The sequence below is a fragment of the Manis pentadactyla genome, chromosome 1 (genome assembly GCF_030020395.1).
Source record: "Manis pentadactyla isolate mManPen7 chromosome 1, mManPen7.hap1, whole genome shotgun sequence".
Taxonomy (NCBI): Eukaryota; Metazoa; Chordata; class Mammalia; order Pholidota; family Manidae; genus Manis; species Manis pentadactyla.
This window is the reverse complement of record NC_080019.1, coordinates 125167020-125455377: the sequence shown is the minus strand read 5'-3', so window position 1 is coordinate 125455377 and position 288358 is coordinate 125167020. Positions and strand designations below refer to the sequence as shown.

Genomic DNA, 288358 nt, shown 5'->3' with positions numbered 1-288358 from the left:
TCAAACAAGAGGATATAACCATTCTAAATATATATGCACCCAACACAGGAGCACCAGCATATGTGAAACAAATACTAACAGAACTAAAGGGGGATATAGACTGCAATGCATTCATTCTAGGAGACTTCAACACACCACTCACCCCAAAGGATAGATCCACTGGGCAGAAAATAAGTAAGGACACGGAAGCACTGAACAACACAGTAGAGCAGATGGACCTAATAGACATCTATAGAACTCTACATCCAAAAGCAGCGGGATATACATTCTTCTCAAGTGCACATGGAACATTCTCCAGAATAGACCACATACTAGGCCACAAAAAGAGCCTCAGAAAATTCCAAAAGATTGAAATCCTACCAACCAACTTTTCAGACCACAAAGGCATAAAACTAGAAATAAACTGTACAAAGAAAGCAAAGAGGCTCACAAACACATGGAGGCTTAACAACATGCTCCTAAATAATCAATGGATCAATGACCAAATCAAAATGGAGATCCAGCAATATATGGAAACAAATGACAACAACAACACTAAGCCCCAACTTCTGTGGGACACAGCAAAAGCAGTCTTAAGAGGAAAGTATATAGCAATCCAAGCATATTTAAAAAAGGAAGAGCAATCCCAAATGAATGGTCTAATGTCACAATTATCGAAATTGGAAAAAGAAGAACAGATGAGGCCTAAGGTCAGCAGAAGGAGGGACATAATAAAGATCAGAGAAGAAATAAATAAAATTGAGAAGAATAAAACAATAGCAAAAATCAATGAAACCAAGAGCTGGTTCTTCGAGAAAATAAACAAAATAGATAAGCCTCTAGCCAGACTTATTAAGAAGAAAAGAGAGTCAACACAAATCAACAGTATCAGAAACGAGAAAGGAAAAATCACGACGGACCCCACGGAAATGCAAAGAATTATTGGAGAATACTATGAAAACCTATATGCTAACAAGCTGGGAAACCTAGGAGAAATGGACAACTTCCTAGAAAAATATAACCTTCCAAGATTGACCCAGGAAGAAACAGAAAATCTAAACAGACCAATTACCAGCAACGAAATTGAAGAGGTAATCAAAAAACTACCAAAGAACAAAACCCCCGGGCCAGATGGATTTACCTCGGAATTTTATCAGACATACAGGGAAGACATAATACCCATTCTCCTTAAAGTTTTCCAAAAAATAGAGGAGGAGGGGATACTCCCAAACTCATTCTATGAAGCTAACATCACCCTAATACCAAAACCAGGCAAAGACCCCACCAAAAAAGAAAATTACAGACCAATATCCCTGATGAACGTAGATGAAAAAATAGTCAACAAAATATTAGCAAACCCAATTCAAAAATACATCAAAAGGATCAAACACCATGACCAAGTGGGATTCATCCCAGGGATGCAAGGATGGTACAACATTCGAAAGTCCATCAACATCATCCACCACATCAACAAAAAGAAAGACAAAAACCACATGATCATCTCCATAGATGCTGAAAAAGCATTTGACAAAGTTCAACATCCATTCATGTTAAAAACTCTCAGCAAAATGGGAATAGAGGGCAAGTACCTCAACATAATAAAGGCCATCTATGATAAACTCACAGCCAACATTATATTGAACAGCGAGAAGCTGAAAGCATTTCCTCTGAGATCGGGAACTAGACAGGGATGCCCACTCTCTCCACTGATATTTAACATAGTTCTGGAGGTCCTAGCCAAGGCAATCAGACAAAATAAAGAAATACAAGGAATCCAGATTGGTAAAGAAGAAGTTAAACTGTCACTATTTGCAGATGACATGATACTGTACATAAAAAACCCTAAAGAATCCACCCCAAAACTACTAGAACTGATATCGGAATACAGTAAAGTTGCAGGATACAAAATCAACACACAGAAATCTGTGGCTTTCCTATATACTAACAACGAACCAACAGAAAGAGAAATCAGGAAAACAACTCCATTCACAATTGCATCAAAAAAAATAAAATACCTAGGAATAAACCTAACCAAAGAACTGAAAGACTTATACTCTGAAAACTACAAGTCACTCTTAAGAGAAATTAAAGGGGACACTAACAGATGGAAACTCATCCCATGCTCGTGGCTAGGAAGAATTAATATCGTTAAAATGGCCATCCTGCCCAAAGCAATATACAGATTTGATGCAATCCCTATGAAACTACCAGCAACATTCTTCAATGAACTGGAACAAATAATTCAAAAATTCATATGGAAACACCAAAGACCCCGAATAGCGAAAGCAATCCTGAGAAAGAAGAATAAAGTAGGGGAGATCTCACTCCCCAACTTCAAGCTCTACTATAAAGCCATAGTAATCAAGACAATTTGGTACTGGCACAAGAACAGAGCCACAGACCAATGGAACAGACTAGAGAATCCAGATATTAACCCAGACATATATGGTCAATTAATATTTGATAAAGGAGCCATGGACATACAATGGCGAAATGACAGTCTCTTCAACAGGTGGTGCTGGCAAAACTGGACAGCTACATGTAGGAGAATGAAACTAGACCATTGTCTAACCCCATATACAAAAGTAAACTCAAAATGGATCAAAGACCTGAATGTAAGCCATGAAACCATTAAACTCTTGGAAGAAAACATAGGCAAAAACCTCTTAGACATAAACATGAGTGACCTCTTCTTGAACATATCTCCCCGGGCAAGGAAAACAACAGCAAAAATGAGTAAGTGGGACTATATTAAGCTGAAAAGCTTCTGTACAGCAAAAGACACCATCAATAGAACAAGAAGGATCCCTACAGTATGGGAGAATATATTTGAAAATGACACATCCGATAAAGGCTTGACGTCCAGAATATATAAGGAGCTCACACGCCTCAACAAACAAAAAACAAATAACCCAATTTAAAAATGGGCAGAGGAACTGAACAGACAGTTCTCCAAAAAAGAAATACAGATGGCCAACAGACACATGAAAAGATGCTCCACATCCCTAATTATCAGAGAAATGCAAATTAAAACTACAATGAGGTATCACCTCACACCAGTAAGGATGGCTGCCATCCAAAAGACAAACAACAACAAATGTTGGCGAGGCTGTGGAGAAAGGGGAACCCTCCTACACTGCTGGTCGGAATGTAAGTTAGTTCAACCATTGTGGAAAGCAGTATGGAGGTATATCAAAATGCTCAAAACAGACATACCATTTGACCCAGGAATTCCACTCCTAGGAATTTACCCTAAGAACGCAGCAATCAAGTTTGAGAAAGACAGATGCACCCCTATGTTTATTGCAGCACTATTTACAATAGCCAAGAATTGGAAGCAACCTAAATGTCCATCAATAGATGAATGGATAAAGAAGATGTGGTACATATACACAATGGAATACTACTCAGCCATAAGAAAAAGGCAAATCCAATCATTTGCAGCAACATGGATGGAGCTGGAGGGTATTATGCTCAGTGAAACAAGCCAAGCAGAGAAAGAGAAATACCAAATGATTTCACTTATCTGTGGAATATAAGAACAAAGGAAAAACTGAAGGAACAAAACAGCACCAGAATCACAGAACTCAACAATGGACTAACAGGTACCAAAGGGAAAGGGACTGGGGAGGATGGGTGGGTAGGGAGGGATAAGGGGGGGAGAAGTAGGGGGGTATTAAGATTAACATGCATTGGGGGGTAGGAGAAAAGGGAGGGCTGTACAACACAGAGAAGGCAAGTAGTGATTCTACAACATTTTGCTATGCTGATGGACAGTGACTGTAAAGGGGTTTATAGGGGGGACCTGGTATAGGGGAGAGCCTAGTAAACATAATATTCGTCATGTAAGTGTAGATTAGTGATACCAAAAACAAAGCAAAAAAAAAAAAAAAAGGGCAGTTCCTGTGTGGTAACCTCCAACGAGTTCTACACAAGGGTATAAAGGGCATATAAAAGTGTAGGCAAAGGGTCTGTTTGTGTTTATACAGAGGATCAAAGCCTAATTGGGCTACCCCAAAAATGAACTAAGATACGATATGAAAAAGAACTTCCAACATCTGCACTCTCTGGAAGATCATGCCAGAAGATTATCATCAAAAAACCCCAACAAAGATCCACACACTGCTACAGCTGTAGATGCACTCATCCCACCAGTTCCTGGACTTGCCATGGGAATGAGGAAGGAGATATCTAAGCTGGCCTGTGCATACAGTAAAACAACAAATTTGACTGGATCTATACTGTTGGAACTCAACCAAGAATTTGGAGAAGTGCAAATTGTAGCGCTCCAAACTCTTACAACTACAGACTATTTACTGTTAAAAGAACATATGGCATGTGAACAGTCCCCAGGAATGGGTTGTTTTAATTTGTCTGATTTCTCTCAGACTGTTCAAGTTCAGTTGGACAATATCCACCATATCATAGATAAGTTTTCACAAATGCCTAAGGTGCCTTAATGGTTTTCTTGGTTTCACTGGAGATGGCTGGTAATTACAGATATGCTTTGGTTATGTAACTATACTCCTATTATGTTAATGTGTGTGCGCAATTTAAGTAGTAGCTTAAAACCTATATATGCTGAAGTTACTCTACAAGAAGATTTGTCAAAGAAATAATCAATCTTCCCATGTTTTCTTCCGCCTGCTACTTCTATAGCTTTTCTTCTTCCTTCCTAATTACAACCCTTAAATAGAATTCGTGCCTCATATCAAATTTACCGAGTATCATAACTCCTCCAAGTGGTAAAGATACCTCAAGACAAATGCTGGGCATAGAAGCCACAGGGCATAAATATGCAAAGAAGTAAAAAGCTAACCTTTTCAAACAATAAGGCTTCCCTCTCACTTACCAACTTCACATTTCCCTGTATGGCCCCGGAAGATGACTGGTTAGCCAGAGACGGGTAAGATTCCTCAAGGGAGGAACAACCTAAGACAGGCACAGTCGCAGGGGGGCCATCAGGTGAGAAATTGGGGATCAACAGAGGTGAGGCTTAGAACCTCACCCCCCCTGTTCTGAGAGAAATCTTCTGCATATGTGGATGTTTTATTGCCCTGGTCTAGCTTGGATTAACACATAGTCTACAGGCACACACCTGATCATCTACATTTGCTCTCTTACAACACTAAACTATGTTTTCTACCTTTATCTTGCATTTACCTACCACTTCAGCATTTTATGAAAAATAATAATAATAAAGAGAGAAATGTGGTATCCACATATAAATCAAGTATAAAAACCAAATGAGTATTCATATTTGAACTGACTGTTTAGAGTTCATAATGCATGAGCAAAACCGAAAGTTTCTGTGATGACTGCCCTTGTACTGTTCACTATGTAACTTATTCATTATGTAAGAATTTGTTCTCCATGTAAGAACTTGTTTGTTATGCCTCAGAAGATTAGAGACTGACGAAAATTAGGCTTGGGGTGGATTAATGTTTGTGCATTGAGCACTGACTCCCCTATACAGAATTTTATTGTCGTTAACAACCATTTGATCAATAAATATGAGAGATGCCCTCACAAAAAAAAAAAAAAAAAAAGGACAGACTTCCAATGGTAAAATAAATAAGTAACCGGGATGTAATGTATAGCATAAGGAATATAGTCAAGATATTGTAACAGCTTGGTAGGGTGATAGCTGGAACCTAGAATTATGTATATAAATGTTCTACCACTGTGTTGTACACTTGAAACTAATGTAATGTAATACTGTGCGTCAACTACCCTTCAATAAAAAATAATTATTTAGAAAAATAATAATAATAAATTATTGATATTGAATTGAACTTAAAGGGCAAACTAATTTTTTGGTTCTATCAAATTAATTTGTTTTAGTGAATTCAGAGGTTACACGACTGGTAAGATGAAAGTAACTGGTTGTTATGAAATAGTTCATATAAACACAAAAAGGGAAATGTAAAGTGATAAAACTTAGCTTATGGTATGTATTAAATGGTAGCCTCTGAAAAGATATGTTCACATCCTAACCTCTGGCACATATGAATGATCTTATTTCAAAAAGGGTCTCTGCAGATATAATAAATTAGGTCCTCAACTGAGATCATCCTGGATTACCCAGATGGGGCCTAACCCTATGACAAGTGCCTTTATAAGAGACACAGTAAAGAAAAGACACAGGGAGGAGGGGCCAAAGGCCATGGGAAGATGGAGACAGAGATTGGAGTTCATGCAGCCACAGCCACCAGAAGCTGGAAGAGGCAAGGAAGGACTCTGTACTAGAACCTTTAGAGTGAGTGTAGCCCTGCTGACAACTTGATTACAGACGTCTAACATCCAGACTGTGAAAGAACACACTTCTATTAGTTTAAGACACCCAGCTTATGGTCATTTGTTATGGCAGGTACAGGAAACCAATAGGATACTTCTCCTTCTTCTTTCTTAAGTATAGTCCATTATGGAACAAAAATACCATGTTTGGAAATTACTCAGGCACCTAAAGTTTTTTTTTTTTTACATGCTGGTACTCACCTTTTAGCCAGTAATAAATAAACTTAGGAGGGGCTTGATGATTTGATCCAACAGAAATCAAGAGAACGTGAATAAATCAGACAGCATAGCTTTCTTGATCATTTGCCTAGTTGGATTGAGGAGCTGTCACATAAACCTAGGACTGACTGTAGAAAGAAACAGCAGCTTAAATAAAGCTTGTGTGCTTTCTTAAATATGATATATATATATATATATATATATATATATATATATATATATATATATATATAAATTCATTAGTCTACAATATTATAGAACACTATCCAATCAATAGCATAAATAATACTTCATTACCAAGCCATTATTTACAAAAGTATTTTGGATATAAAAATTTTCATTTCAGAAGTTTTTCACTAAAAATACTGAAGCTGCAAGACTACTCAGCTGGAACTCTCCTTTCTAAGAGAGAAAGTGAAGCCACAAGAGTTTTGTCTAAATATGGATATGTGTAATCAGAATAACTCAGATGTCAGGTCCAGTTCGGACAACATTGTAAATGCAACAGGAATGTTCATGGATTGCCCACCATGTGAGGAGGTATCTGGGAGGGATGTGGAAACTGGAAAAAACAATGTCAACACAATTGAATGGGGACATTAATAAAACTGTCATTCAGATCAGCAGATAGTCTTGTAACTGAATATTTGGGAATTTGGGGGAAGGAAATGTACAAATAATCAAACGCAGCAAATTCCCTTCAGGAATTGTGGTATCCACACATTGTATCACAGGTTTGGTTTTACTGAATAATGCATGAAGATGTCTGTTTTAAATCATTCACTGACTGCACAGTTAACAAGTAATCACTAAAGAACCATGGGATTAATCACCAAGAGCCCCTATTTGATGTTTGACTTGGTGAAGGCTATTTTTTTTCTGTACCGAATGAGAGTTTCTATGTTATATAAGATTTAAGTAAGATGAGTGGATTCTGTGGTATGCTCACAAGATGGTTCCACTAAATGTAGAATTCTGGAGCCCAAGAGTCTGCAAATGAGTGCCACTGGAGTCCATACCTGGTGCTGTAGCACTTTGATGTATCAAAAAGTTACATTTTTTCATTTCTCTTAGTAAGTTTTTCCAAATATAACATTACATAAAATTTTTAAATAACTTGTATGGGAATTGGCTTAAAGATGGCAGAGTGAGAGATGAGATAGAAACTTCCTCCCAAAATCACATATAATATGAAAATATAGCAAATACAACTACTCCTGAAAGAGAAATAGGAAAGAAGGCTGTAGCAGAATATCTACATCTGGAACAGAGCAGACCTCATGGAAAAGGGTAAAATAACAAAGCCATGGATCCAGTGGGATGGAAGGCCTTCCCCCACTCCAGATAATGGGCAGGAGGAAGAGAACAGAGCAGGAAGTGTTTTGAGGCCTAGGACTGCTGAACACCTAGCCCTGGAGATTTGCTCTGGGAACACGAACCTACATTACATGGTGCTCTGGTGATTAGTGGTGTTGGAAAGCTAAGACAGGCAGAATACTTGGACAGACTGAGATTAAAGCTCCTTGTGATGAACAGGTACCCACAACCAGCCACTCCAGAACAAAATAAAGGTGGCACTCTGAGAGACTTCCTAACAGCAAGAGGGCTCCTAAAGGGACCAGGATTGCACCAAGCTTGCTGTTCAGGAGAAAGAACAGGTGGACAAAATTGTCACAGCACACTCAGCTGAGCAGGTTGGGAACTTTCAGAAGCTTCAGACACTCCATCCCTCTGTCTGGCATCACTGCTCCGAGGACCCCCAATGTGATATGCCACCTACTGCTCCTTCCTCCCAGGCAGCACCGGCTCACAGACAAGGTGCACCTGCCATTGTGTTAGGCCAACCAGAGGGCAGCCCCATCTACAGCAACTACAAGTGCATATCATAGAATTCATCTCCTTGCGCTCAGCCCACTGGCCCTGGCAGTGGAGGCAGGCACTGCAGCTGGGAAGCAAGAAAGAGGTCTTTCCTCATAGCAGACATCACCGCCACTCACCCACAACCCACACCTTCACTCCAGCAGCAGAGCACCTCCAGAGAGTATAGCTTCTGGGCACTAGAGGGCATTGCCTACAAATAGGAAACATCAAAGGAAACTTTTCAAAATAAAATACCAAAAACACCAGAAAGAGGGCCAAGTGAAACTGAACTCACCAATCTTCCTGAAAGAGATATCAAAATAAAAAACATGATCATGGACCTACAGAAAAAATATTCAAGACCTCAGGGAGGAATTCAAGAATGAGATAAAGACTTTGAAAAATACATTATCTGAAATGAAACATACAATGGAGGGATTTAAAAGCAGATTAGATGAAATAGAGGGCATGGTAAATGAAATAGAAAGTAGAGAACAGGAATACAAAGAAGCTGAGGTACAGAGAGAAAAAAGGATCTATAGGAATGAAAGAATATTGAGAAATGTATGACCAATCCAAACAGAACAATATTCACATTATAAGGGTACCAGAAGAAGAAGAGAGAGAAAAAAGGGATAGAAAGTGCCTTTGAGGAGGTAATTGATGAAAACTTCAACAATCTTGGGAAGGAGATAGGCTCTCAGGCCATGGAGGTGCACAGATCTGCCAACACAAGGGACCCAAGGAAGACAACACAAGACATATAATAATTAAAATGGTAAAGATCAGTCACAAGGACAGAGTATTAAAAGCAGCCAAAAAGAGAAAAAAGATCACATACAAAGGAAAACCCATCAGGCTATCATCAGACTTCTCAACAGAAACCTTATAGGCCAGAAGGGCCTGGCATGATATATTTAATGAAATGAAACAGAAGGGCCTCAGATCAAGAATACTCTACCTGGGAAGATTATCATTTAAATTTGAAGAAAGGATTAAACAATTTCCAGAAAAGCAAAAGTTGAGAGAATTTACCCCCCACAAACCATCTCTACTGTGTATTTAGGAGGGATTACTGTAGATGGAAGTGATCCTAAGGCTAAATAGCTGTCACCAGAAAAAATTAAACCACAGTAAAGAAAGTAGAACAATTAATTACTAAGCAAATGCAAAATTAAATCAACTAGCCCAAAATCAGTAAAGCAATAGGCAAAGAGTACAGAATATGATGCCTAACATACAAAGAATGGAGGAGGAATAAAAAGCAGGGAAAAAAAGGAACATTTATATTGTATTTATAATAGCACACAAAGTGACTTAAGTTAGACTGTGAGATAGTAAATAAATTACCCTTGAACCTTTGGTAACCACAAATCTAAAGCCTGCAATAGCAATGAGTACAAATCTATCAATAATCACCCTAAATGTAAAAGGTCTGAATGCACCAATCAAAACACACAGAGTCACTGAATGGATAAAAACAAGACCCATCTATATGCTGCCAACAAGAGCCTCATTTCAAACCCAAAGAAAAACTCAGACTAAAAGTGAAAGGACAGAAAAAGATATTTCATGCAACTAATAGGGAGAAAAAAGTAGGTGTTGAAGTACTTGTATCAGACAAAACAGACTTCAAAATAAAGAAGGTCACAAGAGACAAATAAGGACATTACATAATGATAAACGAGTCACTCCAACAAGAGAACATAACCATTATAAATATATATGCATCCAACATAGGAGCACCTAAATATCTGAAACAAATACAAACAGAATTAAAGGAGGATATAGGATACAATGTATTTACTTTAGAAGACTTCAACACACACTCACTCCAAAGGACAGATCCACCAGACAGAAAATAAGTAAGGACACAGAGGCACTGAACAACACACTAGAACAGATGGACCTAACAGACATCTACAGAACTCGACACCCAAAAGCAGCAGAATACACATTCTTCTCAAGTGCACATGGAACATTTTCCAGAAGAGACCACATACTAGGCCACAAAAAAAGCCTCAGTAAATTCAAAAAGATTGAAATTCTAACAACCAACTTCTCAGCCCACAAAGATATAAAACTAGAAATAAATTGTACAAAGAAAACAAAAAGGCTCACGAACACATGGAGGCTTAACAACATGCTCCTAAATAATCAATGGATCAATGACCAAATTAAAACAGAGATCAAGCAATATATGGCAACAAATGACAACAACAGCACAAAGCCCCAACTTCTGTGGGATGCAGCAAAGGCAGTTCTAAGAGGAAAGTATATAGCAATCCAAGCCTATTTAAAGAAGTAAAAACAATCCCAAATGAATAGTCTAAAGTCAGAATTATTGAAATTGGGAAAAGAAGGTCAAATGAGGCCCAAAGTCAGCAGAAGGAGGGACATAATAAAGAACAGAGAAGAAATAAATAAAATTGAGAAGAATAAAACAATAGAAAAAAATCAATGAAACCAACAGCTGGTTCTTTGAGAAAATAAACAAAATAGATAAACCCCTAGCAAGACTTATTAAGAGAAAAAGAGAACTACACACATCAACAGAACCAGAAATGACAAGGAAAAATCATGATGGACACCACAGAAACACAAAGAATTATTAGAGAATACTACAAAAATCTATATGCTAACAAGCTGGAAAACGTAGAAAAATTTGACAACTTTCTAGAAAAATACAACCTTCCAAGACTGACCAAGGAAGAAACAGAAAATCTAAACTGACCAATTACCAGCAAAGAAATTGAAATGCTAATCAAAAAACTACCCAAGAACAAAATCCCTGGGCCAGATGGATTCACCACTGAATTTTATCAGATATACACAGAAGACATAATACCCATTCTCCTTAAAGTTTTCCAAAAAATAGAAGAGGAGGGAATACTTCCAGATTCATTCTATAAAGCCACCATCACTCTAATACCAAAATCAGGCAAGGACCCAACAAAAAAAGAAAATTACAGACCAATATTCCTGATGAACATAGATGCAAAAATGCTCAACAAAGTACTAGCAAACCAAATTTAAAAATACATCAAGAGGATCATACACCATGATCAAGTGGGATTCATCTGAGGGATGCAAGGATGGTACAACATTCAAAAATCCATCAACATCATCCACTACATCAACAAAAAGAAGGACAAAACCCACATGATAATCTCCATAGATGCTGAAAAAGCATTTGACAAAGTTCAACATCCATTCATGATGAAAACTCTCAACAAAATGCGTATACAGGGCAGGTATCTCACCATAATAAAGGCCATATATGACAAACCCACAGCCAACACTATACTTAACAGCAAGAAGCTGAAATCTTTTCACCTAAGATCTGTAACAAGACAAGGATGCCCAGTCTCCCCACTGTTGTTCAACATAGTACTGCAGGTCCTTGCCATGGCAATCAGAAAAAAACAAAGAAATACAAGGCATCCAGATTGGTAAAGAAGAAGTCAAACTGTCACTATTTGCAGATGACATGATATTGTACATAAAAACCCTAAAGGCTCCACTCCAAAACTACTAGACCTAATATCTGACTTCAGCAAAGTTGTAGGATACAAAATTAATACACAGAAATTTGTTGCTATCCTATACACTAATGATGAACTAGCAGAAAGAGAAATCAGGAAAACAATTCCATTTACAGTTGCACCAAAAAGAATAAAAGAACAATTCTATTCACAGTTGCACCAAAATTTCTAATATTTTGCTAATAAACCTAACCAAGGAAGTGAAAGACCTATACCCTGAAAACTACAAGACACTCTTGAGAGAAATTAGAGAGGACACTAACAAATGGAAACTCATCCCATGCTCTTGGCTAGGAAGAATTAATATTCTCAAAATGGCCATCCTGCCCAAATGTACAGATTCAATGTAATCCCCATCAAAATACCAAGAGCATTCTTCAACAAACTGGAACAAATTGTTTTAAAATTCATATGGAGCAACAAAAGACCCTGAAATGCCAAAGCAATCCTGAGAAGGAAGAATTAAGCAGGGGGGATCTTGCTCCCCAACTTCAAGCTCTACTACAAAGCCACAGTAATCAAGACAATTTGGTACTGGCACAAGAACAGAGCCACAGACCAGTGGAACAGAATAAAGAGTCCAAATATTAACCCAAACATATATGGTCAATTAATATATGATAAAGGAGCCATGGATATACAATGGGGAAATGACAGCCTCTTCAACAGCTGGTGTTGGCAAAACTGGACAGCTACATGCAAGAGAATGAAACTGGATCACTGTCTAACCCCATACACAGAAGTAAATTTGAAATGGATCAAAGAGCTGAATGTAATTCATGAAACCATAAAACTCTTAGAAAAAAACACAGACAAAAATCTCTTGGACATAAACATGAGCGACTTCTTCATGAACATATCTCACCGGGCAAGGGAAACAAAAGCAAAAATGAACAAGTGGGACTATATCAAGTTGAAAAGCTTCTATACAGCAAAGGACACCATCAGTAGAACAAACAGACATCCTACAGTATGGGAGAATATATTCATAAATGACATATCCAATAAAGGGTTGTCACCCAAAATATATAAAGAGCTCATGCACCTCAACAAACAAAAAGCAAATAAGCTAATTAAAAAATGGGCAGAGGATCTGAACAGACACTTCTCCAATTAAGAAATTCAGATGGCCAACAAGCACATGAAAAGATGCTCCACATCACTAATCATCATGGATATGCAAATTAAAACCACAATGAGACATCACCTCACACCAGTAAGGATGGCCAGCATCCAAAAGACAAACAACAACAAATGTTGGCAAGGATGTGGAGAAAGGGGAACCCTCCTACACTGCTGGTGGGATAGTAAATTAATTCAACCATTGTGGAAAGCAGTATGGAGGTTCCTAAAAAAACTAAAAATAGAAATACCATTTGACCCAGGAATTCCACTCCTAAGAATTTACCCTAAGAATGCAGGAGCCCAGTTTGAAAAAGACATATGGACCTCTATGTTAATCGCAGCACTGTTTACAATAGCCAAGAAATGGAAGCAACCTAAGTGTCCATCAGTAGATGAATGGATAAAGAAGATGTGGTACATATACAAAATGGAAAATTATTCAGCCATAAGAAGAAAACAAATCCTACCATTTACAACAACATGGATGGAGCTAGAGGGTATTATGCTCAGTGAAATAAGCTAGGAGGAAAAAGACAAGTGTCAAATGATTTCACTCATATGTGGAGTATAAGAACAAATAAAAAACTAAAGGAACAAAACAGCAGCAGAATCACAGAACCCAAGAATGGACTAACAGTTACCAAAGGGAAAGGGACTGGGGAAGATGGGTGAGAAGGGAGGGATAAGGGGGAAAAGGCAGCATTACAATTAGCAGACATAATGTAAGGGCGGAGAGCATGGGGAAGGCTGTACAACACAGAGTAGACAAGTAATGACTCTGTAACATCTTACTACACTGATGGACAATAACTGTAATGGGGTATGTGGTGGGGACTTGATGATGGGGGGTGTCTAGTAACTATAATGTTGCTCATGTAAGTGTAGATTATTGATACAAAATTTTAAAAAATTAAGTAATCTATGGTCATTCATTTTTTTCCCTTTGACTCTTTTGGAGGGCATCAATCAGTAGAGACTAAAAATAGTTAGTGGTGGCAGTCAGAGCAGGAACCATGCCATTACTAATAGCAGCTGTAGTAATAGTAATAGCTAATAGCTTGTGGATGGCTTTGTGCCAGGCATTGCTAAGAGCTCAAATCTCCATACATTTCTCATTGCCATTGCTCATAGCTAGAGATGCAGCTGTTCCTGGAGCAGTCATATCTCCTCCTGCAAAAGGTTGCCTTATCTCTCACCCAGTAAGTTGAGATGCATGTGCTTATTTGAGGATCTCTCAAAGGTACCTGTTGAAACCCTAATTTGAGTGCTGTCCTAAGACTGTAAAAAGTGGACTGGTGATTTTCAAACTGCATTTTGCATTATTCATTTAGAGTTCCAAATTTCACAGTGCCTCCCTGGAAATGGCAGGGCAGGTGGCAGGGCCAAGAACCTGGATTTCAAGACCCAGCTATCCCTCCACTGAGAGTAATTCTGTTTTGATCTGTTTTCTGCATTGACGTCTCTCACCCCTGACCTCATTCATAAAACATTTTAGATAAAAGTATCAGTTTTAAGAAAACTGTGAAAGCCACTGCACTACACTTGATTTCCATAAGTAATATGGCAGTTTTAAGCTTTGCCCAATATTTTGATAACTAAATCATTGCTTATTTCCTAAGGCTTGAAAAACCCTATGAGATTTTTTAAATATTCCTTATGTGAGTAGAAAACATATTTTATTTACCTTCTCATTCCTAGGTTTGTATCTTTATTTATACAAAACCATCCTTATAGCTTGATTTTGATCAGGTATAAAGGTTGACATGCCCAAATTTGGAATATACTTTTGCGAGTTTCCTTTTTTGTGATTCAGCAGTGAGATGGCTCAGATTCAATCAAATAGCCAGATACTCATTTTTCATTTCCCCAAGTAATAATATTTTGCAGTATGCACTCTGAGGCTCACATTATAGCTTCACCAATCTTTTATTTATTTTTTTAATGCATACAGTGCTGCAGCTTCAGTGTCATACTATTTTCCAAGTCAGGGAAATTCCTAATGGTTATATTCTTTGATCCGGACCTGTAGTTGGTTGGGAAATCAAAACACTGTCACCATGTCTGAGTGATCTGCTTCCTACCTCTGAGCAGGCCCCTTTGTTTTAAAGCTGTGACTCTTACATAAACACCAGACTTACTCATTTTAAGCTTACGTATGTGTGAAATTCTCAGACTACACAATCTTGGATTGTTGAGAGTTATGACAGAAAAACCAACTCAACCGCTAAAAAGCCAAATTAAAACAAAGCCGTAATATAATATTTCTGTTTTAAAATTTGGTGGAGATAGGGAGAGAACATTGTAGCTGTGTTTAGAACCCATACAGACCTTACTCTATGTGTTTTACCTTGGGCTGGTCCTAATCTGTACCTTTAATAGTAAAACTATAATCATAAGTATATATACTTATCATAATCATAAGCATATATATGTTTGTAGTGTAGAACAGGAAAATCTAAAAACTGAAAAAATGCTAAATAATCTCTGTATTTTCTTTAAGTTCTCTTTCAAAATACATAGTGATAATATCAATTCTTAGGTAAATACTCTTTAAGTAAAAGCCAATTTTCAATGATTTCAAGGAGCTCATGTTATTCTATAAAAATTTCATGGTTCAAAAGTAGCCAAAAGAAAAGCAGAATAAATTAACTCCTAAAGAAAATGATCTGCAGGCCCTTCAGTGGCTAAAGAATCTTTCCATTCATCTTATACAGCTCCTCTTTCCAATAAAACAAAGTACCCAAGTGAGGATAGTAGAGAGCAAGGGTATAGAGACAGGTATCTGATCACAGTTTTCACCTACTTCCCTCGTGTTTCAGTCAGGATTCTCCAGAGAAACAGAATAGGTAAGACATATAGAGAGAGAGAGATTTACTTTAATAAATTGGCTCATGAATTGACTCAGGTGATTGTGGGGACCAGAAAGTCTGAGATACAGAAGTCAAGTCAGCAGGCTAGAAATTCAGGTAAAAGTAGATGTTACAGTCTTGAGTCCCAAATCCATAAGGTAGTCCAGACAGCCTGGACACTCAGGGAGGTTCTTTTGTTGCAGTCATGAGGAAGAATCCCTTCCTCTCCAGGAAACCTCTGTCTTTGCTGTTACAGACTTCAACTGATTAGACGAGGCCCACCCACACTATGTAGAATCATCTGCTTTACTCAAAATCTACTGACTGTAAATGTTAATCACATCTAAAAAATACCTCCACAACAACTTCTTGGCTGGTATTTGACTTGACAACTGGGAACCATAACCTAGACAACTTGACACATAGCATTAACAATCACACTCATTATTACTCTCTTTTCTACTTTCTACTGATATAAGTAAGCTTCTACCAGAAAAATCTTTGACACAAATCTGCTTATACAGTACTTATATGTTCTTAACTGGAACTATCAGGATACTAGGATGAAAAATTGTCTTTCTTGGCACAGATTTTTCTCTTGCTAGATGTTGCTATGGGTCATGGGGCTGATCTCAAAAATTACAGCAGTAAGGTACTAGCCCATGAAGAGACACACCAATAGAAGAGACTAGAAAGCCTCAAAATCAACTCAAATACTAATAGGGACTTAGCATTTGATGAAAGTGGCATATCAAACCAGTGGGGAGAAACATCTTGTTTGATATATGTGACAAAACAACTAGGTAGCCAACTAGAAAGAATAAAATAAAATAAAATTTAATCTATGCCTCACATCTTATGCCAGGACAAATTACAAATGAATCAAAGATTTCTATTTTCTCTCTGTATTCCTCTCAAGGACTTTCTATATATATTTCTATTACTCACAGTAAAACTATAAATCATCCTTTTTTAAAAAGAGATGACTTTTATATAACCTTGGAGCTATAAGGAAATTCCTTTGTAATTTTGGACTGGGGAGGATCTTTCTATGTTTCAAAAATCAATAAACCATAAATGGGAAAGAGTGATAATTGATAATATGAAACTTCTGCATGGATAGAAATATCAAAAGGAAGTCAAAAGACAATTTTGGAAAAATAATACTTGAAACATAAAAGGCTGATATACAAAGATCTGAAAATCACTAAGGAAAATACCAACAGAACTAAAAATTAGAAAAAAGTAGTATGAAATTGGGTTAAATCATGAAACTGCAGTTTTTGTATGTCAAAATTGTTCAAACATTGGCAGTTTCAAACTAATTACTCTTAAATATATGAAAGAATATTCCATCCCACTCCTAAGAGAAGTACAAATGAAAACATCACTATCAGATTAGCCAAAAAAAAATTAAAAATCCAAAAATTTGGAAACTCACTTTGTGGATGAGACTATAGGGAAATATACTTTCACACATCATTGGTACAAATTAACATATCTTTGGAGACCAATTTGATCTATCTACTGAAATTACAAATATATATAACCCTTTGGCAAAGCAGTTTTCTTTGGAGAAGTTATCCTATGGCTATACTTATCCATGAGCAAAAGGATGAATGCACAATACTATATATTTATTCATTTCAGCCTTGATTATAATAGCAAAGGAGTGGGAATAAGCCAAATTACCAGCAATAGGAAAGAGTTAAATAAATAATGGGCCATTGATACAATGACTTTCTATGCAACTTAGAAAAAAGGAAGAGAAAGTTTCCAATGCACAGGTATGGTAAGAGCTCCAAGAAATAGTATGTGGAAAAAATATGATGCAGAAAAATATGGACTGTGTGTTACCTTTTGTAGGAAGAAATATAAGACTCTTCATTCATATTTCCTTTACACATAAGAAACTCTGGAAGGATACAAAATAAGAAACCAATAACACCATTTATGTGGGAAAAGGGTTGGAATTAGGTTGATGAGAGACAGAGAAAAAAAGACGTTTTCTTGTCAATTTTTTAATAATTTTGAACCAGATGAATGATTACCTATTAAAAAATGCTTTAAAAAGCTTCTTAATAAATTAATCTTGTGACTGATTAATAAAAAACCTAGAGTCTAGTTTATGTCATTTATACACAGGTTCGTTTACATAATTTGTGGGGCTTAGTGAAAAAGGAAAATGTTAAAAAATTGTAAAGAATTTCAAGATGGCAGCAGCAGAGCATTAAACCAAGTATAGAGCCCCCCTGTGCATGGGCCCTGTGAGACTACAAATCACACACCCATGATGTTGCCCTGGTGGTGCACACGACTGCACTCACAAGCAGAGATAACCCAAGATCTAATGTAGTTCCCAAGGGAAAACAACTTACTTCTCAAAGTTCCAGAACTAAGTTAATTTTCCTTGATTTCTCACATGCTTCATGTTCTCTTGGTTCCTAAGCAATTAACTTGAATATATATTGATTTTAATCCAATGGGATTATCATACAAATCTTTAAACCTTGAGTTTTGGAGCCTAATCAACTAGGGTCATAAATTTGTCATCAACTAAAATGATAGAACCTTTATAAGTGGTATTTTGGAGCCTAATCAACTAGGGTCATAAATTTGTCATCAACTAAAATGATAGAATCTTTATAAGTAGTATTTGATTATATAGTCAGGTCTTTTGAAATAAACAAAGTTTTCTTTTTAATGCATTCAATTAAATTATGAAACCCAAGTAAATCCAAGATCAGCCTAGTGTTACAATCAAAGAATTGTAGTTTGGCGGCCAAAAGGGAGTGAAATGAACTTCCAAGGTTTGGGAGTTTTTCCAGTCTCTTATGGAAATGCCAAAGAAGGAAATACATTCTTAATACACAGAAAAATATCTTTAAAATCCTCTCATCACTGCCTATATCAGATGCCTCCATGCAGCTGGAATAGCTTCTTCCCAAAACTCTCTCCCTTGCCCATTATTCTTCATCCCACACCCACACAGGATTTTCTTTCTATATCCCATTTCTTTCTACCTCCATTACATTTCCCTCCTCCCACATGTCCAAATGGAGATCATCCATTTCCATTTCTTGGGCATCCCAATTACAGTAATCTGAATAAAATAAGGGCTGAGCTGGGGCAGCAGAAACTGCAGGGCAATGCCAGAATGTTCTTTCACGGGTAAGAGAAGGAAAAGACATTGTGCACACTCACAATTTTGTCCCTATTACATTTGCAATTATCAATGTTGTACTGTTAACAGAAGTTCTTACAAAATGAGCTCACCATATTCCTTAGTAAAAGCCACAACTGAAAACTGCTTCCACAACTGAAAATTGCTTTGGAATGAAGTAATGAAGAACACGTGTTCTATCCATAGTTAAAAAGTGAAATCAATATTCAAAATAAAATGTCTTATGAAGCATCTTTTTTCCCCCATAGCTTCTAGAATCCTCAGGCTCTGACAAATTTACTTGATTTGCCATGCAGCTCAATCTAGCCCAAGAGTTTGGCACTCTGGTACCACTTAAGTTTAGGTAAAAGTGCTCCATTTTAAAAAACATTTTGCAAAGCAAAACTTGAACATTTTGTAAATCAAAATAAAGCTAATAGTCATATTTTTTTACCTGTCAACAAAATAATTCCAGTAATCCATTTCAATATGTTATATACTTAAATATTAGTCATTTTTAAAGATAAAACGTACTCCCCCAAAATGATATGTAATAAAGAAATCATGGCACTTGATAGGCTGATGGATCATAAACCAGTAATCCTATCCAAAAGTTTTGTCTCTCAGAACACTTGATAATCAGAAGTCAGAGACCCTGGAAGAATTGTTCTGCTACCTTGCTCAACTATAACCACAGAACACTAGCATGGGTCTTTTATCTCTGCATAGTAAGGGAAGAGGTGGAAAGAAAACCAGCATTCCTTTAGTGTCTATTAGCCACATGCCCCTATTTTAGCACTTTATAAACCATATGTAATTCATTTTTCTCAAAATACCCTGAGAGTTTGCACAGATATTAGGGTTGTCATTAAATATCCAGATTCCCAGGCCTTGCCCCTGGAAATTCTGATTCACTTAGCTGGACTGAGGCACAAGAATCTGTGTTGTTTACAAATTTACTCTTGATTTACAATGTTGTAAAATGATTTTTCACTGTTCCTATCTTCCAAAAGCAAGAAAGTTGAAGCATGGAGAAATTAAGCAATTCGTCAGGACACCCAAAAGACACAAGGTAGATCTGTGTATACAGTCTCAAGGAAGTTGGCTCCAAAGCCAACTTTACCACTGGGCCACACCACAGGCCAATAAAACTCCATTTGTGCTCCACGCCAGCAGTAGTGGCTTCAACGGCATATCCAGTACAGCTCAGCTTCCCACTGCCTTTGTCTTTCCCCTCGGTTTGCCCCGAGTACCCAGTATCACTTAGGCTCTTGAGTTATATTATTGATTATCATGTGATAAAATTTTCTTTAGTAGCTTGGGCATAAAGACAAACTAATGAATACCGTATTTCCTACATATCTTTAACTATACCTTTATAAAGGAAAAAAAAAGTTAGTTGAAACCAAAATGTTTGAGAATTACAACTAGCCATTTCCAGTCAACATGATTTGTCAGGAATTTGGAGGCTTCCATTAGCCGAGCTGCTTCTCAAACAAAACAGTCTCAAGTCCCTGAGTCTTTCAGCTGGGTAATGTCTTCTAAGACATGTCTGCATGACTTTACCTTGTTTTATTTAAAAGTTCTCCTTCCCTATTTCTAAAACAAGTGTATTTATAGGTGCTACATACTTTAAAAGGGTACAGCTGTGAAAAATGGTGTGATGCTGAAATGAGCAAAACATTTGACAGGAAGTTGAGATTGAATTTGTCTAAGAGCTCAGCCAGTACATAGTGTTTCTGCCTACTCTGACCCTTCAGCAGTACCGTCAGCTCTTTCTCTCATTTGTTTTTTGAGTACACACACCAGTATGTACTGTGGCATGGTGTCTGTTTTCCAAAAATCCAGAAACATGAGTCAGCTATTTGACTATTATCTACAAATTTGGTAAAGTACTGTATTCATGGAATCTGAGAGTATTTTCCAGGAATTACATCTCCATGCCTCCACACTGAGCTGATGAATTTGTGTTCCTTCTCAAATGTTCTGCATTTACTTTCTGAGGGCAATGTCAGGATAGAAAATTATGGGCTCTTATTTATTCAGAATGGATATATGATGCAATGGCTTAATACATTTAATATTCTGGTCAATGTAAAATGTCATATACCATATGTAACACGACAAACATAAGAATATCCTTTTAACTCTATAAATTTGTAAGAAAATCCTTGTAGAATCCTATTATGGGTTGATTTGTGTCCCCTCAGGAAAGATATATTGAGAAAAATAAAACCCAGGTAGGAGTTCCAAATGGTGGCAGATCCCCTTCCACAGATACAGCAGATCTAGTTATATACAGAACAATTCCCTCTGAAAAGAATCCGAGAACTACCTGAACAGCTACAACATAATAAATGAATAAAAGGCCACATTGAGACAGGTAGGAGAAGCAGAGTTGCTGTCTCTCCAAAACACCACCCTCAGCTCAGCAACCCACAAGTGGGAAGGATCTCATAAATAATAGAATTTTTCTCTGAGAAGCAAGGGGTTTGTGACCCACATTAAGCAACCCAGCCCTTGGGACTTGCACCAGAGAAACAAGCTCATAAAACATCTGACTTTGAAAATGAACAGGGCTTACATCCAGGAGAACCATAGGGCTGTAGGGCAAGATTCCATTCTTAAAAGGCTCACACACAGACCCACTTGCCCCAGGATCCAGCACAAAAGCAGCAGTTTGGAAAAAATACCATATGTGAAGTTGACATATTTGCTAATTTTAAAGCATATGCCAGAGGAGGAAAGGCCTGTTGGGACTATCTCTGGGGAGGGAAGCCCTAGTAAGTGCCATTTTTACATTCTCCTACCTTCCTACCACAGGCACTGGTGGGTGCCATTTTTGTACTTTCACTCTACTAGCACAGGCACACACACACAAACATACACACATAATTGCATTGGTGTGTCAGACACACCTGGGGTAACAGGTGATTGCCCCCACATCCCTGTGCCACTGCCTGACCCTGCAAGACGTGGTGGGTGAGCACCCTGTCCACACACACACGGATCCCATGACACCATCAAGGATGACACACAGAACCCCATTTCCCCCATGGTCCCAAAGACAGTAAGTACACACACAGGCCACACAAGGTACACTCCCTGAGCACCTGGATCTGGTGGCCAGTGGGGTCTGCATTTCTGGTCCAAGGGGTCTGAAACAATCTGAGAGACAATTCAAGAGACAACCAAGAACTAGGGCAGTGTTTAATGATAAGGTTCATCTCCTACATAGGCCCACCCCTTCAAAATTGGGAGAGATAGCTGATTCCCCTAACACATAAAAACAAAGCAAGCTAAGCAAAATGAGGAAACAGGAATATGTTTCAAACATAAGAGCAATATAAAAGCCCAGAAAAAAACCTTCATGAAATGGAGCTAAGTAATTTATATACTCATTTTTAATTATCAGAGAGAGAAATTAAGAAAATAATCCCATTTACAATATCATCAAAAAGAATAAAACACCTAGGAATAAATTTAACTAAGCAGGTTAAAGACAGTAAAAACAATAAGACATTGAATAAAGAAATTAAGAAGACACAAATATTTGAAAAGATATTCCATATTTATGAAAAGGAAGGATTAATAATGTAAAAATGTCCCTATTATCCAAAGCAAACTACTGTTTCAGTGCATTCCCTATAAAAATTCCAATGGCATTCTTCACAGAAATCAAACAAACAATCCTAAAATGTGTAAGGAACCATACAGTATCCCAAAGAGCCCAAGCAATCTTAATAAAGAAGAACAAAGCTAGAGACATCAAATTCCCAGATTTCAAACTATGTTACAAACTATCATAATCAAAACAGTATGGTATTTGGCATAAAAACAAGTAAATGGAACAGGAACAAAAACCCCAAAAATATAAACGTAAGCATATATGGTCAATTAACTATGACAACAGAGACAAGAATATACAATGGAGAAAGAGCAGTCTCTTCAATAAATGGTGCTGGGAAAACTGGACAGCTACATGCAAAAAGTGGAACTGGACCACTGTCTTACCCCATACACAAAAACTTATTCAAAATGGATTAAAGACTTGAATGTAAGATTAGAAACCATAAAACTCCTAGAAGAAAACATTGATAGTAAGCTCCTTGACATTACTCCTGACAATATTTTTTTGGATCTGACTCTAAAGGCAATAAATAAACAAGTAGGAGTACATCAAACTAAACAGCTTCCACCCAGCAAAGGAAATCATCAACAAAATTAAAATGCAACCTAATGAAATGTGGGAAGATATTTGCAAATCATATATCGAATAAGGGATTAATATCCAAAATATATAAAGAACTCATAGAGCTCAATAAAGAAAACAAATTCAATTCAAAAATAGGCAGAGGGTCTGAGTAGACATTTTTCCAAAGACATACAGATGGACACAGGCACATGAAAAGATCATCACTAATGATCTCCACATCACTAATCTCAGGGAAATGCAAGTCAAAACCACAATGAGGCATCATTTCACACCTGTCAGAATGGTTATTATAAAAAGTACAAGAAAAATAAAGTGACTGCAAGGATGTGGAGTAAAGGTAAAATAGGTGAAAGAAATAAAAGGATACAAAATTCCAGTTATAACACAAATAAATCATTGGGATATAATGTACAGCATGATGACAATATTCAATAATATTGTATTATAAATATGAAAGTTGCTAAGATTTCAAAATAAACATGCTCACAGAGCTACAAAAATATTCAAGATCTCAGGGAGGACTTCAAGAAAGAAATAGAAACTTTGAAAAATACAGAAACTGAAATGAAACTTACAATGGAGGGATTTAAAAGCAGATTAGTTGAGGTAGAGGACACAGTAAATGAAATGGAAATTAGAACAAGAAAACCAGCTGAGGAACAAAAAGAAAAAAGGATCTCTAGGAATGAAAGATTAAAAACAAAACTGTGCAACTAATCCAAATGGAACAATATTTGCCATATAGGGGTACCAGAAGAAGAGAGAGAAAAGGGACAGAAAGTATCTTTGAGGAAATAATTGCTGAAAACTTTCCCAATCTGGAGAAGGAAATAGTCAAGATATGTTCACATCCTAACCTCAGGCACATGTAAATGATCTTATGTCAAAAGGGGTCTCTGCAGAGGTAATTAATTAGGTCCTCAACTGAGATCATCCTGGATTATCCAGATGGGGCCTAACCCTATGACAAGTGCCTTTATAAGAGACACAGTAAAGAAAAGACACAGGGAGGAGGGGCCAAAGGCCATGGGAATATGGAGACAGAGATTGGAGTTCATGCAGCCACAGCCACCAGAAGCTGGAAGAGGCAAGGAAGGACTCTGTACTAGAACCTTTAGAGTGAGTGTAGCCCTGCTGACAACTTGATTACAGACGTCTAACATCCAGACTGTGAAAGAACACACTTCTATTAGTTTAAGACACCCAGCTTATGGTCATTTGTTATGGCAGGTACAGGAAACCAATAGGATACTTCTCCTTCTTCTTTCTTAAGTATAGTCCATTATGGAACAAAAATACCATGTTTGGAAATTACTTAGGCACCTAATGTTTTTTTTTTTTTACATGCTGGTACTCACCTTTTAGCCAGTAATAAATAAACTTAGGAGGGGCTTGATGATTTGATCCAACAGAAATCAAGAGAATGTGAATAAATCAGAGAGCATAGCTTTCTTGATCATTTGCCTAGTTGGATTGAGGAGCTGTCACATAAACCTAGGACTGACTGTAGAAAGAAACAGCAGCTTAAATAAAGCTTGTGTGCTTTCTTAAATATGATATGTATATATATATATATATATAAATTCATTAGTCTACAATATTATAGAGCACTAGCCAATCAATAGCATAAATAATACTTCATTGCCAAGCCGTTATTTACAAAAGTATTTTGGATATAAAAATTTTTATTTCAGAAGTTTTTCGCTAAAACCACTGAAGCTGAAAGACTACTCAGCTGGAACTCTCCTTTATGAGAGAAAGTGAAGCCACAAGAGTTTTGTCTAAATATGGATATGTGTAATCAGAATAACTCAGATGTCAGGTCCAGTTCGGACAACATTGTAAATGCAACAGGAATGTTCATGGATTGCCCACCATGTGAGGTATCTGGGAGGGATGTGGACACTGGGAAAAACAATGTCAATACAATTGAATGGGGACATCAATAAAACTGTTGTTCAGATCAGCAGATAATCTAGTAACTGAATATTTGGGAATTTGGGGAAAGGAAATGCACAGATAATCAAAGGCAGCACATTCCCTTCAGGAATTGTGGTATCCACACATTGTATCACAGGTTTGGTTTTACTGAGTAATGCATGAAGATGTCTGTTTTAAATTATTCACTGACTGCAGAGTTAACAAGTAATCACTCAAGAACCATGGGATTAATCGCCAGGAGTCACTATTTGATGTTTGACTTGGTGAAGGCTGTTTTTTCTCTCTACAGAATGAGTTTTTATATTATGTGAGATTTAAGTAATAGGAGTAGATTCTGCGGCATGCTCACAAGATGGTTCCACTAAATGTGCTGATACAATTCTGGAGCCCAAGAGTCTGCAAATGGGTGCCACTGGAGTCCACACCTGGTGCTGTAGCACTTTGATGTGTCAAAAGGTTACATTCTGTCATTTCCCTTAGGAATTTTTTCTAAGGATAACACTACATAAAATTTAAAATTAACTGTAGGGGAATTGGCTTAAAGATGGCAGAGTGAGACATGAGATAGAAACTTCCTCCCATAACCACATATAATATGAAAATATAGCAATTACAACTAATCCTGAAAGATCAAAAGGAGAGAAGGGTGCAGCAGACTGCCTACATGTGGGGAACAGAGCAGACCTCACAGAAAAGGGTAAAATACCAAGTTTATGATCCGGCGGGACCCAAGCCCTTCCCTCACCACAGCTCAAGCACAGGAGGAAGAGAAACAGAGCAGGGAGGGGTTGGAGGCCTAGAACTACTGAACACCCAGCCCTGGAGATCTTCTCTGGGAACATGAACCTACGTACATGGTACCCTGGTGATTAGTGATGTTGGAGAGCTAAGAGAGGCAGAATACTAGGAAAGACTAAGATTCCAGCTTCTTCTGATGAACAGGTACCCACAACCAGCCACCCAGGACAAAAGAAAGGTGGGCACTCTTAGAGATTTCTTAACAGTGAGAGGGTTGCTAAAGGGAGAAGAATTGCACAGAGCTTGCTGCTCAGGAGAAAAGACAGGTGGAAAAATTGTCCCAGCACATGCAGCACAGCAGGTTGGGAATTTTCAGGAACTTCAGGTGCTCCATCCCACTGACTGAAAACGCAGTTCCAAGGTCCCCCACCATGATATGCAGCCTGCTGCTCCTTCCTCCCAGCCAGCACCTGCTGGCAAACTGGCTGCACGTGATATTGTGCCAGGCCAGCCAGAGGGCAGTCCTGCCTACAGCAGCTACAAGTGCATATCATAAAGTTCATCTCTATGCACTCAGCCCACTGGTCCTGGCAATGGGTGCAGGCACTGCAGCTTGGAAGCAAGAAAGAGGTCTTTCCTCATGGCAGGCACCACTGCCTCTTGCCTGCCACCCCCACCATCACTCCAGGGGCTGAGTAGCTCCAGAGAGCATAGCTCCTGGGCACTAGAGAACATTGCCTACAAATATGAAACATCAAAGGAAACTTTTCAAAACAAAATCCCACAAACACCAGAAAGAGAGCCAAGTGAAACTGAACTCACCAACCTTCCTGAAAGAGATTTCAAAATAAAAATCATAAACATGCTCAGAGAGCTACAGAAAAATATTCAGGGCCTCAGGGAATTCAAGAATGAGATACAGACTTTGAAAAATACAGTATCTGAAATGAAACATAAAATGGAGGGATTTAAAAGCAGATTAGGTGAAATAGAGGAGATGGTAAATGAAATAGAAATTGGAGAACAGGACTACAAAGAAGCTGAGGTACAGAGAGATAAAAAGGATCTATAGGAATGAAACAATATTGAGAGAACTGTGTGATCAATCCAAACAGAACAATATTCGCAGTATAGGGGTACCAGAAGAAGAAAAGAGAGAAAAAGAAATTAAAAGTGTCTTTGAGGATGTAATTGCTGAAAAATTCCCCAATCTGGGGAAGGAGATAGTCTCTCAGGCCATGGAGGTGCACAGATCTCCCAACACAAGGGACCCAAGGAAAACAACACAAGACATATAATAATTAAAATGGCAAAGATCAAGGACAATGAAAGAGTATTAAAAGCACCCAGAGAGAGAAAAAAGATCACATTAAAAGGAAAACTGATCAGTCCATCATTAGACTTCTCAACAAAAACCTTACAGAACAGAGGGGAGTGGAAAAATATATTTAATGCAATGAAACAGAAGGACATCAAACCAAGAATACTCTATCTGGGAAGATTATCATTTAAATTTGAAGGAGGGATTAAACAATTTCCAGATAAGCAAAAGTTGAGAGAATTTACCTCCCACAAACCACCTCTACTTTGTATTTTGGAGGGATTGCTATAAATGGAAGTATTCCTAAGGCTAAATAGCTGTCACCAGAGAAAATAAAACCACAGTAAAGAAAGTAGACCAATTAATTACTAAGCAAATGCAAAATTAAATCAACTACCCCCAAAGTTAGTAAAGCGATAGATAAAGAGTATAGAATATGATACCTAATATATATAGAATGAAGGAGGAAGAAAAAACAGGGGAAAAAAGAACCTTTAGATTGTGTTTGTAACAGCGTTCTGAGTGAGTTAACTTAGACTGTTAGATAGTAAAGAAGTTATCATTGAACCTTGGGTAACCACAAATCCAAAGCCTGCAATGGCAATAAGTACATAACTAACAATTATCACCCCAAATGTAAATGATCGGAATGCACCAATCAAACACACAGACTCACTGAATGGATAAAAAAAATAAGACCCGTCTATATGCTGCCTACAAGAGACTCACCTCAACCCAAAGACATACACAGACTGAAAGTAAAGGGATGGAAAAAGATATTTCATGCAAACAATAGGGAGAAAAAAAGCAGGTGTTGCAGTACTTGTATCAGACAAAATAGACTTTGAAACAAAGAAAGTAACAAGAGACAAAGAAGGACGTTACATAATGATAAAGGGGGCAGTTCAACAAGAGGATATAACTATTATAACTATCTATGCACCCAACACAGGATCACCTATATATGTGAAAGAAATACTAACAGAATTACAGGGGGAAATAGAATGCAATGCATTCATTTTAGGAGACTTCAACACATCACTCACTCCAAAGGACAGATTTACCAGACAGAAAATAAGTAAGGAGACAGAGGCCCTGAACAACACATTAGAATAGCTGGACTTAATAGATATCTGTAGAACACTACACTCAAAAGCAGCAGGATACACATTCTTCTCAAATGCACATGGAACATTTTCCAGAATAGGTCACATCCTAGGCCACAAAAAGAGCCTCAGGAAATTGAGGATTGAAATTGTGCCGACCAGCTTCACAGACAAGGTATGAAACTATAAATCAACTATATAAAGAAAACAAAAATGCCCACAAACACATGGAGGCTTAACAACATGCTCCTCAATAATCAGTGGATCAATGACCAAATTAAAATAGAGATCAAGCAATATATGGAGACAAATGAAAACAATAACTCAACATTGAAAAATCTGTAGGATGTAACAAAAGCCATGCTAAAAGTGACATATATTGCAATACAGGCTTACCACAGAAAAGAAGAACAAGCCCAAATGAACAGTCTAAACTCCCAATTAATGAAACTAGAAAAATAAGAACAAATGAGGCCCAAATTCAGTAAAAGGAGGGACATAATAAAGATTAGAGCAGAAATAAATAAAATTGAGAGGAATAAAACAACAGAAAAAAGTGAAAACAGGAGCTGACTGTTTAAGAAAATAAACAAAATCGATAAACCACTAGCCAGACTTATCAAAAAAAACCGTCTACACACATAAGCAGAATCAGAAATGAGAAAGGAAAAATCACTATGGACGCTGCAGACACACAAAGAATTATTAAAGAATACTATGAACAACTATATGCTAACAAATTGGATAGCCTGGAAGAAGTGGACAACTTTCTAGAATAATACAACCTTCCAAGACTGACCCAGGAAGAGACAGATAATCTGAACAGACCAATTACCAGCAATGAAATTGAATTGGTAATCAAAAAACTACCTAAGAACAAAACTCCTGGACTAGATGGATTCACCATTCAATTTTATAAAACATTTAGAGCAGACCTAAATCCATCCTCCTTAAGATTTTCCAGAAAGTAGAAGAGGAGAGAATACTTCCAAATTCATTCTTTGAGGCCAGCATCACACTAATACAAAACTAGGCAAAGACACAACAAAAAAAGAAAATTACAGACCAATATGCCTAATGAACATAGATGCAAAATACTCAACAAAATATTAGCAAATTGAATTCAAAAATACACCAAAAAGATCATTCATCATGATCAAGTAGAATTTATTCCAGGGATGCAAGGGTGGTACAACATTCGAAAATCCATCAACATAATACACCATATCAACAAAAGATTGTCAAAAATCACATGATCATTTCCAGAGATGCTGAAATAGCATTTGACAAAAGTCAACAGCCATTCATGAAAAAATCTCTCAACAAAATGGGTAAGAGGGCAAGTACCTCAACATAATAAAGGCCATATATGACAAACCCACAGCCAACATCATACTTACAGCCAGAAGCTGAAAGCTTTTCCTCTAAGATTGGGAACAAGACAAGGATGCCCACTCTCCCCACTTTTATTCAACATAGTACTGGAGGTCCCAGCCATGGAAATCAGACAACACAATGAAATAAAAGGCATCCAGATAGGTAAGGAAGAAGTTAAACTGTCACTGTTTGCAGATGACATGATATTGTACACAAAAATACACTGAAGAATAACTGAATTTAGTAAAGTTGCAGGATACAAAACCAATACACAGAAATCTGTTGCATTCCTATATACTAACAATGAACTAGCAGAAAGAGAAATTAGGAAAAAGATTTCATTTACAATTGCATCAAAAAGAATAAAATACCTAGGAATAAACCTAACCAAGGAGGTGAAAGACCTATACCCTGAAAACTACAAGACACTCATGAGAGAAATTAAAGACACCAAAAAATGGAAACACACCCCATGCTCATGGATAGGAAGAATTAATACTGTCAAAATGGACTTCCTGCCAAAGCAATCCACATATTCAGTGCAATCCTTATCAAAATATCAAGAACATTCTTCGAAGAATGATAAAGGAACAATGGATATACAATGGGGAAATGACAGCCTCTTCAACAACTGGTATTGGCAAAACTGGACAGCTACATGTAAGAGAATGAAGGTGGATTATTGTCTAACTTCATACACAAAACTAAACTTGAAATGGATCAAAGGCCTGAATGCAAGTCATGAAACCATAAAACCCTTCGAAGAAAACATAGACAAAAATATCTTAAATATAAACATGAGCAACTTTTTCCTGAACACATCTTCTTGGGCAAAGAAAACAAAAGCAAAAATGAACAAATGGGACTACATGAAACTAAAAAGCTTCTGTACATCAAAGGACACCATCAATAAAACAAAAAGGCTCCCACAGTACAGGAGAATATATTTGCAAATAACATATCGGACAAGGGGTTAACATCCAAATTATATAAAGATCTCACACACCTCAACATCCAAAAAGCAAATAACATGATTAAAAAATGGGCAGAGGATCAGAGCAGACACTTCTCCAAAGAAGAAATTCAGATGGCCAACAAGCACATGAAAAGATGCTCCACATCACTAATCATCATGGATATGCAGATGCAGATTAAAACCACAATAAGATATCACCTCAATACCACTTAGGATGGCCAACATTGAAAAGACAAACAAAAACAAATGCTGGTGAGGATGTGGAGAAAGGGGCACCATCTTACACTGTTGATGGGAATGTAAATTAGTTTAACCATTGGGAAAGTAATATAGAGGTTCCTCAAAAAACTAAAAATAGAAATACCATTTGACCTGAGAATTCCACTCCTAGGAATTTACCCTAAGAATGCAGGAGCCCAGTTTGAAAAAGACATATGCACCCATGTGTTTATTGAAGCAGTATTTACAATAGCCAAGAAATGGAAGCAACCTAAGTGTGCATCAGTAGATGAATGGATAAAGAAGAGGTGGTACATATATATACACAATGGAATATTATTCAGCCATAAGAAGAAAGCAAATCCTACCATTTACAACAACATGGATGGAGCTAAAGGGTATTATCCTCAGTGAAATAAGCCAGGCAAAGAAAGACAAACACCAAATGATTTCCCTCATTTGTGAAGTATAACAACAAAGCAAAACTGAAGGAACAAAATAGCAGCTGACTCACAGACTCCAAGAAGGGACTCCCAAAGGGGAGGTGTAGGGAAGGTAGGTTGGGAGGGAGGGAGAAGGGAATAGAGGGGCATTATGATTGGTACAGATCATGTTGGTGGCAAGAGGGTCATGGAGAATGCAGTATAGCACAGAGATGACAAGTAGTGACTCTGTAGCATCTTACTATGCTGATGGACAGTGACTGCAACAGGGTATGGGGGAACTCGATTATATGGGTGAATGTAGTGAGCACAATGTTTTTCCTGTGAAACCTTCATAAGAGTGTATGTCAGTGATACCTTAATAAAAAAAAGGGGGGGTAAACTTGGACACATAACACAAAACATGCACAGAGGGAAGATTACCTGTAGACACACAGGGAGAAGATGACCACAGGAAGGTGGAAGCAGAGATTGAGGTTAAGCTGCCACAAACCAAAGGATGCCTGAGACTACGAGAGACTAGGAAGGAAAAGGAAGGATCCTCCCTGAGATGTTTCAGAAGAAAAATGGCCCAAGGTTTGGGACTTCTACCCTCCAGAACTATGTAATGACAAATTTCTCTTGCTCTAAGCCACCCAGTTTGTAGTACTTCATTATGGCAGCCATGGGAAACTAATATAGTACCCCACTCATATCTGCATTTGTGACTCCTGGAAAACATCCTAGGGAGCCAGAACTGAACTGACATGCCTGCTTAAACAAACTTACCCAGCTCAAAGCTTTAAACATCATTTATATCATATGAGTTCCAATGGTATTATGTATACTCATGACCTCTCCCTGAGCTTGAGAATTAAATCTCCAACTGATCCCTGGATAGTTCCTCCTGAATGTCTAATGGCATCTCAAAATTAGCAAGACCAAAGTAGGACTTTGAATCTAATGCCCACACATACTTCCCCTAGCCTACTCTATCTGAGGAAACAACACCAACACCTACTGAGCTCTTCCACTAAAACCCCAGAATCTTCCTTCTTCCTCACTACCATATAGGTATTCCAACTCAATATTCCACCTCCAAACTATGTCCCAGGCAAGTTCCCTGGGAGACTCGCTCTGAGATGGAGATCTGTAATAAAATAATAAAATAATTCAGTAAAAAAATAAGTCATTGGAAATTTGATAGGAATTACATTGAAAGTGTACATTGTTTTGGGAAAAATGTACATCTAAACAATATTAGGTATTATAACCAATGAACACAGGATATCTTTCCATTTATTTGTGTTTTCTTTCTTTCAGCAATGTCTTGTAGTTTTCATTGTACAAGTTTTTACCTCCTTAAGTTTACTCCTAAGTATTTAATATTTTGATTTTGTTGTAAATAGTACTGTTTTCCTACTTCCCTTTTGGAATATCCATTGTTAGTATATAAAGACACAACTGATTTTTGTATGTCGGTTTTGTATCCCTTAGCTTTACTGAATTCTTTTATTAGTTATAACAGTTTTCTGGTGAACTTTTTAGGGTTTCTACATATGAATGTATCATTGGCCAACAGATAATTTACTTCTCTTCTGATTTGGATGCCTTTTATCTCTTTTCCTTGCCTTATTGCTCTGGCTAAGACTTCCAGAACTATGTTAAATTGAAGTGGTGAAAGCAGGCATCCTTGCCTTGTTCCTGATCTTAAAGGAAAAGCTTTCAGTCTTCACCACTGAATATGATGTTCTCTGTGTTTTTTTATATATATAGATCTTATAGTATTGGGGTAGTTTCCTTCTATGCCTATTTTGTTGAAGTTTTTGTCATGAAAAAGCATTGAATTTTTTCAAATGCTTTTTTTATTTCAATTGAGCTGATAACGTAGCTTTTTCCTTCATTCTGTTAATATCATGTATTATATTGATGCATTGTCATATCTTGAACCACTTTTGCATTTGAGGAATAAATCCTACTTGGTACTGTGTATATTCCTTTTAATGTGCTGTTAAATTGGTTTGCTAGTATGGAATACTACCCCATAGTTTTCTTTTATAGTGTTTTTATCTGGCTTTGGTATCAGAGTAATGCTTGCCTCACAGAAGTTGAGAAGCATTCCTTCCTCTTCTGTTTTTTGGAAGAGTTAGAGTAGGATTGACATTAATTCTTCATTAAAATTTGGTAGAATTCACCAGTGAAGCCATCAGATCCAGGGATTTTCTTTGTTAGGAGGTTTTGATAACTGTTTCAATCTCCTTACTAGTTATAGATCTATCAGTTTTTCTATTTGTAATTTATTCTTGGCAGATTTTGTGTTTCTAGGGGTTTGTCAATTTCATCTAGGTTTATCTAATTTCCTGGCATATAGTTAGTTGTTGATATATTACGCTTTTTGATGTTACTGTAAATGGAATTGTTTATATTTCATTTTCCAATTGTTTACTGCTATTATACGAAATGCAATTGACTTTTAATATTTACTTTGTTTCCTGTGAACTTGCTAAATTTACTTGTGTATTCTAATTTTGTAGATTCTTGAAGATTATCTACATAAGCAATCCAGTCATCTGTAAATAGAAAGAGTTTTTCTTCCTTCTGATCTTTGTCTCTTCCCTAAACACACTTTAACTGATTCAAATTTAATACTTTTAGTTAAGAGAATGGTATTATTAACGTTCACCAAGATGTCATTTTTAATCACTCAAGAACAACAGATTGAAACTGTCATTGAATTTAGCAAATTTTTATGTATTCTCTTCCTAGTGTGGTAATAAAGCAGAATAAGATTCTGTTCCAATGAATTGTCCTAAAGGAATTTACTGTCCCACTATAGAGGTGACATGTACCTTGTGATTTCAAAGAGTGGGAGGGATTGCAGATCAGTAGTGTGAACTGAAAAAAGTGTTTTTGGAGAATAAGACATCTGAACTAGCTTTCAAAGAAAAAGTAGTATTCAGATTAATGGCAGGAAAGATACAGGGATAGCATAAACAAAGGTACAGAGGGAGAGATATAGAGAACATGTTCCAAAGGCAGAGATGAAGACTGATCATATTTTTAGGAGGAATACTGGCACCTAATGGTAGAATGTCTCAAATGGCAGGTTAGAGTTTGAATTTTTCACTCTGTGTACATAACGACTTTTAAGAAGGGAAATATGACAAGAGGAAATCTTCCAACTAGACCACAGTCCAATAAAGCCTGAACTTTGAGAGGGGATAATGGATATAAATACCATTACAGCTGAAAGTCCACATAAGGATTGAACACAATTTTCCTGTGCCACATTTATGCAAAGCCAAGTAAATAATGTTCCTGATGACATTCTGATAACTTTGTTTAAGATGCCAGAGCTGGAAGTCCCATGTCAGATTCTGTATCATAAGAATGACTTAGTGCTCAATTCGGCACCACATATACTAAAATTGGAACAATACAGAGAAGATTAGCATGGTCTCTGTGCAAGGATGACACACAAATCTGTAAAGCATTCCATATTTTTAAGACCACAGAACTCCCAACACAAGGGACCCAAGGAGGAGAACATGAAGACACATAATAATTAAAATGGCAAAGATCAAGGACAAGGACAGAGTATTAAAGGCAGCCAGAGAGAGAAAAAAGGTCACCTACAAAGGAAAAACCATCAGGCTATCATCAGACTTCTCAGCAGAAACCTTACAGGCCAGAAGAGAATAGCATGATATATTTAATGCAAAGAACAGAAGGGCTTAGAAACAAGAATACTGTATCCAGCACGATTATCATTTAAATATAAAGGAGGGATTAATCAATTCCCAGACAAGCAAAAGTTGAGGGAATTTGCCTCTACCGGATATTTTAAAGGGACTGCTCTAGATGGAAGCACTCCTAAGGCTAAATAGATGACATGAGAGAAAATAAAATCACAGCAAAGAAAGCAGACCAACCAAATACTAACTAAAGGCAAAAAAATAAAATCAACTACTCACAAAAGCAATCAAAGGAAACACAAAAGAGTACAGAATAAAACACCTAACATATAAAGAATGGACAAGGAATAAGAAGGGAGAGATATAAAGAATCATCAGACTGTGTTTATAATAGTTCAATAAGCGAGTTAAGTTAGACAGTAAGGTAGTAAACTAGCTAACCTTGAACCTTTGGTAACCACGAATCTAAAGCCTGCAATGGCAGTAAGTACATATCTTTCAATAATCACCCTAAATGTAAATGGACTGAATGCACCAATCAAAAGACACAGAGTAATAGAATGGATAAAAAAGCAAGACCCATCTATATGCGCTTACAAGAGACTCACTTCAAACCCAAAGACATACACAGACTAAAAGTCAAGGGATGGAAAAAGATATTTCATGCAAACAACAGGAAGAAAAAAAGCAGGTGTTGCAGTACTAGTATCAGACAAAGTACACTTCATAAACAAAGAAAGTAACAAGAGATAAAGAAGGACATAACATAATGATAAAGGGGTCACTCCAACAAGAGGATATAACCATTATAAATATATATGCACCCAATACAGGAGCATCAACATATGTGAAACAAATACTAACAGAATTAAAGGAGGAAATAGAATGCATTGCATTCATTTTAGGAGACTTCAACACACACTCACTCCAAAGGACAGATCCACCAGACAGAAAATAAGTAAGGACACAGAGGCACTGAACAACACATTAGAATAGATGGACCTAGTAGACATCTACAGAACTCTACACCCAAAAGCAACAGGACACACACATTCTTCTCTAGAGCACATGGTACATTTTCCAAAATAGACCACATACTAGGCCACAAAAAGAGCCTCAGTAAATTCAAAGAGATTGAAACTCTACCAACCAACTTCTCAGACCACAAAGGTATAAAACTAGAAATAAATTGTACAAAGAAAACAAAGAGGCTCACAAACACATGGAGGCTTAACAACATGCTCCTAAATAATCAATGGATCAATGACCAAATTTAAAAGGGGATTAAGCAATATAAGGAAACAAATGACAACAACAACACAAAGCCCCAACATCTGTGGGATGCAGTGAAGGCAGTTCTAAGAGGAAAATATATAGCAACCCAGGCCTACTTAAAGAAAGAAGAACAATCCCAAATGAATAGCCTAAAGTCACAATTATTGAAACAGGAAAAAGAAGAACAAATGAGACCCAAAGTCAGCAGAAGGAGGGACATAATAAAGATCAGAAAAGAAATAAATAAAATTGAGAATAAAACAATAGAAAAAAAATCAATGAAACCAAGAACTGGTTCTTCGAGAAAATAAACAAAATAAATAAGCCCCTAGCCAGACTTATTAAGAGAAAAAGAGAATCTACACACATCAACAGAATCAGAAATGACAAAGGAATAATCATGACAGACCCCACAGAAATAAAAAGAATCATTAGAGACTACTATGAGAGTCTATATGCTAACAAGCTGTAAAACCTAGAACAAATGGACAACTTCCTAGAAAAATACAACCTTCCAAGACTGACCAAAGAAGAAACAGAAAACCTAAACAGACCAATTACCAGCAACAAAATTGAAGCGATAATCAAAAAACTACCAAAGAGCAAAACCCCCAGTCCAGATGGATTGACCGTGGACTTTTATCAGACATACAGAAAAGACATAATACCCATTCTCCTTAAAGTTTTCCAAAGAATAGAAGAGGAGGGAATACTTCCAAACTCATTCTATGAAGCCAGCATCACTCTAATAACAAAATCAGGCAAACACCCGACCAAAAAAGAAAATTACAGACCAATATCCCTGATGAATATAGATGCAAAAATACTCAACAAAATATTAGCAAACCAAATTCAAAAATACATCAAGAGGATCATACACCATGACCAAGTGGGATTCATCCCAGGGATGCAAGGATGGTACAACATTCGAAAATCCATCAACATCATCCACCACATCAACAAAAAGGACAAAAACCACATGATCATCTCCATAGATGCTGAAAAAGCATGCAACAAATTTCAACATCCTTTCATGATAAAAACTCTCAACAAAACGGGTATAGAGGGCAAGTACCTCAACATAATAAAGGCCATATATGACAAACCCACTGAACATCATATAAGCCAACATCATACTGAACAGCAAGAAGCTGAAAGCTTTTCCTCTAAGATCGGGAACAAGACAGGGATGCCCACTCTCCCCACTGTTATTCAACATAGTACTGGAGGTCCTAGCCATGGCAATCAGACAAAACAAAGAAATATAAGGAATCCAGACTGGTAAAGAAGAAGTCAAACTGTCACTATTTGCAGATGACCTGATATTGTACATAAAATGCCCTAAAAACTCCACACCAAAACTACTACAATTAGTATCTGAATTCAGCAAAGTTGCAGGATACAAAATTAATACAAAGAAATCTGTTGCTTTCCTATACACTAACAATGAACTGACAGAAAGAGAAATCAGAAAAACAATTCCATTCACAATTGCATCAAAAAGAATAAAATACCTGGGAATAAACCTAACCAAGGAAGTGAAAGACCTATACCCTGAAAACACTCTTAAGATACTCTTAAGAAAAATTAAAGAGGACACTAACAAATGGAAACCCATTTCATGCTATTGGCTAGGAAGAATTAATATTGTCAAAATGACCATCCTGTCTAAAGCAATCTACAGATTCAATGCAATCCCTATCAAAATACCAACAGCATTCTTCAACAAACTGGAACAAATAGTTATAAAATTCATATGGAACCACCAAAGACCCCGAATAGCCAAAGCAATCCTGAGAAGGAAAAATAAAGTGAGGGGGATCTCACTCCCCAACATCAAGCTCTATTACAAAGCCAGAGTAATCAAGACAATTTGATACTGGCACAAGAACAGAGCCACAGACCAGTGGAACAGAATAGGACTCCAGATATTAACCCAAACATACATGGTCAATTAATATACAATAAAGGAGCCATGGACATACAATGGGGAAATGACAGCCTCTTCAACAGCTGGTGTTGGCAAAACTGGACAGCTACATGCAAGAGAATGAAACTGGATCATTGTGTAATCCCATACACAAAAGTAAATTCAAAATGGATTAAAGATCTGAATGCAAGTCATGAAACCATAAAACTCTTAGTAAAAACATACTCAAAAATCTCCTGGACATAAACATGAGCTATTTCTTCATGAACATATCTCCCCAGGCAAGGGAAACAAAAGCAAAAACGAACAAGTGGGACTATATCAAGCTGAAACGCTTCTGTACAATAAAGGACACCATCAATAGAACAAAAAGACATCTAAAGTATGGGAGAATATATTCATAAATGACAGATCTGATAAAGGGTTGACATCCAAAATATATAAAGAGCTCACACACCTCAACAAACAAAAAGCAAATAATCCAATTAAAAAATGGGCAGAGGAGCTGAACAGACAGTTCTCCTAAGAAGAAATTCAGATGGCCAACAGACACATGAAAAGATGCTCCACATTGCTAGTCATCAAAGAAATGCAAATTAAAACCACAATGAGATATCACCTCACACCAGTAAGGATTGCCACCATCCAAAAGACAAACAACAACAAATGTTGGTGAGGTTGTGGAGAAACCGGAATCCTCCTACACTGCTGGTGAGAATGTAAATTAGTTCAACCATTGTGGAAAGCAGTATGGAGGTTCCTCAAAAAGCTCAAAATAGAAATACCATTTGACCCAGGAATTCCACTTCTAGGAATTTACCCTAAGAATGCAGGAGCCCAGTTTGAAAAAGATAGATGCACCGCTATGTTTATCACAGCACTATTTACAATAGCCAAGAAATGGAAGCAACCTAAGTGTCTATCAGTAGATGAATGAATAAAGAAGAAGTGGTACATATACACAATGGAATATTACTCAGCCATAAGAAGAAAAGAATTCCTACCATTTGCAACAACATGGATGGAGCTAGAGGGTATCATGCTCAGTGAAATAAGCCAGACAGAGAAAGACAAGTACCAAGTGATTTCACTCATCTGTGGAGTATAAGAACAAAGAAAAACTGAAGGAACAGAGCAGCAGCAGACTCACAGAACCCAAGAAAGAACTAACAGTTACCAAAGGGAAAGGGACTGAGGAGGATTCATGGGAAGGGAGGTATAAGGGGATGGGGGAAGAAAGGGGGCATTATGATTAGCATGTATGATGGGGGAGGCCACGGGGAGGGCTGTGCAACACAGAGAAGACAAGTAGTGATTCTACAGCATCTTACTATGCTGATGGACAGTGACTGTAATGGGGTTTTTAGGGGGGACTTGGTGATGAGGGGGAGTCTAGTAAACATAACGTGCCTCATGTAATTGTAGATTAATGATACCAAAAAAAAAGAATGACTTAACACAAGGCTAATATACATTTAATATTCTGAAATGAGGAAGAACTTTCTGCTATATGGATGAAACTATTCAGGAAGAAGCTCTTTCATTCTAACATTTTTCTTAAAGTGCTAAAAATTCATTTTAAAGTTATTAATTACAGAGAATTTATAAGGAGTTTGCTCTATCTTGAGTGCCATTCAAAAAGTTTTATCTTTGAAATAAATACAGAAGTCTGAAATACTCAGTTGAAAAGCTTAAGGGTTGAAGTTGACTCAATTACATTCCAACATGTAGGATTATCAGTATCTGGATATAACTTTCCTTGCAGTTTTACATTGCTTTGATCTCCCACCCAGTCTCATGATCTACAAGCTGAAATGGCATATAACAAAGCCCAACAAGTCTGAATGCCTGAAGCATGGCGAATAGAGTTTCCTTCAGACCAGTACCAATGCCTTCCCTCCTCTCTATCCAGTAGCATCCATGCCACTACTTCTTGGAGAGACCATCTTTGGGAAGAGCACTAAACTGGACTTCCCAAAGGGCACACCCACCTTTCATGCCAGCTGAGGCCACAGTCATTTCCCTTGGTTAATCAGGGTTCAGGCAGGAAAACAGAAGCCATTCTAGGTATTTCAATCTAGGAACAATTTAATGAAAGGATTCAGAGACTTTCAAAAGTGTTAAAAGGACTGAGGAGACAACAGTTATGGAAGTTACTAATTACATTCAATAAATAAGCAAGGGCAAGAATCCCAAGAAATGTCCACTAACATCAAAGTGAGTAATTCTCTGGACACCCAATAGTCTTTTGAAAAATCTCACTTCCATCATCTGCTGATGCTTGTCACCTGCCTGCCTCTGCAACCAAAGATCAGGGACTCCTGTTTCTTTTCTGCTTTCCCAAATTAACACACATGTCCCACATGGGGGGAATCTAGACTGGAACTTGCTGACAAAGTAAACTGGGAAATGTCGTTTTTATAATTTCATCCCTCCAACTTAAGGCAGACATTAGAAGGGCATGAATGCTACTGAAAACTGTAGTAGACAATATCCAGCACAGTTTTCTTCTTTCAAATCATAGCCAATACTACTCCCTGGAAATCAAGACTCATTTCTCCACAGTATTCTCACCGTGGTGACTGGCCCCAGAGACTCAGTGTAATGTTTCTCCTTTCCCCAGGTAATCATATCTGCTTCCCCCAGAGACCATACCTCATCTACCAAAGAGCCACTTTTTCAGAATGCAGTTGCCAGTCTGTGGGTTATTGTGGGTAGAGAGGTGGAAGAGGAACAATGTGGAGATAGACTTTCACTAAACCCAAAATTGAGCACTACACATGACAAGGATAGGTTGTGTGTGCTACAGTTAGCCAGCCAAGTACATACAAAAAATCCACAAGTACCTATGGTACTTTATTTTGGCATCTCCCAAACCAAGGAGAACCCACAGAATGATAGCAATTCAGAGTGGCTTGTCCTCAGTATTCCCCTCACCCCACACACCCTCTTTTACAGCAATTCTACATGTCTGGCTCCCTCACTAGATTGTGGGTTACTAGAGTGCAAGTACTGTGCTTTGCTAATGGTTGTATCTCTGAAACATAATATAATTCCAATTTTATAGTAGTATTTCCATGAATGAATGAAATGGTAACATGAAGCATGAAAACTTTTCTACTGCATCACCAACTCGATGTTCAAAGTTCCTCTGTATACATCACCTAGTCACTTAAAACACAATATATCCAACATAAAATTCTTCTGTTCTTTAAATCTTTCCCCTTCAAGAAGTTATAGTGATTTTTTAATGATAGAGTTCATCAAAAAATGGATAAATCCTCAAGCCAAGGTCTTATGGATGGATCTACATGTCTATTGAAGACACTTAAGAAGAAATGTAGAAACAAAAATGGTAGGAGTAAAATTTTCTAGGAAGATAGAATTAAAGATTGCTGGGCATTAGACAACAACTGTTTGTAATCTAGCAAATTGTCTTGCTGATGGGTTTCAGCCCCGGGCAAGTTCGCTATGGATTCAATGTGACCAAAGAAAATGACAGCAAAACATTATTGGGGTGAAACGATTATACCCAACTTTATTTCCAGGTGGCAGGTCAGTCACTAGAATCCTGTTCACTCAGAGCAAGTCTGCATGCAGCAAGCCAGTCTCTGCCTCTGGGTCCCTCTGCCTGCACAGCCATCCTACACAGCTGTCCCCTGAGCCTCTGTCCTCCATGCTGCCAACACTCCAGCCTCTGCTCTGCTCTCCTGCAGCCTTGCAGCCCTGCCACCATGGCATGCCCAGAGCACTGGGCAGAGCTCTTTATATAGAGTCAACAGCCATGTATTGCCCACAGGTGTGCAGTGAGCTACTCAACCAGAGCCAGGTGAGAATCCTGGCCACAGGAACTCTCATTTTATCCACACAAGTGTTGACGGCATTTTTAAAGTATTTGAATACCTACTGCCCTTGAATAATATAATGGGTTTTCCAGGTTTATTTCATGATGATGTGAAATTTTAGAAGCAATTTTACATATTACCATTCCTACTCCAAATTTCATGAAAAGCAAAAAAATTGCATAAAAGAAGATAAATTTGTCATGTTAGAAAAAAGAAAGTATTTTTTCTGAAGATATTTTAAGGAATCTCTGAAAGGTGGTAAGCAGACAGAATCATAACTGCAGAGCCACAAAACTGAAAAGAGCCTAAGTGTCAAACACAGGTAAGACAAGGCTACGTACAGTTGAGGAAGTTCCAGAATCAGTAGGTAAAGTAAGAGGGAAGGGTCTGCAAGCAGCTATGAGATGGTTAGTCCCTCCCACTGCTGTTGGCAACTGAACCAAAGCACTGATGTCAGCTCCAGGGTCTGAGGATCAGGTAATGCCCAGATAGAAACTGACCCAAGGAGGCAAGGGTACTTCCTTACACAGCACCACTCACCCAGCGGGGCATTCCATCCCTCCCACACAATCCCTGTTGGTGAGCTATGATTGCCGCAGTCAGCATCCTCATAAAGTGACAACAGGTAGAAAATAAAACAAAAATTACCAAATCTTTGAGTAAAAGCAACACCAAAGAATGGCACCAAATCCAACCAACTAAATAACTAACATCTGAGAAAACAGAATTAATAGAAAATATGTGAAGGAAAGGACTTTAAGTAATGTTTCTATTTAGCTGTTACAGACTAAACTGTGTCCCCTGTGGGTAAAATTGTAACATTTCCAGAATATCTCGCCTGGCTTTAGTGCACTTGCGTATCCTCAGGGGTGGAGGGAAGTTCATCTCCATGTCAGTGGGTAATTACCTGGGCAACCAAGGGCATGTCTGAACCTGAAAGGTTAAGGGAGGGGCTGGCTTGCTTGCCTGCTTGCTTCTTCAGGAGCAGAGGAGAAAGATGACCCTGGACTGCAGTTTTGTAAGCAATAAACGGGTTTTAAACTTTATTTCTCCCTTTGATTGATTTTGGTTTTTAGAGGTATTTTGCCCCGGGATTTCCTCTCCCCAGACTTACACCCCCTAAAATTCGTATGTTGAAGCCCTAAGCCCCAGTACCTCAGAAGGTCTGTATTTGGGGATAGGACCATTAAAAAGGTGATTGAGTTAAAATTCAATCATTAGGATGGGCCTCAATCCAATTCAAGTAGTGTCCTTATATAAAAAGAGTTGCTTAGGACACACAAGGGACACCAGACATGTGCATGCATGGAAAAAAGACAGTATGAAGAGGCAGCCAGAGGACAGCCATCTGGAGGCCAATGAGAGAGGCCTCAGAGGAAACCACCCTTGTCACACCTGAATCTCAGAATTCCAAGCTCCTGAACTGAGAAAGGAAATTTCTTTTAGTTAAGCCACCAACTCCATGGTTTTGTTATGGCAAACCTAGCAACCTAACACAATACTGATGTTCTTAGACAGAAATCAGGGAGATAGCGCCACCAAAAACAAACAAACCAACTAAAGAGTTCAGAAGCTTAAAATACTATTGTTGAATTTTTTTTTTAAGTTACCTAAACTGAATAGACATAGCTGAAGAATGAATTGGTGAGCTGGAAGATCAAGCTAAGCAAGTCTTTCAAAATGCAGCACAAAAGAAAAATGAATTAGAAAGCATGAAAGAAGAGCTAGAAGACATGGAAAAGAGATCCAGGCATTTCAGCAGCTATCTGGTAGGTATCCTGGATAATAAAATTAATAACGGTAATAAAATAATAAAACAGGGATAATAGAAGAGAAAAGATAACATGAAGGTTATTGAAGACACTTCCCCAGAGCTGAAGAAACACGAGTCCTTTCATACAAATGGGCCTGCAAGTGCTAATCAGAATGAATAAAAGAACCACAGCAAATCACATCCACATGAAACTTCACAAATCCAAAAACAACAAGAAAATCCTAAACACTTCCAGAGAAGCAGAAAATATTATCAACTAAAGAATGAGAATTAGATTACAATCTGTCATGTCAACAGCAACACTAGATGTGAGAAGACCATTGGAGTACTACATTCAAAATTCTTTTAAAAACTAACATTGAATCTAGAATCCTATGCCAGCCACATTCCCAATGAAAATATAAAATAAGGCATTTTCAGATAGGGGATGACTCAGAAAACTTATTTATTCGCCCTTTTTGAAATAATTTCTCAGGGGATGCACTCCAATAAAAATTTAATATATAAGAAAAAGAAAGGTGTGGAATACAATAAATTGTGGACAGTAAAGAAAATGGTTTCAAGCATTATTGATGTATGTTTTTAAATTTGATAACTATTTATAACCAAAATCACAAATAATCTCAACGTGGCAGGTATGGGGTTAATCAAAGAGGAAGAAAGTGAACACACACCTCCCTTGTTGGGGATAATAGATACTTATTAACAACAACTTAACTTTAAAATGGTTCATTTCATAAGTATTCATTTTTTAGAAATACATGCCTTGTGGAAGTTATTAAAGAAGGGAAATGAGGGATCTTATTAGATTCATAATTGTACCAAGTAGCTGTTAATAGATATCTGATGGAGTGGAGAAAATAGGCTTATAAAAGGAGCAGAGAGTAATGACCTTCCTTGATTGCCCCTTCCATCATTAGGAGACTGACACTTTAGTGATCAAAAGCATAGACTGAGGCTAAAGTCCCAGGTCCCTATGTACTAGCTGTGTGACCTCAGTCACAATACTTACCTTCTTGAAGCTAAGGTCTGTCCATTGGTAAAGTGGAATTTACCACCTTGTAAAATTGCTGCACAAATAAATAAAATAATATAAGGTAATCCTCCCTTGGTGACAGAATTACAGAGCCATGTTCTTATTGATTTAAAAGTTGCTTTTTGGTATATTGAACTATCACCTATGTTTGTTGGTTTGTTTTAAATGTTCCTCTTTATCTATCCCTTTTTCATCATTTCTAAGGCTAAGAACTATGGGATTACCTATGATTAGTCAATGTTTTAGTTCCCCACAGTGAATACTTGAAAGAACTGGGATTTCTTGAAGTTCTGATAGTTACTCAAGAAAAAGCCAACAAATAATAGGGTATAGAAAAGCCTCAAGTAAAACTGGATGGATCTTGTTGGGTAGGCATGACAAAGATACACAAAATGTTTTGTGTTGCGGAGTCAAAATTTGCCATCTAAACCAAATTAACAACCGTATGATTTATTAGCTTAAAAAATCCTGATCATTTGAATCTATGCCATTCATGTGTTTGTATTTTTATATACTTTGTATGTGAAGACTTTTAACTTCTTTTATTTAATCACAGATAAAAATCAATAACTGAGAAATCAAATACATGAGACTACTTGGGCAGTTTTTGGCTTTTTGAATTTCTATTTTGCAGAGAATTCATCCAATAGTCCATTAGCTTTCCACCTTTATCTTTTAAGATTTCTTTTAAAAAACCATCCCAGGTTCCTGACTCAATAGACAGATTGTGCTTAAGGAGCATGACTTTTTCCACCAATGATGTCTTATTTTATTATACCTCAGAAACATCATTCTGGTTTTCAGTTTATTGTAAGTGATGTGAATTAAAGAGTAAAACATGGGAAGTTATACTGATAGTATGCTCATCACAAGTGATGACATATGAATACTTCCAAAAATCCAGAAAAATTTGGGTTGGCAATTTACCTCCTTTTCATAAAAAGTTGTATACAAATATTTCCAGATTTCATTCCAGTGTCCAAATGCTTTAAAGCATGTAGGTTTGATTATTTAGGTTTGACTATTGGGAAATATAAATACTTATAAACACATGAATGTCATAGATTCAACAAACATGTTTACAATGCTGGGTTTTCTTTATCTAATAAAAATATGGGGAACCTAAAATGCAGGAAATCCAAAGCCATCCTGCGGTCTTCACACTGCCCACTACCAGCAAGTGTTTACTCTTTTCAGGTTTCCACAAACCAAATGTTTTCATTCCTTGTATTTAAAAGACTATAACTCTTAAAGAAGAAATGGGCAGAGTAAGCTCAGATGATGAAATACCTTAAATGTAGTTTTGATCTGAGTTGGGACTCTGTCAGTTGTTTGCTTTTCCTTAACGATGCCCTGCCCTGCCTGGCCTGCATGAATTTGGTTTGCTGACACCACCCCACACCTGTTCTAACAGCAGGTGTCATCACACACACAGTGCAAGAGGGTTGGGCACTGGAATCGGCAAACTGCATTTGAATCCCCGGCCCCACTGAACAATGGTGTGATATCATTCAAGATCCCTACATGCTCTGAGCCTCAGTTTTCTCATCTGTAAAAGGAGAGATAAGAGCACAGAGTGAGTAATCTTGAAATGATTAATTGAGTTGGCCTACGTTAAAGAAACTGGCCCATACTAAATGCTCATTAAGCACTGATTTCTCTTCTCTAGTTTGAAGAAATGGAAGGAAGAACAACATTTGTGTCTATAAACTCTTATCACTTGACCACCACAAGCTTTTATCTTAACAATCTAAATGAAAATTCAAGGGCAAAGTACCAAAGAAAAAAGGCAAGAATGTTTGTCTGAAAAATGTCACTAAATTTCTCTGCCAAGTTTCCAGTCTCAAAAGAACCAGAATACTCTTACCAAGAATTTCCACTGCCCCTCCTCCAGTTGCTAAAGATAAGACCAACAGACCTGACATTTGTTTGCTGTTAGAATATAGTGGCAGCTCCATCTTCAATAAAATGTTTTATATAATCAAATGTGTTCAAATTAAAGCATAATTCAGTATTTTTTTATAAGTCAGTAGGTATTTCAAGACCTTGTTCTGTCTCGGTTTGCTGACGGTACATTTATTAGTTATTTATTCTGGTTATCTTCACTGTCCCCTTCCTTGAAGCTAGATATTGGGAGTTTACTCTAGCAAAACATCCTGGAGGACCACAAAGTGACATAAACACAAATATCAGGGTAACTGAATAAAGGAATTTGGACAAACAACCACAAAGAAGAGAATTATTCTACCGTGTAGAATATCACATTCTCTGTTCTCTTTTAATGGACATTTTATCTACAGAATTCCTGTCACCAGTTTAGCCACACTCTGAAAAGTCATTTCCTACTTGACATTATAGTGGAGCCAATGGGTTTAGGAGTACTTGGGGAGGTATCTTACATACCATCTGGGACAAAAAAAATATTTTTTTCATTTCCTCAGCAGTTACAAATATGCCTCATGGAATCAGTCCAAATTAAGCAGCAAATAAGGTAAAACTATTATAAACATTTAACAATTTGTGTTATAAGTCTTACAATATTAAGATACCCACAATTTAAATCAAAACTCATATGAAATAGTAATTTTGTTTAAAGATACTGAATTTTTTGGCCTATGTTCTGAAACGATATAATAAGGGACTGATTGCAGCAAGAATTTTATAGAATATTTGTGGAATAAAATATGTCAGGAATTTCTCTAGTTTATTTCCTTAAAATGAGCCACACCATAAAAATGGCTACAACACACGTTTATATATATATGTCCCTGGGCCCTCTTAATTTTTGAATTGTTAGGCTAGCTTTGCTATGAAAGAGCTGAAGAACTCCAGCTGTACTCTTTCCTGTCCCCAGTTGTGACTGAAGGTTTGATTTTAATTACTTAGCTGAGCTGCTGTAATTAGCTTCAACAAAACTTTGTCCCCTAATGACTTGGAAACAGACTTTGGGGGAGGCTGTTAACAGTCTGGATGGACCTTCTGAAATACAGCATTCCGCCTGGCAGCTAACCCAGTAATTAATGTCCATTCAACTTCCACTTCCCCCTCCCAATGTGTTTATGGACTGCCACTGACGACTGTAACATGTTTGTAGTACAAACAGTACTTTAAATTTGGGGGTTAAATCTGTTCAGCATTTCTCATGTGGCTGGAATGTTGGCGTGGCTCAGAAAACAAAAGTCAACTTAAAAAAAAAAGTTAGTTCCTCCAGGAGGAGAGAGATCTCTACCGGGCTTGACAAAGGCAGCGTAATGGGAACAGCGCAACAGGGCGCATTCTGCTAAGGGGTCGCTGGAGGGCTTGCCCGTCTTGGACATTCAGACTTTTGCTGCATGCAGGATGGGCCTTGCTAAACTGCCAAGATGACAATTTTATATGCAAAGGCTTTTGACAATTTTTTATGTGAAGGCTTTGCTTTCCTGTTGTGATTTTTTTAGCAGGGAAACTCAAAGTGCCCAGGGCTTTCATTTCTGAGACCGTAATAACACTTTGTACAGTCAGTGGATCATCATGTACTGAATCCTAGACTAGAAATTGAGTGCTCAGAGAAAAAAAAATTGAATAAAATCATTGATATGGACATCACAGGTGTGCTCTGCTTATTTTTTTAGACTGGTACTTTTTAAAAATTTACATCAGATCTCTGTTTTCATTGAACCACCTTGGAAACTGAAACACAAGGCTGAGTTACTTATGTGCAGTGTGGGGTTATCTTTCTACTGTTAGGGTATTTTCCAGCTGGGTGAGTTTCTCACTACTAAGAAGATGTATATTGAGCCCTTACATTACCCTGTGTTGTGCTTAACTGAGGCATAAAAGTAGTCCCCAAGTCCTAAGGCCTGGAGCCTTACAATTTAAGAGCTGAAATCTTTGTCTCTTGTTGGACACAAATCAGCGAGCCTCATTTAGCACACATTTATTAAATACCTGCCATATGTTAGACAGTCTGCTAACCACACGCAACGTACTGTGCAAAAAGTCAATGTCACATTGAAGATTTCTATAGGTGACCAGATCTCCAACCAACTCTATCAGACCCCTCAGGTACGCTGATATACTGTGCAGATTCCTGAATTCTAGCCCAGATCTGCTTAATGAGATTGAAGGGAAGGCTAATTTTGTATTTCTAATGAGCTTCCTATGGTTCCTTATGCCTAATGTTTGAGAACTGTTCTAGAACCATGGCTGTCACGCCTGGCTGCACATTTCGATCACCTGGTGAATTTTAAACCACTGATGACCTAGTCCCACGGCAGCTCAACTAAATCAGACCTTCTGGAGAGAGGGGGGCCTTGGCATCATTTTGGTTTTTAAGAGATCCCCAGGTGACACGCAGTCAAGGCTGAGAACCAGCCTGGATTGTAAGCCCTACAGGAACTCATAAGAGAGAATGCCTTCCATGTGAGGAGGTCAAATGTTACTTTTAGCTTCTTCTCATTTCTTGTAAAAGACATTATGTTCACTTTGGACAGTGTCTATGTATGGGTTTATTTACTTTAATAAAACGATGTATTTATATAGCACCCAACCAAGAAATAGAATATTTTTATAGATACCACTTAATCTTACATATTCTTAATTCAAAATGTATTACTGGGGCAATAGATGGATGACTGAATAGGAGCAATTACAGATAAAGCAGATCAGAAGTTCGTCTGAAATCACACAGCAAGTTCATTCTAAAAACCTGACTCCACTGAAGTTGCTTCCCAGAAAAGAAAAATAAAAAGATTCTTTAAACAATACTGGTTGAACTGTACCCTATTCAATTCTGAAAATATATATATATATAATTAACACATTCATACCCCATAATAGACTGTCTTCCTTTTGGCTTCTTTTTCTTCCAGGTGTAAGTGAGGGGATATCCTGCAGGATTGATAATCCTCCATTTCACCATTTCTACCATCTCCACAAGTCAACAAACATTGAATATAGTAACGGGCTTGCTCAGTTAGGATTTTCATGTGTCCAGTTTGCCCAGAACTCTCCCACTTTCTGTACTGAAAGTCTCATGCCCAGCAACCCCTCAGCCCAGGCTCTATCAGAAGTGGAAGTAACACAAGGATCCATGTAGGAATGAGAGCTTGAGGCTGGCTGGGGAGGAGATAGGCCATGCCAGCAATGGACAGAGAGTGAGACAGTATCTACCAGCTGGGTAGACTTGGCTTTAGGCTTTTGCACTGAGGGGGGCACAGTGGAAAATCTAGGGCAAATGGCTTGCAAATTCAACGTACATTAAAATCCCCTGGAGGGTTAGTTAAAACACCAATCTCTGGGCCCCACCTCCAGGGTTCCTGATTCAGTAGGTCTGGGGTGGGGCCTGAGAATTTGCATTTCTAACACATTCTCATGTGATGTTCACACTCTTGGTCCCAAGATCACACTTTGAGGCCCACCATTTCAAGTCAAGCATAGGTAACAGGTGATTGAAAGTGGTGTCTTGATACCAAAGAGCTAGAATTAGGCCACATTAGGCAGAGAGGTAGGCTGGAGACCAAAGGCAGGACTCTGGGCCCTGAGCAGATCTAAGCTGACATGGCATGGCAGACCCAAGCTACAAGGAACTAGATGGGTGACGGGATAGAACGCCCATCACAAAGAAGTAGGATCAGTCCTTTCTTTTAGATGTAGGTGTAAGGTGGGCTCTAGACCTGAGATCAAGGCAAAATTCAGAAGGGCAGCAACTCAAGGTCACAGTCTGATCGATGGATTAGGAATTCCACTGAATCAGGAATTCTTAATGATTCCCAACAAGTATAAAAGTAGGGTGACAAACCATCTTAGCTTGTCCAGGACTTTCCTGATTTTAGCCCTGAATGGCCAAGGCCTAGGAAACTCCTCAGTCCTGGGTCAATTGACCATCTTAAAAGCCATCTCAGGAGATTGGAGCCTAGCCCCATCTGCCTCCTGCACAGGTGCCTGAAGTTGTACAAGTGGAAAGAGGAGGGGTCAGTTGGAGAGAGAGGTAGAGCCAGAATTGTCCTTTCAGCCTAAGACCTTCAAAGGGCACCTAGGAAAGTACTTTATAAATGATGAAATGCATTTGCTTTAAATGGTCAAAGAACGTTAAATGACTCCACAGGCCTGCAGTTTTTCTAAACTCACGAAAGTGGAAAAGTTCAGCACAAACAGAGGAATCCAGACGCACCGTAGATGGAAGTCATCTTCACTGCCTTTTGACAATCATTACACACACTTAAGATCTTACTGTAAGCATAGTCTTTAAGGGCCCTGATATGTGTGCACACACATACACACCTCAAAAGGAAAAACATTGTAAATATTAGCAGAGTATGCAACATTATATATCCCCCCATATAAGAAACATAAGCTAAGCAGAATAAACACACAGTTCAAGATGATGGAAACGCTGAAGAACATTTGAATCTAGGAAAAGAATCTCTCGACTTAGAATATGGATTACATGTAAGATCCGTAGGGCCATCAGCTAGCATGCCAGGGACATGCAGATCTCTTAATAAAAAAATATTAACATTCACCGGAACGGGGATCATGAGGCCACTATTCACAATAGCACATCCTGCAAATCATGATAGCTATTAAAGATGTTCTTCGTGAAAGTCATCCACACATACTGTCTAAAAACCAGTTAATAACAGAAAACTTTCCAAGAGTAACAAGGACCATCACCAAGGAAAGTACCCAACAAGCATTAAGAATCCACAAACACTGAACTAACCCATCCTCCCAGCAACCAAGTAAATCTGCTCAATGCTGCTTATGTGGAAATAATCTCCTCCATCACACTTGAAATGACCACCACGGTGATGAATTTCAGCCTAGGCGGATTAGAAAAAAGAGCACTCCAATGAACTGAATCTCCATGATGGGAAATAATCAGGCCAACCAGAATCTTCAAAATGCAAGTATGCCCTTGCTGAACAAGCCACATCATCCAATAGGCTGAAACAGAAGGATCCAGCAAGGACACCTTCTCAGAGCTTCAGAGTTCAGAACAGTGTTAAGAATGAAAATTTCACAGAAAAACTGGGAGAGAATGAGAGAAGAAACATGAGCTTGCAATCATTCACACAATCATTCATTCTACAAAATTATTAAGTGCCATCAATAAGCCAGATCCAATGTGCTATAGACATTCATGTTTGTGTCTGCCCCAAATTCATATGTTGAAACCCTCATCTCCAGTGTGATGGTATTTGGAGATGGGGCCTTTAGGAGGTAATTAGGTCATGAGGGTGCAGCCCTCCTGATTAGTGTCCTTATAAGAAGAAACACAAGAGAGCCTTCTCTTTTTCTCTGCCATGTGATGATACAGCAAAAGACACCATCTGCAAACAAGAGGGCCCTCAATAGACACTGAACCTACTGTTTTAATGTTTAGTCTACCCCTGAGAAGTAGAGTGTAGGTGGCTCTAACACTTAAGAGACTTCAAGACCTATCAGATGAACACTCACAATAGCAGCGCCAGTTTTGGACAACACATCGACAGGGGATGAGGGGAGGAGCTTTAGTTTTTTTCCAAATAGAGAAGTTAGTAGACACTAAGCAAGTAAAAGACCACAGACTCTCAGCCACTGAGCTTAGGGAGCCCCTGCACTATCAATCCTCCATAACTCAGAAGTGGAGAAAAGTTCACCACTGACCAAGCACTGTCAGAAAATATTCCCTTTCCTTCCAGAAACTCCACACCTCCTCACCTTCTAAGAGTTTCTGCTGGGCTTGTTGATCTTTTACTCCCAAACAGTTCATGAGCACTTTACAAAAATCCATATTTCTGGAAAGAGCCCCACTAAACTGCAGCAACCTGCTTTGATTTTTAAAGCTCGTAAAGCTTTGAATAGCATCTCCATAAAGTATAAATATAATATTTAATAAAAATACATATAGTTATAAGTGGGGAGAGGTTACAAATGAGTGATTGTAGCAAGCACTTTAAAAAATGTTTAATAGACCTACCTTCCTAGTGTTCTCAAACTTTAGCAGGCTTAAAGTTTATCTAGGAATATGTAAAATTTGCTGATTTCTAGGGCTGCTTCCAGAGTTTCTAATTCTGTAAGCCTGAAATAGGCCTCATGATTCTTCGTTTTTAACAATGATTTTGATGAAGGTGGTCTGTGGATGCCTCTTGAGAAATCCATTAGAACAGGTGAAATCTCTAATTCCACAATAAGATCTTAGGTATCTTCCATGACCTAAATCATGCTAGTTTTGATTTGGCCCTTGGCATCCCATTCTCAGCTGTAGCAACTCCTTTTAAAAGACAAAGCACCATGGGTGTTAAGTCTTCTGGATAAGGAGAATTCAGTATGTCCTCTCATAGAGGTATTTTCCTTAGACCAGTTTACAAGAACCCATCCCCTCGACTTGTTCCTAGAACTTTGGAAAACAGATGCGGTTGCCAACAGAGCAAACGTTTCATTGGTGCCCACTGCAATAGACATGTTTCATTAGGGCTAACTGGCAGGAAACATTCTGCTCATTTGGAGGAAATCCCTAGAAAAGTGGCAAGTAGAGGTCCCACTTCCCAAAATGGAAGCCCAAAAGGCAGAAGATCTGCCTGTTCCCAGTCAGAGAGTGAGTCTTTCCTCCACCAAGATCTTAGCCAGACTTTGTTCTCCTGAATTTTTGCCACAGTCCTCTAGGCTGTGAGTTATCCCACACAGGCCCACTAAATTCTTTTTTTTAACCTAAGGTAACCAGAGTCAAATTCTAGTATTTGAAACCAAGAATCCTGGGGATGGTACACTGTCTTGACTGAGGGCTTCAGCCCTGGGCAGGTTCACTATGGTTTCAGTGAGACTGAGAAATGACAATGGAACATTCTTAGGGTAGAAGTGTTCATACCCAGCTTTATTTCCACAGCAGTAGGTTGAGCACTAGAGTCATGTCTGTATCCAGCAGTCTGTGGGTCTATAATCCTCCTTCATCTTTGCCTCCACCCAGAACACTGGGCTGAGCTCTTTCTATAGGGACTCAGTCAATAATAGCTTATTGCCTAGAGGTGTGGAAGCATTAACCTAGCAGGAGGCCAATTACATCATCAAGTAGTTTAGGGTCAGGTGAGGATCCTGGCCATAGACACCTCCAGTTTCCCCACATACACCCATACATTTATAGCAGGAAATATCTCCAAAATACATATGTATATATTTTAAAGGGGTGGGTAAAAGATAGAAAGGGGAAAAAGACAGCAGAAAAGAAGGAGAAAACTAATATTACATCCATCAATGGAAAAAAATACTTTTAAAAATGTATATTCTCGGGAGCCAAGATGGTGGCGTGAGTAGAGCAGCGGAAATCTCCTCCCAAAACCACATATATCTATGAAAATATAACAAAGACAACTCTTCCTAGAATAAAGACCAGAGGACACAGGACAACATCCAGACCACATCCACACCTGCAAGAACCCAGTGCCTCGTAAAAGGGGTAAGATACAAGCCCCAGCCCAGTGGGACCCGAGCGCCCCTCCCCCCAGCTCCCGGAGGGAGAAGAATAGGCAGAGCAGGAGGGAGACGGAGCGCAGGACTGTTGAACACCCAGCCCCTGCCATCCGGACAAGAGCGCAGACACAGTGCATGCGCAGGGCCCTGGATACTGGGGAAATAGGGCAGCAAGAACGGTGAGAGGGTACCAGAGGCCTGGCGCCGGAGGACATAAGAAAAGCAAGCGGCCATTTTTTTTTTTTTTTGCTGTTTTGTTTTGGCAAGCGCTTTTTGGAAGTCTTAAAGGGATAGGGACCCCAATACTAGGGAAACAGGGCAGCAAGACCGGTGAGCAGATGCCTGAGGCTGGCGCCGGAGAATAAAGAAAAACGAGCGGCCATTTTTTTTTTTTTTTTAATTAAAAAAAATTTTTGTGTGTGTGGTCGTTTTGTTTTGGCGGGTGCTTTTTGGAAGTCTTAAAGGGGCAGGGCAGGACACTTAATCCAGAGGTAGGGAATCAGGGGATCTCTGGGCACCCTAATCCCCTGGGCTGCAGGGAGCACGGAGGCCCCTTAGGGAGATAAATAGCCTCCCAGCCGCTCCCCCTCCAACACAACTCCACCACTTTGGAAAAGCAGCCCGAGCCAGGCCACACCCACAGCAACAGTGGAGATAAACTCCATAGCAGACGGGCAGGAAGCAGAAATCCTGTCTGCGTGCAGCTGCGCAGCACAAGCCACTAGAGGTCGCTGTTCTCCCAGGAGAGGAGGGCCACAAACCAACAAGAAGGGAAGTTCTTCCAGCCGTCACTCGTCCCAGTTCTGCAGACTATTCCTATCACCATGAAAAGGCAAAGCTACAGGCAGACAAAGATCACAGAGACAACACCAGAGAAGGAGACAGACCTAACCAGTCTTCCTGACAAACAATTCAAAATAAAAATCATAAAGATGCAGACGGAGATGCAGAGAAATATGCAAGAGAAATGGGATGAAGTCTGGAGGGAGATCACAGATGCCAGAAAGGAGATTACAGAAATGAAACAAACTCTGGAAGGATTTATAAGCAGAATGGATAGGATGCAAGAGGCCATTTATGGAATTGAAACCAGAGAACAAGAACACATAGAAGCGGACATACAGAGAGATAAAAGGATCTACAGGAATGAAACAATATTAAGAGAACTGTGTGACCAATCCAAAAGGAACAATATCCGTATTATAGGGGTACCAGAAGAAGAAGAGAGAGGAAAAGGGATGGAAAATATCTTAGAAGAAATAATTGCTGAAAACTTCCCCAAACTGGGGAAGGAAATAATCGAACAGACCACGGAAATAAAGAGAACCCCCAACAGAAAGGATCCAAGGAGGACAACACCAAGACACATAATAATTAAAATGGCAAAGATCAAGGACAAGGAAAGAGTTTTAAAGGCAGTTAGAGAGAAAAAGGTCACCTATAAAGGAAAACCCATCAGGCTAACGTCAGACTTCTCAACAGAAACCCTACAGGCCAGAAGAGAATGGCATGATATACTTAATACAATGAAACAGAAGGGCCTTGAACCAAGGATACTGTATCCAGCACGACTATCATTCAAATATGATGGTGGGATTAAACAATTCCCAGACAAACAAAAGCTGAGGGAATTTGCTTCCCACAAACCACCTCTACAGGACATCTTACAGGGACTGCTCTAGATGGGAGCACTCCTAGAAAGAGCACAGAACAAAACACCCAACATATGAAGAATGGAGGAGGAGGAATAAGAAGGGAGAGAAGAAAAGAATCTCCACACAGTGTATATAACAGCTCAATAAGCAAGCTAAGTTAGGCAGTAAGATACTAAAGAGGCTAACCTTGAACCTTTGGTAACCACGAATTTAAAGCCTGCAATGGCAATAAGTACATATCTTTCAATAGTCACCCTAAATGTTAATGGTCTGAATGCACCAATCAAAAGACACAGAGTAATAGAATGGATAAAAAACCAAGACCCATCTATATGCTGCTTACAAGAAACTCACCTCAAACCCAAAGACATGTACAGACTAAAAGTCAAGGGATGAAAAAACATATTTCAGGCAAACAACAGCGAGAAGAAAGCAGGGGTTGCAGTACTAATATCAGACAAAAAAGACTTCAAAACAAAGAAAGTAACAGGAGATAAAGAAGGACACTACATAATGATAAAGGGCTCAGTCCAACAAGAGGATATAACCATTCTAAATATATATGCACCCAACACAGGAGCACCAGCATATGTGAAACAAATACTAACAGAACTAAAGGGGGAAATAGACTGCAATGCATTCATTCTAGGAGACTTCAACACACCACTCACCCCAAAGGATAGATCCACCAGGCAGAAAATAAGTAAGGGCATGGAAGCACTGAACAACACAGTAGAGCAAATGGACCTAATAGACATCTACAGAACTCTACATCCAAAAGCAACAGGATACACATTCTTCTCAAGTGCACAAGGAACATTCCCCAGAATAGACCACATACTAGGCCACAAAAAGAGCCTCAGAAAATTCCAAAAGATTGAAATCCTACCAACCAACTTTTCAGACCACAAAGGCATAAAACTAGAAATAAACTGCACAAAGAAAGCAAAAAGGCTCACAAACACATGGAGGCTTAACAACATGCTCCTAAATAATCAATGGATCAATGACCAAATCAAAATGGAGATCCAGCAATATATGGAAACAAATGACAACAACAACACTAAGCCCCAACTTCTGTGGGACACAGCAAAAGCAGTCTTAAGAGGAAAGTATATAGCAATCCAAGCATATTTAAAAAAGGAAGAACAATTCCAAATGAATGGTCTAATGTCACAATTATCGAAATTGGAAAAAGAACAACAAATGAGGCCTAAGGTCAGCAGAAGGAGGGACATAATAAAGATCAGAGAAGAAATAAATAAAATTGAGAAGAATAAAACAATAGCAAAAATCAATGAAACCAAGAGCTGGTTCTTCGAGAAAATAAACAAAATAGATAAGCCTCTAGCCAGACATATAAGAGGAAAAGAGAGTCAACACAAACCAACAGAATCAGAAATGAGAAAGGAAAAATCACGACAGACCCCACAGAAATACAAAGAATTATTAAAGACTACTATGAAAACCTATATGCCAACAAGCTGGAAAACCTAGAAGAAATGGACAACTTCCTAGAAAAATAAAACCTTCCAAGACTGACCCAGAAAGAAACAGAAAATCGAAACAGACCAATTACCAGCAACGAAATTGAAGCGGTAATCAAAAAACTACCAAAGAACAAAACCCCCGGGCCAGAGGGATTTACCTCAGAATTTTATCAGACATACAGGGAAGACATAATACCCATTCTCCTTAAAGTTTTCCAAAAAATAGAGGAGGAGGGGATACTCCCAAACTCATTCTATGAAGCTAACATCACCCTAATACCAAAACCAGGCAAAGACCTCACCAAAAAAGAAAACTACAGACCAATATCCTTGATGAACGTAGATGCAAAAATACACAACAAAATATTAGCAAACCGAATTCAAAAATACATCAAAACGATCATACACCATGACCAAGTGGGATTCATCCCAGGGATGCAAGGATGGTACAACATTCGGAAGTCCATCAACATCATCCACCACATCAACAAAAAGAAAGACAAAAACCACATGATCATCTCCATAGATGCTGAAAAAGCATTTGACAAAGTTCAACATCCATTCATGATAAAAACTCTCAGCAAAATGGGAATAGAGGGCAAGTACCTCAACATAATAAAGACCATCTATGATAAACCCACAGCCAACATTATATTGAACAGCGAGAAGCTGAAAGCATTTCCTCTGAGATCGGGAACTAGACAGGGATGCCCACTCTCTCCACTGTTATTTAACATAGTACTGGAGGTCCTAGCCATGGCAATTAGACAAAACAAAGAAACACAAGGAATCCAGATTGGTAAAGAAGAAGTTCAAATTTTCACTATTTGCAGATGACATGATACTGTACATAAAATCCCTAAAGACTCCACCCCAAAACTAATAGAACTGATATTGGAATACAGTAAAGTTGCAGGATACAAAATCAACACACAGAAATCTGTGGCTTTCCTATACACTAACAATGAACCAACAGAAAGAGAAATCAGGAAAACAACTCCATTCACAATTGCATCAAAAAAAAATAAAATACCTAGGAATAAACCTAATCAAGGAAGTGAAAGACTTATACTCTGAAAACTACAAGTCACTCTTAAGAGAAATAAGAAGGGACACTAACAGATGGAAACTCATCCCATGCTCGTGGCTAGGAAGAATTAATATCATCAAAATGGCCATCCTGCCCAAAGGAATATACAGATTTGATGCAATCCCTATGAAACTACCAGCAACATTCTTCAATGAACTGGAACAAATAATTCAAAAATTCATATGGAAACACCAAAGACCCCGAATAGCCAAAGCAATCCTGAGAAAGAAGAATAAAGTAGGGGGGATCTCACTCCCCAACTTCAAGCTCTACTATAAAGCCATAGTAATCAAAACAATTTGGTACTGGCACAAGAACAGAGCCACAGACCAATGGAACAGACTAGAGAATCCAGACATTAACTCAGACATATATGGTCAATTAATATTTGATAAAGGAGCCATGGACATACAATGGTGAAATGACAGTGTCTTCAACAGATGGTGCTGGCAAAACTGGACAGCTACATGTAGGAGAATGAAACTGGACCATTGTCTAACCCCATATACAAAAGTAAACTCAAAATGGATCAAAGACCTGAATGTAAGTCATGAAATCATTAAACTCTTGGAAGAAAACATAGGCAAGAACCTCTTAGACATAAACATGAGTGACCTCTTCTTGAACATATCTCCCCGGGCAAGGAAAACAACAACAAAAATGAGTAAGTGGGACTATATTAAGCTGAAAAGCTTCTGTACAGCAAAAGACACCATCAATAGAACAAAAAGGAACCCTACAATATGGGAGAATATATTTGAAAATGACACATCCAATAAAGGCTTGACGTCCAGAATATATAAAGAGCTCACACGCCTCAACAAACAAAAAACAAATAACCCAATTAAAAAATGGGCAGAGGAACTGAACAGACAGTTCTCCAAAAAAGAAATACAGATGGCCAACAGACACATGAAAAGATGCTCCACATCGCTAATTATCAGAGAAATGCAAATTAAAACTACAATGAGGTATCATCTCACACCAATAAGAATGGCTGCCATTCAAAAGACAAACAACAACAAATGTTGGCGAGGCTGTGGAGAAAGGGGAACCCCCCTACACTGCTGGTGGGAATGTAAATTAGTTCAACCATTGTGGAAAGCAGTATGGAGGTACATCAAAATGCTCAAAACAGACTTACCATTTGACCCAGGAATTGCACTCCTAGGAATTTACCCTAAGAATGCAGCAATCAAGTTTGAGAAAGACAGATGCACCCCTATGTTTATCGCAGCACTATTTACAATAGCCAAGAATTGGAAGCAACCTAAGTGTCCATCAATAGATGAATGGATAAAGAAGATGGGGTACATATACACAATGGAATACTACTCAGCCATAAGAAAAGGGCAAATCCTACCATTTGCAGCAACATGGATGGAGCTGGAGGGTATTATGCTCAGTGAAACAAGCCAAGCGGAGAAAGAGAAATACCAAATGATTTCACTCATCTGTGGAATATAAGAACAAAGGAAAAACTGAAGGAACAAAACAGCAGCAGAATCACAGAACTCAAGAATAGACTAACAGGTACCAAAGGGAAAGGGACTGGGGAGGATGGGTGGGTAGGGAGGGATAAGGTGGGGGGAGAAGAAGGGGGGTATTAAGATTAGCATGCATGGGGGGGTGGGAGAAAGGGGAGGGCTGTACAACACAGAGAAGGCAAGTAGTGATTCTACAACATTTTGCTATGCTGATGGACAGTGACTGTAAAGGGGTTTATAGGGGGGACCTGGTATAGGGGAGAGCCTAGTAAACATAATATTCGTCATGTAAGTGTAGATTAATGATACCAAAAAAAAAAAAGGCAGTTCCTGTGTGGTGACCTCCAATGAGTTCTACACAAGGGTATAAAGGGCATATAAAAGTGTAGGCAAAGGGCCTGTTTGTGTTTATACAGAGGATCAAAGCCTAATTGGGCTACCTCGAAAATGAACTAAGATATGATATGAAAAAGAACTTCCAACATCAGCACTCTCGGGAAGACTCACGCCAGAAGATGATCATCAACAAACCCCAACAAAGATCCACGCACTGCTACAGCTGTAGATGCACTCATCCCACCAGTTCCTGGACTTGCCATGGGAATGAAGAAGGAGATATCTAAACTGGCCTGTGCATACAGTAAAACAACAAATTTGACTGGATCTATACTGTTGGAACTCAATCAAGAATTAGGAGAAGTGCAAATTGTAGCGCTCCAAAATCTTGCAACTACAGACTATTTACTGTTAAAAGAACATATGGGATGTGAACATTCCCCAGGAATGCGTTGTTTTAATTTGTCTGATTTCTCTCAGACTGTTCAAGCTCAGTTGGACAATATCCACCATATCATAGATAAGTTTTCACAAATGCCTAAGGTGCCTAACTGGTTTTCTTGGTTTCACTGGAGATGGCTGGTATTTACAGGTATGCTTTGGTTATGTAACTATACTCCTATTATGTTAATGTGTGTGCACAATTTAATTAGTAGTTTAAAACCTATACATGCTGAAGTTACTCTACAAGAAGATATGTCAAAGAAATAATCAATCTTCCCATGTTTTCTTCCGCCTGCTACTTCTATAGCTTTTCTTCTTCCTTCCTAATTACAACCCTTAAATAGAATTCATGACTCATATCAAATTTACCGAGTATCATAATTCTTCCAAGTGGTAAAGATACCTCAAGACAAATTCTGGGCATAGAAGCTACAGGGCATAAATATGCAAAGAAGTAAAAAGCTAACCTTTTCAAACAATAAGGCTTCTCTCTCACTTACCAACTTAACATTTCCCTGTATGGCCCCAGAAGATGACTGGTTAGCCAGAGATGGGTAAGATTCCTCAGGGAGGAACAACCTAAGACAGGCACAGTCGCAGGGGGGCCATCAGGTGAGAAATTGTGGATCAACAGAGGTGAGGCTTAGAACCTCATCCCCCCTGTTCTGAGAGAAATCTTCTGCATACATGGATGTTTTATTGCCCTTGTCTAGCTTGGATTAACACATAGTCTACAGGCACACACCTGATCATCTACATTTGCTCTCTTACAACACTAAACTATGTTTTCTACCTTTATCTTGTATCTACCTACCACTTCAGCATTTTATTAAAAATAATAATAATAAAGTGCGAAATGTGGTATCCACATATAAATCAAGTACTAAAAAAAAATACAAATTTTATTGTTCTACTTTCTTAATCTTGACTTTAAAGTCTTCCAAAAATAGATAGTGTTTACTCAGACTAGTGGAATTAAAACTATACCAATATGTTCGTAGCAAATAAAAACTTTTTCCTTAGCAAAAAAAAAAAAAAAAAAATGTGTATTGTCTTCCATTTTTATTTCTTTTGGACTCCATTTTATGGGTCTACAAGTCAAAGACCTGTAGTAGTCAGCAAATTAACAGAAATCAACATATGGAAACAGGAAGGATGCAATATGATTACCATGGTTACACAGGTAAACAGCAGCAGCTTAATAATTTAAAGTTAGAAAAAAAAAATGTATCATGTTTCAGTGATTGGACCCTAATATCTATATGCCCAGTATTATGTCAGACTTATGTCCTTGACTGCCTGTGTTCTATGTCATTTTCACTATCTCTGCACAAGCTATTGGAAAACAAAAAACACTGTTGAGTTAGTATTTTTTAATGTAACACATTAGTATAATAGTTTATTTAAAAAATTTTTGCAAGGAGAACAGGCTTAATTTATTAGCAAATTTCTAAGGAGAATTTACTAATTATTTCTTTTTAAGAAGTTTCATTTATTTATTTAGTACTTCCAGAGTTTAAAAGCACAATTATTGCACTTAAGACTTTTTATTTTTAGTGTTTTAGCATAAACCCAACAAAGCAGGTCCCCAGCACAGAGGGTTCCTCCCTGGAGTCACTCTGCCATATTATCTGGACTCAACTTAAGTATCCTTCCCTGGAAGGGGCGCAAAATCTCACATTGTAGGACAAACATCCTTGAGCCAGTACAAAGAGCTATAGTCATGTTTCAGGATGTGGTTTCAGCCAAAGGTGATATGATCACAAGGCTGGGCTGAGAGAGGAAATGACAATCGGGAGTTGTCTTGAGTGTGTTCCCACTACCTGCAGTCTTCCTGTTCTTTTCCCACTCCAACTCCTCAAGAATCTTAGTTACCATTGATATAAATAATATGTAATAAGAGCCGGAAGCAAAAGCTTTAGAACAGTTGAGCGCTTTGAACACAAATACACTAATAGTAGTAAACTAACAAATGAGTCACTAAATTGAGGGCAGATTCTATTGCATCATAGAACCAGTACTTATTGAGAACCTGTATTAGCTAAGATTGTTCGAAAACAACACATGATATTCAGAATTAAAACTCTCTCAAAAAATCATTCTCCACCTAAGAATCCTTAATTCTCCCATTTTCATACCTGGAAGACAAATACACTCTGGGGCTTTGTTCCAGCTCACTTATCCATCATTAGAAAATTCAACATACAGGTGCCGCACTACATAGAGAGGACTGTGTTAGCCAGAATCCCTCATTTGTTGATTCATACATTCAAGTGGCAGCTATGAATTGAGTGCCTGCTTTCAAGGAACTCATATTCAGAAACAGCCCATATAATTTGAGTAACAACCATGCATTAGGTATTGGACTGAATGCTTTAAGTTATGCAGGCACCTATCATGTGCTAGGTAGTAAGCTAGTTACTTTAACATGTTATCTCATTTGATATTCATAACAACCTCTGGGCTAGGCAGCAGCATTTTTATTTTACAGAATTTTCTGTCTAACGTTTGTGCCTTAATTTCCCTGCTCTGTGTAAAAGAATATCTGATCAGGAAGAAACAAAACCACTTACAGTTTGATCAAGAAGAAATGAAACCACACAGTTGGAATCAGCCCTGCCTGTGGGCTGACAGACTTGTACACACGACATCAAGCAAACATAAGCCCCAGAGAGACATGGCACTGGGCATCAAAGAGCCTCAGTTCCTGGGAGCATTGTACCCAAAGGCTACTGCCTAAAGCTTTACACCAGAGGCACATAAACAGATGAATGTGACATAGTCCAGAGATGGCAGTCACATAATTTCAAGATTTTTCTAAGTGACTTGTGACATGTCCGAGACTGAGACTAGGTGGATCCCAGCACTTAAGCCAAAAAGAAACCATTCCTAACTAAATAAGAAATACCTTTTTCTCAGCTCAACTATTTTGAAATATCTAACTTGGTGAGGTCATTGTGAGGTCATTTTTAATTTAATTTTTTATTAATTTGTGGAAAGAGGCCACATACACACATGTGTAGGTAAGAGCATAGGCTCTGGAATTAGACTACCTGGATGACACTGGCTCCATTACTTACCAGCTATGGAAACACAAGCATCTTGCTTTAATGTGTTTCAGTTTCCTCATCCATAAAATGGGCATAAAGTGCTTAGAACAAAATCTGGAATATACTAAGTGCTAAATAAATGCTTGCTTTTTTTTAAAGTTCAAATAGTATGAAAGAATACACAGTTAAACCCATCCACATCCTCCAGTTTCCCAGTTGTCCTTCCTAGGGATAACCCTTAGTATCAATTTACACATTCTATGTATACACAGATATTCTATATATATACAAACACAGACACATACATATACATATATTTATGTATACACATTTATATATTATGTATTCATCTTTTATTACAAATATAAGCACATCCTACACACATCTTGTTCTTTAAAATACTTTGGAGATATTTTTATATTGACACATATAGATTGCCACATCCTTCTATGAATGATACATAATATTCCATTTTATGATATACCATAATTTTTTTAACCAAGTCCCTACTGGGAGACACATTCAGGTTGTTTCCAATATCTTGCTACTTCAAAAAAATGTTGCAGTGAATTTCTTTGTGCATACATGTGAGAGTTTATCTGTAGAAAAATCCCGGAAGAGTGAATTTGGGGTTAAAGATTGTTTCTTTTAAATTATTACAGGTATTTCCAACAACTTCCCAAAAAAATTGAATGAGTTTATATTCCCACCAGCAAAACACTGAAAGTCTTTGTTTTTCCCTATCTTTGTCAGTATGTACTTTTCATTGCCAAACTAGTAGGAGAATAATGACATATTGTAATGTGAATTTGCATTTATCCTTTGAGTGAACTAGATATATTTCAATGTTTAAATATTTTAATTTCCTTTTCAAAAGTGGTTTTAGGTCATCTGCTTCAAACTTGGTATTAATATTTGAATTCTGTTTCTGAAAGCTTATGAGGGCTCTCTTGTAGATTATTCTTCAGTAGTTGAAATTGGCAATTTATGCCTCCTTGAAATTCAATGCTGCTGAACATAAAAATCATGACATTTATCAAGAAAAAACATTTTTTTTACTACTATGGTGAGGAGTTGGAGTTGAAGAAGAAGTCCACATCAATGTCATACTACCTAAAATGAGACTTGACAAGATTTTGACTGGATACTATATGACCATAAATAAAAGTTCTGCACCCCACATCATGGTCCAAAACAGTAAGGATTTAAGAATTGCCAGAATTAATGTTGAAATCTCTTTGAACAATGCTGAGTTCTCAAATACCTTAGATAATTAGTGGACAGACAGCAAAAGAACATCCCTAATTTTTCTTCTATAGATCTTCTCAAGCTGATGGAGACAGCACCCTTGTGCCCAAGGAAATGTCTTTCATTCTCCTTATTCCGTGAAAAGAATTCTACTGTCCAAATACAGTTTTCAATAGAGGGTTTTCCAAAAACAGGAAGTAAAAGAACATGAAGCAAAAATCACTTTATAAATGTAAGAAGAAAAAAATGTATCTTATTTCATCAATCTGAAACAGTGTCTTCTAATATCAAAAGTAAGTCCCTTATTTTTATTTTTCCATCAGCTAACAAAAATAAAAACATAAAGTACATATTCATAAGCGCTACTTAGAGTATTATAGGTATAGTTGCTTCAGAAAACATATTGCTTACCTACGGGTTATGTAACACTTACTTCCAAAAATGAGACTAGAAATAAACATGACTAAAATATTATACACATACATATTCACAGTACATGTACGTACATAAATATCAGAAAGTCTATATCCTCCAAAATGGTTGAATTGACAGGCTTTAGTAGTTTTAATTCTTCACTGGGAATTTTATTCACAGTTGATATTGTGCAATTTTTAAATATTCCCAACAGTGGCTAGTATTCATCCTTTGTAAGTGGACAAGGGATAGTTTCTTAAGCTGGCCATCTTCTTTCTCTCCACTCCTCACACTGGCCTAGCCTTCCATATAATCCCTGGTCATGTCATCCTATATAGAAACATACATGTGAATCTGTCCACATATGAGTGTTACTGTTTATTTTACAAAGGGGATCTTGCAATTTCTATATCTTGCTCTTCTAACTCAAGAACACCTGTGGAAATCACTAACAGTCCATAGATGTAACACTAATTCTTTATTTCTAACGAGACTTTCGCCACTACAAATACACGGCCTTAATTCTTACTGATGCCTTTCTTTCTATGGGACAGAGTCCAAGGACTGGAATTGCTGGGCCAAAAAACTACACATATTTTTAAAATGTGTAAAATATTTTAATAGATGTTAGCAGATGGATTTCCCAAGGCCTGTAACACCTCATATACCTACCAGCCATGAAAGTAATCCTTTCCCTAAACACCATCAGTAAGTTAGCATAGTTCTTTTCCACTTTTGTCAATCTGGTGTAAAAATGACAATTTATCTTTACTTTCATTCGAATTTCCTTACTAATAATGAATTTGAGAATCATTTTATAAATTTGTTGGCTATTTGGATTCACTTACCCATTTTCAGTTGGGTTGCTTTTCTTTCTCTCAAATGTTTAGCTATTTGGGCAAATTACAAATATTTTGTTCTATTGTTTTATTTATGGCATCTTTTGTCATATCAAGGTTCTTAGTTTTTGTAAACTTAAATATGTCTTTGTTTTATAGCTTCTGGAAAAGATGTTCCTGAGTCCATACATTTCAAACATTTAGTCTTTAGATCTTCTGGTAAGAATTTTGTAATGTAACCTTTACAGCATCTGGAATTTATATTTAAATATAGAAAAAGATAGGGATCCCCTTTTCTTCCAGATGGATAAGCAATTGGTCAACATCATATATTAAATAATTTATCTGTTTCCCACTAAAATGAAGTATGACTTCAGAAATATATTAAACTATCATCTATACTGGGCTCAATTTCTTTTTTCTCCATTCTATTACTTTACCAGTACCAAATGATTGAGATACAGTAGATTTACTATGCATACTAATATCCAGTAAGATAAGATGTCTCACTATTCTTCTTTTGCATATTAACTATTCTGGGACATTTATTCTTCTGTATGGACTTTAACCTTCTTCAACCAGTCATCCTTTCAAAAGGTGCCATTTCTAATTAAGCATTATGTTTACACATCCATTTGATGTATGTATTTTTAATGTCTGTGTTATTAAGTATTCGTAACAGGTATGCCTTTCCATTTGTTCAAATCTTACTTATATCTTTCAGTAATATTTTATAACTTTATTTATAGAAATGATAAACATTTTATTTATATTATAAATTTGATTCATAAAACTATATAAAAAGCTCTTATTCAACTAATGCATAAATATTTTATATTTTTTCAATGATTGTAAGTCAAAAATATCCCCCATTTCTAAGTATTTTGTTAAAGTAGGTAAAAACTACTGCTTTTTAAAAATGTTATCTTCTGAGGGGCGGAAGATGGCGGCGTGAGTAGAGCAGCGGAAATCTCCTCCCAAAACAACATATATCTATGAAAATATAACAAAGACAACCCTTCCTAGAATAAAGACCAGAGGACACAGGACAATATCCAGACCACATCCACACCTGAGAGAACCCAGCGCCTCGCGAAGGGGGTAAGATACAAGCCCCGGCCCCGCGGGAGCCGAGCGCCCCTCCCCCCAGCTCCCGGCGGGAGAAGAGCAGGCAGAGCGGGAGGGAGACGGAGCCCAGGGCTGCCGAACACCCAGCCCCAGCCATCCGGGCCAGAGTGCAGGGCCCTCGATACTGGGAAAACAGGGCAGCAAGAACAGTGAGCAGGCACTGGAGGCTGGGCGACAGAGGACATAAGAAAAGCGCGCGACCATTTTTTTTTTTTTTGCTTTTTTGCTGCTTTGTTTTGGCGAGCGCTTTTTGGAAGTCTTAAAGGGACAGGGACACCAATATTAGGGAAACAGGGCAGAAAGACCGGTGAGCAGAGGCCTGAGGCTGGCACCGGAGAATAAAGAAAAACGAATGACCACCTTTTTTTTTTAATTAAAAAAAATTTTTTTTCTTGTTTTTTTTTGTGGTCGTTGTTTTGTTTTGGCGGGTGCTTTTTGGAAGTCTTAAAGGGGCAGGGCGGGCCACTTAATCCAGAGGTAGGGAATCCGGGATCTCTGGGCACCCTAACCCCTGGGCTGCAGGGAGCAGGGAGGCCCCTTACGGAGATAAATAGCCTCCCAGCAGCTCCTGCTCCAACGCGACTCCACCATTTTGGAGTAGCTGCCCGAGCCAGGCCACGCCCACAGCAACAGCGGAGATTAACTCCATAGCAGCTGGGCAGGAAGCAGAAACCCTGTCTGCGCGCAGCTGCGCAGCACAAGCCACTAGAGGCCGCTGTTCTCCCAGGAGAGGAGGGCCACAAACCAACAAGAAAGGAAGTCCTTCCAGCCGTCACTCGTCCCAGTTCTGCAGACTATTCCTATCACCATGAAAAGGCAAAGCTACAGGCAGACAAAGATCACAGAGACAACACCAGAGAAGGAGACAGACCTAACCAGTCTTCCTGACAAAGAATTCAAAATAAGAATCATAAACATGCTGACAGAGATGCAGAGAAACACGCAAGAAAAATGGGATGAAGTCCGGAAAGAGATCACAGATGCCAGAAAGGAGATCGCAGAAATGAAACAAACTCTGGAAGGGTTTATAAGCAGAATGGATAGAATGCAAGAGGCCATTGATGGAATTGAAATCAGAGAACAGGAACGCATAGAAGCTGACATAGAGAGAGACAAAAGGATCTCCAGGAATGAAACAATATTAAGAGAACTGTGTGACCAATCTAAAAGGAGCAATATCCGTATTATAGGGGTCCCAGAAGAAGAAGAGAGAGGCAAAGAGATGGAAAGTATCTTAGAAGAAATAATTGCTGAAAACTTCCCCACACTGGGGGAGGAAGTAATCAAACAGACCACGGAAATACACAGAACCCCCAACAGAAAGGATCCAAGAAGGGCAACACCAAGACACATAATAATTAAAATGGCAAAGATCAAGGACAAGGAAAGAGTGTTAAAGGCAGCTAGAGAGAAAAAGGTCACCTATAAAGGGAAACCCATCAGGCTAACGTCAGATTTCTCAACAGAAACCCTACAGGCCAGAAGAGAATGGCATGATATATTTAATACAATGAAACAGAAGGGCCTTGAACCAAGGATACTGTATCCAGCACGACTATCATTCAAATATGACAGTGGGAATAAACAATTCCCAGACAAACAAAAGCTGAGGGAATTTGCTTTCCACAAACCACCTCTACAGGACATCTTACAGGGACTGCTCTAGATGGGAGCACTCCTAGAAAGAGCACAGCACAAAACACCCAACATATGAAGAATCGAGGAGGAGGAACAAGAAGGGAGAGAAGAAAAGAATCTCCAGACAGTGTATATAACAGCTCAATAAGCGAGCTAAGTTAGGCAGTAAGATACTAAAGAGGCTAACCTTGAACCTTTGGTAACCACGAATTTAAAGCCTGCAATGGCAATAAGTACATATCTTTCAATAGTCACCCTAAATGTTAATGGGTTGAATGCACCAATCAAAAGACACAGAGTAACAGAATGGATAAAAAAGCAAGACCCATCTATATGCTGCTTACAAGAAACTCACCTCAAACCCAAAGACATGTACAGACTAAAAGTCAAGGGATGGAAAAACATATTTCAAGCAAACAACAGTGAGAAGAAAGCAGGGGTTGCAGTACTAATATCAGACAAAATAGACTTCAAAACAAAGAAAGTAACAAGAGATAAAGAAGGACACTACATAATGATAAAGGGCTCAGTCAAACAAGAGGATATAACCATTCTAAATATATATGCACCCAACACAGGAGCACCAGCATATGTGAAACAAATACTAACAGAACTAAAGGGGGATATAGACTGCAATGCATTCATTCTAGGAGACTTCAACACACCACTCACCCCAAAGGATAGATCCACTGAGCAGAAAATAAGTAAGGACACGGAAGCACTGAACAACACAGTAGAGCAGATGGACCTAATAGACATCTATAGAACTCTACATCCAAAAGCAGCGGGATATACATTCTTCTCAAGTCCACATGGAACATTCTCCAGAATAGACCACATACTAGGCCACAAAAAGAGCCTCAGAAAATTCCAAAAGATTGAAATCCTACCAACCAACTTTTCAGACCACAAAGGCATAAAACTAGAAATAAACTGTACAAAGAAAGCAAAGAGGCTCACAAACACATGGAGGCTTAACAACACGCTCCTAAATAATCAATGGATCAATGACCAAATCAAAATGGAGATCCAGCAATATATGGAAACAAATGACAACAACAACACTAAGCCCCAACTTCTGTGGGACACAGCAAAAGCAGTCTTAAGAGGAAAGTATATAGCAATCCAAGCATATTTAAAAAAGGAAGAGCAATCCCAAATGAATGGTCTAATGTCACAATTATCGAAATTGGAAAAAGAAGAACAGATGAGGCCTAAGGTCAGCAGAAGGAGGGACATAATAAAGATCAGAGAAGAAATAAATAAAATTGAGAAGAATAAAACAATAGCAAAAATCAATGAAACCAAGAGCTGGTTCTTCGAGAAAATAAACAAAATAGATAAGCCTCTAGCCAGACTTATTAAGAAGAAAAGAGAGTCAACACAAATCAACAGTATCAGAAACGAGAAAGGAAAAATCACGACGGACCCCACGGAAATGCAAAGAATTATTGGAGAATACTATGAAAACCTATATGCTAACAAGCTGGGAAACCTAGGAGAAATGGACAACTTCCTAGAAAAATATAACCTTCCAAGATTGACCCAGGAAGAAACAGAAAATCTAAACAGACCAATTACCAGCAACGAAATTGAAGAGGTAATCAAAAAACTACCAAAGAACAAAACCCCCGGGCCAGATGGATTTACCTCGGAATTTTATCAGACATACAGGGAAGACATAATACCCATTCTCCTTAAAGTTTTCCAAAAAATAGAGGAGGAGGGGATACTCCCAAACTCATTCTATGAAGCTAACATCACCCTAATACCAAAACCAGGCAAAGACCCCACCAAAACAGAAAACTACAGACCAATAACCCTGATGAACGTAGATGCAAAAATACTCAACAAAATATTAGCAAACCGAATTCAAAAATACATCAAAAGGATCATACACCATGACCAAGTGGGATTCATTTCAGGGATGCAAGGATGGTACAACATTCGAAAGTCCATCAACATCATCCACCACATCAACAAAAAGAAAGACAAAAACCACATGATCATCTCCATAGATGCTGAAAAAGCATTTGACAAAGTTCAACATCCATTCATGTTAAAAACTCTCAGCAAAATGGGAATAGAGGGCAAGTACCTCAACATAATAAAGGCCATCTATGATAAACCCACAGCCAACATTATATTGAACAGCGAGAAGCTGAAAGCATTTCCTCTGAGATCGGGAACTAGACAGGGATGCCCACTCTCTCCACTGTTATTTAACATAGTACTGGAGGTCCTAGCCACGGCAATCAGACAAAATAAAGAAATACAAGGAATCCAGATTGGTAAAGAAGAAGTTAAACTGTCACTATTTGCAGATGACATGATACTGTACATAAAAAACCCTAAAGACTCCACCCCAAAACTACTAGAACTGTTATCGGAATACAGCAAAGTTGCAGGATACAAAATCAACACACAGAAATCTGTGGCTTTCCTATACACTAACAATGAACCAACAGAAAGAGAAATCAGGAAAACAACTCCATTCACAATTGCATCAAAAAAAATAAAATACCTAGGAATAAACCTAACCAAAGAAGTGAAAGACTTATACTCTGAAAACTACAAGTCACTCTTAAGAGAAATTAAAGGAGACACTAACAGATGGAAACTCATCCCATGCTCGTGGCTAGGAAGAATTAATATCGTTAAAATGGCCATCCTGCCCAAAGCAATATACAGATTTGATGCAATCCCTATGAAACTACCAGCAACATTCTTCAATGAACTGGAACAAATAATTCAAAAATTCATATGGAAACACCAAAGACCCCGAATAGCCAAAGCAATCCTGAGAAAGAAGAATAAAGTAGGGGGGATCTCACTCCCCAACTTCAAGCTCTACTATAAAGCCATAGTAATCAAGACAATTTGGTACTGGCACAAGAGCAGAGCCACAGACCAATGGAACAGACTAGAGAATCCAGACATTAACCCAGACATATATGGTCAATTAATATTTGATAAAGGAGCCATGGACATACAATGGCCAAATGACAGTCTCTTCAACAGGTGGTGCTGGCAAAACTGGACAGCTACATGTAGGAGAATGAAACTGGACCATTGTCTAACCCCATATACAAAAGTAAACTCAAAATGGATCAAAGACCTGAATGTAAGCCATGAAACCATTAAACTCTTGGAAGAAAACATAGGCGAAAACCTCTTAGACATAAACATGAGTGACCTCTTCTTGAACATATCTCCCCGGGCAAGGAAAACAACAGCAAAAATGAGTAAGTGGGACTATATTAAGCTGAAAAGCTTCTGTACAGCAAAAGACACCATCAATAGAACAAGAAGGATCCCTACAGTATGGGAGAATATATTTGAAAATGACACATCCGATAAAGGCTTGACGTCCAGAATATATAAGGAGCTCTCACGCCTCAACAAACAAAAAACAAATAACCCAATTAAAAAATGGGCAGAGGAATTGAACAGACAGTTCTCCAAAAAAGAAATACAGATGGCCAACAGACACATGAAAAGATGCTCCACATCGCTAATTATCAGAGAAATGCAAATTAAAACTACAATGAGGTATCACCTCACACCAGTAAGGATGGCTGCCATCCAAAAGACAAACAACAACAAATGTTGGCGAGGCTGTGGAGAAAGGGGAACCCTCCTACACTGCTGGTGGGAATGTAAGTTAGTTCAACCATTGTGGAAAGCAGTATGGAGGTACATCAAAATGCTCAAAACAGACTTACCATTTGACCCAGGATTTCCACTCCTAGGAATTTACCCTAAGAATGCAGCAATCAAGTTTGAGAAAGACAGATGCACCCCTATGTTTATTGCAGCACTATTTACAATAGCCAAGAATTGGAAGCAACCTAAATGTCCATCAATAGATGAATGGATAAAGAAGATGTGCTACATATACACAATGGAATACTACTCAGCTATAAGAAAAGGGCAAATCCAATCATTTGCAGCAACATGGATGGAGCTGGAGGGTATTATGCTCAGTGAAACAAGCCAAGCAGAGAAAGAGAAATACCAAATGATTTCACTTATCTGTGGAATATAAGAACAAAGGAAAAACTGAAGGAACAAAACAGCACCAGAATCACAGAACCCAAGAATGGACTAACAGGTACCAAAGGGAAAGGGACTGGGGAGGATGGGTGGGTAGGGAGGGATAAGGGGGGGAGAAGTAGGGGGGTATTAAGATTAACATGCATGGGGGGGTAGAAGAAAAGGGAGGGCTGTACAACACAGAGAAGGCAAGTAGTGATTCTACAACATTTTGCTATGCTGATGGACAGTGACTGTAAAGGGGTTTATAGGGGAGACCTGGTATAGGGGAGAGCCTAGTAAACATAATATTCGTCATGTAAGTGTAGATTAGTGATAGCAAAAAAAAAAAAAAAAAAAAAAAGGGCAGTTCCTGTGTGGTAACCTCCAACGAGTTCTACACAAGGGTATAAAGGGCATATAAAAATGTAGGCAAAGGGTCTGTTTGTGTTTATACAGAGGATCAAAGCCTAATTGGGCTACCCCGAAAATGAACTAAGATACGATATGAAAAAGAACTTCCAACATCTGCACCCTCTGGAAGACTCATGCCAGAAGATGATCATCAAAAAACCCCAACAAAGATCCACGCACTGCTACAGCTGTAGATGCACTCATCCCACCAGTTCCTGGACCTGCCATGGGAATGAGGAAGGAGATATCGAAGCTGGCCTGTGCATACAGTAAAACAACAAAATTGGACTGGATCTATACTGTTGGAACTCAACCAAGAATTTGGAGAAGTGCAAATTGTAGCGCTCCAAAGTCTTACAACTACAAACTATTTATTGTTAAAAGAACATATGGCATGTGAACAGTCCCCAGGAATGGGTTGTTTTAATTTGTCTGATTTCTCTCAGACTGTTCAAGTTCATTTGGACAATATCCACCATATCATAGATAAGTTTTCACAAATGCCTAAGGTGCCTAACTGGTTTTCTTGGTTTCACTGCAGATGGCTGGTAATTACAGATATGCTTTGGTTATGTAACTATACTCCTATTATGTTAATGTGTGTGTGCAATTTAAGTAGTAGCTTAAAACCTATACATGCTGAAGTTACTCTACAAGAAAATATATCAAAGAAATAATCAATCTTCCCATGTTTTCTTCCGCCTGCTACTTCTATAGCTTTTCTTCTTCCTTCCTAATTACAACCCTTAAATAGAATTCGTGCCTCATATCAAATTTACTGAGTATCATAATTCTTCCAAGTGGTAAAGATACCTCAAGACAAATGCTGGGCATAGAAGCCACAGGGCATAAATATGCAAAGAAGTAAAAAGCTAACTTTTTCAAACAATAAGGCTTCTCTCTCACTTACCAACTTCACATTTCCCTGTATGGCCCCGGAAGATGACTGGTTAGCCAGAGACGGGTAAGATTCCTCAAGGGAGGAACAACCTAAGACAGGCACAGTCGCAGGGGGGCCATCAGGTGAGAAATTGGGGATCAACAGAGGTGAGGCTTAGAACCTCACCCCCCCATTCTGAGAGAAATCTTCTGCATACGTGGATGTTTTATTGCCCTGGTCTAGCTTGGATTAACACATAGTCTACAGGCACACACCTGATCATCTACATGTGCTCTCTTACAACACTAAACTATGTTTTCTACCTTTATCTTGTATCTACCTACCACTTCAGCATTTTATTAAAAATAATAATAATAAAGAGAGAAATGTGGTATCCACATATAAATCAAGTATAAAAACCAAATGAGTATTCATATTTGAACTGACTGTTTATAGTTCATAATGCATGAGCAAAACCGAAAGTTTCTGTGATGACTGCCCTTGTACTGTTCACTATGTAACTTATTCATTATGTAAGAATTTGTTCTACATGTAAAAACTTGTTTGTTATGCCTCAGAAGATTGGAGACTGACAAAAATTAGGCTTGGGGTGGAATAATGATTGTGCATTGAGCATTGACTCCCCTATACAGAATTTTATTGTCGTTAACAAGCATTTGATCAATAAATATGAGAGATGCCCTCACAAAAAAAAAAAAAAAAAAAAAAAAAAAAGGACAGACTTCCAATGGTAAAATAAATTAGTAACCGGGATGTAATGTATAGCATAAGGAATATAGTCAAGATATTGTAACAGCCTGGTAGGGTGATAGCTGGAACCTAGAATTATGTATATAAATGTTCTACCACTGTGTTGTACACTTGAAACTCATGTAATGTAATACTGTGTGTCAACTACCCTTCAATAAAAAATAATTATTAAAAAAAAAAAAAAAAATGTTATCTTCTATCCATGCCCCTACCAAATTCTCCTTTTTGAATCTAGTGATATTTATTAGGCCGTCTTGAATTTTCTAAGTATACAATAATATTTTCAGCAAAAAGAGATAATCTTACCTCTTTAGTCAAAGTTTATATCAGTTATTTTATTTTTTTACCTTCCACATCCACTAACACTCCCAAGATAATGTTACTTGATAATGGGGGAAATCTAGTAACCACAATGTTGCTCATGTAATTGTATATTCATGATACCAAAATAAAAAATAAAAAAAGATAATGTTAAATATAATGGTGATAGTGATTATCTTATCTAGTAACTAATTTAATTAAAATAGTTTATGTGTTTTAAAATTTAAAATATTTGCTGAATGGTTTTATATCTTACTTTGTTATATCCTTTTTTACTTAGTAATTTTAATGATTCCTATCAAATGCCTTTTAAGTATCTATTGATGTAATTACACTTTTTTCTCCATGTGTTGATACATAACAGATTATGTTGATAGATGTCCTAATAGTCAACAACTTCTGAAACTTTGGGAGGTGAACTGGCTCTGTAAAATGCATTGCAGATAGTATTTGGCAAAACTTATCAAGAATTATCCTCTACATTCCTTAGTGAGAGTGATCTGTGGTTTTAATTGTTGGCCATCTTCAGCAGGTTTTGTTTTAAAGTTATTTTGGCTTGATAAAATGTATTTGGAAGATTGACTACAGCAGTTCAAATAATAATGCAGTTACCCATTCTTTAAAGATCAGCTACATCTCCATAGTAAAAACATCTGATCATGGTGCCTTCCTCAATGTTAAAGCTATAATCACCTTTCCTATAATACCTCTAAGATTTAATCTACTCTGAGGTCAATTTTGTTAACTTTTATTTTATTAAGAAGTCATTTATTTTTTTCTTGGTTGTCTAATTTGCTCCCCAGAGTTGCATGCATTTTATATTACAATTGTTTTAAACAGTTTTGATATTTTTTAATTTTTAAATTTAAATAGTTATTCTACCTTAGAAGGATGTAAGGTTTAATATACAACTATTAGATAAGGTTGATTGCATCATTCTTTTCTGTATGAACTTTTTTTGTTGTTGTTTTTATCTAGGCTTGTCCAATTCTGTCTTCCACAATAATTTAACCTTTTTCAAATTTTGCCTCCCTTCCTAAAGTATTTTGCTTTGTATAGTTAGCTGCTATGCCATTTCATGTAAACAGATTTATAAATGTAATATACTCCTCACAAACTGTTCATTTTATTATGACATGATGCACCACTTAAGCACATTTAACTTTAAATTTGAACTTGTCTGTTATTAATGTTGCCATTGGTTACATAAAACAAATTGCACTCATGTCAGAAAATAGATGTTCTGGATCTTATAAAGAATGACCAAAGAATGCTCCCCTTTTGGGAAAGGGATTCTATGAGCTACTCTCCATGTAAGTCTTTACACTGTTTAAGTAGCACACGTTTTTGTCATAAAGCCATATATGCTCTAATAACAGTGTGCTTGAGTGGTCAGATGTTCATTAAAACACTATCCAGATTGTGACAGGTATTGTGGTTGGGTTTGCCTTCTAGACCACAACAGACTCTTGTTTCATAGGTCATGCTGACCAAATCAATCTGTAATCCCACTATTGAGACCTCCTACCCCATTCTTTTCTTTATGTGATTGGACCACAAAACAGCCACAAAGTTCCACCGCACTCTCCTTCTTTCTTTTCATTTGAATCTGCCCCATATGTCTTTGTTCAATCTTTAATTCTAACCACTAACACTGACTAAATGAGGTTTTAGTGTCTTGTATTTAGCATATAGCTACATTTTTTGTGTGCCCAGTCTACATTCTCTCAACTCTGTCCCTGACTACTGCTTTCCCCCACCGTGATGCTCTACTTCACCTTTATCTCTTCCTCACCCCCCAAAAAATGAGCCCCACAGAATATCTTCATTCCCCTACCCCTTTCCTCCTGCACCCCCTCCCCCCAGTGAGAACCGTGAAGGGCTACTTCCCACTGCTCTCCACAATCACCAACTCCTACGTTTTTCTGAGTTAATGTATATTAGAAATTTCAAACTGAAAAGCCTCTGCACAGCAAAGGACACAATCCACAAAGTCAAAAGGCAACCTACAGAATGAAAGGAAATATTTGATAACCATAGACAGCAGTACCCCCTTACCCACGTTTCAGTTACCCGTTGTCAACTACCTCACTTCATCTCATCACATGGGTTTTTATCATCTCAAATCATCCAAGTGTGAGCACAGTACAATAAGATATACAGAAAGTCACATTCACATAACTTTTATTACAGTATATTGTTATAATTGGTCTATTTTATTACTAGTTATTGTTAATCTCTCACTTTGCCAGAGGTGTGCATGTATAGGAAAAAATGCAGAATATATAGAGTTCAGTACTATTCACAGTCTCAGGCATTCAGTGGGGTTGTTGGAATGTATCCCCTGTGGATAAGGGAGCACTACTGTATCTGATAAAGGATTGATATCCAAAATATATAAATAACTCAAATGACACAATAGAAATAAATAAATAAATAAATAAATAACCCAATTTAAAAATGAACAAAGCACCAAAATAGACATTTCTTCAAAGACATTTCATTCAAATAATCAACTAATATATGAAAATATACTTGGCATCATTCCTCATCAGAGAAATGTAAATGAAAACTATAATGAAATATCAGATCACACTTGTTAAGATGGCTAGCATCAAAAAACAAAAGATAACAAGTATTCGTGAGGATGTGGAGAAAAGGGAATCTTTATATGCTATTGGTGGGAATGTAAATTGATGCAGCCACTATGGAAAATAGTATGAAGTTTCATCAAAAAATTAAAAATAGGCTTACCATATGATCCAGCAATCTCATGTCTGGGCATATGTCCAAAGGAATTGAAATCAGGATCTCAAAGAGATATCTGCATTTCCAAGTTCACTGCAGCATCACTCACACTAGCCAAGACATGGAAGCAACCTATGTGAATGAAAAAAATGTAGCACATACATACAATGGAATGTTACTCAGCCTTTAAAAAGGAGAAAATCCTGTCATATACAACACTATGGATGAGCCTGGAGGACATTATGCTAAGTGAAATAAGCCAGACAGAGAAGAACAAATACTATATGATCCCACTGTATGCAGAATCAAAGACAGTAAAACTCAGAAGCAGAGAGTAGAAAGATGGTTACTAGGGTCTCAACAGAAGAGAAATCAAGAAGGTGCTGTCAAAGTGTACATAGTTTCAGTCAGTAAGATGAATAGTTCAAGAGATACCCTGCACACCACAGTGCCTACAGTTACCAATACTGTATGTACACTTGAAAATTTCCTCAAAGGTTAAATCTGTGTTAAGTGTTCTTACCACAAAAATAAAAACAAATCAGTAAGTGAGGAGGAAGCTTTTAGAAGTGATGGATATGTTTATGGTATTGATTGTGGTGATGGTTTCACAGGTATATATCTCCAAACTCATCAAGTTGTATACATTAAATATGTATACTAAAAAAAGTGGTTTAAAAACAAGAAAAGAAATTTCCTTAAAGCATATTCTTTCTGTTTCAAAGACTGCAAAGTACTTATGGATAACATTTTGAGGGATTATATACTTATTCAGAAAACTGTATAGATAGGCAGGGATAGAGAGAGGAATTGGGGGTTTCTATTTGTGCTCTGGGATCCTCATCCAGGCAACTGATTCAGGCATCAACAACAACCATTCTCACCTGCAGTTCATCTTCTGAGAAGTTTAATTCAGAAATCATGTTGTCACATTCAAAGGTGCCTTTTATCTGCTGCACTAAAGTGCAGTTCATTTTTTTTTCTTAGAAATAGTTTTATTCTGAGAAATAGAATTGCTGGGTAGAAAGCTATCTGTGCTTATAGTTTGTTTTTTTGAGGTACAATTGGCATATAGATAACATCTCATTAGTTTCAAGAGTACAGGGTAATGATTTGATATTCTTTTTTTTTTTTGAGAGGGCATCTCTCGTATTTATTGATCAAATGGTTGTTAACAACAATAAAATTCTGTATAGGGGACTCAATGCACAATCATTATTCAACCCCAAGCCAAATTCTCAACAGTCTCCAATCTTCTGAAGCATAACGAACAAGTTCTTACATGGAGAACAAATTCTTACATAGTGAATAAGTTCTTACATGGTGAACAGTGCAAGGGCAGTCATATCACTGAAACTTCGGTTTTGATCCCGCATCATGAACTATGAACAATCAAGTCAGATATGATTATCCATTTGATTTTTATACTTGATTTATATGTGAATCTTACTAAAATGCTGAAGTGGTAGGTAGATGCAAGATAAAGGTAGAAAACATAATTTAGTGCTGTAAGAGGGCAAATGTAGATGATCAGGTCTGTGCCTATAGACTAAGTATTAATCCAACCTAGATACAAGGGCAACAAAACATCCACGGATGCAGAAGATTTCTCTCAAAACAGGGGGGGTGAGGTTCTAAGCCTCACCTCTGTTGATCCACAATTTCTCACCTGATGGCCCCCCTGCGACTGTGCCTGTCTTAGGTTGTTCCTCCCTTGAGGAATCTTACCCGTCTCTGGCTAACCAGTCATCTTCCGGGGCCGTACATGGAAATGTAAAGTTGGTAAGTAAGAGAGAAGAAATATTCTTTGAAAAGGTTAGCTTTTTACTTCTTTGCAGATTCACGCCCTGTGGCTTCTATGCCCAGCATTTGTCTTGAGGTATCTTTACCACTTGGAAGAATTATGATACTCGGTAATTTTCGATATGAGGCACGAATTCTACTAAACGGTTGCAATTAGGAAGGAAGAAGAAAAGCTATAGAAGTAGCAGACAGAAGAAAACATGGGTAGATTGATTATTTCTTTGACATATCTTCTTGTAGAGTAACATAAGCATGTATAGGTTTTAACAAACTACTAATTAAATTGCGTACACACATTAACAGAATAGGAATACAGCTACATAACAAAAGCAGACCTACAATTACCAGCCATATCCAGTGAAACCAAGAAAACCAGTTAGGTACCCTAGGCATCTGTGAAAACTTATCAATGATATGATGGATATTGTCTAACTGAATTTGAATAGTTTGAGAAAAATCAGACAAATTAAAACAACACATTCCTGGGAACTGTTCACATCCCATACGTTCTTTTAACAGTAGATAGTCTATAGTCGCACGATTTTGGAACACTGCAACTTGCACTTCTCCTAATTCTTGGTTGAGTTCTGACAGTATAGATCCAGTCAAATTTGTTGTTTTACTGTATACACAGGCCAGCTTAGATATATCCTTCTTCATTCCAATGGCAAGTCCAGGAACCAGTGGGATGAATGCAGCTACAACTGCAACAGCGCCAGGATCTTTGTTGCAGTTTTTTGATGATCATCTTCTGGAATGACTCTTCCAGAGGATGTTGATGTTGGAAGTTCTTCTTCATATCGTATCTTAATTCGTTTTCTGGGTAGCCAAATTAGGCTTTGGTCCTCTGTATAAACACAAACAAACCCTTTGCCCACACTTTGATATGACCTTTATACCATTGTGAAGAACCTATTGGAGATCACCACACAGGAGCAGTTCATTTTTTTTAATTCAACTATTTTGTTCTTCCACTCATTCTCTGCTCTAGTTTTACAGCCTGGAAGTTTTTTTCTCTCACTTATGAGACCCTTGGATTTGTTGTTATTTATCTTTGGCAGTTCACTGGACCCCGGTCGTGGAGTGGATAATTCCAAATGACTGGATTCTCCTGGGGGCTAGAAGGAGAAGTATCCTCTGTACCAGCACAGCTCACAAGCCTGAGTGTGGAAACCTCAGGCTTTTAACCCCACAGGCCTTCTTTTAAAAAGAGAAAAGGAACCAAATCCAGGTAACTATGTTCCCAAAATCCCTACTGCTATCCATCCTTTTGCCCAATGTTTGTTTGGTTTAATCAATTAATAAATGAGTGGATTGAGCTTTATCTTCTGAAACAAGGTACACTGAGGTTCTACTTTATTGTACTGCATGACACAGCTTTAGAGAAATAAGTGGTTCTGAACTCCTGGAAGATAACAGACATCAATGAGAAGCTGACCAGAGCTAGACACTCTTTCTCAGATAGAAAATGCCCACATGCTTCAAAGAAAAGAAAGTAACAAGAGACAAAGAAGGACATTACATAATGATAAAGGTCAGTCCAACAAGAGGATATAACCATTATAAATATCTGTGCACCCAACACAGGATCACCTAAATATGTGAAACAAATAATAACAGAATTAAAGGGGGAAATAGAATGCAATGCACTCATTTTAGGAGACTTCAACACACACTCACTCCAAAGGACAGATCAACCAGACAGAAAATAGGTAAGGAGACAGAGGCACAAAACAATATATTAGAACAGATGGACCTAACAAACATCTACAGAACACCCCATACAAATGCAACAGGATACACATTCTCCTCAAGTGCACATAAAACATTTTCAAGAATAGATCATATACAAGGCAACAAAAAGAGCCACAGTAAATTCAAAAAGATTGAAATTGTACCAGCCAGCTTCTCAGAAGACCACAAAGGTATGAAATGACAAATAAATTACACAAAGAAAATGAGAAAGCCCAAAAACACATGGAGGCTTAATAACATGTACCTAAATAATCAATGGATCAATGATCAAATAGAAAGAGAAATCAGGCAATATATGTAGACAAATGACAACAATAATTCAACAACACAAAATCTGTGGGATGCAGCAAAGGCCATGATAAGAGGGAAGTATATTGCAATACAGGTCTACATCAGAAAAGAAGAAGAATCCCATATGAACAGTATAAACTCACAATTAATGAAACAAGAAACAGAAGAATAAATGAGGCCCAAAGCCAGCAGAAGGAGGGACATAATAAAGATTAGAGCAGAAATAAATAAAATACAGAAGAATAAAAAAATAGAAGCAATGAAAGTAGAAGCTGGTTCTTTGAGAAAATAAACAAAATCGATAAACTGCAAGCCAAACTTATCAAGAAAAAAAGAGAGTCTCCACACATAAACAGAATCAGAAATGAGAAAGGAAAAATTACTACAGATACCACAGAAATACAAATAATTATTAGAGAATACTATGAAAAATTACATACTAACAAACTGAATAACCTAGAAGAAATGGACAACTTTCTAGAAAAATACAACCTTCCAAGGCTGACCCAGAAAGAAACGGAATATCTGAATAGACCAATTATCAGCAAGGAAATTGAATTGGCAATCAAAAAACTACCTAAGAACAAAACCACTGGATGAGATGGTTTCACCGCTGAATTTTATCAAACATTTAGTGAAGACCTAATACCCATCCTCCTTAAAGTTTTCCAAAAAGTAGAGGAGGATGGAATACTCCCAAACTCATTCTATAAGGCCAGCATCATTCTAATACCAAAACCAGAAAAAGACACCACAAAAAAAGAAAATTACAGACCAATATCCCTGATGAACATAAATACTCAACAAATTATTTGCAACGGTATTCAAAAATACATCAAAAAGTTCATTCATCATGATCAAGTAGAATTTATTCCAGGGATACAAGGATGGTACAACATTTGAAAATCCATCAACACCATCCACCACATCAACAAAAAAGAAGGACAAAAACCACATGATCATCTCCACAGATGCTGAAAAAGCATTCAACAAAATTCAACATCCATTCATGATAAAAACTCTCAACAAAATGGGTATAGAGGGCAAGTACCTCAACATAATAAAGGCCATATATGACAAACCCACAGCCAACATCATACTTAACAGCAAGAAGCTGAAAGCTCTTCCTTTAAGATCAGGGACAAGAAAAGAATGCCCACTCTCCCCACTTTAATTCAACATTGTTCTGGAGGTCCCAGCCATGGTGATCAGGTAACACGAAGAAATAAAAGGCAACCAGATTGGCAAGGAAGAAGTTAAACTGTCCCTGTTTGCAGATTACATGATATTGTACATAAAAAACACTAAAGAATCCACTCCAAAACTACTAGATCTAATATCTGAATTCAGCAAAGTGGCAGGATATAAAATTAATACACAGAAATCTGTTGCATTCCTATACACTAATGATGAACTAGCAGAAAGAGAAAACAGGAAAACAGTTCCATTCACAATTGCATCAAAAAAGAATAAAATACCTAGGAATAAACTTAACCAAGGAAGTGAAAGACCTATATATACTCTGAAAACTACAAGACACTTATGATAGAAATTAAAGAAGATACCAATAAATGGAAACACATCCGTGCTCATGGACAGGAAGAATTAATATTGTCAAAATGACCAACCTGCCTAAAGCAGTCCACAGATTCAATGCAATCCCTATCAAAATACCAACAGCATTCTTCAACGAACTAGAGTAAATAGTTCTAAAATTCATATAGAACAACAAAAGACCCCATATAGCCAAAGCAATCCTGAGAAGGAAGAATAAAGCAGGGGGGATTATGCTCCCCGACTTCAAGCTGTACTACAAAGCCACAGTAATCAAGACTTTTTGGTACTAGCACAAAAACAGACCCATAGACCAATGGAACAGACTAGAGAACCCAGATATAAACCCAAACATATATGGTCAGTTAATATACAATAAAGGATCCATGGACATACAATGGGGAAATGACAGCCTCTTCAACAACTGATGTTGGCAAAACTGGATAGCTACATGCAAGAGTATGAAACTGGATCATTGTCTAACCCCATACACAAAAGTAAACTCAAAATGGATCAAAGGCCTGAATGTAAGTCATGAAACCATAAAACTCTTAGAAGAAAACATTGGCAAAAATCTCTTGAATATAAACATGAGCAACTTTTTCCTGAAAGCATCTCCTCAGGAAAGGGAAACAAAAGCAAAAATGAACAAATGGGACTACAACAAGCTAAAAGACTTCTGTACAACAAAGGATACCATCAGCTGAACAAAAAGGCATCCTACAGTATGGGAGAATATATTTGTAAATCCGACAAGGGGTTAACATCCAAAATATATAAAGAACTCACAAGCCTCAACACCCAAAAAGCAAATAACCCGATTAAAAAATGGGCAGAGGCTATGAACAGACACTTTTCCAAAGAAGAAATTCAGATGGCCAACAGGCATATGAAAAGATGCTCCACATCACTAATTATCAGGGAAATGCAAATTAAAACCACAATGAGATATCACCTCATACCAGTTAGGATAGCCAACATAGAAAAGACTAGGAACAAGAAATACTGGTGAGGATACAGAAAAAGGGGAACCCTCCTACACTGCTGGTGGGAATGTAAACTAGTTCAACCATTGTGGAAAGCAGTATGGAGGTTCCTCAAAAACCAAAAATGGAAATACCATTTGACCTGGGAATTCCACTCCTAGGAATTTACCCTAAGAATGCAGGAGCCAAGTTTCAAAAAGACAATATGCACCCCTATGTTTATTGCAGCACTACTTACAATAGCCAAGATATGGAAGCAACCTAAGTGTCCATCAGTAGATGAATGGATAAAGAAGAGGTGGTACATATACAGAATGGAATATTATTCAGCCATGAGAAAGAACAAATCCTACCATTTGCAACAACATGGATGGAGCTAGAGGGTATTATGCTCAGTGAAATGAGTCAGACAGAGGAAGACAAATACCAAATGATTTCCCTCATTTGTGGAGTATAACAATGAAGCAGAACTGAAGGAACAAAACAGCACCAGACTCACAGACTCCAATAAGGGACTAGTGGTTGCCAAAGGGGAGGGTTGGGGGAGGGTGAGTGGGGAGGGAGGGAGATGGGGATTGTGGGGTATCATGATTGTTGCACATGGTGTGTGGGGTCATGGAGCAGACAGTGTAGCTCAGAGAGGACAAAAAGGGACTCTGTGGCATCTTACTATACTGATGGACAATGACTGCAATGGGGTATGGTGGGGGGACTCGATAATAAGGGTGAATGTGATAACCACATTGTTTTTCTTGTGAAACCTTCATAAGAGTGTATATATCAATGATACCTTAGTTTAAAAAAAAAAGAAAATGCCCTCATGTATATTCAGCTAGTTGCCAGATACCTGCAAGGCTATGAACTTCAGGTTAAAAGACCTCCAAAGAGGGACAGTCATGTCCTTCCTCTGCTTTTCAGAGTAAGGATAGAAGGATCATTGAAACTCCTCTTAATCCTTGGCCTTACTGAACACTTGCTGTTCTGTCACCAGAAACAGTCTTAACCATCCCACTGAGCAGAATCCTCCCTTTGGCTGAATGAAGGGGTTATAGCCTATGGCAACAAAAGAGCTGGCACTCTGATGCTTGAACTTTACCCATCCCTCCTTCTAGTAAATTTGAAGGAAGAGCTAAAATCAAAAGCTTTCCATTACAAAGGACACTTTCAGCAGATGATTAAAGATGGCAAGGGATCACTGGGAGTTCCCTTTTGTAAGAGCTTTCATCCAGTGTATGAGAACTCTACCCTCATGACCTGATCACCTCCCAAAGGCCCCGCTCCTGATACTTTTGCTCGTGGGCTATGATTTCAATGTATGAATTGAAAACCCAATTCTTATTCATAACAATGAATTATAAATTGAATTCATAACTCAATTTATATAATCAACTAAGACCATAACACTGTATGAAGGGAGAAAATAAAAATTATAAAAGGAGTGAGTCTGTCACATCAATTACAAATATAAGGAGCCAACTCATTTTAGGGTCTCACTATATTATGTTTTAACAATGAAGATTAGACTGGGTGATCTCTAAGGTATCCTGGACTTATGTTATTTCTATATCAAATATCACTTTACAAATCAAATTATGAACTCTTTGCAAGTAGTAGCCATGCCTTACACATGTCTTTATCTCCCACAGAATCTATGGAAATGCCATACACGGAATAGACATTAACACCTGAATAGGTCGTTCAATATTTTAGTCTCTGGATTTCTCCATATTTACTTAATTATTTCAATTATTGACATTACTCACAACCACCAAAAGTGACATTTCTGGCAGATGGAAGTATGAGCATACTATACTACTTCTTATCAACATTCATTTACCATTTTACTATAAACCATTCATTTATCCTCTTCATTTGTTGAACACTGGCAGCTCCATCTATTTCATATGACTTTATGGAGTTATTATACAAATTCACAATTTTTGTTAAGGAATTATTTTGTTTATAAGAATTGACTCAGAGCAATTTCTGGGGAATAATAATCAACTGCAAAGAATTGGTGATCCAAATAAATTGGTCATTAATTCTGTTGAAATGCCAAAACTTATATCTGAAAATATACAAAATATCAAATAGGTAACTTTTAACAGGTAGTACATTTTTATTACTGTTCACATAGAGACTCTAATGAATTTTCACAATCCGACCAAAATAGCTTCTTAGCATTGTATCCAATGGGGCAAACAACCTTTATCAGTTTCTGAGCAGCTCTCACATCCAGGCACTATTTAAAGGGTTTACATCTGATTTAGGATTTAGTCTCTTGTTTTTGTCACAGGGGACAGAGGGTGTTTTTTGGGTTTTGTGGGTTTTTTGCAGGGGTGTCATATAAGTATTTTAATTTTGTACAGCAATATTATATATGGAAAGAGAAGGTGTAAAAGATGATTCAGGTTACAGTTTTGGTCACACCAGAGAGCAGCTATTGACCTTAATGAAGCACTGATCCTTACTCACTCTTTGGCAAAGTAGGAGTAATAATCTCCCACTCCAGAATAATGTATGAACTCTAATGACATAATGAATTATTACAGATATGTCTTCCTTGGAAGACATCTCACAAAGACACAATATTATTTCTAGAATGCTGTATTTCTAGTAACAGAGAAAGTTATACACTTATCCTAATTAAATCTCTTAGAATAATTAAGTTTATTACAAATATGCATATAGAAACAAAAATAACTGATATTCTGTTGAAGTCAAAGATTCAAGTTAGAAATTAGGGATAGTGAGCTAAAGACTATAATGCTGGTATGTACATTATAAGGCTTGGTATGTAAATGTAATTCCTACATCAAACATTTCCTAATAAATATAATTTACTTTAGGCAACATATAATAAGGCAATGCAACTTAAGAAACAATGACAAGCACACAGCTTACATTTTACAATCACACTTCAACTCAGAACATCTCAAAGTTAGAAATTAATGGTCCTTAAAACAATTCATGAAACTTCTTAGTATTTCAACAATGCTCTTTTCCAGTCTTAGTAAACAGACTTAAGAAAAATTTCAATTTTATTCTAAAAATAAACTACATACAGACTCAGAGACACCGAGAAGGGACTAGCCCATACCAAGGGGAAGAGTCGCAGAAGAGTAGGGGGTAGGGAGAAGGGAATAAAAGGTCACAGTAATTTGCAATCACAATATAAGTTGGTCACAGGGATGGCAGTACAGCACAGAGAATACAGTTAATGATTCTGTAACATCTTACTACATTGATAGATAGCACTAGAGGGGTGAGGATTTCATAATATGGATAACTGGTGAACCATTGTGTTGTATATTTGAAACCAACATGAGATTGTATATTAGTGATACTTTAATAAATAAATAAATAAACTACATACACATAAATATAATTTGTTTTATGACAGCTAGTTCTTCATTAAACTGCTAATTGATACTCATAGCTGCTAGATGGAGTTATAATTTCTAGTTAGGGCTGAATTAAAATATGATGCCTGTAATTTTCTGTTACTTACCTAGTATTCCAATAATAATAATAATAATGATATTGAAAGTAGATAAAGCTTATTGAGTACTTACAATGCTATGGATTTTAACTATAAATATTTTATTTAATCCCCAGAATTATCCTATGAGTTGGCTACTATTATGATGCTCATTTTACAGATGAGGAAATGACAGTTTAAAGATATTATGGTCACAAAACTAGGAAGAGGTGAATTTTCACACAACCAATGCCCTTAAAGAATTGAACCATTTGTACCTCACATAATTCAACAACCTGATATTCCTGAAATGCCCTTTTTTCATATCACAATTTGCTATAATGGTGCTGTTCTTAATGGGGACATTTGTCTACCTTAGGCAGTTTATCTTTCCCTAAAAAAGAGACTTTTTGGTCTCTTTTCACCATACTGCCTTCCCTTATTTCTCTCTCCTTTACCTCTTTTATTGATCATTTCTTTCTTTTAACCATTTCCATCTTCCCAACTTTTCTTCCATTATCCTTGGCTGTGCAGTATGCTGGCCCAGGAGCATTCTGCAATACAAAGAACTCCTGAAAGATGATCCTTGGGGGCTTCATCTTTGGCCCTTGAGCCATCTGATGGTCCTTGAGCCAGAAATTAGGGAACAGAAACAGAAGCAGGCAGACAGGACTGTTCTTCCTACTTTCTTTCTTGTGAAAAATGCTGCTTGCTTCCATTTATCCAGGTGTAAATTAAAAACAAAAACATGCTTAACATAAAATTAGTGGGCTATTTGTAAGTTTGTTTGAGTTTAGGGATATAATATTCTGGTAAAATGGAAATCGAATTTTAAAGGGGTCATTTATTTTGGCTCATGCCTTCTAACAGGCAAATCATTATTGTATTATATCCAGGTCAACAACTTCATTTTATAAAGGAGAACGCCCAGAGAAGTGGAGTTCAACTCAAGATAATGGAACCACAAATGGCTGGTAAGAAGGGGAGAATCACTTTAGAAAGGTTGTGATCTAACAACAAATTGCCAAAAACTTGGTGGTGTTAAAACCAGAAATTAACTTTTTTACAATTCTAGAGGCCAGAAGTCTGAAATCAAGGTGCTGGCAGGGCCACGCCCCCTCCGGGGCTCTAGCGGAAAACCTGTTCCTTGCCTCTTTCAGCTCAGGTGGCTCCGTACATCCCTTGGCTTGTGGTTGCATTGCTCCAGTCTCTGCTGCTGTGGCCACTGCCCTCTCCTCTGTGTGTCTGTGTGCAACCTTCTGCTGCCTCACTCTTATAGGGACATTTGTCATTGGATTTAAGGTGCACAGAGCTGGGTTTCTGAAACCAAGGAAGAAGCTGCCTTGCCTCGTGGACACAGTGAGAGCCCTAGTCCTGAGGATCTCTGAACTGCCCTGGGGGTTATACTTCCCTTTTCTTGAAGAATAAACTGTGTTTGCAGCTGAATAGCTCTATTGCCCAGTCCTGTATGATCCAAGAAGTCTAGCAGCCTTCCCTCATTCCATGCCACTTTCTCTTCCCCTTTACTTCAAACCGTCAGTATCTCCACTGGTATAATCCCATCTCTGTTCCTAGCTAAACTGAAATGGTTGATAAAGTCCCTGAAGCACACGTGATCTCTTTATCAAATGGTTGTTCAGCCATACCCTTATTGTTCATTTTTGCCATTCCTTATTTTTTGCTATATGGATAGGCTGAGAACTTTCCAGTATTCAGGTTCTGTTTTCTTTTTGCTTAACAATTCTTTCAATTTATCTCTCTCCTCTTGAATTTTACTGTAAGCGGTAAGGAGGAAAAAACCACACCTTCAACAGTTTGCTTAGAAATCTACTCAACTAAATATCTAATTTCATTGCTCACAAGCTCTACCTTCCACAAAACACTGCAACATAAACCAGTCAAGTTCTTTGCCTGTTTATAACAAGGACTGCCATGCCTCCAGTTTCTAATAACCTGTTCCTCATTTCCGCCTGAGAGCTCACCAAAATTGCCTTTAATGTCCATATTTCTAGCAACACACCCTTCAGGCAAGCTAGGCTTTTTCTAGCATGCCCCTCAAAATTCTTCCAGCCTTTGCCTATTTCCCAGCTCCAAAGCCACTTTCACATGTGTCAGTATTTATTACAGCAGTACCCCACTTCTTAGTACCAAAATCTATATTAATCAACTTTGGCTACCATAACAAAATACCATAGACTGGGTGACTTAAACAACAGAAATTCGTTTTCTCATAGTTCCTTGGGCTGGGAAGTGCAAAATCAAGTTTCCTGGTAGTGAAGTTTTCCCTGGCTTGTGGATGGTCACCTTCTTCCTATAACCTCACATAGGCTGCACTCCAGGTACACGTGGAGAGGAGGGAACAATCACTCTGATGTCTCTTCTTTATAAGGACACTTATCTTATCAGATCAGGACCCCACCCCTATGACGTATTTTAACCTTAATTCTTCCTTGAAGGCCCCATCTCCATATACAGCCACACTGGGGGTTAGGTTCTCAGCTTATGTATTTGGGGGGAACACAGAAACATTCAATTCATAAGACATACATAAACTAAAAAATAGAAAAAGATGAGAAGTAAATAGGCAAAACTAAAACATGCTAAACAGCAATAACCCAAAATTCAGTATACCTGTACTAATTGTTAGGCTGGAGAAAGGAAAAACAAGGACATGCAAACAGAACAGAGAGATGCCATAGGGGGAGAACAGACCAGACCCCAAAGTCCATGTTGTATATGGAAAGGGGACAGCTCTCCCTGAATTCCACCCTGATGTGCCAACTAAGACCCGGATGTCAGCCTCCTCCCTCTTGGAAGGAAAAAAGTTTCTAGTTGACTATTATGTCACCTTTAGCCAATCATACCTCTCAACACCTCCCTAAAATAGTTTGCCCACTCCTCCCCCTCCTAATCCCTTATAAGCGCCCCACCTCCCTAACCGGGTGTGACTTCTCCCGCCTGTAGTACCCAGGCAGCGAGAAAATCGCCCGGGGATATTTAAATAAAGTACCTGGCCCTTTGTTGCCTCTCTTTGCCTGCTTATTCCGGCTAGAATTTATCTTACACTAATATCACACAAAATAGACTTTCAGGTAAAAAGCTTTACCAAAGATGAAAAGGAACATCGATAAGGATTCAAATCACTAGAAATACATAATTATTCCTTCATCATCTATTAACAAAAGTTTAAAATCTATTGTGCAAAAATTGAAAAATTTGAAAGAAAAAACAGAATATCCACAATCACAGTTGGAGATTTTAACAGACCTCTTTCTGTAATGATAGAATAAGCCGGCAAGAGCAAATCAGCAAGGGTATTGTGGGTAAAATTGCAATATTTCCAAAATCTCTTGCCTGGCTTTAATTCATCTGCATATCAATAGGTGTTTCAAGGGATGGAAAGAAGTGGTCATCCACATATCAATAGGTAATTACAAGGGCGCACAAGGGCTTATCTGGACTGGAGCTTGGGTACTGAGTGCTTCTGCTGCAGCCTGGTCAGGAGAGAGAGATGGGATGACTGTAAGAAATAAACAGGCTTTTTAAACTTTATTTCTCCCTTTGGCTGATTTCGATTTCAAAGTTATTTGCCCCAGGATTTTCCCCCGGAGTTACAATCAGCATAAGATGTGCAGTAGTGGTGGGGGAAGAGAACAAATCTACAGGAGGGCATGCTAAGTCATTTGTCTGGTTCAGGGAAAATAAGGACATTGAAAAGTTTCAGAACTCAACAGGAGACAGTAAATATGACAATGGGCTGAAACAAGGAACTACCACCGTAAGAATAAAAGTAGAATGCAGAGCTTTTAAACCCAGAAAAGAAAACTCAATCTAGCCAATGAAAGGTGGGAAATGGAAATGACAGTCAAAAACTTCCTCTCTTAAAAAAACGTTCCCAAATGGTGAGTTCTGTGAAACTTCACAAAAAAATCACTTTCTATCTCTACCACTGGGACTTGTGAGGTTTGGGACAGGTTACTTCACCTCTCTGGGCTTTAGTTTCTTCTGTAAAATGAAGTTGTTGCTGCACATGACGTGCTTAGCACAAGCCCAGGCAGAGGTATTTGGTAAGCATTAACTACCACTTTTACCATTCTTATTACTTTTACTACTATTGTTCTGTTGCTTCCACTACTATAATTTATGTTTCTTTACAGTCTCCTGAGTCCCTGAAATAAGAGGCTCATGAAAAATCTATCAACCTCTTTCAGTTTGAGTTATGCAAATAGGTATAATTAGATTTTGGTGTTGAGAATGCATCTTAGCAAGATGAAATCCAAAGAAAAGTTTTTGTTAACTCCAAAGCAAGCCAGAAGCAGTATTATATGGTGGTACTGCTAAGGAGTAGAATGCGTTAGAAAGTGTCAGTTATAAAGACTGACTGATTTGGGTGTGAAAGTCAAATTTTCCCCAGTTAGAGCAAATTAGAAGGAATAACAGGCTGGAAAGAGCTCATTCTTGTCTGTGATTTGCTGGCTGGGTGTCAGCAAGCACATCCCTAACTAGGTCTGCTTCCAAGCACATACATCCTTGTCTCTGTTCAACAGAAAGCAAATCTCAATTTGAAGTTGGCTTTGTGTAAAGTCAGTGCTTGGGAAATATTATCAATTTATCAACTGTGGTCATTTTGTCATTTTAGTAATTTCAATCATTTTATCAATGCATCATTAATATGTAATTTGCATCCATCATATATAGTTTGGTACATACAATGTATACAATAGATACATACAATGTATCTATCATACATAGTTTGTCACTCTTCAGATACCAAACATTCCCAAAACTGTTTATCGACATCAGATCCTCAGGCTATGGAGACACTGCTTAATGGAGTGAAATTCAAACTTGGAAATTGTGTTATTTTTTATGGATGAACAAAAGATGATTCGCTTTTATTATCAATCTCTACAAAGACATGGTGACCTCCTCTACCTTTCAAGAAGCCTGACTTGAAAAAACAGTAGAGTATTTATTGGGAACAAGAAAGATGAACACCTGATCAAGCTGGAAAATGTGTCAAGGATAAATACCTAAGCTCCTAGCAAAATATTTGGCAAAAAAAGGCAGTTAATGTTAGTGTGAAATACACAGCAGATTCAGTTATTAATTTTCCCATCAAAGCTTCACTTCAAAAAACAAACAGTGCAGACCAGTCAGTGTTTCATAATGAAAAAGGCACACCTTAGGAACTAGTTCAAGGAGATATTTTAGTTCCTTTGCTTTATTTTTCACTTAATCATTTGGCTATTTTGTGCATTTCCTTTCCTTAGGGAAATATTCTGAATCTGATCTGATTGTGTTTTTAAACCTATTTCATTGTGTGCAAAATACTTTTGGTATTTGCAAATTTACAAAATGTTCTTAACCTCAAGAGAAAATAAATAAGCTAGAGAAAATTAAAACAAGTCCAAATCATTAAGTACATTTTTTGAAATCCCTCAAGTGTAAGAAGAATGTAGATAGAAGAGAATAACAGTCAGGCTTGGGCCAGAACCTAGAGAAATCTCTGAAGATGTCAAAAATGATCTCATATGAATAGTTGTGTTTTTTTTTTCTTTAGGACTTCTTTAAAAGAAAGGGAAGAGTTGGAGAAGAGCATGAAAAAGGAAAGTTTATCAGAATTCAGATTTGGCAAGGATATTCTGATGTAGTTAGCCTTCCCAGTCCATCAAGCTTACCATGCCAGTGATAATTTAATTTCTTTCAATTCAGTAGGAAGACACCATGCTAGTACTGAGGGTGAATAGAAACATAAACAAAACTGGGTTCTTGCTCACATTAACTGTTTAAGATTATGAAAGTGGGTTAAAATTGAAAAATAATAGTATAATCCTGTATAAAATTATAACATAATTATATTATAAAGAGTATTTTCAAGGTCATCATCTCCCAGAAGTCAAAGGGAAATGAGCCCTACTTCTGGCCTTACAATTCTTCCTATCCCGCAAAGGTGGTCTTGGCCCCACATCTGTTTCAGCCTCTACAAAAATTTCCAGCTTGGTTATTGTTTCTACCACAAATGTGATTCCATTATAAAAATCCCTCAACTATAGTTCTAAAAACATGGAAGAAGTGTCTTCTGCCCCAGGGCATAATATGCACAGGCAACAGAGCATAGTGGCTAAGAGCGTCAGAACCAGATGACTTTGATATAAACCCAGAACCACCACTGGGACAGTTATTTAATCTCCCCAAGCCTCAGTTTTCCCATCTTCAAAACAAGAATAATAATGACTTTACTCATTTGTGGAGTATAACAATGAAGCAAAACTGAAGGAACAAAACAGCAACAGACTCACAGACTCTAAGAAGGGACTAGGGGTTACCAAAGGGAAGGGTTTGGGAAGAGTGGGGAGAGAGGAAGGGAGAAGGGGATTAAGGGGCATTATAATTAGCACACATAATATAGGTAGGTAATGGGAAGCAATGCAGCACCGAGAAGACAAGTAATGACTGCATAGCACCTTACTACGCTGATAGTGACTGCAGTGGGGTGTGGGGAGGGGGACTTGGTAATATGCGTGAATCTTGTAATCACAATGTTGCTCATGTGAAACCTTCATAAGATTGTATATCAATGATAACTTAATTTTAAAAAAGTCAACTACTTGATAATTGGAAATATAATGGATTACTCAAAGTTTCTACTGTACCATGCCATATTTTACTCACCAAGCAGGGGAATGCATGGCATGGAGCACACTTCTGGATTGTGGTGTTCAGCCAGGTGAGCCTAGATCACCTTGGGTTTCACAGCCATTCAGTCTGGAAATCTGATTGCCAATCAGAAGGCTTAGCTTTGCTCAGGACCTTAGAGCCACAGAAGGTAATCATGTGGCTAGAGTGACTACAGGAGGCTAGGGAGGCCCAGGGACACCTAGTTAAGAAGTTTCACTCCTTTAAGACTTGAGTTCCTAGAAAAACACATGTTTCTCAAGGACAGTTAGTAATTTAAGCTACATAATTTCTATTTACTCTTCACAGTAAATAAGAATCAGATATTATCTTTTTTAAAAGAAACAAGGAATTTTCAGTCTACTTTTAGACATGTCTGGTTTATTGAAGGAAACTGTAAACTATAACTTTACACATATACACAGAGTCCTTTTAAAGAGCATGATTTGAGATTTATGGAGTAACTTATGGGGAGCTTGCAAAAGCATTGGCTGGGAAGTCAAGAGACCTGGTTTCTAGTTTTGACTGCAATTAAGTAGATGATGGGACTTAAATGAAATCACATGTCTGGACCTCAGTTTCCACATCTGTAAAACAAGAGCACTTAGGTGTCCCTTCCACCTTTGATTTTTTAAAGATTTATTAAATAATGATCCACCATATACCCATCTATTTCATACAGTATTTAAAACAATGTTGTATGATAGGTACATTTTACAATGAAGAATTTAAGGCTCAGAGAAGCTCATTAATTTATCTAAGGCTACAGGCACAGGATATGGGACAAAGGCATGATTTAAGGGTGTTTCCTGATTGTAAATCCCATCCCCTTCCTACCACACTACAGGTGCCTTTAATTTACTGGGGTATAAGATGGCTCTGGGTTTGAGAAGAAAGAATGACAACAAAACGTCACCGCCTACTTGACTCTTTACCTAAGACTGGTTCTGCTCTGTCACTTTACCTGTAGGAAATCCTCTGTGTTTTACATCTGTGAGGTAAATGGGTTTAAAGTTTGAGTCTTACCTAGAGAAAGTATCAACATTTTATTGACATTCAGGAGATGTGCTCTCAGATAAAGAGGATCTTTTTCTTCTTTCCACCTGTACCCCAGTGATCATAGAAAAATACAATCAGAAAATAAGATGCATGTAGATCACACCCAACCATGCCAAACTGAAGGACTGTCAGACATCTCAGTCATTTTTCCCATCATACCTAGAGCCCCAGAAAAAATACGCTATCCACCATTCTTCCTGCCAAAGTGACTGCTCCCTTAATGACCACCCCTGTTGGGATTAGGAGAAAAAACCTGTCCCAGAGCCAGCCAATCCATAGACTGGTCACTGGGGTAAGAGGTGGCCTGGCCAATAAATGCTTACTCAACCAGACCAGAATGTCTGTTCCAGAATTCTGAATAATGAAGTACAGAAAAAGCCAGCCATTTGGTAACCATTGAGAAGACACTGGATGCATGGTGTCTTCAGGTTAAAGTTGGGCACCAGAGTGAAATTAATAGACTCCTACTTCTGAGGATTCCAGACCTGTCTTGGATTCCAAATCATTTCCCAGTCCCTGTTCCAATTTCCACAGGGATTGTTCTACTAGGAACCCCGCTCTTGGGTTTCTAAAAGACTGTGTGGATAAAGTGAAGGTTCCTGTGGCTAGGATTCTCACCTGGCCCTGTCAGCTAGCTTGCTACACACGTGTGGGCAATATGTCGTTATTGACTCTATATAAAGAGCTTTACCCAGTGCTCTGAGCAACACAGTGGCAGAGCTGCAAGGCTGCAGGAGAGCAGAGCAGAGACTGGAGTGGTAGTGGCACCAAAGACAGAGACTGAGACGGCTGCGTGGGTAGAGAGGCCCAGAGGAATAGACTGGCTTGCTGCATGCAGACTCACTCTGAGTGAATGAGATTTTAGTGATTGACCTGCCACAGTGGAAATAAAGTTGGGTATAACCCTTTCACCCCAAGAACGTTCTCCTGTCAGTTCTTTGGTCTCATTGAATCCATAGTGAACTTGCCCAGGGCTGAAACCCATTGGCAAGACACTGTGTTTCTAAGTGATACGGTGATAATCGTAAATTAAAAATTTTTAATTACTGGAACAGGTGACTTTCTAGTCATCACAACCAAAAGAGCTGAATAAAACTCTGCACAATAATTTTGTTATGCTATATACCACTAAATTCTATTTAGTGGATAATTCTCTTTAGTAGAATAAATAAATTCTATTTAATAGAACAGCAAACTATTTTGTTATACTATATACTACTAAATCTACTGTCAAATAAGGCTAAAATTAATAGGGATTTGGCACATGATTGGCCAATTCCAAGGCCTGATGTATAATTGCTGTATTTTACTGCCTGTCACTCCTCTGGGTACTCTGGCTGGCTTAATTATAATCATTGAAAATGTTAAGAATTCTATAGGACCTACCAAGAAGAGACATTTAGTACATAACTATCAGCCCAAAGATCACTTTCTTCTAAGGCCAATTCTATAATTCTCTGAGAGTGAATTTTAATCATTTGGTTTTAATCCATCCATAACTTCTATGCCATTAAGAAGCAGGATTTTTTTTAATATGAAGGAACTGTATACAGAAATATATGTGTTGACTATTATGAAAGTAATGAATGTTCTCACAGTCAGGCAAGCAGTCTTCTCTTTAAAGAAGCTCTTTGGCCAATGAAGTTGAGCCTAAGGGTTTCCAACCCCTGACTTACTAGAGGCACTCAGCCCTGTGGATATCATTTCCAACAACAATAATGAGTTCTGCATGCCTTAGGAAAGAACAAAGTCCTTGGTTCATTCCCTGAATTCTGAATCTCAATGCCCCTGCTGTATCTAACTTACCTGATCCTGGTAGGAATCCTTCTTCATGTATTTTAATTTAATATTAACATTTCCTTCACTTGTTCATTAACTGATCCCCAGTGCAGGTTAACCAATGAACCCCAAAAGAGGTCTCCAGTTGCTCTGCAAGGTTGATGAGCAATTCTCACCCTGCACTTCAGCCAACAAAAATGTTGGGCCATTTTACAAGAACAGGAGTCCCAGAGGCCACACGGTTCCATGGCATAATATATGCAGAAAAATAATAAAAAATTTCATGGTTCTGCAAGAGCCAACTGGTCTCAGTAGTGCCCCAAGGCAGGTGAGGCTGATGTGTCCTCACTCAGCCTCATACCTTGACAGATTTAACCAAGAGAACTTACTTAGACTTGAAGTGCCTGGTGTGCAAACATAATAACAGTCCTGGATTTGGATAACCACATGCACTCAGTTCTGCCTAAGTGCATTTCTATCTAATTGAGATATTATCTAAGCAATCAGGAGAATTATTTATTTGAAGTATGAAAGCTAAGTTATTTCAATGGATGGGCTGTTTTTACACCCTTAGCAAGCCAAGATATTTACATTCTACTCCCCATTGGGATAGAAACAGGACATTTGCCTATGAAAGTCCAATTGGATATTGGCCTCTGGTAGCTGACTTCATACAATCCAAGTGTTCCTTGAAAAGCTTTTGCTATTCCCTAGTAACTTCCCTATACATCTACTACAATGATAAATGTACACAGGGATCTTATCGAAAGTTGGAAACCATTTCAAAAGTTACTGTTTCATTACAGACTACTTTAGATGGTTAGTACTTACACCAAGCAAGAAACCATGGCTGAGGCATCCCCTACAGAACAAATCAGTGAGGTGTGGGGGGAGGATGATCCAAGAAATTTAAGGAGAAATGCTCCCACTGAAAATCATTTGTAACATGATTCATTTAATGAAACTTTTAAAATTTGAATAATTTCCTTAACATACAGATCTGCTCATGCTCAGGGTCAAACTATAATCCTCATGTCCTAGGTATTTGCTACTCCCAAGATGGCATGGAGTAACCAAAGGCAAAGTCTTCCTTTGTCTTTTACCAAACATTCATCACTTTGCTTTTCCATTTATGTAACTATATATGCATGTGTATTAGGAATATATATGTATTAATATACACATACTTTTTTTAATCCTATATATTTAATCTATTTATTTATATATTTAATCTATATATTTAAACATATATATTCCACATATATGTGTTTGTGTGTGTGTGTGTGTGTGTGTGTATACATATATTCCTAATACACACATAGGGAGTTTTTCCTCACTGAACTTTAAGGTAGTCATCACCCAAAATATAATGACTCAGAGATTCTGTTTAGTTTCCTTAGCTTTCTTGACCCTACAAACATTAATCTGGTCCAGGAAATAAATAACACTGACTAGATGCCTTCAGGAAACATTGACTGGATTTCAAAAAAAATTATATTTTCTTCAGGAAGAGAAATATGAGATGTTCATGAGGTATTTTTGAGAAGACAAAAAGATCTAAGTGATTCAAAACTATCCTTACTGTCCACAGGTTAAAAGGCATATGTATCCCAAATGTTGAAGTGGTCATGCTAGTTTTATCCATATTCCCAAATCATATGAAAATTCACCAATAGTTTAGACAGCTCTAACCTAATCATTTATTCAATACCATGTTCTGTTCTCACCCAGAAATACTGATTTTAGTGAATCCAGAAGTTTTCGATTTTTCTTAATGGCTTAAATTGGATAATTTCATCCAGACAAGCTGCTTCCTATTATTGCTAAACCTTTCCTGTGAGTACTCTTACACCAGAGAGAAAAATATGTTTTTGATTTTACAAAGAAAAATTACCTAAAATTAACATTTTCCTTTTAACAATGTCTTCATATTTATAGACCACCTTTCCTTTCTTTGAGAGAAAGCAGCAAAACATATGCAAGATCACTTTCATCCACCACAGAAAACCTTCCCCATGCATGCCACCTCTGAGGTGCCAACAGTATTTTTGCAATCCCTTGGCTTTCCCTGCAGATTTTTTTCAAAGTCTACTTAATTCACCACAATTGGCTTGAGATTATGGAGAACAGATTCTAGGAGGGTGTGACTATGAAAAAAGGAGATACTAGTTTTAAAATGCATAAGTATATATAAATAAACCTAGGTGTGCATTACTTATTTTTAAGCTGCTTTTCCAAATTTGCAAAGGCAAATCTGTACCCTCACACCCAAGTAAGTAGTGCCACATCTAGCATGAGTGAGCTATAAAGGTATACTTTCTCAAAAGAATGTAATAAAAGGTTTGATAGGAACCCTATTCTTTGCTAAATTTATGCCATGAAGTAGAAAACATTTTAAGTCAATCAACAAATATTTAATGAGAATATTATGAGGAAGGCATAATGCCCAGCTCAGAATATTCCTTAATTTAAACTATAAATTCAGTTTTCTAAAAATAACAACTACTTTTAAAATTTCCCTTCATTAGCAAATCAGTATGGTAATTTGACTTACGAACTGTTAATTGGTTCCACTGGAAAGCTGTCTGTTTAATGGTCTCTTCAACTTAACCTTCTTCTGAGGTTCTATTCACACACTAAAAGAGAGTATTGAGGCAATAATGGAAACTTTAAAACATGTATTGCTGAACTGCTTGGACCATAATCTAAATTCCCCACTGTACCTTTTGCTTCTTCTCAGGTTCCAAGTCTCTTGTCCTTGAGGGACATATTTGAGCAGCCACGACAGAATGCCACAGACTGAGTGGCTTAAACAACAGACATGTATATCTCACAGTTCTGAACCTGGAAGGTGGAAGTCAAGACGCCAGCATGGCTGAGTTGTGGTGAGGGCTCTCTTGCTGGTTTACAGATGGCTGCCTTCTCACAGTGTGCTCACATGGCAGGGAGAGAAAGAGAGCTCTCTGATGTCTCTCCTTATAAAGACACTAACCCCGTCATGACAGCCTTGCTTCCCATGACCGCACCCAAACCTAATTATGTCCCAAAGGCCCCACTTCCAAATATCATCATATTGGAGGTTATGGCTTCAATATAAGAATTTAGGGGTGGAGGGGAGCATGATTCAGTCCATACAAGGGGATATGCAAGGTCTAGGCAAAGAAGAACCTCAGAATGAGAACACAGATTCTGGCAGACCTAATCAAAGTTAGCCTTTTAGTCTTCTCCAGCTTCCCTGAGAGCTTCTAACAGGCTGGAGACAAAAGTAAATGTGACTACTGCTGAAAGCTGATTTCTGAGCATCTCCTAAATGTGGCTTCAACATGCAATCCCCAAAGGGCATTTGTTACCCCAAAGTGGAGCTTTGCAGCTAAACAATTAAATTCTTGAAATAACATCTATGGAGACTGAATTTCCTTAAATTGACATCTCTAAGGAGAAACCAAATGCCTAGGTAGGAATATAAGTTTCTTACTTTTTAATTTTTGAAATAGAAATGGATAGTGTGGATAAAGTGAAGGTTTCTATGGCCAGGATTCTCACCTGGCCCTAGTTAGCTGGTTCACTACACACTTGTGGGCAATACGTTGCTGTTGACTCTATATAAAGTGCTCTGCCCAGTGCTCTGGGCAACATGGTGGCACGGCCACAAGGCTGCAGGAGAGCAGAGACTGGAGTGGTGGCAGCGCCAAGGACAGAGACTGAGACGGCTGTGGGGGCCTAGAGGCCCAGAGGCAGAGACCGACTTGCTGCATGCAGACTCGCCCTGACTGGACTGGATTCTAGTGATTGACCTGCCACCATGGGAATAAAGTTAGATATAAACCCTTTCACCCCAAGAACGTTCCATTGTCATTTTTCAGTCTCATTGAATCCATAGTGAACTTGCCTGGCGCTGAAACCTATTGGCAAGACAGATAGGTAAAGTTTCAAAAGCTGGAAGAAAAATTCAGTTTATAATTCCTAAACAAAATATCACTGTGCTGAAAAGAGGTAAATAATGAGTATTCATGATAATCATTTTCATGAAAACTCAATTTCAAAAAGACACTGAATTTCATTCATCATTTGTCTCTTTAAAAAATAAGGAAGATATCATTAACTATAGAGATTAACTGAAAAGGTTGTTTATTCTGTGCTTTTTTCTGTAAAAACACAATGTAATTACAAGTTCGGTTGTGAATTTCAGTAAAGCAAGATTTAATACTATGGCAAGAATGCCATTAAAATGTGAATATTAACTTGCCAATAATTTCTAGAAGTTGAAATGGAATCTGCTTGGCAATAACACGACATTTTGACACCAATGAAAATATTTTATGTAGTTATGTAAGTGATAAAAATAAAGGTTTTATAACAATTTATCCAGAAAGACAACTAGGAAAAACAATCATAATTAACAAGATTTCATAAAGTATGCAGCAGCCAAAGATAACTTTAGACCAGCTGAAGGTGATGAGGTCATTGCTGGTCATAAGTTTGTAAGATTTGACCACCTGTAGAAATTTTTTTTTAAAGCATTTAAAAATTTAATTTTCCAACCATTGACAGGCTAAAAGAGTCTCCCTCTTTTACATGACTTTCTGTTGTGCCAAAGTTAATGGAATTGAATGCACCCTTCAGCTTTTTGAGCAGCTGTTCCTAGGGTACAGGAGTAAATGTATACACCCTACCAGCTGGAATAAAGACCCAAATCTACTATTTCTGAATATATTATGAAGCCTAGATTTTGTTTCCAGGATAAAATTGTCCAAAACAATCTAATTTAAGAAGAGGGTTGTGAAATTATCCAGTGGATGAGTAACCGTCTTGACAATTCAACTGGCTGATGCAAACAAAGCTGAACTGGCACATAACCATACAACTTACTTACTGGCTGTGCAGCATTGGAGGGATTCTTTTATTTTTTTAATTTTTTTTTATTTTGTTATCATTAATCTACAATTACATGAAGAACATTATGTTTACTAGGCTTTCCCCTACCCCAAGTCCCCCCCACAAACCCCATTACAGTCACTGTCCATCAGCATAGTAAGATGTTGTAGAATCACTACTTGTCTTCTCTGTGTTGCACAGCCCTACCCTTTCCCCCACCCCCAACATTATACATACTAATCATAATACCCCCTTTCTTCTTCCCCGCCCTTATCCCTCCCTACCCTCCCATTCTCCCCAGTCTCTTTCCCTTTGGTAACTGTTAGTCCATTCTTGGGTTCTGTGATTCTGCTGCTGTTTTGTTCCTTAAGTTTTTCTTTTGTTCTTACACTCCACAGATGAGTGAAATCATTTGGTATTTGTCATTCTCTGCTTGGCTTATTTCACTGAGCATAATACCCTCTAGCTCCATCCATGTTGTTGCAAATGGTAAGATTTGTTTTCTTCTTATGGCTGAATAATATTCCATTGTGTATATGTACCACATCTTCTTTATCCATTCATCTACTGATGGACACTTAGGTTGCTTCCATTTCTTGGCTATTGTAAATAGTGCTGCGATAAACATAGGGGTGCATCTGTCTTTTTCAAACTGGAGTGCTGCATCCTTAGGGTAAATTCCTAGAAGTGGAATTCCTGGGTCAAATGGTAAGTCTATTTTGAGCATTTTGAGGAACCTCCATATTGCTTTCCACAATGGTTGAACTAATTTACATTCCCGCCAGCAGTGTAGGAGGGTTCCCCTTTCTCCACAACCTCGCCAACATTTGTTGTTGTTTGTCTTTTGGATGGTAGCCATCCTTACTGGTATGAGGTGATATCTCATTGTGGTTTTAATTTGCATTTCTCTGATAACTAGCTATGTGGAGCATCTTTTCATGTGTCTGTTGGCCATCTGAATTTCTTCTTTGGAGAAGTGTCTGTTCAGCTCCTCTGCCCATTTTATAATTGGATTATTTGCTTTTTGTTTGTTGAGGTGCATGAGCTCTTTATATATTTTGGATGTCAAGCCTTTATCGGATCTGTCATTTATGAATATATTCTCCCATACTATAGGGTACCTTTTTGTTCTATTGATGGTATCCTTTGCTGTACAGAAGCTTTTCAGCTTGATATAGTTCCACTTGTTCATTTTTGCTTTTGTTTTCCTTGCCTGGGGAGATATGTTCATGAAGAAGTCACTAATGTTTATGTCCAAGAGATTTTCTTTTAAAATCTTTAACTGACATTATTATTATAACATGAGAATATTTACAGCAATACAAGGAACAGAAAGCAATTTTGGCACGCATATTTTTTTTTCCAAATGACTATCACTGGTCACTAAATTTATGAGGACTACTAAAGATTTTTAAGTCAAACAATAATTATGGTAATAGTAAAATAATAGAAGGCATTTTATTAAATAAAAATGCTTATCTTTGGACTCTACTTTTAAATGTAATTTTAATAAAAATATTTAAAATTATACTTCTAAGTCTAACCAAATAAAAAAATGTTTTTTAGGGTGTCATAGATATGAAGAAAACCAGCTGCAACTTGTAGTTTCTATTAAAATATAAACCAGGCTCTGATTAGGCAAGAATCTGTTAAAAATATCTTGTCCCAAAAGAAGAGAGGTATTATCTCTTATGTTGCAAAGGTCTTAGACCAAAGCCTTTTATCCCTTGTTATACTATGCTATTATATTCTATTGCCTCTGAGAAAAATGAATTCTCACTGGGAAGATAAAATCGAAATGCCTAAGCACTTGATCCTACTACCATCCCCCCCAAAACCACTAGCAGTGATAGAGCCAAATACCCCTAAAATATTAAATCTAAAATATCTCTGAAATAAGAAGACATTACCATAACATACCAGAAAATGCCAAGAGTCCCCGTATATCAGTGAGGCTTCCATTGTATGCAACAAAATACACTCTAGTTCATTGAAGCTAAAAGGAATTTATTACAGAATATCTAATAGGTATCACAACCATTGTGAGGTCTGAAAAGCGCAGCTCTGGGCTGAACTTCAAGGAATAGCTCCTAAAGTTACATTACAGAACTGAGCTTCTGGCCCTGCCACAGTCAGGAAACTGGAATCAGGAATCAGCTCATGCAGCTTCTGACTCTAGATTCAGGCCAGCTATGCCACCATCCAAGCAGCAAAATAGAGGACCTGTACCCTGCCTCTCAAAACTCATGATACCAGAGAGCTAACACTAAGAATCTTACCACAGTTGTTGCAAAAAAATCAAACTAGTCCACAACTCAGCTTGTCAGCAGAAATAGTAGAAACAGCGGAAGTCAGCGTTCACCTCAGAGTGTTCCACTTCTGCCTTCTAAAACTCATGAGTGATTGGTGGAGCCTATATCACATAAAAAACTAGAGCACCAAGGGAATCCAAAAAAATGTCGTTTTGAGGGATCCAGCATTAGTAATCCAGGAAGGAACACTAGAAGGAAGACAGAAAGGATGCTGAGTTAAGTGATACAGTGGCCCATCCATCCTGAAAAGGGAACAGAAAAGATCAAGGAAAGCTATACGGGATGGTAATTCTAGAAAAACTCCAAGTGTACAGATTGTGGATGTAAGGAATTGGAGTGATGTCTGGAGCAACCGGGAGGCTGATTACATCAGTATCAGAGCAATAGGCAAGCTGCCCCAAACTCCCTACCTTGAATAGAAAAGAGAGACAGACTGGCACACTGGGTGTGAGTACTGAGCCAGAGACCATGATCAGGAGGAGTAGGGAGCTCCACTTCCCTTATAGAAGCTACCCTGTCTGTAACAGCCCCTTCTAAAACCCCTAGAGACTGGCTGGGGTGTGCATACTGTCTTCAGTATGTTCAGAACCTCAGCCACAGAGTTGGGCATGCAACCACAAACAAAATATCTGAAGTAAAAAACACCATAAAAAAAAAACTTAATAGGCAAAGGAGAGAACACCAAATTGGAATTTATACATCAAAGAAATAGAAACTTTGAAAATGATATAATTGAAAAATCTCAGGATGATAAGAATGGATATTTCATCCATGAAATAGAAGATTATTATTTTTAAAACTCTCTATTAGGAAAAAAATGATTACCAAATAAAAATCTTAATAGATAAGCCAACAAGCAGAATATATTCAACTAAGGAGAGGAAATGCTAGTTGGATGCCTAAATTTCTCTCAAAATGACAAAGATATGGTGTAGTGGGTGCTGCAGTAAGCAACCCTGACCCCCCCCCTTAGGCAACAAGTCACTCGTTTTGCCACCTGTTGGCTGCTGACAGCTCACAGCTATATATATATATGTGTATATATATATATATATATATATATATACATATATATATATATATAGAGAGAGAGAGAGAGAGAGAGAGAGAGAGAGATTATATATATATATATGAAATTGGCTTGCATGATTTGCATGATTATGGAAGTTGACAAGCCCCAAGATCTGCAGGGTGGGCCAGAAGGTTGGATACCCAGGAAGAACTGATATTACAGTTCAAGTCCAAAGGTTATCTGGTGCAGAATTTCCTCTTGCCCTGGGAAAAACAGCTTTTTGTCCTATTCAGGCCTTCAGCTGATTGGATAAAGCCCAACCACATGAGAGCAATCTGCTTCACTTAAAGTCCCCTGATTCAAATGTTAATCTCATCTGAAAACATCCTCACAGAAACATCCAGAATAATGTTTGACTGCATATATGGACACCATGGCCCATGGCCCAATCAAATTGACACATAAAATTAACCAACAAGCATACAGATACACATATGCATGTGCATCTTCTACCCTGAGACTTTGATAAAACGAAAAATGAACACTTCCAAAAGGAATAAGACTCAACGTGGCATTGCACCTCATGAGCAGCATTGACTATTAGGAAGACATAGGAGAAAAATTTTCAAATTTCCAAGGGAAAATGATTCTCAGACTAAATTCTTTACAACACAAACTATATTTTAGGTTGAAGAGTGATATAAAGATATTTGAGATATTATTGTCAGTAATAATTGGGAAGGATGTATTCCAGCTAAATATGAGTCGTAGGAAAAAACATAGAATACTGTAAATATGTGGGTCGGAGAACCAGAGTAAAATAGTTACATTAAAATCACTGTTAGCTGTTTTAAAAAATCAATTATCATCTAACTCTCAGGTGATTTCAACATGGGAGATGGGCCTGGGGACACTGGACAAAACAGAAGTAAAAGCATGCCAGAATTTGTATCTTTATTAAGTTTAAAAAATTAAAATTTATCTTCATATTTATTAAGATGCTGATCAATAGGAACACTGAGAAACTGTGTGTGTGAGAGTGTGTGTGTGTGTGTGTGTGTGTGTGTGTATTTGAAAGTTTAAGGGTAAGAGAATGACATTGAAAGAAGGACAAAGGCATATTTAGAAAATGAAAACAAAAAGAAAACAGTGGTGTTCTTAATTTCAGGAAAGTTTGAATTCACAATAAAAAGTAAGCAAGACTAAAACAGACACTTTATAGCAGATATAATCCTCAATCAAGACGTATCAATCATAAATATTGCTATTGGCATGGCATCAAAATTCAAAACCTAAAGCTACCAAAAAATACAGTAAGTAGACAGAATAATATATAGTAAATAGACTCTAATAATAAAAGACTTTTTATTACATTTATTATAAACAATTAAATCACCTCATTCAGGCCATAAAAGATCAAGTAGAAATAAAATAAGATTCTAGAAGATCTAAAGACCTAGTTAATAAGGTAGAAACAATTATTATACTAAAGTCTACACTTTGAAGCCAAAAAGTAAATGTTCTTTTCAGGGACAAAAGACATTTCTAAGCACAATATAAGAGTCAAAAACCAAAAAAAAAGCAGTTTAAATAGTTTTAAAATATCTGCATAGCAAAAAATATTGTAAACAAAATCAAAAGGCAATACAAACTGGAGGAAATAATTACCCACCACATATAAGTAACTTCCATGTAGTAGACATTTTGTGTTTTTGCCCAGCACCCATTTCAGCACCATAGTTTTGCCCTGGGGCTAATGTTCGGGTTATTTGCTTGTGTGGTGAGGCCCTACCTCAGGCCTCAAGATGTGTGGAACTCATCTACAGAATCGGTTCAAACATATCCATGTGACCCATTTGGGGCCAGTAAGGGAGAGTGGCTGACAGTAGTTTGTGCAGGCAATTGAAAAAGGCTCTTCCATTGAATTTGGGGGTGTAGGGCTGTGAGAGCAGCCAACTTGGTACCAGACGAGGGTTAGCCCGAAGATGAAACCGAAGAGGCAAAACCAAGGGAGTGTCAGAAATGGCATAAAACTAAATGTGCTTTATTCCCAGAGGAATTAACATTTACACAAAAGGGTATTAAAAAGAAGCCTACATATCAGAACATGCACCAGGGAGTGAGTCCAGCTGGGAGGAGAAGGGAGATTAAGAATAGGCAGGCCGTGCGTCAGTTCAAAAAAAAAATGCAGAGAAAGTTTTAAACCAGCCAATAAAATTAAGATAAATGTAAAAAAGCCTAATATAAATATATAACTTGCTTAGGCAATGTCTGGGAAAGAATGCAAACACTCTCGTACTCAGCCAATAAAGAACCAGGGGAGGGACTCCCACGCTAAGGAAGAAATTGCTTATTGTAACAGCCCTGAGTGTGCCTGCTCACCAGACACGTCGTAATGCTGCAAGACCGCCCCTACAGCCCCGCTGCGCGGCTCTCTGACTCCGTGTCCACTTACCAAGTTCCGACCAGTGAGCGCATTTCTCACAGAAGGAACCCCAGACACATATTTTGGTGCCTAAATAGATAAGATAGAAATAATCAGAATGGTCGATGTCTTTAAATGTATTAGGGTGGGGTCGTGGAAGGGCAGAGGGTAAACAAAACAATTAGAGACTTTGAGACTGAATTGTGATATATAAAAAACCATGCAAATGAAAAGGAGGTATTAGCAGATGTTGTGGGTTAAATTATATTCCCCCAAAAGATATGTTGCCCCCCCCCATGCCACCTTCAGCCTTATAATGTGTCTCATTTGCAAATAACGTCTTTGCAGATGTTATCAAGTTAAAGGGAGGTCATACTAAATTAGTGTGGGCCCTAAATCCAATGACTGGTGTCCTTAGATGTGAAATTTGGAGATACAAAGACATACAGGAAAGAAGGTCATATGAAGACCAAGACAGAGATAGGAATTGTGCAGCCACAAGCCAAGGGAGACCAAGGGTTGCTGGTCATCACCAGAAGCTTGATTTCAGACTTCTGGCCTCCAGAATTGAGAGAATAATTTATGTTATTTTAAACCATCCAGTTTATGGTAATTTGTTATGACAGGCCTAGGAAACCAATACACTAGTTAATAGTTAACTTCAAAGAAAAGCAAAAAGTTGTTCAAGAAAGCAAATGTAACTGACATAATACACAGAACATTCTGAGTAGCATTTATATAAACAGAATAATGTAAAAAATAATAATTATATAATCATATTGGGGGGATGGGGAGAGAGGGACTGGCAATTATATTTGTTTATTGGAGGTAGGAGAATTAAATTCTTGCCGCCTTTCAAAAGAACTTTACCTTCTCTCATGGGAACTCAACAGATAATGCTAACATTGAGAAATCAAGTTATACCATTATAAGCTTAGCATATAAAAACATGGAAATAGATGGCCAAACAAGTGAAAGTTGAAAATGATCACCTCTGAAGAATGAGACACAAGAAACTGGGTGTTGGGTACTATAGTAGACATTTTCTTAATAGATCATGAAGAATTCTTTGGCCTGTTAAAGTATCCATGTATAGACATTGATGAATATAAAAACGAACTGAAAGAGGAAAAATAAGCAAAAACAGGTAATTCACAAAGGAAGAAATTCAAATGATGAACATATGAATACATGCCTAACCTCAGCAATTAGACCAATTCAATTTAAAATAAAAAATAAGTCTAATAAAATAAAATTAAATATTAAATCTGCCACCAAGTATAATTAGTTTGGAGGGAAATTTGAAAATATATAGTAAAATTGAAAATATGCATTAACCAGAACTCTACTGATCCACTCTGGCTTGAATCCCAGGAAACCTTTGTGCAAGATCAGAAAAAAATCACATTTAAGAAAGTTACAGTGTTGTTCATAATAGTGAAAAACCTGGAAAGATCTAAATGCTTACCAATAGATATTGATCCATTTCAGGTAGAATATTTTGTGTTTTCATATAATAAAAATACTATATAATAATTAAAAGGAGCAAACTTTATATATATGAAGACATAAATCTCAGATAATGTTCAGCAAAAAACAAATTTGAAAAACAATGTCCAGCTTGTTACTAGTTATACAGATTTGAAAACACATAAAACCATATGCCATTTTTAAACATATGAATGCAAAAGCAAGAGAGAAGTTACCGTGGAGCAAGGGTTATAACATGGAACTGAAGGTGAATACAGAAAGAACATCCACTTCATTTGAATATTTTAGTTCTTATATTCAAAAACTTTAAAGGAAGTATGAGAAAAGACTAGTAATAGTCAATTCCGGGTGGGGTACTCAGAGTTTTAAAAAATATAATCCAAGTACTTTTCTGTATTTTTATTTCCAAAACTTAAAAGACTAGATGTAGAAGAAAAATAGGCAAAAATCTTTTGAATATAAACATGAGCAACTTTTTCCTGGACACATCTTCTCAGGCAAGGGAAACAAAATAAAAAATGAACAAGTGGGACTACATCAAATTAAAAAGCTTCTGTACAGCAAAGGACACCATCAGCAGAACAAAAAGGCACTCTACAGTATGGGAATATATTCATAAATTACTTATCTGATAAGGGGTTAACATCCAAAATATATAAAGAACTCACACACCTCAACACCCAAAAAGCAAATAACCCAATTAAGAAATAGGCAGAGAACCTGAACAGGCACTTCTCCAGAGAAGAAATACAAATAGCCAGCAGGCACATGAAAAGATGCTACACATTATTAATTATCAGGGAAATGCAAATTAAAACCACAATGAGATATCACCTTACACCAGTTAGGATGGCCACTATCCAAATGACAAGAAATAACAAATTCTGGCAAGGATGCAGAGAAATGGGAACCCTCCACACTGTTGGTGGGAATGAAAATTGGTGCAACCATTGTGAAAAGCTATGTGGAGGTTCCTCAAAAAACTAAAAATAGATATACCATTTGACCCAGTAATTCCACTCCTCAGAATTTACCCAAAGAAAACAAAATCCCTGATTTGAAAAGACATAGGCACCCCTGTGTTTATTGCTGCACTATTTGCAATAGCCAAGATATGGAAGCAACCTAAGTGTCCATCAAGAGATGAATGGATAAAGAAGATGTGGTACACAATGGAATATTATTCATCCATAAAAAAAAGAAATCCTCCCTTTTGCAATGACATGGATAGATCTAGAAGGCATTATGCTCAGTGAAATAAGACAGGTGGAGAAAGACAAATACCAAATGATTTCACTTATTTGTGGAGTATAAAGACAAAGCAAAACAGAATGAACAAAATAGTAGTCTCATAGACACCAAGAATGGACTAGTGATTACCAAGGGGGAAGGGTTGGGATGGGAAAGGAGAGAAGGGGATAAAAGGGCACAATAATTCACAATCACAATATAAGTTGGTCACAAGAATGGTAGTACAACAGGAAGAATAAGTCAATGATTCTGTAACATCTTACTACATAAATAGTTAGTGACAGCACTAGAGGGAGTGAGGATTTAATTATATGGGTAACTATTGAACCACTGTGTTTTAGACTTGAAACCAACATAAGACTGTATATCAATGATACTTTAATAAAAAAAAAAACTAGATGTAAAACTAGATGAACCAGTAATTCCACTTCTAGGAATTTACCCAAAGAAAACAAAATCCCTGATTCAAAAAGATAAATGCACACTTATGTTTATTGCCACATTATTTACAGTAGTCAAGATATGGAAGCAACCAAAGTGTCCATCAATAGATGAGTGGATAAAGAAGATGTGGTACACACACATGGAATATTATTCAGCCACAAAAACAGAAATCCTTCCATTTGAGACAACATGGATGGACATAGAGGGTATTATGCTAAGTGAAATAACCAGGCAGAGAAAGAAAAATACCATACTATTCCACTTATTTGTGTAATATAAAAACAAAGCAAAACAGAATGAACAAAATAGCAGTAGACTCAGACACTGAGAAGTTACTGGTCATTACCATGGGGTAGGAGTGGGGTGAGTGGGTGGGTAGACTGAAGGGAATAAAGGGAAACAAAAATTCTCAATCATAATATGTTGGTCACAGGGATGGTGGTACAGCATGGAAAATACAGTCAATGATTCTGTAACATCTTCCTATGTTGACAATAATAACTGCACTAGTTGGGGTGAGGATTTAATAATATGGGTTAACTGGTGAACCACTGTGTTGTGTATTTGAAACCAATGTAAGATTGTATATCAATTACACTTCAATCTTTTTTAAAGTTTCATTGGGAAACAAATTTCAAAAATTGACTCAAAAAGAATGCAAATTCCTGAATAGTGTAATAACTTACAAAAGATGCCCCAAAACATCAGAGAACTACCCCCTAAGAAAGGCACCAAGCCCTGCCTGTTTTCTGGATGAGTTCCACCAAATCTAGAAACAATGTCCTAACTCATCCTGTGAGGGTAGCCTAATGCTGGTACAAAACAGAGCCAGAATTTTAGCATTCCAAATTCAGCAGGATAGTTAAAGAAAAATGCATCATCTTGCTTGAGTGAAGTATATAAAAAGAGTGTGTTCATGATTTAGCATCAAGGCCATCTTCGTATGTACAATACTACAGTAAAATTTAAATGAGAGAAAATCGTAATTTTATAGCATTAAGCTTAAAGTTCAGTTGGCATTTTAAAAAAAAGTAAATTTCAGTAACCATTACGTATTTTTTTCAATTCTTTCCAAACTAGGAATGGAAAGAACGCCTAAGTGAGAAGAAACACCCCCCTTGGTCAAAAACAATTGAGAATGCGCTCGATCGGTTGCTAATCCATAAAACTAAATATTTTAAAGAGAAAAAGCAAATTCAGTAATTGCATATTATATAATTGTTCATTTAGAAATCCCGAAAGCATCTACTGGCAATCTTAGAAACAATAGGTCTCAAGGAGACCTCCCGATCTGGCGCCCAGCGTCCCAGGCCCGACCTGCGCCCGAGCAATTGCGCTTGCGCGGTTAGGGCGCCTGCGCGAGGGCGGAAAGGAAGAAGATGGCAGCGCCAAGCTTCCCCACGCCGCTGCATGGGCACGTGGGCCGTGGCGCCTTCCGCGGTGTGTACGAGCCCGCGGAGGATACGTTCCTGCTGCTGGACGCGCTCGAGGCGGCGGCGGCCGAGCTCACCGGGTGCGAGGAGGGTCAGGAGTCCTGTGGGGAAGGGCTCGGGCGTCCTGGAGAGGCGGCGGCGGCGAACCAAAGAAAGGGCTGTCGCCGCTCGTCCTGAGAGGAGGCGGTGTCAGCCCACTCGGCGGAGACTGACTCCAGAACGCCGCTGCTGACGGTTTTCCCGCACACTCGTGTGCCAGGGATCTGTCTGTTTTTGCCAGAGTGTTTTGGTCCCAGCAGCTGCGAACGTCCTTTTTATGCCAGAGTGTGTCTTTTCCTTTAACTTAATCTGACGTATACAGGCGCCTAAATGAAGCAGTATTGTAACATTCAAAATCAAAATATCCAAAAAACATTACTTCTTGTTAACATTAAAATGTTTACTAAATATTAAAAGCCACATGGCATTATTTAACTTGGTACATAAAAGCACCCTCTAACAACGGACGGGCACAAAAATTAAATGAGGTTGTGAGGTACTAGAGTGGAGAGGTATTTTTAAACACACCGAAAAGCATGCTCAGCTCTGCAGCAACAGCCGTTTGCCACATGGGGCTACTTTAAATGTGGCTAGAACTGAAAGTTTCATTTAATTGTTAAAAATCTAAGTAGTTACATGCAGTAACCAACCTATAGAATTTTCGCTAGCACTTTATAAATATTAAAATTGATCTCCAAATGCTCGCTATAAATTTTAATAGAGTTAAAAGCATGAATACCTACATTGTAATTTTATTTTTAATGAAAGGAATTTGGGTGATTAGATTTATTTAAATATGAAGACCAAATTGATTTTCTCAGGTTGAAACAGCCGTCAGCTTCACAGATCTTACTGCGTTTATTTATCCCTTTTAAACTTGATTAGATCTTTCCATGTGTAAAAAGCCCCAACACTTACTGCACTGGTTTTCACTGCAAACAATGGAACTTTTGAATTTACTGGAATATAGAATGGAACAGCACTGTTTTAACTTGTCTTTTAGTCTCAAGATATCCCAGAAAGGTTTACAAGCACAAATTGCGTTGCAAAGTATGCTGTAAACGCAGCTGATTTTGTTATAAAGTTGGCTTACTTCTGGTCTTGGAATTCTAATTATTTACGAGACCATGATAGTTATTTTCAAATAAAAGCTGTCTGGTAAGATTCAACAGACTCCTTCCTACAGCTTAATAAAGGCTTGTGAGATGTGTGGACTGATCCAAAAGTTAGAAATCCCTAGACTTTGTTTGTGTTGGGTAGTTGTTGGGACAGTTACGTGCTAAAGAGACCCCAAAATCCCATCAGACCTATTTCTGCAATGGGGATAATTGGTGCTTTTGATACATATATATCAAAATATGAAGGGAATTAATTGAAAGAACAATGGATTTATTATATTCAATAGCATTCTTAAGAGTATTATTGATATTCTGAGATCAGATACTGTGATCAATTTTTCCAATTCAGTATATAGCTGTACAAATCTAGAATTTCTTTGCTGCCCAAAATACATTATTAGTAGAAAGGGGAAACTTTTTTCCCCCAGGATATACTGATGGATTTATGAATGTTATATACTTTAAAATAATAAACATCTTTCATAAATATGGTAATAATATTATCCCTATCACTTTACAAAAAACTATTAACTGGGAGTTCCTTGTGGGAAGGCTTGATGTCTTTCATTTTTCCAACCCTCAGCATAATCCCATTGTTTTTATGTAATATTTTATACAAATTAATTGAAAGCCATCTATTTTATGGACTTAAACTACACACTCAAAATTTTAAGTTTTAAGTTACGCAATATTAAAGGAGCTCAAAAGAGTCATCAGAAATTATCTTGTTTGTAAATTTCTCTTGTATTTCTGTATATTTGCAGGTGAGTGATGATGCTGGAGAAATATACATTAAAAGCATGAGAGTTGTTCTCTGGTGTATTTTATGTTCACTGTGCTAATATTTATTTTATTTTTTTTTGCTTTAGAGTAGAAATATGCCTTGAAGTAGGATCAGGGTCTGGAGTTGTATCCGCATTCCTAGCTTCTTTGATAGGTCCTCAAGCTTTGTACATGTAAGTGTAAGTATATCAAATTCATTCACACCTTCCAATAAGAGATTCACTGGGGTATGACTGCTTGAATGAAATAATTTTTGTAAGTAAATAATATGTATCTGATAGTGTCTTTATATATAGTAAGGTCTCAGAGTGGGAATCATGTTTCTCTAACAATTATAATTACATGCTCAAAACTTAAACTGTATTACATAATTATAGAAGCAATGTAATAATTTTAGGTCATCTCTAAATTTGGGTTTTTTTTAGGTAAATAATCTGATTATCAGAAAAATTGAAATTTACAAAATTTCTTCTTAGAAAATTTGAGAATATAGAAAGTATAAAGAAAATTAAAATCACTGTACATTTTACCATATGTGGTCCATGTGTATTTCCTTCAGTTTTTCATTTCCTGTGTTTTTCACTTAACAGTGTATCATGATCATTTGCCTTCAAACATTCCTTTTACATTTCATTTTTGGTGGCTGCATAGTATTCCTTCATTGAGCTCTTAATTTCATAAATTCCCTCAGATGTGTGCATGTATTTGTATTCTCCTATTCTTGGACATTATGTCAAAATAACAATCTCTTCTTCAATATAACAAATCTTTGTTCATTTTTATTCACCATTATGAAAGCATTCTAATTGTTTTCTTAATCTACTTTATGTGAAAAGTCCTTGAATTTGAACAAGTAACAAATTTGTCTTGTGGGCATAGGATATCTGTAGTTTCCTTTCTTCTCTGTTTATAGGTGCACTGATATCAACCCTGAGGCAGCAGCTTGTACTCTGGAAACGGCACGCTGTAACAAAGTCCACATCCAGCCAATAATCACAGACTTGGTGAGCTGTTAATTCCTGTCCAATAATAATTAATTTCCTTTTCAAGTAAGTTAAGATCAAGATGACTGAGGTCAAAAAAACTTGAATGATTAACTTTTAACCCACTAAACAGTGTACCCTATAATCTACAAAGTAAATTCTTAACTGATGTATGTCATCCATCTTGTTCACATTTCAAAGGGAATTTCTACTGGCTTATACAGATCAGGCATCTTTTCATCAGAAGTGACAAAGAATCTAAATCAAACTGGCTTAAATAAAAGAAAATGTGGCTGCAGGCACAGCTAGTTCCAGGAACCCAAATGATATTACAGGCATTTTTTCTTACCTTTGAACTTTTCACTAGTGGCTCTATTTTTAGGCAGTCTTTCTCTTCATAGTAATAATTTGCTTTCATGTCTGTGTCTTATTTGTCAGCAAACCCCTCACCACCACCATGGAAAGAAACTCTATTCAGTTACTCTAGCAAAAGCCCCAGAATGAGTATCATTTGGATCAACTTGGGTCATGTACCTATTTCTTAATCTCTCACTGTATCCAAGGATGATTGGTTTAGCCCTGAGTCATAATTCCACCCCAACAGCTGGGTTGGGATAAATGCTACCCAAGCCACTTGGATTGAGAATGAGAGGAGGTATATCTTCCCCAATGAAGGTCAAGGATATGTAATCAGAAAAAAGAAGGGAATGGGTCCTGGGGCAAGTAAAACCAACAAATGGCAATGACAGGACATCATTTTATTTGAAGTTACACATCATGCATTTTTCAGTTGCAGTTTTTTAACTGTTTTAGATTATATTAATAAGACTTGGACAATTTGGGGTTTTGTTTAGTTATAAATGTGAAATGCCTTTTTATAAACAAAAATCATAATAGTAGTTACCAGGTGGGCATAAGGAATATAAAATACTTTCTGTGCTGCTTGACCTGTTTTATTCTTACACTGATAAGAATTTTTATCTTTTCTTTTTTAAATTCACAAGCTTTTAGTTTTTAAATTCACAAATGATTTTGCCACTTAGCAGGAATTAAGCCAAAGATGTAAGAAACTATTTACATATTACTGAAAGTTGTTACTGCTATTACTGCTATTAAAAACTATTCTCAAAAAATGTACTCAAATGATATATATAAGATCAGTGTGGTGATTTTGCTCTTCACATTTTTTAACTTATTTAATGTGTCCATAATTAGTATTAAATACATGATTTTGATAGAACAGTAAAACTTTAGATATACAAAAAATTCAGAATATCTTTTTTCTTTTTTAACTGAGAGGTAGAAACTGAGTGAGGTGTATTTTTTAAAGTCATATAACCAGTAAAGTGATACATCCAGAATTTAAGCCCAGATCTTCTGAATCCAAGTCTAGAAGTTTCACTGCTGTCTTAGAACATGATTGGTGGTACCCTCTCATATTAATAAAGTGCATTTTGCTGTATGCATTTAAAACTTATTATTAGAGGCCTTTTTGCTTACTTCCCAATTCTTGGTTATATTCTAGTTCTCTGAGACTGTCTAAAAGCTGAATATAGATAAGTGAGGGATGCCTATAATTAGCTGTTTTATCCAGTCTGTAGTGACTTTCATATTTAAATCCATTTACTTTTTAACTCCATAATTTTCCATTTTTTTCTTTATTTAAAATTCAGTACTGCAATAATTATTAGTATATAGTACTTCGGGGCCATTGTAAACAGTTATAAAGGAAATTCATTTAGAGTTTCCATACTTAACATTTCTGGAAAATTATATTTTGGATTTCTTTTTACAATTTGAGAAACTTAATTTCTTTATGGAATTGAAAATAAAGTTTTTGGTTGTTTCAAATGTATTTCCTCACTCTAATATTACTAGAAGGAACAGCAGATTAAACTAGTCATCTTCCTTGCAGGCAGGGGTACACCTGAATTTCTTCTCTCAAAATGGTTATCTTTTCCCTTTTTAAATGAGTAGAGAAAGAAAAGTTAACTTCTGTAACATCTCTTCAAAAGTACTGTTCATGGGTTCCTTTTGAACTGCATAATTAATAGGCTAGTAAGATGATAAGACTGGGATTGCTTTTAGAAATCTGGATAAAATGGAAATTCTAAGGCAGTGTTTCACCGTATATATAAGAAGCCCAGTGACATTGCCCAATACTTTGATGTTATGACTGAGTATTAAATAACTTTGAATCATACAATATAAAGGCTGTTTCTTCTTTAATTCTCTTTCAGCCATTCTGATTTACATCTAGGAGAAGGTCTCAGTTTGATGTTATTTAACACTACTTACACACTTAAATGCCCCTTAAACTACTTAAATGCCCCTTTACCAAAGAGAGAGCAGGCTTGCGTCACTCTTAGACTGACAACACAAATTGTGACAAAAACATTTTTTTACTTATATTGCCATTTATTCTTGTAGTCATTTCTGTTTCCAGAGAGTAATACTGTTTTCCATTTACAGTAGTAATCTAAGCCCTTTTTACAGCAAATTTACTTAACAAAAAAAAGTTCCATTTAAAGAAAGATACCCAGTAAATAATGATAGATACCTGTACATATATGGGGAAAATTATAAGAATGTTAGTAAAATAACCACCACTTTGGATACTACCTTGAGGTACTTCAGTTATTCCATCACAAGAAACAGGCTCAGAATTCATAGGTTAAACTCACTACAAAGTGATAATTGAAGGAAATATCTTTAGGGGTAAGTGTGCATCCAGACATGATGTTTCGACTTTACTGTGCCTGTGAAGGTATAGGACAACATAATCAGGCATGATTTTTTAAATAGCTATCAGAGGAATACTTTAAATGACATTTTGCCCCATGCACTTTCTTTAAACAGACATTTTTCTTCTTCCATAGAAAATTGTACCCAGTTTAAAGATTCATAAAATGCCAAACAATTGATACTTTCAGCGTCTCTTCCCACTATTTTCAGTTCTTTCTTTCTTTGGCATCTAAATGTTTCAGTCAATACATTTATGAGTAATTAAAGGAAAAAGAAAAAATATATATGCTAATGTTTTCTGTCATCTCATAAAACATTTCCCCTGATTATAGAAAATAAATGTTAAAATTAGCAGCTGTAGCTTTATAGCTGTGTACAAATCTATGGAGAACATACGAGGCCTTGCCTCTTTCTTATCTTAATTTCTAAAAGTGAACCCAGAGTGTAAATATATGAGCTGTTGAAAAGCAGTTTTTCTTGAACATTTTATGTTCATTCTGATAGTTTAATTCCTTATTGTTTAGGTAAATGCATATAATCTTAATCTGAATGAAAAGGTAAAAATATCTCTATTTCTGTCTAATTTTGGCCCTGTAACAGTTTTTTCTAAAAACATGGAAGGGTATTTATAAAGATTTACTTATTAATCTATTTATTTAATTCTGAGTCTGCTTAAAATTCTGACTACTATTGAACATTTAGGTCAAAGGCTTACTACCAAGATTGAAGGAAAAAGTTGATCTTCTGGTATTTAATCCCCCCTATGTTGTGACTCCCCCTGAAGAGGTAAGACATATAACAAAATTTAATTACTAATATTTTCAGCTATTTTCTTCCTAAAATCAAATGAATATCATATAATATCAGTCAGCTGCTAATTATCACAAACTGCTCTGAATTTACTCATAATTCTCAATAATTGGGTATATTGGTAGCCTTAGGAAAGAAACCTAAAACTAATAGAAATACAAACTGTGTCTTATATCTATACTTAAAAATCCCATTCATATCAGGCCATGGTGTTTAAATTCATATATGTGTGTGGGTGTCTTTGTATATCCTTTATCATAAATGACAAATTTGCAAAGCAAAGTATTTTTATCAACCTTAAATTCACGTAGGAATTCTTTGTGAAAGTCTTGGGTTACTTCCTTTCACAGGTATTACCAGGAAGTGGGGGTAGGGGACCAGTTGTCATTTCAGGTATGGAAAAGAAGTAATCTTGAAAACAAGTGATTTTGAAAATCTCAGTAATGAAGAGGTAAACCATGTTAACCATTTCCCAATGTAGAGAGAGAAAAAATGGTCAAGGCAGATACAAAGTTTAATAATGGAGTAAAGCTCACTTTCCTTTGAATTATTTTACCTATGTATTCATTAATGATTATTCTCTGGCAAGGCTGATACCTCTTAACATTTACCAAAATAGGAAAGGCCTATATAGGTGCTATTGCTGCTAGTGGCAATTACACAACTAAGAAGTTGTTGCTCTGCTGACATATGAGAAAGGAAATCATTGTTATAAGGTGAATAGCAATTGAGGGCAATGCAGCTTAGTCAACTCTTTAGGAAAACACTATATGAATAAATATCAAGAGTGATAAAATGTTTCTGTCCAATAACCTCATCTAAACTAGATCTCAAAGATCTAGTATGGGAATATCATTCAACAATAGCATGAAAATTAAAATACACAAAAATATGTTTATTACATCTTTATTTACTATGACAAATATGAACCTATAATGTAACAGAAGAGACACAGTTAGGTAAATCATGGTCTATCAGGTCTGCAAACTACTGAGAAGACTAATAAATGAAAAGGAGATTCTGTGAACATGGGAACACAAATGGGCTTCCTTTCTCCCTCATTCCGTTTATTAAGCTATGTACTCAGCTTCTCCTGAGCCTTACAGCTGCTGGGGCGTATAGATGACTGATTGTGGCAATACCTGGGCTCTGCTGCAGTCCCAACAGAAAGATCTCGTGTCATAATTCCCATGAGCTGAACAATTAGCTGGAGAGCAGAATCAACAACAAAGATTTCCTGGAGTTGAAAAATGTGTTTCACAAAATAAAATATCAGGCAATGAATTAAAGGAGAATGTGGCCTCAGTTAAGACCAGAATCAGTGCTCTGGAAACCAAATAAATGAAATATTTCAGCACAGAACATGAAGATTAAAAAGAAGGAAATCATGAAGGTAAAAGATAAGAGACTTAGAGGCTAGATCCAGGAGACATACAAATAATAGTAGTTTGTGCATGTAAAAAATTGTGGCTATACTTACTAGTATATCTAGAAACATGAGGTACTGTTGGCTTATGCCTGTGATCTGCGAAGGATCAGAAACAAGCAGGGGAAGACCCAGGAAGCAGGCAAAGAACAGACCACTAAATGTGACTTCTCTTTGAAGATGGAAACCTCCCTTGCATAAACTGTAAGAATGTTGGTGCAGGAGATCTTCCTGGAGGGCCATTTCTGTGCAAGGAGATAAACCCAGATAAGCATCCCTGGTGAGGCATATAAACCAGGTCAATCACACAGGGATCCTAGTCCATTCTGGAACAGAATGACAAGACAAGGCTTAGCAAAGAGTGCCATCACCACATACTCTGTTCACAGACCACTTTACCTGATGAAACATCCAGAGAATGGCCTCCACCAAAATAGTGGTAAACCAAAGAAGAGGGAGACATGAAGCCCAGAAAAAGCGGTCATTCTAGAAATGCCAAGAAAGGGAAGTCTCCGGGAAGGAAGCCTTGACAAGAACCAGAGAAACTGACAGATTTCCTAATGTGTTTAGCTTTATGGAAAATTGTATTGAGAAGTTTATGATAGATATGGAAATAATTTAAATTAGATACAAAAATTTAAGCAAATGGATACATTGAATGCCTATCAATAGCTAAATAAGATATGATACTTTTCCACTATAAAACATTATGCAACTATTAAAAGAGTAAATTAGAATTATAATACCTGATCACATGAAGAGATTTGCAAAAGCTATTGTTGGGTGTGGAAAGCAAGATAAAGTTAAGAATGTAAAACAATAATCCTATCTTTGTAAAAGATGGACAAAAAGATGTGTGTGTATAAGGTGAAAGAGGAGGAGACAAGCAAAACAGTAAAAGGTGAAAGTGCTGTTGTTTAAAAGCAAGTGTATGAACATATTTCTCTTATTTGTAAAATTATATATGTATATAATTATAAGTAGAAATAAATTTATTTTAATGGGGAAACATATGCCATGCTATGCCATGCTAAGTGAATTAAAGCAGAAGGCATAATTGTATATAAATAATTTAAATTAAAATATGGACAAGAACCATTGAAGAAAATAGGAAATAATTGTTAGGGTTAAGTAGTTTGTTTGTTTTTTTTAGGAGAGCAAGGTACAGGCTTTTTTTTAGAAAGAGAAAGTGGCTGCCCCCAGAGAGAGAGAGAGAGAGAGAGAGGGAGAGAGGGACAGAGAAAGAGGGAGAGGGAGAGGGAGAGAGGGACGGTGGGGGGGGAGCAGCCAGTTAAGTAGTTTTTGAGTGATTTCTTCAAAATTTTCTTTAGTTTTGAAAACAATACACAGCAGTAAGGATCTAAAGATTTTTAATACCATATACATTCTCATGGGTTTTGTCTCTAAAATAGAATTAGATTGTTAGAGCAAAAAATATTTCAGTGCAACTTTATATAAATGGGTTTCTAACAAAGGTCTGTACAATCATACTTTAATCTAGAAGAGAGTCAGTTGTAGTATGCCATTTGGAACTTTGTGCAAAGTACATCTCTTCCTAATTGTTCTGTATTAAGTGTAAGAATTACCTATGTTTCTCAATATAAACACTATATTTTAACAACTATTACTAAGACATTAATATGTACAGGGTACTATTTTGAAACTTTAAATACATTTCCTCATTTATTCCTAACAGACAAAAGTCATTTTTAATTTTCCTAATTTTGTAGTTGAAACTATTGTCTTCCTAATTTTAATGATAAGGGAGGACACTAATCACAGAGATTACAGACTTACATGAGGTCACACAGAATAGGAAATTCTGGGGGTCAGATGCAACTTTACTGCCTACTTGATGGCAGTAAAATACAAAATATATACTTGTTTGGTGAATGTTACTTGGCAGAGAGATTTAGTTTGTGATTCTAAATGTAACTTTACATGAGCTAAAAGAAAAGTCTTTCTAATTGGTCACAGGTAGGAAGCCACGGAATAGAGGCAGCTTGGGCTGGTGGCAGAAATGGTCGAGAAGTCATGGACAGATTCTTTCCTCTGGCTCCAGATCTCCTTTCACCAAAAGGATTATTCTATTTAGTTATCATTAAAGAAAATAATCCAGGTAATACACACCAGTTTATCTTCTAACCATTTTCTTTGCAGGAATCAAAAGTTAATAATGTTGACGACTGTAATTTATAAAGTAACCTGGAATGTTACAAATATAATCACTGACAACAGCTAATACAAAATAACATTCATGTTGAAAGAAAAGAGGCTTCAAGAGGTATAGTTACCTGATTTTAAAAAGTACTGCTATTTGTTGGGCAAGGGGAGGCAGTTTTTCCCCAATTCATAAACTGACTCAAACACAAAATCTATTGTGATTTCTGCTTCTAACATCTCATCCTTAATATTTCATTCCATGTTCTGGTCTTCATGCCTTTGACTCTATGCTCCTTAGTTCATCTGCAGTTTTATCATGAAAGCTGTCTCATGACATAGATTTTTTAATCATGGTTTTCAGATTACTTTGTAACTAAGTTACCTATAATCTTTTCTTTCTTTCTGTACACCTCAGATTTGATTTTTATCTTATACCTTATATTCTCACCCCCTCAAATCACATCATGATTCCTAGGTGTTTTTTGGTAACTCTATTTTCTTAGTTCAGCCTTTTTAATATTATTTATTTATAAAAGAGAAGGTTTGCTTTTTTTCCATATGCCTGAAAGAAATAAGCTACTTCATTTACCACTGTGCAGTGTCACTGTTCAGTTTGCCCATACCTTCATTGACTTTTCATCCAAAAGGAAGGATATTAGGCAGAAAAAGGAGCTGAGCAACTAAAAGCTAATTACTTACTGTAATAACAAGAATAATTAATGTTTCTGTTTAGTCTAGAGTAGGCTACCCCTGCAATGCAATCCATTCAGCTTCATTAGAATACTCAGCAACACCTTGAAAATAGGGTACTCTTATCTGTGAAGTCCAGGTTCACTTTAATAGAAATTTACATGGTAAACATTGTTTTCTCAGATGAGTAGAATTTGTAAATACTAGTCTGTGTTTATCATCTTTTTAAAACTGTTTAAAAAAATGATCATATATACTTTATCAGATGACTTAATAGATTTTACCTTTGTTTTAATTTTCATTTTAGAAGAAATTTTGAAAACAATGATGACAAGAGGTCTACAAGGAACTACTGCACTTTCCAGGCAAGCAGGCCAAGAAATCCTGTCAGTCCTAAAGTTCACTAAGTCCTAATTTACAGTGTGTGTGTATATTATAATGAATATATAGAGATAGAATATAATCAGCATACCTTGAAACAAAATCATTTCTTGGTTAACAAGTAAAATTGTCAGAAATTTGTCATACAGAAAAAGCTGGAAATGTAGGGCATTCCCTTTTACTCAGGAATCAAGGATGAGAAATATTTGCATAAAATAATTTGCATTTTATATATAAAAGATGTTTCTATTACATATGAAAGAATATTATTCTTTTCAGCATTGCCTGTAATAGCAAAACAATGAAGTCTACATAATGTACATCAGTAAATGGATTGGTAAAATAAATTACAGCATATTCATGTCACTGAACATGGGTGATTTATCTAGCCATTAATTATGAGTCAGGTCTGTATGTACTGAAGCAGAAGGGGTTCATGATGTACTCTGGAGTGAAAAACAAGCTGCAAAACAGTACTATCATATCATTATCATATTTTAGGAAAACCAACAGAGAGTGTATCCTTGTTATAATAAAATCTCAAGACAAATGACAAGAGAGAACAGCGACTTTCACTCCTGTGGTAGCATTTGCACAATAATAACATACTATATAATTTTTTAAAGTTTTAATCTAAAATTTCTTTAAATTTACTTTCTCTTGCTCATGTTAGAAAAAGCATAAAACCTAAATGTGATTTATTCCCACCAGGACGTTTAAACATTTTAACAGTAAGGTATTAACAAAGGGCCACATGGTGGAAATATGCCGGGAAGCTGCTCAGGCTGAGAGAGGGGGAGGGGAGGATTGGTAAGAGCCTGGCTATACCTATTTTGAGTTTTTTAAATCTACCAATGAAATTAAGACAAATGTAAGAGAAGGCCCAATGTGGATATAATTAGCTTACGTGACCTCTGGGAAAGAATGTGAACCCTGTAGTACTCAGCCAATGAGGAACCAGGGGAGGGATTCGCGTACTAGAGAATGAATTACTTGTGCCAGCTGCCCCTGGTGTGCCTGCTCACTAGACACCCAATCTTGCAAGACCACCATTAAAGCCTCGCTCCGCTTTTCTCTTTGTCTCTGTGTCCACTTACTGAGTTTGGACTAGTGAGTGTGTTTCTCACAATTTGGGGGCTCATCCAGGATCCTCTTGCCTTTGCGAGGTGGAGGCTCAAGCGGAGTGGGACAATGCATCCCACCCGGCTTTGGGCAGCCCACTCTGGGCATATCATCTTAGCACGGAAGCCAAGAGAAGACCAGAGACTGTTGTGAGGAGACAGTATGAGCAACACAGGGGAGAAAATGCAGGCACTGCGGCAACCAGGCAACCTCGGGCACGAGCCAAGGTAGGAAAATTGGCCTATAAGTACTGCTGTGCTGGTTGGGCATTTTTCGGAGGTCAGGTGTGTGTGACTGAGACGTGCCCTAGATATGAAGCAAGTGTGGAGTCCCGATCCACGGTTCCGTTCTCCCACAAGGGAAATGGCTGGAGACAGATGAAGCGAATCTCGGGGTGTGTGTGAGAAACCTCCATTACAGGGGGTTGAGTACACAGGGAACTCAGACACGAGGACCTCTTGAAAGATGGGAAATACAAATTCTAGGCCTAGGGAAACAGGGAAAGGGAACCAGATGAGCTCCCTTGAAATTCCCGCCTGGTTAAGATTATGGTACTGGGGGGCACCTCCTGTACCAGGGTCAAGGACAAACAGAAGATAATCAAATTTTGCTGTTTTGTCTGGATTAAAGTTGGATCGATGAAAACTGGCTTTGCCAGATTTAAGTTATTCATGAGAGTAATAAAGCCTCCAGTTCACCTGAGGAAAGGGACTATGCACTCTTGGTTAGCAAGGGCACTTCCCATATTTCTCCTCAACACCAGAGAAGGGAAAGCTAAGGAGGATGAACTACAAGAGACTTCCCAGGACAAGTCCTGGTGTTGGGGGAGCCTTATGTGTTTTCCTCAGTCCTGCCCCCACCACAGCAGAGAGTTGAGGGGCAGGGACATGGTGGGGGGGCAGAGTGAAAGTTTTGTTTAGAGTTACTTGGGGAGAGAGAAAGTGCAGGCCACCTCGGCAGGGAGGGGCGCCCTGGGAGGTTGGAGAGAGAAAGTTTGAAGTTAAAAGTTTGCCCACTTTGAGGATGCAGGTGGCCTTGGAGAGAGGAGCGCCTCAGGGGTTGGGGGTTCCCCTTTTAAGGATTCTTTAGGAGTGTGGCCAGGGGCTGGAGGTGTAGACTTGTTAGGTGGTCTCAAGTATCTTTGATGACACATTAAGTTTCTTATCAGTCCTCTACGTAATTCTGCAAAATTAGCTTAACACAAGAAATTTACTGCTTTGGTCACCTTCCTGGATAGCAGCTTCCTGGTTTGGGAGCATATCAGGGCTGTCTGCCCTTCCTCCAAGGTGGGCAGAGTTATTGTCTGTTTGCTAATGAGTAAGTTGAGAGTCTTGCTTCTTGACTTCCTGGGTATTAAAATGCAATCTTTGGGATGGAATCCTTCTTGCCTTTTGCTATGTTGTTTATGGCTGGGCCTGCATGCTGAATTGATTGCCTGGGTTGCAGACTACTTGGTTGGGGCTGGAGGGAGAAAAAAAAACAGCATATAGGTAAAGTTAAAAATATATATATGTAAAATAAAGACATGGGCTATGCTGAGGTACCTTCCTTTATCTGGGGAATATTCAAACATTCCAGGCCAAGTTGCTCCTATCTTTTTGAGCTTTAATTAATTAACTATGGGTCTTTTTAGTGGACTTTCCTGGCCTTTTTCTCTTTCCACCCGCTCATATCTATTTTCTGCCTAACATTGGGACCCGCTTTTTTGTCTCCCTCCCCCTTATAATCCTCAGGCTAGGACTCGAGGGGAACAAAGCCAGGAAGATCAAGTAAAAGACTCAGGTTCATCTGAGAGAGGCCTTTAGCCCCTACTAGGCCTCCTACAACCCCCTATTCTAACCTTAGAAAGGAATCAGAACAATATAAGAAGGACTTAGAGAGTTTCCCCCTTCCTTCTGGGGAGCACACCAGAAATCCCAAGATGTTTCCATTGAGAGAGGTCCCACTAGGACAAAGGGAAATTGGGTTTGTTAATGTTCCCCTCACTGATAACGAGGTAAAAATTTTTAAGAAGGAAATGAAACCATTGCCAGAAGATCCCCTTGGCCTAGCAGACCAACTAGATCAATTCCTGGAACCTAAATATATATACTTGGATTGAGTTGATGTCCATCATGAATATCCTATTCACTGGTGGGGAGAGGGAGATGATCAGGAGAGCTGCTATGTCCATTTGGGAACAAGAACACCCACTGGGCCAGGCTGTCCATCCAGCAGAACAGAAGTTCCCAAATGTATATCCTAGATGGGATAATAATAATCTAGGGGATAGAACTAAAATGCAGGATCTTCGAGGGCTAATAATAAATGGAATTAGGGAATCGGCCCCAAGACCTCAAAATGTTACTAAGGCATTTGAAGTACAACAGGAAAAGGAAGAGACCCCAACTGCATTTTCACAGACTCAGGGACCAGATGAGAAAGTATGCAGGACTTGACCCAGAAGCTCAGGTAGGACAGGGTCTTTTAAAAGCCAGTTTTGTCACCAAAAGTTGGTCAGATATTGCTAAGAAATTACAGAAGTTAGATGGAATGAGAAACCTATAGAGGAATCTCTGAGAGAAGCCCAGAAAGTGTTTGTTGAAAGAGAGGAAGAGAGGCTAGAAGCTTGTATTTCAAATTGTTAGAGGAAGAGCCAGACCCTCTCCAGTGGACCCCAGGGGAACTGCAAATTCTAGAGGAATTGAAAGTAGTCCCTAGTCACCGCCCCAGTCCTGGCACTCCCATCTTTAGAGAAGCCATTTCACTACTTTGTTACTGTTGAACAAAGTTCCGCTGTAGGGGTTTTGACCCAAGCCTAGGGAGGAAAGAAACAACTGGTGGCCTTTATATCTGTGAACTATTGGACCCTGTCTCTTGAGGATGGACTGAATGTGTTCAGGCCATTGCAGCCACGGCCTTACTGGTAGAAAAGAGCAGGAAATTAACTTTTGGAGGAACCCTCTGGTCAGTACTCCTCACCAGGTTTGGGCTGTACTTAATCAGTTGGCTGGGCACTCGCTGGCTAAGAGATACTCAAATTTTAAAATATGAAGCAATTTTACTTGAAAAAGATGACCTGATCTTAACCCCAGATACCTGTCTCAGTCTGGCCAACTTCCTGTGTTCAGGGAAGGCTGCAGGCCCATCAGAATTGAGCCACAATCGCATGGACCTCATAGAATATCAGACTAAAGTCAGGCCTGATTTAAGGGAAACACCTCTAGGTGGAGGTATGATATACGGGTTCTCCCAGATGCCATCTGTGAAAATGGGAATTACCCAATAATTGGTCAGCCCAAACCTGTGAGTTGTTTGCCCTTAATTGGGCCTTAAAACTACTTTTAGATAAGGAAGGTATGATTTAGACAAACTCCAAATATGCCTTTGGAGTAGTCCATACCTTTGGAAAAATTTGGACAGAAAGAGGTCTCATAAACAGTAAAGGAAAGGAATTAATTCATGGGGAATTAATCAAGGAGGTTCTGGAAAATCTTTTACTTCCAGCTGAAATATCTATAATGCATGTAAATGGTCCCCAGAAAAGAAATTCGTATGAAGCAACAGGTAATAGAATTGCTGATGCAGCCACTAAAGAGGCTGCATCTGAAGATGAAATTAGACTTTTAAATCTCACTCCTAATATCCCTAAAATTTCCTTTATCCCAAAGTTTTCTTAAAAAAAAAAAGGAAATTAAGAAGCTACAAGAGGTGGGGGCATCTCGAGATGAGAAAGGGTGGTGGACTTACCATTTACCAGATGGGAGAGAAATGATCAGCTGACCTATTATGAGAGAGCTGATGAACATGTTACATAGAGGGAGTCACTGGGGTCTCCAGGCAGGCAATGTGTGATGCTCTGCTAAAGGTTTATGAGTGTACTAGTATTTACACCATTGCTAAACAGGTTTGTAGGAGTTGCATAACATGCCAAAGAATTAAGAAGTATATGAAAAAGCCAGTACCTGGAGGGAGACCCCCCAGGAATAAGACCATTCCAAAGTATCCAAATTGACTTTACTGAGATGCCAAAAGTGGGAAAGCTTAAATATTTATTAGTGATTGCTGACCATCTCACTGGATGGGTGGAGGCCCGCTAACATCTGCAATGGCAAGATCAGTGATAAAGGTACTTTTAGAGCAAGTAGTTCCTAGGTTTGCGTTAATAGAAAATGTTGATTCAGATAACAGGAGTCATTTTACTTCAAAAGTACTACAGGGAATAATGATGGCACTCCAGGTACAATGGGATTTCCATACTTCTTGGCATCCACCACCCTCTGGAAAGGTAGAATGAATCAGAATCTCAAACATTTAACCAAATTATATGAGCTGCCATATCTAGGAGGTGCAACAGACTTGCCCTCCATGGAAACAAAGGATCAATTTCTAAGGGAATATGTGCTGGCCATGGCTTCTACCTTATCTTCTCTCAGGCTTAAAGGACTCATCACCCAGACTCCCCCAGTTGAGTTCTTCACTCACTGTTTCCAGCCTGGAGACCTGGTAAAGTCCTGGGAAGAAGATCCACTCCAGCCCAGCTGGGAAGACCCCTACTAAGTGCTCCTGACCACGGGACCCACTTTGAGGACTGCTGAAAAGGGTTGGACTCATTACACCAAAATAAAGAAATTGACTGAGGGAACTGGGAACAAAACTGAGAATTGGAAGGTGTCCCAAGTAGCTAATCAACCCTTAAGGCTAGAACTAAAAGGAACCTAAAAATGTTAACTTTTATCTTTCTAACAATATATTTTACAGAGAAGTCACAGGGAACCCTAGAATGGGAAGAACTCCTGGTTATCCTGTCAAACTGGTAATCAATATTACAAAAACATCAGGCCCTCAAACCATTAGGACTGATGCATGTCAGGTTCTGGGGATAATAAGTACCTCTGTCGTGAATGGATGAGTGCTTCCCCATGTCCAGGGTGGAGCAATGTTTGGTGGACTACCCAGTTTCAAAGATGGACAGTCCCTCATGCAACAGGGAAACCTTTAAAAGGAAAACCTTGGCTAAAGGTATTCCTCCTGATAATTGCCAGGACAGACAATGTAACCCCCTCATGTTAACTACTCAGTGCATATGTTACTGGAGTAGATCCTGTGGGAAGGTTTGGTCTTAATTTAATCAAAGACAAGACTTCATCCATAGTGACCACTCCAATCCTGAGGGAGATAATAAGCCAGAACTTCCCCGTAATGACCCTAGTTACTGTAACAGAGGTAAAGGATCTGTAACAGACGTTTTTTTTATACAGCCATTCTATTTGTAACTTTCACTACAGTATTCAATAAATTATATGAGATATTCAATACTCTATTATAAAATAGGCTTTATTTTAAATGATTTTATCCAACTGTAGGCTAATGTAAGTGTTCTGAGCAGTTTAAGGTAAGCTAGGCTAAGTTATGATGTTCAGTAGGTCAGGTATATTAAATTCATTTTTATTTATGATATTTTCAATTTATGATGGGCTTATTGGGATGTAATCCCATTTTAAGTTGAGGAAGATCTGTATTTTGCAGCTCTCTTGGTTGGTGTATACACAATCGGGATTGGTATGTCTTCTAGGTGGATTGCCCCTTTTTCATTATGTAATGAACCTATCTGTCTCTTGTAGTTTTCTTTGCTCTGAAGTCTACTTTTTCTGGTATTAGTATATCCACTCCTGTTTTCTTTTGAGCAATGTTTGCATGTATAGCTTTTTGCATCCTTTTGCTTTCAGGCCTACCTAGGTCATTGCTATGAACAATGTTGGTGTCCCCTCAAATTCATGTATTACAACCTAATCCTCAATATGTTGGTATTTGGAGGTGTGGCCTTTGGGAGGTGATTAGGTCATAAGGGCTCTCACTTATTAATGGGATTAATGATCTTATGAAAGAGACCCCAGATTCTTGCCCATTTGGCCTCAGAAGACATGTGAAAAGATGACAGTCTGTGAACCAGGAAGTGGGCTCTCACCAAACACTAAATCTGTGGTGTCTTGATTTTGGACTGGCCAGCCTTCAGAAGTATAAGAAATAAATATTTTTTGTTTATAAGCCACCCAATCTATAGTATTTTGTTACAGCAGCCCTAATGGACTAAGACTATCATTATATTTGAACTGAGTTTCTAATAGACAGTGTATATAGTTGAGTCATGTAATAGACTCTTAAAATTGAGACAGGTTATGGAGACACCATTTTACCTGGGTAAAATGGGTCAAATTTTCAGTACTAGCTTTGAACAAAAGTAATTGTTATGCATGCGCTTCTGGAAGGCCACAGGCGCAGGTGGTCCCATTCCCTCTCAGCTGGGACACAGACCCCACTGGGATGAGCTGCATGTTGGCCCTATGTCAGGACAAGGATGCTTGGGGAAATGAGACTTGCAAAAGCTTTACTCTTTCCTGCACTAAGGAAGTCAGACCCAAGAGCAATCCCCACTTTTTCCATAGGGAAAATGAATCACTCCTCATGCTTCTCTAGGCAAGGGGAAGGTTTCACAACTCCTGTGGGAAACATACTGACTTGTGCCCATGTCCTAAATTTCTCTAAAGGGGGCAACTTCTCAAAATTACGCATCCCCTGAGTGGATGTTCAGTGGTACTGTGGAAAGAGAAACCTGTGCAACTCGTTGCCATCCACCTGGACTGGGACTTCTGCTTTAGTCCAATTGACTATTCCATTTACCCTGGCATTCCTCTCCACACCCAATGAAAAATAAATTTTTCATAGAAATCGCAGATCATTACAAGGATCCTTTGATTTGACTCAATAGGAGTCCCTAGGGGAGTCCCTAATGAATTTAAAGCTAGAAACAAAATAGTTACAGGGTTTAAATCAGCACTATTTTGGTGGTCCACCATCAACAAAAATGTAAATTGGGTCAGTTATATTTACTATAATCAATGGGATTACTTACTCATTAATAGAATTAATGATCTTATGAAAGAGACCCCATATTCTTGCCTATTCAGCCTTGTGAGGCCATATGAAAAGATGACAGTCTCTACCAGCAGGATGACCTGGGAAAATAGGATTACTAAAGCCGTATAGGGACTCACCACTTTAGCTAATGAATTAGCTGCAAACTCTGGCATCAATGACCCTTTTACAAACTGGTTAGAAGGATGGTCTGGAAAATAGAAAGTTATGGTTGCCTCTGTTTTAACATCCCTTGTTATGGTTGCAGGAGTTGTAACTGCTGTAAGATGCTGTATGATCCCTTGTGTGAGAGGCCTGACTCCGAGGCTTATAGAGGCAGCCATAAACAAATACTTATGACATACACCCAGAATAATCTTCTGTTATTAGAAGGTAAATTTGATTATGAAGAAGAGAGTAAAAATCTATTAGAGAAATTTGAAAAAGGACCAAGTGTGAGTTGGAATACATTACTGGGAATAAAATCAGAAATTCTTAAATGAGAAGAGGGGGAACCATTAGAAGAAGCATAAAACCTAAATGTGATTTATTCCCACCAGGACGTTTAAACATTTTAACAGTAAGGTATTAACAAAGGGCCACATGGTGGAAAATATGCCAGGAAGCTGCTCAGGCTGAGAGATGGGGAGGGGAGGATTGGTAAGAGCCTGGCTATACCTGTTTTAAGTTTTTTAAAACCTACCAATGAAATTAAGACAAATGTAAGAGAAGGCCCAGTGTGGATATAATTGGTTTATGCAACATCTGGGAAAGAATGTGAACCCTGTAGTACTCAGCCAGTGAGGAACCACGGGAGGGTCTCGCATACTAGGGAATAAATTACTTGGTGCCAATGGCCTCAGGTGTGCCTGCCCGCCACACACCCAATCTTGCAAGACCATCATTAAAGCCTCACTCCGCTGTTCTCTTTGTCTCTGTGTTCACTTGTTGAGTTTGGACCAGTGAGTATGTTTCTCACACTCATTATCTCCATTTCTTTCTATTAACTAGAATGCCTTCTGCCTCCATTCTTCTCCCTGGTCATATTTTTCCTACCTTTTATCCTTTATCTTATATTTCTGTTTTCTTTGTGTATATAGCAAACTGTTACACATTTTTTCTTAGATCAAGAAATGCTGTGTATAAGTAAACTCTCCACTCTTGATCATATTTTTAAAAGTTCATGTGCACCTTTCAAGAAATACCAAATTACCTTTACTAAATTTAGAGACATAAATTCCACACCATTTAAAATATGTTTATCAAAATCCATGAGCAGGACTATGTAGGACCAGAGTAAAAAGTGTCTAGAATTTAATTTGGCTACATTCAGAATCACTAGGAATTTTTTTAAGATTGTAAATTCCTAAGCCCCACCATAGACCCACGGAATCCTCTGCTGAAACAGATCTAAAAACCCTATTTTTACAATGTACTTCCCAGTATTCCTTCAGGTAGCCTGCCAAATTTTAGAACTATTGCTTTAAAGAGCATTCTCATTTAATACTTAGGACAATCCATAGAAAGAGTGGAATTATCCTCCTTTAATATTCAGAAAGGTTACAAAACTCATTCAGTGAAGCACAATAGTAAAGTGTAAGGCTGTTATGGCAGCAATCAGACACAAGTCTGACTCTAAAAGCCTTTTTTACATTTGCTTATGCTGTTTTCAGCAGCAAAAATGTCAAAATTAGCATTTACTTAAATGTAAAGCTGTAAGTAGATTTTCCTTCCCAGAAATAGTGTCATCTGAAATCTTATAATAAATAACCTCTTGTATCCCTGTAATTAAACAAATAAAAAGGATTTTAAAAACCTTATAATTTTATTGTGGATTTTATTCATAATTTGGGGGCATGGGGTCTTGAAGATTTTTTTTAGATAATTAAAACACTTTAAAATTAGCATAAAGGACTTGCTATCAAGAAGTCTTCTATATAGACTTATATATAGGAGACTAAAAACATAGAAATACTATACTACACAGACCAAAAAGTTCACATACATAGCTGTCATGGATTGAATTGTTTCCCACCACCACCCAAAATGCATATGTTGAAGCCCTAATCCCCAGTATCCCAGAATATAACTATATTTGGAGATGGGGGCTTTAGAGAGGTAATTAAGTTAAAACGAGGCCATTAAAGTACATACTAATCTAATCTGATTGGTGTCTTTATAAGAAAAGGAGATTAGGACAAAGGTAGACCAGGATTGCTTGTGCACAGAGGAAATACCATGTAAGACACAATGAAGAAGCAGCCATCAGCTAGATAAGGAAAAAGGCCCCAGGAGAAACCAAACTTGATGACACTTTCATCTTGGACTTCTAGCTCCATGGCTGTGAGAGAATTAATTTCTGTTGTTTAAGTCACCCAGCCGGTGGTATACTGTCATGGTAGCCCCCTTGTAAACTAATACAATAGCCAAAGACAGGGAAATACCTACATTCTGCAAAAGAGAGAAAGCAATACTACTGTGAAAAGTAGGGGCAAATGTCCTGGTGATCAATGTGGCCCTGAGCTTCTGGAGGAAGGCTGGAAATTTAGCTCCCTTGGCATTAAAAAGTTGTTCAATATTTTTTTTTGATCCTATAAAATCACATCATTTGGCTAAAGGGAAGCAGCAAAAAAACAACTTTGGACTCTGAATGGAAAGAAAAATAGTAATATTTATGAGAAATCAGACCCCAGAAATGTGCTGCCCTCTGTTGTAAGATTTAATTTACACTATCTATGTGGAGTAGAAACAGTAACAGGAAAAAATTAAAATTACATAGTCCATTTAGCACCAAGAAATTAAGCTACAATCAGTGACAGCATCAAAAAAACAACAGAACTGGACACTTAAGGAATGTAAATAGTGCAATTGTTATATTCAAATTATAGACCATTGGAAATGTTCAAAAGTTTTAACATAATCACAAAAACACAAGATGATATTATTTGGAAAGAACAAATTCAAGGCAACTTTTAACAATGAGAAATAGAACTCCTGAAATAAAAAAAAGAATAGGCTAGGTAAACCAGTGAAAAAAGAATTAATGAACTAAAATAAAATTCACAGCATGTAGCCCAAAAAGAAACTATGAAGGGAAAATGATGATTATGGGGGATAGAATGAAAAGAGTCCCAAAAAGAATGTAAGAGAAGCAATATTTGCAAAGAAAATGGCTAATATTTTTCCAGAACTGACTTTTTAAAAAGATAGATAGATCCTGGAAGCACAAACAGAATAAAGGGAAAGCCACACCTAGACATATAGTAATGACATTGCAAAACACCAAAGACAGATTTTAAAAGGCAGTCGCAGGGAAGGTATAACACTGTTAAGCCAGGGTTATAAAACTTTTTTCTAAAAGCAAAACAAAATGTGAACAAAACAGCAGTAGACTCATAGAGAAGTGACTGGTGGTTACCTGGAGGGAGGGGGTGAGGTAGGAGTAAAATAGGTGAAGGGAGTAAGGAGGCACAGAATCTCAATCATAAAATAGTCACAGGGATAAAAGTACACCATAGGGAATATAGTCAGTTCTGTAACCTTTTTCTGTGTTGACAATAACTTTTGGTTTGAGGATTTAATAATGTATCTAACTTGAGTCACTATGTTGTATATTTGAAGTCAATATAATATTGTATATCAATTATACTTTAATAAAAACTTTTTGTAACTAAAATATTACAGGGGGCAGAGAAAAAGATGGTGGAGTAGGAAGGCAAGGTGGAATTCTCCTCCCCAAAACACATAAAACACAAAAATATAGCAACTAAAACTAAACCTGAAAATGACCTGAAGACTGCAGAACTGACTACTTACATCTGGGGAAGAAGAGAAGACCTCACAGAAAATGGTAAAGTGGCAAAGCTGAGGTCTGGTGGGACCCAAGCACTCCCCACCACCCCAGCCCACAGGCGGGAGAAAAAGGAATGGAGTGGAGAGTGGGTAGAAGCCCAGGATCAGTGAACACCTGGCCTTAGAGATCTGCTTTGGGAGCACAAGCCCACATTACATGGTGCTCTGGTGATTAGTGGGGCTGGACAACAAAGACAGGCAGAACACGGGGAGGCTGAGATTCCAGTCGCTTGTGGAGAACAGGCACACTACACCAGGCCCCCTGAGACAAAAGTAAAGTGGGCTTTCCTTTTTGAAGTTTGAAAGACTTCCCAGCAGCAGGAGGGGCACCAGAGGGGTAAGGGTTAGACAGAGCTCCCTTCTCAGAAGAAAGGGCACACGGAGGATACCTCCCCAGCCGTCTCAGCTCAAATGGTTGGGAATTTTGGGGAGCCTCAGATGTGGCATCCCCCCCTGCTGGCAACACAGCCCCAAGGCTCTGCTCAGTGTGCACAGCGGGCAGAAAACCCACTTGGCCTGGTGATAGTGTGAGACTTAGCTGCTGGGTAGGCAGAGGGAGGCCCTCCCAGCTTTCCCAGCTCCTTTTCGGTCTATCTAGGAAGGTGCCTATAGGAACTACCCCTGGAGCTCCTTCCTCCTAGCTAGCTAATGCTGGTCCTGCCAGCCTTCAGCTCCCACCACTGCTGCAGGCCAGGTGGACGGTGGCCCCACCCACAGCAACTCCAGCTGCTGGGTCCCAAGTCTTCCAGCAGATAGCTCTCTTAGCCTGGCAGTGTTGTCAGACCTTGCAGCTGGGAAGGCAGAGCGAGACCCTCCCAGCTTCCTCATGTCCATTTCCCCCCAGCAAGGAAATAACAGGGAGAAAAAAGCAAGAGTAGCAGTACTTATATCAGACAGAATTGACTTCAAAATGAAGTAACAAGACAAAGAAGAACATTACATAATGTAAAGGGGTCAGTCCAAAAAGAGGATATAACCATTATAAATATCTATGCACACAATATCGAAGCACCTAAATACGTAAAACAAATACATAATTGAAGGGAGAAATAAGATAGTAACACATTCATTTTAGGAGACTTTAACATACTCCTCACATCAATAGACAGATCAACCAGACAGAAAATAAATAAGGAAACAGAGGCACTGAACAAAACATTAGATCAGATGGACTTGAGAGATATCTATAGAACATTCCACCCAAAAGCAGCAGGATACACATTTTTCTCAGTTGTACATGGAACATTTTCCAGAATAGATCACATACTAGGCCACAAAAGAGTCTCAATAAATCCAAAAAGACTGAAATTTTATTAAGCAGCTTCTCGGACCACAATGGAATGAAACTAGAAATTACATAAAGAAAACAAAAAGCCTATGAACACATGAAGGCTAAACAACATGCTTCTAAATAATCAGTGGATTGATAAACAAAACAGAAATCAAGCAATATACAAAGACAAATGAAAACAAAAATTTATCAGTCCAAAATTTGTGGGATGCCACAAAAGCATCAAGAAACAACAATCCCAAATAAACAGTCTAAATCAGAATTAAAGAAACTAGAAAGAGAACAAATGAAACCCAAAGTTAGCAAAAGGGAGGACATAAAAATCAAAGCAGAAACTAATAAAATAGAGAAGAATAAAACAATAGAAAAAGTCAATGAAATGCAAAGAGCTGATTCAGAAAATAAACAAAATAGATAAACCCTTAGCCAGATTTATCAAGAAAAAAAAGTACACAAATAAACAAAATCAGAAATGAAAAAGGAATAGTCAAATGGATACCACAGAAATATCATTACTAGAGAATTCTATGAAAAATTATATGCCAATAAATTGGACAACCTAGAAGAAATGGACAAATTCCTAGAAAAGTAAAAACTTCTAAGACTGACCCAGGAAGAAATAAATTCTAAACAGACCAGTTACCAGTATCAAATTTGAACTAGTAATCAAAAAACTCCCAAAAAACAAAATTCCAGAACTGCTTCACAGCTGAATTCTACAATGCATTTAAAGAAGAGCTAATAACCATCCTTCTTAAAGTATTCCAAAAAGTAGAAAAGGAGGGAATATTTCCAAACTCATTCTGTGAGGCCAGCATCACTCTAATACCAAAACCAGACAAAGACATTACAGAAAAATAAAATTATAGACCAATGTCCCTGATGAACATAGATGCAAAAATTCTCAACATAGTATTAGCAAACAAAATTTTAAAATACAGCAAAAAGTTCATCCATCATGACCAAGTGGGACTTATTCCAGGGATAAACTTAATTCTAGGATAGTACAATGTTCATAAATCAATCAAAGGGATAGACCACATTAAGAAAAAGGATAAAAACCTTGCAACAATGCAAGGATCAATGCAACAGATGCTGAAAAAGCATTTGACAAAATTCAACATCCATTCGTGATAAAAACTTTCAACAAAATAGGTATAGAGGGAACATACCTCAACACAATACAGGCCATATATGACAAACCCACAGCTCACATTGTACTCAATGGCAAAAAGCTGGAAGTTTTTCCTCTACTATCAGCAACAAGAAAAAGATCTCACAACTTTTATTCAACATAGTACTAGAGGTCCTAACTATGGCAATCAGACAAAACAAAGAGATAAAATGCATCCAAATTAGTAAGAAAGAAGTTAAACTATCAGTCTGCAGATGGCATGATATTATACATAGAAAACCCTAAAGACTCCACCAAAAAACCGTTACAACTAATAACTGGTTTCAGCAAAGCTGCAGGATACAAAAGTAATACACAAAAATCTGTTGCATTCCTATATACTAACAATGAACTGACAGAAAGAAAAATCAGGCAACTGAACTGAGTCAAATTAACAATCATATTGATAATTATGAAATGAAAAAGTGCCACATATCACCACTTGGGGAACATAGTTCAAGAAGTTTATGTAGAGAAATACATCCCACAAATATTTCTATTAGAAAACAAAAAATATAGAAAATTATTGAGTAAATATTCAATTCAAGAAGTTATAAAAAAATAAGCTCTCATAAAGTACAAAAGAAATAATAGGAGATATTAATGAAATGTAAAAAAAAGGATCTGACCTGTTAAAACAAAACCTTTTCTCTGAAAAGTTAGTAAGATAAACCTCTAGTAAGGTTGATCAAAAAAAAGAAATAGGGCACAAATAATATTAGGGATGAAAGAAGATCATACTCACAAATAGAATATAAATATTAAAAATCATAAGAAAATATCATAAATAACTTTATGCCAATAAATTAGAATACAGGTGAAATTGGTAATTTCCAAGTTAAATAAAACACGAACTCATGAAAAAATAGAACACCGTTAAAAAAGTGTATGACCATTAAAGAAACTGAAATAGGTCAGTATCTATCCATTCCACCCTCACCCCACAAAATGAAAGCACCATGCCAGGTGATTTTACTGGTGAGTTTTACCAAACATTCAATAACTCTGACTCAGTATCTGATACTAATGATACCAAAACCAAATAGAAACAATATAAAAAGAAAATTATAGTTTAATCTCACTTATGAATATAAATATAGAATGAGAAAAACTATCAAATGTTGACTTCATTTGTGAACAAAGATGCAAAATTTGAAAAAATATTTTTTAAATCCACAAATATATTATTAGTAATAATAGTATTGATTATGACCAAGTAGGGTTTAGCCCAAGAATGCAAGGTTGGTTCAACATTAGAAAATCTATTAATGTAATCCACCAAAAGAATAGAGGGAAGGAAAAAAAACACTTGTCATTTAAATAGATGTAGAAAGAATATCAGATAGAACACCACTCTTCAGGACTTAAAAGTACAAAAAAGAGTGGAAAGAAATTTCCTAATACAAAGTATGCACCCAAACCTATAAATATAAATATATTATTAATTTAAAAAATAGACTGTTTATGGAGAAGTCTTGCCAGCACAGTAAAATTAGAAAACAAGGCAAAATTTATAGGCACTGTCCTCAGAACTACTGTCAAGCAGACTATGACAAGGCTTGTGTTATGTAGGCATGAAAGGGTATTAAATTAAGGAAGGTGTTTTCCAAAAAATAGAACTATTTAATTGCAATCTTGTGGCAATTATCTACAAAATCATTTCTATTAAGATATCAAAATGTATATTCTTCTTTTGATAGAAAAATCACTTTGTAAAAAGTTCTGTTATTAGGGAAAAATTAGGTTTGACAACATAGAGTTTTCTTTGATTTCTCTTTTCTAGCAATGGCTAGAATCCTAGCAACACAGCCTTTGGAACATGTGACCCAAGGTAAAGCAATTTCTTCAAAACTTGTAGCACTTGACTTGATTGCCTCACCTAGAAGATAATGTGACACCTTATTCATAACAGATTCCTAGCACAAAATCTAAAGTGAAGAAATATTTTAAAATCTGTATCAATAAAATTCTGTATGGGTCTGTTAACCTCTGGCATGGGGACCTGACAGCCAACAGTTCACATATCATCTGCCAGAATGGTATCTTCACACTTTACTGCTTGCATTCCACTAAACAAATTTTTGGAAAGTATGTACCACTTCAGATTTTTTTAATTGACAACTAACATTATCATCATTCACTTAAATAACTATACGTAAGATAATTTTCAAGGCATACTATAAATACTTACATTTTTAAAGACAGAAACTGTTATATCGTTCTTTTGAATGTATCTAATAAACTTTAAATTCCATGGCAATTTCATTCCTACCATCATCAACATAATAATACATAGTCAAACTTTTCAGTGAGACATTTAACATCATTTGTTAGATCTGTATTTTTCTGACATCATTAATGTACAATTAATTGAACAGCATATGGTTACTAGACTACCCTTGTTATCAACTCCCCCCCACATACCCCATTACAGTCACTGTCCATCAGCATAGTAAGATGCTATAGAGTCATTACTTCTCTGTATATACTGCCATCCCCGTGTCCCCCCCCCACTACATTATGTGTGCTAATCGTAATGTCCCTTTTCCCTCTTATCCCTCCCTTCCCACCCATCCTCCCCAGTCCCTTTCCCTTTGGTAACTGTTAGTCCATTCTGGGGTTCTGTGAGTCTGCTGCTGTTTTGTTCCTTCAGTTTTTGCTTTGTTCTTATGCTCGAGAGATGAGTGAAATCATTTGATACTTGTCTTTCTCTGTCTGGCTTATTTCACTGAGCATAATACCCTCTAGCTACATCCATGTTGTTGCAATTGGTAGGATTTCTTTTCTTCTTATGGCTGAATAATATTCCATTGTGTGTATGTACATCTTCTTTATCCATTCATCTACTGATGAACACTGAGGTTGCTTCCATTTCTTGGCTATTGTAAATAGTGCTTCAATAAACAAAGGAGTGCATATGTCTTTTTCAAACTGGGTTCCTGCATTCTTAGGGTAAATTCCTAGAAGTGGAATTCCTAGGTCAAATGGTATTTCTATTTTTAGTTTTTTGAGGACCCACCATACTGCTTCCCACAATGCTTGAACTGGTTTACATTCCCACCAGCAGTGTAGGAGGGTTCCCCTTACTCCACATCCTCGCTAACATTTGTTGTTGTTTGTCTTTTGGATGCTGGCCATCCTAACTGGTGTGAGGTGATACCTCATTGTGGTTTTCATTTGCATTTCTCTGATGATTAGCAATCTGGAGCATCTTTTCAGGGGTCTGTTGGCCATCTGAATTTCTTCTTTGGAGAAGTGTCTGTTCAGCTCCTCTGACCATTTTTTAATTGGATTATTTGCTTTCTGTTTGTTGAGGTCCATGAGCTCTTTATATAATTTGGATGTCAACCCCTTATTGAATATGTCATTTATGAATATATTCTCCTATACTGTAGGACATCTTTTTGTTCTATTGATGGTGTCCTTTGCTGTACAGAAATTCTTTAGTTTGATATAGTCCCACTTGTTCATTTTTGCTTTTGTTTCCTTGCCTGGGGAGATATGTTCATAAAGAAGTTGCTCATGTTTATGTCCAAGAGATTTTTGCCTATGTTTTTTTCTAAGAGTTGTATGGTTTCATGATTTACATTCAGGTCTTTGATTCATTTTGAGTTTACTTTTGTGTATGGGGTTAGACAATGATCCAGTTTCAATCTCTTACATGTAGCTGTCCAGTTTTGCCAACACCAGCTGTTGAACAGGCTGTCATTTCCACATTGTATATCCATGGCTCCTTTATCGTATGTCAATTGACTACATATGCTTGGGTTTATATCTGGGCTCTCTATTCTCTTCCACTGGTCTATGGGTCTGTTCTTGGGCCAGTGCCAAATTGTCTTGATTGGTGTGGCTTTGTAGTAGAGCTTGAAGTCAGGGAGCATAATTCCCCCTGCTTTATTCTTCCTTCTCAGAATTGCTTTGGCTATTCAGGGTCTTTTGTGGTTCCATATGAATTTTAGAATGGTTTGCTCTAGTTCATTGAAGAATGCTGTTGGTATTTTGACAGGGATTGCATTGAATCTGTAGATTGCTTTAGGCAGGATGGCCATTTTGACAATGTTACTTCTTCCTAGCCAAGAGCATGGGATGAGTTTCCATTTGTTAGAGTCCTCTTCAATTTCTCGTAAGAGTGTCTTATAGTTCTCAGGGTATAGGTCTTTCATTTTCTTGGTTAGGTTTATTCCTAGGTATTTTATTCTTTTTGATGCAATTGTGAATGGAATTGTTTTCCTGATTTCTTTTTCTGTTAGTTCATTGTTAGTGTACAGGAAAGCCACAGATTTGTGTGTTAATTTTGTATCCTGCAACTTTGCTGAATTCTGATATTAGTTCTACTAGTTTTGGAGTGGATTCCTTAGGGTTTTTTATGTACAATATCATGTCATCTGCAAATAGTGACAGTTTGACTTCCTCTTTACCAATCTGGATGCCTTGTATTTCTTTGTTTTGTCTGATTGCCATGGCTAGGACCTCCAGTACTATGTTGGATAACAGTGGGGATAGTGGGTATCCCTGTCTTGTTCCTGATCTTAGAGGAAAAGCTTTCAGCTTCTTGCTGTTAAGTATGATGTTGGCTGTGGGTTTGTCATATGTGGCCTTTATTATGTTGAGGTACTAGCCCTCTATAACCATTTTGTTCAGAGTTTTTATCATGAATGGATGTTGAATTTTGTTGAATGCTTTATCAGCATCTATGGAAATGATCATGTGGTTTCTGTCCTTCTTTGTGTTGATGTGGTGGATGATGTTGATGGATTTTCGAATGTTGTACCATCCTTGCATCCCTGGGATGAATCCCACTTGATCATGACAGATGATCTTTTTGATGTATTTTTGAGTTTGGGTTGCTAATATTTTGTTGAGTATTTTTGCATCTATATTCATCAGGGATATTGGTCTGTAATTTCTTTTTCTGTGGTGTCTTTGCCTGGTTTTGGTATTAGAGTGATGTTGACCTCATAGAATGAGTTTGGGAGTATTCCCTCCTCTTTTACTTTTTGGAAAACTTCAAGGAGGAAGGGTATTAGGTCTTCACCAAATGTTTGATAAAATTCAGCAGTGAAACCATCTTGTCCAGTGGTTTTGTTCTTAGGTAGTTATTTTGATTACCAATTCAATTTCTTTGCTGGTAATCAGTCTATTCAGATTTTCTGTTTCTTTCTGGGTCAGCCTTGGAAGGTTGTATTTTTCTAGACAGTTGTCCACTTCTTCTAGGTTATCCAGTTTGTTAGCATATAATTTTTCAAAGTATTTTCTAATAATTCTTCGTATTTCTGTGGTGTCTGTAGTGGTTTTTCCTTTCTTATTTCTGATCTGTTTATGTGTGTAGACTCTCTTTTTTTCTTGATAAGTCTAGCTAGGGGGTTATCTATTTTGTTTATTTTCTCAAAGAACCAGCTCTTGCTTTCATTGATTCTTTCAATTGTTTTATTCTTCTGGATTTTATTGATTTATGCTCTAATCTTTATTATGTACCTTCTTCTGACTTTGCGCCTCATTTGTTCTTTTTTCTAGTTTCATTAATTGAGTTTAGACTGCTTATATAGGATTGTTCTTTCTTGAGGTAGGCCTGTATTCCAACATACTTTCCTGTTAGTGCAGCCTTCGCTGCATCCCACAGGTTTTGTGGTGTTGAGTTTTTGTTCTCTGTCTCCATATATTGCTTGATCTCTGGTTTTACTTGGTCATTGATCCATTGGTTATTTAGGAGCATGTTGTGAAGCCTCCTTGTGTTTGTTGGGTTTTTCATTTTTTGTGTGTAATTTATTTGTAGTTTCATACCTTTGTGGTCTGAGAAACTGGTTGGTACAATTTCAATCTTTTTGAACTTACCAAGGCTCTTTTTGTGTCCTAGTATATGATCTATTCTTGAAAATGTTCCATGTGTACTTGAGAAGAATGTGTATTCTGCTACTTTTGGGTGTAGAGTTCTGCAGATGTCTGTAGGTCCCTGTGTTCTAATGTGTTGTTCAGTGCCTCTGTCTCCTTACTTAGTTTCTGTCTGGTTGATCTGTCCTTTGGAGTGAGTGGAGTGTTGAAGTCTCCTAGAATGAATGCATTGCATTCTATTTCCCCGTTTAATTCTGTTAGTATTTGTTTCACATATGTAAGTGCTCCTGTGCTGGGAGCATAGATATTTATAATGGTTATATCTTCTTGTTGGATTGACCCCTTTATCATTATGTAATGTCCTTCTTTGTCTCATGACTTTCTTTGTTTTGAAGTATATTTTGTCTGATACAAGTACTGCAACCCCTGCTTTTTTCTCCCTATTAGTTGCATGAAATATCTTCTCCATCCCTTCACTTTTAGTCTGTATATGTCTTTGGGTTTAAAGTGAGTCTCTTGTAGGCAGCATATAGATGGGTCTTGTTTTTACATCCATTCAGTGACTCTATGTCTTTTGATTGGTGCATTCAGTCCATTTACTTTTAGGATGATTATCGATAGGTATGTACTTATTGCCATTGCAGGCTTTAGATTCCTGGTTACCAAAGGATCAAGGTTAACTTCCTTACTATCTAAGAGTCTAATTTAACTCACTTAATATGCTATTACAAATACAATCTAAAGGGTTTTTTTTTCTCCTACTTTTTCTTCCTCCACCATTTTTTATATATTAGGTGTCATATTCTGTACTCTTTGTCTATCCCTTGATTGACTTTGGGGATAATTAATTAAATTTTGCATTTGCTTAGTAATTAGCTGTCCTACTTTCTTTACTGTGGTTTTATAACCTCTGGTGATGGCTATTAAACCTTAGGAATACTTCCATCTATAGCAGTCCCTCCAAAATACACTGTAGAGACAGTTTGTGGGAGGTAAATTCTCTCAGCTTTTGCTTATCTGGAAATTGTTAAATCCCTCCTTCAAATTTAAATGATAATCTTGCCAGATAAAGTAATCTTGGTTCCAGGCCCTCTGCTTCATGGCATTAAATACCTCATGCCACTCCCTTCTGGCCTGTAAGGTTTCTGCTACATCTGATTTTAGCCTGATGGGCTTTCCTTTGTATGTGATCTTATTTCTCTCTCTGGCTGCTTTTAATAGTCTGTCCTTATCCTTGATCTTTGCCATTTTAATTACTATATATCTTGGTTTTGTCTTCCTTTGGTCCCTTGTGTTGGGAGATCTGTACATCTCCATGGCCTGAGAGACTTATCTTCTTCCCCAGATTGGGTAGTTTTCAGCAATTACCTCCTCAAAGACACTTTCTATCCCTTTTCCTCCCTCTTATTCTTCTGGTACCCCTATAAAGCGAATGTTGTTCCATTTGGATTGGTCACACAATTCTCACAACATTCTTTCATTCTTAGAGATCCTTTTTTCTCTGTGCCTCAGCTTCTTTGTATTCCTCTTCTCCAGTTTCTATTTCATTTATCATCTCCAATCTGCTTTTAATACCCTCCATTGTGCTCTTTATCGATTGGATCTCCAACTGGAATTCATTCCTGAGTTCTTGAATATCTTTCCATACCTCCATGAGCATGTTAATGATTTTTATTTTGAACTCCCTTTCAGGAAGATTCATGAGGTCAGTATCATTTAAATCTTTCTCAGGAGTTGTATTAATAATTTTACTTTGAATCAGTTTCCTTTGGCATTTCATATTTCTATATGGCGCCCTCTAGTGTCCAGAAGCTCTACTCTCTGAAGCTGCTCAGCCCCTGAAGCAATGTCGGGGTTGCAGGGTAGTGGTATTGGTGCCTGGGGGAAGGAAAGAGCTGTTTCCTGCTTCCCGGCTGCTATGCCTGTTCCACTGCCTGAACCAGTGGGCCAAGCACACAGGTATAAGCCTCTATGCTTTGCGTTTGTAGTTGCTGTAGATGGATCTTCCTTCTGGCTGGCCTAACACCAGGATAGGGTTTGTCAGTTTGCGAGCCAGGTGGGGCTGGCCAGGAGAAATGTGCAGTAGGCTGCGTATCCCAGAGGGGGTCCTTGGAGCTGTGTAGCCTGCCAGGGAGCTGGAGCACCTGAAAATTGTGAAAGCTCCCAACTACTGGGCAGAATGGACCCAGACAATTTTTTCTATCTGTCCTTTCTCCTGAGTAGGAAGCTCTGTGCAATCCTTGCCCCTTTAGCAGCCCTCTGTTAGGAAGTCTCTCAGACTCCCCACCTTTCTTTTGTCCCAGAGCAGCTGGATATGGATCCCTGCTTTCCACAAACAGCTGGAATCTGTCTCTCCAGGAATTCTGCCTATCTTATTAGCTTCCCAACCCCCTATTCGCAAGAGTACCATGCAAGCACCATGAAATGTTGGTTTGTGCTCCCAGAGAAGATCTCCAGAGTTTGGTATTCAGCAGTCCCAGGTCTCCACTGCCTCCCCGCTCTGTTTCTCTTCCCCCAACCCATGAGCTGGGGTGGGGGAAGGGCTTGGATCCACCAGGCCACAGCTTTGGTATGTTACCCTGTTCTGTGAGGTTTATTCTTTCTCCAGGTGTATGCAGTCTGGCGCAGTCCTATGTCCTGTTGCTCTTTCAGTATTAGTTGTATTAATTATATTTTCATATTATATGTAGTTTTAGGAAGAAGCCTCTTTCTCACCTCACATGCCACCATCTTTAATCCTTTCTCTATAGTGGGAACTTCTCCATGTAATAGATTGTGGGGGCTTCTGATTTGGACTACAACACAGTTTTATCAAATGAACTACTCTAGGCAAAAGTTAGATACAGAAATACAGATGGAGATACCTGCTTGAATAGGGCAGAGCTACCTAGGCATTAGAACTTGAAAAATCAAATCAAAATCATGCCCAGGAAGGATGTATGGAGGTGAGACCGACATTTAGTACTTGTTTTCCCCTTAAAGCAATTAACCTCCAATTCATAAGCAACAACATGACACAAAAAGCTCAAAGGTGGGAAGAGACAAAAACTTTTTGGCCCAGAGGTTGAAAAGGAAAGCAGAACTTAAGGCAGTCTTACAGTCTGGGGATTAAAAAAATGGAGTTCAAGTGAAAGAGTCCTGGATGAAATGTAAATATGCATACCAACCCTCAAAAGGACTAATGCTCAGATTTAAACCAGCTAATTCTCACACTGATCAGCTCTTATCCAACCTGTCTGATAGAAGCAAAGAATAAACCCTCTATGAAAGAAGATATACCATCAAGACTTAGTGCCATCATCTCAATAATTTTTTTATGCACAAGGTCAGGCATTCAGGCAAAAATTACCTACCATACTAAGAAGATGAAATGATTGAAAATCAAGAGAAAAACAGACATTGGTGTTAAGAATTATGGACCCTAGACTATCAATAATTCCCAACTTACTGTAATGTGTTCAAGAAAATATACAAGATGAATTTTAACACAGTTGAAATCAATAAAAAAGACTACAGACTATAGAAATGAAAAATACTTGTAACTTAAGAACTCAATAGATGAGTTAAATAGCATATTTAACACAGATGAGAAGATTGGTTAATTAGAATATAGGTCAATAAAAAAATCCAGACTGAACATGAAAAGAAAAACAAATTAAACAAAAAGAATCTCAGACAAAAGTGGTTCATGGTGAAAAGTCCTAATTGAATAGGAGAGGTGAAAGAGAATCAGAAAAAAGTAATACTTGAAGAGTTCATGCCTCACAATTTTCTAAAAATTACTAAAGACATCAAATTGCAGATTCAAGTAGTTTTACAATCCCAAATGGAAAAAAATTCACACCCAGAGACACCAGAGGAAAACTGTTTAAAACCAAAGACAAAGAGAAAATCTTAAAAGCCACTGAGAGCTGTGTGGGATGAGGGACACATTTCCTTAAAGGGAATAATAAAATTTACAGATTCTTTGCAACAGTAACAATGTAACTCCAAAAGACAAATGAATGACACTGTCAAGATGATGAAAGAAAACTACCAAAGTAGAAAAGATGAAGAGCAATACAAAGAGTAACTATGATGGCAAATATAAATATATAGACTTAAAAAAGAGTGTCTTCTGCATTTTAAAATATAAAGAAAAATAAAATACTTTAAAACTATAGTGTAGAAGTTATTCTAAGGTCCTTAAATTTGTCCTAGAAGTGGTAAAAGTATTATTTATGTGAAATGTTAAGTATGAATGTTGTAATCTCTATAATAATCTTAAATAATAGTACATTTTATTTATAATGCAAAATAAGGTAGTAAGACAAAATGAAAGTTAACAAAAAGTACTCATTAATTCAAAAGACAAAAAACACAAAAGAAACAATTAGAAAACTATAAAATATATCCATAATTGTATTTATGTAAATGAGCTAAATATTACAATTAAAAAACTAAGACTTTAGACTGGATAGAAAATATTGCACATTTTAAAGGCACGGGAAACTCTAGAAAATTATTGTCATCCAAGTTGCAAATATTCACTGGTATTAGGAAAAGCAACAGTGCTTTAATACCAAAGGTGTCTAAGAGACAGTGTTAGTTTTCCTCCCTTATCTGTTCTTCTATCTTCCTCAGCAATAAAACTTATTTTTAGCCAGACATATAGATGCTTGGAATAAAGACTACATTTTCTAGCTTCTCTTGCAGCTAGGGATGGACACAAGAAGTAAATTCTTTCCAATGGGGTAAATGTTGTGTGTGACTTGAGTGTCCTTGTAGTTGATACACAATCTTATTATTAGTTTCAAGTATATATAACACAGTGGTTCCACAGTTACCCACATTATTAAATCCTCAAAAGGGAGCCTGTTCTTTTTACTTTTTCTTCCTTTGTGCTGACGGTAAAGTATACAAAATGGGTGGAACTTGAGCAGTCATCTTGGCCCACATAGTGGAGTCACACATTGAGACTAAAGGAGCAACAACATAAGAAATCTAGGTCCATATACATTCATAAGAAACCTACATCCCTGATGATTATAGAGCTATCATAACATTCCAGAACTGCTTAAATCTGGACCTCACTTACAAAAGCAAAATTTCTTTCCTGTTTAAGCTACATTTACTTTAGATTCTTTTTGTCACTCAGAGCCAAACCTAGTGAACACTGAATTCTCAAGAACTTGTCCAAATTTAAGTTGACATCCTTCTAAAAAAGTATACCTTACTTTAGTATCCAGAATACATTTTTAAAATCTTACAACAAAAATCCCCAACTAAAAAATGAGCAAAGGATTTGAATAGATGTTTCTCTAAAGGAAGAAATATAAATGGTCAACAAACATGAAAAAATGCTCAATCTCATTAGAGAAATTCATCAAAACCACAACGAGATACTAATTCACAACCACTAGGATGGCTACAATTTAAAAAATGCAAAATTACACGTGTTGCAAGGATGTGAAGAAATTAGGACCCTCATACATTGCTCAATGGAAATGTAAAATGTGGCAGCTCCTGTTGAAAAGTTTGGTGTTTCTTCAAAGAGATAAATACAGAATTACCAGCAATTCTCTTTCTAGGTACATAGCCAAAAGAATTGAAAACAGATACTCGTAAAAGCATTACTCACAACAGCAGAAAGGTAAAAACAACCCAAATGTCCATCAACAAATGAATGGATAAGCAAATTGTGGTACACATATGCAGTGGAATATTAGTCAGCCATAAGAAGGAATTAAGTACTGATATATGCTACAATGTGTATGAATCTCAAAAACATGCTAAGTGAAGAAGCCAGACTCAAAAGGTCACAAGTTGTATGACCCATTTATATGAAATACCTAAAATAGGTAAATTCATAGAGACAGAAAGCAGACTGGTGGTTCCCAGGGATAGGGTGGGAGGTTGGGGAGTAACTGTTTAATGTACTAAATTACACTGTACACCCTAAACTGTCTACCCTAAAATGTACGCCACTCAACTGTCTACCCTAAAATGGTTAATTTTATGTTACGTGCATTTAACTTCATAAAGAAAGTAAATCTACATAACCAACAAACCTATTAAGAATAAAAAAGTACCCCCCCGAGTCCTAATAAGATTGTTCTATAGCTAGTACAAGTAAATCAGAACCAGTTTTAATTCTGTTTGATCAAAAATAACTTGCCCCAGTTTAATCTTAATCAATCAGTGACAACTTGCTTTAGTAACCTTGCCTCTGGAAGCCAGTGGCAGTCTCATACTTTTGAAGTCAAACAATCAACAATAAACTTAATCAGTAAATCTTCTGAAAGCTGGCTGGCCAACATGTCTTGCCAGAATAGCATGTGTGTAAGGCCGACATTAATCTATTTAACCTCTGTAACCAATACACCAAAACAATCCCACTCAAAAATCTGACATGAAACTAACAGCTGGATTTACTCAAAATGAGGGGCCTAACTCTCCCTTTCTTAAGTAATACAGTTTTGTTTCAGATACCAAATGGTAATCTTGATATCTTCCTTGGACAATTCTTACACCAAGATTATTTATAATACTTCACATAACAGTATTCCAATGGACCCTTGGGCCATCAGAAAAGATCAGTGGCCTCTTAAGCCCCAAACTCTGATAGTCCTCAGATCTGTTGCCAGGTAAGTTTCTCAAAAACAATCTGAATTTTTATGAGTTTCATTAAGCCCTTATTGCTGAATTTATCTAAACTTTCTAAACAAATAAATCTTCACATATATTTATTACACTTAGGTCTGTCTTTATGATAATCAGACCTTCTGATTTAGAAGTGAACCACTTGATAAATTTTTTTTTGCCATCATCCTATGGATTCTTCCAATGCTTGGCTTGCTTTTACTGTTTTGTTCATCTGTTTATACAAATTATTGTGTGTTCTTGTTTTGTCCCTTATTGTCTTATGTCTGTTGAGTGCTTCATATGGAACAGATGGAAGCATAAGGCTAAGTCTCCAAATCAATACAAGTTGACCCTATAGATTTAATGGTCCATTAGCATTATGACAATCAGCTGCTAAAATGGTCAAACTTTGCTTTGGGTCCTGTACGGAACCTAAGAGTACACCCCAAGGCCTGGTAATTTGTGATAGTTCACTTTGTTTAGTCTGTATTTCATTATCATTAGTTGTTGGGGTCACTGATCACATGGCTCCTTCCTATCTTCTGTTTGGTGGGGTACCTCAACTATCATTAACACACTCACTTTTGACTAACATAGTGCCCTTTTCTTGCATGGTCATTGATTTATCTGTGTCAAAGGCACAATTTTCATAACCATCCTAACTTGTACTTAACTTGGCAAGTGGCAACATTTTGCTAAAAAATTTTGCTTAAGTCTAGGAGATAAATTGCTGCAGAATTCAGAATTCTGTTAAGATATGTTATTGTACTGGACTACCAAGTCTATACCAACCAGTTCACTTAATCACTAGCCCCTCAGATGGGAGACAAAATGATTAAAAGCAGCAACACACCAACAATGAAAAACTAGGAGATGGTTTGTAACCCAGCTGTTCATAATTCAAGAAATTGTTACGGAAAACCTGGACTGGATCTCTGACAGAAGAACCAAGCAACACTCAGAGGTCTTGGAGGGTGAAGGTTTATTTCACACTGGCAGGCTTGGAGGACAGTAATCTCCAAAGTCTAAGCCCCAAACAAAGGCAAGGGGAGCAATTTCTATTTTTCTACTTCCATATCTGTGGCATTTCTAAGTGTGCAGCAAGCAGGGTGAAAGAGGATCCCAGGGGAGTGTGAGATCCTGGAGGAGTGAGGATGAAGAGGAGGGGGACTGGGAGTTTTCTGCTATCCTTGCCAAAGAAGATAAGCCGAGGGAGCCGAGGATTTTCTGCTGACCTTGTCAGCTGTGTTAAATATTTTCCTTATCAAAATGACTTTGAAAGGGTAAACATATAGGAAATTAATACTACATAGGTGCAACTTCGGTGGAAAATCCCAGAGCAAAATACCTTTGAAACCAAAATCAAAGAGAAAAATAAAGTGGGAGAAGCCATTTATTTCTTACAAGCAGGCATCCACTTCTGCTCTCCCATGTCTCTCTCTACTTGCTACAGAAGAGACCCCACCCAGCCTCTCCAGTCCAGATAAGTCCTTGATCGCCCTTGTAATTACCTATTGATATGGAGATGGACTACTTCTCTCCACCCTTTGGAAACACCTATTAATATGGAGATGTACTAAGGCCAGCCAAGAGATTCTAGAAATATTGCAATTTTACCCACAATAGGCCATTTTAGAAGCCTTTTCCTCATAGATTGGACAAAAATGCAAAATTGTAAACAAAAAAAGGTGAGTAAGTAGCAGACTCCAAAAACAGACCAAGGAAAATTTCCAAAGAGCATTCTGGGATACAGCCAAGGGCTAATGTAAAGGCAGACAGGCTTGTCCATTTTTTTTTTAATGTACTCAGAAATGCCAGTTTAGATCTCAACATGTCACTGAACATTTCAAAAAGCTATAAATAAAAGCAAACTTCAAGATAAAGCAACTGATACCCAAAATAAAACCAAGACCAAAAGGTTCTTTAAGAATTGGGCAGCTATAGTTAATAATACCATAAGCAAAAGGACTGGGGAAAAAAATTAATGTCCTATAATGGCAAAAAATGGGACAACTATGCAAAACTTCTCTAGTAATGCCACTCCAGGAGATATTAGTACTTAACAATCCTCTTACCACCTTCTAAGCATGCCAGGGAGGAAGGTCTATAAATATATATGAACAACAAAATATAGATAGGGGTCACTTTATCTACTAATAATCCCACTTCTACAAAACATCATATCCTTCAGAGTACTTAATCTACCAAAGAGTGGAAATGCCCAACAACCTGCAACTATTATTATGGGACCATTATCGGTATATTATTTTTCTTCACGATACAACCATTTAATAGGTAAGAGTCTACTTAATTAATGAAACTGCCAAGGGAAATTTACAGCAAAAAGATTTTAAGTTATGGAAAATTCTGCAAATGACCAAAGTATATCTGACTTGTATATATAACTACACTATCTGTGAATCAAAAAATAACCAAAGTATAAGCTATGATCCTAGAATTTTTGTGGGCAGACTCTCAAGGCATAGATAAAATATTTGGAAGTGAGTTTTAACAGTCCAGATTGATTCTTCCTAGATTATTATAAACCGTTTTTTGTTATTTACATGTAAATTAGGCCTGAATTGTCCAATACCATAGCCCCTAGCCACATGTGACCAATGAGCACTTGAACTGTGGCAAGTGACTGAGTCATAAGAAATATTCAGATGGCCAAACATATATTTCCCAGGTATATTTGGTCTTCATTCACAGTTCCTGAAAACACTGCAGTCTTAAAAGTGAAACTGGTGTTCAGTTATGTTAATGAGAGGCTTTGAACCCCCACCTAAGGGTGGGGGCCAGAGGTTGAATCAGTCAATGGCCAATAATTTAGTCAATCATGACTATGCAATGAAGCCCTCACAGAAACCCGGGAGAAGCTTCTGTAAGAGAGCTTCCATGCTTGGGGAAACAGAACATCTCCATATGCTAACGAGCCAGGCCCCAAGCTCCACCAAAGACAAAACCTCCTTTATTTGGGACCTTGCCTTAAGTATCTCTTCATCTGGCTGTTAACTTGTAATCTTTACGGCAGCCTTTATTAAACTGTTAAATGAAAGTGTTTTCCTGAGTTCTGTGAGCTGCTCTAACAAATTAATCAAACCTAAGGGGGAGGGTCGTGGGAACCTCCAATCTGCAGCCAGTAGGTCAGAAGCACAGGTTGTGACCAGCACCTGGAGTGGGGGATGGGGGCATTCTTGTAGGATGGAGCCCTTAACCTGGAAATCTGGTGCTGTCTCCAGGCAGATAGCATCTGAACTGAGTTCTCTGACACCCTGCTGATGTTCAAGAATTGCTAGGTGTTATGTATGGAAAGACCCCCTCTCACACACATACGACCATGGGAATCGGGTTCAGGAACCCAAAAGGAGTTACACTGTTATTACTGCTGTATGTAATATTATTAATTGTATATGAAAGAACAAATAACACTGAGGAAATAAATTTAAATTTTTATTTAATTTTAAAGAGGACACTCAATCCAGTTATTGGAAAATGTGTTTGGGAAAACCTGGGTTTGTGAATTTACTTAACTATAAATCTTCTGAACTCTAAATGCAGGTAAAGTTATTTCTGTGAAAATTTCATACCTGAATTGCTATGTGCTATAAATTTAAAATATACTGGATTTCAAAAGCTTAATATGAAAAAAAGAATGTAAAATATCTTGTATTAATAATTGTATTAATTTTTATATTGATTACAGTATGTTGAAATAGTAATTTGGATACTGAGTTAAATAAAATAAAATGTTATTAAAACTAATTTCATTTTTTTACATTTTTTAGTATGACTACTAGCAAAACTTAAAATACTATGTGTTTCACATTATATTTCTACTGAACAGTGCTTGATTAGTCCATGTTCTAAGACTACAGTACTCATCTGGGGGCAATTTTGCTACCCAGAGGATATTTGACAATGTCTGGGCATTTTTGGTTATCACAACCAGGATGCTGCACTGGCATCTAGTAGACAATAGGCCAGAAATACTGTTCAACATGCCACAATACAATGCACAAGATAGTCCCTAAAACAAACAATTACACAGCTCAAAGTGCCAACAGTACTGAAGTTGAAAACCTCTGTTCTAATGGTTTTTCAACATCGTGGCATGCATCAAAACTCCACTGCCTTTTATAGCCTATCCTTTGATCCAAAAGCTTGTTTTGTGTCAAGAAACTTCCACCTAATTAGTTGAAGTATCTGCAGAATTTGTATTAAGTTCACCTTTAAATCTGATTGTAACAACCACAGTTAACAACAGTGTTGAAATATTAAAAGCTCACCCACTATGATCAGAAACAAGACAAAGATCTCTGCTCTCACCACTTCCACTCAACACTGGAGACTCTAGCCATGGCATTTAGGCAAGAAAAATAAATAAAAGGCATTTAGATTGGAAAAGAAATAAAATTATCTGTTTGTCAATGATTTTAAATATAGAAAGTCCTAAGGAATCCACAGAAAAATTATTGGAATAAACAAGTTCAGCAAGTTTTCAAGTACAAGATCAATTTGGAAAAGTAAATCTGATGCACCACATAAAGTATATTATCACTTTCTCCTTCTCATTTTACCTTCAACTGGTGTAGACCTCTCAAATCCAGAAACTCTATGACCTTCAGCTGATGGATAATCCCATGATTATGGTTCTTCAGCTGGAGAAGTATCCATGCCCAGAACACAAATTTTGAACACTCCAATACTACATTTTTACAAATATTGCTTGTTAACGAATCTTAAAGAATGAAATGAATAATTCAACTGGTTATTATACAATAACTACACCTAGGTCTTTTAGAATCCAATACCTTACCAGAAGCCAAATAGGTTCAAATGGACAAACTTGTGATCTTTTTATAGGGCACAAAACATTGTTGAAAATAAGAGAAAACTGATGTGCTGTAACCTGTATATTTTGAAATAAATTATCAATTTGGAATGCCATGGAAACAGGTTTCTTAACCTCCTCAGGTACCCCTATAAATATCTAGACACCAAATATACAAATTATTTGATGCCTTAGCACTACCCAAAGAAGTTGCTAAGTTGCTATCTTTAAAAATAAATCCACAGTAAAAAAAAGACATTGTCAAAACTACTGGAATAGCAGACCCCCAGCTCAGTCAGTCCTTTTACAAGGAACTTTTATAAAACAGAAAGACAAATTCATGGGAGGTTCAAGGATTCTATCACAGATATGCAAAATTTTTCACCTCCAGAATTTTGAAAAACAGACAATAACTGGGTTATAAGACCTTTTAAGTATAAGATCTGGCAAAGCCAGAAAAGCCACCTGTTTGCACCAGATAAAACCTAAGATGAGCACTTGCCAAATTCTTCCATAAGAAAATTCATTATAGTAAAGACAAATTGGCTGTGATAGTAAATAAGCAGCTGAAAAGGAGAAGGAGAGTTTTGGAGAAGAACAAGAGTAGAAGATTACTCACCAACTCTTTGAGATTAATTATAAAGCTTCTTGTTAAAGATAAGAATTGTGTAGAATTAACACAGATAAACAGAACAATGGAAAAGAATACAGAGCCCAGAAACCAATCCACACATGCAAGGGGATTTGGTAACATAAGAAGAGGTACTACAAAGCTAGTGGGGAATGGGTGTACTATTTAATACATGATTCTATGAGAACTGGCTATCACTATGTGATAACATTTCTATCTTACAACAGTCACAAAATTTAACTTCAGGTGAATTAGGCATATTTTGAAATATGTAACTACTAACAAATAGAATTTTTTTAAGCCTCAGGGAAGGAACAAAATTTTAAAACCTAACATAAAAAAGGTTCAATCATAAAGGAGAAAGACAAATTTGACTAAATTTAACTGAAAAACTCTATAATTAAAGACAGCCACAGACCATGTTAAAAGTCAAGCCATCTACAACATCTTACTATGCCGATGGACAGTGACTGTAATGGGGTTTGTGGGGGGGACCTGGTGAAGGGGGACCCTAGTAAACATAATGTTCTTTATGTAATTGCAGATAAATGATAACAAAATTTTTTTTAAAATAAGTGATCAGAAAAAAATAGTCAAGCCACATGCTAGAAGCCCTGTAACAGATAAAGCATTATGATCAATAAGAATACAAGTAATCAAAGAGAAAACCGACATTAGATAATAAATTTACAAAATAATGATCAATAACTATATGAAATGAAGAGTCTTGTTAGCCAGGAAAATATAATTAAATTACCAGCTACTCTCACAGTTCTGACTGGGAAATTTTAAAAATCTGGTAAGACTAAGTGATGAGGTAGGGAAACCAGAATTCTCTTACATTGCATTGAGTGTACAAACTTGCACCTCACTTCAGAGAGCAATTTGACATCTAAATTCCATGCTGGGGCATACGTCCAGAATATCTAGTATCTTTGCATGAGATCACTAGTGGGAGAATTGGTAAACTGATACAATATGATTCTAAACAGCAGTTACGTTGAGTATTTAATAATGTAGATACATGTTGAGTAACTATGTTTTATACATGAAACCAATATAATGTATAGCAACTATACTTCAATTTAAAAAATTTCTTTAAAGCTAACATATAATAGGATATCACAAATATAAATTTTTTAAAGACTGCAATATATTATTTATGGATACAAACATGAGGTAAAGTATAAAATCTCAAATAGTACGGAAACACCCAACTTCAGTAGGTTAGCTCTAGGGAGGGAAAGAGGAGATGGCGTCAGGGAGGAGTACAAAAGAGTAACATTTTATTTCTTTAAAAATCAGAGGTAAATACGGCAAAATAGTTTGTGAAGAATACAAGGGTATTTATGTTATTATAATTATTATTATGTATGTTTGAAATATCTTGTAATTAAAAAGAATTTTAATGGGCACATATGGTATAACAATCAAATAACATTAATTATTCACACCATAAAAACTAATCAAATAATAACATTACTTAAAGCCAGAGAAACTTATGTACATACATTAGAGCATGTGATAAATAAGAGTTAAAAATAAATCTAAAACTTGCAATTTACATTAGAATTTTAAATTATTAATTTATGAATGGGCTTTGAATATCATGCAATTTTAAAACATTCTTATGCTGGAATTTTAAAGGGTACTCTGTAGAGTTGTCAAAGCTGTATAAGTAAAACTTTAATTAATGTGGTATTCTAAATTTAGTCTTATTTTGGAAAGGTTTTTCTTTAGCATATAAACAGTAAAACAAGCTTTACATTTATTTACAAGTCTCAAAGAAATGTGTTAGAGTCCTAAGTATGAAGAGTAGGTACCGCACTGTGTTCCACCCAGAACCTGATGCCCTAAATACTAACGTGGAAAAGCAATGCTCCATTATTCCTTTTTCTTTTCTACTTGGGGTTTGGGTCAGAAGCCAAGAAGTACTAATACTGGAAAGTTACAAACAAAGTCTTATTATAAAACCATTTTTAAAGGAAGTGTAACTTTCACAGAGGAGTAACACAATCCTTTCGGATTACTATGTCAGAGAGAGACATAGACAGAATATTTTCAGAAAGGGTTGTTAAGAAGAGGTAGTAAAATTTTGCTATCTGTACATCACTTACTGACTCCTTGAGCCTCAAGGCTATAATATACACTAAAGCAAAAAATTTAGGACACAGAAGAAATTAGGTAGGACACTGCATCTACAAATACAACTCAAGAGATCACTGACTCATGTAACACCTTATTCTCAACTATAATACTCTGACCACATTCATACTATTTCAATAATAACCATTTACCCAGTTGATGGTAAGCATAATTTTATTTAACATGAGTTGCTTTTTGCCAAATTAAACATCTGCAAGAGAGATGATCAGCTGATCTTTCAAGTGACCTTGCTATTAGATATGCTAGTATTTCCCATGTAATGGAAGACTGCAATAAAATTATTACAAGTTCCACACTTTTACATTTCGGGCACAATTTTAGGCATAACAGTGTTGTGGCAAAAGGCAGTTCTTCATTTACTCTACTTCAGTCTGTTATACTGAATTTTGCTTAGTACTAAAATTCTTAACTTGTACTTCTGAATGTTGCAAAAAAACTAACTCCCACAGATTTCTAATTTAGTGTAACTCTGGCCAGAAAGAACACCAAATCTTGCTTACAAAATTAGAAAGCTTCCTACAACATTTTTAAAAAATTTTTTCTTCTGCCAATCTTAAGTTTCAGAAATACTAATTTATTTATTTCTTCTCAATAATGGCATAACTACCACTCTGCTTCATGAATAAAATAATTGAATTCCTGTTTGTCTCAAAGTCTCACCCTCTGGAGATTCAAACTGAGTAATAAATTCACAGATAGGTCACTAATACATGGAAATTTGTCTTCCACAGCAAAAGGTCAGTGTTATTATGAACTTAATTTTCTGAATTTCATAACCCTTGATATATGGAGGCACCTTAAAGTTCAGTTTACTCTTTTATTTAGAATTTCAGAGCATGCTTTAAAATAACTTAAGCTATATTAATATAGCTTAGTCTCATTTTATCATTAAAATATCTACAAAATCAGAATATTAATTTTGTTGTCATAACTCATAAATAAGTCTTAAAATATCTGTGGCTGTAAATCAACCCTCTTAATTCATTTGCCTCCCTTGGACTATTCTAGAACATAGGTCAACAAACTAAATGGATTTATCAGTATAATACAGTTGCATAATGCTTTCACAAATTCCAATTCCGTAATTTAGGCTTTTTCCACATTTATTTTTAAATATACAAAGAGATTATTAATATAAATATTTTCTCTCAAATATGTAATATTCTTCTGTCAAAGAAAAGGTTTCCAAACATTTACAACACAATCTAAAGATAAGTAAAACTGATTTTAGGATCATTACATTAACCAAGATACATTTTCCAGAGAAGGCCCTATTTATAAGTAATGCTCACTGGCCTCCTTACATCAACACTTTAAGATGGATCCAAATCCACTGCCTTTGCTTGATTTACTTCAGGGATTACTTCTGGTGGGGAAAAAAATCTCAGAAAAAGGTCTCACGACAGAGTGGACAAGTAGATTTGTTGCTAGATGTAAACCATTTGTACTGAAAAAGAAAATATTTTAAATGTTAAAAGGACTTTTAAAAGCTGTCATTTTATATATATATCTAAAGAAGCCTTAAAATGATAAAGTAAAAAAAGGGAAAATTTCAAAATGTTTGCTTTCTCCACCTCCATAATCAACACAACTCAGTATTACTTCCTCTAGCTACAGTATGCTTGCCTCTACCTAGACTCATGCACATAACCACTAAGATACATAAGGAAGACCTCTTGTGGAACAACGAAACATACAGCAACTTTCTCTTCAACTGATGTTTAAAAAGAGAAAAACCTCTGATGCCAGATGGCCCACAGTTCCAATTTTTTCAGTCTCCTTTATGGTCTAGATCTTAGAAGATCATCTGTTTTTTGAGAGCTAAAAGCTGTATTAGAAACACCCATTTATTAAAGTGTTTTGATGCTACCAGTCTCAGTAAAGTACTAATTATGTCTTACAGCTTTTGAAAAATTATTGTTTTCCATTAACTACAATTAAGACTTTAACATGTTTACTTTTCTGAAGTTAGACAGCATACATATGTAATACACATAAAATATAAATAAATAAGTTCATTTCTCCTTAACAGACTTACCAAGCAGGCTGAATGAAACTTTTTCTTGCATGTTCTACATGCTTTTTTGGGAAGAGAGTAGTTGAAACCATGAATGACTGAGAAACAGATCATGCAATCTTCAACACCCTCAAAACGTTTGTCTACATTGTTTTTCCATAATGCCAAGCCTTCCATAATACTTCCATTCTATCAACAAGAAGGAAAAAAAGTCAATTTGCATTCAGGATCGCCAATGTAATTTTTATTCAATTTCACAAATTTTGAAGTTAAATTATAATTTGGAAAGAAGAATATCTGCTTAGCTATGTTCACATGTCCGAAGTTTTATGAATATTTTTTAAATGACCCCCAAGTTTTAAGAACCAGATATAATTTGTCTCCATTAAAGGCAGACTTGAAAAAAAAGGCTTCTGCACCAATACTTCAACTTTTATAGTCTCAGAATGTTTTGAGGAAACTCTTTTAATAAATAACTTGGGTCAGTTTTCCCAATTTTTAACTAAAATGATTAAATTATTTCTTCACCTTCTCAACTGCTGACTTGTTTCAGCTCTACAATACTGGTGAATGTATTTGTTTTAAAATACTTTTTCCTTATTGTAGAATGCCTGAGATACAGTACAATTATGCCAACAAAGCTAGAGAAGACTGTCATTTGTTTAAAAGTCATGGTTTTCGTTAGTACTGGGATTTCTCTAACTACATAGGAGAAGAGATTAAATGAGTAAAATAGCTTGGAAAACATTCATCTGTCCAGAATCTTATAAAAGATTCCTTTTCAATGTCCTTAGTACCATGTGTTGTTCTATATCATCTATAATGACAATGAAGTAAAGTCAATTAATCACACACACCAAAAAAGAAATTACAGACCCTTAAAAATTAAAACAGCTTGGCAAATTCAAGTCATTTAAGCATGTATGTGGGTTTATCCAAGGAAATATCTGCCTTAAGCAGGAAGATACATTTTAAGTTTTATTGCCCTTTCAAATGGTAGATCAGCAGTTTCCCTCTCTAGTTTGGCAAGCCAAATGTGTACACAGAAACTTACTTGATGGGTGAGGTAAGTGCTTAACTGCAGCATCCAGTTCCGCCACTGCTGAACAGCCACTCCAACTCTTTTCCCACTTTCCACTGTTATTGAACCCAATGGATAATTTGAAGGCAGTTGTATTATAAGTTCAATAACTATGTCCTCAATAGTATAAGTAGCCATTACTTCTCGAGTAGTAGCTCGAGCTTTAACCTGCAACACATGAAAGGTAATTATTTTGCCAAACTTCTTTTCTTGCACTCAAAAAAACATCTTGACCTGATGACTATTAGAACAGTCTTCAAAGAAAACATAAATGGGTTAAACACCTGACATTTTATAGTGACTTTATAACAAAATTTGTTTCAAAAGAAATACTGTTCATAAAAAAAAGTATGTTTTATTATATTAGGCTTGACACACAATAGTTATTTTTAAGAGACCAATGCCAGAATGGGTTATTTCTTCCCTTCTATGCCCAGGGTATCAAATATCACTTCTATTTAGATGTCTCCCAAGTCTTTCTCTACCACAGAATTCTCCTGAGCTTTAAAGTCAACCATCAACTGCCAGAATATTTATACCTGGTTTTGATTTCATATTAGCATTGAAACAACATAAAACACAAACTGTCATCCTTGACAAATTTATTCTTCTGAAATTTCTCCTTCTACCTCATCCCAGGCATTAACGAGTTACAAATTTGGAGAAATCACCACAAAATTTCTCACATCCCTCCCCTTTTATGGAATATTCCCACTGACACTGCCTCACTCAGGCCGTCCTTATTGCTCATGTCTCATACTTTGAACTCTAGCTCCATGTCAACAGTCCATGCAATTTATTTCAGTCAGAGCAACTTTACAAATTGTAATCTGACAGTGTCACTGCTTCAAAGGATTCCATGGCAAAATAAAACCAAATACTTTAAACTGTTATTTGAGTCCTTTCCCAACATGGCCCTAATTCATCATAGAAGCAGTCTGCTCTCTATTCACCTTCAGGAATCCTGCTTTCTATGAATATTGGGTTATTCATCATTTCTTGGGCAATCACAGAAATTACATTCTCATCTCCAAGCTTTCTGCTTTTCCCTACTGTTTTCTCTATATTAAATGCCTTTCCCCTCATTTTCCCCAAAAACACATCCTGCCCACCTCAAAGTAATCTTCCTCTGTAAAGTCAACGATCAATCTCTTCAGCCAGATGAATCTTTCCCACTCTGACTGCAGATAGCATTCTTCCTCTTACTGTGCCAATTTCCAGTTTCTATTACAAAAAACTATCAGTATCACTCTTTTCCCTTTATTAGATTGTATGTCATTACAGGACAGGAATCTGACCCTATTAAACTGCTCATTTTCCAGGTGATTGGCACACTGTGTCTTGATGTCTGTTAAGTATTCCAATATATAGTTTGAATGAACTAATGAATGTTCAGAAACATCTGGTGGGGGTAAATGAAATTATAGCATTGTTTCAACATCTGCATGAATATTACAATTTTATAACAGAATCAGGAAATAGACAATTTCTATAAATTCTGAACCAAGGGTTACAATTGTGATGATACTTCAGGTGACAGACGTTACCAATATTCAAACAATTTTCTAGAAAAAATTTAAGACAATACTAACCGTCATGCCATTAAATAGTTGTGTACTTGTCTGCACAGAAGATATTTCTTGAAAAGAAAGAACACTGCTGACATACTTGCTTGTAAATCTATCCACAATATTGAAAACACGCTTCTCACTACTATTCCACCACAGCCTCACCATGGCGGGCAAGTCTTTTAATGTCATATGATAGACGGAACAAGCCAAGTGTGGAATATGGTATGGAAGAGTTGCTGTTTCTGAAAAATAAACAAATTCTTAGTAACAATTATTTCTTACATAGAGTAACAGGCTAATAGTAGTATCTTCCTTAGAAAATCATTTTTAATTCCTTAACACAAGTGCTAGGACCCATTAAAAAAAACAAAACACAGAAACAAGAACTCTAGCATATGAGCTTTCTCTCACATTCAAAATGAACCATTAGAATGTCAAAAATAAGTAAAAGGAATGAAGATCTTAACTGACACTGAAATGTCTGCCTAGAAATCGCATTCTATATTTCACCTGAAAGATCACAAATAAAATGGGACACACATATTTTTAAACGGAGGAAAAATTCAAGATTTTCTCTTTCTTATAAATCATGAAACAAAGTTTGGCCTCCTTTACCTTCCTCAGAGCTCACTGATGTGATATGCAAAGATACTAGAACACCCACCTCAATACTCATGAGACAGAGTCCCATCCTCAGATCTCCAAGGCACTGTAGTACAACTGGATGCATGTACGTCTACCCCCTCAGCTAAAATATGAGCTCCCAGAATGAAGGAAATAAATTATACTCATCTTTATTTCCCCAACTGAAAGCTATTTACAGGGCTATAAAATATTATCACATAAATATTTCTTTACAGAATAAAAAATAACAGTCTCAACAAACTAAGCTTCAAGTGTTTATTAAATTCTTAACTTTGTCCACAAGATCTATTTGTTATGTCCTAGTTAGAGAAATGAGGAAAATCTTGCATGTCAACATTCTGAAAGCCAGGACTCACATTTGGAGTTACTCTGCATACCCCCAGAATAAAGCATAACATAGCTTAATCTGGACCAAGTTTCCAAGAAAGAACACAAATACACATCTTACTAACCTCTAATACTCAACCGGAGCTCTTCTGTAAAGAATGTTTTAGGGTCCTTATTTGAAAGCTCAATAGCTGTCTCTGCATAAGTTGGATTTTCTGGCATAAGCCTGAACAGGTGATAGAGCAACTTATTCAAACTTTTTGTTTTTCGAAGGTACATTGAATACAGAGCTCGAAGCTGGTGAAGAGTGAAGAATTTTTGTTAATAAACCCAATTAAACCAAAAGAATCAGTATATAAAAATAAATCTAAGTAACAGATTATACAAGAATACAAATGCATTAATTTGAACACTCAGAATTACAGAGTCCTACAAAATGTATGCCACATTCTTACTTTTCAAGCGTGTCTCTGATAGCACTGTTCCCTTTCCTCATAAACTAGAAGTTTTCACTATCCCTCTTTATTACACATACGCTTCTAACATCTTTCTCAGACTGTCTCCCCATTAACTAAGTTCACCTCCACTTGAAGTCCCTAAGCCAAGAAAATCTATTCATCATTTACCACAGATGTTCACCCACTCTCCTCCCAAATCCTCTACACATTCCTTCCATACCACAGTCCTTAATCCTTCAAAATCCTGCTTAAAACTAATTCCATTTTTATGGCTGACATCCCCTTAGAGCAAATACTCAAGCATCCCTTCAGGACAGAGAGCAAAACCTAGTAGTCCAAAGTGTCTTGGGGTCTTCTCACAGTTGTTTTATAAGTCAGGATACTTCACAGAAAAATATGGGATTCTGGTTTCTTTTTTAAAAATAGGAAAACCTGGCACCACTATAGGCACTATAGGTACACTATAGGCATCTGTGTGAAATGTGCTTTAGAACTCATCCTTTACTAACAGAGAAAATAATTCATTTGTTCACATTTACTTTGCAACTCTTTGGTATATGTACCTGTTTTAAAATGATTTCTCCCACTACACCATACATCTCTTCACAGAACAAAGAACACTATGTACACTCCAATACAAGGATCAAGCCATAGGATTTGGAATTGATTCTTCAGTGTGTTGATCAAAGTACCTTTACAATGGAGAAATCTGGAGGACACTACCTTAACCAAGTAACCAAACTTAACATCACCAATAAAAGACACACTGACATTCTGTGCCTCTTGAGATGACACACTGAGGATGCATCACCACTGTGCAGTAGGTACTCCTGCTGAAAATTAACCAGAATCTAACCATGAGGCAACAATCAGACAAATCCAAATTGTAGGACAGTCTACAAAATAGCTGACCTAGTGAAAGACAAGGAAGAGAAGAAAGGTAAGGGTTCATTATAGGTTAAAGAAATATGACAACATGGATGCACCTAAAGATGATACATTAAGTGAAATAAGCTAAAGACAAATACTATATAATTCCACATGCATGTATATATATGTGCAATCTGAAAAATAAATCAACAAAAAAACAAACAGATTCATAAATACAGAGAAGAAAATGGTGCTTGCTGGAGAAGGGCATGGTGGGTGAGGTGAAATACGTGAAAGGGATTAAGAGGCACAAACTTCCAATTATAAAGTAAGTAATTTGTAGGAATGAAAACTATAGCAAAAGGAATATAGTCAATAATACTGCAATAACTTTGTAGAGTGACAGTAACTATTGTGGTAAGCATTTCATAAAATATGTAATTGTTGAAACACTATGTTGTACAACTGAAACTAATACAGTATTACATGTCAACTACATTTCAATTAAAAAGGAAAAAAGAAATATGACAAATGCAAACATGATCATTGATAGAACTGTCAACAGAAAAGGAAATAAAACTATAGAGGACATTGCTGGAATAACTGAGAAAATTTGAATACAAATTAGATAATATTATTACATCAAAATTTAATTTGAGTATAATGATTATATTATACTTGAGTAGAAACATGTTCTTGTTTTTAGGAAATACATGTTTAGAAATACTTTTGGTAAACAATCATGACATCTGCAACTTACTTGCAAGTAGATCAGCAGAGAAAAAGTAAACAGAGGTAGCATGCTTTTAAATGTAACAACATGTTAAAAATTTGTGACTCTAGGACTTTTCATTGACTTAGTCTTCCTGTTCTCTGTAAATTTGAATTTTTTTCAAAACTACAAAGAAGGAATGACAGTAAAATTTTTTTTAAATTAATCATAAATAATGAACTTCTAAAAATATATGTATGGTACCCAGCTATACCACTCCTAGGTATACAACATGAGAGAAATGCAAACATATGTCTACCCAAAAATTACACACAAATGCTTACAGCAGCTTTATTCAAAATAGCCAAAAAGTGGAAATAACCTAAATGTCCATCAACAGATGAATGGATAAACAAACGGTGACATGTTCACACAATGGAATATTATTCAGCCATAAAAAGGAATGCAGTACTAATACATGCTACAACATGGATGAATCTTGAAAACATCATGTGCTAAGTGAAAGAAGCCCAACACAAAAGACCACATATGTGAAATGTCCACAACAGGCAAATCCATAGAGATAGAACAGAGATTAGTGGTTGCCAGGGGATGTGGGGCTTAAGAGAAAATGGGAAAAGATTGCAAATGCATAAGGGTTTTTTGTTTTTAGGTGTTGAAATGTTCTAAAATTAGATAGTGATGATAGTTACATAATTCTGTGAATATACTAGAAACCCCAAACTCTACATTTAAATTATCAAATTTGATGGAATGTGAAATATAGTTCAGTGAAACTGTAAAACACAAACACACACACACACACACACACACACACACACACACACACACACAGAGCTTTGGTTCCAGTTCAATCTGATTTACGAGGAATTTCCTGAAATGCAAGTTAAAAACAACTCAGATTTAAGCCTGATTAAAGTTTTTTTTTTAAATTCTGTTTTGTATCAAGATTCATGTAGTTAGTGTTATTTACTAGATTATTCTGGTTTATCTGTTCACAGCTTAGTTCAAATTCCTGTTCCAATAAATGCTGCTATATCATTCTTGGTACCCCCTCTCCCACTCTGGTTTAATGAAAAAGATGATCCATGGCTATTTTCCTAATTTCTGAATATAAAAAAGAACAAAATTCTTATACAGAGAAGTCTCAATGTGCTACTATTTTTTAGAGATCAACAATATTTTAAGAAATGAGTGCAAAAGCCCAACAAGGAGTTCATAAGATATAGGGAAATAAAACTAGCTCAAGTATCAAACATAAGTAGCAGGCCTAAAAAGAAATAAAACAATTTAGACATACAGATCAATGTTGCCTCTGTGATTTGATTTTCCCTTTAGATATACAAATGCCAAGATGCATACGTTGATGTATTTATATCACAGATTATTAGCAACAACATATATTATAATTTAAGAACTTTGAAAAATCACCTTAGAAATGAATGCCATGATATTCAGCCACACTTTAAATATGAAGTGATAAATGGAGTGTTTTTGTATTGACCTGTCAAAGAAGCCACACACCTTATTAAGCTGATTCAATCAACATTTGATTTTTAAGTGGAGATTGCCTAAAAGAATTTTTTTTTAATTGAGATTTTTCCAGCTTCCCTTCTGAACAATAAGGTCTATCTTCTTGAACATGAGACCACAGAGACATCTAGTGGCTGCTAGAATAATTAGGGCAAAATAATTAAAGGATACTTTATAGTTTTAATTACATAGGTAATGTTTCACAGGTCTTTCTCTAAACACTGATTTTCAAATAAAGTAAATTTCCAATCAAGTATTAACTGAAATCTCCACAAGAGTCAGAAGTTTACCAAAAGAAAAAAAACAAGCAAGATCCAATTCTTTAAAATTACTACATTGGTAGTATAAATTATACAAATCTTGTTTACTGCAATAAAAGGACTTGGTGGCTATATTCAGTTAGGAAAAAACTGATCTAATCACATTCCAGAGATTGATTAATTTTGCAAAAACTGTGTGTGTGTGCGTGCGTGCGCGTGTGTTTAAAAACAAACGGTGGGAGGGTGAAGAAGTAGGGACAGAAATAAATTTAGCAGAGTATCTGAAGTTAGTCAGAGAAGACAGGATTAAAATATGGGCATTTCCTTGCCCACCCCCACCACCCAGCTTTTTTTTTAGAAAAGGAGGGGAAGGAGGCAGTGTAGGAAAGTAACAGAGAAACACATACAAGACAGAACTGTCAAAGTTGTTACATATTTTTTTACCTGAGATGAAGCAGCTTTGAAGAAAGTAAGTATTAATTTCCAAGTGAGGAGATATCCCAGAACATAGCAGAAGTCTTCACTCATTGGCTTAATAGTCACTATTTGTCCAACAGGAATGCACCCCAAAACATTTTCCAGTAAGTTCTCTTGAGTGCTAAGAAGAGACATCAGTGCTGCCGGTGGTGACCTAAGAATCAGTGATTGAACATAAATGGCTCTATAACTTGTCCCTTAACAAATTTGACAGCATGTATAAACTTTAAGCATTTTAGAAAAATCCTTCCCTATTTTTCAATAATCATTTTAAAAGTCCCCCTTCCTAGATTCAATTTTAACTCCTAATTTTGCATATAATTGCAATTACAGAATCTGAAAGGCATAAAATGTTTTATATATACACACACATATATACACAAATATACAAAAACATAAATATAAAAGTATATCAAATATGTAAAAAAATATATAATACAATTTATTTATATAAAATATTATTTATATTTATATATTATGGATATAATATGTTATAAAAATATGGAATCTAGAAGCTAACCCTTAAAGGAAAGACCCTTTCAGAAGGCATATGTTTCAAACTTCTATTTTATAGATGAAAAAAATAATTCACACACCCAGAGACGCTAAATGATTAGTCTAAAGTTCCTCAGCTAGTTAGAGAACTGATGAAGGCCAGGGGCTACGCCTTCAAGTCCTAACAGGTCCTTTATCATTCTATAAAGAATAAAAAGGTCATAAGATTGTACATCTTTTCAGGAAAGTGAATTTAACATGCACATTAATTCATGACAGTGTAAGTTAATTTTCTTCTTGACTGAACTACTGCATTCATTAACACTTTCAGGTGAACTTAGGGGATTCTCAAAAAAGTGAAATACTTGTATATATCCTGTCAAATTCTCTTCTCTACGACATTCCAGCTTGGTCCTCCTCTCCTTTTACCTCTGTAATTTTTCTTCTGTTGTGGCTGGCTTCTTTCTCCTAGCCTATAAATATAGGTCTTCAAGATTCTGCCCTTAGGTTTTTACCTTCAACACCACCATCTTATCTATCAACCCTTTTCTAACCCATACACATAGTCACTTGATTTTACAAATACCAACCCAGACATCTTTCCACTTCCACACTGTCCTCCATTCACAGCTTAAACTTCTGGAATGATCTCTACTTCTACTTGCTTTTTTTGCATAATTTATGCTTCCTACTATTGTCAGAATCAGCTGGTGGGAGCCCACCTTCTACCAAAGAAGGCCCAAATCTCAGAAAAAATCATCTTGAAAGCCCTTCATTATCTGAAGTACCCTTCCACCTTTATCTTCCACTATATCCTCCCTGTCTACTGTATACCTATTCCTTCACTCTTTTCTTCAACAAATGAGCAATCCTCATGATGAGTAAGTCTGCTTTTAGGCCAGGAACCATTCTGGATGCTGCAAACACAGCTGGGAAAAAAAGACAAAAATGCCTGCCTTCCAAGAGTTTTATATTCTGCTAGAGGAAAATATAGACAATAAAAACATATTAAGTGGCACTATGAAACATGACCCAAGCATATCTTGAACATTCATGCCTCCATGCCTTTGTACACAGTGTTCCCTTAACTTTTTATACTACCACCTAACCTGAAGGATAAAGCATAAATGTCTCCTCCTCAAAAAAGTCTTCCTTCTAGTTGCACAGCAACTGTGCCTCCATAACCATGCTATCTATCCTTCTTTCTTAGCACTTGTCATATCCTATCTTCTATTATAAGGGTTCTCTATATTAGACTATAAGCTCCCTAAGAAAAAGAACATTTATTAAAACACAGTACTTTTCCCTCAGCATTTACTTAATACTTTGCACAAAGTGGGTGCTCAATAGGTATATGAATTGATATATTCTTCCCACATCTATCATGTTACCAAAAAAAGTTTTACTAAACAAGTAGCAAGCTGAAAATATGATTTAGGTATAATTAAGGAGAGAAACTATCTTTTTTGGTAAACTCTGTGTTTTATTTATATCTTATAAATAACTTTAAAAGATCTACTGAATGAATATATAGTCTAAATTTAGAGTTTTTGTGTTGCCTCAGTCTTCTAGAGTCATAAGTAAGATGGATTATGAGAATATATTAAAACAAATTACTAAAAAAACTTACAAGGCTGGTTCTTCTTCTTCATCTCCGTATGACTTTAGATTATCCTGATCGCACTGCGGTAATTCAGGCATCAATCTGGAAGTAAGCATATTATTTTAAATTATATTACATTAAATTTTTCATTGTTAAATCATGCTTAAGAGTAGAAAGTTTATTCTAAAATAACAACCTATGGCCAGGAGTATCTAAATGTAAATTATGTATTGAGAACAATGAATTAAAAGATCAAAAACTAGGAGTCCCTATTATTAGAATGCATGACCAGTTTACTTTTTATTTCCCTGGACTATTTTTAGTGACTAAGGAGTTAAAACTAAACATACATTTAATATTTCTAGACTACTTCAACACTGATTCAATTGGAAGAATTCTTACTTGTATAGCATATGATAAACAGCAATTTGCACAGGCCGAGCTCTGAAGAGGAGTAAGGGGGCCAATGTATTTAACAAAGTCTGGAGATATTCTGGCAAGTTTGTTTTTTGGCCAGCAACCAGTTTTGCAGGGAGTTTTTGACCCAATAGCTGATTCTTTGGGATATATGTTAGTGTTTCACACATGGGCTTTAGCACTGCATTCTGAAAGGATGTTTCAGATGTATCTTTGCTTTCTCCTGATGACAAAAAGGAAAGAAACATGCACATTGCAAAACAAAGTGAGTATACAGCTGGACTGAGTCACAGTCAATGTTATTGTAAAAAATGAACTAAAAATTTGACAAGTATTAACGCAGTCCTAACTAGAAACATGAACTGAATATATATCTCAGATAATCTCAACTGTTAAATGACTTCTATTATTTCATCCTTAAAAAAGAGAATAGTGCAAGTTAAAATAATCTATCATGTTATCCAAACTACTATTATTTTAATTTCCAATGGTCTTTGGATATCTTGCCATTGTCCAATTCTTATCTGTAAAGCAAAAGGCATACATGATGCTTCTGAGATACCAAGCTGTCTCTCTCTTTTCTTTTAGTATTCTGTATGTTTGACGTAAATATCCGAAGTTTTTGTTTTGAAATTTCAACAAGTCAATTTCAATGAATCTCACTATTCCCTTTTACACTTGCCTGTAACAGTCACCAAAAGAGGTAAAAGCATACTGTGGATGCCTTGGGAAAAAAATTCTTTCCATTCATTGATTAGATTTACAGGAAGATTGCCAATGGAGTCCAGAGTTGTGGATTCAAAAAAAGCACTGAGCTCACAGGCCAAATCACAGCTGACACAGGCAAATAGTTGTACAAGTGGAACAGAATACAATGCATGATTCTCATTTGTTGTCTGAAGAAACAAAAATGAAATAGGTGAGCAGACTTCTACCAGAACACCACAAATCAAGGCAATAAAGAAAAGTTCCTTTCATTTCTCTATAAATTTTTAAATAAGAAGCAGTTAAGTGAATAATCTTAGGAGACATTTATATATCTTACATCAAACTAATTTTTTTCCAAAATTAAATACTATGAATTAGAAGCAATCCATTTATTCTGAAACATTCCTTTTTATTTCTAAAATTATGAAATGAAACAATATAAATTACCTTAACAAGTGAAATACATTAAAAACACTTTATAATCTCAGGAGCCCTACTGATTAGGCATTATTAAGCTATTTTAAAATAAACAAACTAAGACTCAACTAGGTCAAGCTTAAACCCTAAGCCATACAGCTAAATAGCGGGCAAAACAGAGATTCAGACCAGTTCAACCCTGCTAACTCTGTGTAAAAGCCTACAAGTGTTAAACATCTGGTTGCTTAAAAGAACACTAACTCCCTCTGATTTTGCTTAATTTTTAATACATTACCAACACAGTACATTTTTTTTAAAAAGACCAAAAAGCTTGTCATGAAAAGATAAACCATGAAAGGGCCATGCTGCAAATATCATATTAAAATGAGCTAACGGGGATACATTTTAATAGCAGTTAGGAGATCTGGTCACTGAACAATATTGGCAGACATTAAACCTCTATCATTTTACTGTTCTGCCAAATAGTAGCTGGTGCTATACAGTTAATATAAAGTGCTTAAACACTTGTGAAGGAGCTAATCACAATAATTAAGAATAAGATTAGAAAATAGATTTGGCATACACATATGCACAAAGATCCAACAGAGGTGATGACACATAGGTTAATTTACCTCCAACCAAGCCAACATGGAACACATGATAAAGTCCCATTCACTCTCTGCCAAAGGAGATGAACAGTATTTCAGAAATAGGGAAAGGAACCGGATTATTTCTATGTTTACACCCAGTATCTCTGGACTTACTTCTGATAATTTACTGTGATAAAGACAAAAACAAAACAACAAAACCATTAAAGAATTACGTAGGTGTTCAATGAGAAAATATTCTATTAAATCTTAAATACTTATAAAAGACTGACTTAAATGTCTATTATCCTATCTATAAAATTATGTCTATTTTTATCTATAAAATTATGACTATAAAATACCCAATCTGGATCCACACTGTATAGGAGGGGAAAACATAGTATAAAATATCACCTACCAACTGAAAAGAAAAATATCTTCATGATCTTTTTTCCAGGATATTAGAATTTTTAATATACCATGTAATAGCTCTCCATCATCTATGCTTCTGGTTTGCAAACAAGAATTGAAAATTGCAAGATGTCCAAAACCTCCTAAAATAAAATTCAAAATGAAAAGTAAAATATTGTTTGAATTGTATTGCTACTATAAAAAAGAAAGTACTTTGAAATAGGTCAAAAACTTCTTCAAAAGTGTTTAAGAACTTTAAAAGGGGCCTATATGAATGAAAAAGTCAACAAATAAGCTCCACAGGCCAGAGACCCTGTCTATACACCTAGCACCTAGCACAGAAAGGGAGCAAGTGAATGATATTTGTGCTTTAAACTAACCTATGCTGTTTTTTGTTTTGGTTTCTTAAGTACTCAACTTAGTCAGCATACTGGCCTCTCAAATAGAAACAAAAAGCCATACCTAGAGTGCAAAGTTAAATAAGGATGGAAAATAGAACATACTGTTCCATAATTCATACATTCAGTTAATAAGCATCTATTATGTCAGAAAAGCTCTTATGAGGTCCTCAATTCTTTAGAATCCCCAGTCCGTTCTTACCCTTCAGCTCTCAGTTTAAATATTGCCTCTACTCTACAAAATTCCTAAATGTATAGATTATGCCCCTCTACATTTCTCTTTTCTCAAATATCACTTCTTTGTTGCCTTTATAGCACTGATGTGTTACCTATTTAATATTATTTCATCGATTAGGAAGTAAGTTCCATGAGGGTAGGAACCTTGTATTTTACTTAACACTGTATACTTCTTCAGCATAATGGCTAAGGTACACAGAGACACTCATTCTGATTGACAAAATGAAGAATGAATAAATGAATACCAGATACATTGCTAGATGTTGGAGAGAGAAAGATGAACTAAAATCCAGTCCCTGAAGGGACTCATCTAGCAGTACAGTCAAACTTTAAAACAAATTAGAATGTAATATGGACAAAGACCAAAAGCCCAGAATAAGAAAAAACTACCTGAATCTAAGTTGAGTCAGAAAAAGCTCCCCAAAGTTGGCATCTGAACTGGGATTTATCAAAGAATAAATGAGTCCGCAAAACTAGCAAAGCAGCCCTCCAAGAGTGCTAAGGCATAAAGTTATAAGTATAGGAAGAGTGCAGCTGTGTAAATTTTAGGATGCAAATAAGCATCCTAAAATTTTAGTCCTATTTTTAAAAAAAGCGAATCCTATATGGGTGGCACCCCATATGTAGCCAGATAAGAGATAATTTTTTATCTAGGGCTGCTAATCTTTTGCAACCTTCAATAAATTTAGACATTTAAGAGAAAAAAAAAGTATAGGAGAGCAATATCACCAACATGCTGACATAAGTTCATACTAACTTTGCTCCCCTTACAAGAACAACAACTAACAACTATTCAAGAACAAGACACCATTTAGAGAAAACTAGCACACAAGAGTAAGACTGAAGCAACCTCTTGCACCACAGAGATTAAGACAGACTGCCTTATAATGGTAAGAGAAACAGCTACACACTGACTGCTTTTTCCCTCCCCAAGGCCAGCAGAGCACCTCACGGACAGGTGAGCCTCCCATTCCTCCAGTGAGAAAAGAGAGCCCAGCGGTACACCCAGTACCACTGAAGCACTGTGGGTCACTTTGTGGGACTCCCTACTCTGATCTCACACCACGGGGATTACAGAAGACTCTGCAGGGCTCAACCACTGGAATCTGACTGTGATGGAGAAGGGGAAAAAAACTTAGCACGTGGATTTTGGTAGACCAAGTTCATACCTGCAGTGCCCAAGTAGTAGTAGTCGTCCCAACCAGCAGCTTTGCTCATCTGCACAACCAAGTCAGAAGCACATTCTAACCAAGGAACAACACAGCAGGGGGGCAGATATGCCTGGTTTGAATCATTAAAGAAAGAGTTTTGCTGGCTGAAGACTCCAGTTTGCTCACGCCCAGACAAGGAGCTGAATCACAGCCTTATCAGCGGTAGAGAATGTCTCCCAGCTTCATCTAACCAAAAGGGTTCCTGGGAGTTGTCCAAAGACAACTCCTGGAAGCTCTGTGTCCCAGCAGCACACAAGCTAAGAGGTGGGAGTGCAGAGCCAAGAGTTTGCGAAGCAAAATCACTGGCCCTGTTCAGTGAGGGAACTTGGGGTGCAAGACAGCTTGAGTTAAGACAACAAAAGACTTTACCAGCTTTAGAGCTGCTTCTCTTACTGTGCCAGGTCAGATCATCTAATTCATAGCCCCACTCATCACTGAATACAGCCTTCAGGCTGTCTAAACATGAACCTAAGCAGAGCACAGGGGAAGCTGCATAGCCCATTCAACAGCCCTATGTACAGGGTCACCTGATCAGACAACGCAGCCCAAGGCTTCCCCCATCTGCAGAGCAAAACTGGTGCCCTCCTAACTAAGGAATTTAATGCACATTCAGGCCAGATTAGGATCCCTAACCAATGAGCTATACTGGCCCGAGTCCCATCCAGCTACCCTGCCAAAGCAGGAAAGCTAATTCATAACTCCACTACTACTGAATATAGTATCCAGTCCAAACCATCTAGTAAGCCTAAACAGAGAATCCAGACAACCATGGAGCTCATCCTACAGCCTCACTTGGGTAGGGAACCAAGCCAGCAGTCCAACTGTTCTAAGCCAGTGCCACAACCCACATTGCCATCCTGAGAGCTTAAATAGTTGCCTCATCCAAAAACAGACACTAGCAGGCTATACTTCCTCAAGAATATTATGAGCAGAAACACACACAGACCCAAAATGAGCTAACTAATGAAGAACTATCTCTGCCAAATCAAACCTGTAAAGTTTGTATGAAGAACATGATTACTCAAATGCACACATACCAATATAAGGAATCAAGGATCATGAAAAATACCACCAAAGGAAATTAATAAAGCTCCAATAATTGACCATAAAAAAAAATGGAACTCTATGAAATGTCAAAAGATTCAGAATAATCCTCTTAAGGAAGCTTAGTGAATTATAAGAAAATAGAGACAACTGAATGAAATTAGGAAAACAATGGATAAACAAAACAAGAAGGTCCAACAAGGAAACAGCAACCAACAAAAAAACCAAACAGAATCCTAGTTGAAAAATATAACTGAACTGAAGAATTCAATAGTTTCAGAAGTAGATTCAACCATACAGAAGCACAGTAACCTGTAAAGCAGGACACTAGAAACTACCCAGTTAGAGAAGGGAAAAGAAAAAAGAATGAGAGTGAAGAAAGCCTATGGAAATAATGGGGCACGATGAAAAGAAACACTACTCACGGCATGGAAATTTCAGAAAAAGAGAAAGGGACTTAAAGCAATAAGGGCTGAAAAACCCAAACGTAAAGAGAGAAATGGACTTTTAGAGCCACAAAACCCAAATGACCCCAAACAGGTTGAACCTTATTAATAGGGCTACACAGGGGTATATTATAATTAAATTGTCAAAAGTCAAAGACAAAGGAAGAATATTAAAAGCAGCAAGAGAAAATAGAGAAGTTACATACAAGAGGACCCCTGAAAGACTAAAAGCAGATTTCTCAACAGAAAATTTCCAGCCAAGAAAGAATGAGCTGACATATTGAAAATACTGAAAGAAAATAACTGTCCACCTAGAAATCTATATCCAGCAAAGCTGTCCTTCAAATGAGAAAGGGATAAAGACTTTCCTGAAATAAAAAAAAAAGCTGAGGGAGGTCATCACCACCAGATCTGCCTTCCAAAAATGCTAAAGGAAGTTCTTTTAGTAGAAGTAAAAGGATGCTAATCAACAACACAAAAACATAAAGTAGTGCAAATCTTGCTGGCAATGGTGAATATAAAGGCATAGACTCTGTAATATGGTAATAGTGGTACATAATTCACTTATAAGTCTAGTTTAAAAGTTAAAAAAAATAAAAATAGCAGTAACTACAATAATCTGTTATTAGTTACACAATATTTTTAATGTAAATTGTTACAGCAATAAACCTAGCATGAGAAGTAAAAACGTAAGTTCACAAATTCTACTGAAGTTAAGTTGCTAACGGTTTAAAATAGAGTTATAAGTTTAAGTTATTTTATGTAGCCTCATGGTAACCACGAGGGAAAAGCCTGTAGTAATTTTACACAAAAGTATAAGATAAAGAAGTCAAAGCATTATGACACCGTAAGATATCAAAACACAAAAAAGCAGGATAAGAAACAAGGAACAATGGATCTATAAAATACCCAGAAAAGACCTGGAAAACTGCCAATAGTGAAATCCTAACCAATCAATAATTATTCAAATGTAAACAGACTAAATTCTCCAACTAAAAGATAGAGATGGCTAAATGGATTAAAAAGCAAACACGGATAGCTATAAAGTCATAACTCAGAGGTATTAGAGGTTCAGTTACAGACCAAACACAATAAATCAAATATCACAATAAAGCAAACAAATGAATTTTTGGTTTCCCAGTGCATATGAAAGCTATGTTTATGCTATACTGTAGCCTTTTGACTGTCTCATAGTATGTTGTCTTAAAAATCAATGTACTCATAAGAATTTAAAAATACTTTACTGCTAAAACATGCTAACCATCACCTGAGCTTTCAGTGAGTTGTAATCTTTTTGCTGGCAGAAGATCTTGTCTCAATGTTAATGATTCCTGACTAACCAGGGTGGTGGTTACTGAAGGCTGGAGTGGCTGTGGCAATTTCTTAAAATAAAACAATAATGAAATTTGCTGCAGGGTTGCCAAAAACTTAATTTGTAAAAATGCACTATATATCTGAACAGTGCAATAAAAGAATAAATAAACAAGATATGCCAATAAATGTATGAGACAGAATAGATTTTAAACTAAAAATGGTAAAAAGAGACAAAAGATGACCAGGGAGATTGAAGATGGCAGCATGAGAGGAGAGACAGAGAGCTCCTCCCAAAACCACATATAATACGAAAATATAGTTAATACAACTAATCCTAAAAGAGCAACAGGAAAGAAAGCTGCACCAGACTGCATACACCTGGAGAACAGAGCAGACCTCAAGAAACAGGGTAACAAACCAAAGCCTTGATCCGACAGAACCCAAGCCCATTTCCAACCCAAGCTCACCAGTGGGAGGAAGAGAAATGGAGGAGCAGGAAGGGGGTGGAAGCCTAGGACTGCATAACACCCAGCCCTGGACATCTGCTTTGGGAGCACAAGCCTACATTGCATGGTGCTCTGCAGATTGGTGGGACTGGAAAGCTAAGACAGGCAGAATACTTGGAGAGACTGAGATTTCAGACACTTGTGGAAAACAGGGATCCACATCCAGCCGCTATGGGACAAAAGAAAGGTGGGGAATCTGAGAGACTTCCTAACACCACCAGGGCTGCTAAAAGGGCAAGGATTCCACAGAGCTTGCTGCTCAGGAGAAAGGACGTGTGGACAAAATAGTACAGGCGCACTCTGCCCAAGTTTGGAACTTTCAGGAGCTTCAGGCACTCCATTCCCTTGGCTTGCTATGCAACTCTGAGACGCTCCCCAACACCATATGCAGCCTGCTGCACCTTCCTGCTAGCCGGCATCAGCTCACAAATCAAATGCCACCACCATTGTGCCAGGCTACCTAGAGGGCAGCCCTGCCTATAGCAGCTACAAGTGCAAAGCACAGAGGGTTCTCCCTGCGTGCTTGGCCCACTGGCCCTTGCAGTGGAAACAGGAACTGTAGCCAGGAGAAAGGCAACAGCTCTTTCCTTCCCCCAGGCACCATCATGCCTCACTGCGACCCCCGACATCACTCCAGGGACTGAGCAGCTTGAGAGACTAAAGCTTCTGGGCAATAGAGGGTGCAACATACCAATATGAATTGTCAAAGGAACCTGGTTCAAACCAAAATCCCACAAACACCAGGAAACGGTTCAGGTGAAACTGAACAGATCAATCTTCATGAAAGAGATTTCAAAATAAAAATCATAAACATACTCATGGTGGCTCAGAAAAATACTCAAGAACTCGGAGACAAATTAAGGATGGAGATTCAATCATTAGGGAATTCAATATCTAAAATGAAACATACAATGGAGGCATTTAAAAGCAGATTACACATAGTGGAGGAGACGGTAAATGGAAAAGAAATTAGAGAACAGGAATACAAGGAAGGTGAGGCACAGAGAGGAAAAAAAAGGATAACTAGGAATGAAAGAATATTGAGAGAACTGGGCAACCAATACAAATGGAACAATATTCACATAATAGGGGTACAAGAAGAAGAAGAGAAAAGGGAAAGTGTCTTTAAGGAGGTAATTGCTGAAAACATCCCCAATTTGGGGAAGGAGACATGCTCTCAAGCCATGGAGGTGCACAGATTTCCCAACACAAGGGACCCAAGGAAGACAACATCAAGACATATAATAATTAAAATGGCAAAGATCACAGATAAGGACAGAGTATTAAAAAGCAGCCAGAGAGAGAAATAAGATTACATACAAAGGGAAACCCATCAAGCTATGATCAGACATTTCAACAGAAACCTTACAAGCCAGAAGGGAGTAGCATGATATATTTAATGCAATGAAGCAGTAGGACCTTGAACCAAGAATACTCTACATGGCAAGATTATCATTTAAATTTGAAAGAAGGATTAAACAATTTCCAGATAAGCAAAAGTTGAGAGAATTTACCTCCCACAAACCATCTCCACAATGTATTTTGGAGGGACTGCCATAGATAGAAGTGTTCCTAAAGCTAAATAGCTGTCACCAGAGGAAATAAAACCATGTAAAGAAAGTAAAACAATTAATTACTAACAAGAGGCAAAATTAAATCAAATATCCCCAAAGTCACTCAAGGGATAGACAAAGAGTACAGAATATGATACCTAATATACAAAGAATGGGGGATGAAGAAAAAGGAGGAAAAAAAATAAAGAAACTTTAGATTGGGTTTTTAATAGCATACTAAGTGAGTTAAATTAGAATTTTAAATAGTAAGGAAGTTATGCTTGAAACTTTGGAAACCACGAATCTAAAGCCTGCAGTGGTAATAAGTACATATGTATCGATAATCACCCTACATGTAAATGGACTGAATGCACCAACCAAAAGACATAGAGTCACTGAAAGAATCAAAAAACAAGACTCATCTATATGCTGACTACAAGACACTCACTTCAAACTGAAATGCATACACAGACTGAAAGTGAAGGAACAGAAAAAAGATATTTCATGCAACTAATAGGAAGAAAAAAGCAGGACTTGCAGTACTTGTATCAGACAAAATATACTTCAAAACAAAGAAAGTAACAAGAGACAAAGAAGGACATTACATAATGATAAAGGGGTCGGTCCGTCCAAGAAGAAGATATAAACATTATAAATCTCTATGCACCCTACACAGGAGCACCTACATATGTAAAACAAATACTAACAGAATTAAAGGGGGAAAGAGAATGCAATGTATTCATTTTAGGAGACTTCAACACACCACTCACTCCAAAGGACAGATCAACCACACAGAAAATAAGTAAGGAGACAGAGGCACAGAACAACACATTAGAACAGATGGACCTAAAAGACATCTACAGAACACTCCACCCAAAAGCAGCAGGACATTCTTCTTCAGTGCCCATGAAACATTTTCAAGAATAGATCATATACTAGCCCACAAAAAGAGCATCAGGAAATTCAGAGAGATTGAAGTTGTACCAACCAGCTTCTCAGACCACAAAGGTATGAAACTACAAAGAAACTATGCAAAGAAAATGAAATGTCCCACAAACACAAGAAGGCTTCACAACATGCTCCTAAATAACCAATGGATCAATGACCAAATAAAAACAGAGATCAAGCAATATACGGACACAAATGAGAACAGTAACTCACCACTGCAAAATCTGTGGGATGCAGCAAAGGCTGTACTAAGAGGGAAGTATATTGTAATACAGGCCTACCTCAGGAAAGAACAATCCGATATGAACAGTCTAAACTAACAAATAACAAAAGTAGAAAAAGAACAAATGAGGCCCAAAGTAAGTAGAAGAAGGGACATAATAAAGATTACAGTAGAAATAAGTAAAATCAAGAATAAAATAGAATCAATGAAAGCAGGAGCTGGTTCTTTGAGAAAATAAATAAATTATATAAACCCCAAGCCTAGACTTATCAAGAAAAAAAGTCTACACTCATAAACAGAATCAGAAATGAAAAAGGAAAATCACTATGGACACCACAGAAATACAAATAATTATGAGAGAATACTATGAAAAATTATATGCTAACAAGTTAAATGGAGAACTTTCTAGAAAAATACAACCTTCCTAGGCTGACCCAGGAAGAAACAGAAAATCTAAACAGACCAATTACCAGCAATGAAATTGAATTGGTAATCAAAAATCTACCTAAGAAGAAATTCCCTGGACCAGATGTTTTCAATGCTGAATTTTATCAAACATTCACTGAAGACCTAATACCCATTCTCCTTAAAGTTTTCCAAAAAGTAGAAGAGGAGGGAATACTCCCAAACTCATCTCATTCTACGAGGCCAACATCACACTAATACCAAAAACAGGCAAAAACACCACAAAAAGAAAAATTACAGACCAATATCCCTGAAGAACATGCATGCAAAAATACTCAACAAAATATTAGCAAACCATATTCAAAAGTACATCAAAAAGATAATCCATCATGATCAAATGGGATTTATCCCAGGGACGCAAGAATGGTACAACATTTGGAAATCCATCAAGGTCATCCACCACATCTAACAAAAAGGACAAAACCACATGATCATCTCCATAGATGCTGAAAAAGCATTCGCTCAACATCCATTCATGATAAAAACTCTGAACAAAATGGTTATAGAGGGCAAGTACCTCAACATAATAAAGGCCATATATGACAAGCCCACAGCCACATTACACTTAACAGCAAGAAGGAGAAAGCTTTTCCTTGAAGATCAGGAAACAGACAAGGATGCCCACTCTCCCCACTTTTATTCAACATAGTTCTGGAGGTCTTAGCCAAGGCAATCAGATGACATGTACATAAAAAACCCTAAATAATCCACTCTGAAACTACTAGATCTAATATCTGCATTCAGCATAGTTGTGGGATACAAAATTAATACACAGAAATCTGTTGCATTCCTATACACTAACAATGAACTAGCAGAAAGAGAAATCAGGAAAACAATTCCATTCACAATTGCATCAAAAAGAATAAAATACCTAAGAATAAACCTAACCAAGGAAGTGAAAGACCTATACTCTGAAAACTACAAGACACTCATGAGAGAAATTAAAGATACCAATACATGGAAACACAACCCATGCTCTTGGATAGGCAGAATTAATATTATCAAAATGGCCATCCTGCCTAAAGCAATCTACAGATTCAATGCAAACCCTATCAAAATACCAAAAGCATTCTTCAACGAACTAGAGCAAATAGTTCTAAAAGTCATATGGAATCACAAAAGACCCTGAATAGCCAAAGCAACCCTGAGGAGGAAGAATAAAGGGGGGCGGGATTTTGCTCCCTGACTTCAAGCTCTACTACAAAGCCACAATAATCAAGACAATTTGGTACTGGCACAAGAACAGACCCATAGACCAATGGAACAGACCAGAGAGCCCAGATATAAACCCAACCATATATGGTCAATTAATATACGATAAAGGAGCCATGGGTATACAATGGGGAAAGAACAGCCTCTTCAACAATTTGTGTTGGCAAAACTGGACTGCAACATGCAAGAGAATGAAACTGGATTATTGTCTAACCCCATATACAAAATGGATCAAAGACCTGAATGTTAGTCATGAAACCATAAAACTCTTAGAAGAAAATATAGGCGAAAATCTCTTGAATATAAACATGAGTAACTTTTTCCTCAACGCATCTCCTCGGGCAAGGCAAACAAAATAAAAAATGAACAAATGGGACTACATCAAACTAAAAAGCTTCTATACAGCAAAGTACATCATCAGTAGAACAAAAAGGCATTGTACACTATAAGAGAATATATTTGTAAACGACATATCCGACAAGGGGTTAACATCCAAATATATAAAGAACTCATGCCTCAACAGCCAAAAAACTAGTAACCCAATTAAAAAATGGGCAGAGGAGCTGAACAGACAATTCTCCAAAGAAGAAACTCAGATGGCCAATAGGCACATGGAAATATGCTCCACATTGCTAATTGTCAGGGAAATGCAAATTAAAACCACAATGAGATATCATCTCACACCAGTAAGGATGGCCGCATCGAAGAGACTAGGAACAAAAAATGCTGGTGAGGATGCGGAGAAAGGAGAATCCTCCTACACTGCTGGTGGGAATGTAAACTAGTTCAACCTTGTGGAAAGCAATATGGAGTGTCCTCAAAAAACTAAAAATAGAAATATCATTTGACCCGGGAATTCCACTCGTAGGAATTTACTGAAAGAAAACAAGTATTCAAATTCAAAAAGACATACGCACCCTTATGTTTATTGCAGCACTATTTACAATAGTCAAGATATGGAAGCAACCTAAATGTCCATCAATAGATGAACAGATAAAGAAGATGTGGCATATATACATAATGGAGTACTATTCAAACATAAGAAAACAAATCCTATCATTTGCAACAACATGGATGGAGCTAAAGGGTATTATGCTCAGTGCCACGCAGAGAAAAGCAAGTTACAAATGATTTCTCTCATTTGTGGTGTATAACAATTAAGCAAAACTGTAGGAACAAAACAGCAGCCAACTCACAAACTCCAAGAAGAGACTAGCGGTTACCAAACAGGAGGTGCACGAGGGTGGATGGGGAGGGAGGGAGAAGGAAATTGTATTATGATTAGTACACATGTTGTGTGGGGCAGTCATGGGGAAGACACTGTAGCACAGAGAACACAAGTGGTGACATGGTGGCATCTTATACACTGATGGACTATGACTTCAGTGGAGTATGGGAGGACTTGATATTATGGGCAAATGCAGTAAACACATGTTTTTCATGTGAAACCTTCATAAGAGTGTATATCAATGATACTGTAATTTTAAAAATGGAAAAAATAAAATTACATTCAAAAAATAAAAAAGAAAGAAGGTACATTTAACTGAGGAGGTAAAAGATCAATACTCTGAAAATTATCAAGACATTGTGAAAGAGTCAAAGACAAATAAATGGAAAGGTATCCTGTGTTCATGGACTGGAGGAATTAATACTGTTAAAATACCAATACTACCAAAAGCCATCTACAGATTCAATGCAATCAATCCCTACTAAGATTCCAATGGCATTTTTTTTTTTTGAGAGGGCATCTCTCATATTTATTGATCAAATGGTTAACAGTTAACAACAATAAAATTCGGTACAGGGGACTCAATGCACAATCATTAATCCACCCCAAGCCTAATTCTCATCAGTCTCCAATCTTCTGAAGCACAACGAACAAGTTCTTACATGGTGAACAAATTCTTACATAGTGAATAAGTTCTTACATGGTGAACAGTACAAGGGCAGTCATCACAGAAACTTTCAGTTTTGATCACGCATTATGAACTATAAATAATCAGGTCAGATATGAATATTCGTTTGATTTTTATACTTGATTTATATGTGAATCCCACATTTCTCCCTTATTATTATTATTATTATTTTTTAATAAAATGCTGAAGTGGTAGGTAGATGCAAGATAAAGGTAGAAAACATAATTTAGTGCTGTAAGAAAGCAAATGTAGATGATCAGGTGTGTGCCTATAGGCTAAGTATTAATCCAAGCTAGACAAGGGCAACAAAACATCCACGGATGCCAAAGATTTCTCTCAAAACAGGGGGGGTGAGGTTCTAAGCCTCACCTCTATTGATCCCCAATTTCTCACCTGATGGTGCCCCTGCGACTGTGCCTGTCTTAGGTTGTTCCTCCCTTGAGGAATCTTACCCGTCTCTGGCTAACCAGTCATCTTCCGGGGCCATACAGGGAAATGTAAAGTTGGTAAGTGAGAGAGAGGCAATATTGTTTGAAAAGGTTAGCTTTTTACTTCTTTGCAGATTTATGCCCTGTGGGTTTTATGCCCAGCATTTGTCTTGAGGTATCTTTACCACTTGGAAGAATTATGATACTCGGTAAATTCAATATGAGGCACGAATTCTATTTAAGGGTTGTAATTAGGAAGGAAGAAGAAAAGCTATAGAAGTAGCAGACGGTCCAATGGCATTTTTTTACAGAAGAAAAAGCACTCCTAAAATTTATATAGAGCCACAAGAGATCATGAATAGCAAAAAAAAAAAAAATCCTGAGAAAGAAGAACAGTGCAGGAGGCATACTTCCTGACTTCAAGCTATAGTATAAAGATATAGCCATCAAAACAGTATGGGACTGACATAAAAACAGAAAAATAGGCCAGTGGAACAGAATTGTGAGTCCAAAATAAACCTACACCTTCACAGTCAATTAATATTTGAGAAAGGATCCATTACTCTGGGGACAAAAGACAGTTTTTTGAATAAACAGTGCTAGAGTAATAGGATGGTCACATGTAAAAAAGGAAACTGGACCTGTATCTTACACCACACGCAAAAACTAATTTGAAATAGATTAAGACCTGAAACCATGAAACTCCTAGAAGAAAACAGGAATAAATACAGCTCCTTGATAAGGGTCTAGGTAATGAAGTTTTGGATGAAACATAAAGCACAGGAAACAAAAAAAAACAAACAGCACTACATCAAACTAAAAAAATCTCTGCACAGCAAAAGAAACCATCAAGAAAGTGAAAAGACAACCTACAGAATGGGAAAAAATGTTTACAAACCACATATCTGATGAAGGTTCAAAATTCAAAATATATAAAGAACTCATACAAACTCAATAGCAAAAACACAAATAACCCAATTAAAAAATAGGCAAAGGACCTGAATAGGCATTTTTCCAAAGATATATGAAAGGGCAACAGGTACATGAAAAGATGCACAACATCATTACTCATTAGAAAAATCAAAATTACAACCACGATGAGATATTACCTAATAGCTATTATAACGGCCATCATAAAAAAGACCAGAGATAACAAATGCTGGCACGGATGTGGAGAAAAGGGAATCCTTCTGTACTGCTGGTAGGATTATAAATTGATACAGCATGGGGAATGGAAAACAGTATGGGGGATCCTCAAAATATTAAAAATAGAACTAGACTTCTTCTGGAGCAGAGGAGAAAAACGGCCCTGGACTGCAGTTTTTTACAGCCTAACGGACTTTCTCACAGTAAACATACTGTGTAACCAGCACTGAGATCCAGAAATAAATTATTACCAGCACTCCCAAAGTCACCATATGTTCCTTTCAGTTACTATCTCAAACGCTGAGGAGGAGCCAAGATGGCAGCATGAGTAGGGCAGCGGAAATCTCCTCCCAAAACCATACATATTTTTGAAAATACAACAAATACAACTATTCCCAAAGGAGAGACAAGAAGATACAGTACAAATGCCAGGCTACATCTACACCTGTGAGAGCCCAGCACCTCATGAAGGGGGTAAGATACAAGCCGCAGCCCAGCGGGACCTGAGCGGACCCCCTACACCAGCTCCCCGGTGGGAGGAGAGGAGTCAGAGTGGGGAGGGAGTGGGAGCCCAGGATTGCTAAATATCCAGCCCTAGTCATCCGCACCGGGAGTGCAGACACATAGTGCGTGGTGTGGATACTAGGGAAACGGAACACTAAAACCTGCGAGCAGATTCCCACAGCTGGTACACCTGGGACAAAAGAAAAGCGAGTGCTTTTTGAAAGTCTTAAAGGGACAGGAGCCTCACAGCTGGACAGAAGCGTCCCGGCACACTCAGCCCAGCAGCTGGGAATCCAGGGTAAATCCGGGTACCCTAGCGCCCAGAGAGGCAGCACAACTCTGAAGCCCCTCATGGTGATAAACAGCCTCCTGCCTGTTCCCCGTCCAGCGCAGCCCCACCACAGCAGAGTAGCAGCCTGAGACAAACCATGCCCACAGCCACCACGCAGAGCCTCCTCTGCAGCCACCCAGGCCAGACTCAGAGGCCCCGTGCACAGCTGCCCAGCACAAGCCGCTAGGGGTTGCCGTTCTCACAGGAAGGGAAGGTGACAGGCAAGCAGGAAGAGACTTTATTCTCCCAGGTGACACACATGCCAACTGCCTACGACTACCTCTATTGCCATGATAACGCAGAAGAATTTGATACCAACAAGAATAACCGAGACATTCCCTGAGAGGGAACCTGGGGAGAGAGATTTAACCAATCTTTCTGAAAAAGATTTCAAAATAATGGTCATAACCATGCTAATGGAGCTGCAGAGAAAAATGCAAAGGCTAACGGATAAGTTGAGAGGGAGAATACAGAAATAAAACAATCTCTGGAAGGACCCGAAAGCAGAATGGATGAGGTGCAAGAGGCTGTTAATGGAATAGAAATCAGAGAACAGGAATGTAGAGAAGCTGATGCAGAGAGAGATAAAAGGATCTCCAGAAATGAAAGAATATTAAGAGAAGTATGTGACCAATCCAAAAGGAACAATATCCACATTATAGGGGTACCAGAAGAAGATGAAGAGAGAAAAAGGTGTAGAAAGTGTATTTGAAGAAATAATTGCTGAAAACTTTCCCAAACTGGAGGGGGAAACAGTCACTCAGACAACGGAAACACACATAACTCCCAACAAAACGGACCCAAGGAGGACAACACCAAGATACATAATAATAAAAATGGCAAAGATCAAGGACAAGGACAGAGTATCAAAGGCAGCTGGAGAGAGAAAAATGGTCACCTACAAAGGAAAACTTATCAGGCTTCATCAGATTTCTCAGCAGAAACCTTACAGGCCAGAAGAGAATGGAATGATATATTTAATGCAATGAAACAGAAGGGCCTTGAACCAAGAATACTGTATCCAGCACGATTATCATTTAAATATGAAGGAGGGATTTAAAAATTCCTAGACAAGCAAAAGTTGAGGAAATTTTCCTCCCACAAACCACCTCTACAGGGTATTCTAGAGGGACTGCTCTAGATGGAAGCACTCCTAAGTCTAAACAGATGTCACCAGAGAAAATAAAATCACACCAAAGAAAGCAGACCAACCAAATACTAACTAAAGGCAAAAAAATAAAATTAACTACCCACAAAAGCAGCCAAAGAAAACACAAAAGAGCACAAAATAAAACACCTACAATATAAAGAATGGAGGAGGAGGAATAAGAAGGGAGAGAAATAAAGAATCATCAGACTGTGTTTATAATAGCTCAATAAGCGAGTTAAGTTACACAGTAAGATAGTAAAGAAGCTAACCTTGAACCTTTGGTAACCACGAATCTAAAGCCTGCAATGGCAATAACTACATATCTTTCTAATCACCCTAAATGTAAATGGACTGAATGCACCAATCAAAGGACACAGAGTAACAGAATGGATAAAAAAGCAAGACCCATCTATATGCTGCTTACAAGAGACTCACCTCAAACCCAAAGACATGCACAGACTAAAAGTCAAGGGATATAAAAAGATATTCCATGCAAACAACAGGAAGAAAAAAAGCAGGTGTTGCAGTACCAGTATCAGACAAAATAGGCTTCAAAACAAAGAAAGTTAACAAGAGATAAAGAAGGACATTACATAATGATAAAGGGCTCAGTCCAACAAGAGGATATAACCATTATAAATATATATGCACCCAAAATACAGGAGCACCAGCATATGTGAAACAAATACTAACAGACTTAAAAGAGGAAATAGAACGCAGTGCATTCATTTTAGGAGACTTCAACACACCACTCACTCCAAAGGACAGATCAACCAGACAGAAAATAAGTAAGGACACAGAGGCACTGAACAACACACTAGAACAAATGGACCTAATAGACATCTATAGAACTCTATACCCAAAAGCAACAGGATACACATTCTTCTCCATGCACATGGAACATTTTCCAGAATAGACCACATACTAGGCCACAAAGAGAGCCTCAGGATATTCAAAAAGACTGAAATTCTACCAACCAACTTCTCGGACCACAAAGGTATAAAACTAGAAATAAATTGTACAAAGAAAGCTAAAAGGCTCACAAACACATGGAGGCTTAACAACATGCTCCTAAATAATCAGTGGATCAATGACCAAATTAAAATAGAGATAAAGCGGGGGGCGGAAGATGGCAGCGTGAGTAGAGCAGCGGAAATCTCCTCCCAAAACCACATATATCTATGAAAATATAACAAAGACAACCCTTCCTAGAATAAAGACCAGAGGACACAGGACAATATCCAGACCACATCCGCACCTGAGAGAACCCAGCGCCTCGCGAAGGGTAAGATATAAGCCCCGGCCCGGCGGGAGCCGAGCGCCCATCCCCCCAGCTCCCAGGGGGGGAAGAGCAGGCAGAGCGGGAGGGAGACGGAGCCCAGGACTGCCGAACACACAGCCCCAGCCATCCGGGCCAGAGTGCAGGGCCCTCGATACTAGGAAAACAGGGCAGCAAGAACAGTGAGTGGGCACCGGAGGCCGGGTGCCAGAGGACATAAGAAAAGAGCGCGACTAATTGTTTTTTTTTGTTTTGTTTTTTTTTTGCTGTCTTGTTTTGGCGAGCGCTTTTTGGAAGTCTTAAAGGGATAGGGACCCCAATACTAGGGAAACATGGCAGCAAGAACAGTGAGCGGACACCAGAGGTCTGGTGCCGGAGGACACCAGAAAAGCGAGTGACCACTTTTCTTTTCTTTTTGCTGTTTTGTTTTGGCGAGCGCTTTTTGGAAGTCTTAAAGGGACAGGGACCCCAATAATAGGGAAACAGGGCAGCAAGACCGGTGAGTAGATGCCTGAGGCTGGCGCCGGAGAATAAAGAAAAACGAGCGGCCACTTTTTTTTTTTTTTTATTTAAAAAAAATTTTTTTTTTTTTTGGTGGTCATTGTTTTGTTTTAGTGCGTGCTTTTTGGAAGTCTTAAAGGGGCAGGGTGGGACACTTAATCCAGAGGTAGAGAATCCGGGGATCACTGGGCACCCTAACCCCTGGGCTGCAGGGAGCAGGGAAGCCCTTTACGGAGATAAATAGCCTCCCAGCCGCTCCCCCTCCAATGCGTCTCAACCACGTTGGAGTAGCTGCCCGAGCCAGGCCACGCCCACAGCAACAGCGGAGATAAACTCCATAGCAGCCGAGCAGGAAGCAGAAGCCCTGTCTGCGCGCAGCTGTGCAGCACAAAGCACTAGAGGTCGCTGTTCTCCCAGGAGAGGAAGGACACAAACCAACAAGAAGGGAAGTTCTTCCAGCCGTCACTCGTCCCAGCTCTGCAAACTATTCCTATCACCATGAAAAGGCAAAGCTACAGGCAGACAAAGATCACAGAGACAACACCAGAGAAGGAGACAGACCTAACCAGTCTTCCTGAAAAAGAACTCAAAATAAGAATCATAAACATGCGGACAGAGATGCAGAGAAATACGCAAGAGAAATGGGATGAAGTCCGGAGGGAGATCACAGATGCCAGAAAGGAGATCACAGAAATGAAACAAACTCTGGAAGGGTTTATAAGCAGAATGGATAGGATGCAAGAGGCCATTGATGGAATTGAAACCAGAGAACAGGAATGCATAGAAGCTGACATAGAGAGAGACAAAAGGATCTCCAGAAATGAAACAAAATTAAGAGAACTGTGTGACCAATCCAAAAGGAACAATATCCGTATCATAGGGATCCCAGGAGAAGAAGAGAGAAGAAAAGAGATGGAAACTATCTTAGAAGAAATAATTGCTGAAAACTTCCCCACACTGGGGGAGGAAATAATCACACAGACCACGGAATACACAGAACCCCCAACAGAAAGGATCCAAGGAGGACAACACCAAGACACATAATAATTAAAATGGCAAAGATCAAGGACAAGGAAAGAGTTTTAAAGGCAGCTAGAGAGAAAAAGGTCACCTATAAAGGAAAACCCATCAGGCTAACATCAGATTTCTCAACAGAAACCCTACAGGCCAGAAGAGAATGGCATGATATATTTAATACAATGAAACAGAAGGGCCTTGAACCAAGGATACTGTATCCAGCACGACTATCATTCAAATATGATGGTGGGATTAAACAACTCCCAGACAAACAAAAGCTGAGGGAATTTGCTTTCCACAAACCACCTCTACAGAACATCTTTCAGGGACTGCTCTATATGGGAGCACTCCTAGAAAGAGAACAGCACAAAACACCCAACATATGAAGAATGGAGGAGGAGGAATAAGAAGGGAGAGAAGAAAAGAATCTCCAGACAGTGTATATAACAGCTCAATAAGCGAGCTAAGTTAGGCAGTAAGATACTAAAGAGGCTAACCTTGAACCTTTGGTAACCATGAATTTAAAGCCTGCAACGGCAATCAGTACATATCTTTCAATAGTCACCCTAAATGTTAATGGGCTGAATTCACCAATCAAAAGACAGAGAGTAATAGAATGGATTAAAAAGCAAGACCCATCTATATGCTGCTTACAAGAAACTCACCTCAAACCCAAAGACATGTACAGACTAAAAGTCAAGGGATGGAAAAACATATTTCAAGCAAACAACAGCGAGAAGAAAGCAGGGGTTGCAGTACTAATATCAGACAAAATAGACTTCAAAACAAAGAAAGTAAGAAGAGATAAAGAAGGACACTACATAATGATAAAGGACTCAGTCCAACAAGAGGATATAACCATTCTAAATATATATGCACCCAAAATACAGGAGCACCAGCATATGTGAAACAAATACTAACAGAACTAAAGGGGGAAATAGACTGCAATGCATTCATTCTAGGAGACTTCAACACACCACTCACCCCAAAGGAAAGATCCACCGGGCAGAAAATAAGTAAGGACACAGAAGCACTGAACAACACAGTAGAGCAGATGGACCTAATAGACATCTATAGAACTCTACATCCAAAAGCAACAGCATATACATTCTTCTCAAGTACACATGGAACATTCTCCAGAATAGACCACATACTAGGCCACAAAAAGAGCCTCAGAAAATTCCAAAAGATTGAAATCCTACCAACCAACTTTTCAGACCACAAAGGCATAAAACTAGAAATAAACTGCACAAAGAAAGCAAAGAGGCTCACAAACACATGAGGCTTAACAACACGCTCCTAAATAATCAATGGATCAATGACCAAATCAAAATGGAGATCCAGCGATATATGGAAACAAATGACAACAACAACAATAAACCCCAACTTCTGTGGGACGCAGCAAAAGCAGTCTTAAGAGGAAAGTATATAGCAATCCAAGCATATTTGAAAAAGGAAGAACAATCCTAAATGAATGGTCTAATGTCACAATTATCGAAATTGGAAAAAGAAGAACAGATGAGGCCTAAGGTCAGCAGAAGAAGGGACATGATAAAGATCAGAGAAGAAATAAATAAAATTGAGAAGAATAAAACAATAGCAAAAATCAATGAAACCAAGAGCTGGTTCTTCAAGAAAATAAACAAAATAGATAAGCCTCTAGCCAGACTTATTAAGAAGAAAAGAGAGTCAACACAAATCAACAGTATCAGAAACCAGAAAGGAAAAATCACGACGGACCCCACAAAAATACACAGATTTATTAGAGAATACTATGAAAACCTATATGCTAACAAGCTGGGAAACCTAGGAGAAATGGACAACTTCCTAGAAAAATACAACCTTCCAAGATTGACCCAGAAAGAAACAGAAAATCTAAACAGACCAATTACCAGCAACAAAATTGAAGCGGTAATCAAAAAACTACCAAAGAACAAAACCCCTGGGCCCGAGGGATTTACCTCGGAATTTTATCAGACATACAGGGAAGACATAAAACCCATTCTCCTTAGAGTTTTCCAAAAAATAGAGGAGGAGGGGATACTCCCAAACTCATTCTATGAAGCTAACATCACCCTAATACCAAAACCAGGCAAAGACCCCACCAAAACAGAAAACTACAGACCAATATCCCTGATGAACGTAGATGCAAAAATACTCAACAAAATATTAGCAAACCGAATTCAAAAATACATCAAAAGGATCATACACCATGACCAAGTGGGATTCATCCCAGGGATGCAAGGATGGTACAACATTCGAAAGTCCATCAACATCATCCACCACATCAACAAAAAGAAAGACAAAAACCACATGATCATCTCCATAGATGCTGAAAAAGCATTTGACAAAGTTCAACATCCATTCATAATAAAAACTCTCAGCAAAATGGGAATAGAGGGCAAGTACCTCAACATAATAAAGGCCATCTATGATAAACCCACAGCCAACATTATATTGAACAGCGAGAAGCTGAAAGCATTTCCTCTGAGATCGGGAACTAGACAGGGATGCCCACTCTCTCCACTGTTATTTAACATAGTACTGGAGGTCCTAGCCACGGCACTCAGACAAAACAAAGAAATACAAGGAATCCAGATTGGTAAAGAAGAAGTTAAACTGTCACTATTTGCAGATGACATGATACTGTACATAAAAAACCCTAAAGACTCCACCCCAAAACTACTAGAACTGATAGCGGAATACAGCAAAGTTTGCAGGATACAAAATCAATACACAGAAATCTGTGGCTTTCCTATATACTAACAATGAACCAACAGAAAGAGAAATCAGGAAAACAACTCCATTCACAATTGCATCAAAAAAAAATAAAATACCTAGGAATAAACCTAATCAAGGAAGTGAAAGACTTATACTCTGAAAACTACAAGTCACTCTTAAGAGAAATAAGAAGGGACACTAACAGATGGAAACTCATCCCATGCTCGTGGCTAGGAAGAATTAATATCGTCAAAATGGCCATCCTGCCCAAAGCAATATACAGATTTGATGCAATCCCTATGAAACTACCAGCAACATTCCTCAATGAACTGGAACAAATAATTCAAAAACTCATATGGAAACACCAAAGACCCCGAATCGCCAAAGCAATCCTGAGAAAGAAGAATAAAGTAGGGGGGATCTCACTCCCCAACTTCAAGCTCTACTATAAAGCCATAGTAATCAAAACAATTTGGTACTGGCACAAGAGCAGAGCCACAGACCAATGGAACAGACTAGAGAATCCAGACATTAACCCAGACATATATGGTCAATTAATATTTGATAAAGGAGCCATGGACATACAATGGCGAAATGACAGTCTCTTCAACAGATGTTGCTGGCAAAACTGGACAGCTACATGTAGGAGAATGAAACTGGACCATTGTCTAACCCCATATACAAAAGTAAACTCAAAATGGATCAAAGACCTGAATGTAAGTCACGAAACCATTAAACTCTTGGAAGAAAACATAGGCAAAAACCTCTTAGACATAAACATGAGTGACCGCTTCTTGAACATATCTCCCCGGGCAAGGAAAACAACAGCAAAAATGAACAAGTGGGACTATATTAAGCTGAAAAGCTTCTGTACAGCAAAAGACACCATCAATAGAACAAAAAGGATCCCTACAGTATGGGAGAATATATTTGAAGATGACACATCCGATAAAGGCTTGACATCCAGAATATATAAAGAGCTCACACGCCTAAACAAACAAACAAAAAATAACCCAATTTAAAAATGGGCAGAGAAACCGAACACACAGTTCTCCAAAAAAGAAATACAGATGGCCAACAGACACATGAAAAGATGCTCCACATCGCTAATTATCAGAGAAATGCAAATTAAAACTACAATGAGGTATCACCTCACACCAGTAAGGATGGCTGCCATCCAAAAGACAAACAACAACAAATGTTGGCGAGGCTGTGGAGAAAGGGGAACCCTCCTACACTGCTGGTGGGAATGTAAGTTAGTTCAACCATTGTGGAAAGCAGTATGGAGGTACATCAAAATGCTCAAAACAGACTTACCATTTGACCCAGGAATTGCACTCCTAGGAATTTACCCTAAGAATGCAACAATCAAGTATGAGAAAGATCAGTGCACCCCTATGTTTATCAGAGCACTATTTACAATAGCCAAGAATTGGAAGCAACCTAAATGTCCATCGATAGATGAATGGATAAAGAAGATGTGGTACATATACACAATGGAATACTACTCAGCCATAAGAAAAGGGCAAATCCAACCATTTGCAGCAACATGGATGGAGCTGGAGGGTATTATGCTCAGTCAAGGAAGCCAAGCAGAGAAAGAGAAATACCAAATGATTTCACTTATCTGTGGAATATAAGAACAAAGGAAAAACTGAAGGAACAAAACAGCAGCAGAATCACAGAACTCAAGAATGGACTAACAGGTACCAAAGGGAAAGGGACTGGGGAGGATGGGTGGATAGGGAGGGATAAGGGGGGGGGAGAAGAAGGGGAGTATTAAGATTAGCATGCTTGGGGGTGTAGGAGAAAAGGGAGGGCTGTACAACACAGAGAAGGCAAGTAGTGATTCTACAACATTTTGCTATGCTGATGGACAGTGACTGTAAAGGGGTTTATGGGGGGACCTGATATAGGGGAGAGCTTAGTAAACATAATATTTGTCATGTAAGTGTAGATTAGTGATACCAAAAAAAAAGGGCAGTTCCTGTGTGGTAACCTCCAATGAGTTCTACACAAGAGTATAAAGGGCATATAAAAGTGTATGCAAAGGGTCTGTTTGTGTTTATACAGAGGATCAAAGCCTAATTGGGCTACTTCGAAAATGAACTAAGATACGATATGAAAAAAACTTCCAACATCAGCACTTTCTGGAAGACTCATGCCAGAAGATGATCATCAAAAAACCCCAACAAAGATCCACGCACTGCTACAGCTGTAGATGCACTCATCCCACCAGTTCCTGGACTTGCCATGGGAATGAGGAAGGAGATATCTAAGCTGGCCTGTGCATACAGTAAAACAACAAATTTGACTGGATCTATACTGTTGGAACTCAATCAAGAATTAGGAGAAGTGCAAATTGTAGCACTCCAAAATCTTACAACTACAGACTATTTACTGTTAAAAGAACATAAGGGATGTGAATAGTCCCCAGGAATGGTTTATTTTAATTTGTCTGATTTCTCTCAGACTGTTCAAGTTCAGTTGGACAATATCCACCATATCATAGATAAGTTTTCACAAATGCCTAAGGTGCCTAACTGGTTTTCTTGATTTCACTGGAGATGGCTGGTAATTACAGATATGCTTTGGTTATGTAACTATACTTCTATTATGTTAATGTGTGTGCGCAATTTAAGTAGTAGCTTAAAACCTATACATGCTGAAGTTACTCTACAAGAAGATATGTCGAAGAAATAATCAATCTTCCCATGTTTTCTTCCGCCTGCTACTTCTATAGCTTTTCTTCTTCCTTCCTAATTACAACCCTTAAAGAGAATTCGTGCCTCATATCAAATTTACCAAGTATCACAATTCTTCCACGTGGTAAAGATACCTCAAGACAAATGCTGGGCATAGAAGCTACAGGGCATAAATATGCAAAGAAACAAAAAGCTAACCATTTCAAACAATAAGGCTTCTCTCTCACTTACCAACTTTACATTTTCCTGTATGGTCCCGGAAGATGACTGGTTAGCCAGAGACGGGTAAGATTCCTCAAGGGAGGAACAACCTAAGACAGGCACAGTCGCAGGGGGGGCATCAGGAGAGAAATTGGGGATCAACAGAGGTGAGGCTTAGAACCTCACCCCCCCTGTTCTGAGAGAAATCTTCTGCATACGTGGATGTTTTATTGCCCTTGTCTAGCTTGGATTAACACATAGTCTACAGGCACACACCTGATCATCTACATTTGCTCTCTTACAACACTAAACTATGTTTTCTACCTTTATCTTGTATCTACCTACCACTTCAGCATTTTTTTAAAAATAGTAATAATAGAAAAATGTGTTATCCACATATAAATCAAGTATAAAAATCAAATGAGTATTCATATTTGAACTGACTGTTTATAGTTCATAATGCATGAGCAAAACCAAAGGTTTCTGTGATGGCTGCCCTTGTACTGTTCACCATGTAAGAACTTATTCACTATGTAAGAATTTGTTCTCCATGTAAGAACTTGTTTGTTATGCCTCAGAAGATTGGAGACTGACGAAAATTAGGCTTGGGGTGGATTAATGATTGTGCATTGAGCATTGACTCCCCTATACAGAATTTTATTGTTGTTAACAACCGTTTGATCAATAAATATGAGAGATGCCCTCAGAAAAAAAAAAAAAAAAAAAGTTCACACTTCCAATGGTAAAATAATAAGTAACCGGGATGTAATGAATATAGTCAAGATATTGTAACAGCTTGGTATGGTGATAGCTGGTACCTAGAATTGTCATGTATATAAATGTTGAATCACTTATGTTGTACACCTGAAACTAATGTAATGTAATACTGTGTGTCAACTACCCTTCAATAAAAATAAAAATAAAAAAAATAGAGATAAAGCAATATACGGAAACAAATGGAAACAACAACACAAAGTCCCAACTTCTGTGGGATGCAGCGAAAGCAGTTTAAAGAGGAAAGTCTATAGCAATCCAGGCATATTTAAATAAAGAAGAACAAGCCCAAATGAAAAGTCTAAGGCCACAATGATCAAAATTGGAAAAAGAAGAACAAATGAGGCCTGAAGGCAGCAGAAGGAGGGACATAATAAAGATCAGAGAAGAAATAAATAAAATTGAGAAGAACAAAACAATAGAAAAAATCAATGAAACCAAGAGCTGGTTCTTTGAGAAAATAAACAAAATAGATAAGCCTCTAGCCAGACTTATTAACAGAAAAAGAGATCCAACACACATCAACAGAATCAGAAAAGAGAAAGGAAAAATCATGACGGACCCCACAGAAATAAAAAGAATCATTAGAGAATACTATGAGAGTCTATATGCTAACAAGCTGGAAAACCTAAAAGAAATGGATAACTTCCTAGAAAAATACAACCTTCCAAGACTGACCAAGGAAGAAACAGAAAATTTAAACAGACAATTACCAGCAATGAAATTGAAGCGGTAATCAAAAAACTACTCAAGAGCAAAACCCCCAGGCCAGATGGATTTATGGTGGAATTTTATCAGACATACAGAGAAGATATAATATCCATTCCCTTAAAGTTTTCCAAAAAATAGAAGAGGAGGGAATACTCCCAAACTCATTCTATGAAGCCAGCATCACCCTAATACCAAAACCAGGCAAAGTCCCCACCAAAAAAGAAAATTACAGACCAATATCCCTGATGAACATAGATGCAAAAATACTCAACAAAATATTAGCAAACTGAATTCAAAAATAGATCAAGAGGACAATACACCATGACCAACTGGGATTTATCTCAGGGATGCAAGGATGGTTCAACATTCGAAAATCCATCGACATCATCCACCACATCAACAAAAAGGACAAAAATCACATGATCACCTCCACAGATGCTGAGAAAGCATTCGGCAAAATTCAACATCCATTCATGATAAAAACTCTCAATAAAATGGGTATAGAGGGCAAGTACCTCAACATAATAAAGTCCATATATGATAAACCCACAGCCAACATCATACTGAACAGCGAGAAGCTGAAAGCATTTCCTCTGAGATCAGGAACTAGACAGGGATGCCCACTCTCCCCACTGTTATTTAACATAGTACTGGAGGTCCTAGCCACGGCACTCAGACAAAACAAAGAAATACAAGGAATCCAGATTGGTAAAGAAGAGGTTAAACTGTCACTATTTGCAGATGTCATAATATTGTACATAAAAAACCCCAAAGACTCCACTCCAAAACTACTAGAGCTAATATCGGAATTCAGCAAAGTTGCAGGATACAAAATTAACACACAGAAATCTGTGGCTTTCCTATACACTAACAATAAACTAATAGAAAGAGAAATCAGGAAGACAGTTCCATTCAGAATAGCATCAAAAAGAATAAAATACCTAGGAATAAACCTAACCAAGGAAGTGAAAGACCTATACCCTGAAAACTATAAGACACTCTTAAGAGAAGTTAAAGAGGTCACTAACAAATGGAAACTCATCCCATGCTCTTGGCTAGGAAGAATTAATATCATCTAAATGGCCATCCTGCCCAAAGCAATATACAGATTCGATGCAATCCCTATCAAATTACCAACAGCATTATTCAACAAACTGGAACAAATAGTTATAAAATTCATATGGAAGCACCAAAGACCCCAAATAGCCAAAGCAATCCTGAGAAGGAAGAATAAAGTCGGGGGGATCTCACTCACCAACTTCAAGCTCTACTACAAAGCCACAGTAATCAAGACAATTTGGTACTGGCACAAGAACAGAGTCACAGACCAGTGGAACAGAATAGAGTCTCCAGACATTAACCCAAATATATATGGTCAATTAATATATGATAAAGGAGCCATGGACATACAATGGGGAAATGACAGCCTCTTCAACAGCTGGTGTTGACAAAACTGGACAGCTACATGTAAGAGAATGAAACTGGATCATTGTCTAACCCCATACATAAAAGTAAATTTGAAATGGATCAAAGACTTGAATGTAAGTCATGAAACCATAAAACTCTTAGAAAAAAACATAGGCAGAAATCTCTTGGACATAAACATGACTGACTTCTTCATGAACATATCTCCCCAGGCAAGGGAAACAAAAGCAAAAATGAACAAGTGGGACTATATCAAGCTAAAAAGCTTCTGTACAGCAAAGGACACCATCAATAGAACAAAAAGGCATCCTACAGTATGGGAAAATATATTCATAAATGACAGATCGATAACGGGTTGACATCCAAAATATATAAAGAGCTCATGCACCTCAACAAACTAAAAGCAAATAATCCAATTAAAAAATGGGCAGAGGAGCTAAACAGACAGTTCTCCAAAGAAGAAATTCAGATGGCTAACAGACACATGAAAAGATGCTCCTCATCGCTAGTCATCAGAGAAATGCAAATTAAAACCACAATGAGATATCACTTCGCACCAGTAGGGATCACCACCATCCAAAAGACAAACAACAACAAATGTTGGTGAGGATGTGAAGAAAGGGGAACCCTTCTACACTGCGGGTGGGAATTAAATTAGTTCAACCATTGTGGAAAGCAGTATGGAGGTTCCTCAAAAAGCTCAAAATAGAAATACCATTTGACCCAGAAATTCCACTCCTAGGAATTTACCCTAAGAATACAGCAGCCATAAGACATATGCACCCCTATGTTTATCACAGCACTATTTACAATAGCCAAGAAACGAAAGCAACTTAAGTGTCCATCAGTAGATGAATGAATAAAGATGTGGTACATATACACAATGGAATATTATTCAGCCATAAGAAGAAAACAAATCCTACCATTTGCAACAACATGGATGGAGCTAGAGGGTATTATGCTCAGTGAAATAAGCCAGGCAGAGAAAGATAATTACCAAATGACTTCACTCATATGTGGAATATAAGAACAAAGAAAAAACTGAAAGAACAAAACTGCAGCAGACTCACAGAACCCAAGAATGGACTAACAAAAGTTACCAAAGGGAAAGGGACTGGGGAGGATGGGTGGGAAGGGAGGGATAAGGGGGTGTAAAGGGGGTATTATGATTAGCATGTATAATGTTGGGGGAGGCACGGGGAGGGCTGTGCAACAGAGAAGTAGTGACTCTACAGCATCTTACTATGCTGATGAACAGTGACTGTAATGGGGTTTGTGCAGGGGACTTGGTCAAAGGGGGAGCCTAGTAAACATAATGTTCCTCATGTAATTGTAGATTAATGATACCAAAATAAAAAAAAAACATGAGAAAGAAAAAAAAATAGAATTACCATATGATCCAGCACTTCCACTTCTGGGAAAATCCAAAAGAAACAGAAACACTTGGAAGATATCTGCAGTCTTATGTTCATAGCAGCGTTATTTACAATAGCCAAGACATGAAAACAACCTAAGTGCCCAATGATGTTTGAATGGATAAAGAAGCTGTAGTATATATACACAATGGAATATTTTTCAGACATAAAGTATGAGGAAATCCTACTATTTTTGACAGTATGGATGGACCTTGAAAGCACTATGCTAGTGAAATAAGTCAGAGAGAAAAAGACAAATACTGCATGATCTCACATGTGGAAACTAAAAAAAAAAAGTAAAAAAACAAACTCATTTATAAGAAAAGAGATCAGACTTATGGTTATCGGAGGTGGAGGCTATAGGGAGGCACGAATAGGAGGAAGGTGGTCACAAGATATGAACAACCAGATATAAGAGAAACAAATACTATGGAGGTAGTGTACAATATGATGACTATAGCTAACACTGCTGTATGATATATAATAAAGTTTTTAAGAGAGGTAATTCTAAGAGCTGTAATCACAAGAATTTTTTTTCCTTTTTTCTTTTCTTTTTATTCTATCTATATGAAAAAATGGGTGTTTGCTGAATGTATTGTGGTTACCATTTCACAATGTACATAAATCAAACCATCAAGCTGTACCCCTAAATGTATACAATGATGTATGTCAATTATTTCTCAATAAAACTGAAAAAAAGTATATTCAAAAATCATGAAAATTTATCAAAGCTAAGATCCAGGGTGGAAATAAAAAGACGTAAAAACTGGAGATATCAGTTGCATTAAGATTGTAAAATGTCTTATAGGACAAAATAGGAACTTAGTCTTATGTAAGCAAAAGGGAACAAAGGAAGAAAGAAAAAAAGTATGCAATACATTTAATCTTCCCTTAAAGGCAGAGGAAGAATTTTTTTTAATTATCCTGACAAAATAGAAGTGGCTCAAATGTAAATAGAAGGAATGAACATTCTAACAACTAAAAAGTATTTGATAGCTAATTCTGCATCACTGTGGCTGAATGAGCAAAACTGGCTGTCAAATCTCCCAAACATTCTTCCTCCTATTAAGCCTCTGCACAGCTGTGCACCTTCTGATCTGTGTAAACAGCACACAGTTGTGTGGTACCAAAGCCCCGTCCCCATCCCCTTCTTCCTCTCTGCCATCCTTCAGTTATAATGTGCTAGAAAAGTCACCTGTACTCCCATTAGGTACTCCTCTCCTCTAAGCAGAGTCATTTAAACTGCATCCCCATTTCAGAACTACAAATCCCAACATAATCCCACAGTCTAACTAAATTTGAAAGTAAACTTGACAGTAAAGCTTGATGTCACAAAAATTTATTTTTGATGTCAGCTGACCCTTGATGCCACAGGGCAACTTTCTTTTTGACTAATGTTGTTGATGGGCATATTATTCTTCAACTATTTCAAACTCCCACTATGCTTCTTAAAATCTGTAATCCAGTCTCCACTTATTAAATTACCTAACCTGAAGAGACAGAAAGCTTATAAGTAAGGAACACAGGAAGTCCCCAACTTCCTCCCTATCCACATTTGCATCCATCTTACACCTCTCCTTATTTTGTCTCAGAAGAAAGTCACTCCACTGATACAAGGTTAGTATCTTTTAACTATGCTCTAGATTCCATCCTACTTGTCCTTCCCTCTCATCTTCTCAATGGGAGTTATCATCAAGTATTTCCTGTCTCTATTTTCTATTCTTCCTTCTCCCCTGCAACATATATTTTCCCTCTTCTCTGGTATCCATCTCCAGCTGTCACCTTTTTACATCCCTTTTTGCCACTTAGAACAGACTATCTGCTTTCACTTTCTCACCACTATTCATTCCAACAATGTCAAAGCCAATGGACACTTTTCAGTCTCTAATTTTGACTTTCTGTGGCATTTAACACAAGTGATGAATATTACTTAAAACTCCTCCTTTGCTTTTCTTTATCTTTAGTCCTTATTCTCAAGTCTCCCTCCACCTACATACCCCTTAAATCTTTGAACTGGTGTTTCCTTGGTATTCCTTTCACTCTTCACTCTCCCTGAACAAACTCATCCTCATTTACAGATTATACCACCACCTACACAATATGGACTTTGAAAGCAGTATTTCTATCCAGTCAATAGCCTATTGCTTACTGAAAATCTTCATCTGAATATTTATTCCACAGCCACCTTCATCTAAGTCTAACTTAACATCAGCTCCCTGTATACTTCTTCCCTATCTTCCTCTCAACCTTCAATTCTCCTATAGGGTTTTCTCTAAGGCCTAACAGTATTTCCATCTACCCAACCCAGAAATCTACTCACACAGCCTCATCAATTCTATATCCTTAATCTCTTTCATTTCTATCTTCTCTCCTCTATCTATACCTTGGTTTAAACTCCATTTATCTCTCATTAAGACTATTTCATATTTCTATCTGGTCTTCTCCCACAATCTCTCTCCTCTCACATCCACCCTTCAGACAGTTGTCAAAATAATCTTTCTAATGTAAATGTGATAGTGTTAACTACTCTCCTTCCAAATTTCGGCCTACAGCTCCTTCCTGCTTACCTCTTAAAGTCAAAACTCTTCAACCTACAAAACTAGGCCTTTATATTTTCCCAACTATTTCTTAAAATCCATCTTTTTGTGCATCCTAACACCCTTTGTCCCCAACCTTCTATCTTAAATGCCAGCCAAACTGAACTATCTACACTCTTTCATGTAGGAATGTCCTTCCCCAACTATGTCCATATGGGAAAGCACCTTTCATCATTCATTTGAAAGATTTCTCTTTATGAAATCAACACTGATAGCTCAAAGCAGAGTAGAAAACTCCTTTTCTGCCACTTTCACACATAGGCCATCTTTTTGCTACATCAGTTAGCACACAATATAACTTTATGTCTGTCTTCTCTATAAAAATAACTACAATACAGCCAGTGCTCAACAAGTGTTTATTAATAAACAAATGAACTAATAGTGTGCAGTGTCCAAAAAAGTTTAAAACACAACAAAACTATTTCCTCTTTTGCCTTTATATATTTAATCAGTAGTTGCTAAAGAAGAATGAGGTATAGTTTAAAAAGCTATAAATGGAAAAGAAATAATTAGAAGGTATTTGTGGCTGTAAATCTCCCTTTAAGTCTTATAGCATTTCTATACTGCAAAATGATAATACGCACTCTTCTGTGACACACGTCCTACTGACTAGCAACTTGCTATGTAGAAGTATAAACTAGAAATAAATCAGCTGTAATTCAATTTATCTCTGCTAGATTTGGGTTTAGGTATTAAGAAACACTTCTTTCATTTCAAGCAATAATTAATGAAATATTTATTATCAAGCAACTAACCATTAGTACTGCAAATATCTTCCTTAGTCCAGGCCAGAAGGGCAGGTATACATTGTGCAATGAATTCTTTCTTGTCTTCTTTTGACAAAAATGGACAGAGACTTTGAATGGTATGCATATTACCTTCTGTGAGTGGAAAAAAACTGTTTAAGGAAAAGAAAAAGTATGAATTATATTTATCCTAAATATGCAATTATTTCAAAAAATTCCTCCTATTCAGACTATTCAAAAAGACTAATAATTCCACTATATAAAATAATTGTACAGGAAAAAAAACAAAAGAAACTAGGAAAGAGATTGACAATTGCTGGTTCTGGATGATGAAATTGTGGATAATTATGTTTTGCTGCTTTCTCTTTTTTAAATGTTTCTAATTTTTCAAAGAAGTATATATAACTTTAAAAAAACTATACAAACAATACATGATTGTTCTCTCTTTAGGAGTCAATTTAAACAGTACCAGTTGCATGTCCTATGAATTGATATTCATATATGTGCATCTACACAGTGGGTTTTATTTTTAGGTATTTATAGTTTTGTTAACATTGTTAATATAATCTTTTTTCCTATGCCATTTTTAATTATTACTGGTGAGTAAGAGTTATCAATTTTCTTATGTATGTCAGTTATAAAGTATGTTGAGTGTATATCCACCTCATTAATAATTAGTTCTCATTCTATAGATAATTCTCTATTACCTTTATAATCGGAAAAAAATTTTTTAATTATGCTGACTAAAAAAGCCAATATCAAAGGATCTTATTTTGTTTTATTCCATTATATAATATTTCTAAATGATGTAATTAAAGACAGAACAACTTTTTGGTTGCCAGAGGAGAATTAGTGGAAGGGAAGAAGCTGTGGCTATAACACAAAAGGGATCCTTATGATAAAAATATTCTGTATTTTGAACTATGGTGGTGCTCACAAATGGGATCTACACAGAATACACACACAAATGAGTACCCATAAACTGAGTCAATGGATTGTATCAATGCCATTTTTTGATTGTGAAATTGTACTAAAGTTATACAAAGTAGTACTCTTGGTATACACCAAATGAAAGTATATGGAATCTTTTTGTATTAGTTCTTAAAATTACATTTGAATCTGTAACCACCTCAAAATAATAAGCTTTTTTAAAATAAGATTTTTAAAAATCATTAGTTAACCATTCTACTGTACCAGAACATATGTTATAATTTCAGAATTATTCTTGGTAAATCATTAAATTCACAATGCCTCTGGGAAATTTTTTACTAAATCGTAGTTTAATTTGAATTTTCAGCTTCTCTTCTTTGATCAACTCGAGTAGATCGCCAGGACATTCAATCCCACAATCTATTTCATCCTAAGAATTATTGTATTTCTAGAATATACATCAACAGCATGGTCCTTATTTAAGAGAAGTATAAGGCACCTTTACCTATCACTTCTATACAGCAAATAAAGTGATGGCAGAAGGATGTTAGGAAGGGGAAAACAAAAGATTTCTGGAGAAAAGATAACAAGTTTATAAAATGCTAATTGTTTAAAACAAGCATAAAATTCCACAACAGAATGTTATAAAGTTAAAAATACTTATTAAAAAAGGTGTGTCTCAAACCTAAAACAATTTAAGTTGTTTTAAAGTTTTTAATTCTCATTTCCTTAAATTTTATTTCCTAGACTTTGTTTTCTTGACTCATTAAGAGACTGTTCATTAGCTGAGGGTTGCCAAGGTGGAAAATTACAATAAATTACAAAGAACATCTTAAATAAGAATACCCTTCTTTTCTCCTGTAATGTCGTTTTACTTCATCAGATGAAACACTCTGGGAAAGGATCAACTTAGCAATAATAAGAGACCAAAGGGTACCATTTTCCATGGATCTATAAAAGGAAAAGAAAAATTCAGTTTGAAAGTGTACTCAAGATTTTTAAACACTGTTTACCTGGATTCCTTTTACAGAATTAAATAAATCACCTTTTGAGGTCATCAACTCACAAAGGACTTTTCAACCCAAACAACTGCCGTTATGAAAGGATTGGGAGCTAATGCCTCCAACACTTTTCACAATTGCTACTAAGCACTCATTCCAAGACAATACCAAAGTCTCTCAAGTCCCCTAGGGGAAATGACTAGATTAGGCTAGAGGACTGGAGGCTACAGCTGGGAAAAGGACATATCCCAGAGGACACCTACACTGGCTGAAGATGAGGAACCAAAGAGGTATTAATACCCCCCAGGCAAAGTTCTGAGTGTTAAGTATGTGGAGTAAGATTGGAGAGGAGGACCTGTTCAGCCTGGGGGCCTCTTAACACTGCAAAGCATACTCAAAATACTATAGACATGTGAACCACTTAAAGACAAAGCAGTTCAACACAGTAATTTCAGCAAGCTAAACATCTGTCTTAACCTCTAAATGACTGTTTTCAAACCTACTTCTTCATCTAGGGGAAAGGGTTTTGTGGTTATAATATTAAGACACACCTGTAACAACATGCAAGGGGAAAGGTTAAATTAGATAATAGTGGGAAAATGGGTCACAGATGACAAATTACAACAACTTCTACAGGTTTCTATTTCTTTCATCATCATCTGTCCCTTGAATGTACTATGGATTTCGTAACAAGCAAAGTCTAAGTATCTCCACAGAGCAGTAAACCAAGTACAGAGCATCCACAAAGTACTTACCATTAAGAATTGGAATTAATTAAGATAAACTCTGATTGAAAAATTAGCATGAAGTGAGTTATATTTTACAGTCACAAACTAGTAAAATAGTCATAAAAAATGGAAATCAAAATGGATTCTTACCTGTTAAATAACAACTGTAAAAGGCCAGATGTATTATCAAGTCCACATAAATTATCATATGTAATATTCATTTCTTGAAGCATTTCACAAAATCCAGTTAGAAAAACAGGTGCATTGTCTAATTCTTCATACCACTGCAATGAATAGAGCAGTTCTGCAACTAACAAAATGGATAACACATTATCAAGCATGCTTTGTGAACAGGCTTTTCAATCAATTTCACTCATCTGCCCCATTTTCTAACACTGCTGTGCCTACTAATCTCAAAATATCTATGAACTAATTTTCATAGCTTTGAGAATTTCAATAATGAAAACTAAACATCTGTCTGAAACAAAATACCATTCCTCTCCCAAATCACACTTGGTACCTTTTCTGATTAGTTAAGAATGTGACAGTGACCTGTTACCAGAGATACTAGAATCTTCCTGCTATTTTGGCCACAAAGGGTAAGAAGTTGTGCACAGAATAAACAACTAAGGGACTCAAGACCTGAGATGAGAAGTTGAAGCCAATGTGCTAAGAAACGGCAGTCAGCACGCTACAATAAACAAGGCATGGGCCTCAGTGACAGACTGGTCTGGATTCAAATGAACTGTATACATAGTTATCAATTAGGATACTACAACCTATGTCACAGACTACTGTGAGAATTAAATGACCAAGTATCTGTCACAAAAACTGGCACAATTAGTCACAACTCTCTTTACACAGCCATGTATGGATTTTTCAAGTCAGAAGACTTGAGACATGGTTCACAATCCAATCTTATCCCTTACAAGTTCAATGAGTCTAACCAAGTCAAGATAAGAAAAACGACAATATCTAAGTGATAGAGCTGATGAGAAGATTAAATACATAATGTAGTCAGTCTAACTAATAACAAAATCTAAAAAAATATTACTCTGATTTCCAGTTTTGTTTCTGGACAGAATCACTCTGAAATAATGTAAACTGCAGGCTAATCTCCTTGTCCTTAACTGAATGTGGAGCTGGCTAACCAAAAGTGGTGTTCCAGCATTCTTCCACAGGGCATATATTTCCCTCTACTAGTAACTGTGTTACAGCTGAGGGCTTACAAACAAGACTGACACAGGAATTACACAAATCCTCTATCTTGAATACCACTTTGCACAGGTCACACTGCTATCTATAATTCTATACCACTTCCTGAAATGGGAGAATTTTCTTAAGTCCTAAATCCTTCTGAGATTCAACATTTAGCCTCCACTTAGCAGGAAAAAAATTATAGCCCTATGAATAAAAAGATATAGTGATTCAAAAATTAAGTGAATATTAACTCATCGGGGTCTTTAATGAAACACCAGACTCACTAAACCATTCTGTCTGCAGTTATGTGCCATAGGATCTGCTTATGATGATGTCATACCAGCTTGTAACTGATCTCATAACAAATTCTTCTCTACAGCTATCAAGATTACAACAAGATTTCAGTATGTATCCATCCAATTGGCAACTTAACATTACATTACATAATGTGAATGTAAAAAGTTAATAGGAATTAAAGACTCCTGGTTCTCTATAAAGATTTAAATTGCAGAGCAACCAAAATAATTTCAAAATTGTATTTGTTATAATTATTTCAAAACTTGTATTTATATGTGAATGCTCATATATACTTACTTATTTTCTCAAGCTCATTATTTTCTAGGATTATTTCCTTTTTTAGTGCAACTAATAACATTTTGCTCAATAATGCTGAAGTACACAAATGGCTGGGAAGATTCGTTGTAACTTGTTCTTTAAAATCTGTTTTGAAATACTCATAATTCAAACTCAATCTTCCTTCTAAAAGAGGTCTGTGCAACCACTGTAAAAATAAAAAATCAGATATTCTAAATTATTTAATACCTATGCAATTAAGGCAGGTAACAAAAATGAAGTTATTAGAATATCTTCAAAATGTTACTAGAATAACTTGAAAAATGAAGTTATTACTAGTTTATTAGTACAACCACAAAAGCCTAGAAGTTTGGTTTCTATTAAGGAAATTACCAACATGTTCATTTCTTGAACACTCCTTAGGACAGAACTACAATGGCAACTGCCAGTGTTAATTGGTATTTTACACATCCAATATATGAACATTCAGGAACATAAAGGCAAAGTAAGGTATTTTCTCATTTACTTTTTTTTTCTTCCCCAGAATAAAACAAAAGATGATCATTTCTTTTACTTCTTCCTCAGAATAAAAATATTTAAGCTTGCAAAAAATCCAAACTTCAAATGAGATAAGCACTCTCCAATGTCAAAAATACCTGCATAGGAAGAGACTGTCTCATCTTTTCCCATTCACAGTTGTTTGGCATTACACTTCCAATATAAACTCCTAGAAGATGAGTATCTTCACTTTCTAGAAGCTTATTTAGCAAATCATCAACAGTAGACAAGAGGACTTGAAGACTGAAAATAATATAAAGAATTTAACTGTTGTAGTTATGCTTTAACTAATTTGAACACCCAGGACACATTAAATAACCTATGGCACGTAGTAGCTTACCTGAACAAAAAGATAAAAGCAAAGTGAGTGACCCTTCTACCCCACCGACACACACACAAATCGGGTATTTAATACAACATTTATGATTTGAAATTAAATGCTGCTTCTCTCAGAATGAAGGGAAACTGGCCTATCTCAGATCAGGTATTTCTGAAATATAGCTACCCTATTCCATGAACACAGTATGATGATTAGAAAGATCTGGCTCAACCCCAATTGCCTCTGGATGCATTTTCTTAGTTTTCATTTTTATATACGGATTTAGGTATTTGCAACTCAACACCTTAAAAAAAAAAAACTCAACTACCAGATTCAAAAAAATAAACAATGAAGAACAATCATTATGTGTGTGGTGGCCATGAGAGGTTGTCATTACAATCCCCACAAATCTAAGACACAGGATAATACCACCATCACATCACTGACCATAAATCAGAAGACATCCTATAACAAATCATTCTTCAATTAAGTTGGATAAGCATTAAATATGATCATAAATGATAACTAAATGAGTGATCATTAAAACAAAGCCTTTTGGAAAAACCTGTTTGGATCTTACCTAACATGTCATTTTTTCACAGGCACTCTCATTAATCATGGCATCTTATTTATGGACAAGTATTAAAGAGATATGTGCAAATGAGTACAAAAAAGGTTACCTCTTAATATCCAAAGATGAAGACTGAACTTGGTTCTTTAGCCACAGAGCAGACAGACGTAGGAAGGTACTCTGTTTATATGTACTGCCAGCTTGATGGACCAATAAATTCACACCAGAGAGCCAAGTATTTTTCGCTTTACAGATAAGAAAGTCTAAAATCAAGATGTTAACAGTAATTTGAAATCCTCTGAAGTAACTATTATCAGTACAAAATGTCTGAAGGAATTCAACGCAGATCTGATTTTTAAAGTATCGTTAAAAAAAGAAAACATAAAATACTATTAAATGTCAAAACAAAGTAACTATGTCTCAAATGTGCAAAAATACAAGCTAGCTCACACCATATACATGTAAAATGGTAAAATTTTTAAAGTTGGCTTTTTTCTGCTCTGAACATATTTATAAGAGCATTGTCCTTTTGAAGATGTGAAAAATACATCTCTTCCGAAGAGAGAGTGAGTATGAAATAAAGGGTTGGGGAGGAGTGCTCTCTAACAAAAGTATTTTTTATATTCTTTTCATAAGTCTGTATTGACACAGAAGGTAAAATGTAATCTTTAAAACAGCAATCTCGATTTCATTTTGATATATACCAAGATAGAACTATGAGATATTTATATTCCCCTTTATGAATGCAGAAAATGAGGCATCAAGAAATTAAGCAACTTGGTGGAGCGGCTAAGTGAAGGGACTAAGATTCTAACTCATCAACCATGGCCCCGTCCAAACTGTTCCCTTGACTATCAAGTAAGAACTTTAGACATACTTTCTACAAACATCTTTAACTTGGTTTCTAAAGCTGGAAGTGTTTAAGATCTGTAGCCTTTAACTCAAAATGCTTTCAACTTTCAAACACGTTATGATTCAAATAAAGCCTGGGAACTTACACTATGAAGGTCAGAGCTGGAGATTCCCAACAAAACATTTGAGCAGTAGGCTATTACCTGGCAAATGTGTTTTTTCTTTGCTCTGAGCACATAACTGAAAGAGAGTTAATAATAAATCCTCAGATGATGGCATTAGCAAGCATCCTTTTGCTGAACTGAAATAATTATAGGCCACATCACAGATAAAAGACACTGACGAGTCATTATTTTCAGCTTCTGACAATTTCTTTGCATTGGATAAAGTTTCATGAAGTTTAACAATAATTCTTTCAACATATACTTCTCCAATCAAGTAATCTAGAGAAAAAAATACACATAGACAAAAAATAAAAGATATTAACAGTATATTTTTTAATACCATACTTTGGATTAATCATCACTTGAATCTTTTCATGTTTTTTTAATAAAAAAGAATGTTTATATGTTTAAATATTAGACAAAAGAAATCATATTAATATATCAATCTATTCCCTCACACATAAAAGCCCTCATGTAAAAAAGTAGTTTTAAATTAAGTAGAAAAGCAATGCTCTATGAAATTAAGATTTGTTAAATTCAAAATTCTCTGGAATATAAAACTAAGAATAATAAATGTCTTCTAAGTCATGCTACAAAGGTTAATAAACATTTAGGGTGCTTATAAAATTAAGATATGTGAATCAATTAAGTCTTGTTATTCTCAAGCAATAATATGCAAACTGAGCAGTATGGAATGCCTCCCAAAAGTGAAAGGATTATTTGGTACTAAAAAGCAAAAGTCATATTTTTGCCTACCATTTTTAACCTGCTGCGATAATACCAAACTTAAAAGAGTCCATCTTTCTGAGAAGTAAGTTTCAGAAGATACTGTGGATTCCAAGTCCTTATTACAAAGATGATCTGCCAAGGTTACCAATTTCTCTCCAAGGATATCTCCTTTGAGCCAAGGAGTTACTAAAGCATGTTTATCTGAACTAGAACATGCCTAAAACCATAAAATTAAAGCAAAGATTAGAAGTAAGATCAAAAAGTTTATCTGCCTAAAATAATACATGTACCATTATTACCTCCCTTACCATCATGGCCCCAACACTATCCCCCACTCCTCCTCCTCAGTGCTAAGGAGGCTGGTTATCTTCCTGTTCCCCACTAAGTCTTGCTTACATACACTTCCATGCTTTGCTCACACTACCATCCCAACCATAAATATTCCCTCTTCTTTACTAATTGAAATCCTGTTCATTAAGAATCAGTACAAATCCCACCTGCTTTATGAACTCTTCCCCATCAACTCCAGCCCATACTTATCACTGCTTTTCTGTGAATTTCTAAAGCACTTACCGGATTTTATTATATTACTTATAATGTCCCATCTATGTTTATCTTGTTTCAAATGAGATTTTAAGTTCCTTGAGAGCAGAGACTGTCTTATACTCCTTTGACACCTGCTATCAACACTGCAGAGATGTTCAATTAATATTAAATGGATGAATTTTGAAGACAGATTCATGAATGCTCTATAGATACTAAATTTTGTTCATTAATTTTGCTAAAATTAAAGAATAATTAATATATGATAGTAGTAAGTTACTTCAATATGAACTATGGGACAAATTATTTCCCCAAGTTCTCTGAAATAGTTACCAGGACCAGATATCTGACAGCAACTGGTTTATTTTCATGGGGTGAGGAAACAAGAAAAAGAAAACTATAAATCCACCCCTAAAGCATGCTGATCCATGTTCCCACAGCTTCTTTTGCTTTAAGGGCTGAGAAGAAAGGAATTTGCAACTTGGTTCATTTCAAAGCAGTCTGGAAAAAAAAAAATCCAAGTGCGGATTGGGTAGTGCTTTAAAAACTGTTTATCCCTTTTTTTTTTTAAATTGTAGGTAACAAGAGCTTTCATCTTGCCCTAGCTTTACTACTACCCTGGCTTTACGACATTGGACAAATTTCTTAACCAACTTTGGCCTATTTCCTAATTTTAAAAATGAAGATTAACTTAGAAAATCTCAAAGCTCCTTTTCTAGTTAAAAACTTAGGTCTGCTTTTTAAATTATAAGGTTGCATTAAAAACAAGAAAAACTAGAGTTTAGATGGCTAAAATATTGGCTTTCCTAACATAATTTGCCAACTAAAATCAATCTATTTTATAGAATTTTAAAGAATCTAGAAAATAAACTTGTAAATGTCTCTCAGGTTAGCAAGACATGAAGTTTGGTTCTCAAAGTCTTGACATATCTACAGAAAGAATCTGACCAACTTTAAGGGGATGGGGAGACTAGTCAGTCATGAAAGTATAGGTGAAAACTGGCTATGAACTTCCAAACACTGCCCAGAAAGGAGACTGTCTTCCAATCAGATATGAGTATCTGAGCTACTTGGCAGGTATATTCCTAATTTGGGAAATGGACATATCAATCTTCTCTTATGAAATTATTAACTCCCCTTGCTCTGATTCTAGACTTACCAGGCAGCTTTCTGATAATTTGGCTTTACATGTAGCAAGCCTATAGGGAGAGAAGGTACTGGATAAACTAATGCAATGGTGTGACTAGTAAGTTACATTTCTTATTAAAAAATAATTAATTAATATTCTGTATTGATTTTTTAAAAATAAATTACTGGGGGAAATGGGAAGTTATTGCTTAATGGGTAGAATTTCAGTTTTGCAAGATGAAAAGTTCTGGAGACTGGCGGCACAATAATATGAATATATTTAGCACGGAGAAACAAGTAATGACTCTATAGTATCTTACTAAGCTAATGAACACTGACTGCAGTGGGGTGGGAGGGACCTGATAATATGGGTGAATGTTGAAATCACAATGTTGCTCATGTGAAACCTTCATAAGATCGTATTTCAAGGATACCTTAATTAAAAATAATAATAACAATATGAATATATTTAATGATACTGAACTATACACTTAGAAGTGGTTAAGATGATACATTTTAATGTTATTTTTTTTCACTATAATTTTAAAAGATCCAAGTAAAATTATAAATTAAAGAGTTGTCTATGAAAAACACAAACATAACCAAAAAAAGTTAATAACAAAAAAGAGTTTTAGGTAGCAGCCATAACATTTCTATAGTTGGAAAAGTGTTTGTTACATCATTTGCATCTCCATGAGGAAAGAATATTTAAGCCACTTTTAAAATTTTCTAAATTGTTTATGTTCCTTGACTTCTTTTCATTATTCTTACCACTAATTTTCTTATTTACTCCAGTAGCAATCAGACAAAGGCTGGGAGATTATAATTTTCCTTTACAGTATTCTGAGTATGACAAACTTAATTTCCTCATATGTTCTGGCCATACTAGAACCACTCAATCAACTTCTATAGAACAAAAAGCAATTAAGATAAGAGTAAAAACCTGTTGCCTCGTTTAAAAGATAATAAAATGTATAATTCTCCCTTTGTTACCTGCTAGGGAAAACACACTGGATTTTCTAAAACCTGTTCATTCTTCCCTGATATTCCTAACTAGAAAAATCGTATTATATATAGAAAGGCAAAAAATCAAATGTCTTCCCAACTTATAGAAAATAATAATAATAATAATAATAATAATTTCTCTAACATAGACACTTGACCACATACCAGTGTGTGAATATGACTATGGTTTTAATTTTTCTGTATCCATAAACACAAACACACACAAAAAGAAAAAGAAAAAGAAAGAAGAGAAGAAAAAAATCCCTAAGATACCTTTTCAATGACCTGAAGAATAGAATTCCATTTCAGGTCCACCTGAAAGAGGAAAAAGAGAATCTGCTAGAAGGAAAAGTAAAATTTTTTACATGTAAATAAATTCACCAGGTAACCACTACAAAACTATAATTTTTAGTTCAATTTTTAAAAGTAGGGACTGAAAGAACTTACTTATGCATTTGTCATTTTAACATACTTATTCAGTACCTACCAGGAAATCTCACATAGTTCCCAATCACAATCAAGAGTATGTTATGTTGTTCATCTTTAAATTGACATTCTCAGTCAAGAAACAATCAAAATACAACTGCCATGTAAGTTTCATTCTACAATTAGTGTGCCAGTATAAACTATTACAGTTTAAAAAGATAACACTAGTACCTCAGTTAGATCGTCCAAGACCTCTTTTCTTTCCGTACTGTTGTCACAGCAATGGAGGGCACTGTACAAAATGTCCACCAAGAAACCAGCTTCCTTCCTTTGATGTTCATTTAGCCAACCTATTAGTTTCTGGTATAGAAACTGAACAGCAGGGTTTTTTTGTGCAAGTTTCGCTACTTTAAGAGGTTTGGCTTTGACAGTACTCTGTTTTTCATCACCAAGCAGCATTTTAAATACTTGGGTTGAAGAGAAAGAGCTGAGCAGAGTGGAAAGAAATCTTAGATGTTGCTCTGACTTTTGTTCATTGACATAATTAATACTCATCTCTGCTAGTTTACAGACTAAGTCTTCCAAAGGTTTTTTCCTTAGTAGAGATATATCATCTGAACAATTATGAGTAAGAGACACTTCAGCCATTAATCCAGAGCCTTCACTATTCTCTCCTTCTGAGGAAACACATTTTTCATTCTCTTTATTACATTCAAGCATCTCATCAGCAAATCTCACTTTACAAACTTTTTTTTTATTTGACTTCAATGAACTCTTTGGCTTTTGAAGGACCTCTAATAGGTTAGATAAACCCAAAACAGATGTAACATCAGCTTGTGGCTCATTGATTTTTTTAACACAAATTTCTGAGAGTCTTTCCCAGAAATTTACTAGCACTTTCTCCAAGCTGTGAGCCGTTTTATCATCATTTTCCATATCTGCTTTGGCTTCCCAGGAAGTTAAAGTTTCTGCTAAATAGTTAAATAGCTGCCCATCTTGCATCCTTGGGTCTTTGAGAAATGCATCAATAAAAGGAATCAACTGAAAGATAAGGTAAAAATACAACCATTCAGTTTTCAGGAAAAGTAAAATTTAAACAAGATTATTTGTAAAACATTATAAAATTTGATATTTCATAACTGAAAAAAAGATTTTTTTCAAAGAACACTGAGAAGTAAACTTGAAGATCATTTTCATATCATACAAAGAAATTAATGATTTCATCACATTCCCGCTGAATTGCTTCTTTTTAATGATATAATTGACCAAGATAATTGGTCATTATCAATACAGTTTTCTTTGCATCTTCTCTTCTTATTCAAGTTTTTTCCTTTTTTCTAAGCCAATATGAAAAATGGATTGGACCCACAGAATTCAGACACTTTTTCTTAAATTACAAATTAAAGTGAACTGACATTAACTAGGATCTGGGCTTATATAATTTCATTAATTTCCTACCAAAGGAACCATACTCCAGAACTTTCTCATCACTAGTTTTAAAAATCAAGCACAATTGGTCACAAAAGGATAAATATACTTGAGCATTGTAGAAGTAATAAGATCATCATTGTGCAATTTAAACTTTATACAAAAGATCACAAATAGTATCTTCTAAATTCTGTTATGCAATGCAGTTCTCTAAAACAGGCAGGATTTGTACCACCAGAGACTAACTAGGACTCAGGCATTATGGTATTAAGGCTAGCAACTGACAGTATAAATTTGTATTTATCTGGTCAGAAATATAGTTTACTTAATTTGTAAATTATAAAAATGAAATCTTTACAAGGAAGGCTAATTAAAAAAATGGCAAGACACACTGAGCTTAATTTTTTATAGTTAGTGTGCAAAGACAGTGGTAAATTTCACATTGTAAGTACCTGATCATTGATGAGCATCTCTTCAATCTCTTCCTCACCTAAGTTTTGTTGCATTATAAAACGTAAGCATTCAAAAAAGGCAGATATTGCTGCTGAACACTCTGAAAAGCTGGTTTTGATTCTCTCTGTTGACAGCCTAAGAAATAATGAATAACTGTGGCTTATTCTTTCATGAAAAAAGAAAATAAGCAATACAGAAACACCAAAATAAAGACACGAAAAAGGCCATCGTAACAAAAGAAAAGGATCTTTTAAATAAAATTCTTAAACTAAAAACTATGAATGACCAAAATACACCCCAATTAGAAAACATGTACTTGAAGAACAGTGAGAAAAAAGCATATTTTCAAAACATGTAAGCTAAAGATAACAGATACTTATTTTTTATTCATGAACCATCCACCAGCAAATCAGAAAGTGAGGAGTTACCCAAATAAAGATAATAGTGTAGCAAAAGAAAAATTTAATCACTAATAAAAATCGGTATATTTCATTTATGAAGTTCAACAAATATACTGAAATTATTTCTAAGTGTGACTTTAAATAGCTATTATATTTAAGTTTACAGAAGTTTTTGTTTTTTCTTTTTTGGTATCATTAATCTACAATTACATGAAGGACATTATGTTTACTAGGCTCCCCCCTTCACCAAGTCCCCCCCACATCCCCGTTCACAGTCACTGTCCATCAAAATAGTAAGATGCTGTAAAATCACTACTTGTCACCAAGTTCACAGTCACTGTCCTTCAACATAGTAAGATGCTGTAAAATCACTACTTGTCTTCTCTGTGTTGCACAGCCCTCCCCGTGCCCCCCCAACACTATACATGCTAATCGTAATGCCCCCTTTCTTTTCTTCCTGCCCTTATCCCTCCCTTCCCACCTGTCCCCCCCAGTCCCTTTCCCTTTGGTAACTATTAGTCCATTCTTGGGTTCTGTGATTCTGCTGCTGTTTTGTTCCTTCAGTTTTCTTTTGTTCTTATACTCCACATATGAGTGAAATCATTTGGTACTTGTCTTTCCCCGCCTGGTTTATTTCACTAAGCATAACATCCTCTAGCTCCATCCATGTTGTTGCAAATGGTAGGATTTGTTCTTTTCTTATGGCTGAGTAATATTGCATTGTGTATATGTACCACTTCTTCTTTATCCATTCATCTACTGATGGACATTTAGGTTGCTTCCATATCTTGGCTATTGTAAATAGTGCTGCGATAAACAGAGGGGTGCATCTGTCTTTTTCAAACTGGAGTGCTGCATTCTTAGGGCAAATTCCTAGAAGTGGAATTCCTGGGTCAAATGGTATTTCCATTTTGAGCATTTTGAGGAACCTCCATACTGCTTTCCACAATGGTTGAACTAATTTACATTCCCACCAGCAGTGTAGGAGGGTTCCCCTTTCTCCACAACCTCACCAACATTTGTTGTTGTTTGTCTTTTGGATGGTAGCCATCCTTACTGGTGTGAGATGATATCTCATTGTGGTTTTAATTTGCATTTCTCTGATGACAAGCAATGTGGAGCATCTTTTCATGTGTCTGTTGGCCATCTGAATTTCTTCTTTGGAGAACTGTCTATTCAGCTCCTCTGCCCATTTTTTAATTGGACTTTTTGCTTTTTGTTTGTTGACACGTGTGAGCTCTTTATATATTTTGGATGTCAACCCTTTATCGGATCTGTCATTTTCTAATATATTCTCCCATACTGTAGGATACGGTTTTGTTCTATTGATGGTGTCCTTTGCTGTACAGAAGCTTTTCAGCTTGATATAGTCCCATTTGTTCATTTTTGCGTTTGTTTCCCTTGCCTGGGGAGATATGTTCATGAAGAGGTCACTCATGTTTCTGTCTAAGAGATTTCTGCCTATGTTTTTTTCTAAGAGATTTATGGTTTCATGACTTACATTCAAGTCTTTGATCCATTTCGAATTTACTTTTGTGTATGGGGTTAGACAGTGATCCAGTTTCATTCTCTTACATGTAGCTGTCCAGTTTTGCCAACACCAGCTGTTGAAGAGGCTGTCATTTCCCCATTGTAAGTCCATGCCCCCTTTATCGAATATTAGTTGACCATATATGTTTGGGTTAATGTTTGGAGTCTCTATTCTGTTCCATTGGTCTGTGGCTCTGTTCTTGTGCCAGTACCAAATTGTCTTGATTACTGTGGCTTTGTAGTAGAGCTTGAAGTTGGGGAGTGAGATCCCCCCCACTTCATTCATCCTTCTCAGGATTGTTTTAGCTATTCAGGGTTTTCGGTGTTTCCATATAAATTTTTGAACTATGCCTATTTGTTCCAGTTCATTGAAGAAAGCTGTTGGTAATTTGATAGGGATTGCATCGAATCTGTATATTGCTTTGGGCAGGATGGCCATTTAGATGATATTAATTCTTCCTAGCCAAGAGCATGGGATGAGTTTCCATTTGTTAGTGACCTCTTTAACTTCTCTTAAGAGTGTTTTATAGTTTTCAGGGTATAGGTCTTTCACTTCCTTGGTTAGGTTTATTCCTAGGTATTTTATTCTTTTTGATGCTATTCTGAATGGAACTGTCTTCCTGATTTCTCTTTCTATTAGTTTATTGTTAGTGTATAGGAAAGCCACAGATTTCTGTGTGTTAATTTTGTATCCTGCAACTTTGCTGAATTCCGATATTAGCTCTAGTAGTTTTGGAGTGGAGTCTTTGGGGTTTTTTATGTACAATATTATGACATCTGCAAATAGTGACAGTTTAACCTCTTCTTTACCAATCTGGATTCCTTGTATTTCTTTGTTTTGTCTAATTGCCGTGGCTAGGACCTCCAGTACTATGTTGAATATCAGTGGGGATAGTGGGCATCCCTGTCTTGTTCCCAATCGCAGAGGAAAAGCTTTCAGCTTCTCGCTGTTCAGTATTATGTTGGCTGTGGGTTTATCATATATGGCCTTTATTATGTTGAGGTACTTACCCTCTATACCCATTTTGTTGAGAGTTTTTATCATGAATGGATGTTGAATTTTATCGAATGCTTTTTCAGCATCTATGGAGATAATCATGTGGTTTTTGTCTTTCTTTTTGTTGATGTGGTGGATGATGTTGATGGATTTTCGAATGTTGTACCATCCTTGCATCCCTGGGATGAATCCCACTTGGTCATGGTGTACAATCCTTTTGATGTATTTTTGAATTCACTTTGCTAATATTTTGTTGAGTATTTTTGCATCTACGTTCATCAGGGATATTGGTCTGTAGTTTTCTTTTTCGGTGGGGTCTTTGCCTGGTTTTGGTATTAGGGTGATGTTGGCTTCATAGAATGAGTTTGGGAGTATTCCCTCCTCTTCTATTTTTTGGAAAACTGTAAGGAGAATGGGTATTATGTCTTCTCTTTATGTCTGACAAAATTCTGAGGTAAATTCATCTGGCCCGGGGGTTTTTTTCTTTGGTAGTTTTTTGATTACCGCTTCAATTTTGTTGCTGGTAATTGGTCTGTTTAGATTTTCTGTTTCTTTCTGGGTCAGTCTTGGAAGGTTGTATTTTTCTAGGAAGTTGTCCATTTCTCCTAGGTTTCCCAGCTTGTTAGCATATAGGTTTTCATAGTACTCTCTAATAATTCTTTGTATTTCTGTGGGGTCCGTCGTGATTTTTCCTTTCTCGTTTCTGATTCTGTTGATGTGTGTTGACTCTCTTTTCCTCTTAATAAGTTTGGCTAGAGGCTTATCTATTTTGTTTATTTTCTCAAAGAACCAGCTCTTGGTTTCATTGATTTTTGCTATTGTTTTATTCTTCTCAATTTTATTTATTTCTTCTCTGATCGTTATTATGTCCCTCCTTCTGCTGACCTTAGGCCTCATTTGTTCTTCTTTTTCCAATTTTGATAATTGTGACATTAGACCATTCATTTGGGATTGTTCTTCCTTCTTTAAATATGCTTGGATTGCTATATACTTTCCTCTTAAGACTGCTTTTGCTGTATCCCACAGTAGTTGGGGCTTTGTGTTGTTGTGGTTTGTTTCCATATATTGCTGGATCTCCGTTTTGATTTGGTCATTGATCCACTGATTATTTAGGAGTGTGTTGTTAAGCCTCCATGTGTTTGTGAGCCTTTTTGCTTTCTTTGCACAGTTTTTTTCCAGTTTTATGCCTTTGTGGTCTGAAAAGTTGGTTGGTAGGATTTCAATCTTTTGCAATTTACTGAGGCTCTTTTTGTGGCCTAGTAGGTGGTCTATTCTGGAAAATGTTCCATGTGCACTGGAGAATAATGTGTATCCTGCTGCTTTTGGAGGTAGAGGTCTGTAGACGTCTATTAGGTCCATGTGTTCTAGTGTGTTGTTCAGTGCCTCTGTGTCCTTACTTATTTTCTGTCTGGTGGATCTGTCCTTTGGAGTGTGTGGTGTGTTGAAGTCTCCCAGAATGAATGCATTGCATTCTGTTTCCTCCTTTAATTCTGTTAGTATTTGTTTCACATACGTTGGTGTTCCTGTATTGGGTGCATATATATTTATAATGGTTATATCCTCTTGTTAGACTGAGCCCTTTATCATTATGTAATGTCCTTCTTTATCTTTTGTTACTTTCTTTATTTTGAAGTCTGTTTTGTCTGATACTAGTATTGCAACACCTGCTTTTTTCTCTCTGTTGTTTGCATGATATATCTTTTTCCATCCCTTGACTTTAAGTCTGTGCATGTCTTTGGGTTTGAGGTGAGTCTCTTGTAAGCAGCATATGGATGGGTCTTGCTTTTTTATCCATTCTATTACTCTGTGTCTTCTGATTGGTGCATTCAATCCATTTACATTTAGAGTGATTATTGAAAGGTATGTACTTATTGCCATTGCAGGCTTTAAGTTTGTGATTAACAAAGGTTCAAGGTTAGCTTCTTTACTATCTTACTGTCTAACTTAACTTGCTTACTGAGCTTTTATAAACATGGTCTGATGATTCTTTATTTCTCTCCCTTCTTATTCCTCCTCCTCCCTTCTTCATATTGGGTGTTTTGTTCTGTGTTCTTTTTAGGAGTGCTCCCATCTAGAGCAGTCCCTGTAAGATGCCCTGTAGAGGTGGTTTGTGGGACGCAAATTCCCTCAGCTTTTGCTTGTCTGGGAATTGTTTAATCCCTCCTTCATATTTAAATGATAATCGTGCTGAATACAGTATTCTTGGTTCAAGGCCCTTCTGTTTCATTGCATTAAGTATATCATGCCATTCTCTTCTGGCCTGTAGGGTTTCTGTTGAGAAGTCTGATGATAGCCTGATGGGTTTTCCTTTGTAGGTGACCTTTTTTTTCTCTCTGGCTGCCTTTAATACTTTGTCCTTGTCTTTGATCTTTGCCATTTTAATTATTATGTGTCTTGGTGTTGCCCTCCTTGGATCCCTTGTCATGGGAGTTTTGTGTACCTCTGTGGTCTGAGAGGCCATTTCCTCCCCTAGTTTGGGGAAGTTTTCAGCAATTATTTCTTCAAAGACACTTTCTATCCCTTTTTCTCTCTCTCTTCTTCTTCTGGTACCCCTATAATGCGGATATTGTTCTGTCTCAATTGGTCACCCAGTTCTCTTAAAACTCTTTCTTTCCTGGAGATCCTTTTAACTCTCTCTGCATCAGCTTCTCTGCGTTACTGTTCTCTGTTTTCTAGTCCATTAATGGTCTCTTGCATCTCGTCCATTCTGTTTTGAAGTCCTTCCAGAGCTTGTTTTATTTCTTATTCTCCCTCCTTTGCTCTTGCATATTTCTCTGCAAGTCCATCAGCATGGTTATGACTTTTGTTTTGAATTCTTTTTCAGGAAGACTGGTTAAATCTATCTCCCCAGGTTCCTTCTCAGGGGAAGATATAGCAGATGTCGAAGCTGTCTGGGTTAGTCTTGTCTGGATCAAATTTTTTTGCCTTTTCATGTTGATAGGTGCAATGGTGAGCTATTGATTTTCTGTCAGCTGGGAGAGCCAAGACTTTCCACTTGCTCCTGACCTTTCTTTACTAGGACAACTGCGACCCCTAGTGGCTTGTGTTGGGCAATTGCGTGTAGACTGGGTCTCTGTATCTTGCCCGGCTGGTATGGAGAAAGCTCCCTTGCTGTGGGCGTTGCCAGCCTCAGGCTCCTGCTCTGCTATGGCGGGGCCCCAGAGGGGTAATGGACGGGGGGCTGTTTGGGTGTTTACCTCTGTGAGGGGTCTCAGAGCTGTTGCCCAGGGGGTTAGTGCACCCGGAGTTCCCTGGAATTTCCAGCTGCTGGACTGTGACCCGGGATGCTTCCATCCAGCTGTGGCATCCCTGTCCCTTTCAGACTTTCAAAAAGCACTCGCTTTTCTTTGTCACAGGGGCGCCGGCTTTGGGACCCGCTCAAAGGTCTTGCTGTCCTGTTTCCCTAGTTTCCAGCACTCCACACATGCACTGTGTCTGCACTCTGGCCCGGATGGCTGGGGCTGGGTGTTTAGCAGTCCTGGGCTCCCTCTCCCTCCCCGCTCTGATTCCTCTCCTCCTGCTGGGAGCTGGGGTGAGGGGCGTTCGGGTCCCGCCGGGCCGGGGCTTGTATCTTACCCTTTTCACCAGGTGCTGGGTTCTCACAGGTGTGGATGTTGTCCTGTGTCTTCTGGTCTCTCTTTTAGGATTAGTTGTATTTGTTGTATTTTCAAAAATATATATGGTTTTTGGGAGGAGATTCCCACTGTCCTACTCACGCCGCCATCTTGGCTCTGCCCTCAAGTTTACGGAAGTTTTAAAAACTCCACTGGTTCATTTTCTGTATTTGGGCATTTGTATTTATTATCAGCATTAAAAAAATGGCTCATCTGAAAAATGGCCTATTTCCATCTAAGGGTCTTAATATATTTATCTCACTTTCTGCTGTGTTCTACCACTTTTTTCTACTACTTTTAAAGTACCCAAGAAAAGAATTCCGATTGTAATTCCTCAGAAACTTTAAAAGTATTTAATGAACAGCAAAACAACTTTGGGAAATTTAAGAAAGATAGTGAGTATATCATTCTAACCATTTATAAAAACAAGAAAAATATCTTCTGCTGTAAAGATGAAGAATTTAAATTCCTTACCCTGTAACTAGAGAGGTGAGGAAATTTTTGAAGAACTCCAACTTTGGATCTATAATGGACTGAGGGAGTTTGCTGATAAATGGCAGAAGATAAGGATAAATGACAGTAGCCAGACCCCGACCACCTTCACGAACCACAGCTGACAGTTTGGGAAACACACTTTTTTTTGCATTTACATGAAGCCAACAGTCCTGTCCATAGAAAAGATTATAATAATAATCACAGATCATAAACATACTTTCCCAATTAAGAGAGAAGATAGACAGTATTCTACCTAAGGAGGCTAAAATCTCTTACAACCATTTAAAACTAAAACTCTGAAATTGTAAGAAATTTATTACATATAGTAACCATGTCCCACAAGCTTTCAGGATGATACTGATTAGAAATAATTACTTAACTTAAAAAATTTCTATGAAAACTGCTTTCAAAAAAGAACAGCAATATTTAACCTTAAATATAAGATTGGGACATGCTGACTTCCTTGGGCTACATAGGTTTAAAGAATATTTTATACTAAACTGAAAGTAAAATAAAAACTCTATGCCATTTTATAGTCAAGTTTAAGATTTATACCAAGTTTTGTATAAGTATTTTATTTTCCAAAAAAGCATTTTTCCAGTAAGTTTTGGATATAATAATTTTATAAGTTCTCTCTTGTATTTATTACCTAAGGCTTCTAAAATACAACAAGAAGACAAGATTGCCGGGCATGGTAAATGTACCTCTCTTACATACCTCAATAGTTGTAACTGTATAAAGCACAGCTTCCCAAAGAGCTGGGCATACAATGGGGTCACTGTCATCAATGCTAAGTAAAACAGATGGGCTCACTTTAGATGCTTCATCTTTTATCAATTGTGGAATACGCTGGCACAAAGCAGAAACTAACTCAAAATAAGCTGAGCGGATCTAGAAGAAAAAAGGAAAGCTGAATTAAAACCTAGTAAAGCTGATAAGATTTTTTGATTTACAGTAATGGTAGATAGGTTTTCCCACTGATAAAACTAAAAGAGCTAAAAAAAATTGTTTTAATCTTCTTAAGAGTATCAAATAACTGAAAAGACAATAGGAATTATCAAGCCAAAAGTGAAGGCAGAAAGAATTCAATTTTCCATTTGGCTGAAGCAAATACAAATCCTCTCTAGTGGCAAAGGCCTTCATCTGGGGCCTCAAATTATCCCTGTGAATATATTAGGCAGCAAAAAGTTAAATTTAGCCAAACAAACAAAAAATAAGACTCTACAAGCCACTATCAGCAGGAACAAAAGATAACACAAGGATCAGAAACTTTAAATCATAGAATTTATCAGTTACAAACTCCATATAAACAGTTCTTATTATATTTGAAGAAAAATTTAAAGAAGCCTGGAAATGAATCTTAGAAAAAGTACAGATCTGAAAAAGAACCAAGCCCAATCCTAAACTAAAAATAAGTAAATACGCAAGAGCTCAATTCACAGATGAAGAGCAGATTAGATGGTGATAAAGAATCAGTGAAGTGAAAGAGTAAAAGAAAGTATGAATCCACCAATAGGCATGGAAAGACAAAAACACAAAAAACACAAAGGACAGCATAAGAGACAGAAGGAAAGGGTGAGAGGATTTAACATATACTTGACAAGAATCCCAAAGGAAGAGAAAAGAATAGAATGAGACAAAGGGAATATTTGAAAAGATACAGTTGGGCATTTTGAAGAGCCAATGAAATACACCAATCTATAGATTCAACAAGTTCAACAAATCCCAAGCAGGATAAATAAAAAAAAAATCCACACCAAGACACATCACAGTACAATCACAAAAGGAAACAAAACAAAATCTTGAAAGTACCCAGAGATTACAGACCAATATCCCTGATGAACATAGATGCAAAAACACTCAACAAAATATCAGCAAACCGAATTCAAAAGTACATCAAGAGAATCATACACCATGATCAAGTGGGATTCATTTCAGGGAGGCAAGGATGGTACAACATTCGAAAATCCATCAACATCATCCACCACATCAACAAAAAGAAGGACAAAAATCACATGATCATCTCCATAGATGCTGAAAAAGCATTTGGCAAAATTCAACATCCATTCATGATAAAAACTCTCAACAAAATGGGTACAGAGGGCAAGTACCTCAACATAATAAAGGCCATATATGTCAAACCTACAGCCAGCATCATACTTAACAGCAAGAAGCTGAAAGCTTTTCCTTTAACAAACTGGAACAAATAGTTATAAAATTCATATGGAACCACCAAAGACCCCAAATAGCCAAAGCAACCCCGAGTAGGAAGAATAAAGTGGGGGGGATCTCGCTCCCCAACTTCAAGCTCTACTACAAAGCCACAGTAATCAAGACAATTTGGTACTGGCACAAGAACAGACCCACAGACCAGTGGAACAGAATAGAGTCTCCAGACATTAACCCAAATATATATAGTCAATTAACATACGATATAGGAGCCATGGACATACAATGGGGAAATGACAGCCTCTTCAACAGCTGGTGTTGCCAAAACTGGACAGCTACATGTAAGAGAATGAAACTGAATCATTATCTAACCCCATACACAAAAGTAAACTCGAAATGGATCAAAGACCTGAATGTAAGTCATGAAACCATAAATCTCTTAGAAAAAAACATAGGCAATAATCTCTTGGACATAAACATGACCAAATTCTTCATGAATTTATCTCCCTGGGCAAAGGAAACAAAAGCAAAAATGAACAAGTGGGACTATATCAAGCTGAAAAGCTTCTGTACAGCAAAAGACACCATCAATAGAACAAAAAGGCATCCTACAGTATGGGAGAACATATTCATAAATGACAGATCCGATAAAGGATTGACATCCAAAATATATAAAGAGCTTACAAACCTCAACAAACAAAAGGCAAATAATCCAATTAAAAAATGGACAGAGGAGCTGAACAGTCAGTTCTCCAAAGAAGAAAGTCAGATGGCCAACAGACACATGAAAAGATGCTCCACATTGCTAGTCATCAGAGAAATGCAAATTAAAACCACAATGAGATATCACCTCACACCAGTAAGGATCGCCACCATCCAAAAGACAAACAACAAATGTTGGAGAGGCTGTGGAGAAACAGGAACCCTCCTACACTGCTGGTGGGAATGTAAATTAGTTCAACCATTGTGGAAAGCAGTATGGAGGTTCCTCAAAAAGCTCAAAATGGAAATACCATTTGACCCAGGAATTCCACTCCTAGGAAATTATCCTAAGAATACAGCAGCCATAAGACATATGCACCCCTATGTTTATCGCAGCACTATTTACAATAGCCAAGAAACGGAAGCAACCTAAGTGTCTATCAGTAGATGAATGGATAAAGAAGATGTGGTACATATACACAATGGAATATTATTCAGCCATAAGAAGAAAACAAATCCTACCATTTGCAACAACATGGATGGAGCTAGAGGGTATTATGCTCAGTGAAATAAGCCAGGCGGAGAAAGACAAGTACCAAATGATTTCACTCATATGTAGAGTATAAAAACAAAGAAAAAACTGAAGGAACAAAACAGCAGCAGAATCACAAAACCCAAGAACGGACTAACAGTTACCAAAGGGAAAAGGACTAGGGAGGATGGGTGGGAAGGGAGAGATAAGGGTGGGGGTAAGAAAGGGGGCATTAAGATTAGCATGTATAATGTGGGGGGACGTCACGGGGATGGCTGTGCAACACAGAGAAGACAAGTAGTGATTCTACAATATCTTACTACTCTGATGCACTGTGACTGTAATGGGGTTTGTCGGTGGGGGACTTGGTGAAGGGGGGAGTCTAGTAAACATAATGTTCCTCATGTAATTGTAGATTAATGATACCAATATTAAAAAAAAATGGGAAAGGCCCTCATAAGGCACAGTGACTCTTGATTTCATCAAAATTACAATCTGTTTCTAGCAGAGAACATATGAAAGGTGACAAAATGAGTGATTATTTGCAATGCCTAAAAATGACAAATGGGCTAATATTTAGAATATATAATAAATCCAGTAAAATAAGAAAAAGAGAAAAACTCCAAATGAAAAATGGAGAAAGATATAAACAAGTAGTTTATAAAAGAAACACAAAAATCTACAATGCTTACAAAGAGATGAAGAAAGTCACTAGTTACCAGAGTAACTAAAATTAAAGAAAGATTATCATTTGAACTCCTTTTAGACTCATAAAAATTAGAAAGCTAAATGATGCCTAATCCTGGTTATAATATAAGGTTATATAGGATTCAACATGCATTGATGGCTGAGTCTGAAGTAATGCAGCCAGTCAGGTGAGCAATCTGGCACTACTTCAGAAAACTAAGTATGCATATACTCTTTGACTCACCAATTCAGAAAAGGAATTTCAGAAAAGGACAGTCTCCCAGATCTGAGGATATATGCATGAAGATATTCACTGCTATATTATTTGTAAGGGCAGGGAGTTAGAAACAATCAGGGAGTCTTATCACTGGAGGAATAGAGAGGTAAAATGGAATGAATGCCAACTTCTGAATACTACACAGCAGTTGGATGCCCTTGGCCAGATATACATACAGAAACATGATGGATATAGAGTATTTTAGTACTTTCTGAAAAAAGTACTAAAAAATAGTAAGTGGAATGAAATATAACACAATACCATTTATGTGAATTAAAAACACTTGCAAAAAGGCTGTGATGTGTCTAACAGAGAAAACCCATGTTAAATAAGCTTCATTCAGGCATGACTTCTAGTGCTATTGTCCACTGACTTCAGTGTTAATGAATCTACAATATATATTAAGGTATATTTAAACAAACACACATAAAACAAGATTATATACTGACCAACTGCCAAAAATATTTAGAATATGCCAAAAATGCTGTGACCAGACTCACAGGAACCTAATCCTGTATTTCCCCTAAGAGCAATGCTTCAGCACTCACTAATTCAGTGTTTGCAGGGACACTATAGAACACAATTACCATGAATAACAAGAATCAACTATATGAACAAAAAAATATACATTAAGCACACTTGGAATGGTCAGCTGGTTGGGATGGAGACAAAGATAAAGGGAAAAAAATACATTAAATGTGAAGAGTTTTGCACACCAACTATTTTATGTGCCATGAACAGAGGGAACTCTGAATCTGAGCTCCAAATAACTAAATAACTAAATAAAAAAGTGAAAATACACTCACATGCCAGTAAGAGAGGCAATTCAGTCCGACCACAAAGATGTCTTTGCACAGCTTTAAGCATAAACAATAAACATAAATATAACAACATTGGGGGAGGGGAAGAAGAAATCAGGGAAATCTCTTAAAATTTTTAAAAATGAAGATACCTGAGGTATACTGTGTTTTCCATACTTCCAAAATTTATTCTGTGATAAAACAACCTTAAATTTCTCCTCCAGAGACTCAAGCTCATTATCAGGTAAGAGGCAAAGCAATTTCTTCAACGCTAATAAGGAAGAAGTTACAACCCGATAAAATTTAGCTTCTCTCTCTTCCTCTGGAACAGTTCTTGATGTGAAAAGAAAATAAACATAGATAAGGATTGAGAATAAGCCAAACTACCTATCTGGTATTTGTACTTCTATTTTAAATTTTTTATTAATAAATATCTACCAAAGTTGCTTTGTTTCTGTATTTTATTCTCCCTGTGCCAACCCTCCTCCAAAATTCAAACATACACAGAATTTTAATCACAAATTTTTCAATTAATACAAAGCAAAATTAGATGAAAAGGCTTGAAATAAGTATACAAGTAACAGGCAGTAAGGTGATCCAGGGAATGGATATAAATACACCTAAGATTACTTTCCCTTAAGAATTCCTAATAGTTCGACTGAAGCATAAAAGGAAAAGGAAAAGGAACATGGTACAACTCTTTCAACAGAACAACTTCAATTGCTGCAACCAGACCTTCAAACAATTCCTGCTATGACTGTCTGAAAGTAAATGAGAAAAATGTAACATCTCTTCGTAAAAGAACCTAACTCCCAGATAATTCAAGTTAAATAGCAGGACTACATGCAAGTAAAAGCCCATAAAACAGTACCTGGCATATGGCACTATACCAAGTGTTTTGTTTTCATCTCCACATTTAGCATTCCTTTTTAAAAAGTGTCACATTAAAATTACCATATCATTACCTATGACTGAAACAAATCCTTAACATGAGTCACATAGATATAATACAACTTACTGTGGGTCACTGAGCGTATCAGGTGTTTCTTTTATAAGATGATCCTGCAGCACCTATAGAAGGGGAAAAAAATCCCATAGCCTTGAGACTTTTACTGAACTGTCTGAGAATGGTGAACAGTTAGAACAGAAGCATCACCTTACCTAAAAGTATTTACACCCTTACCTATAAACATACTAAATTAAGTAGCAAAACTAAAAGTTTTGAATTTTACCTATTTTTCTTTCCCTATCAATCCCCAAAGTTGACTGCTGTTGGGGTAAGGACAGGGTACTTCTTCCAACCATCAAGAGGAATTTTCCCCCAAATATTCCTGGCCTCTTGCTCCTCCTTTCCTCCTGCACACAGCAGTAAAGTGGAATACCCAATCCCAGAAATTAGGTGCTTTTGACGGCCTGCCTGCCCACAGAAAACAACACAGATTGTGCTATGCTCCATCACAGAGGAAGGTCTAAGGTTCCATTTGAAATGGGTAAGTGTGCCTACTTTTTGGGTACAGTACAAGGCAGCTCACTGTTCCACTACCAATTTTATCAGGTGTAATAATAGCTAACATTTTCTGAGCTTTTCCACATGCCAGGTATTGCTCTGAGCACATTTCATCCACTAATTAAATTAATCCTCACAACTACTCAATGAAGTACAAATCAATTTCCACTTTAATAGATGAGGAAAGGGAGGCACAGAAACTTGCCCAAGGTCACACACCTAACTAATGGCAGAGGGGGACTAGAAGCCTATGGCATGACTCGGAGCCCATGTTCTTACTGTCTATAAATCTGACACTTTGATTTTCATTTGCCTAACTTTTCCCTAATAAAGTGGTTTTGAACTTGGGCAAGTTCAAACCCATATCTGTAATGAACTATGACATAGCCAACTAAAGGAAAAATAATGGGAGGAAATAGCCATACATTCAATGATCAGCTATCCATTCAAAACAAAGCCAAGAATTAAATAAAAAAACTATGAACCAAATTAACCATCTTAAAACCCACTTTCTAAAAATTTTAGTGTCCAAACTCATGACACTTCACTCTCATTAATATTTACCACTTGATATTTTAAATCAATGATTCCTAACTTACCCTTGGGTTAGTGAACTCCCTTTGAGAATATGGTTAAAGCTACAAACCCTCTCTCTCCCTAGAAAAACAAACTTGGCACACTTGAGAAATGAAGACTGAAAGACCCAAGAAGCTAAATGGGGAACCAGAATGTGTATGTGTGCATGCAGAGCCCTGAAGACCAAGATAACAAATCTAGATTTGAAAGTATAATGGGAAGCCACATGAAGGTTGACTAATTGAAAGAGGGGGGAGAATATTTAAGTAGGATTATATACAGGGTGCTATAGAAACCCAGGAGTACTAAATAAGGAAATCAATGCAAGCATGAATTTTTTTTTTACCCTCAATTTCCCCCCGCCCCCACTCAACAGTCCATCTACTTTTATTTCTTGATCTAATACTAACAAACTTGGTTGTCTAGTTTTTCCAGTCCATATATTAGGAATAGCACATAAGGAGGGATGAAGTGAGGAGAGACAGTATTAGATACAAACTGAAAACCACAAAAGTGACAGCTGACATCAACCTGGCAAAAGTGTTGGCCAAGTATTGAAGAAACTTTCCTGTTAATGGGAGTAAAGATTTGTATGCCTTTTGAAGGGCAATTCATCAGTATCTATAAAGATTTTAAATGTTCTTATCCTTTAACCCAAACATATGATTCCTACAAATTCTGGTAACTATGATTCCCACAGGGTATGAAAAGATCTATTAAAGATTGTTCAATGAAGCAGGGGGGAAAAGCAAATGTTTATTAATATAAAAGGATTTAAATAATCTTTCTACAATGATAGATAGTAACCACACTAGAGGTCAGGATTTGATAATGTACGTAACTGTTGAAACCACTGTGTTGCACATTGTATATTCATTCAATAGAATACTATACAGCAATGAAAAAGAATGGCCTATGCCTATATATAAACTGATGTTGAACTTCTGGTCTCCCAAATTATGAGAATAAATTACTGTTGTTTTAAGTCAAAAAAAAGGAGTTAAATAAACTGTTGTACATCCAAAAAAAGGAATACCAAAGAGCCAACAAAAAGAAGAAGTAGATCTATATACATGTACTGACATGGAAATATGAGTAAAAATAAACTTATTTTTAGATGTGTTTTTTTATGTAATATACATTCTTTTTAACATTAGGTGTATATTTTTTATATTTTACATTATATATGCTTTATGCACCACAAGCATATATCTAAATTTCTAGATATGATAAAGATTTGTAAATTAAAGATAGAAATTTAAATAATTTAAAAAGATCCAATCCAAAATGTTAATTATGTTAAAAACCAAAAATAGTCAATTTTGTTACACACTATTTTAAAAAGGCAGTCTTCCACTAGAAGTTTTTCACTTACTGATTCCCTCACAGTACCAGGTAAAAGAGCTGTCATTATAATATACCTTATATCCCTTAAATAGTTAATGAAAAAAATACAGAACAGTTCCAATAACTTACACTTATAATTTCTTCCCTACAAAACGCTATGGCTTCAGGTTGCTTGCTTGGAGGGAAAGCTGCTTCAAAGGCATCTTTTGCTGCAGATGCAGCTGGTGTATAAGTATCACACTGAGCCATTAGCCAATAGCCCATTAAACTTTTTAAATAAGGAGCCAAGTGTTTCTTTACTTTAAGGATAAGTTTTTCAAACGCTTGCTGTGTGGCTTCTCGAACCCGGCGGTCATGATCCTATTGAAAAATATCATGGTTTAAAATTGCTCTAACCCATAAAAACAAATATAAACATTTCTAGATATGCTATGACAACCCATTAATAAGGATTCATCTATGTGCAAAGGTGAACTAAAACCAATAATCATGTGAAAAAATTTATTAATTTTTCCTTTGCCTTTCTCCTAATGAGAAAGACAATTGTATTCACTATACAGTCAAGACTAGGCCTTGAATAAGCAACTCACTCTTCTGCAGCAAAAAAGCAAAGAAATGAAATCATAAAAATTTACTATGACTGGAGAGTATCTAAGTGATTCTCTAATAATTACCTAATTTCTGAAGACAGACTGCATATACACTTTATACATCCCAACATGATCTCATCTGCACACAATCCTGACAAAAATTTCATAACACTCACCAAAAATGAGTATTAACTTGACAGTCAAATGACTTCAACCAAAAAACATACAATAAAAATATATTAGTAAAGTCTTAATACTTACAAGTGAAATTTTGCAGAAAATTCTTGGCCAGTATGGAAGAACTCCTTTTACAATTTCTGTGTCTCTTTCTGTACACATGAATCCAAATTCCTGCATTGCCTTTAAGTAAATTATTAACATCATTAAGGATCAACAGCCACAATATTGGCTATTGATTATATTTACTCTGTTTAGAAGCTTAGTCTAATATATGTAATGGGAGAGTATGCACATTGTTTCCTTTTGTGCCACATGGGACTAATTTGAAGAGTTCCTTCATAGGCTACTATGGTAAAAACTTTTTAGTTATTTTTAAATATATAAAACACAAACAAAAACCTCAATTAAAATTATAGGGTCAAAATTTCACTCTCTAATGGGAAAACTACATAGCCTGAATTCCACAGTAGTTCAAATAAGTGCAGAGCAGCAAACTAATTTTTAACCCAGAAATTAAGTATAAATTAAGCTTAATTCATGAGTCAAAACAAGTACCATTATAAAAGAACTTATTAGTGATAAATACCCGTTCATTTTTCTTAATATAAAATGTGTCAACAACAACAACAACAAAAAAAATGTGTCAACAACATTTTGTTTTAACAGAAAGATTTTCTTGATGGCTTTTATTAAAACAAAAAAACTTGCTTTTAATTTTGTTGTAACATCTTTCTTAGAAAGTTTGCGCAGCACCATTCGGAAATCAGAATCTACGAGACTGTCAATTTCTTCAGCTCCTTGAATAGCAGGAACATAACCGAGGTCACTCTGAGATGTTCCAAAACCAATAAATCCAGGAACGGTTCCCTGTTCTTTGGCAAGGAGTTCTGCAGCACGGCCACTGTTTGAAGGCTGATGAGAAAATAGGGAGAAAAACAGAGTCACAAAGAGTTCAAAATATTACAGTTCTTTAGAATAATCCCTCGACAATTCCCAAAGCAAAACAAGCTTTTATTTGAGCACTTTTTTCCCTAGCAAAGGTTTCATCCTTTGCAATTTTCCCATCACTGAGAACCTATCAATAATGATCCTAGGAGCTATTTCCTGATTTCTTAAACATCAGAACAATGTTTTCAAAACTGTGGATACAATTCATTGGTGACTTATGATATCAATTGAATGGTCATGACAGCATTTCAAAGAAACAATAAAATTTTAAAACTCAGAAGGTATCACATGGTAAGAGTAAGTACTATTTTATGAAATTTTTATTTCCAAATTTTGTATAAATCATATGTATAAACATGTGTACTGTGTAATGATGTAAAATTAACTCATAAATGGATTACATCTTTTCTTTCATCTATTCATTCAACAAATATTAAGCAACAACCATGGGACAAGTCTAATGATTGCTATTTATAGACTAGGAGTTCCTTAAGGGCAGACACACTCACTTCTGCACAACCAACACCTAGCCTATCCGCAGACACACTCACTTCTGCACAACCAACACCTAGCCTATCCTCTCTGGACTATAATGGTTACAAATTACATTATTATGGATATAAATATCAATGCCATGGTTAGGATATAAGATACACTCCTTTGTTTTGAACCACAGTGAGTGGTTTGTTTGACTGATACACCTCATAGCAGCCTAGTACTAAAAGTTACGGGATTGTGACAGAGAAAGAAATATTTAAACTGTTGAAAGAAATTAACATATTTATTGTCATCTAATAGGAAAATGCCTCAGTTCAATGTCTAGGATAACAGTACAACCCCTCTAAATTCATTTGTTTTTTATTTCTCTGGAAGAATGTTCAAAAAAGGTTATCCCAGTGTGTGATTCAATTTGCATCTAGCAAAATTATGTTTGGGAAACTCATTTATCGAGGAATAATCTAAACTACTTTCTAAACTGAGAATGAGTGACTAGAAATGAAAATGACAGTCTGAATTACATATTTTCAAAATAGTATCATTTAATGACTAATTTCAAAAAAGGTTCTCTATTTTAAAACTTTATTAAAATGGACTAACATTATTCAGTTCACCTTTTTCAATACTGGTACATGAATAAAGAGCTATAAAAAGTCAGTGAATTACAATACAATTCTGGAAACTAAATATGATGCCATTAGGACATCAGAAACTTATTTATAATCTCATTTGTAAGAAGTTTTATTATGAAACAGAATAATGAAATTGTGTAAAATACTAATTATTGCTAAAAGCTAAAGGAGTCAAGGCTGAATTCTTAACTGACCTGAAATACCACAGCTGATATGATAACTTGATGCAAAAGAAAATGTATCAAATTTTCAGTTTGCTATTTAAAAGTAATAAATTATTTTTTAAATATACTAATTGTATCTTTAATTCAATGTCTTCTGAATTTAAAATAGTTACTGTTTCTTAGTACTTTCTCTATTGTATGTTAGATGATTATATCAACAGTTCAAAAATTTAGAACCCTGATTCTAGTTAATTTTCTTATACTACATCTACTTCATTCTTTTGTGCCTTTTAGAGGTAGTTGAGGATGTAATCCTCAGTCCACAGTTTAAAGATCAAACGTGGGAAGACTTCCAAGATCTTTTACCATCTGGCCTCAACTTTTGCCAGTTTTATCTCCTGCCACTCTTTTCTCCCCTTGTCCCACTTCCTCTCCCCCTCTCCCAATTCTGCTGCCATTATGTATGTTCCAGTCCCAAACTGAATTAAAAGTTCCCAGAATATGATATGCTGTTTCATAGTTTGATCTTTGCACAATCTTTCACACCATCTGAAAACCTTTCCTTCTTTTTCACTGCCTGACAAACTCCTACTCATCCTTCAAAATACACTCATATTTTCAACTTTTGCCTCCCTCAGGTCAATTACCAGTCTTTCCTGTTCTCCCACTCTCTTCTACTCATATTTGTATCAGAATCCTTTAAGATATTGTAATTTTTTGCTTACTTATATATCTGTATCATTAAACTACTAGCTTGAAATAAGAGACATCTGTCTATCATCTTTGAATACAGTCTGCCACTCTTAAATTCAAATCCCAATTGTGAAACTTCCTGACTGCATGAGCATAGGTGAATTACTTTCTCTAAACCTCAGTATCACCATCTTTAAAATGAGAAAATAGTAATTAAACCATTACTTGGGTTGTTGCTAAGATTAAATATAAGTTTTTAAACCACCATAATAACTGACTCCAACAAGAATCATCAAAGGATGCTAAAACCATTAGATGAAAGTTTGTGAAAGAACGGGTGATTCCCAGTCTTGAACTACCACTCCACATATTGTTAATAGCCAATGGAAAAAGATATTCATAATGGACACTATTTCACCCAAATAACACCAATAAAGGGAGAAATAAGCATCACGTGCCTCCTGTTGGGAAGCATTGAGAAAGATACATCAATGAAGCATTCCTATCAAAAATTGTTTAACCTGAATCTAAATGTAAGGAACATAGACAAATCTAAATTAAGCAAAACAACTGGCCTGGACACTTCGAAACTATCCATGTCATAAAAGAATCCCTTCCCCAAAAAGCACTGAGAAATTAGGTCTACATGATAACTACATGGAATGAATATCCTTGATTAGATCTTGGTTCCATTTTAAGATGGCTTATCAAAAAGAAGTTATAGAGAACATTATTGAGATGACTATAGAAATCTAAACTCAATATTGCATATTATTAGATAACAGAATTATATGAAAGTTAAATTTTCTGTGTAATTGTTTATGATTATGAAGAAGAATGGCATTGTTTTTAGAATACACATGCTGAAGTATTTAGGTGCTAAATGTCATGATATCTGCAACTAATTCTCTCATGGTTCAGCAAAATACATATATTTAGAGAGATAAAGCAAACATGACCAGATATTAACAATTGGTAAATCTAGATAAAGAATATATGGGGTGTTGCCCTAATATTCCTGCCACTTTTCCTCACATGTAGAATATTTCAAAAATAAAACACTGAGAAAAGTTTTAATGAAAAAGTTAAAAATTAAAAGAAGTTGCAAGTAAAACACTTAGCACAGTGCTGGCACAAACTCAGTTGCCATTATTATTGTTGACATTATGATTTTCCAAAACAAAGTGAGTGGCAGATCTAAGAAAAACATAGTACTGGTATCACCAGAATTGGATAAGAAACAGGAGAAATGCATTCTCATAAAATTGGACTATGCCATAACAAAGCTTGCATCATAAAAAACATCACTTTAACATCCCTAATCACGTAAATTAAATCCACTTTGGGGTCTTCTTTAAACAAGTATTTAGTGAGCTTCTGCTACATGCCAGTGCTTGTTCTAGGCTCCTAGGATAACAGCAGCAGATAAAAACACCTGCCTTCATAATACTTATATCCCAGTGAAGTAAGCAGTAAATTACTTAGTATGTTAGCAGCTTAACATTAAGTGGACTGGAGTAAAATAAAGCAGGAAAGGATAACAAGGACTGAGGAAAGGCTACAATTTAAAATAAGGCGATCTTGGCAGACTTCACCAAAGGTCTCAGGCAAAAAAAAAAATTGAAGCCACCCAACAATACTGTCGGGGAGCCTGCCAGGCAAGGTCAAGGCGCAGTGAGGAGGTCAGTGTGGCTGGATGGAGTGAGTGAGGAGGAGGGAAGTGAAGATGGGGTTGGAGATGTTGAAAGGGGTCAGTCAGGGAGAGACCAATACCACGTACACCGTGGTAAAGGCTTTGGACTTTACCCCCAAGGAATGTGGAGAGCCATGGTAAGTTTTTGACAAAGGAGCCACATGATCCGAGATACTCTGCACACCACTCACTTAACTGCTTCCCACCCAACTCCCTTCTTCCCAATGCACCCCCACCCCCCCACCCCCACGCTCCACCGGCCAGGTAACCTTCCAGTTGAAGCTGACACTGAAACACGTCCTAATGAAAACTGTGAGGTGTATGCTCAGGTCGGGACAGCTCTGGCATAGGACATCTCCAGTCTGCTCTGAGATAACCCATCCCGCCCGTGGGGACGCACACACAACAGAGAGGTCATACACGACCTGCAAACACACGCCTCCCCACGGCCGCATTCCACCCCCTCTCCGGCGTGCGCGGGAAGGAGCCAGGCGCTGCGAGATGAAGATTCCCGGGTTGGCTGGGCCACCCGGCACTTACCCTCAGGTTCCCCTTGGTCCGCTGCTTGTTCTTCCCGCCCATGGTGGCGGTCTCAGCAGCACTTCCAGACCGTAGACCCCAGGTTGACACGGCCGGCCACAACTTCCGGCCCCCTTGCGCCGGAAGAAGGCTCACTACTTCCTCCGGGCTGCCCTTCCGCCACCCTCCACCGCGCCCGCCCACCCCAGAGCCCTCCTGCCGTCCCACTCCAGCTTCCGCCTCCCGCTGCGTCCATGAGCATTCGCCGCGGGAAACGTCATAATTAAGAGTCTCGTTTGCCTGCATGATGTCATTCTTGTCCAATAAGAAGCCAAGCGTTGGAACAGTGGCTCCAAATCCTGCTTGCCGCGTTTCCTGGAACTGAGATTTGTTCCCTGCTTAGCGGTTAAGAACTTGGCTGAGCTGTAGAAGGAATGTTATAGAACGGCACGGTAGGGATTGTAGGAAGATGGGGTAAATGTTAAGCTTTTTAAAATGGAATCATCAGCATCACCTGGGCATTTATTAAAAATGCCAGGCCCACCTCGAGACTACTGCATCAGTCTCATTTTTAGCAAGTCGCATTTTTAACAGTCTCAGGTTTTTAAAATTTGAGTAGTTCTCTGGACAATATTTTCTCTAAATCCCTCCCTCCTGTATTTCATGTAAAAATGTGAAATTTTTAAAGGAGGGCAATGTGGCAGTCTCTATTAAAGTTTGTATGTACAGCTCTTGTACTTAGTGATTTTGCTTCTCGTAATCACATTAGAGAAACATAAGCCCATGTTATTGGTTATTGTCTCTCTTGTCTACACACTGATCCAATTCCTTGATACTGAGGCCCTGCAAACTATTTCTCCTTTATTCAGCTGGCTTCTTGTTAGGTCCCATCAACAGAGGGCACTAGGAGACAGACAAAAAGGAAGAAGAGATTGGCTCCATTCGGTTAGCATCATCCCAGCAGCAACTGGTTTAGGCAGCAATTGGTTTCAGACTCCACTTTTTTTTTTAACCATCAGAATCAACCTTATTGCTCACCTTCGGAATACCAGCAGCAACCAGGCAGGACCCTCCCGCTCAGAGATCTGAATCCTAACCCCGAGTCCCTCCTAGATAGCCAATGGTGCCCCTTCCTCAGAAGTCAGAGACCCAACACAATCGGGTCTCTTCTTTGAGTTCCAGAGAATCAGCAACAGTCAGGCACCACCATCTCTTCATTGGCTTGAACAGAGCCTGAGCTTTTCAAGGCTCACCTCCAGACTTATAAATTCTGACTACCACAACCTCTTCTTTTTCTCTTTCCTTTCTTTGCCCTAGGGATGGTTGCTGCTGATGCAGTGAATACCTCTGTGTTTCTTCTCGATTAACCTTTTTGCTCTTGTAATCCCTTTTATCTAATTTCTCGTAACAGATTTTTGTCTCTTTAAATAAGTAGTAAAGTTTCTGTTTTCCTGACTGCACCCTGATTGAAAAACTCACACAGAGGCATACTGCAGAATGTTCACTAAAACACTGATATAGCAAGACAATTGGAAACAACCTAGTATCTGTCTGTTTCGAGAATGGCTAAGTAAATTAGATCTATTGTGTGGGCTGTTGAGAGTATGATCTGTACATACATGGGAAGAATTCTAAGACATATTCTTAAATAAAAAGCAAATGTAATATGTAAAGCATGATATGTTTTAAAAGCTCATAAAACATACATATATTTTTATGTAGATATATAATACACCAAAAAAATTCTTCAATGATACATACCTGTCTAACAGTTGTAGTTAATCCTGGGGGAAAGAGGTAGCAAGAAAAGAGATTATAGTCAGTGTTAATTATGCCTTCTCTGTAAGATTCTATTTTATTCAAGAATATGAATTATGTAATTAAAAATGAAGCCAATAAATGTTTAATAAATAAATGAGTTGTTTGTGTAAAATATGTTACCTAAATCATAGTGTCCTCATTCTTAAAAGGTAAATGATATAGTTGGAAAATGGCTTAACATATAGGAAACAATACTAGATACCACGCAATTCACTGAAAAAAAATTTGAGTGTCACATATCGAAAAGCTACAAGGGGGAGATTAACACGTGCAGAAAATCTTCATGAATGAAAGCAGAAAAGCTTCAAACTTAGGGAGGGTAGAATGAAAGAAGCACTACTCCAAATGGGGACTAGAAAGGGACAGAAGTAGTGAGTAAAGAATTAGCATGGCCTTTGGAGAGGACAGTCAAGAAACTGGCCTGACTTCATACAGATTTGTCAGGAAAAACAACTTCCTGGGAAAGACCAGGATGATTATCTGTGCCATTTACTAACGTTCTGAAACTGGTTGCTGCCTCTTCTCACTTCAGAATATTTCATGATTTCGTTTCTTTCTATTTTCTTGACACTGCCAACATTTCAGAAAATGGATTCCTGCATTTTGAAGTAGACCCATCAAAAATCTGCAGACCACACAGATCTCTCTTCAATTTTCCTAGAGCACTATTTTATAACCGGTTTGGGCACTTGAAAATGGATAGTCTTGTCTATTTAACAGTTCCTCATGCTTGTCTTTTCCAGTGATACTGTGGATGCCTTTCAGATGAGATCTTAAACCACAGGACTCTAAACAGTACCTAAGTGGATGCTCACAAATTTAATTGGTTTATACAGGGCTACAGAAATCAGAAAAGAGTAGTTATCAATACAGTAAGTGATAGAAAGGCAGAGGTTTCTAGACAGAATAACATTAAAAATAGTTTTATTTTGTCAAAATACATTTTATGTAAAATAATACTTCTGAGGTCAAGATTTAAAATTCTGTCTGACCTATTCACAACTGTTATAATCTCTTATCACAGATGAACTATTATACATCAGAACATTAGTTACCACCACCCTTTACCCCAACCAAGAAAACACTGAAGAAGTATGATGTTAATCTTAACTATTCCAAAATTTTCTGAGAGGGAAAATCAAACATCCAGTACTTAAATAAATACCTCCTCATTTTACTTTATTTAGTTACTGACCCGCTACACAAAAGTACACTTGAGAAACATCACCACATCCTATAGCATTTATAAAGTAATACAGCTAGCCAAAATTCATAATGACTTCCTCTAAGGTCATTCACATCAAATATTTTTTTCCTCAAATATTGAAAAATTTCTTTGTTCTTCCATTTCATCATGAATGCCACCAAAACAATCTTCTTCATAATAAATTAAAATTTTCTTCCAGGTTATTCTGAGTCTGAAAATAAATGTTCAGAATAGACATCTTAAAATTAAGGTGTGTTCAGAGGTATTAAAAAGTTTTGTCATGTAGTCCACCAACACTAATAGAAATTTATTACATCATACAAACACATTTTTATTACTCAATATTATCCAATTCATAATCCTATTCCAGAATTCACCTGTACTTTTCTTCATTTTCCCTCATCAGATAATACTTTCAGGGTAGGGGTTAATACTACAAAGATTCTGGATTCTTAGAATCAGCAAAAGTACACAAATGGTTTTCAACTACACTGGCAAAGTTTTATTTCTTAAACTGGGTTGTCAGATTATGACCATTGTTTTATGCTTTTTACCTTTTATACAAGGTATTCATAGTAAGAGAAAGAGGATGATGTTACATGTATATTTCACAATCAGGTTTTAAAACAAAAAATATTACAAGATTATATAATACATTTACAAATTATCCTGGAGAAAGCCTTGCCAATCAATGCTCCAAAGACAGAAAAAAATAAAGGAAATGATTAATGAATTTAAGTATATCATACTTAAAAATGTGTATTTTTGTCAGAAGAAAACAAACGGGAAATAACTGCAACATTAAGTAGGAGTTAATATACTTATTACTAAAAAGATGTCTTACAAGTAAAGTATTTTAAGCCCACCCATTTATTAAAAATAAGGCAAACATGGGCAAGTAACTGCAAAAGAAATACAACTGACCAGTACACACATAAGAAAAACTAACCAATACTAAAAGTCAGATGAGGATAATATAAAACAATGAGGCTTTTTCATATGTAAATTGGCAAAATAATATCAGTATTGGTAAAATCTGGGAAAAGGAAGCAACAAAGCAGCATTACAGTTTTCAGGTGCTAGTCAGACACAGGCAGATGTACTCCAAGGCCCTGATAAGGTAAAGTCATGGTCAAGGCTTCTCATGAAACAAGAAGCCTCTTCCTGGGCATCTGGGAAAATTCAGCCTGAGAAAAAAGGGAGTTTTTCTTTTCCTTTGATCCTAGCTCGGCCATAGCAACAGGCCATAGCAACAACTCCCAGCCACTTGTGTGGTTTACTCCGTTTTTCGTGCTTATAACCCCAGATACTGTAGCTCTAACGGTGTCCTCCCTTAGACCCCCTCCCGATAAGCGGGAGCTTTCCTTTCTTTTTTCACTCTTTCATTAAACTTTGCTGGTTACTCCATACTCATCTGCCGGTTTCGTTCTTTGTCACCTTCAAGACACGATCCTGGTAAAAAACGGCATCTCCACCAGTAACATCTTAACCATTCACAAGTGCAATTCAGTAAGACAAGTGCAGAGCTTCAGAATGAATCTTCACTTTCAGTAATCTAACCTGAAGAGATAATAATAGATGCTCACAGTAATTTGTTGAAGAAAAAACAAAACAGGAAGCGAAAACGTTATGATTGTATGACCAAAACAGTGAATTGCTTAATTCAGTACACGAAGACAACCGAATACGATGCATTGAAAATGTCGAAAAATAAACGTCATGAAAAAGTTTGCAATCTACTGTTTAATGAAAGAATACAGATGCAAAGGAGTATGTACAGTAAGTTTTAAATAAAGACCACATAAACACATATGCAAAAATAAAGTACTAAAAAATAAAACGTAATACCAAACTTTATTATTGTCTTCTTGGGCTGGGGATTATGGATGAGTTTTAAATCGTTATTTCTACATTGTCTGTAATGATCGTCCCTTCTAATAAAAATTATACACATTACTTATGCTGTATATATTTGCGGGGAGCGGCGGTGGGGAGGAGAGTAAGCGAGAAGAGATTTACAAAAAGCCAAATACCTCCAGGAGCGGAAAAATTAAACTTCCATTTGGTAATTCCCTGGTTAAAATCGGGAGACACTGTGGGACCTCGAAGGCGCCCCCCAAGTCCCAGGGAGCCTCCAGTTCTCCCGGCTGCATAACATCAGGGAGATCCCAAAATAATGCAGATCGATGCCTTTGTTCCAAAAGATAATAAAGATTAAAAAAGAAAGAAATGCCTATCTCAGTACCAGAGCAGCACCTAACCTGCTGCGAGATACCCACGGAAAGGGCGAGTCTGCAGCTAGGACTCAAACCTGGAGCCAGAAGCCAGCCCGGACACAAAGCGTAGCTCTCCCAGCCGCACTTAACGCGCCTGGCGAACCTGCCCCACCTGCCCCCACCCTTACAGCGCCCCTGGCCCACAGCTAGTCCTTCCGGGGCGCACCGACGAAGGCGGGATGCGAAGCGTCGTAAGGCCCCTCCCAGCTACGCTCAGTTGCCGCTTGTGATGCGGTCGTGAGCTGCGAGGTCCCTAAAAGACCAACGAGTCCTTTGGTTAAGGCCCTGGGGCCCCATGGAAGCCGCTCGCGACCCGGGTGTAAGTAGGTAGCCAGGCATCCACCATTCTCGCTGAGCTGGAATCTTTCCTCGCCCGGCCTTGCTTGCAGGGTTAGGATGGCAAAGGACGTTAAAACCTACATCCCTTCCTGGACCCGATGGAATCAGATTGCCAGCTTGTGCTTAAGCGGAAGGCTCACCGTGCCTTTTCGTAGAATTTGTATGGACTGTTTGACCTAAGTAATTGTCGCTGTGGCGGACGGGCAGTAAGTAAGTAACACGTGCATCTGTCCATAAATGCCGTAAACTCTTGGCTGCCTTGTGCCTTTTATGGAATTTCATGAATGACATACTCTGTTGGGTTTCCCCGATGTCCTGATATACAGCTTTGTAAATAAGGGGGAAAAAAGAGAGCTGTGTAACAGTTATCTTTACAAAAGTACTCAAAATAATCAGTTCTGCACAGAAGCAGATGCGGGGTTTCTGGGGGTTTAACTGAGCAATTTATAAAATTAATGTGCAAATGAGGAGACTGACTTTCTTAATCCTAATTAAACTAATTTGGATATGTGAGATTAGTTTTAGAATTTAAATTTTTTCTTTTGTTGTACTTAATACAATTGTTTGTACAGGAATTACTTTTACAAATAAAAAAGGACATTTAATGTTTCCTGCCTACACTTTTGTTTCTTATAGACCTTTTAACTTTTTAACATGATTTAGGGCTTACAGTTTCTTTTCAGGATTTACCATTATTTCTTTGTAGATGATTCCAGTTCAAGATATATATTAGATTAATTCACTGTCATTGTGGAATAAATATACAATCATACTTAATTTTATATTTAAGGATGTTTATATATCAAGTGTATAATCAGAGTCTAAGAAACCTATATTGCATCTACCTCTAATATTTGACTACAATTTCTTAAAAGCTTTTTTGTATCTCATACATTATATACAATGTGGGCGGGACAGTGTACCTTGCTGTTTTCTCTTTTTGGGAACTAATACTTTCATCCATTTTCAAAGGAATTTACTAATCATGAGATGGGAAAATTTGTATTTCCCTTGCTCACTATGTCTTAATCTAATGTTTAAATTTGACAGAAGGTCTATCTCAGGGAAGAAAACTTATAAAACTACCTTATCGAATTCTGTGTTTTTGTGTTACACATGAGATCTGCATATTTGTACATAGCAATGTTATTTATTAAAATAATGTATGAAAAAAATAATAAAATAATGTATGAAGAGTTTTAGCAGTTTAGTTGTACTAAAAATAACATGCATCATATGGCCCCTTTAGTGGCTTCTAGGGATGTCAGATCCCATGCTGTGTATGGTATTGTCCTATCACGATGCCTGAAAAGCTGTGACTGGACAATGCTCCGGGTTTGACAAGCTGTGTCCGGACCTGTTATCTGAGGTAAATTGGGATTGGGGAACTCCATTTGGGGATTGGCATCTACTCTGGTCAAGCGTCTGGGCTCAGCTCAGGTTTGGTAGCTCAAACTTGAGTCATGCAATGGTCAGTGGTGAGAACTCCTCCTGGGGTCAAGGGTTAAACTTCAACTTGAGTCAGTCATGTCAGTGGTCAACAGAAGATACCGAACTGACCACAAGGGTGGCAACTACATGAATAGCCACCTCAGGCCCCACACAGACATGGAGGAGTGGCCCCTAGCACCAGCCCTTGCTTGGTCCTCAGAGCCCGAGCTGTTTGACTAGCCCCAGAACCCAGTGGATCATGAGAGATTCACGGGTCACTGAGGGGCCTAGGTGAGGGCATAACATTTGTCCTGGTGAGGGTCTTGGGATGGGGCTAAGACACCCTGGGGAACCTGTTTCCTGCTAGGATGTCAGTGAACAAAAGCTTCCCTGATCAGATCAGTGTCTGGGACCAGAACCTCCGGGGTATTTGAAGCACTGAGTCACTGAACAACTTAAAGCAAACATGACAACCTCTTCAGGAGCTTACTTATTTAGGATACAGGAATAGGTAACAGTCCTGATGCCACAGGGTGTTTGTTGAAACTCAATGCACTTTATCCAAGTCCCACCCATAGTAGCTGGTTTTACAAATACTTATTTAGCACTTTGTGTGGGGCTGCCTAGCTCCATAGTGTCTTTCTGTGAATCCAACAGAGGCACACCTTCCTCCAGACCCTCTCTAGGTAAATGTAAACCTGGACGAATCTATGTCTCTGGTTAGAATGGTGCTCCCTACGGTTGTGCAGTGCCTGACCTACTCAACTGTTCAGGGCAGCCTGCTTATGGAGTAAGCACTATTCTAAGCACTTTTCATACAGAAACTCATTTATGAACTTCCAACAGCCCTCTAAGGAATTTTACAGATGGGAAACCCAATTCGCCGTTTTGCTAATGTGCTAGGGGATCTCAGCCTGCTTCCTCATTTCAAAAGGGTTGAGTTGCAGACGTGTGTGGAGGCAAGAAGGAACCCTGAGGGTAGAACTTCCTGGGCAAAGGTGGGAAGGTGGAATGGGCATGGTTATTCATTCCAGCTTATCATATTTTGGGGGGAAGTGTTAACCTTTCTCCCTCACCAAGGTGCATCACCACCACCCCCAGGGTCAGTGGCAACAGGACAGTATATGGGGAGAGTCCCCAAACTCCAGGTTGCAGCCCCTCAAACTTTCCCTGGATTCAGGCTTGGTGGAGAAGAGACCTAGAATGAAGATATGCCTTCATGGTGCTTCTAGCTTAGTGGCCAAGATAAAGCCAGACAGAATCACTCAAGCCCCATGTAGTGAAGGCCAAGAAAGTAAGGTTCCTCTCTCTGGGAGGATTGGGAAGGCATCCTGAAGGATGGGACACTGGAACTAGGACTTTGAAGGATGTGTAGGAGTTCGTTAATTGACACCCCCCCCAAATGTCCAGTCTTACTCATCTCTGTCAAACCCACTATGCCAATCACACAGTCAACCTCAATTAGTGGTAGGTAAGTTCATGCCCTCCCCACACAGCTTCTTTTCCATTTCCTGACCCCTAGGACATGTGAGTGGGTAGCTCAGACAAAAAAGTTTACATCTGAGCCCAAGATGTGGAGTCCTCTTACAAAGACAGCTACAACTGGGGCCTGGCTACCGATTTGTGAACACTCCCTGGTGGCCAGCTGGCCCATTCTCCCTTTTCCTTCCTGGAGTTGGGACTTGGTTTTCCTATATAAATACTGGAACTCTGCCTCCCTTTGTTGGACTTTGTTTTAACAGCACTGGCTTCTAATGGCAACCAGGAAGAACAAGGGGCAGTCAGTTCTTGCCTTTCCTCTCTCAACCCCAGACCCCAAACTGAGACTATGCCCATTCAGTAAGCATTTGGTATTTACATCTGAAAATAACATAAAGCCAAGAATCTTTTGATGCCCTGACCAGTCAAGTTGTGCTAAATACAATGCCCAGCCCCGTGATTGTTGTACTACAATATCTAGCCCCAGGAAATGTTTCCGTATCTTGGCTACTACTGAATAATGCTGCAATAAACATGGGAGTGAATATGTCCCTTCAATAATCTGCTTTCATTTCCTTTGGATATATACCCATGAATGAGATTACTGGTTCATACATATAATTCTATTTTTTAATTATCTTAGGAACCTCCACACTGTTCTCCATAATGGCTGAACATTTACAATCCCACCAACAGTGCACAAGGGTTTCCTTTTTTCCACATCTTTGCCAACACTAATATCTTTTTGATGGCAGTCATTTTTACAAGTGTGAAGTGATAGCTCATCAGTTTTGATAGGCATTTTCCTCATTATTAGTGATGCTGAGCACTTTTTTATGCACCGTTGCCTATTGGAATGTCTTAGGTAAAATATTCAGTTCTGCACTTTTTTAAGTCAGACTTTTTATTATTTAGTTGCATGAGTTCTTTACAAATTTTTAATAGTAACTCCTTATCTGACATATGGTTTGCAAAAATCTCATTCTGCAGTTGACTTTTCATTTTGTTGTTTCTTTTGCTGTGCAAACGCTTTTAAGTTTGATGTAATCCTACTTGGATTTTTTTGTTTGTGCTTTTCGTGTCAGATCTAAAAAATTATTGTGAAGAGGTTTCTGCCTTTGACAGGAATGCTTCATGGTTTCAGGTTTCAGGTTTAAGTCTTTGATCCATTTAGAGTTAATTTTGTGAGTGGTTTAAGATAGGGGTCCAATTTCATTTTTCTGCATATGCTTACCCAGTTTTTCCAACCCTGTTTAAGAGACTATCTTTTCCCCACCTGATGGTCCTGACTCCTTTACCAAATATTAGCTGGCTAAATATTTGGGGGTTTAATTCCAGGCTCTCAGTTTTGTTGCATTGGTCTATGTTTCTTATTTTAATACTAGTACCATACTGTTTTAATTACTATAGCTTTGTGGTAGTTTCAAACCAGGGGTGTGATGCCCGTAGCTTTATTCTTGCTTCTTGGGATTGCTGGCTATTCAGGGTCATTTCTGATTCCATACAAATTTTAGGACTGTTTTTTCTTTTTCTGCAAAAAATGCCTTTGGGATTTTGACAAGGATTTTGCATTTAATCTATAGATGGCTTGGTGGCATGGCCACATACTGTATGGCTATAGAGAAGAGGACCTGATGGAGGCTCTATTAAGCCATGGTCCAGTCCTTTTCTCCACCAAGCTTACCAGTGTATGCTAGGGACTTTCCAGGTATTGTGGTGATCTGAATTTCTCCAACATCCTCTATAATCTAATCTATAGATGGCTTGGTGGCATGGCCATATTAACAATATTAACTCTTCTAACCCATGATCATTGGATGTCCTTCCATTTTTTGTGTGTCTATTTCTTTCAGCAGTCTTGGGTTTTCATTTTACAGATCTTTCACTTCCTTGGTTAAATTCCTAGGCATTTTGTTGCTTTTGAAGCTGTTGTGAACACTTTAATTTTCTTTCTTTTTCAGATCTTTCATTGTTAATGCATAGAAAAGCAACTGATTTGTGTATTGATTATATATATCCTGCAACTTTACTGAATTCATTAGATCCTGCAGTTTTTAAATCATCTTTTATATCTTAATTTCAAATAAAATACTAACATTTACAATTATCCAGCCATATCTTGGTTTGTAACACAATTAACAACGTGCTCACCCCAAATATATTAGTGAAAATAATAACTGAACTCCTGTGAGAGTGACATAAGGTTACTTATGAGTAAATCCAAGTTTGAAAAGTAGATGCAGATTTTGTTGTCAGTGGACTCAGAAGGCATATAATTCTCATGTACACTTTCATTGTATTTCATTCATAATAAATTACATCTTTAATAGTGTATTTTGTAGGAATTCTAAGATTAAACAGAGTAGCTAAATAAAATTTCAAAAATGTAATAAATTTCCACATGCTACCTGTGACCTGTTGTGTCAGCATTTCTAAATCATTAAGACTTGTTTTTACTTCATCACTTCATGCTCTGGATACCTCTTTTCATTACCTAGAATGATTATAGGAAAATCATGCCAAAGTGAAATTTGGATCACTCTCCCCAAACATACTGTACAGCTATAGAGAAGAGGACCTGATGGAGGCTCTATTAAGCCATGGTCCAGCCCTTTTCTCCACCAAGCTTACCAGTCTATGATAGGGACTCTCCAGGTGTTGAGGTGATCTGAATTTCTCCAACATCCTCTTCTGGGCCTAGATTAAATTCTTCTCCTCTGGGTAGAGTATGGCCCAGTTGGTAGTAATGATAGAGTATGGTCCAGGTAGTAATCCTGGATCTGAGTTCGCTTTAACTGACACTCAGATCCTTACTCTCCCACAACATCCCTCTGGCCTGACAACTTAGTCTCTAAAATGAACCTTAGGCCATAGAAGGGGCAATGTTCCCCAATGGGGACATGCCACAGGTTCAGGAAGGCTGGATACAAAGGGAACCCACCTCAGACCCCAGACTGAGCCACAAGGCTCCTCTTGTTCCCAGGCTCTCACCTCCATAGGCCCTTTCCATCACTGAGGGGCCTGTGTTCATCAGTTCTGGCTGTCACCTCTCCCACTTCAGTATAGTAAGAATGGCATTAGTCACAACTGGCTGGTCAGGAGCAACAATGTAAATTATTGCTAAATTTCTTAGGTATGATATCAGTATTATGGTTATGTTGGAAAGTATCTTTTTCAGGAGATGCATGCTGACGTATTGAGATCATGTGTCATGGTATCTCATTTTCAAAGCTTAGAAAAACTCACACACAGAGCACATGTGCAGGGCATTACTGTTTTTCACTAATTCTCTGCTTATGAACAGGAAAACTGAGATCAACGGAGACCTGTTCATAGGTCAAAGCACCAGGATTACACATAATTCTGCCAGAGGGTGACTGATTAATCCTGAAGGCATATTTGCTCACAGTAGGGAGAAACAACTGACGGCTCTACATCAGCCTCAGGATTGTCTATCCTGGACCACACACTGATTATAATTTGGAGGAACATCAAATGTGAAATGAACATACTTGGACATCTGTAAATTGAACACTGGTTGGGAGAGCTATGTGTAGCCTTCATAGCTGGGGTTAAAAATAACCTGAAGCACAAGCTCAGGTCAAGGCCCTCTGTCAATGAATTTTTTAGAGACAAGATGGTATTCTTTCCTTAAATTCCAAATGTAAACAATATTTACTGAAAGCCCACTTAATTGGTCAGGACTCTTTTAATGGCAAGTTAAAAAAAAAAAGGGTCTAGGAATATATGTTTTAGGCATGGCTGTTGCCAAGCTCAAAATTACTGTGGGTTTTCTCCCCACCTTAGGAAAGACTTTCCACCTGGCAGGGCACCTACAAGCTCACATCCTATCAGCTTAGCAACCCCAGCAGTACATGCCTATCCTTCAACTTAGCAGTCATGTGAGCCAATTATTCCTTTATGCTAAGGGTTTCTGTCACTTGCAATAAGCATTCTAAAATTGAAATTAAAGAGTAATCCACAAACAGGGATGATGGTATAACCCATCAGATTCTCTCTTCAAAACTCTGAAAATAAGAGTAGCTGTATAAGCAAAAGTTGAAAGAACATACAGAGGAAGGCAATCCAGGCCATGATGAAAAAGAACTTATTCTTGATAAATTATTTCAGCTTCTATTCTCTACCTCTTCTCTACCTTATATCTTCTGCTTATTCATAACTTCAGCTTACTCTTGGTCCTATTAGCATCATGGTCTGGATTGCTGCATAGTACCCTAAACTGATCTCACCCTGGGACCATTCTGTTAAAAACATCAAAAGGTAATTGCCAGCAATGCCCTCTGGGCTTTACACAGAACAAGTAAGAACAGGTTTCCACTTCCAATTTATAAGGATTCTGATATTCAACATGATATCCTATGATCCAAAACAACTAGTATAAGTAATGTGCTAATGACATCTGGATCAAGATGTGGGCTACCCTAAGGCAGAAGCCTTTGACAAGACAACCAAGATCCTTTGGAGATAAGTAATTGTGACTATAATTTTCCTGGATCTTCAAGCTACTTAACATCTCTGAGTCTCAATTCCTGTAACAGTAAAATGAGTGAAAAATTACCCACTTCACTGATTTGGAATAAATGAACATATGTAAAATGGCTGATACACAGTCACTGCTCAGTAAATATTAGTTCTCTTCCCCCAAATTTTAATGTCATTTACTATATGAAGTATTACTCAATTACCTTCTTTTGCTCAAATATCTTAAAATGTATACAATGGGATGGTATCCACATATGACAAAGGGTTCTTTAAACACATAAAAAGTTTTACTGCAGTTTTCCAAACGTTTTTATTGGCTTTAAAATTCTTTTAAGGGATATACAGATATACAACTAGTTTGATCAGCTACTAATATATTTTGGTATCCCTTTATTTTTGCACTCAAGAGCCAGTTCACTTTATCTCCATGTTCAATATTTAGCTTTGGTAAAATTTTACCATGTTCTTCATCTGTTACTGAAGCATGCGTGTTTCCACCCTGCTTGGTGTAAGTTGCTCTTTTAGTTTTCTTTCTGTGGGTATGTTTTGAAGGACTTTTCTGTTTTTTCTCAACTTCACTGCTTATATCCCACACCATTATTTTCCTATCATTCCCTCCAGTGAGCAGCAAATAGGATTCTGGCAGAAAGCAGACCTGGGATACCCCTAAAGTGTGGCCCTTAAATCCTAGTTCCTGTTCACACTTGACTCCCATCACCCTAAAGACTCGAATCTTACCATCTTCTGCACCACAACTGAAAATATTGCCACACGATGCCACAGACACAGAGTGGGCTAGAGCAGGATTTAAAAGCTGACCAGGTGACTGTGGGCTTTCTATTTCTTCCGTTTCATCTTCCTGTAAATTTGTAATCCAGAGTGGCCGGGCTTTCTGAAGGTTCCACAGCATGACCTTTAAATAAGAGGAAGTTATATAGTTAAACAGGGTTCTAGCCTTTTGCTCAACTACTATGCTTATTCTACTTCTAAGAAAATCATCAAAGTAGTCTAAGAATGAATAGTAGGATACATTTCCTGCAATATAAAAAAAATTCGGATCACACAACATACCAGTGGAATGCTACCTAGTGCCAAAACTAGAATACCAATTGGGCAGTAAGGTAGAATTTAGAAAACAAGATTCTAAGTAACTTTTGATTGACAAACTCATTGAAGTGTAATCCAAATTCTTAACCAGTTGCCAGTTTCTTTAAAGACATTCTACCTTCCTCTCTGCAGGTAAAATTGAAGATTATGATATTCATTAAATTTAGTCAATGCTGGTTACAAGTAAAAATGCCTCTAAACTAAATAAACTAACTCTGGAACATCACTGAAATAATATCTACCTGAAATGCTTTTCCTTTCTGTTCCTTCCATGTTACTGAAATTACTGACATTAGGGTGCTTATCCCTGTTGCTCCATGAAGGCTTCCCTAACTATTCCAGCCCACTTCTCTTTCCCATATTTAATTATTTTATTAGTTTACATATATTAGCTTGTCAGTTTCTTGAGATTTATTTCACCTTTCCTAATGTCAAGCATAATGCCTGGAAAAGAGCAAAAATTCTAAACATATATGTTGATTAATTTGACATCCTGGTATATTCGACATTTTGTTGTTGTTTCATACCATGATCTTGGACCTACTAAACTGATTTAAAGGAAATGCTACTTAAAACCCATTTAAAACAAAACAATAAACTTTCTAAATTGATGTTACTCTGTAATCAAGTAATTCATTTTCTTCCCATAAAACCAATTTGAAAAGAAAAACATTCTTCATACTTTCAAAGAGAATAGACAGCTTTATTTTACCATCTAGCATTATCCTAACTTATTATTCACAATTTAAAATGGACACTAGGATAAGCATGAACTTGTTTAGATAGTCAAAAGCATAGATCTGAATTGACAAGATTATTACTACTGATGGCATTATGGAGTTGGTTTTCTGTTGAAGGCAACTTCCCTCAACTCAGCCTGCTTTCAAAAGAAGTGACCTCTAATAACACCTCTCCTCTTCTTCTACTAGGGATAACACTGAAAATCCTTTTGGGATGGATTTATAACATTATAGTAAGTGGCCAGCAATCACTATTTGGATGAAGCCAAAATACTCATAAACCGTAGCAAATTAAAATAATTATCAAAAAATATTTTTTAAAATGAGTTCTAAAACTTGATGTCGAAATAGTCTGTATAAAAAAACTTAAATACAAGGCAACTGGACATTCCTGAGTCTGCTAGCTTAACTATACTAACTGTTTAACTTTAACCAAGTTCTTTCTTGCACCTATAATGCATGGTTTATATTTTCTGTCCTCCTAAGACATCCAAACAAGAACTACACCCAAAATGTTTTCAGCAGCTTAAACATTTTTTTTCTATTTGCTTAAATCATCTAAATGTGTTAATAGCCATACCAGGTTCTACCAATCTAAGAATCATTTCTAAGTAATGAAGATTCCCCAAACTGTTCCAGCCTGGACATTTCTCTTTTTTATGCTTCTTTACTCTTCCTAAGATTCCAAGGTGTTTCACAATGTCTCAACCACCTGTTCAAGCATTATCACACCCTAAGCAGGAGAGCTAGAGATACTGAAGGAAAAGAATACGAGAGTTTGTGGTTTACGATCCTATAAAACATCAAAGGTAGATAAAGTACACTACTAGCAAAGGTTTAGAAATAAGTGCAACATCAAAGTGACCCTATTCAAAAACTTCTCCCCTTACAAAAACATTTCTTTATGCATACAAGATTCGTTTTTCAAAGAAATAAAGCCTTCTCCTCCACCATCCCAAACCCTTAAGTGTTGGCACTGGTGATCTTTCAAATTCCAGAAAAAATAATAAACCTTTGAACCACTTATTTTTGGACGTGAAAATGAGGGGGGAAAAATCAACATGTATGCTACAGAAATATAAGATGCTTTCAACTTTCCAAAGGTCTTTACAAAAAAAAAAAAAAATGTGTGTGTGTGTGTGTGTGTGTATACACACACACACACACACACACACACACACAATATTTGAGTGATGAGTACACGTGTATTTACTGAATGTCCTTCTTTACACCTCACATATATATTATTCTGTACCTATTTAATAAAAAAATCAAGCAGTTGAAAAAGTATCTTAATAAATCACATTTTGTTCTTAAGGTCCCTACCTCTTTGAATGTGCTGCTTATCAGATTTGATTATAATAAAAATTAATATATGTAAAACATTGGCAAGTACTAAGAGCTTGCCAAAGAGTAGCCATGGTTATTCTCACACCAATGATAGGAGATTTACTCTCAGCAGAAGTATATCTGCTCTGGGAAAGTTCAAGCTATTTGAAAGCTTTCTTTTATTAAACCAAAATCTGCTTCCCTATGACTTCCATTTACACCAGCATATTCCACTTTTCCCCCTCTTGAAAAACAAGAATTAAACACCTCTAGTTCCTCACATAATAGAATTTCTAGATATATTTACTTTCCCCATGGCCTTACTCTGAATTTGTGATGTTCCTTTCAAAACTCAGGGTTGAATACAATGCTCTGATACTAGTCACCAATGAGCAGTATTTCAATTAATGCACTCCAGAATTTTATAGTAGAAACAACACATCTAGTCCTTCCCACTTTTTTTTTTTTTAAGCACCAGAATTTGTATAGAGTGGGTGATAAACTCTGCCTCCAGTATGCCCCTTCATTTAAACAGATTATTTAGAATAAAATATTTCATTTCTTAAGTTTTGGAAATGTCTTAAAGCCCAGAGAAAGGAAGACTAAAGAATTAACGATTACTTTGTGAATACTACTAGGCTTTCCAAGTAGTATTAAACATGCAGAAGTAAATAAAGCTTATGAAGTAAATAGATAAGCTTATTCATAAATAGATAAGACATGTTAGAATATATAGAAAATACAAAGATATATTTTAGCCAGATCAATAATTTGATTGTTAGCCAACCTTACTTAGAAATTACCCAACTACTCTGCAAAGCATCACCTGCATATCCAGTCCACATGACACGAGGCTTTGAGGCTTTTGAGGCCGAAAAGCTACAGAGGAACAAATATTGGCATGTTTCTTCAGTGATCTGCTAACTTTCCTATTTTCCAAGTCTAGGATTTTGATTGCCCCAGAATCATCAGCAGAAGCCAGCAGGTTTTCAGTTTCATTCAATGAAAGACAATTGATTTCTTCTTCATTCACATGAAAATGGTCCAGGGAACCTTTGAGGGACCTGACATCCAGTATGCTAATTGTTTCTCCATGTGAGGCATAGAGCTTGGTGGGGCAGGAGGGTGAGAATAAGACACTGGTAACATCATCAGCCCCTTCGAAGTGCGTGTGTCCTAATGGAGTCCCATCTTCACCCCAAGCCATTAGATCTCCACCCTCTGCTCCAGAAGCCACTAGCCCTTCTTGACTTGCATTCAGGCAGAGAATAGGAGAAGAATGTCCACCAGTCCACTTGACTGCCATAATGACCCAGAAGTCTCTGTGAAAAGGGGGAAAAAACTATAATCTCATGTTTTATATAAGAACATAATCGTAGGAGACAATGCATTAAGCAATACTTCATTTAAATATTTTTTGAAAAGACATCTATAAAACTTAACCAATAAAAAGAACAAGTCTACAAAAGCCTAGATGAACACAGGATGTGGTCCACCAGGGGGGCACATGCCTAAATGGGCTTCCCTTGTAAACAGGGACCCAGGTAAGCCTGGTCTTCCAGCTTTTGATGTGATGCCCAAATAAGAATAAATACTAAATATATTTATTTTAAATTAGGAAAAATTCTTTTAAAAGGGGCTTGCACAATCATCAGGTTTTATCTTTTACTGACTGTTTCAGAAAATGAGCTCTAGAGCTAAACTCTCTGGGTTTGAATAGCCCTACTACTTAGTAGCTGGATGACTTTAGGCATGTTACTACATCTCTCTGTGATTCACTTTCCTTCTCTATAAAGTGGAGGTAATACTAATACCTACTTCATATGATCAGAGAGGATTAAATGAGATGATACACATCTAATAGTCCCTGTTATATGAGTGCCCCCAAAATATTACCATTATCACTTTTCCTAGCTGTATAAGGTTGGTTGAGACTTGGGGCCCAGCCATATAGGCAATTCTTAAGTATGCTAGAATTTGAGAACCTGTACTATACCAATAATCATTTGGGAAACTGGTTAAAAATGCAGATCTTTGGGTCTTACCACCAAAGACTATTTCAGTACGTTAATTTTATTCTTGAAACAACCCTTTAGTTTGGTATTACTCCATTTTACAGATAATGAAACTGAGTCTCAGAAATGTTAAATAATTTGCCCAAATAACCTGGCCCTTAGAATTTGTACACAGGATACAATTTAAAGGGATCCCAAACTTCTAAATAATGAAGACCCTTTTTTAATAATTCCACTTTGACAAATTTTAACTTGTTACTATTCTTTTAAACTACAGAAATGACAAAAGCTACTAATAATTCATTACTGCTTTTAAACGTACTCACTTATTTTTAATCACATTATCACCTACTTGCACTTATACAACAGTAGTACTATGTGGAAAATTTAGATTCCTGATATGCTAGGCATCCCACATCTGTAACTCAATTTGCAACGTAATACTACCCCTGCCTTAACTGCCTATTGGACAAAGCAAAAAAGGAAACTGGGGCAATTTATACAACTCTAAATTGTCAGACAAAAGGAAACAAACAATTATCTGGACAAATTTAACTTTTTATTATAACAATCAAACAAGTCAAGGGCAAATCTGTCTAGTGAGAAACTGCCATAGTTGCTTTACCATTTTCATATATGATATCTGAATTTAGTCCTATCATAGAGATGAATTTCCTAATGTTGTTTTGAGAAATCATTTAAAATAACCGGATGACTGCTGAAAGTTTCTATTCCCTACCACTTTTAGCCGCACATACACAAAAAATCACTAAATTGCTAGAAAGTCACTAAGCTATTAGTAATCAAAGTAACAGAAACATGGTCACAAAATCATATATAGATATAGCAATTTTCATAAAGATGGCAAAATGGGAAAAAAGATGTAAAGATATATCTTTCAGCAGAGAATTCGCATGCAAAGGAAACTAAAGAGAGAATGAAGCAAAGTTTTAAAGGACAGGTTTTGAGAGGAAATGACTCAGGGAGGTAAAGACAGGGAACTCTGGTGGTTTGATTTTTGCTGACAAGTACTAAATAATAATTAAGTAACTTTCTACCATATCAAAGACTCTTGCCAAATGTTCCAGATGAACCAAAGAAAAGGACACTTACCACAATTTAAAATGAAAGGTATTAATATTATTTAGGCTTAGGAACTGTCATCTGTGGTGACTACTGACATATGATAAACACAGTATCTTACCTTAAAATATGAAATTTGAATTAACCATTGAAAAGGCCATCTAAATTACAAATAATTTTGCTTAACTGTTATGAATCTGTAGAGTATTAATCACTTATTTCCAAAGTTAAGAGTTTTAATTTATCTATAATGAATCTAATTTAAAGTCTGGATGTCTGGCCTCTACAGCTTTAGGATTCTGTATGCATATAGGTTTTGTATACCTGCTAGGATTTTAGATTTTCTCAAAGACAAGACTGAGGTAGGGCTTCTAGTACCTCTATTTCTCTATCACTGATCTACCCACAGGGGACCTATGTAAATGCTGACTGGCAGACAAAGTTTTAGCAGGTTTTCTTCCTAATACAATTCCTTTTCAACAACACAGTTCCTGTCAATTTTTCCATAAGGGAACCAGTAGTAACTCTTGGTCTATTAATCTCACAAGACCAAGGTTGGCTCTACCTTAACCTCTATGCACCAGAGTAAAAAATAAATTAAACTTCTAATCTCCACATAACATGGATACTGATCACTTCACTAGTCAGAAAAACAAAAATAGAGGGCAGGTAAAGTTAAGAAAAAGAGTTGGGAAAGCCCCAGAAATCCATACACTGAGGCTTTTAATTTCATCCTGCAGGTACTGATCAGTGAGTGAGTCAACCAGAGTCCCCAAAATCACTTGTTTACTTGGTCTAAAAAATTAAAAATATGTATTATTATTTGAAACCCAACCAAAGATACCATTAAAATGGGTTAATCAGACTGCTGTGGTAGAAGGCAGTGGGAAAAAATGTAATTAAATCTGGGTTAAATCAAAACAGTCTTTCACAACGAGTTGTCAAGTCAGTTTGTTTTTCTCTTACCGGGACTGGAAAGCCCAGGAGAAATAGTTAAGTGCCATTATCCCCATATTCAGGTATCAAGTCAACAGGCTTAAGAAGATGCCTAAAAGATCAAGCACAGCAATTGATCATATCCTATTATGAATTACACTAATTAGATAATAGATTCCTTCCTTCCAGCACCTAATGAGACCATGGGGTGGCGGACAAAGGTAGGGTATTTTGAAAACATTTTTAGAAAGGGTGGAGTGTGAAGATGGAAGTTCTGAACAGCCAGAGGGCAGAAGAGGGTACCGAACGTGGGAGATGGGGTAGGTCGGGAGGTGAGGAGCAGACGAAAAGATGGATTATACCCAGCAAGGCATCTGGAAAGATTTACTACAGAAAAACAAAACAGTGGAATTGACTACTAAGGGCATCTGTGAACCCTATTATTATAGTAACAACCTCATAGAGTCTGTTTGAGTTATAAAAACTCGCGTAAAGGACCCTAGTAAAGTGCCTGGCTCACACGATGTTTATTATTTTCTCTTACTAAGCATTCTTTAAAGGCTGTCGGAAAACTTTCTGGTCATCTAGGAAGACGCAGTATAACCAAATAATGCTGAAATTTTCTCTTCCAAGAACCCGTTTATAATTATAGCCTCCACGTCATTTTTCTCACTGGAATGTCTAAATAAAAACACACTTCCTTGATCCGCCTACTTATCTGTGGTTTGGTAGGAATGACTGGGAAAGGCTACGTTTTGCCAAAAAAAATTTTTAGCAATCAATAAACACTTAAACAGCACAAGATTATCCAAACATTGGGAGGGTGGAGGGGATGTTCAAATGGGGCCACCTTACTTTCCGAATACATGCCAGGACACAGGTTCTGATAAGCACCGGTAATAAGGGCGAGCAAGAGAAGTTGATGACGAAAAGACGATCTCAGCTACTTAAGGAAAAGAAACATCAACTCAAGCCGAAAGTGGCGAAGCTAGGAACTGGCTAGCAAGGGGAGGGAAATCTCATGCGTTAGGTTGAGGTCTGAAGCAGAGACCTCACTGACCCTGGGAAATCTCATTGGAAAAAGGGGCTCAGGAAAACCCAAGCGAGACCCCGAGATCCCGAGACCGAAAAGAGAGGACAGCCACAAATCAGCCAGCGTAAGCCTCATACCTGCGCTTTCCCGCTTCCCTCCTCCGCGCCTCGTGATGACCTCACTCATGGGCGCCCAATCTCTTTTTGTGTAGGGCACGAGGCGCCGCAGCCCAACAGTCACATCCGGGGCCGAGAGGAACCGCGAGCGAGCCGGGCGTGCGCCCTTGCTTCGTGCCCTCAACCCGCATGGCGGAGTCAACCGCTCGCCGCTGGGAGGCCGTGCGGGTCGGGTGGTTCCGGCGCGCGCGCTGAGCCGCGGGGGAGGGGTGGGGGACGCTTGTGCGGCCGGGGCGTCTGCCCTCACTGAGGCGGGGCACGTGGCGGACGCCCCGGGGCAGGGGCGGGAGAGGTGAAGGGGCGGATGGTTGACTGTGAAAGGGGCGGTGAGTAAGCTGCTCCGGTTTCTAGGCGAGGCTTGGCCGCCTCAGGCGAGACGGGGGCTAGCGGCGGCGGCGGTGGCGGCGGCCCTCGGGCCGGCTGGTGAGACGATGGCGGCGCCGGGCCCGGGGGCTGGAGCGGCCTCGGGCGGCGCAGGTTGTAGCGGCGGCGGCGGCTCGGGCGCCGGCTCGGGCTCCGGGTTGGCGGGGGCCGGAGGCCGGCTGCCCAGCCGGGTGCTGGAGTTAGTATTCTCCTACCTGGAGCTGTCCGAGCTGCGGAGCTGCGCCCTGGTGTGCAAGCACTGGTATCGCTGCCTGCACGGCGATGAGAACAGCGAGGTGTGGCGGAGCCTGTGCGCCCGCAGCCTAGCAGAAGAGGCTCTGCGCACGGATATTCTCTGCAACCTGCCCAGCTACAAGGCCAAGGTGAGGGAGCCACGGGCCCCACCGCTGACCCCGGTCTCGCTTCTCAGCACCGCTCTCCGTGCTTCTCATCTTAAGCTAAGACACCTCGCCTCACCAATCCCGCCTTTCCACGCTCCTGTCTACCCTAGCTCCCCTCCCCCATAAAAATCCTCTTTGAAGTTCTGCTCCTTAACCCTCCCCACTGCCGTGATACACTTTTGAAAAGACCAAACGCCTTCCCATCCCTGATGTCAATCACTTATTCTACTTTCCATAGTCTTTCCCCTTAAAGACAGACTACCCCCGTTGTTGTACCTTTCAATACTCTTCTTCCTGTTTTTCTCTCTGCCTTCCAAATAGGCTTTATTAGAGAATCTCGACTGCCTTAACATGGGCCTAATTTCTAAGATCTTTGCTTTCACCCCCACATTCACCTCACCTTTTCCAAGCTCCGGTTTATAACCATTTTTTATTTGTGTCTCCCAAATTCTCTTTAATTCTCTCCACTATGTTTCTGGCTTATAAGTGAGTGTGGTCCTAGATACCCTCCTAACTTTAAAGATAGAGACTTTTATAGAACATTCTCCCATTGGCACCACTTAACTATCGTAACACTGCTGTATCCCACTGGTATTGGCTACTTTCTTGCCAACTTTTTCGTAGTTGCACCTTGATGGCGTGCCTCTTCTTTTCGATTTGTCATCTGTTGTGCTGATGAACAGTTTCGCTGCCTTTTTTCCTCCTAGATTCTTGTGCATATTCATGTCTTCTTCATAGACAAAAATGTCAAGTAATAGATTATGATAGGACTGGAAAGATTTTTCAAACGATATGAACAAAAGGCCTTGAGCTTGAGTTCAGTTGGATGAATGACAGCTGGATAAAGTCTGACCCAGAAAGTGGTAAACATAAAAAATTTTTAATAACTAAAAATGGAAAACATCCCTTTTTAAAAGTAGACTGCCAACAGCAGTCAGAATAAGTAAATTTTTTTCCATGTGAAATAGATATAAAATTTATTCTTCTGTAATAAAGCAGTTTTAGTTTAATAAAGAATATTGCTATTAAATATGCCAACTACCAAAATTTTTTTTTTGGTGTCATTAATCTACAATTAACATGAGCAACATTATCCAAATTGTTTTTTATTGAGGGAAATAACATGTTCATTTACTAGGACAATATTTGTACCCAGTAAATGCTCAATGGATATTAGTTGTAATTTTTATAGTAAAGTGCAGCAGATTGCATTTTTGTCCTAATTTGCCTGATAAGTGTAGGCTTCATAAGTTTTATTTAGTGTACATTTTTCAATAAGGTTTTTTTTTTACTTATTTTAAATTAAAAGACTTTTTGTAATTGGACCGTAATAGAGATACTCACATGATTGAAATTTCACATGATTTCTAATAATATGTTTTTGTGAGTCAATGTTCAAAGGAAACAAAATGGTATAAAGCAAAATGTCTTTCTTTGCCCTTGTCCCACAGCCACCCACTTTCCCTCCTTGGAGAAAGCCTGTGTTAACTGTTTCTTTTGTATCCTTCTGGAGATGTTTTAGGCTTGTTAAGTTTTTTATTACTTTATATGTGTTCCTACTACACACATTATAGCTATTTACACTTGTACTAATCACATTCATTAAGATGTTATAGGACTTTCCTTGAACATCTTGAGGATAAAAAGATTAATTCAGAAGAAGTCAGACAGGCTAGTAAGGAAGTCCTCAGTCTAGAAGAGGAGAAATCATATATAGAAATAACTAACACCTGGTAGAGATTGCTCCTATTAGAGATAGAAAAAATATATGTAATAAAAATTCAGTTAAAGGAGAGATTTTTGAGTGAAGAATTGAAGAAGGTTTGAGGCTGAGATTGTATTTGAGCTGAATTTTAAAGATGGGGAGGATTTAACATTTTACTAAGAGGAAATATCCTGAACAAAAGCAGAAAAAGAGGAAAGCAAAGCCTTTTATAGCATCTATTATTTTTTTAAAATGTGAGTGCCAGACATTATGCTCAGTTTTGCAGATGCAACACAAACCCTAATGAATGCCTTGTCTTATGAAGCTTACAATCAGGGGGTGGCAGGATGGATATGGATATGGATGTTAATCAAATGATCACACAGATGTAGAATTGCATCTGTGGTAAGTACCATTAGGGAGATACAGAGTGCTCTAAATGTTAGTAATGACCTAGTTAAGGAGGTCAGGGAAGGCTTTCTCTGAGGAAATAATGCATGAACTGAGTGAGACCTGAAGGAAAAGGATAAACAGGCCAAGGGGAGAGGCAAGAAAGAGCCTTCCATGAGGGAATGTAATGAGTATAAGGGACATAATATACGTTGGTATGTCTGGAGAATAGAGAGCAAAGGTGAGGCAGGTTTGAGATAAGATAGAAGAGGTGGACTGGAGCCAAACTGTAGGGAAGCCATTTTGAATTGTAAGCAAAAGTGTGGTGATTGGTGATATAATTATTCAGTATGGAGAAGAGATTGGAGGGGGACCTAAAAAATATGGGTAGATTAATTTGGAAGTAGGTAGTGGAGGAGATGGGGAGAGATTCCAGAAGTAAAATCTACAGGACTCCACAGTAGATTTGAAATAGGAGAGAGAAAGTGGAGATTCTAAGGATGACTCCTGGGTATCTGGCTTATGTGGTATAGAGATCACCTGGGCTAGATTTAGGAGGAATAACTAGTTTGGTTTTGGTAAAGTAGAATTTACACTTTTTGGAGACATCCAAGAGATTTCAGGTAGGCAGGTGTAAAATTGAATTGAAGTAGTGGGAAATACAGTTATAGAGTAAGCTGAAGCTGGATACCTCATGGAGGTCTTTGCCATACACTCATCAGTGTATAGTTAGGGCTTTGTTCTACAGTTAGAAACCATAGATGTTTGAACAGAGGAGTGACAAATAAAGGCTGTGCTTAGAAAAACTAGGCCATAAAATGAATTTGCGAGGGCAGGGTTTAGTGCCTAACCAGAGGTACTTAAGACCTGAAAGTGTACAGAGAGAAGGGGGTGGTTGGGAGAGCTGTTGCAAAGAACAAATCCACACAGGTGGACAGCTGCAGGGTAAATGAAATGAGGAAGAAGAAAGAGTCAGATAGGATTTCCAGGGAGCCTGAGTAACAAGGATGGGAACAGGCTTGGGATAGCATAAAACTGTTAAGTATTTGAAGTTGTCAGTCTATTCTGGATTTGTCTTTCTGAAGTTCATACTTTACATGTCACCAAATAACATGAATTATTCAAGCCACACTGGTATCTAACTCTGAATCTCTAAGTTTCAGTCTTTGATCCTAAACTAGGTCTTAAAGCTGTTTGCTATAATGTAAAGTCCAGGTTGTATATGACACTGTAAGATGGGAACTATAGATTTTTGTAATTAGTTTGAATGTTTATTTTTCTATTTCATCTGAACTTTTCAGTACCCATCTCCAAAAGATAAGGACACTTAACATAATCACAGTACCATTATCACACCTAAAGAAATTAGTACTAATTCCTTAATATAAAAGATGCAGTGTTCAAATTTCCAGTTGTCTCTTAAATATCAAATGTGGTAATTTTAATTTTCATTTTATTTAATCAAGATTTATATAAGGTTCTCATGGCAAATAGTTGATACGTCTCTTAAGGCTATTCAGTCTACAAATTGATCATTCATCTCCCCCACATCTCACCCCTACAGTTTATTTGTTGAAGAAACCAGATTATTTACCCTACAGTTTCCCTCAGTCTTTATTTTGTGGATTTCATTCCCATGGTGTTGTTTAACACACTCTTCTGTCCTCTTTATTTCCTGTATAGGTTTGATCATTTTAAATTAGGTTAGTTTTTTATTTTTTTTGCAAGGCATTTTTTACTAGAACCAAGTGGTTAGGATATGTACAGAATTAAGTGTTGTATGTTACAGACTATGATGGGTACGAATTCAGGAGAGGGAAATCAGGGGAATTGGGTGGTCTTGGTCAAGAATAACTTCAAGGAGGTGCTAAGACTAGATCTGCTCTTCGACAATATGTTGGAGGGGGAAAGCAAGTATTATACTACAGACAAGGAGAACGACATGAAGTTGAAAGGTAAATAGGAGGAACCAAACCTGGAAAGCTTTGAAAGCCAGCCAGAAGAAGTTACAGTTGATATGGTAGTCAATATGGAAGGTTACTAAATTGGAATGCGATGTAATAAAAGTGCTGTTTTAGAATGACACGTCTGGAAAGAATTCAGGTAGAGGATTAAGCACTAAGTTCTGGAAAGTTTGGGGGGACAGAGTAGGATGGTCACGAAAAAGATATTGTGAAGGATCAGGCCAGGGTAATAGAAAGATGTCATACAAATTTGAGGAAGAGGTTGACAACAGTGTTATTGTGACAAAGAGAATAAGGATAGAGAAAACACAATTGGTGTAATTGGTAATTTTACAAAAATTGGACAATAGGCATTAGGTAAGTACTAATCAGATATTTTATAATGAGGAGTTTATGAAGTATTTTATATTTTAATTGTCTTGATCTCAATCTCCTGAGTTATTTAGGCAGTACTTAATATTTTGAGGACATTTTACACTCCTATTTAATCCTATGTTCTAATACTTTAGTGCTTAAAAGTGTGTTATAATAGGAGCAGATAGAAAAATATATATATTTACAGCCTCCTTAAGAAAACATGAAATACCTGAAACAAGTAGGTTTTCTGTCTTTGTTTTTTTAATCTCTCCACTCTGGTATGCAACAGTTACTGCCAAACAGTAAATGAACACTGGATGAAGGGACTGGATACCTGCCTTGTTTTTAGGGCTCTTGTACAGCTAGCTGTTGACTTTTTAGGTCTGTGTCTTCATCACTGGGTGACCTTTATGGTCCTTCCTAATGCTGAAATTTTATGATTCTGGAGTTGATTTCTCAGGTTAATGAAAGCAGTAGGTCCCAGCCTTCAGCTGCCTTTCAGTAGTTTGAATAAGTTAAACAAGGGATTTAAAAGAAAAAAACCCAAAGGCTTTAAATTATTAAAACATGAGAAATTATTATTTGTACAGAGTAGCAATTTTCACATTGTCTCTATTTTGGAAGCTTAAGAAACTGGTAATTACTGAAAGTCAATTAACCCTTCCTATCAATGGTAGCTGATCTTAATAACTCTCTCTCTATAAATTCTGGTGGTTCATTGTTTTTTCATGTGAAACCTTCATAAGAGTGTATATCAATAATACCTTAATAAAAAAATCTTAAATAAATTCTAGTGGTTGGATTTAGGTGCTATCTAGGGGATTACTTGATTTGGTAAAATGAGAGTGGTGCTATCTCAGTTGAGTATGAGTAACTGAAGTGCTATCTTCAGTATGAGTAATACCTAACAAGGCTGAGGATATAAGATAGTTTGTGGTCATTAAAAATTTTCGTAAACTTAAGAGCTGCTATGACTAAGTTCTCTGTTTTACTTAAAATGTTCTTTTTGGTGATAGCATTGCCAGTATGAAAACTGTGTATCTCTTTTTGATATAAAAATACCAAATATAAACAAGAGTAGAGAAGATAGTTTAATGAACCTCCTTATACCCATCACCAGGCTTTACCAGTGATTTATAAACAATCTAGTTTCATGTTTACTCCACCCACTCTCCCACTCCAACCATAGATATTTCAAAACAATTCCCAGATACCATAATGTCATCCCTAAATATTTCAGTATTATCTCTAAAATATAAGGATTCATGTGTGTATTGCTTGATATTTTAAGAAGTCCATTTGGAGAAATTATACTGTGGTTTAGAATTTTGGTCTATAATGAATCAGTTGGCAGTTATTTTAAATGTTATATGTGTTAGGATCCCATCCTGAAATCTTAGCCATTTTTTTGGAAATACTTACTGTATTATTTAAAGTAAGCATAACTTCATTGTTTAAAAATAGGTAGCCTAAACTTTGGTTACTTTTTAATGTTTAAAAAAAATCAAATTCCAATTTCTTTGGTCTGTTTTTCATCTTTTCAGGTACGTGCTTTCCAACATGCCTTTAGCACTAATGACTGCTCTAGGAATGTCTACATTAAGAAGAACGGCTTCACTTTACACCGAAACCCCATTGCTCAGAGCACTGATGGTGCAAGGACCAAAATTGGTTTCAGTGAGGGCCGCCATGCATGGGAAGTGTGGTGGGAGGGCCCTCTGGGCACTGTGGCAGTGATTGGAATTGCCACAAAACGAGCCCCCATGCAGTGCCAAGGTTATGTGGCATTGCTGGGCAGTGATGACCAGAGCTGGGGCTGGAATCTGGTGGACAATAATCTACTACATAATGGAGAAGTCAATGGCAGTTTTCCACAATGCAACAATGCACCAAAGTACCAGGTGAGAAACTGGGCATTTTCTCAGGTGTGAGCCTTTGTCAAATCGTGCCTCTATTTTAAATTTACAACATTTTGTCTAGCAACTCTATATTTCATTTTGTTAATTTTTTAAAAAGTTGCCTTTCTTTCTACTCTGATAATAACCTTTTAGTATTTCAATTTTTGTTCCTAATACATGTTTGACCTTGAGCAGTTGCCTTTGCTTTAAACAGGGTTTGGCAAACTTTTTCTGTTGAGGGTCAGACAGTAAGTATTTTATGCTTTGTAGTCTATATGGTCACTGTCACAACTGTTGAACTCTGTGTAATAGCACAGAAGCAGTCATAGATAATATGTAAATGAATGAGCATAGCTCTGTTCCTATAAAACCTTTATGGACTACAGGGAAGATTTGGCCCAGGGGCCATAGTTTGCCAACTCGTGCTCCAGGTTGTCATTGTTCTTCTATCATGGCACATCCAAATCTACTTTTTATAGACATCTTACTCTCACAAATACACCTGCATATACACACATACACATACTCATCCTCTATTATTTATTAATCTGTTTGTGAATTCAAAGCCTCTCAAGGTATCAGTGATTTCTATAAAGACAGGCAAGTTCAGGCAAACTACTACATTTTTTAATTCTTTCCATCTAGCCTTGCACTATGATCATTTCTATAATCATTTGATTCTAGGATCAAAATTATAGTTCCTGTTTGTGTGAGCTGTGTGATTACTATAGATTCAGCAGTCTTAAACACAATAATCTGTTAAGAATTTGGAAATTTTAAGGAATTACAAATTACATATTTCAAAGATGTGCCTTGAAAGTTCTAGCTATTTTCAATAACATGGATGGACCTAGAGGGTATTATGCTAAATGAAATAAGCTAGGTGGAGAAAGACAAATGAACATATGATTTCACTTCTATGTGGAATCTATAAACAAAACCAACAAAACAGCAGTAAACTCAGAGACACTGAGAAGTGGCTAGTGGTTTCCGTGGGGAAAGGGTTGGAGTAGGTGGGTGAAGTAGGTGGAGGGGATAAAGAGCCACAAAATCTCAATCATAATATAAAGTAGTCATGAGGATGAAAGCACAGCATAGAGAATGTAGTCAGTACTCTTACAACATCTGTCTATGTTGACAGTAACTACACTAGTTGGGAGGAGCATTTAATAATGTATATAACTGTCAAATCACTATGTTGTGTACAACTTGAAACCAATATAATATTGTATATCAACTGTATCAAAAAATAAAAGCTATCTAAAATGTTTCTGTACAGTGATTTTTTATTGTAAAATATACAGTGTTTACTATTTTAATCATTTGTAAGTGTGCAATTCAGTGGCATTAAATACATTCAAATTGTTGTGTAAACTATCACCACTGTCTATACCCAAAGCTTTTTATCATCCCCCAAGTAAATTTTGTATTAATTAAACAGTAACTCCCTGTTTCTCTCTCCTTCCAGCCTAATCTAAACTCTGTTCTACTTTCTGACTCTATGAATGTAAATGTTCTAGATTCCTGATATAAGTGAAATTATATTTATCTTTTTGTGTCTGGCTTATTTAACTTAGCATAATGTTTTCAGGGTGCATCCATGTTGCATATATCAAAATTGCATTTCTTTTTATGGCTTAATATTCCATTTGTGTCTGTGTGTGTGTATGTACACTATAGTACTTTGTAAAGGTTATTTAGATAACCTTTTTGGTAAAATATACCAAGTTAATAGATTTTAATAGTAACCTTTTTTTAAAAAGCCTTTAAAAAGAGTTAATACAAACTGGGGACTGTTCAGGAGAACATTTAAATTTTCAGTATTAAATAAAGATCCCTTACAAGTCTTAAATTTTAAAAGAAAAATCAAAAGAAGCATTTGTGATGAAATTAATGAAATGCTTTCTAGGTGTTTGTCCCTGGCCAGAAAACTACTCTTCTGGTTTTTCTAGATAACTTTTAGGATATATACTCGTAATAATGTTTTCAATTTATTGATTTGTATATTTCTTTTAGCTGTGTCCTTGGTGGGTTTCCTTCTAACCTTTTGATGTCTGTTTGCAGATAGGAGAAAGGATTCGAGTCATCTTGGACATGGAAGATAAGACTTTAGCTTTTGAACGTGGATATGAGTTCCTGGGGGTTGCCTTTAGAGGACTTCCAAAGGCCTGTTTATATCCAGCGGTTTCTGCTGTATATGGCAACACAGAAGTGACTTTGGTTTACCTTGGGAAACCTTTGGATGGATGACAGTGGCTTTCTTGTGATGAAAGACAGAGTTCAGGAAATATCTGCTTGTGGAAAGTAGAATCATGAAGTGACAGTGTCATACATGCATGCCCAAGAAACATCCTGAAAAACACATGAAATTGTTAACTGGAGAAGCAACTCTACAGCAGAGATTATCTTAGTGTTTCCTCTTTCTACTGGGCCAGAAAAATCCTCAGGGTTGCAGTTGGTTGAGTGGGCAGTTGACATATGCATGTTGCAACAGATTTTGTCTCTAAGTTAGCAATGTGTTAACTCCAACTTTTAAGGTGAGATTTTAGAGATGCTGTAAAAGGGATAAGATAAGGAAATAGTAAGATTTTTAAGTAGTATGTTTGTGAAGAAAGACTGATCCTATTTTACAACTGCCTGTTTTTTCTCCAGACCCTCTTTTCCAACCAGCTTGACTATTAGAAAAGTATGCAACTGGTTGGGTTTTATTTAATATTTTTAATATATTGAGAAGCATGGTCTGCCTGGACTGCACTTCTCTAGCAGTGAGATGTAAAATTGTGCAGCTATTTTAAAAGTTGTATATAAAATATGTGTATAAAAAAAACCAATCAGGACAAAGAGATTGCTTTGTTCTAGCTCAATTTCTTAAAAACCACTACATGGTACAAAATTACAGTAACATTTAGGGACAGTTGGGTAACTACAAAGAAGGGTATTTTAAGAGGAGATGTTGCATTGGCTCATTTTGTATTTGGTTTACAGTATGCATAGCTATTACAGTCTGGTTGTTTTGTTTTTTCTTTAAGGGTCAAAATTACTGTAAAGATTCCTCAATCCTCTGGCTAATGATTGAGGGAAGTCAAATCTATTGCTAATCATACATTTATCAGTAATAAGAATGTGCATCTGATTTTATTTTTTGGCTTCCTGAGAAAGTGTCTCATAACAACACAGAGCATTGCCATTTGCTCATATAGGCCTCAAATATAAAATCTGTCAGTCACAGACCTTAGGAAAAGGATTGGTTAATGGTCCTTTTATTTTGTAGCTTTATAATATTGTAGATATTATAAATTTTTTAAAAATTTTATATCGTTTACATCATGCGGCAGTCTAAGCCTCAGACTCTTCATTGGGGTTATCAAGAACATGTTTACTTATCCACCTGAAACAGTGTCAACCTGAACCCAGGTTAAGAATGTTCTTAATCTCATTATAGATAATTGCCCCCATGGGACTGAAATAAAACACCTTGTGCTGAAAACTTCAGATGGGCAATATTTTGAAGGTTTCATTGTAGAGGAGCTTAACATTAATTCCCATTCTGAATTTCTGACTAATAAATCTGGTTTTGCTAATAGTCTTACAAATTAATAATCTAACATGCAAACTAAGATTTTCTTTTGTTATAAGAAACAAACATCTTTCTGTATGAAAGTATAAATTGTATGATTGCAGATACATCTTTGTGATAAGAATTGATTAAGGCAAGTGGCATCTTTGTACATCTTAGGTTATCGCTGTATGTATATTTTGTTTTAAATCTAACAAATTTAGGGACAGCATGCAGCTGTCTAGGGTTCTTGGGTTGTTACTTGAGAGTTAAGATTATCAATACTATGAAGCAGGGGATTTCAGTCAATGAACAAAGATTTATTTTTGCCACCTGACAGGTTTACAAATATTTTTTGTGTGTTTGGTGTGTTGCTTAAAGGTGAAATCTGTTAAAGATCCTTTTTGATATCCATGTAATAGAAGCCTGGAAACCATGTTTAATAGTGCAGAGTGAAATTATGTGTGAAATGTTTTAGACAATATAGCTGCTACAGATACTGATTTTTCTTGGTGTAGAACAACTCCATTTGGCAAAGTTTAACATTTAAGAAAACTGGTTCAGATGAAGACTGAGCTAGTTAGAAAACATTAAAATACTTAAAGTACTTGTTTCTTTTTCAGGTTGTGATATAGCCAATTCCAAGGGCTTTTGCTGAGAATTTTGTTTCTAACTTCTGTGTTGTCTTATTAGTGATTATTCATATATGACAAAGTTTTGGAGGTGCTGAATGGAAAACAGAAACACATGGTTATTGCATATTGAACCTAGAATCAAATAATTGCCTAAATATTTAACAATAAGCCATTCTTATCTCAAAGATTTAAATTCCCTAATATCCCATTTGCAAATTGTATACAATGGAAGTTCAGGATGAGCATCAGGAGAATGAAGAGCCTTCATTTTATAACCTGATGAAGTTTGTTACTGGAGACAAGTAGTAGCTGTACAGAATATTAAACTGCTACAATGTTCCAGGAAAAGCAATCTCTTTATCATTAGTGCTGAAAGAGCATTTAGGTAGAAGACAGTTGAACCTGAAGATTGAGTATAAATCATCAAAACCAGTGGTTCTCAACTTTAACTGTACATTGGAGTCATGTGTGTTTTGAAAAATATGATTAAGTCCCATTCCCTAAGATTCTGATGTTGGTCTGAGATACAGATTTTTTAAAACTTCTTAGATTTCAATATGCTGCCAAGATTAAGTTCTAAATTCACCTTAAGTTTCTTATCTGCAAAATAAAAAAAAAAACTCTTGCTGCCTCCCTTCACTACCTCACAAGAATATTGAGGGTAAAGGAGAAAATAATGGGAAAGTGCTTGTGTAATGGATAAAAAGTGCTAGTGAAAGGCAAAGAGATTATTCGTTATATTTCAACTGAAACTATGATCCGGAAAAAATTTCACTGAATTTACTTTGCTGAGTTGGGAAATTGGGAGCATTCTCTTTGGTTCAAGCATGCAGATGTGAAAACAAACATTACTATTACTCATACTATGGTCTTCTGTCATACTTGAGATAGGCTGTTATAGTTATCTGGTTTTACATAAGAAAGAAGAAATATTAAGGCTTAAAGTCTGTAATGGTAAATGGCTCATAATTCATTAAAACTTCATACAAAGAATTCTGTGGTTAATATAGATCATTTTATATATTTATTTTTTCATTGTCTGACTTTTGAATGTTAAGCCATTTATTTCATCTTCAATCTTGTTCATGTAAGTGTAGATATAGATTTCATAAAGCACCTAATGCAAGTAGGTGTTACCCAGTTGAATACTCAAAGTCATGGCTCAGTGTTTAAGCATCTTCTGACCTGGGAAAGAGAGTTTCAAAAATAACAAGAGCCCTAAACCACATTGTAGGTATTATAATTAACTTTGAATTTAAGTCCCCAAATGTTTATATAGACTGTAATATTTTTTGATCATTTTTTAAAAGACCAGTTTGAAGAGATAAAAACACAAGGAGTTTTAAAAATTAATGTTGGAAAGATTACTGTCCAGAAATTAAGACCACCACAATCAGGAACTTCCTGGAAGGAATAGTCCATACACAACTCAAATATTAGCCTCATAAAGCATTCCTCAATTCCTCTAACAATGTAATCTCTCCTTCTTTGAATTATCCCTATTTTTATGTTTTATCTATAATTAACTCATGCTATATTATTTATACCTTGTATGAATTTATTTATAATTTATTGATAATTTGTTGGTGTCCTATCTCCCCTAAACATGTTAGGACAGGATCTCTGGTGGACTCATCTTTATATCCACATTATCTAAGCCCAATGGGCAAATGCTCCCATATTTGCTGAAGGAACAGAGAAAGAACTATGTAGGAAGACAAAAGCTCTGGAGTTGCAGACTAGCAACAAAAGACATGAAAAAGTCTTTCTGTATTCTGTCTAAGTGAAACATGAAAAGGGTTGCAAATCTGAGGTTAATAAGGAAGAAATAATGACTGTGAATTCATTTTAGCCATCCCCTTTATTCTTAAATATTGATAAGCTCTGATTTTTAGTTCTTGGTTGTAGAGTTCATATTTGTTTAGAATAAAATCAGAAGTCTGTATTTTTTTTGAAATTCTGTTGTTTTGCTTTAGTTTCTTAATAAAAAGTTAAAAACAAATGTTAACCACCTGTGATTGATTACATTTAAAAGAAGGAACTTTTTAGTACATTGGTCAGAAAGAAAAATTGGGGTACCTTTGTAGCCAAACGTGGTGATGGAATTTACCTATAAATTCAATGGCTTTTAAAAATGGAACCCACATTTCCCATGTTTTGAATAGAATGTGAATAGAGAATAGAATTTACTGGGATCCTGTTCCCCAATCATCATCAACACCACCCCTCCCACTAGCTACCAGTTTGATCAAGTGGTTGTTCACCAAAAGTTACAAGAGGCAGGCATAGCTGAACAAATTACTCCTGTGATCCAAAAGTTTAAAGGAGAGTTGGATCATATTGCTAAAGATTGATGTATTAATATGTTTATACAAGATTTTTAAAAGAAAAGTAAGTGTAAAATTACTATATTTGTCTTTTAAGTGGGAAGAGATATCAGGGACAGTTCTACTAGTCTGTCATCCTAATTTCTTTTTTGGATCCTCCCCCGAAATGTTTGCTTTTCGTTTAATTTATTCATTAAAATATTGTTGAGTGCATGTTCTCTACTCTTCAGAATATAGTTTGTTAAAAAAGTAGCCCCTCAGGATTTAAGAATGTCATTAATCAGTTTATGTATAGGATTTCACAATGAGTGCCTCAAGAAGAATCATTTAGGGAGTTTTCCTCAGGTCACCCTGTTAACAGTCCTTAATTTCTGTTAACTTTTTAGACAAGAAAACATGAGAAAAAGACGAGGGAAGTCAAGTCCTGTCTTGTCTATTCTATGGTACTTAGAAAGTTAAATTGTATTTCTGCTCCCTCCTTTCCTCTATAAATAAAATGGAAAATGAAATTCAGTAATGGGAATAATTTTGAGTTCTTATCTCCCTTGAGAAAGGCTTCCTGAAGTAACATTAAAATGCTGATATCTGAAGTTAGATTAATTAGAAGCATATTGTGATGGGAATAAGCCAGATATCTTTATTTTAATGAAGCTAACTTCCATTTTCTAATCAATGTTTAAAAGGTCTTTCATTTGTCTGTGCCCCTTTGTTGGTCACTTTTACCTTTGAAGGAAGGGATGCTTTAAGGTTGGAATGAGAACAACAGTCAGTGACTTCTCTCCTTCAACAGGGCAAAGAATGATACAGCTCATGATCAAATTGCCCAGAGCAATAAAGAGCATGGACAAAACGGCTGCTTTCTGAAAGGCACATTGGTAGCAGAGACTGGCTACATTGAATCTGGGGAGCAGCCAAATGCACACACCCTTTCAAGCACAGCTTACAGAAACAGTGAACTTAAGTGCCTGTGGAGCTATATGGAGCCAAAAGTGACTCCCTAGGCCACTCTGGGTTTTATGTAGCCATAGGTGAGCCATAAGCTTTTGAAATAGTGAAGATCTTCCTACTCTTCCAGCTGCTAGTCACCCACTCAGGAGTTCAGAAAGAATGAAAAAAGAAAAATTTTTAATTTTAAATTCATCAAATATTTTCATGCATCTATATATATACCAGTCCCTTGTCAGGTTCTAGTGATGTAGAGAGATAAGGGAAAAAACAAAAGCAAAAACATGGTCTTCTAAACTTGCTCACAGGCTTGTGAAAAAGCAAATGTGAAAATAGACTATCACGAAACAATGGAGTAATTGCTTTAATGGAATTAATGTATGAGGTCCAGTGTGGCACAGGAGAGAGGGAATATTTAACTTGGAGTGATACTTAGAAAGTGAGTCTTCGAAGATGAATAGGAGCAAGTGAGTATAGGTCCACTATTGCAGGCAGTTGGAATAGTATGTGTACTGATACAGAGGCATAAGTAGATCCCAGAATGTATGGAAATGGAGTGGTTGGAGAGGAATGGAATAGGGAGATTGGGGCCAGATCGTAATCTTCATGCTAAGGAGCTTGGGTTTCATCCTATTTTTTATGAGGAAGGCACTCAAATGTTTTCAAGCAGGGGCAAGGCATGATTTATGGTGTTTTCCAATGATTACTCTAGCTGCAAAGGGCAGTAGCAGAAAACTGGGCAATCAGACAGGAGGCCTAGACAGGAAATGATGAGGACCAAAACCAAGGGACTACGGACATAGAAGAAGGGTGTACTTAAGAGATGTTCAAGAAGATAAATGGATACCATTTGTAGGTAGAGGATGAAGAACTCTTGGTGTGCACATTTGGGAGAATGATGATGCTCCTTAGTAAGACAGGGAATTGAAAAGGAGGAATAGATTGGCAGAGGAAGCAATGAGTTCAATTTTGAACCCACTGAATCTGAGATGGAAGTATTCAAAAGGCAGCTGCAACTAGTAAGTCTGGAGTTAAGGAAAGAGGCAGCTAACAGGCGGCGAGCCGTAGCCATCCTTGCAGCCCGCCAGCCCCACGGGACCCCACAGCCCATGCACAGAGCAGAGGGAATGCCTGGAATACAAGGAAAGGACGACCAGTTGCCTTTCTCAGCAGTGACTACCAGGTAAAGGATGGTGGGTTTTTTGTTTTAGCTCTCTGCTCTCCACCTCTAACAATCCTGGCAAAATTTCTCGAGTGCCTCTTTTTAAATTTTAGGAGGAGCTCAGTAATTCCCATCATTTTGGTTGTAAGGTAGGAACAGTGGAGTAGTAGTTGAGGAGTCAGGTTCTAAGTCCTGTCAGTACTTAGCCATGACATGATTCCGGAGTAGATTTCTTCCCTTTTAGGGCTATTTCCTTACAGCTTAAATGAGGAGGATCTGATCCTCTTCAGAACCTCAGTGGTTCTGATTTGGGGATGCCACTAAAATCACTTGGGAAAGTTTTAAATTTTTTAACAGCTTTATTGAGATGTAATTAACAAACAATAAACTACACATAATTTAAAGTGTACAATTTGGTAAGTTTTGACATATGTATATATCCATCACAATCAAGATAATATACACCTGGGAAGCTTTTAAAAGGTAAGTTCCCCAGGCAGATTTAGTAGATGGCATAAGGGAGATAGACTCAGGCATCAGTCTCAGTATTTTTTTTAAGTTCCCAGGTAATTCTTCCCAGAACTAGGTGATCACCACTCAGGACTGACTTTTGAGGAGGCAAAATCTCTGTTTTATGACCAGGGAAATCTATAAAGGAAAAAATATACATGTAGCCAGTCCTAGACAGAGAGTAAGTCAATGGCAGAGCCAGAGCCTACTGTACCTAAGGTATCTAATATTTCTTCTGCTGGTCCTTTCATGACCCTTAATGAGCTAAATGTATGCAGTCATTAAAAGAGGTCAGTGTCCTTATTAGGACTCTTTCAGGAACAGTGGATTCAGTAACTTCCTGAATCAGGGTGGCAGTGAAATTTGAGGGCTAAACCAAAGCTGGGAAGCTGCACATCTTGGAATAAAACTTTTTACCTCTGTAAAAAAAAAGGAGGTAGAATCATTGAACATTGCTGCAGTAATAAAACCTAGCCTTATGGGTTGAATTGTGACCCCCCAAATTTATATGTTGAAGTCCTAACACCCTGTACCTCAGAATGTGACCTTGTTTGGAAATAGGTGATGTAATTAGTTGAGGTCACACTGAAGTTGGGTGGGCCTCGAATCCAGTGTGGTTGGTGTCCTTACCTTAAAATGGCATATTTGGACACAGACATGCTCCCAGGTAGAAAACCACATGAGGATGAACACAGACATCAGAAGGATGTAGCTGAAGTCAAGGAATGCCTAAGACTGCCAGCAAGCCACCAGATGCTAGGAGAGAGGCACGGAACAGATCCTCCCTCACAGCTCTCAGAAGGAGCCAACTCCGCCTACACTTTGGTCTGGGACTTCTAGTCTCCAGAACAGTGAGGCGATACAGTTCTGTTGTATAAGTCACCCAGTGTGTGGGATTTTGCTATAGCAGCCCTAGGAAGCTAATATACCTGGTAACTTCTCTCTGTACCAGTTCTACTATTGCTCTCTGGAGGCAGTGTTGATGCTGTCTGGCTGTTCACTGGAACACAGGGTTGAAGTAGGGAATAATTTTAGGGGTGTTATAGATTAGTCAGAAGGTCTTCTGTCAAGTTGCTGGTAACCCAGGGTTTGTAAATTATGTAATAGCATAATGGTTAAAGGCATGAATTCTGCAGTCAAGACTGCCTGGATTCGAACCCCAATTCTACCACTGATTAGTTCTGTAACTTTGAGGAGGACCTTTGCTCCTTTATTTGTAAAATAGTGTTACTTCCTTTGATGGATGTTGTCAGGATGAAACGAAAGGCACATTTGAGCTGCTTAGAATAGTGCCAGGAACATAGCAAGCATTCGAGACATTTCTCATTATTATTAACAAACTGTTATACAATAGGTAAATATCATTAGAAATCAATCATGAGAAAAAAACAATTGGTGGCGGGGAGTGGGAGATTGGGTTGTGTGTGAAAAAAAACTTTTAATTCATTTGATCCTAAAATTAGGAATCAGAAAATTGAAGCAATAGAAACTTGAGGTAGTCTAAGCAAAAGGAGTTAATACCGTGAGATACAGGGGAATGTCACAGAGGTCAGTGCAGGGTGCAGTTGGGCTTTATGAGGGACTTGGACAAGGCAATGGAAAGTCATCAGGAGCCTGGGAGTATCATGTCTTCCTCGTCCCTGAGATACCTCTTCACTCTCTCCCCGAACTTCCTCTTCAACACAGTTCACATTGTGGAAAATGACTGCCCATATCTCTTCTCCCTTTAAGAGATCAATCGAGGCTGTGATTGGACTTAGTCCCAATACCTAATTCCAAAAGATAGAGACTCCTCTTCCCACTGCTAGTTGGATCACTGTGGTCATGGGGTAGGGAGCGAGTTCACATAGGAATCCACTAGGGTCCCATTTCTGTGACCTTCTTGGCTGATAGGGGGGTGGGCTGAGGCCGGCAGGGGAGTAGGTAGGAAGCAGTCACAAAGGAGAAAGGCTGGGTACTGCGTAAAGACACTAACTAACAAGGCTTTATTTCACAGTTTGGCCATACAAGGTGGAGCATTTTTAGAGAATCCGAGAGAAAGAAGACAAAGGCTGAAAGGCGTGAGGAGAAAAAAAAATCCAGAGGGGATAGTAAAGCAACCTTACAGAGGGATGGAGCTCACAGGATGCCAGCACTCTGAGGGAGGGAATGGGTCTCAGTGACAGACTCAGCTCTGAGAGGCAACAGACACTGGGCAGCAGGGGCTGCATTTTAGCAGGAGTTGGTTTGCTAAATCACAGGTAATGAAAAGCTCAGGTCTTTTAGATCTTGAAAAAAGAAACCACATTTCTTTCCTCATGCTTCTGTTCCCTGCTTTAAGAGAAAGACAAGCATGGTGAGGTTTACCAATCACAGGAAAGCCAGCTCAGTGATCTGCTTTTTGTTTGGCTGATCTTGAATCGTTAGCATCCAGCTGCTCACTGGCTGCTCATTTTAAGCCTTAAAATGGGAGGTAATTGTATTGTTAATAAGTTGCTCCCTTTCTTGTGGGCATTATGCTTACATATTTCACTGTATTCATTTCCTGGAGACCCCAGAGTTTAACTTTGGTTGCTTTTGGGTTACTGAAGGGAATTGAGGGTCACAGCTTACACTTGGTGATGAGGTGAACTGAGAAAATATTTTAGGAAAGGACAGTGTCTTAGCTCAGACTGCCATTACAAAATACCATAAATTGGGCAGCTGATAAACAACAGACATTTATTTCTCACAGTTCTAGAAACTGGAAATGCAAGATCAGAGCCCCAGCACAGGTTGCCGCTTTTGGACTTCTTGTATCTTCCCACAGCTGAGAGCAGAGAGAGAAAGCAGCTCCATCCTGATTCTTTCAAGGGCACTGATTCCATTCGTGAGGGGTCCCTCCCATCTATTCCTAAGTATCTCCCTAAAGCTTCCCCTCCTAATACCATCACATGATGGGGTTAAGGATTCATCATATGAATTTGGGGGGGACACAAACATTCAGTCCATATTAGACAGCAAAGAAATCCTCTAGAGGACGTTCAGATCGTCTACTGCTTCAGCTAAGCGAAATGCTTATTTCCCAGAGAGTGAAACTTAAGAGCTATAGGTTCTGAGGTAGAAAAGGAGCTTTTGTAGGAAGATAGAGCCAGGCATTGCCCAGAGGGGACCCACTGTGCCCTCAGGACTTTTCTTCATGCCCAAGTTTCTATGCATCCCCTGACTACACGACCCACTGTTGTTTACTACCCTCACACCCAAGTCCCTGACTTAGAGGCCCCCATGAGGAGTTAAAGGCTCTTCTCTGCAGCTGCCCCTCCCATGAGGAAGCAAATGATATGGTAAAAGACAAGAGTATTACAAGGCCTTGTCCTCTGTCTTCTCTCGTTTGAGGCTTATCAGAGTGGGCTGGTGGAAATTATGATTGAGGCTTTCTTACCTCTTTTTCCATCAGAATCATGACTAAGAGTAAATATTAAGGTCCTCTGGTGTAGATAATCAACAGAGCTCACACTGCTCAGTTAGATAGTTCATTTGTCTCTCATTTATTGAGTACCTCCTGCATAGCTTACATGGTGATGTGTTAGGGCTAGGTCCCTGCACTCTGCATTCGGGTCTTCATAGATGTTGTGCTTTACCTACATTATCTCATTTATTTATCATAACATTTTTATGGTATTCTCTTCTTATAGGAGAGAAAACTGAGGCTACCAGAAGATATGTGATTTTTTAAAATCACACAGCTTTAAGTTTCAGAGTCTGGATATGAGCTCAGATCTCTTACTCAAAAGTTGATCCCTACCCACTCAGGCAGGAAGCAGACATGTCAACGGGTAAATATCCTATAACAAGGTAAGTGCTCTTGAAGAGGCAGATGTGAGTGGTGGTGGTGGCTGAAGACACTGGAGACACTCTGACAGTTATTTTATTCATTACAACTGGGGAGACAAATGGGAACAGAACATATTCCTCGCCTTCGAGGCACATTCAGGGCCTGGACTAGCTCCTATGTTTCCCTTCTCACCTTGGAACTGTTCCCTTTTAGCCTGCCTATCCATTATCGTTAGCAATAATTACACAATCCCTGACTTACATCTGGTTGACAGATAAAATACAGAAAGCCCATTGAAATTTAAATTTCAGATAAATGAATAACATTTTAGTATAAGTATGCCCCCAATGTTGAATGAGATACACTTATATTAAAGAATTATTCATTGTTTCTCTAATATTCAAATTTCACTGGGTGTCCTATATTTTTATTTGCTAAATTTGGCCACTCTAAAACCCAGCCAGAAGCCTCATGTCTAGTCCTGGCTGTCAGTACCCTTATTCTTGTTAACCCCTGGCTTGTCCATGTGGCATCCTGACTGTAGCCTGGCTCTGGGCTCCTGGTCCTCATTCTTCATCTGCTGCTCTACATGCCCCAGCATGAGAGCTGGGTACTGCTGTGGCAGGGAAAAGTTTTCATCTTATTTTTTTGCTTTGCTTCCTCTGAGAGCACCTCCCTGCACCACACCAGTAGGTTGGCACTGTATACTGAGACTGCAGGTAGAAGTTGGCAGAATTTTGTCTCAAAGGAAATGGTCCCAAAGGGGAAAGTGTGGGAATAGTGAAAGTCTTTGACTTAAACTCAAAATGCAGACTCATAAATATCCTTCACATTGCAGGCTGGAATAAGCAGACATTTCTACTTATTAGATCCTTCCTTCAATTAGGGTTCCTTGTCCCTCTTTCTCCTCTTTCCTGTTCAGATACTTACTAAGTCACCACCATCGTATCAGGCAGGCAGAGACAAGTAAAACTTTGCTCTTAGGGATCTCAGAGCCCTGCAGGGAGCCAAGACCTGTCTAAGCAGCTATAATATGTGGTATAAAATGACAACGCTGGAGGAAAGTGTGGAGAGAATTATCTGGGATTTCAGAGGAAGAAGAGGGCATTTGGGTGAGGGAACACTTCAATCCAAGCAACTGCCTGGAGGTGGTATCATTTGAGCCAACCTTCAAACTGTTATACACTGATTCATTAATAGCAGTTTACCAATTCGTCAAACTACCAGTTCACTAAAAAGTTTTTCTTTTATTTATAGACCCTATAGTAATTTTTTAAACCAAGGCTTCCACATAATAAGCTTATTATTATTATTATTATTATTATTATTATTATTATTATTATTATTTTAATCTCAGGCAATGCTAGTGCCCCATATGTCAAAAATATCGTGATGTTGATTTCTCTCTTCCACCCAATTTTAAATCCATCTGGATGCCTCCCTGGGCTTCTGCGACTGCACTGACTTGACCCCCTTCTGCAGACACATGCTCATTCCTCTGACTTGTGATGAGCCCTTTGTAATCATAACACCTTTGAAATAAACAGAAGAGTAAACAGAACATCAACAAACACCCATGTGACCGTTGTTCAACAGATCCCACCATTTGGCCATGTTTGCTTCAGATAATTTTTTCCCAGAAACAAACTATTACAGATACATTTGGAGCCCCATATGTTCTTAACTGTGATTTGATCCCTCTCATCTGCCTTTCTCTCCAGAGTCTGACAGTTCTCACGTCCATGTTTATTTCTATACTTTTCTCCTTGTGGATGATTCCGTAGATGAGGTTTAGCATTGTTCTATGTCTTTACAAGCTATGTATGTAATACTGTCTCTGTCCCTCCTTAACATTACATCCTTGTGGCTTATCCATACTTAAACAGAAAGCTGCTCATTCATATTAAAATATGGTACAGTATTCCCTTTTACAAATATACTACAATCTATCTATTCTTCTTTGATGACCACTTAGGTTATTTCCAACTTTTTATTGTTACAAACAAAGCTGGCATACACTCTACATATGCTTCAGCACATAATGCAGAACATAGTACTTTATAGTACAAGAAATAGCATTCTTGGGTTTTAGGTTATGCTCAGCTTCACCTTTGTTAGATATTGCCTACTTATTTATAAAAATATTTGGACCAGTTACTCTCACCAGCAGTATTTCTGTTTATCAAGCAAGGGGCAAGGGCAAACCCCACAGAAAATACATGACACCGGCATGTTTCAACCTGCAGGTGTGAAGGGGCATACATGGTGCCTCAGATGCTGACCATTTTTGGAGAAGTGTACTTAGGCCAGGCTCAGTTGGGCATACCATACACCGAGGCACTACAAACCTCTTGTTGCTTTGCACATTTACAGAGGAGTGTGGAAGAATCAGGCTCATCTGACCAAGCTGGCTTTGTGATTAAGGTTTCAGCATCCTGGCATGAGAAGTGTTTTAGAAAAAGCCAAGTAAGTCAGAGAATTTATAGACCAGAGGCTTTGCAGTCCTCCCTGAAGAGCCAGCTCATTGCTAAGAGAGGCTCGTAATAGTCATTGAGTTGAAAAACTGGTTTATCTCCCTTCGTTACACCTTGGCCCTGGGGTTTATTAAGCACAGACCTTCTGACCTAGGGCATGTATTAGTTCACAACGCTCTGACAAGTTTGCATTATGGGCTGTGAGAGGCATTTTTATAAAAGGTATTTGGGGGCTTCTTTTTGTTTCTATAATACAAAAGGAGAAAGAGTGCTTAAATTTGTTTAGGTTAAGTCTTTATCCAGAATTTATTTTTGGTATGAAGAAAGTAGAAATTTCATTGTTTTAAAAATATGTTATTTTAACATGATGTCCCAGTTCTATTATTAAATAGTTTATGCTCTCCTCCGCTGATTTGCAATGGCCCTTCTGTCACTCACCAGGTTTCCATATTTCTGGGCTCCCTGTTCTGCTCCTTTGGTCTATTTATCTACACATAGGCTAACATTCTACACTCTTATTCTTTATAATCATTCTTCATTTTTGAAAGAACAAGTCCTTCAACCTTGTGATCATTAAAAATTATCTTGGTTATTCCTGGTCCTTTGCTCTTTCACATGAATTTTAGACCTAGTTTAAAATTCTACTGTATTTATATTAAAAATAGAAAATATAAATCAATATACATATTAAATTAATAGATTTGGGAAGAACTGATATCTTTATGATAATGTATATTCTCATTCCTAATCATGGTATATCTTACCATCTTTTGTATTTTTAAATATTATCTTTGAGAGTATAATTATTAGATAGAGCTCCCCATGTGGCTTTGGAATACATTGAGAAATAGAGAAGTAGAACTTGGGAGGCCAAAATGTTCCCTTTACTGCTGATAGAGACCAGGTTAGAGGATGTGGTTTTAGGTCAGATAACCAAGTGCTTGGTAGCTCAAGCCAACAAATATTAGTATGCATTCAAAAGATTTATACATTCTAATAGGTAGAGCTCTATGTAGGACACCATCAACAGCTTGTTCCCCAGGAGGAAGAAAAGCAGAACTGAGCCCAGCATGCCCATTATTCTTCTTAAATATATTAAATATTTAACCTCACACTGTCCTCTGAGGAACAGAATGAGTAAAGGGGCAGAGACTGAGTCCCACCAGTACAGTGCCTTTCAAATGAAAGAAAATCTTACAAATAGAAAAGAAGGATTCTTTCCTTACAGGTACATAAGGTGTTTTGGTTAGATTAAGAATAGAATTTGTTTCCAGTTACATTTTCTCATTGATTATTATGGGTATCACCACTATCTCATTCTAGAATATTTTCATCACAGCAAAAAGAAATTCCATGCCCATTAGTAGTCACTCCCCATTCCCTCCTCCTCCTATCCCATTGCAACCAACTTACCTTTTTTCTCATTAGATTTGCCTGTTCTGGTCCATTCATATAAATAGAATCATAAAATATGTGGCTTTTTGTGTTTGGCTTCTTTCATTTAGATCATATTTTTGAGGTTCACCCATGTTGTACTTATTCCATGTTGTACTTCATTCCTTTCGATAGCTGGCTAATATTCCATTTTATGTACATATCACATTGTGTTTATCCATTCATCAGTTGATAGACACTTGGCTTTCCACTTATTGGCTATTATGAATAATGTTGTTGTGAACATTTGTGTATACATTTTTATATGAACATATGCATGAACATATGCTCTCAATTTCCTTGGGTGGAATTCCCTAGGAATGGAATTGCTGGGTCATATGGTAACTCTACACTTAATTTTGAGGAGTAGCCAGAATATTTTCCAAAGAGGCTGCACCATTTCACATTCCCACCACCAGCATATGAAGATTCCAATTTCTCTATATCCTCACTGACACTTCCTTTTTTTAAAATTCTAGCTATCCTAGTTGGTGTAAAGTGTTATCTCATGGTTTTAAATGATGTTGAACATCTTTTTATGTACTTACTGGTATTGTGTATGTTTTTTGGAGAAAGGGCTATTCATATCCTTTTTCCATTTTTAAATTGGAAAATGTGTCTTTTATTGTTTAGTTGTACTTTTTCATATACCCTAGCATGGTGTCCTTTTGAAGTGCAAGAAAAATTTGATAAAGTCAAATTTATCTATTTCTTCTTTCATCAATTGGATATTTGATGTCATATCTAAGAAACAATTGCCTAATAGAAGGTCACAACAATTTACTCTTGTTTTCTTTTAAGGGTTTCATAGTTTTCAGCTCTTACATTTAGGTCTATGCTCATTTGAAATTAATCTTTGCTTATGGTGTGAGGTAGGAGTACAACTTCATTTTTTAGCAGAAGATAAAGATGCACCTTGGAGTTATCACAGTTTCAGTTCTAGACTACTATGATGAAGCGAGTCACATGGATTTTGGGTTTCCCAGTGCACATGAAAGTTAGGCTGACACTGTACTCTGTGAAGTGTCCAACTGCCTTTTGTCTAAACAAAGTAATACATTAATTTAAAAATACTTTAATTCTTTTTTATTTTGATTACATTTCACCATAATGAAAATATTTGAAGTACAGCAAAAATTACCAAAATGTGACATAAAGACACAAAGTGAGCACATGCTGTTAGAAAAATCAACTAATGCCAATAGACTTGCTTGACACAAGGTTGCCATTCACCTTCCATTTGTAAAAAATGTAGTATCTGTGAAGCATATTAAAGCAAAGTGCAATAAAGCAAGGTATGCCTGCATACATATGAACTATTAATTTTCAAAATTTTCTTTTCATCATTCTCTCAAGTCTCATGAGACTTTTAAAAGAGATTAGATCAGGAACTCAATCTAATAGTGTTACTTGGCTGCTGTTGCATGTTTTTTACTTTTAAAGACTTCTTTATGGTGTTTACTGGTCTGTGATGTTTTAATTCATTAATTTTCTCTTTGTGCTGAATTTTTTAAATCATCGAATAAATATATTTCAAGATTTCAATTCAATTTTTCTGATTAAGAAATAATGTCATTATTTCATTGTTTATATACTTTAATTATTTTATTAATCATTTAATTAATTTATTATTTTTGAATATGCAATGGGTACATTGTACAAAATTCAAAAGATGCAAAATATAATGAAGAGGTTATTTTTTAAAATATCTACATGTTCTTGTTTCATGTTTGTCAGTTTTTGTTTCATAATTTTGTATCTGTATTCATAAGCTAAAAGAAGGGGGAGAAGGAGGAGAGAAGTGCTGATACCAAAATGACAGTGTGAAGGAAAGAGGGAGAGTTTGGGAACAGTGAAGAGTTTAGTTTGTTAGGAATTCAGCCTGTGAAAGGAAGTCTGGTGGGAGGCAAGGAGGAAAAGCTAGGTTAGGGTCAGTCTGTGGACTTCGCAATGAGTGAGAAAAGGATATTTGAAAATTTCGAATGTTATTCTCTTAGCTATGTAATATTTGAAGACTTTTTTTCCCCCACAGAATAATTACTGTGCTTTAGGAAGGTTAACATTTCCGATAGGCCAAAGGGAGAAGATGGGTAGTCTAGATCCCATTAAAAGCCTTCTGACTCAGGTGGTACTTTCCCCCTTGCTCTGTTTGACATCTTTTAACAGGCCTGTATGCTGATTATAAGCTAGGTGTTCCAGAAATGTCCTGCAAAGATTGACTTTAGTGTCTGTCTGTGTTTGAAATGCTCTGTTTTATTACCTACTCCTTAGTGTCCCTTCGTGTTCTCCCTTAGTGGGGCCAGGGGAGCCCTCCAAAGGCACCCCTCTCCCCTGGGTCCAGCTGTGTTCTCCCAGCAGGGGGCAGCAGTGGCACACTTCAGGTGCTCAGGAGTGTGTGGGATGCTGTGGGGTGCCCTGTAGGGAGGAGCTTGCAAGAGGAAACTCACAGAGTGGAAAAAAATTAACTAGTCTCTCAGTCCCACTTCAGAGTCAAACCCACACCCTGTGGTGGGCTGGGCCACAAACAGCATGTTTTCTGTAAGGCTGACAACCTTGTGTTCTGGAGGGAGGAGGGCGCTCTCATTACTTTTGAGTAACTGGCTTTTCGTTCTTGGCTTTTTCCTAATTCTTTATGTTCTGCTTTTGAAAGTTGTAGTTACTCCAGTTTTCCTCTTCCCATTCTTTCATTTCATCCATTTTCCCGCTGCCGTGATTATAATGACCTAAATAATGACCTCATTAATACCCAGTCGTCTGGGTATGAGAGTGCAATGTGAGGGAGGGGCAAAGCTGGCTGGCTCCCTCAGCTCTCCTAGAGGCATCACATTTATCTTCTTAATCACCTCTAATCAAAGGCCCTTAGCAATGCCTTACACATTTTTGTGCTCCCACAAACTCGCTGGATCCTCTGCTGGGACAGAATGAGAACATGGACACCCACCTGAAATCTGGCCTGTAACGTGGTCTATACCTCACACAATGTGGGAACGGAGTCCCTGGGAACCAAATACGTGGGGTTGGAGATCAAAACACAATGGTGAGGCATAGTTTTGCAAGGACTCCAAAAGAATGTGACCCTAGTCCTTTCTCACTGCTTTTCCCCAAAATACACTGTTACAATGACCTTATGCAATATCTCTACCCTGGCATACTGCAGTAAAGACAGTGTGGTGTAGCAGGAGACACATGGGAGTTGTTACCCTGGGCCTGGTGGGACTAGAGGCCACATGTAGGATGTGTGGTTTTGTGCAACGTACTTGCCTTCATGCCTCAGGTTTCTCGTCTGCAAATGTGTCTTAATAATGCCCTCCATAACTATCTCATAGAATTGAGATACTCAAGTAAGATAATGACATGGAATGTTGTGTTGAAAACAGAATGCTTTTAAACATCATTTATCATGACTATTTCTTTTTCAAGAGAATTTTGCCCCTGTTTCATGGGCACAGAATTAATTATTGGGACACATTGGATTCTTAAGGGTTCCAAGGGCTATTGAGAGGCAAGACAGGACAGAACGGAGTGGGACTGTTTCTAAGGACATGGCTCCTAGCCCTCTATGGGAGGACAGTCTCTGGGGCCAAGAAATGAACAGGGAGACCTATGTCCAGGAGACAGCTGAAATTCTGGTTCCGGACAAGACCACCGAACAATCATAAGTGTCAGGCCATTTCCCTGCCCCTCACTTAAGGCTACATCTGCACTACCCCAGATGGATTACAAAGAATACAGCATATAGACTGTTTGCTAATTTGATTAAAATTGAGATTCCATGTCCTCTCCTGATGATTCAGAACTAAGTATGTCTTACAGTAAGTTTTCTACATTTAATTTTTCACCTTTTGGCTGCAGTTTAAGGTTGTGAATGCTTTGAGGAAAAGGAAAGCATCTATTTATCTTTATATCCCATCTAAGCCCAGCATAAAGTGACCCTGGGGTCCAGTTTGTTGACCTGAACTGTATTGTTCTGTCTTCACTGGAGCTAGGAAACACGCTGGTTACTGTTCTTTGTTGGCTTTAAAAACAGTATTTGCAAAGTTCAAAACAAATTTTGCAATACTTTGGCTTGCAGCTCCTCTAATTCTCCCTCCTTTGGGAACCAATTGAGATTAGGGTAGAAACAGTCAAGACTGAGCTCCCCGTTTCTGCTCAAGGACAGGCCTCAGGATGGCTTGGCTTGGACTCCCCTCCCAGTCTTTATCAAATGAAATCAGCTTCTAAAGGAAGTTGGCTTCTCCAGATTGTGAGAGACAGGAAGCAGCCCTGAGAAGCAGGGTCCAGGGGGAAACCAGAGAATTAGCTCAAGGTCCAGCCCAGTCAGTGCCTGAGCCCCAAACTCCTTTCTACAGCTCTGTCTTGTCCTTCCAGCTTGGCCCTGCCTCACCTTGTCCCGGCCCTGGCACGTGAAGCAAGACCAGCACTCCCAAGTCTTTCAGCCTGTGCTTGATAATTCCAAAAATGGGAATTTTGCTGCTTCCCCAATAAATCAACTCCATTTTGCCTTGTATCCTCCTACAGCCATCTCTGCTGGCCCACCTGGGCTTCTCTTCTCCAGGGGACAGTCCTT

General features: G+C 37.2%; 4 protein-coding genes, 2 long non-coding RNA genes and 1 other non-coding gene across 10 annotated transcripts; 3 read left to right on the top strand and 4 right to left on the bottom strand.

Moving 5' to 3' along the window:
* The first annotated feature begins 34751 nt into the window (after positions 1 to 34751).
* On the top strand, positions 34752 to 34858 carry LOC118907117 (U6 spliceosomal RNA). Its single transcript, XR_005022712.2, has one exon. It is a non-coding gene; the product is annotated as a U6 spliceosomal RNA (small nuclear RNA).
* Positions 34859 to 49529: 14671 nt separating this feature from the next.
* Positions 49530 to 113456, bottom strand: LOC118907063 (uncharacterized). 2 transcript variants are annotated; one of them, XR_008997396.1, is made up of 5 exons: positions 113032 to 113456; positions 108366 to 108425; positions 78332 to 78457; positions 52847 to 53144; positions 49530 to 49613 (listed from the first exon to the last, which is right to left on the bottom strand). It is a non-coding gene; the product is annotated as an uncharacterized LOC118907063 (long non-coding RNA). The 2 variants fall into 2 exon arrangements; XR_008997397.1 differs by lacking the exons at positions 49530 to 49613; positions 52847 to 53144 and adding an exon at positions 64247 to 64488.
* Positions 112833 to 125148, top strand: N6AMT1 (N-6 adenine-specific DNA methyltransferase 1). Its single transcript, XM_036875295.2, has 6 exons — positions 112833 to 113034; positions 114981 to 115067; positions 115808 to 115898; positions 119325 to 119408; positions 122836 to 122977; positions 124019 to 125148. Exons 1-6 carry the CDS (start codon positions 112901 to 112903, stop codon positions 124123 to 124125), a joined length of 645 nt encoding a protein of 214 aa, XP_036731190.1. The 5' UTR covers positions 112833 to 112900; the 3' UTR covers positions 124126 to 125148.
* Positions 125149 to 157338: 32190 nt separating this feature from the next.
* Positions 157339 to 238594, bottom strand: LTN1 (listerin E3 ubiquitin protein ligase 1). Its single transcript, XM_036875106.2, has 30 exons — positions 238424 to 238594; positions 233964 to 234167; positions 233337 to 233435; positions 232615 to 232845; positions 230074 to 230126; positions 229208 to 229388; positions 224606 to 224779; positions 223868 to 224058; positions 216851 to 216986; positions 215202 to 216011; positions 214818 to 214859; positions 211896 to 212085; positions 211179 to 211418; positions 210233 to 210386; positions 209332 to 209476; positions 208697 to 208883; positions 207053 to 207212; positions 206020 to 206124; positions 204253 to 204395; positions 173127 to 173262; positions 172754 to 172898; positions 171679 to 171892; positions 170982 to 171219; positions 170607 to 170681; positions 168449 to 168635; positions 164276 to 164447; positions 163200 to 163420; positions 161581 to 161775; positions 160548 to 160715; positions 157339 to 159956 (listed from the first exon to the last, which is right to left on the bottom strand). Exons 1-30 carry the CDS (start codon positions 238463 to 238465, stop codon positions 159894 to 159896), a joined length of 5301 nt encoding a protein of 1766 aa, XP_036731001.2. The 5' UTR covers positions 238466 to 238594; the 3' UTR covers positions 157339 to 159893.
* A 2536-nt stretch (positions 238595 to 241130) lies between these two features.
* On the bottom strand, positions 241131 to 243844 carry LOC118907064 (uncharacterized). Its single transcript, XR_005022684.2, has 2 exons — positions 243464 to 243844; positions 241131 to 242990 (listed from the first exon to the last, which is right to left on the bottom strand). It is a non-coding gene; the product is annotated as an uncharacterized LOC118907064 (long non-coding RNA).
* Positions 243845 to 251724: 7880 nt separating this feature from the next.
* Positions 251725 to 260001, bottom strand: WDR53 (WD repeat domain 53). Of its 3 annotated transcripts, none has more exons than XM_036875164.2 (3): positions 259839 to 259960; positions 255461 to 255956; positions 251726 to 252371 (listed from the first exon to the last, which is right to left on the bottom strand). In XM_036875164.2, the coding sequence occupies exons 2-3, from the start codon at positions 255938 to 255940 to the stop codon at positions 251778 to 251780; spliced, it is 1074 nt and encodes a 357-aa protein (XP_036731059.1). In that variant the 5' UTR covers positions 255941 to 255956; positions 259839 to 259960; the 3' UTR covers positions 251726 to 251777. The 3 variants fall into 3 exon arrangements, with proteins under 3 accessions (XP_057357506.1, XP_036731059.1, XP_036731060.1); XM_036875165.2 differs by lacking the exon at positions 259839 to 259960 and adding an exon at positions 259729 to 259814; XM_057501523.1 differs by lacking the exon at positions 255461 to 255956 and having other exon boundaries at positions 251725 to 252371; positions 259839 to 260001.
* Positions 260002 to 260165: 164 nt separating this feature from the next.
* On the top strand, positions 260166 to 272139 carry FBXO45 (F-box protein 45). The gene is made up of 3 exons (XM_036875166.2): positions 260166 to 260623; positions 266602 to 266958; positions 269020 to 272139. The coding sequence occupies exons 1-3, from the start codon at positions 260309 to 260311 to the stop codon at positions 269203 to 269205; spliced, it is 858 nt and encodes a 285-aa protein (XP_036731061.1). The 5' UTR covers positions 260166 to 260308; the 3' UTR covers positions 269206 to 272139.
* Positions 272140 to 288358: the final 16219 nt, after the last annotated feature.

Bases quoted from the DNA above. Each gene is read 5' to 3' on its own strand.
- FBXO45 (XM_036875166.2), top strand. From the start codon at position 260,309: ATGGCGGCGCCGGGCCCGGGGGCTGGAGCGGCCTCGGGCGGCGCAGGT. The intron at 260,624-266,601 runs GTGAGGGAGCCA...TCATCTTTTCAG, and splicing joins TGCCCAGCTACAAGGCCAAG to GTACGTGCTTTCCAACATGC. The intron at 266,959-269,019 runs GTGAGAAACTGG...GTCTGTTTGCAG, and splicing joins ACAATGCACCAAAGTACCAG to ATAGGAGAAAGGATTCGAGT.
- WDR53 (XM_036875164.2), bottom strand. From the start codon at position 255,940: ATGGCAGTCAAGTGGACTGGTGGACATTCTTCTCCTATTCTCTGCCTG. The intron at 252,372-255,460 runs GTGATGCTTTGC...TCTTATTTAAAG, and splicing joins CATGTGGACTGGATATGCAG to GTCATGCTGTGGAACCTTCA.
- LTN1 (XM_036875106.2), bottom strand. From the start codon at position 238,465: ATGGGCGGGAAGAACAAGCAGCGGACCAAGGGGAACCTGAGG. The intron at 230,127-232,614 runs GTAAGTTATTGG...CCCCTTCTATAG, and splicing joins GTAGGGAAGAAATTATAAGT to GTGCTGCAGGATCATCTTAT. The intron at 204,396-206,019 runs GTATTCTTATTT...TTCCTTAAACAG, and splicing joins CATTACAGGAGAAAAGAAGG to TTTTTTTCCACTCACAGAAG.
- N6AMT1 (XM_036875295.2), top strand. From the start codon at position 112,901: ATGGCAGCGCCAAGCTTCCCCACGCCGCTGCATGGGCACGTGGGCCGT. The intron at 113,035-114,980 runs GTGCGAGGAGGG...TTTTTGCTTTAG, and splicing joins GCGGCGGCCGAGCTCACCGG to AGTAGAAATATGCCTTGAAG. The intron at 122,978-124,018 runs GTAATACACACC...TTTTCATTTTAG, and splicing joins CATTAAAGAAAATAATCCAG to AAGAAATTTTGAAAACAATG.